The sequence below is a fragment of the Hippichthys cyanospilos genome, chromosome 16 (genome assembly GCF_059441005.1).
Source record: "Hippichthys cyanospilos isolate Australia breed blue-spotted pipefish chromosome 16, RoL_Hcya_1.0, whole genome shotgun sequence".
In the NCBI taxonomy this organism is placed as follows: Eukaryota; Metazoa; Chordata; class Actinopteri; order Syngnathiformes; family Syngnathidae; genus Hippichthys; species Hippichthys cyanospilos.
Genome location: NC_142384.1, coordinates 11,708,729 through 11,946,035, shown reverse-complemented (window position 1 = coordinate 11,946,035; position 237,307 = coordinate 11,708,729). Strand labels below are relative to the sequence as shown.

Here is a 237,307-nt window from a genome sequence, read left to right as displayed (position 1 = left end):
GTTAAATCACTGAAAATTCCCCCTTACAAAAGATTCCGAAGGGCGAAAAATCAGACCAACAATAATTGACCTACTTAATACTCAGGACATGAAACCTTTTCTCTGCTCACTGCGTAAAAAACAGACAGGCAACACATAGTTGGTAGAAAATAACAGACGAAATCAAATTGAATTTGGTGGTACAGCCCATCTGTGTTGAAATATCTTCTGCCAGAAAACAGTTAGTGTTTGAGACATTAACCCAATCAATGCCAGCCCGGTAAAAACTGATCTTTAAAATCTGCAGCCAACATTGGTTGCGAATGAGTCAAATATTTTTCCACAAAATGGAAGATTATGTAATTTATTTACTGGAAGTAGTGTAGTTTTAAACTTCAATATAAGCCAGTGACGTGTAGTGACAAGCAAAATAACTCATTCAATTGCCAGGCCAGCAAAATGTTTGACATCTATAGCTGCATAGCTGTCAATGGCAGTGAATGAGTAGATACAGAGATAGTTTTTTTTTTTAAATATTTTATTTATGCCAAAATGTATATATTTGAAATGTTCTGCAGTAATAGAGAATATTCAGAGAGATGGGCTTGCTCAACTGTTCCTTGGTGGTCCTCACAAACTCATCCAACCTCCACATTTCACAATAGGTAAGATATCCATCCATCCATTTTCTATAGCAGCTTATCCTCACAAGGGTCACTGGCTTGCTGGTGCCTATCCCAGCTGGCACACAGGGCCCCACCCAATCACACCTCAGGACAATTTAGTGTGTCCGATACACATGCCATGCATGTTTTTTTTTTTGTGTGTGTGTGTTTTGAGGAAGGTGTACTGGTGCAGACAGAACTTATGTGGGCTTGGGGAGAACATGCAAACTCCACACTGGAATTCCAGAACCAGCTGGAATTGAGCTCGGGTCCCTTAACTGTGAGGCGGACGTGCTAACCATTCATCCATCGAGTGGAGTGGAGTCGGGAAGAGTTGTTTTGTTTTGTCGCATCCATGGTGAGTCTATTCATTTGATCCAGATCAGGTCTTAAATCTGAGGCGCTTATCCTTATGGATGAACCACTACTACAGCTTTATTCATTCTAGATGTTAAAACATACATTATACTTAAACACGGAACAAGCATGTTCAAACAACATTACTTATACAAGCATGATTAGTGTTCTCTCTGTGGGCCTGCTGGTGGTCTCGGTCAGTGAGCATCTGTAATAAATCTTATACCCCCACTCCGACATTAACACACACACACACACACACATGACGCATGCGATTGATGTGGTACCCACTTCATTGGTGAATGCCACGCCGCTGCCCCCAGCCTTTGTCATCATCAATGTATTTCAACCGTTTTTTTAATGCATTTAAAATGGATTCAGCATACTAACAGTGGGCAGCAGAAGGCAATTATTTGGAGGCCCGACAACACAGTTGCAGACATGTATTCTGGATTCGTGCAAAATATTTGGCATGATCAATAGTTGGTTTTCTACCGTTAAATGTTGTTGGCTGATATCTGTGTCAATCTTTTTTTTTTTTTTTTTTTGCGATGACGGAGATTCATCCTGCAGAGGTTTACATATCTAAAGTCTACTTCGGATGAAGTGGGTTCAGCAGGGGCGGAGTGCACTACAAGCATCCAGCCATTGAATTATTCAGTCTTATGAATCATTGAGTCACGACACTCCTTTTTCGGCCCTCTCCTCACATCTCAAGACACAGCCAGCCGCCTTTTTTATTTTACATCGGCCGAGAAATACATACACATCTACCACTAAATGGTGCTAGATGTTTGCTGACGCCCATTTAACATGATTTCTAATGTGACTGGTTAATTTGTAGGTTTGCACACTTGTGTAATCATATAATTTCAGTGTTTTACTTCCTCTTGAAATGATCTCATTTAAAAAATTAATTATTTGTACAGGTTAGTGGCCGAATTAACTAATTTGTTGCTTGATTATTTCAGACACTTGTTTACCCTAATATCTGATTTGAAAAATACAAAATACTGTAAGTGCATCGGATTGCATATATGGACCGTAAAGAGATAAAACTGCATCTTCAGAAGACTATTTAAGAGTAGAACAAAGAGACATGCGGCGCACGCGCAATTTTTCTCATGAAAGAGTCTGCAAGGACATCAGCAGTATACTAGAATAAGATCTTTTTTCCAACCAAGAGGCCTGCGTCGGCGAAGTCTTCATTTCAATCACAATCTGCATTGCTGTCTGCAGATTTGGTAACGCAGCTGGGCCAGAACCACTGCAAGCGTATTAAAGGAATTCACCACAGATGTGTCCATCATTTTCAGAAGCTCCTTTACCCTGTTATTTGAAAGAAAGAAAGAAAGAAATACTGTGAATTTGTGCAACGTACTGAAGGTCTGAATTGTCTTTGGTATCGAATGTGCCATCTTTTTTGACACACGCCTTTATCCGAATATTTGAAAAAGAAAAATGCTATAAATAAATTGGGATTAAACAAAAAAGAAAGTAAACTGTCTTTATTTGCTGTCAATGTTAAGATTTTAGAATCTTATGATATTACCCTCCTACAATGGCTTGTGATCAAATAAAGGCTAGCTCCCCTGGGCCTCTCGACCACGTTCATGATCCTGATGACAGAAATCATGGCATCATACCATTTTCTTAGGCATTATACAAATTGTATGCAACCCCATTTGTGTATTTACTAATATCTCTAAATTATGTCAGATGTGTTGTTACAGATCTATCTATCTATCTATCTATCTATCTATCTATCTATCTATCTATCTATCTATCTATCTATCTATCTATCTATCTATCTATCTATCTATCTATCTATCTATCTATCTATCTATCTATCTATCTATCTATCTATCTATCTATCTATCTATCTATCTACCCTCACATTCATCCACAGCGAGCTAGCTAGCTAGGTATCCATCCATCTTACACTGTCCGCATGCCCTTGTGGTGGGGTCATGTAGCCTCTCACAGTCGGAAGCATTGCTTAAATGGACACAAAGCGAAACGATCGCTTTGCTTTCTAGCATATCAGATAGACGTTTAAGGTCGTGCTGTTATTGATTGGAGTCTGCACAAGGAAGGTTTCTCTCTCCCTTCCATCTCCAGCGCGGCGTCAATTCATTCTCCTGGTCACCCTTAAATATGTATCGTCATTTCCCATTCACAGAGGCAGCTATTTCTGGAGTCAATTAATTAGGAAACAAAGAAAAGCTGTCATGTGATGTTGTGGGCTACAGTCGCTTCTGAAAGGGACTCACTACCTGCACCTGTCAAACAAGAAATCCATACAGTCAACAGCATTTCTTTTAAATGGTTCAATAATCATGCGGTAGCATTGCCTTGCTCTACCAATCCATTCAAGTATTTTTTTTTCTATGTATTCTTCCAATCCATTGAGACCTTTTGTTATGCTGTTGCTCATGTTTAACAATGAGACTGACTATAAGAGCACTACTACTGCACTACCACTATGTTTTTGTAATCGCCACTATTTTGCACCTGGAGTGATTGCCTCCAGTGCTACCCGCAAGCAATGTCACGGCAGTTACTGTATATTTGTAAAATAGCAGAATTGCTATTACAGCCGGTATTAGATTGTGAAAGGGTGCCTAAAATTGTGGAACGTGAGTGTGAATTGTTGTCTGTTTGTCTGGCAAGCAGTCCAAGGTGTACAACATCTCTCCACCAAAGTCATCTGGGACTGGCTCCAACTCATTCCAAATCTCAATGAGGATTAATGGAAAAGAAAATGGATGGATGGATATACTCTGCAGCTTGTGCTGTAAGTTACTTTTTAGATTTTTTGTCATTTCTCTCTTATTTTTTGCCAAAAATCTGCTTGCCAAATTCATCTGCTTCTACATAAGTCATTTGGTGCATCGCGGTCTATTTTCAACATATTCCCAAAATTCATGCCTTGGGGGCTAGTCATTTTTCAAATAATCAGTTTTCTGAAACATTATCTTTTTTCATCTGGGAACTCCCCATGAGACCAGGTTTTGTAGTTGTAGATTCATTCTGATTGTCTATTACAATGTTACACATGTACATTGCTTTGAAATGTAAATTTCATTCTTACCGGGAACAATTTTTAACTTGCCAAATGTTCTAACCAACAATCAAGTCAATATGTTTACTAAACTAAACCCAATACCCACAAAAAATCTGAAGTTAATCACAATATCGCTTTCAACAAAACGGATTTACAGCATCGCCATTTGAAATTCAAATCGTGGAGCTCATAAATCACATTTTCACAAATAATATACCGACACATTCAACAAAACAGATTCACGTTGTTACATTACAATATTTAAATGTTCAGCCCACAAAGATTTCTCAATCATTCCCAATGACACGTTTGAGGGCATTCATTATATTCAATATTATTTCACGTCATGAAGTGTCTTTCAGTATCAAACCATATTGTTCAACATCAGCCCACATCATTCAAAATCAATTTGAGCATTTCCTCATCCAGCATTTCAGCCTTCACACGCAACTTCTCCAAAAATATCAAGTTACCAAAATAAAACACACGCACTTAAGGTTTTGACTATACATAGGCCTGAATTTTTCGATAATTCTTGGACGTCCAACTGGTTTATGTTGTGCATGAGCTGTGCATGGAATGGCAAATGGTCGCACCTTGCAGACGCCACCGTTTATGAGCGGTTGGGGCGGGAGGGGGGATTTGGGGGGGCAACTTGGGGAGGGTGAGGGATAGAGTCGAGCGCTCTCTTCCTCCATTAATTTCCAAATGTCTGTTACTAAGAATAGCCTCCCTCCTTCTCCTCCTTCCATCTCGAACAAACACACGACTCGCTCGCGCTCACTCTCGCGCATGCACGTCATTCTGGTGCCGTTGCAGGTGCGCACGTGTACGCGCCGCATAACCAACACCCCTTTCCTCTGCGCACGCATTGAGCAATTTATGCGCATTCGCGTGATTTTGGGGGGGAAAAAAACTAAAAAAAAAAATAGAGGGATGAGCACTGGTGGCATTTTCGAACCTATATGAATCAGGGCTTGTTTTTGAACGCGAAGCAAATCAGACTGCGAAATGTGCCAGTGGGCGCTTGCGTCATAATGTACGTGCGGCTCCAGCGGGGACAATATAGCGAACGCTGTGTAGTTTAGACACAGTCCGCTTCTATCATTTCTTTGGTTATTTTCTCTCTATCCATCCGTTCCTGCGTTCCTCTCCTTCTTCTCCCCTTGGGGCTGCTTGCTGGTGGAGGAACCCCCCACCCCCCAGCCCCTACACACCACCTCCACCATACACTCGGATGAGAGCGAGAGGACGCTCGAGCAGGACACCCGAGCCGTCCGACAGGACGCAGGTTTGACTTCATCGGGACACGGCGAGAGACTCTGTCCATGGGAGGGTGTAAGACGGCGTCCCACGCGTGTCTTTGACGCCGCGTCCTCTTTTTCCGTCCGCGGATGGCTAGGCAGGTGTTGCAAGCAGGGAGGAGGATGCTGCTCACGGCTCTCATCTCCACTACGGCGGCATGGACATTTGAAAGCAACATGGAATTCTCCGCCTTTCCCCTTCAGGACGGTGTTTTGTATTTTTAAAACCAATGCCATTTTTTTTTTCCTGCTCGTCGCGTTCGAGGCTTGTCAGAGCCTCTCCTTGAAGGTAAAATTAGCAGTGCCACGTTCTCGCAACACTACCAAATATTGCGGATGCTTGAGAAATAATTAAATAATGGTGGCATTTTATTTTCAATGTGTTTTAAGTGAACGCGGGGGATTCGGGGATGAAGACATGCACCGTCTGAACACTAAAGGTGTGAGCTGCTTTGTAAGATCAGATGCCGTGAATGTGATTTATTAGGCCCGTGTGGTTTTCGTGGCGTCTGTGCTGTCATGACATGTTGTCATGACAGTGAAGAACTAAATCGTGTGGAGCCCGTGGAGCGTTCTGATGCAGAAGGCATGACAAGCTATGGTGTATATTGAATAAGCCCCCATGATCTGGTGGTGGGGGTTCGTCCTCAGGGTTCGGACGGATCCAAGACGGCTGTAGGACTTGAGACGCCCTTCAGTGTGAGCCAAAAGAGCAAACGTTTGATTCCCTCTGGTCTACGTGGCCCCCGCAGGCTGATCAGACCAGAAGCTGCAGAACCACAACCCATTTGAGCATATGAGATGTTCTGATCCGGATGGGATGTAATGTGTGGCTGTGCAGCTGAGCACCGGTCTCCTTCTCCGTTGCTTCATCAAGATTGGCTTCTGGTTTCCAAAGAATGGCGCGGTTTGGAGACGAGGTACCAGCCAGGTACGGCGGAGGGCCCGCCGGAGGGGGCCCGGGTGGCCGTGGTGGAGGCAGACAAGGAGGACCACACGGACACGGACACGGGCACGGACACGGCCACGGACACGGACATGGCCACGGCCACGGGCTGGGCCACGGTCCACCTCCGGGGCCGGGAGCCCAGAGAATGTACAAGCAATCCATGGCGCAGAGGGCCCGGACTATGGCCTTGTACAACCCGATCCCAGTACGCCAGAACTGTTTCACAGTCAACCGCTCCTTGTTTATTTTCAGCGAAGATAACTTTGTGAGAAAATACGCCAAAAAGATCACCGAATGGCCATATCCTTTACCTGCACAGTTGTAAGTACATTCCCACGGGAGACCAGGTAGGCTCGTCATGATGACCGATTTCTAACAAGCATGCGTGTCCACGTGACTCAGACTGGACTTGTAATTTACGCCTAATGAAAAGGTGGCGGCAGAAACTGCAGCCCCCTTTTTATGAGCTGTTGATCAGCATCAATCACTTGTGTTAGTAATCCCATGTCACATGATGCAGGAGATTGATATATGATCTCTGAGTGCCTTGTGCGTGTGTAATTGTGTTTTGATGCAGATAGGAGGGGTGTGGGTGGTATCTAGGGGGCGCTGCTGGTTGCTGATGTCAGCAAGTACAGATGAGGAGAAAGAAATGGGAGAGGAGGGGAATGGAGGCTTGAGTGGTACCGAAAGGGAGGAAAACCGGCATATGTGTACGTGGCATACTCGCCTTTAGTCCTTTGTCCGTTTGGAGACCAATATAAGGTTTCCATATGAGAATTGACTCGTTTTGTATTATGTGTTTTTATGTGGGTGTGCATGTGTGTATCACAATACTATCAGGATTTTGCAGGTGTCTTTCTAGTTATGGTGTGTGAGCATAAATGCATGGCCATCTTTTGAAATGTTCAGACGGTCTGGGGTTTTTTTCGTATTTAAAAACGGATCAAATGCCTCCACGTAAACGTGCCTTCATTTCCTTCTCAGTGTGTGCCTATGTCTATGCAATTTCATCTTCCAGCAATCTGCACATTGCACCATTCTGTAGAAATGAATAGCGTGTGATTTCTCCATTTTCAAAACGCGTGTGATGTTTGTCTCAAGCGGCATAAATTAAAGTTTGCGCTCGTGAGCGTTAAAGACATGAGTGGAAATTGGAGTAATGATTGTATTGATCGCTGCCGATGCTTGAGCTGTGACATAACTACACACACTAATTGGGCTGCTCTAGTGAAATGCGGGAGCTACTTATGCTTATGACTCACAGTCTATTTACTAAACGACAGCGCCTTTCACAAGGTGTCCGAGGTCGTTTAACTCAGATTTAGATGACATAACTTGCTGCTATTCATTTGAACTTTGACCTTTACAACAATGTTGGAGTGAAAGCTTTTGTTAAGTTAAAGCTTGTCTTCATTGCGGTGTTCTTTTAATTCATATTAATTGAACGAAAACGTCCAGAAGAATTGCTGTACTATGAATGTTGGTCAAAGATGAAAGAATCCAATCCTATTTTTTTCTAAATCAGCTTTCATGTACAATGATTCAAATTCAACAATAACGTGAAATAATATATTGAGGCAGGACATGTTGAGCAAATTTGGAATCGTTGAGACGCTATTTGTTTTGAAATGGTTTATAAAGATGTTCTATTCTTCTGGGAAATTGTTGATACCCTCTGTAAGTACACTTGTTTTCAGCTTTGGTTATTTGTCATGTTATAGATGTCTTTGAGCCATATCATTTATGCGTTAAGATTGAAAACTAATCTTGATGGTGATAGAAAGAGGAAATTGTTGATGATTCTTTATCAATTATGAGGTCAACTCAGGTAACTGTGGACTATGTCCTCTTTTTAAAACAGTGTTTTCAGGAACATTTTTGCCAACTTGGCTCTGCAAAAAAGTGTTGCTATATAATGAACTTTACTGGCAAGCTGAATATTTAAACTGACTTCAATACCCCAGTAATTTGAAATGGTGTCCTCTACCTCAAATTTACCATAATTAACACAATTAACATAATATTTGATGGCTTCCATGCCCTATAGTATCACACTTTGAAACAATGTGGTATTTTAATGTCAAAACAAAAAGACTGGCCTCATATTATTTGCGATAATTCGGGAGTGATCAGTGTGAATGAATGTTCATTCATTCTTCAGTCCACTTAGCTTTACTCGGGTGGTGCCCAAGCCTATCCAAGTTACAGGTACACCCGGAATCGGTCAGCAGCCAGATGCATGAAAGGAAAATATGTCTTCATGTACTGAGGATGTATGTGCCTCAGTGGACTCATTGAGAGCCTTTATTTATTTGTTAACTGAATTTGGACACCAGGGAGTGACACATAAATAACCATGTGCTCACATCCCCATTTAGACTGACATTTTTATGGTTGTTTAATTAGAATTGGCATACTTTTGGGATGTAAATTAATGTCATTTTAGAGGGAAAAAAAATCTCTACCACCACTGAATTAAAAAAACAAAACAAAAAAAACGCAGATAATATACAGCTGTGCTCATAAGTTTACATACAGTATTCTAGAGTAGTGGTTCTCAGATTTGGGAAAATATGATTTTAGAGGGTTTCTGCAAGTATCAGCAACCGAATCTAATGCTTTGTAATACACTGATAAGAACAGTGAATTTGTCTTTTCAAATTAAAAGTAGATTGATTGAAACATGAGGAAACCTACTGCTAAATTGTGTTCAGTGATGAGGGTCTTTCTTCTAGGTTTGTTGAATAACATAAGCGGAGGAATGCCACTAGAAATATCATTCCAAAGATGAATAAATCAAACACAGATTGAGGATTAGTGTGAGGATTTTTGCCACAAAATCTGCATTTGAGCACAAGTGTGTACATATGATTCATAAACAGTATTATGTCACTAGCATGATTGTACCAAAAATGAAATCCTGCCCCATCTATTGTCCTTTTGACATTTGACCTGAAATGACCTTTTAACCTTGTAAAAAACATAAGTGGTGTCATATTGTGGCATTACTATGTGATGATACATTTGTGCTATTGTCTGTATCTTATTCACATATTTATGTCCAATAATATTTGTGCGTAGAATGAATGCGGAACCATAGACACACACTCATGTGCATGAGCACAATATGGTGCAGAGTGTGCCATCCATTTACATTGAAGTGATTTTTTCCCCCCCTTGCTGTTGTAAATGGAGAGGAAGTCAATACGCTCAAGTCCTCCGAAGCAACTATGAGCCCCATACAAATGTTCAAGTGTAAAATGTGATCTCATCATTTGATAATTTTACAAATATCACCGGCTTTCTATTGTTTTGCACCACAGCTCTTTAGCTTTATGGCTGCATTGTCCAAAAGAAAGATGGGATGATAACTAAATTGATCAGAAGGGTTGGACAGTGAAAACAAGTCGCACCCTAAATAGAGAGAGAGGGAGAGAAAGCAGGAGGGGGGGGGGTGGGGGGGTGCTTGTTTTAGAGCGAGCCTTGCTTGTTTTTGGGTGGACATTGACTCTGTGATCTGTTTACTGCAGAATCTAAATTATTTATTGTTTTTTTTTTTTTTCTGCAGCATGCAAGTGTTAGTAGGTAACAGAATGAACATCCGTCGAATTTATGTGTGTGGTTATATGCGGTCCGCTATGGATGCTTTCTTTTTTGTTTACAAGTTGGTTATATCTTGCAGTGGCTGTTCTCAAACTTCTCAATCTGAAGTCATTATTTTTTATACTGTAGTATCTTAAAGATAACAGGACTTGTTGTCACCCAATTTTTGATTTGTGATCTATTGCATGAATGTCTAAGTCCAGTCCTCGAGGGCCGGTATCCTGCATGTTTTTAATGCTTCCTTCCCAAAAGGAGCTGGTTCGAATGATTAGGAGAATTTTTAATCTTCTGCAAAGCTTGCTGATGAGATAATTATTTGAATCAGGTGTTCTGGTCAGAGGAACCTGGAAAACATGAAGGACTCCTGCCCTCGAGAACCAGAGCTTGAAACTTTTTGATATATAACATTGGTTCTCAACCTTTTTTTAGAGCTGTGAAATAGTGTTTGTTTAGCTAAGAACAACTTAAACAACACAAAGCATATGGCGATAAAAAAGAAAACACTTTTAAATTGCATATTTTATTCAGAAACGCCAAACGATAGCTCGTGCAACATCATCTGTTTTATTTCTGGCTCGTCTGCTGTAAAATTGCGCCGCTAATGACAATATGCATCTGTACAAAACTTAACATAAAATGATTCAGCATTTGCCAATATATTTTAGTCACTATACCACAATTTAGCAAAAGTTGTGCTGTGTTCTAATTGCTTTGTTTTTAATTAGAAAAGCATAATGTTTTCTTGAGATCAGTGCATTGAAAATGATTAAATTAGATTAACTGATTCCAGCCGAAACTCTGGTAGGATCTCCTCAAAAGTGCCTTCGTGTACCCCCGTCTGAAAACCGCTACTCTACGTAATGTAAATTTGTGAGCACAATTGCATAAGGATGTGTTTAAATCCAGAGTCGGTGGACAAACGTTAGCAAACATTTGCTATACAATGTAACTGTGTGGGAGCATAGTTTGCTGCAATTAAACTCCGTTTCGTATTTGCGATGAGCACGCAAACCCACGTTTTAAACCCGCTGCTCCTTTTGCCCATTCTTTACTTCCATTTTTGACTGATAGGACCTGAGGTTTTGTCCTCACCTCTCACCACTATCTACTTTCTCTGACTTCAACCTGATCAGTCATCCCACCCCTCACACGCTTCTCCCCCTCGCCGCTGTCCCGTTCACTCTCCTCGCTACTACATCTTGTCCTTCCTCCAAAGGGCGGCTTTTTATGATGCTAATTTAAGCATTGTGGAGGTGTTTTGATCCTGTTACCTGTGAGTCGTGTTTGCTTTGGTGTATGCGTTACCGCGTGAATGCATTTGTGTTTGAGGTTCAATATGCCTAACCCATTGCTTTGGACTGTCTGTTAATAAATGTGTGAATTGATTCATAACTTTAAGTTCCTTCAGGCACGGGAGGCTCACACACAGTAGCTCATTGAATCAGAAATATCATAAAGTGAAGGAGAGTATTGGATTTTTTTTCAACGTTAACATTACAGATTTTAGGAGGGAAAATGTTGTGCTATATGTGTGTATGTGATTTTTTTTGGAAACTGGCTTGGGCACCTAGTTTAATGGTGGAGAACACTGAGGGCATTCAAGGTAGACAGCAATAGTAAATCTCACTCTCTTTTTTTTCTGTCTTTGTCGCTCACGCTCTCCATCTGCAGATAATTGAAAGTATATGTATAAATATATTTGTGTCAAAACACCTTTGTTCAAATGTGAGGATTTGTGATAAGGAATTGGTCTACCATCACCTATGTACTCTAACGCAATTAAATATGTAATTACTCTGTAATAATTACTCGTCACATGCAAACTTCGGTTTTAGGGGAAGTCCCCCCCCCCCCTTCAAAAATACAATTAGATGTTCTTTGCAACCCCGTTAGTACGATCATGGTTAATATTGCATTCATAGAATACGAATTAGGCCGCCATCTCAGGGGGGCGGCAATTTTGCCATCCGACAGTTGAAAATGACTTGCGAATGTCATGTGGCCAAACGCAGAAAAAAAGTGAGCCGTGATTGGTCCCCAGAGCAACTCTGATGTCAAGCTGTCATCAACAAGGGACAAAATGGCCGCCTCCTGAGAACCTGGTGGCTTTTTACTGCTCAATTCATATTCTGAAAATGCTATTTTAACCAGAATTTTAAGAGTAATGGTCGAGAATGTTATATACATCATAATAAAAAAAACATTTTTGTTGACCCTCTTTAAATATGAGTCAGCAAAAAACATTTTAAATTACACTGACTTACCTCAATATTGAGCTTTTCTAGGGGGCTTTTCTTGTCACTTTTGTCACATCGTATAGCACAATCCATTGTTTGGCAATAAATTCCACAGCTTCGGAGGACTCTTGTTGTTCCAAGATATCAGTCGTGAGAAAGTTGTCAAAGAATCTAAAAATGCATTACTATGTCATGGAATACAGTGTTACACTGCAGTGGCATTACCAAGAACTGGAAGTCACTCCACAACTGATGAAAAAACAAAAATAAGCCTAATGAGGGACAAGAAATGCTAAGAGGCCGACACACTGACAAAGCTGCAAGAAATTTCCTGTTTTGTTTTGTTTTTTTTCCCTCCGTCCCAATTGACTTATACTGGTCACAGTGGTCTTGAGAAACCCTATCAAGTTATTCATCTGGCCTAGAACTTTTGCTTCCCAAAAACCGACATTTGAATAGGGGTGTGTAGACTGTAGTTGGTACTTTTGCGGATGGAGATTGATGTGGGGACCGAGCTATTTTGGGGGGTCTGGATACGTGACAAGAGAAGAAATCGAGGCAGATATTGTGCGACGGATTGATTTTCTCATGCCCGTGCACTTTGGTCACGTGCTATGACTTGCTACCATACAAAAATTTGCCTTCTCCCTACCTGGACACACGGCCTACTGCGGCGTCTCACATAGCCGGGCACACGTTCATAAAGTCAAGAGAAAAGCATGTAAATACTTCCGGTTGGATCAGCACGCACTGTCAGTTACCATTACCACAAAAAGATTGTGCAAAGAAACATGCCAGACCGAGAGTCACGGCTCACACGCATTCCAGCATCAGCATCTTGTGAAAGTGGCAATTCAGCTGTATTTGGGTGATGAGAGGCGGTGGCAGTGGCAGTGGCAGGGCTGAGGCAGGCACAACATATGCAGTATAGAATATATAGGAGAAATCCACCTGCAAGGACTAAAACACTGACGGATGCTAAATTCTTCTGAGAGAGGCCAAGCAGGGCTAAACTGGCCTTCGGGCTCATCAATTTGCAGTCAAACATGGTGCCGGCCTGCTGGAAAGGTAAACTGATTACGTATTAAAATATTTGTTTGCATAAAAATATTTGTTTGCTCTGTTTGACTACATCATAGTGTCAATGATGTGTCATCCCTTGTGAAATATTTTTTCATCTAAGTAGCCCTAACCAGCACTAACAACTCAATAACACAATTTAGCCATGAGATAGTTTGTGTTCCAATTCATTTGCTCTTGATTCGAAAAGAAAACTGTACTGTTTGGCCCAACCAATGTGGATTTTTCTTTTTTGAATCAATGCTGAATTTTGATTATTTGGCCGGTTAAGTTAAAGATTTAGAATGACTAAAAAAAAAAAAATTCTTCTCGATACCTTTAAACAGTTATTATATGTGCGGATGTTTACCGTTCACGGGCCAACCTATTCCCTATGTATAACGGCGTTGTGTTGAATAACAGGATCGCAGGACACCCTTACCAACAAATTTCATGATATACATTTATTTATTTAAGTTTATGATATGGGATTGTGTGTGGAAAATAATGACAACACTGTTACTTTTCTACAACTGCTGTAAACGGTTAGAGTACAGGACTATATCGCTATTTGGTCGATTTTGGGGGGGTTATTTTTGAAGAGCCAATTTAATCGCCGATTAATGAGTCAGGGCCTATTAAAAACATTAGATAGAAGAGATAGATTAGATTGTCTTGAAAGCCACTGTTATAGACCAAGAATACACAGTAGTTTTCAGAGTGCGATAACAGCAGTAAAACATGTTTTAAACTAATATTAATGGATACCTCTTCTTACAAAAAGCCATTTTCATGCCAGCGTCCAGGGTCAGCATTTATTGTATATATATAAATCTAATTTTGAAATCAGGAGTTTGATGCAAAAACAACAAAAACAACGCATGGGCAGAGCAAAATACAGCAAAGCAATTCATCAATATAATTTTGAATGATTTCATGAGTTTGCAATTCCTGCAATCAATTGAGTCCTTCTACGAGAGTCGCGACAGGCAAATGAAACGATTTGCGTGTCGTCTTGCCAAAATAATAAACTTGTAAAATGTTACAAGAAGAAATTGACACGGTAGTTTGTGTAAGTGCGCAAAAAGGCCACTCGCTTGTTTAGTTTAATATGAAGGCTGGCACCTTCCCAAATGGTGGCAGCTGGTCCGCCCTTCATTGGCAGAGTATGGGGTTGTGTGGTGAAGTGGAATCTGGGCATGGCCGTGTGTGTCATGTGTGTGTATGTGCGCAAATGTGTGTGCTTGGATGGGCCGAATGATGCTTAAAGGAGGGGTGTTATAGTGGAGCAGGACTGTCAAGGTTATGGAAGGGCAGGCCCTTTGAGAAACACAGCACATGTTATATAATAGCTTTTTGTATATGCTCCTCAGTACTCAATTACTTACGCACTAAAAAAATACAGTACATTACATTATGTTCTTTTGGTACTAAGGTAATCTATTAATTTACTTACCGAAGTACTAAAATAATTGATTACTTTAGGTTAACTTGATTGATTACTTTAGGTAACTAAGTCAATTTAGGTTATTAGAGCAATCAATTACTTTAGGTTACTAAAGTACTCAAGTAATTGATTACCTTACCGAAGTAATCAATGAACTAAAGTAAATTACTACCTTATCTTACTAAAGTAAATAGTTACTTTTGGTTACTAAGGTCATTTGGGTTACTAAAGTAGTCAATTTCTTTAGGTTGCTAAAGTACTGCAGTAATTGATTGCTTTAGGTCACCAAAGTAATTGATTTACTCAAGTAAATGATTATTTTAGGTTACTAAAGTACGTGATTACTTTTGGTACTATATTACTGAAATTATTACGTTAGGGTACTAAAGTTACTTTAGTACTGTTATTGATACATTTAGTGCCAAACATTTGAGTACCTGGGATTTAAAAAATGTAAAATTACCTCTTTGGGATTGAATGGGTGCAAGTTATTATTTCAAATGTTTTCTACATTAATGATGACAGTCCAGCAATGTTCCTCGACTGAAAAAAAAAACCCTAAAACACATACTACAGTACACAGATGCATAATTGATGTTTTTCAACCACATCTACAGTAAATGTTCACACGGGGCAAAGGCACTCAATTACTGCTATCTGCTAATGAGATAGCATAAATCAGTCAAGCTATAATATTGGATTATACCGAGCATGTTAAACTCAAACAGCCTACCTTTTATAGAACTATATGAAGTTCCATGATGGGTGTGTATTTCTCCTGTCGAGCTTTTTCTATTGATTATTTTGGTTTTGAAATAAATGTACAAAAATACGTTTGCCTTTGCTACATGAAAAACAAAAATAAACACACATAAACATGACCTTGATATACAACATAAAAATGGCTTCTGTCTTTTACTTAATTATTGTTTCGTCTACAACAGATGTAATTGTAACCATTTACCTTCTTGCTGTGGCTCGCTACATTAGTTTCTTTGTTGCTATCGTTAGCTGTGGCTGCAGTTGCAGTTAGGTGCTTTGCATTGATGCGGTAGACTAAATTTGAGCTCAAACTTGCTGCTGAGGTGTTTTTTTAACGTGAAATTAACCACGACAACCATGCTCTTCCATGTTTTCGTCTTCCTTCCGCCCCTGAACTTACCCTCCCACCCACAACAGAAGCCTATCAAGTTATGTCAAACAAAATGACAGCCAATCAGTGTCCAGAGTGATTGACCTTTGTTTTCCAATCCCCAACAAGTGGCCCCATGCATAAAAACGCATCTAATTACCCTCCAGAGAGCATAAATTTAGATATTAAAAATGACATCAGTTTAGCAACAACAAAAAATAGCACGTTAACTTGGACTGTAATTAATTACTCACAATTAATCTGTTAATCTGACATTCCTAGTACAATTGTGTTGCTCCTTTTAATGACGCAATGCTAATGGTCGAACAAGTTTGTTATTTTTGGGGTCTCCTGAAAAGTCAGTATTATAGAGATATGGGGATCCCGCCTAAAACACTATATTCTGTAAAGGTAAAAGTATTTGAATCATTTTGATCACTAGATTAGGATATATATTTTCAAATACGCTGCGCTGGTGGGCATCATGATCAACTATTTCCATTCGTGCCGTGTGTGCGCTGTTTGCGACATATGCTCTTGTGGCGTTGCGGAAATGTGTGAAGTGTGTCTAAAGATGGAGTCGTGCAGTGATTACACACAGTGTCATATGCAGCATAATGTATCCTTTTCCTCCCACTCTCCTGCATGTAAACCCCCCACCCACCCACCCACCCACCTTTTCACAGTCCTTGTGTGTGTTCTGCCACTAACCTACTTTCCACACTGCTCAGGAGAAAAAATACCGCAATACTCTCACACCCCTCTCTGTCTTGCGTTATCTCACATCTGAGCGCTCTTTTTGCTCTTCTTTCTGATTCGCCCTCTCTACCTCTTTTTCTCCTCTTTTATTCCCCCTTCACTCTTTTCAATCACGTCTGTGCCCACAGGTCATTTTCTTTCTCTCTCTCTTCCATTTTGCTCTCTATGTACGTTTTCCTCCCTTAATACCCGCTCCCCTGCTCTCATTTTGGCTGTCTCTGCATTTGCTGACACTGCATCTCTTCCAACCCTCTCTCTTTCTTTTTAGATATTGGACAGGGGAAGGCATGATAGAGATAGAGATGATTGATGGGCTCAGCGAGCCCCGCCAGAGGAAGGTGGAGTGACGGGCAGGAAAAAGACGAGGAAAATCAGGAGCGGGGTAGTTTGAGGATTTTTGAGGCAGAGGATGACAAGGGGAAATATTTTCCAGCAAAAAACGTCTGCTTGTTTGCGTCATCGTGAGCATTTAGGGGGCTTGCGCGTCACTCCTTGGCGTGACCTATCAACGTCCCCGTTATACCGACACGCAAAAAATAAAACGCTGTGGGGACGTAAAACATAAAGACAAAGAAGCTTAAAGAGTGAGCATCTCTCTTCCTCTTGATTCTTTTCTTGCTTTTGAGTCATTGCTATATATAGCCTTGAGGAAGGCGCAGGAAGCAATTCATTATTGAAGGTTTATGGCAAAGTGAATGTCATTTATTCATGTGCAGGATTTTGTGCGCGTGTGTGTGTGCGTGTGTGTGCACTTAGCAGGATAAAGATGGAGATCATCATGCTAAAGTGTTTTAAGTACACCATATCTTACCTTTTTATCTTGAGTCAGCTACAAATTACACACGCACACACGTGCGACACGCTTAGCGTTTGCAGTCCGGCTAATTGGGTGGAGTTCTGAGCGCCCCTGTGATGTGTGCCTGTTAAAGGCCGTCAAACACATTAAAGGCTCGGACAAGACTATTAACACCTGGAGCGGCTTCTCCGTTTCCCCATGAGTCGGACCCGGACGGATAACACATACATGTCCATTATGTGCGTATACACATAAATGCAAACACATGCAGGTACAGACATGTGTCACGTATGCACATACGCACATGCGGTGTGATTTATGCGACCATAAATAGCTTCCTCTTACCCCCCCTACCATGGGAATAGCTGCTCCCAATAGAATTCAGCACATAGGAAAGTGGTGATGAAAATAAGGGATGAACAATATACACATTGGCCCCAGCATTAGGTACACTTCTGCATATGTAACACAAGAGAGATTAGAAAGATGTTTCAGTAAGATGTAGTGCTGTTCTACACGACCACTCTTTATCTTGATCTCATAAGATCATCCCTTCTTTACGACACAGTCGGTTTTGGGAAGGCAAAGCATTCTTCTCAACCCACAGATAAAGCGGCCGTGTCAACACTGAGGGAGTAAGCGCTCCAAAGCGATCATGACAAACACAATTAGATGTCTTTCTTCTTATTTCACCATCTCTCGCCATCTATCCGGCTCCCTGACTCGCCTTAAGACGTTATGTACACAGAGCCAAATGGTGATGTCACAAGAAATCTCACTCAGTGCGTGGGCATGCTGGTGCCCCAGTGTGCATTTGTTGTGCATGCATGCGTGTGTCTGAAATATCAGTCAATAAAATTCATGTAAATCGAGAGTATACTGTTTAAATTTAATTACATATCAATGATGGCAAATTTGGGCGCAGTGGTGCCCAAAGTCAGCTGGGATAGGCACCAACAGGCCTATGACCCTTGTGAGGATAAGCGGCTATAGAAAATGGATGGATGGATTGATGGATTATAGTTAATATCTTCAAATTTCATGAGGATCCAAAATGAATTATATATTCACTGTCAGTTCTACTTTGGGAGATACAGATGCATACAAAAGTAGCACAGGTATTTTCATGTTTCAATTAATCATGAATACGGCCCTTCAAATATCCACCAATCAGATGTTTTTATAAGATTTTCCACTTATTTCAACCTTTTACATTTACAGTATGTATTTTAACCATTTGCAGCATTGTATACAAGTCACACCGATGTCATCTTTTATTATGTCTGCAATCAAATATCCTACTGAAAATTTTGTCAAATAATCAGCTATTTGGATGATACTGTATCCAAGTTTGTGTTCATTTAAAAAAAAAAAAATTACAAAATACAGAAGCACCCCCCTTTGTATCCTTACATATATATATATATATATATATAGTAAAATTTGTTAAGATCATTTTGTAGACCTGGCATTTGAAACAAAAAAACTTAATTTACATTGATTTATAAGTCACTTGTTTAAAAAATAATAGCATAATGTAGCCTAAATCCAGTATAAATGTGTTACATGACTCACATTCTACTTAACACAAATGCACAACAAATAATCATTTCCTTATAACTTTGTTACATTAACATTGTACTACACAATGTATTTTGGGGAACATTTTTAATAATTTTACCACTGATCCCTGCTGTTGGGAATACGTATCAGGCACGCCCGCAGATAGGGAAGATGTGCATATAATTGATACCCATTGAAATTCAACATTCAGATTAATGTTATATATTTTTTTAATTGGTTGGCCAATCATTTCTGACAAAAATCGGCATTGGGCTCAAAACGTTCATATCAGCCGTGCCCTGCTTTCAATTTGTATGTTCGGCATTCTTGTTTTTCCTTAACCCGTTTCCCTCACTCCATTTGAGTGGATGATCCTCGCCACCATCATTGCCAACTGCATCGTCCTGGCCCTGGAACAACATTTACCCGAGGGTGACAAGACGCCACTATCTGAACGTCTGGTAATGCAGACGCGCGATGCATTCTTCAATTTAACAGTCCTGTCTTCTTTTCTTAACTTGGCTGCCATCATCTTTCTGTCCTCAGGATGCTACAGAGCTGTATTTCATCGGGATCTTCTGTTTCGAATCTGGTATCAAGATCTTGGCTCTGGGGTTTGCCTTTCATAAAAACTCCTACCTGAGGAACGGCTGGAACGTCATGGACTTTGTGGTGGTGCTCACAGGGTAAGTGACAAGCGAATTCATATTGCGGAGGACCTAAATATATCAAAGGCACGTTATGCGCATGACGTTACAAAAGCATGAGGTCAGGATGGGCCACCAAGTCTTTGCAGTGTGTTGTGTGTGTGTGTGTGTGTGTGTGTGTGTGTGTGTGCCCTTTCCTCTAATGAATGGCCCCATCCCGAGGAAGGCAGCAGTCAGATCACAGAGCAGATCCGCAGGCAGCCAGCAGCCTGGGTAGTGAACAAATGCCACAACAATATAGTGCACGCAGAGCGGGGGAGGGGGCTACGAGGGAACAGACATCCGAGAAGGGAGAAGCAGGTGAAGCAAAACAAGCGGGGCTCAAAATGCACACAAGCCTGCAAAAGATGCTCGACGATTCCGAGGTTTTCATATATTCATAAAAATCTCAAAAGATAGAACTCTCATCAGATACAAATGTTTGGTTCGAAAGGACAAAAGGCTGATTTGTTTTCTAATCTAATCTTTATAAAATAGCAAATAAATGCAAAGTCTTCCACAAGAAATGGTATTGAATCCAATTTTTTATGTTTATGCTGCAAAACGACACCAAGGGCCCACTAGGCAGAAAATAACAAAGAAAATTGTTACATGATTACATGATTTCTTCATTTTAAACTTGTGGTCTTTGCACATACACACAGGTATATATACAGTATACATGTATACATATATTGTGTGTACATATAAATTTTAAACTAGTTGTTAGCAACATTTTCCTTAATCAAAGCTTGTAGCAGAAATACGATATGAATGTAATAAACGATAAAATAACATTAAAAGAATAATGTAAACATATATATATATATATATATATATATATATATATATATATATATATATATATATATATATGTAGAGAGAGAGAGAGAGAAGGAGAGAGAGAGAGAGAGAGAGAGAGAGAGATAGACATTGATTAACAAATAGGTTAACTGTAACCGCACATGCCAAGGGCACTCTTGCAAGATGTTTATTGGCTGCCAGCGTGCCAGGGCAGGGGGTTCACTTCTCTGGAGTTTTTTAGTAATCAGTAATCTTGAAAAAGGAGAAAACTCTGTCTTGCTCTCTCACTCTCTCTCTCTATCTCTTTCTCTCTCTCTCTCTCTCTCTCCCTCTCTCTCTCTGTTGCTCTCTCTCATTTGAATACTCACTGAACTATGTCCCCATAAGTTCCGCAGATACACGCTTTTATGACGCTCTCATTCAGAAGTGCATTTTTAGCAGCACAGTCCCTTTGAACATGAAAGGTGCTAGGCCTTTCCGCCCATCTCGGGCCCATACCTTTGATAGAACACTGATCAGTGTGCGCAGACAAATGCGCGCATTTCCACTTCAAAAATTCCTTTCCGTTTTCTACTCACCTCTTGTGGACGGCGGCCGCTCTCAGACATTCAAATACAACTACGCTTAACATGACTGTGAATAGATTGGTTGTCTTTTGTATTACCTTGTCGGATGGTTTTGATATGTTTGCTCAAGTGTGTGTGAGTGTGCGTGTGTGTGATTTCCTGGATTTTGTACTAAACTGCATGAGTCATTTGGCCCAGGGAATAAGATGTTGTAAATTGTTATTTACACCCACTATTGATTATTAGTCCAATTACGCTTAGTTTACAGCCATTTTTACAGTGCATTTCTGCAACCTTCAGCTCACTTTCTATAATGCACGACTGATGAATGAAGGAAGTGGGATAAAACAAACGTCACTCCGATTACTTTGCAATCAAATGAAAATTAACGCAATCCCTTTCCCTTTAGAGACTGCGAGAAAAAGAATGAGTGAGCTGCGGTACCTGTCGCCCATTCTCATTATTTTGGGATGTTGTGAATATAATGAGAGAGCGTTTGGATAATGGGCTTCATAACAACAGCAAAAAAGATAAGTGGCGAGCATATTTGGTCAGCCTTGTAGACGCAACTAATTAGCCACATTTAGCCGAAGTCAGCAGGAACACAGATGGCAAGTGGGCACATAAGATTATGTTTTTATAATGTGATACACTCCCGTGAGAAGGGGTAGCAGAAAGCACGATAATGCTTAATGTTACTAAAATAATGAGAAGGCCTCTTAAAAATGGTTGGCTTGCATGTACGCGTTTGTGTGATCAGACCAGCAATTTTTAATGACCTACTTTCCAGAGAACATTTGGGAAAATTATTCACATTCAGTATGTTTGATCTAGCGGCGTCTGTTTGTTCTGCAGGTGTGCAGCTGCGTGTGTGTGAGTGTGTGTGTGTGTGTGTGTGTGTGTCTCATATATTGTAGCTCTATGCTAAGTATACGTAAGTTGTCGATGCGCAGAAAAGATAGATGGGGAAAACACCCCGACTCCTCCTTTGGCTCTGTTACCAAGGTGATCCAGAGATTCTATCAATGAGCCAAGGTTGCTGTTGCCATGGAAACACTTATGAATGAGAAAGGGCAGAGTAACCGTGGAGACAGCGTGAATGAGGAAGTGCCTTATCGATCTGACGGTGTTTGTCCCAGCAGACGGTGTATTACTCTTCATCATTTTTTTCCATAAATAGTCAAAATTCAAGAAATATGAACATCTTTTTGGTGACGCTTATAAATTGTTAGCAGCATTTACAACAGGAGCAAATGCTAACTACTGATGCTAGCTACTGCTAGGCTACGACTTTAGATTCTACCAGTAATCTAATTTAGATTTACTTATGATCCGAGTGGCAAATTCTCACTATGTGAATTTATAGTCCAACATTCTTAGGTATGACAAGCTCTGAAATTATGGGATGTCAACGCCTGCAAGGCAGCTGTTCCCTTGTACTGCCACAATTTCAAACCCACCGTGGCTCATGTTTCGTTACATTTCCTCTACCAGCCCGCAATGAATCAGGAGGAGAGATACTTCACTCCTGTGAGTCTATTTTGGTGTACACAAAAGTATGATTAATACTGACTGTTCAACTGCAATTCCAAGATTACATTTTAAAAATAAATCCACCAGCCTCTTTACTGTATACAGTATATTTTCTCATACGCGCAACCCCTACAGTAGAGTGACGTAACAACCGGGATTGTCATTGAGATTTTTTTAGCCTAATTTTTGCTGATGTATGACATTCTAGATCATCTTTGTAGCTACTACAAACGTTTACTGTACATCTATATTTCATCTTTAAGGATTACTTTCCTTGACCATTTAAGGTACAGGATACTGTATGTCTTTGCAGTAACACAATGGCCACTCATTGAAGAACCTATCACTAATTTAGGGTCCAAACAAAATGAAGAAAAGAAGTAAGAATATTTGTAGATCTGCAAATAATGAATATTGTAATCATTGAATGATTTGTTGATTATTTATTTTATTTGTTTATTTTGCCAGTTTGATCCATAATGTGAGAAAATCTACAAAAAAAATTGTAGATATAGATTAATTCATTCAAATCTAAAATCAAATGATGTCATGAATCTCTTGTTAATCTCACCTAAAAATTTATGAGAAAATACCTCAACTATAGATTGTTTTACCGTGGGCGATCAAAAGATTGTTATTCACAAAAATAAACAGAAAGATGGCCTCAATCATTTATTTACTTGAACGGAGGCAGTTGTTTACCTTCTGTTATATTTGAGACACGTCCCAAGTGCAGGTTTCAACCTTTAATTTTGACCATCAGGAGAAATGGCGCTGTTGACCAATGATCAAATAATTACAAAAAATATTGTCAACAAAAAAAAAATCATTGCTTTCCAGTTAGGTTTGGTAAAAGCTTTGTTATGGCTCGTTGCTTTAGCATTTTTGTTGCTATCCTTAGCTGTGGCTGCAGACACAGCTGGATGCTTTGTACTTATGTGGTAGGCTAAAAATGAGCTGCCTCGGCGGTAAGCAAACTACACCTTACAAAAGATGCACATCACAGTACCTTTATCAATGCAATTGCAACGTTTTTTCTTTAAAAGGTAAATGTACTCGCAATGTTTATAACTGGATTTGTGAATAACTCCAATGTACAATGGCAGCTCTTAAAATGATTACCACTTGTGGTTTGTAGTTTTCAGCTATTGTGTTGATAAAAGCTACTAAAGTTAAATGTCATACTCTAATACAGTTTGCCCTAGCTTTAGAGTTAGTTTTCTACCTACCTTTGGGAAGATTGTTATAGATTTTTTAAGAGCACCTGCCTCAACATTTTAGTTAGACTGTCAGAAAAACAAGTACAATACAAGGACAATTCAAGAAGGCTCCAAAATGAGTTCATTGGAGGACATTTGAAGGTATAAAAATGCCTTAAGGTACAATGATGCAAATTGAAATCAGTCTGTGTACACAGCGGAGAGAATATTTGCCCCTTGACGATACCAGGACCCTCTCAGTTTCACGACAGCCTCCTATGATGAGTTTAACACACAATGTCATTCCAAGGGCCCTATGGCTAGCACTTGTGATGAAGTGTCTACCATAGATACCACTGGAGAAGGCCTTCCAGTCACCTTAATGCAGTGTTTAGAGCTGGGTGTACGCTACTTGCTATTTGAGTGTTTTTCCAAGCAGCGCGGTCTGATTTGAAGCCTGCAGTGATTAAGGCTCTGCTGTGTCACTGAAACAGAGGAAAGTGGCAATGTGTCAAAGTGACAGAATGAAAAAAGAAAGAGCAGGAGGGAGAAGTGAGAAGGAGGGATGATTCACTCTGTGCGTCAGACGAGGGACTGACTGGAAGTCTGGCGGCACAGGGGAACGTCTTTAGACTCTCCACACGCACATCCACGCACACCGTCTTGTTTACCGTTCCTGATTCGCCTGCCTTCCGTTCTCCAGCAGCAGCAGTTCCTCCCCAGTCTGGAAACACTTTGAATGCATAATGAAATGGCTGAAAATTACATGTCAGCATCTAATTTTCATCGTGTGACATTTCCTATCTCTCTTCTTTGGCGACCCTTTCACCATGTCCTCCTCGTAACTCCAATGTCCTCCTTTTTTGAATTTATCGTCCTTCCGTCGCGCCTATACAGATCACCTGGCCCTCAACCCGCCCCTCCCCCACCCTCATACGCTTCACCGTACGGCATCACTTGTCACCCCATTGATTGACTCAGCTCCAGAAGGATTTACATACAACATACCAGTAGTTGCTTATAATGACCCCTAAAGACGGGTTTGTGTATTTTTGCATACAGTGAGTGTGAATGTGTGGAATGTGTTTGGGAGCTGGACTAACAGCAAGCTCACAAGCTGGAATATTGATTGCCCCTTTGTATTTGTCCCGTTAGGATCCTGTCCACTGTGGGCTCAGATTTTGACCTGCGGACTCTCAGAGCTGTTCGAGTCTTGAGACCCCTCAAATTGGTCTCTGGTATTCCAAGTAAGTGTGGCATTTGAATGACGAGTGTATATATAATTCCCAAATTTCAGGGTCAATTTCTGCAAAACACAATAGATCTAATTTTATGTAATTACTTCTGATTTCCTTGTGTCCATAACTCAATTTTCATCTGTGAAGCCCTTTGAGACTTCGGTGATTCAGGGCCATACAAATAAAATTTGATTGATTGATTAAGTGTTTTTCAGATTTCCCACTTTAAGAGTGCTCTGTGAATGCAGCGCCAGTGTAACATTGAATGCATGCAAAGCGGTTGATTTTCCTTGTTCTTAAACCTAAACTGACAGTATGAAAATAAATATTTGGTGTATATGCCTTCAGATTAAACATATTTCATACCACAGCAGTACGTTCTAGTAAAATCTCAAAACTGATCATCAATATGCAAGATAAGTGCTTAAATGTTGTGTGAAAAATATGTAACCATGTCAGCTGTCTTCAAATGTTCCAAAATGTCGACAGTCTCAGCTGAATCCTGCCAAGCTGCAAATGGGAATTAAATCCAAGATGAAATTGGCAAATCTTAATATCAAAGGAGAACATTTTCAGAAACAATTCATGAGCAGATGAGAGTCATTTTAATTAATCCACTTATGTACAGTATGTTTCAACATTGGAAAATCCAATTATTGAATTTGGTTCTTTTTTTTTTCAGTTTTCGGTAGTAAGTAGAAGAATAATGCACTTGTGGTGTGTAAACGTGCCTTTCAGGCTTACAGGTGGTGCTCAAATCCATCATGAAGGCCATGATTCCTCTGCTACAAATTGGCCTCCTGCTTTTCTTCGCCATCCTCATGTTCGCCATCATTGGCTTGGAGTTTTACATGGGAAAATTTCACAAAACATGCTTTGACAATCACACAGGTACAGTAAATGCTTATTGCGCGTGTAGAATTTTGACTAACTTTTTATCTTTTTTGACATCCATCTGCCTCTCATCTACTTCCCAAATCCAGGGGAGATCCGAGAAGAGTTCCCATGTGGGACGGAACCTCCGTCACGATTGTGTCCAGAGGGTACCCATTGTCGAAAGTACTGGCTAGGTCCAAACTATGGCATCACCCAGTTTGACAACATCCTTTTTGCCATCCTCACCGTCTTCCAGTGTATCACCATGGAGGGTTGGACTGAACTGCTATACCATGTAAATGCTGGTACTCATTCTTCCACCAGAGTTTGATTGCAAGCTTGTCATCTAGTCATATCCTCACCATGCAATCACTTCCCAGATTCATGGTTTGAGTGTTATAATTCTAATATCAATGCTGTTTTCCGTTTTACACTCTACCAATTTTCATTTTTGTCATCATACGTCCGCTATATTGTCCCTTTCGTTTGTCGTCTCTTCCTGTGTCCCTCCTTCCCGGTGCTGCTCTATATTTAAAAGGTCCTGTTCAGCCGGAGTTATTCGTGCAGCTGCGGGAGAGAGGAGTGATAAAAGTTTAATGGTAGAAAAAAAAAAGGTTATGCGGTACGTTGGGTACACAGAAGCCATGCCAGCTTCCGAGTAGACGGAGAGAGAGGATCAGAGGAGGTAAGGCAGGCGGCTATTAGGGCAATAAGACATAGTGGGAAACAAGGGAGCAGGACTTGAGGTAAGCTCTAGGGAGGGGATGTTGATCAGTGAGAGTGACAAGAGCTACAAAAGAATGCGAGAGAGTAAGGACGAAAATAAGGAATTCAAGTAGAAAAGATTGATGGAAATAATGGATGACTAAACAGGACACAGGAGGACAGCAGGAGAAACAAAACAAAAAAATGAAAAGGATGTAATCATCTCTCTAGCGGTGATGAAACATGAATGATAGGGATGTATTTTGGTTTGTTTTTCCCAGTAATCCTGCAGACAAACAGAAAAAAAAGAAACTGAGGCTCTTTGATGAAGTTACCAGTCAGTTATTAACACATTCACTCCAAAAGACACACTTTTATGTCCAGTTAATCAATCCCATGCACTATATACATATATATATTAACTGTATGGCTAAAGGAGGCTTACTTTATGCATTGAAGTAATCAATTCCATCAGATTCAATTGACAAAGAATCTGAATCTGAATTACCTTAGGTACTTAGGTACCTAATTGATTACTTTTGTTCTTTATTATTAGGGTGATTGTAAGTAGTTTATTCTTAAAGTACAAAAGGAATTCATTTTTTTAGTAGCAATTAACTTAACAATTAACAGAATTATTCCTAATTCACCAGGCAATTTTAGACCCTTTGGCCAAACCCTAGAGGAAAATAACTGCATTTTAAAGGGAAATAAGTGTAGAATGAGAATGTATCAACATTAGTTTTCATCAGCCTTCTTTCATGAAAATGCATCACATTGTTTATATTAAATCATCTGGGATTGAATGTCTGAACTTTTAAAAATAAAAAAAAAATATGTCTGGAATTGAATGAGTTAAAGTTGCATTGTCTCAGTGTGAATAGTGTAAGGTCAAAAATCTCTGATGACTGTTTGCATATGTGTGTGGAAGGTCAAAAATCTCTGATGACTGTTTATATATGTGTGTGGAAGGTCAAAAATCTCTAATGACTATTTGTGTATGTGTGTGTGTGCGCGTGTGTGTTTCCAGAGCAACGATGCCTCAGGGAGCGCGTGGAACTGGATGTATTTCATCCCACTTATTATCATCGGCTCCTTCTTCATGCTCAACCTGGTGCTGGGCGTTTTGTCAGGGTAAGGGTCTGCTGAGCGAAGCACTTTTCGAAAACAAAAATGCACCCAAATATCAATATATCATTTGCGTGTATGTCCTCACAGGGAGTTTGCCAAAGAGAGGGAACGAGTGGAAAACAGAAGTGAGTTCCTGAAGCTGAGAAGGCAGCAACAAATTGAAAGGGAACTCAATGGTTACTTGGAGTGGATCTGCAAAGCTGGTAAATGGATCGTGTCACCTCATATACAAACTCAACAGTCTTAAAATCCAACAAAATCTTTTCATAACTTTCACCCGTCGCCTTGTGAGTGTAAAGGGGCCTGTCGGACAGATGCAGAGAAAAGATGATGGAGGATTGTGCAAATTGAAGACAGTGCTTACGAGAGCTTACAGAGCTACTCCTAAATAGGTTGATTATAAAAAAAATTTTAAAAATTGTTGAATACAAAGGTGCGGGCCCAAAATGTATGTTCATTTACTTTATGCAAAAGACAGATTAAAACCCTGTGAACTGTGAAAAAAAAAAATAGTACATTAGATTTTTCCGCGCCATATTCCATAAACACAATATACAGAATATAAACATATTTTTGTATAGAAAAACAGGGTTGACCTCACCTTTAATTTATACATGTGTTTTGTGTAAAATGTATGATCAATGTTTCCTGTGTTGTTTCCTGCAGAAGAGGTCCTCTTGGCAGATGATGAGAATGAAAATGATTATGATGGTAGGACATATTTTTACTGTTCTTTCCTTTCATTGGATGTGATGGTCTGTATGGTTTATATGCATATGTGAATGGAGTCAGGTGATTTTCACCATTCAGGAAATTGAGCTGAATGGAGGGCAAAAATTAAATACTGGCTGCCGCTTTCTGTTCCAGGCTCCCGCAGGAGAGCCACCAAGAACCACAAGAGCAAGGCTGAGCTTCTAAACCCAGAGGAGGGAGAAGGAGATCTGGCAGTTGGTGAGACAACACACACACACACACACTCACAAAGGCAAACCACAGGTACAGAAAATATACTGTAGATGCTATCTTGCATATCAGCATTATCTGACCCTCCTTTTCTTGTCTCTCCTTCATTCTCCTCTTAGCTGATATGAATTCCTCCTCTCGTGTTACCCTTTCACACACATGTACACACGCGCTCCTTCCCCACCTCAAAGCCCAGAAGCTTGAAGCCATTTTTCTCATGGAATATTTTTTTTCAAGGAGAAGTCCACCCTAGCATTTTCTTTACAATGATATCTTCTCAATAGCCTCAGTAATCAAAACATGGAATTATGACTCATTTGGATTTTGTGGAATATAATATTAAGAAGCAAAATCCATCCATTTTTTTTTAATCCATCTCAGGGGTCGGCCATTTTGTTACTGACTCTTGCCTGAGAATGACATCACATTTGCCCAGGGCTCAGGTAATGACCAATCACGGCTTACCTGCTTTCTGATTTTGGTCAATTGACGTTAGCAAACTGAGCCGTGATTGGTTGTTACCTGAGCAAGTGTGAGGTCATTTTCAGTTGACAGCAAGTGGCAAAACCTGTGCAGCAGGTGCATTTTGCAGCTTCATTCATATTCCAGACACACAATACTAATTAGGATGTCATGTTTAGACTAGTGGGATGCATCGAACATATAATTGTAAAAACATGTTCAGTGGGTTGACTTTGCCTTTTAAATTGTGGGGTGCTGTTTTAAACAAAACAATAAAAAGCTGTTTTACCTTTTCTCCTTTACTCCCTTCCATGTACATAAATTTATGAGCATAACTGTACCATCTTTGACTTCATATTCCTCATCCTGTGAATGCATGTTCACGCCTTGTCAACAGTGTACTGTGACATTTAGCCAGGGCTAACACTGGTATGTTTCTTCCCCTCTCAGGTTCACCATTTGCCCGCGCTAGCTTAAAAAGCTCCAAGCTTGAAGTATCATCTTTCAAGAGGCGAGAAAGGCGCTTGCGCTTCTTCATCCGACACATAGTGAAGTCCCAGGCCTTTTACTGGACTGTGCTGTGTTTGGTGGGCCTCAACACGCTGTGTGTGGCTGTAGTTCACTACGACCAGCCAGAACCACTCTCAGATTTTTTAAGTGAGTAGAGCACATATATGCTTGTATAGGTGTTTGCGTGTGTTGTGTATGTGTGTAATTTTATAAACTACAACCAAAGCACTAAATATATTGTTAGTAATACACACTATGATTCAGAATCAATATAAATGTCCCAAAATTGATTTTATTCAGTGCTTTTTATCCAACTATAAAAGCTGATATATATTAGGAGGAATGATGGGGGTGAAATTACTTTGATAGTTTACTTAATTACAAAAGTGGTCCTTCAAGTCACTTATGTTTACAAAACTTCAAAGCCATTCTTATGGTATATCAATGAATCAAAAACAAAGAAAAGTGTATTGATTTTAGTTCATGAGCTGTTTTGGTGGGAGGAAAAACACTTTCCTCACTATTCAAAACTTAAAAAATGAAAAAAAATGCCATTTTAATGTCTCCATTTGTCATTCTGTCTTTCAAAGCGGGCTAGAGTAGATCATGGCAGTTCTTTGTGCATCTATAGATTGAAGCAGAAATCATTGTCAATCAAACAAGATTGAATCAGAGATAGATTCTGAATCGAATCATAGAGCCAATAATCAAAACTAAAATCTAATTGAATCGCGAGACAGTCAAAGATTGCTACCCCTTATACATACAGTACCTATATGATCGAACAAAACGTGCTGTCTTGTGTCTTGTGTTTTCTCTCAGTGATGGTGTGCATACTGTGCACTGCACACTAAATTAGCTTTATTGTGAATCTGGTTCTTTGCTCTCTCTCAATTCAAAGACAACAACGCTCATAACAGATTTTTGTCTGCTGATAGATTATGCTGAATTTATCTTCCTGGGAATATTTTTGACTGAGATGTTTGTCAAGATGTATGGCCTGGGAAGACAGGCATACCTCAACTCCTCTTTCAACTGCTTCGACTGCATCGTGAGTGTCACTGCGGCTACTGACTAACCCCCTCACTGATGACGACCACATATTAGTATATATAATGAAGCTGCAAGTACCATAAAGTGATTGATGATGAGTTGCATATGCCTGTGTTCTAAAAGGTGATCTGCGGCAGCATATTCGAAGTGCTATGGTCTTTTATTCAGCCGGGCACGTCATTTGGCATCAGTGTTTTACGAGCTCTCAGGTTATTGAGGATCTTCAAGGTCACCAAGTGAGTGTCTTGTTTTCAACAGATCTACTGGTATTATTATTTACTGTATGCAGAAGGCATCTTTTTTTTTAATTTAACACTGTCTCTTTTTTTTTCCAGGTATTGGGCGTCTTTACGGAACCTTGTTGTGTCTTTGCTCAACTCTATGAAGTCCATCATCAGCTTGCTCTTCCTCCTCTTCCTCTTCATAGTAGTCTTCGCCCTGCTGGGAATGCAGCTCTTCGGAGGACAGTCAGTGCCTTTTAATTTCTTTAGTTTACACGTTTAAATGTACTTGTAAGATCCACTTTTTCTCAAAAGTACCATGTGCCTTTTTCCCTGTCAGGTTTAATTTTGAAAATGGAACTCCTTCAACAAATTTTGATACCTTCCCGGCAGCAATAATGACAGTGTTTCAGGTAAGCAGAGGAGTTTGTGATGGGCAGGAGTGGAATTCTAGAATAGGTCTAAACTGATTAAAATCCATTTTCGAGCTGTCAAAGGTAGTTTATATTCGTTTCTTTCAATATCATTGTGAAGAGTATGTCAGTAGTTACAAAAAATGTGCCAAGATCTCAAATGACGAGCTCTCGTGAAATTAGAACCACGAGATTTATCGTCGTTGCGTAAAATAAACATAATGTATGGACATGAATTTGTGCTTTAACACAAAACTTTTATTTTGAAGTCATTCCCGGAAGCATGCTTGCGACATTACTAACTTTATACCAAATTTGATTCAACTGAACATGATTCAAACGATTAGGATTTGAATCAGGTGTGTTGGAGAGCGAGGACTGGAGTTTGACACCTTCGTTTAGAGTCAATCACGTGAGACATTCCATTTCATGGGATTGGTGTTTCGTCCCATCCCTAGCAGACACTCAACATATTGATACTGTGACGTTTAAAAAAATAATAATGGATTTAAATGAAACTAATGTCCATGCGTGTTTATGTTCAGATCCTGACAGGTGAAGATTGGAACATGGTGATGTACGCCGGCATCAAGTCTCAGGGCGGAGTCAACAAAGGCATGGCCTTCTCCGTCTTCTTCATCGTGCTCACACTTTTTGGCAACTGTATCCTTTGCTTGCCCAAATCAAAAGATACATGTCCACAAATCATCCATTTTGAACTGTGTTCAAAATGTGGTAAATACTGCAAACTCGCATTGAAATTGTCCACGGTTAAACACATGCAAATAAGAGATGAAATCTTACCTTTGGGGAGACATGGTGGTCGAGTGGTACGCACGTCTGCCTCACGGTTCTGAGGTCCCCAGTTCACCTCTGACTCCGGCCTTCCTGTGTGGAGTTTGCATGTTCTACCCATGCCCTCGTGGGTTTCCTATAGGCACTCTGATTTCCTCCCGTAATTCAAAAAACATGGTAGGTAGGTATGTTGAACACCCCAAATTGTTTGTGAGTGTGAATGATCCTTTGTCTCTGTGTGATCTGGCGGTATAGCCCAAAAAAAGCTGGGATAGGCACCAGAAGATGGACGGATGAATCTTACTTCTCGCAAGTGAATTCCTATCAAAATTGATTTTTTGGTAGCAACATTTCTGACCAGAGAACTGTCTCGTTGACTAAAATCGTGCTTGTCCAGTCCAAATACATATTATTGCCACCTCAAGATTTTCCACGTTAAAACTTTGTAACTAATAGATGAAACATTTTTGACCTGCCGATGTCAATATGCCTCTTGTGAGCCCTTTTTATCTGGGTCAGTGCTGAGAACGTAGGAAAAAGCAGGAATCCAAACCAATGGATTAAGGAACTAGATAATACCAAGGTATTGGTTAGGGTGGGAAATCAATATTGTTAAACATTGTTTAAATCTCCAAAAAGGTGAATTTCCATCATAGGAACTCTTTAAACTACTACTGTTGGTTTATTGTTCTATTGAGTCTGTGACTTGTGTAAAAATGAATACAAATAAACCCAACGCCCACACAGTGGCTTTCCTATAACTCTGTGCACAGATACTCTTCTGAATGTCTTCTTGGCTATCGCTGTGGACAATTTGGCCAATGCACAAGAGCTTACCAAGGTGCAACCCAGCTCGACGTTACCTCATCATGACTAAGACTTTTTTTTTCTCTCCACTCTACTTCCTCCATTGACGTCTTTTTCCCCTCCTTCCTGGCAGGATGAGCAAGAGGAGGAGGAGGCTGCCAGTCAGAAGATCGCCTTGCAGAAAGCCAAGGAGGTGGCGGAAGTCAGCCCCCTGTCAGCTGCCAACCTCTCCATTGCAGCGTGAGTATCAGTCACTATATACAGTAAATGTATATATATATATATATATATATATATATATATATATATATATATATATATATATATATATATATATATATATATATATATATATATATATAGATATAGTAGTAAACACACGCACACACACGCACACACACACACACACACACATGGCAATGGAATAGACTTCTGCTTTTTACTACGCTGTGTACGATCCAAATGGTTTTAAAGTTTCCATGTTATAGAGCAGTATTCACATTTTATATGCAATGACACTCACTGATACAAACTTGCACTCATAAAGGTTTAACAACAGCGGGCGAACACAGCATGAACACACGCAACTCATGGTGACCTTTACTGCTTTAAACAACAGCCTGTTTTTTCGATTATACATGCTCGAATTGGGATTATGAATACACATATTTATGGGTTGGATCATGTCATATCACAATGTATGTTGTGTTCTTTGTTGTGCGTGTGTCAGTTTGCCATGAACAATTACGCACTTTTATTTTGCATAGAACTAATATTTAGGGTTACTGTTTATTTTTCTGATATTCTTCTGTTCTGTGTGAACATGAGTGAATGAAAACTAAACTAAAATGAATGAATGAAAAGTAAACTAAAAAAAACACAAAGGGGTAAAGTTTTATATGACTTGTAACTTCTAACCCAGGGACATTAATAGAGTATGAATAATGTCTCAAAATGTTGGTCAAGTCTCCTGAGGTCTTCAACTCTGATTATTTTGCCCATTTTTGTATAGGCATTAGTTTTGATGAGACAACATGAGAAATGAGGAATAAACATTCAATATTGATGTAACTCAGACTTTCAGCTATGAACAATTGTGTTTGGGTGTGCATGTCTCCATGGACATATACGATTTAATTCCCAAATGCGATCTATTAAAAACAAGATGGTTAAGGTTCGCTGGATCCATTTTGGAATGAAATCCTCACTTTTTGTGCCATCTCACTCATCAACTGTTTCCCTCCTCAGCAACAAAGTACACAGTGATTGTCACAACGCTACTGACCCCTTTCTGGACTGGTATTTATTTATTTATTTGTTTATTTCTTTCTAGTTCTCTTTTGTTAAGTGACCTTACAACCATTCCACATCTTCTCCCCGTGTCTCCGACCTTTTGTCCACCTAAAAACAATAAACCATTGCCAAGAGTTCACACTTTGTTGCTGCACCACATCCTAAATTGGAAAGTATTTAAAATGAAAATGATGTTACCTAGTAACTTCTATGACGCGGTAACAAATTTGCTAGTAGTTAATCATGGGTAATGATAGCAAATTCGCACCTTACCTGCAAGTTGCCCCCATTTTGTTTTCCCAACATGGCTTCCAAAACCCCCTTCCTCTTGCTTTGTGTGGACACTCACTCCAGTGTCCCTTCATAAGCTATTTCTAATTTTGCTGTATGTTTCCACATCATCCCTACAGTGTGTGTTTGCTCAGCAAGCCCTCACGTTTGCCTGCACTAATTCTCTCCACTCTTTCTGGTTTCAGTAAGGAGCAGCAGAAGAACCACAATAAGGGGCTCAATAAGTCAGTGTGGGAGCAGCGCACCAAGGAGCTAAGAAAGCAAACGTTGGCATCCAGCCGTGAAGCCCTCTACAATGAGCTCGATCCTGAAGATCGCTGGAAGGCAAGGACAGGGAGGGAGGAACACAACAATGTAAAGGACAAAGCAAAAAAATGCCTTAGACTTGTGTTATCAGTGTACACAAGTGCTGGCTATGTAAATGTTGTGTTTATTCTAAAAACTGCTGGGTCAAGAAATAAGCCATTTATGCGTCGAAATGGGACAGGCCCCGCTTGGGTGAACTAGAGCCAACATTTTGGGGTATTCATTTCAAGTAGTCAGGAAAAAATAATAACCCACAAAAAACCCAAATTTGGGAGTTATTTTGTACTAAACAATTCCACTATTTCGGTTGTTTTATAGGTTAGTCATTGAACCCAACTTTTCAGGTTAAATGAATCCAAAAGGTCGGGTTCAATAGGTAAAAAAAAAGAAATGGGGTCAAGGGATTAACCCACGAAGCAACCAAACATTTTAGGTTATTATCAGGATTATTTGTTTCACACAATTTGGGGGAAATATGTATACAATAAGAAATGTAGGTCAAATAAGTTTTTCTGCGATAAATAACCTAAAGTGTACATTACTTAGTAAAATTTGATCCAATGGTAATAACCAAAATTTTGAGTTTTTTTGTTTTTTTTTTTTAGTTAAATTTGGGCGATTTTGATTTGCAAAACAAAACATGCATTTTCTTTGTTTTTCACGACCCAACTGTTTTTAGAATGCTCGTTATCCTGACACGGTGGAAGCTCTCAAGCCAAACATGGGCATTGATTGGCAATTCACAGTCACCATAAGAAATCATCTAAATAACTGAAATCTATTCCGGGTCAATTCATCATGAAAAACTTAACAGCGCAGCTTTCAACTAACAAACTGTTCAATTGAATTCCAATTTTTACAACATCTTGACATATTCCGACTTTAGAGTTTCCACTGTATGTTGGCCAGAAATGTTCACTTTTACAGTTTTTAGGCAATACAACAGTGTCTAAACATAGCGACCCTTCCTGGTCAGGTCAACTACTCACGCCATGTCCGACCTGATATGAAAACTCACCTGGATCGGCCTTTGGTGGTTGACCCCCTCGAGAACCGCAATAACAACACCAACAAGAACACTGACAACAATCCAGACCTCTGCTTCAGCCAGCAGCATCCTGCCGATGACCCCCACAGACAAACCCACCACCCCGAACACGGAGGTCAAGGAGCCCCCGTCAAAGCTCCTCTAGAGCGAGGCGAGTCCACTGAAAGTAGGCGGAGCCGAAAAGGTACCCACCACCATCGCGGCTCTCACGTACGATTGGATACAACTGTGATTCCCGGGCCGGGCTCGGAGGAGAGGCCGACTCGGCGCCATCATCATAATCGCAGCGGAAGTCGAGGGGCGGGACAGTCCGAGCACAGGAAACCGAAATTGCATCGCAGGAATGACGAAGATGAGGACGGTCGAGAAGGAAAAGTAGGAAGACGCAAGAGCAAAGGGGTCGATGAAGGAGAGGAGGGAGGAGAGAAGGAGGCAGCTGGGGATGGAAGCGAGAGGAGGCCCAGAAGGAATCGCCATAGCAACCAGACGGAAGGAGAGGGGAAGAAGATGTGCCAGCATCGAAGGAAGTAAGTTGAATACACACGGTTTTACAATAACAGTCAACACTATTAAAATCATCTTCTGATTGTGTTTCTAAATGGAGATTAACATGTGAAAATAGGCACCCTTTTCCCAGATAACAATATGACTCATCTTGGAATGACTTTCAGCTCACAGCTGTGCATTATCAAGAAAAAAAAAAACAATTTATCGTATATTTTTGCCTTTAAATTGTGTCTGGGACCATTTGAATTGGAACGCATTTCCAAACTTTTCTGAGCGCCGATTGGCTGGGTCTTAAAGGGATACTTTGCTTATCTAACCATTTTCAGCAGTGAAAAGTTCATTGGAGCTGGGCAATAAATAGAATTTATTTGTTTTTTTTGCCATTTTAAAATGAACCAAATCATGAAACTGACTTTGCACAAGTGGCAGAATGTTGGATCGGTAGTTTACAATATGTGTTTACGAGAGCTGCCGAAAAGTTAATAGTGGTATTTAAGCTAACGTTTATTTGCACAAGGTATTAATGATTGGATTTGTTTTAAAGCTGGTTTAATGTCGGACACAATCTCGGCAGAGGACTGATTTTTAATACGTTTCAACTTTAAATGAATGTTTGATGGATTTATTACTTCAATTAAAATCATCATTTTCCAGAATGACTAAAAGTAAACATGAATTTATTTTCGACCGTATTTATAATTAACTCATTCATTGCCAGCCCGGTAAAATTGCATCTGACGTTTATAGCTGTCATTGGAGGCCAGTAAAGATTGATCTTTGACGTCTACAGCCGTCAATTGTCATAAATCAGTTCATTTGAAACTTCCCCATTTTTTCAGCTACAATTCATAGTTTTATCAACATTTTTCCACTCTTTGTCATTTGAAAATGACATCAGATGTGCTCTGGGGTCAGGTAAGGACAAATCATGGCTCATCTGATTTCTGGGTTTTGGTCATGTGACATTCACAAGCTGAGTTATGACTGGTCTTGAGCCTAAAGCACATGTGATGTATTTTCCATAATAAGCGTGTGGCAAAAGTTTTTAAAGGTAATAATTTCACTGTAAAAAGAGTACAATTGTCATCAAAGAAAAAGAATTTACTGTTTTATGCTGAAAATTATCTCTATCATTAAGCTGTTGTCTTTTTATGAGAATGAATGTATTTCTTTTTTTTTTAATTTTTTTTTAGTGTTCACAACCCAAGCTTTGCAGGGGGATCATACCGATCGCTATATAGTGAGGGTCATCTTTTTTACACCCCTTTGGACAATAAAGGTCCAAAAAATGTACCACCAATGGGTTGTTTAGTCTATATTGTTCAAAATGATATTTGATTTTGCAACGCTGAAAATATATTCATTATATTCTCTTCCAATCTCAATATTTGTCCACTTGAATCTCCCCAGGGATGGTAGTGTTCTGAACCTCTCCACCACAAGACCCATCCAAAAGAGGCTGTCCAGGCAGGACAGGCAGGACAGTGAAGATATGGACAACCTGATGAATACCAAGCTGGTTTCTGAATCCACCCCTTGCAAAGAACAGCACCCAAATCCACACGCCAATCACACTGCGGCCCCCGGCTTCGGATCTGCCCTGCAACTGGCTAACAGCGCCACTCAAGGGAGTTTAGTCAGATTGGACGGTTACGGAAATGTTGGACATCGCCGAGCCAACAGCATCATCAGACAGCCCCACCTCGATCACACCGTCGTGGACATGCCAATATTTCCATCAACTAATGCCATCCTGCAGGGTAAAAACAGCGCCATGTACAGTATAATTACTTCTTCATCCTTTTGTCTTGACTAATCTTCCACTAATGTATTTTTTTTTAATCCAGTCAATAAAAATGCAAACACAGAGCCTTTACCAGCAAAAGAGGACAAGGACGACGATGACGATGCAAAGGGAGGTGAAGGGGGACCCAGGCCCATGCCTCCATTCACCTCCATGTTCATACTAACCACCACTAACCCGTGAGTACACCATTGAGTGGAAAGATGAAGGTTTGCAGTCTGTACTACAGGAGTGTATTGTACAACTTGGTGGAAAAATGGCTTTGGATGAACAAGCCGACTTGGCCATGTTTGATCATCGGATTTAGATTGGAATCTCGGAAGGAAAGCGGATCTACTCTAATACCAGCAGCCTAAGCTATTATATATTCTTACAACGCAGATTGGGGTGATATGCAATACAATGAAAAGATCAACTTTGTCTGCTCGAAGGTTTCGCCGAGCCTGTCACTACATCTGCACCCTGCGCTACTTTGAGATGTGCATTCTGCTGGTCATTGCAATGAGTAGTATCGCCCTCGCTGCCGAAGACCCCGTCTGGCCTGATTCTACTCGCAACAACGTAAGAATGGTGTTTTATGCTGTCGGAAAAAACGTCATGATTTTTAATTATCTTTTTTTTTTATTGGAATTAATTGGAATTGTAGTGCCTAATGCTTTCGAGTATGGACCAATTGTCAACAGTCATTTTATTCTAAATTATTATTCCAAAATGTGGCTATAGAGTGTTTTTGATATACAAATATCCTAAATGTGCTTTTTTTTTTTTTTGCTTGGTGAAATATAATTATAAACATAGAAGAACATATTTCCACTTAATTATGACCAACTTATTTATAGATAGATAAATAGATAGATAGATTGGCTCATTGCATTGTGAATATTCATGAGGAAAATTTATAAAGCTTATTCTTTTCCTTCCCCAATGCATATTATTGGGTATCAATGATATACAAATGTTGGCCAGTCCCAATCCCCTGCAAATGGCGGTGTTTTACCGTGCAGTTTTTAAGTTGCTGATCAGTCATCGACTCCATAATAACCCCATGGTTAACCCTCAGTAAAATGTGGAAAAAAATAGAACATCATCTTTTAAAGAAAAGTATAAGTCTATACACGCAGCAGTCACTTAATTAGGTACAGTATAGTTATTCAGACAGCCAGCAAGAGATTGATGTTAATTACTTTTCTTCCTCCATTCATGACCCTGTGTGCAGTTTCCTCTCCATAAAAACAAATGCAGTTTGCCGGCCAAGAGAAAGTTAAGCAATCTGTGAGTGTCATCTATCTAATTCCCCTGTTTATATATAGGTCCTGCGCTATTTTGACTATGTCTTCACTGGAGTGTTCACATTTGAGATGCTAATTAAGGTGAGGCCACTGTTTTTTGGACTTTTTTCTACAGCAGACCCAGATGATTAGTGTTTCTCATCATGTTCTCTCGGTTTGTTCAAGATGGTGGACCTGGGCTTGGTTTTGCACCAAGGCTCTTACTTCCGAGACTTGTGGAACATCCTTGACTTTATTGTGGTTAGTGGTGCGCTGGTGGCCTTCGCCTTCACGTAAGTAGCTCCTTGCTTCCTCTTGATTCCTCTATCCGCAGTCCCGACTCCAAAAGTCTGTCTTTTTCTCTTTGTGGATTTCCTTCTCACACACTCTGGTTTCTGTCCTTCTCCATTAACTTAATATCCTCTCCTGTTGACCTTTTTTCTCTCCTCCTGTCATTTGCAAATACATTTAGACAATTTTGCCTTCTCGTCTATTCTGCAAGTGGCAATGAGCACGCCACCTACCAGTAATCCTTTAGTGCCAGCACGTTCTGGAGTTCATAAGTCCACATCTGAAATAGTGAGGGTTATACTAAATTTATTGTTGATGGCTTTGGAATATGTAGAGTAAATTATTTAGCTGACCCATCCAGCCAGCTGTTATGGTTCAAAATAGCTACTAATTAATGATATCTTAATCTGTATCTACTCACATGAAAAGAGGATATATCCTGCTGAGACCCAACCTATTAATTAGTGTCCACTGTAGTGGGCATTTGTTTTTGGTGTATATATTTTGATCCTGTCGTCAGCCTTTCCAAAGATTTATTGATGAACTACGAATGAACTGGGGAGCCGACGTGACCGAGCTAACGGCCACGGTTGCATGAGGTTAAATAACCTGAGGAGGTTGGTCCATATGTGGTCAGGTCTGCTGTTCGGCAAAACAAACAAAAAAATCAGTTTTTCTATTTAAAATAAATAAAAGCTTGACTATAATGTTCCCTGAGATGAGGGGACGATACATTTATTTCAGCAGACCAGCAAAAGACCCGCTCCTTATTTTGTTGTTCAACGTACTCATAGATTCTAGGACACCATGAAGATGAAAAATTGCTTGTCCCATTAAAAAAAACATAAATGTAGCATGAAGCTCCCTTGGGTGCTTGTTGTGCTGTCTCAGTTTGGAAGTTTTCTGCAGGTTCCACTTGTTTTGTTTCTAATCTCACGACCACTTGCCATACTCGATTTTTGAAATACAGTACATGTAATGAGGACATGGCCGTTTCCCACTGGGTCTGAATCCGCATTGGAATTAATGTTAGTCTGAAAATTTGCTAAAAGATTATTCCCCGAATAATCATAATAGACTGGTCTATGAATAATCTCTGTATGAGGGAAAACAAGCCTGCATAGGCAAATTCGGCCTATGAGAAGACTAAAAGTCGGTTTCATCATGACAGGCATTGCAATCTCATACACATCCTGATAGTGTCGTAACTCAATTGACTGAAATCAAACAGCACTCCAGAAAGGCTCAGCAATCTCATTGGAGATGTTTATCACTCCTTCAAATCCAATTAGTCTGTCTGAGGATCCCGAGTGTGTTGGACTTGGTTTTGAACTGTTCAGGGTCCGGCTAGACCAAAAACAAAATATCCCACAGCAGATTTAGTGTACGACTGCGATTTGTTTGGTAGAACTGCAAACGACTGTAGAATGGTAGTACCACATTATGTTAATATGGATCCCAAATAATAAGATTATTGATCCCAAATAATAAGATTATTGTGTGACGGCCTATTCTTTAATGTTATTCTTCTGTTTATTTTAACCACTTTTTCTTTAGAAATGACATCCTCTAGTTATAAATATTGTAATAATGGCAATAAGCAGTGTTGTTTGTGACTCCAATTGAAAAAATTGTCAGATGGGTTCCCCAGTTGTATTCTGGCGCTAAATGTTCATCGTCATTTGCAAATAAGTATATGGAATATCCGTATAGTTTTTCTTAACTCCAAGATATTGCCCCTGACCAGTTGAGTCATCACTAACGATGAAGCGATGAAGATATTTGCTGCCGTTTGATATCACGGGCCTCACTTCTTCTTTGCTCTCTCTCTTCCACATCTGGCCCCTCATTTTGAATCCCATTCCGGTTCTTCCTCCCACCCTTGTCTTTCTGTCTCGCTCCTTTCCGTGTTTTCAATATCTCACTCCTCTCCCATCTCTTCGTTTGGATCACCATCAACAGCGGCGGAGGGTAAAGTTGTCTTTTTTTCTCTCTCTCTCCTCTCTCGATGCCCTCGCTCTACTTTCTCGTTGTTTGTCCAATGGACACACATGACACTCGTCACCTCTCCATCCATCCTTCATAGCAGATTGTCTGTCGTTCTGTTTCATTGTTCACCATGGAAGAACTCCGACTCAGACATGACAAAACGAGCAGTTAACCTTCTCAACTGAAAACCTGTCAAACGAATGGAAGATTGCAGATAAATGGCAGAGGTTTACAAAGAACTGCTGGAATGGAAATGTAACAAAAACAATAAACGATGCTGTGAGAGATGTATTTTTAGTTTGATACAGACAAAGGTCAGAGTGCACAACATGATATTTTCACACACTATATATTCAGTACAATGGACCCCGGTTATTCATGGAGTTTTGGGCAGGCCTGTGAAAATTGAAATTACCATTATAACCTATTGATTCATTGACTACCATTATAAACGCATATGTACATATATGGAAAAAAAAAATATATGTGTGACATGTTTTTGACAACACCAGCCATTGACAAAAACATGAATTTTCCTCAGAAATGTCCATTTTTTAATGTATACAAAAACAACCTCATTTATAATGTTTTTATTAATATAACGGGGAAAAATATCTGCAAATAGGTGAATCCACAGGTGCCAAACCGCGATTATGCAGGAGTCCACTGTACAGCATGTGCACCATCTGGCCTCACATCTGTAAGATGCACAGCTGCTAACACGTGCTTCCGCCCCTCTGGCCAGCCTCAAAGACCTTTCAGCCATTTTGAGCTTGAAACAGGAAGTCATGTACAGTAGGTTCATCTTTCACACCAGTTCAGTGCTCTTTCGTTAGTGAGCAAAGGAAGTAGCTGTGGGCTCAGGAAGAATTCGTTGGAATTTTTGTTTAAGAATTTTGGACGAGTATTTCATGCAGAGATGCTTGCTTAAAAAAAAAAATGCGCTCAGAAGACAAGAAGATTCCATGCTTACTGAACAATGCAGTGAAAACAACCATCCTAGCGGTTGTTTGGCATTTGTAGACAATGTAGATCTCATACTGACAGGAGAGAGTTTGTCTTTTTTTTTTTCTTCTTGCCGCTTAACAGACTTGACCTGATTTGGACTTGTTTGTATTTCAATTTTAATTTTTAATGTGTTTCAATTTTTAATGACGATGGCTAAACTCTCTCCGCAAGCTTCTTTGTGTAGAATAGAGTTGGACATCACTTTTAATGTGACTTAATCTAAGTATTGCATCATGAAGCGCAAGGTTTCAATGCAGCATGAGTATACTGTTTTCACGTTTACTGTGTCGAAATGACTTCTTCCGAGTCATCTTTATACAGCATTGAAATACATTGCCGACTTTTTAAGATGTTTAATTGTAGCATGTACCGTAGTTGTACAACAGCTATTTTAGTAGAGCATGTAGATAATCCAGCACTTAAGAAATAAAGCTTCACACTTCAAAATAGGCTTAAGTGTAAACGAATAGCAACGCTGCATGTGTTGCTATGTATTTAACATGACACAGTTACTCATTCTGAGTTAACTAGGACACAAATGACATCAAATTGTGTCTGCCTGCTGCTATTTTGGGCTTTGAGTGGACTAAGCGGAATGCACCTGCTGACTCTGAATGCTTTGCCTGTATGATTCTGTTTGCACATTTAGGGGGAGCAGCAAAGGAAAAGATATCAGCACCATCAAGTCTCTCAGGGTGCTCAGAGTGCTGCGGCCACTTAAGACTATAAAGCGTCTTCCTAAACTCAAGGTGTGGTTTTACTTTCAAAAACATTCCATTAGACTTTCCAGTTAGTCTTCCTTCATATCGTAGTCAGATCAAACCCTTTCGTTCAATGTTCTCTTTTCAAACGCCACCTTTTCAGGCTGTTTTTGACTGCGTGGTGAATTCTCTGAAGAACGTCCTCAATATTCTCATCGTCTACCTGCTCTTCATGTTCATCTTCGCTGTGGTGGCCGTGCAGCTCTTCAAGGGGCGTTTCTTTCACTGTAGTGACGAATCCAAAGAGTTCGAACGGGACTGCAGGTCAGAAATTTGCTGATTTACATAGAACACATAAGAAAATGTTTTATGTGACACAACATGCGAAATGGCCACAACATGCCAATGTGGTCCTTTGTACATTTAGAGGCGAGTTTTTGGTGTATGGACGCGACAACGAAGTGAAAGCACAGAAGCGGGAGTGGAAGAAGTACGATTTCCACTACGACAACGTGGCGTGGGCCCTGCTCACGCTCTTCACCGTATCAACTGGAGAGGGGTGGCCAGAGTGAGTACCCATCTAGGGTCACATGATCACTCAGCCCCAAACCGTGACATCTAATCTCCGCCGCTCGTATTTTCTTTCTAAGCGTGCTGAAACATTCCGTGGATGCCACCTACGAGAATCAGGGCCCCAGCCCGGGATATCGGATGGAGATGTCCATCTTTTATGTGGTGTATTTTGTTGTCTTCCCCTTTTTCTTTGTCAACATATTTGTGGCTCTCATCATCATCACCTTCCAGGAGCAAGGAGACAAAATGATGGAGGATTATAGTTTGGAAAAAAATGAGGTGAGGACTGACGGAGGCTTAAGAAAAAGTCGTGATGCTCGTAAGCGTGAAACTTCATCTTTTGTGTTTGGTGTATGCAGAGAGCTTGTATAGATTTTGCCATCAACGCCAAGCCTTTGACCCGCCACATGCCCAAAAACAAGCTCAGTTTTCAGTACCGCATGTGGGAGTTTGTGGTGTCGCCGCCATTTGAGTACACGATCATGGCAATGATCGCGCTCAACACAATCGTCCTCATGATGAAGGTAATACAGTTATCGAGCACCTGGATTTGTATTTCTATGTCTGTGACACTGAATGTGACTGTTTGTGTTTGTTTATTTTTAGTACGACGGAGCGTCTGATACCTACGAAGCCGTGTTGGCCAACCTCAACATTGTGTTTACCTCACTGTTTTCCATGGAGTGTGTACTCAAGATTATTGCCTTTGGAGCACTGGTGAGCGAGTGTGTGTGTTTTTGTCTGTGTCCTGTGTATGTGGGACAGTGATGTTTTCAGCAGCTTTACACATGAGGGTGGTTTGGAGCCTATTATTATTATTATTATTATTATTATTATTATTATTATTATTATTATTATTATTATTATTATTATTATTATTATTATTATTATTATTATTGTTGTTGTTGTTGTTGTTTTTATGATTGTTGTTGTTGTTGTGTTTAGTTTGTTTTCTAAAATATATGTCACGTTTGTAAATTCATGTTTTTTCTTCTGTTTATTGTTGCACTGTTTTATATTACACATTACATGGAATTTAGATTTTGGAATATTTCCGGTTTACAGGTTTTATTTTATGCGAGCCAACAAAAAAGTCAACTGTTTCTAAAATAGAGGGGAATATGAATAAGCACACAGCCTACTGTATTCTAAAATAGTTGGGATTACAAATGACAAAATTATTATAATTATTATTATTATTATTACTATTATTATAATTATTATTATTAAAATTATTAATTATCATTTAAACAGTTAATATGTCCAACTTGATATGTAAAAAAGGCCCTTTTAAAATGTGAGACTGACCCACATTTATGATATTGAATCCTTCTTAGATACAAAAAGTTTCATATTCCTTAGGTGAGTTGGATAAGTAATTCACATCTTTTGCAAGGCTCCTCTTGAAATTTTAATACGTATTTTTTTTTATATTCTTACAGTATATATGGGGCTTTGAAACAGGGCTCTGGTTAAAATATAAATTGCTAAAGTCTGAAAGTAATTTATTTTATGGAGTAGGTAAGAAGTTACTTTAGGTATTAGCTACTCAAGTTTTTTATTACTAGTATTTACGTACATTTTTGAAACTCCTAAATATATATCGATGTTTATAAAAAAGAAATAATGCCCTTCTAAAAATGGGTCTATTTTTTTTACCACCTTACTATACACGGTTGTCTTTGGAAAAAAAAAAAACCTCACAACATGTGGTACACGTGGTCCTTTTAAAAAAAGAAAACAATACTAATAGTTGAAGGTATAAGTATTAAGCAGACATAGTGGCGATAATTAGAGGAATTAGGGTGCATGACAGATATGCGGTATAAAGAGGAGCATGGATTACGAAAACGGGAGGAGATTAAGTGAGAGAGGATTTAAATCTGGGAGTCCAAAACACACAGACGCATTACGCAGACAAACCATATCGAGGGTGAGTGTGTCTCAAGGTGGTTTATTTTGATAGCCTCCTCCCTGCTTATGCAGCCCTCCGCTGGTCTAATGCACACTTTGGCTGCAGGCAGCATAGCATGTAGGAGTGCGAGGGAAGCGAGACGCCACTCTGCTCAGTCGCTTTCCCATAAGAAATCCGTAACTGTGCGCACGTGTGGGAATTCAGCATTTAAGAAGGATTAATGTCGGAAATTATGTGTGGATGGGGTTCATTAATTAGAAGCTGCTAAGCAAGAAACTTTCTCCAAAGTTGAAGAAGTCTAATTCTTCTTCTTAATTTTTGTGTGTCCTGTATGTGTGTAATGATTAGAGTGTGTGGTAATTTGATGAAGAACAATTTCCTGCAGTTTGTCTGCTGGAATAGATCCAATGTGTCCTTACTGATGGCCCATTTGTCTCATCACTTTTCTCTCTCTCTTTCTCATTCTTATTGGATTATTTTGAATTATATTTTCTTCCTCTCCCTTCATGACACATTTTCATTACTTCAACCCGGTAATTTCATTATATTAAACCGTTACTCTCCTACTCTTTTTTTTTTCCCTTTATCTCTCCTGTTGGCAGAATTATTTTAAAGACGCCTGGAACATTTTTGACTGCGTGACTGTTCTAGGCAGCATCACTGACATTCTGGTCACTGAACTTGGGGTAAGTTATCAATTCTGATGCATGAAGTCAACTATTATTAATATTCTCTTCAAGAATTGCACATCTGTCATACAGACTGAAAACATATAGCGGAAGAGACAGTCTATGCCCGTATTGTTCAGCCATGCACGAATCTGTCTTGAAAGTCTTATATAATTGCCCCACTTGGTGGGACCCGGAGAGACCACGCTCCTGGAATTGTGCCACTGACTCACTGGCAGCCGGGCCTGAAGAATGCTGATTCTGTGCAGCGCTACCAACTTCTTCATGCAACCTAATAGCCAATCAAACAATAAAGTGAAGGCCCAAGGGCGGAGCAGCATTTGCATCTGTCAGTGACTACATTTAAAATTTTGGGGGTGGTCCAAAATGGCACTATCGGTTCTCAATGTCACCTGAGTCAACGAGTGTCAGGCAAATTATCCCTTTCATATTTTTGGTTGTTCGACCTTGCCGGAGTGAAGTTTACACTTATCTGACTTTCTTTGCACAATGAAAATGCATGTAGCATATTCAACATTTTGCTTTAGTGTGTTAGGGCTGGGAAAAATGTCAACCAAGTCGGGTAAGTCGACTTCGAAAATAGGTCGACTAATAATGTCGGTTTTGAAGCTATGTCTGACTCACGTTTGGGCCATCATTTTCCATACGGACCTTTCATGCAGACATAGGCACTTTTGCGAAAGTGGCAAGATGCATAGATGCCCTGCAAAACAGCAGTTTGGGAGTATTTCTAATTTTAATGAAAATATTTGCAAAAATAATATTCAGTGGCTCGGTGAAGCAGTAGTTAACCCGTCTGCCTCACAGTTGGTGGACTCAAGTTCAAATCCACCTTACTCTGGCCTACCTGTGTGGAGTTTGCATGTTCTCCCTGAGCCTGTGGTTTTTATTTGGGCACTCTGGCTTCATCCCACATTCCAAAAAACATGCATGACAGGTCTATTGGAAATACTAAATTGTCCTTAGGTATGATTGGATGTGTGAATGTTTTTTTTTTGTCTCTGTGAGCCCTGCAAATGGCTGGCAAACAGTTCAGTGTCCCCCGCCTACTGCCTGAAGTCAGCTGGGATAGGCTCCAGCAAGCCTGCGACCCTTGTGAGGATGAGTGGCTCTAGAAAATGGATGGATGGATGGATGCATGGATGGAAGTAATGTTTTAATTTTCGCAAAGTAAAAAAGGCATATCATATAAAAAAATAGGCAAAGACCATCTTGACAGAGCTCCATTGCTTGTATTGGTGCAAGAATCAGAAGAAGCTAAAGAACAAGAACGGGAAATTATTGACCTCGTAGTAGCTAGCGAATTGAATAATCAATAGGACAATCGGTTTTTAACAGATTTGATGAGAGCCAACTTTAGGGGTCAGAAAAACGATGTCCAAAGTTGTCAAATCAAAAGCATATTTGGTTTGAATACCATTTTTAACTTCAGTAAATGATTCCTTACCTGCTGCTGCAAATCTTCTCACATAAATGTACCTTACATAATATATCACTACCTTACTCTCTTTTGTTGTTGGTGTACTGACTATTGATTCATTTCTTGTTTTTATCTTTTTTTACATGCTTTCATTAAATCTTCCACAAACTTAATGGCGATCTGCTGTAATCTACTTGGCCCCGCCCCCTTGTGCTCCTCACCCCCACCCCACCTTCCGACAATCTCCTTCCTGCGCTACCATCCAATCAAAATGCACTATGAATCCTCTGTGTCCACCCATGATAACTGGCTCTGGTTGTGTCTTCGAAACAACCAAAACTCCCCAAATGTGCTGCTATAAACCATGTGTCTGCAACATCTACATGTAGATGGTTTGTAATTTATTTTGTTGACCTTTTTTTTCTGCATCGGCTTCAATCGCATGTTTGGCATGTCAAACGTGCATGTTTTTTTTTTTCTAGTCTTCATATCAAACCTTAAATTGAATTATACTAATCCCTCTGCCACTCACTGTCTTACTTTAATTTCTTTACTATCCCATCCATACTATATATCCTTTACTAAGAACTGGTGTTGTAAACTTGTAAAGGATTGAATTGTATCAAGCTGAATAGATTGTCATATCTATCACATATGGGATTGATTGCTGGATGTATATAATGGCCATATACATAGACAGTGACTGGGAGGACTTTTTTTTGGAACGAGTCCAAAATATAGACCGTGGCAAAGAGAGGCAATTGTGCATGCAGCCCTTTGCATGTCAGAACACGCCTTCTTTTCTATTCACATATGTGGATAAAATCTGCATGTCCATTTGAAGACTTGAGATGCCAATTGTTCTTCTATTCTTTACCGTTTGCAACGGTGGAAGAATAGCAGTCTGTTTTTATTTCATGTTGAAACGAACATCAAATTGTTCTTACTCGCGCTTCGAGCACCCTCTTTGTGACGCGGGAGTCAATCCCGACGATGCTTTTGAGCTTCGATGTCTCGTTTCAGTCCCATCCGCATGCTCCCGACTTGCTTCGCCGAATGAAAAGGCTGTCGCGCCTTGAGAGAATTAGTGCATTTGGTTGTCTTTCCGAGCAAACGTCCCTGCACTTTGAACGACCTGTGCTCACCAGTCGGTTCGACCACATTGACTCTTGAAACCCGATTTGGATGGAACGATGTAAATTTGCCTCCCCCTTTTTTTTTTTCCTTCTGTTTCATTTTTTTGGTTTTGGTCTTGTACTGTTTGGTTTATGAAACGCTTGTTGGAGCCTTGCTGCGTTTGGTTTGCTTTTGACTTGAGTTGGAATCCTCCTTTGACTTTTTGTTTACTTCTTTTACTTTCTTCGATGCCTCCCCAACTTTTCACCTGTCACCTCCTCTTTTCTGTACGTATGGACCGATCCTAATTGAATTTATACCCTCTCTCCCTGATTGTGGCGCGGCTCCGCTGTAGAATAACTTCATCAACCTGAGTTTCCTGAGGCTGTTCAGGGCAGCTCGTCTCATCAAGCTGCTGAGGCAAGGAGAAACCATTCGCATCTTGCTCTGGACCTTCGTTCAGTCCTTCAAGGTCTGTCCTCAATCATACAGCGTATCCTACAAGCCGTGAGAAAGATTTGCATTTACCTGAGCGGAATTGGAAAACAATGCTAATGTTCCATACGTAATATCCATTTTTTTCTCTGTCTTCAGGCTCTGCCTTATGTTTGCCTCCTCATTGCCATGCTCTTCTTCATCTACGCCATCATTGGGATGCAGGTGTGTGGAAACCTACGCTGGATGCATGGGAAAGGAGTTATTATTAACTCATTCGCCGCTGGAGAAATTAAATGAGTTTTTGACTTAACGTAGCTGTCAATGACATTGAAGGAAAATCCAGTAACAATTAATATTTGAATTCTGTGAAGGCCAATAGCAGCGAACGAGTTCATCAAAACGCCGGCTCTCGTTCTTGGCGAAAGGAGAAATTGAAGGAAAAAATGTGTTCTTCATGAATAAATTGTTTAGCATCTGTTATCTCAGGCTTGTGTCACTAATGACAATGTCACTTTGTGTAAAACAAAAACAAAGGCATTTATCGATTTAAACGGTTTAAGAATGAGTTGCTTCATGTTTCAGTTAATTTGCTTTCAATTTGGAAAGAAACATGTACTGCTTCTCTCAGAAAAAAAAAAAAATCCCCAAAGAAAAAGCATCCCAATGACTTATAATATTATAGGTTGCGTATACAGCACCTGCAATGTTTTCAGTATGATTGTGTTTGCAGCTTTTCGGGAATATTGCTATTGAAGAAGATGGAGAAGGTGCCATCGACCAACACAACAACTTCAGGACCTTTGTTCAGGCTCTCATGCTACTCTTCAGGTGCGATTCCTGAGATAAACCTAATGGAGATTTCTTTTGAATATGTTTGATAATCGTACCGTGGCTGTTTCAGGAGCGCCACCGGGGAGGCGTGGCATGAGATCATGCTGGCGTGTCTGGGCGGTAAAGAATGCGACGAGCTGTCGGGGAATCCGGAGCCAGAGTGCGGCAGCCAAGTGGCTTACCTTTACTTTGTCTCCTTCATCTTCTTCTGTTCATTCTTGGTGAGTTGACCGAAAAAAAAACCCTCAAAATCTCACCCTTTCCATTGAACATCCCTTTGCTAACGTGCGGGTGCGTTCACGTGCAGATGCTGAATCTGTTTGTGGCCGTCATCATGGACAACTTTGAGTACTTGACCAGAGATTCTTCCATACTTGGACCTCATCACTTGGATGAGTATGTCAGGATATGGGCCGAGTATGATCCTGCTGCCTGGTAAGTGGGAGACCCCACAAGACTGCACAATTACAAAAATGTAGCTGTACCCATGACCATGAGCATATCTCACAGATATTTTGCTTCCATAGAATTGTTTAGCACGCGTGAAGTACTATGAAACCATGAATCATCTCAAGAACCCAGCATGTTTTGTTTTTTTTTTGGGTGTAAAATGCTAGAAACTGAAAGTGTGGTCTCCCAAACTCACTGGGATTATTTTATTTCATAGTGATTCTATTTATTTATTAATTGTATCCAAACCAGCTGATTTGGAATCTGGTGTCAATAATCATTTTTTCTGCTCTGTGCCGGGGCTGGGTAATACGTCCAAAAAAATAAAATGTTTGTTGTCTTTCATTTTAATCAATTTGAATCGGTTTTAATTGAAGAAATAAATCCCACGAACAATATTGAATGTTTTAAGGTATTAAATAAAAATCCCGTTTAAAATATTCAAACGAAACAAACATTGATTAAAAATTTGTTTTAATATAAAATGAACATTTGTAGCTTCTGCAATACTCCAATAGGATATTTTGCCATTTCTAGCTGTAAAAAGTAATTAGTTTGTCCAAACTTAGTTTGATAGCTATTTTTCATGTACAATTAATATATTCAAAAACAAATCTTTCTATCAACTGAAAATGACACCTGGTGGTCATGTGATATTCATTGGTTGAAATACGATCGGCCATTTCCTGAGCCTTCTGCATTTGAGATGTCGAGAATAAGTGAAAAAAATGGGTTTTAAACATCTTATTGTACCTGAAAAGGCCATTTATTGATTGTTCATTTATTTATGAACATAACTTTTTACTGAAGTAAAATTTACTAAAAAAATAAGTGGGCTATCACTCTAAAAACCACAATTTAGTCAATAGCACCTATTGCAAATATGTCCTGTAAACCACAGCATTCTGCCACTTTTGTTAAATCTCAATTTCACCATTTAGCTCATTTTTCAAATCAAATTGAAAAATGTTTGCCCAGCCCTACTGCACAGTTGTTGACCATAACATTAATGTTGATTTTGAATTACAGAGTCAGTATGAAATACCTGAGGTAGTTTCACTTCAAAGATCATCAGCCAAATGATTGTGTTTAACCAACAATTGCAGACCTGCTTTTCTATTTTTCTGCCAAATGAGTTGTGACGGATGTGAGAATAACTACAATGGACATCTGGTTATCTCACTCCAGCAACCACTCCTTCCTACTCGTGCCCCTCCTCTCCTCATCTGCAAGTTGTCCTTAAAAAGCCCTCAAATCCAATCCCAAATCTTCTCCTCTGGTATCCGAATACAGCCAAAAACTTACTGTGGCAAAGTCCACATTTTTTACAAGGACTTTTTCCATCCTAGTCTACAGTGTGAGCATCTACTGTAGACACGCAAAGTTTCATGGCTTCTGTATTCCAATATTTGTGTGCTTGTTACTCATGTTGTCCTGTAGACTGCACATACTAGCACAGCAAGTCACGGTCATTAAATACAGCTGGGTGCCGACCGCTTAAAGAACCTGTAAAGTGAATTTAGAGATTTGTTTCTTCTTATGTTACATATATTTGAAGATAATTAAATAAATATTGATGATAATAGTACTCGATTGAGAATCTCGGATTAGTGTTTTTAACCGTTTCATTTCAGATTTCAGAATTTTTTGGGGGGGGCTGGAGCAATGCAAAAAATGGTGCTGCTTAAAATACTTTGGATTTCAGCAAGTCGGCTTTTACACACTTATAAGAAGTTATCAGCATCATCAGAGGTTATCTGGATAGTTGATCGATTAGTTTACTTGCATTGCCTACGACAATTTGAATGCTAATTACTGTGACAGGAACAGTGCGCTTTTCTTTTCAAATTAAGAGCAGATGGATTACAACATCAAGCGATTTATTGCTGAATTGTGTTGTAGTGACTACTTACAAATTGTTTGTCTTTATATTAGACAAATATTAGATCAATAAGCCGAGGGAGTCTACCTTAAATGTAATGTGTGCTCAGAGGAGGATTTTTTTTTTTTTTGGTGCACACTTGTAGCCTTTGAGAGTGGATACAATAGCTTGAATTTTGATTAGTTTGAAGTGGCATGTTGTGTACGTAGCCTTTTGTGTCCTCAAAATGTTTTAGGGTTGTTAACAACAAGCTTCTCTGCGGCGTGTCAAAATTTGAAGACATTTTTTTCACTTTACGGGGGCTTTAAGGATATTTTACCTTCAATAACACTTCAATGACCTATCTTAAATCCCGTATGGGATTGCGACAAACAGACAGAAGAGCTATAAAACAAGATCTGGATTAAATACAAAATTGATAGTGTGGAGAGGGGAAAAAAAAAACGACTTATTCAGTCATTGCACATCCCAGCCTGCCCTAATGCCTGCACTGGATCAAGCAGCAGATTTCATCAAATTTAGATGAATCTACATTCATATTAGGGCATCTAAATGAATTACTGCATTGATAGCATTGCGCAACGCCTAACAGGCTCACCACCAGATGGACACAGAAAGCGGAGGCAACACACTAACATGGTTAAAGGTTGAACCCATATTTAAAAGGCGTCAGGCACACCGCAGGCAGCTATTAAGCGATTTGCCACGTGTGCTATCGTAGTCGCTTAGCGATAGCTTAATTAAAGCGCCTGTGGATTCAATTTGTAATAACAGTATTTTTAAACAAATGTAGTATTTTGGCAGTGCTAAGGACCACATTTACCGACGTGAAGCATGCAGTACTGTGTGGCGTTTTTATCTGTTTGGTGTCAAAGTATTACCAAGTGCATTCTTGCGCAGTTGATACAATTTAACACAGTATTTTTCTTACAGTCAACATATTACAAAGTATGTTTCAAATACTGTGAATCTTGTGCTCTTCCTCCCAATGTTTTCTCTTCTTATAAGTGTTTGTGTGTTTTCCTGTGTGTGAGCGTCTCCTAACTCCCCTGTATTCTTTTTGCAGCGGGCGCATTCATTATAAGGACATGTACAGTTTATTGCGAGTTATCGACCCGCCTCTGGGCTTAGGCAAGAAATGCCCCCATAGGGTGGCCTGCAAGGTTTGACTCCCATTCAAACAAAACTTCTCAAGCACACTTGCTAGACACAGCATCCAGGAATGGAGTGAATGCCGCTTTATTGTTTTGATTTTGGGAGGGTCCTTCCTTTTCATTTCAGTTTTGATATATCGACTTCTCTACCATTATCAACTTGCATTCTGAAATGCCCAGAGAATGTGCGGGACAATGCAGACACCTAGAGATGCATGTGAAATTCTCAAAGTCTAATCTTTTTTTTAAAAAAATGGAGGTTGCTTTGTCATTTGAAGTATAAAATTAATAATTTTTTTATTCCTAAGGTTTTATTTTTGTTTGTTTTGTTTTTTTTTGGTTGTGGCTGTAATGTCGCAAACTACGGTGGTCTACTGTAGTGTTGCATTGTTCTTGGTTTTGGGGGGGTTTGGGGAAAGACAGAAACTGCATTGACACCCCTCCCTCCTCCTCCCCTCCCTTCCCGTGTGAGCAGGAGTGGCTTAGTGCCTGCTGTCCAGCTCTTGCCCTGCACACACGCGCGCACACACATGCTCAGCAAAGTGCTCTCACAAGAATTACAAAGTTACATCTAGTAGCTCTGTAACAATGCCATTAGCAGAGATTGGCCACGCCTGAGTAAATGATGAGTGTCAGAACAAATTGGACAAGGTTGTGACACTCGACTTCCACTCTGGAAACAGTTGGGTCAAAAAGAGACATTTAATCCCCAAAAATATCTTCAAGTGAATATTAATGAGCATATTGTTTTACGTGTCGAACCATTTTTGAGTTGTTATTTGGACTACTCATTGAAGTAACCCTCAAATCAACCCGATTTTGTTTGTTAGTTTGTGGAAGGGTAAAAAAAATTAAATAAATTCAGGCGAGAAGAAAGTGACTCAACTTATTGGGTTATTTATTTAGCCCAGTATATTGGGTTAAAATGAATAACACAGTTGGTTACGGGTTATTCACATTGACTCGACCTTTGGGGATAAATAAGGAATTGGGATGAACACAAAATTGGGTTGTTTTGACAAAATTGCTTTTTGGGTTATATATTTAACACCCAAATTTGGGTTATATGAATAATACAAATATCACTGCAATTTTGGGGTTGGTTTGTGGATTAATCCTTTTGACACAATAGAAATGAGTAATGCACAAAACAGATCATTTTTTTCAGTTGTTTATAGAGTTGGACAATTTTTTTTGTATACCTGTGCATAATAAACATATTTGGGGTTATTTTATGGGTTCCCCACTTTGTCCCAACTTTTTGGGCTGAATGAGAGATTGAGCTAAAGTAAAAATGTGGGTTGTTTTTAACAAAACAATCCCCCCCAAATATATATTTTTTGTTTGTTTTGCTCAGATGACCTTACATTTGGGATTAAATATATAACCCAAAATGTTTGAGTGGGTTCCTTTTGGACCCAATTTTGATTATTTTCGACCCAATTGTTAAGGAGTTGTTGTCCAATATAAGGCACGCCATTTTCTATGACTCTACCACATTCTCTTACACTGTGAAAACCATTCAAATAAATACAAACAAATATCCCAATTATGGGACAATAAAGTACGACTCATTATTTCTGGGTTGTCTCTGACAAAACCCCAATTTTTGAGTTTTGTTTTTTTAACAAATCATTTTGGGGATTATTTTGTACCAAACAATCCAGAAAGTTGGGTCACATTGAACCAAACTATGGGTCGTTTTTTTTTTTTTTTAACCCATAATTGGGGTATTTTTAACCCAACCGTTCTTAAAGTGCACAACGCATATCGATTTTTTTTAAAGTCACTTACATTGTCATTGCATAGCTGGTATACGACGAAATTGGAAGAAAAATCTGTTTCCAATTGGAAAATGTCCTCACATCTCCGTAGCCTTCAGATACAAATCGCTCAGGCGTTAGAGAAAGCTCATGGAAGTGAAACAACGTGTTTTTTAGCGACAGCTGGAAGGACCAAATCCTGCTAACCGCTCACGAGAATCCACACATGTCTTTTAATCCAACATGAGATGATCTTTTATTGGCATTCTCACTAACCTGTCAGTGACTTGTATAGCTGAAAGAGAAGCCTCATAAAGGCCAAAATGTCTTCAAATCAGCCCAATAACCTTGTCTTTCTTTTGTTTTCTTTTGGTATTTGTCTCACGCTCTCTCTCTTCCACACCATGGCTAACTTTACCCACATTTCTTAACGCCCACCCCTCTTCCTCTTTGCTTTCCTCCATCTCTTCTCTCTGTCGGTTAACGGGTTGGTGGCACTGGCTGATGGTGCAGTGGCAGGATCAGTTGCAGGCAAATGTATGACATGCTGAGGCACATGTGTCCTCCACTAGGCCTCGGGAAGAGGTGTCCTGCACGGGTGGCCTACAAGGTTAGAGAGGACCCCGCCCTCAGTCTCTATTGGGGGATGAAAGGGCGTGGGGCAAGGGCGGGGTTTTTCTTTTTAGAAGGTCTTAGTAAGATGTCAACATGGTGTAATAATTACTGGTGTTGTTTGTTTGGTTATATTTTTTTCTGTTTTGTGGAAAGTGGGGGCGGGCTGGTCATTGTTGTGGTGGTTTGTGTGGCAGTGTGGGAATTTGGAGCGGAGGTAGGAAGACAAACAGGGTGAGGCAAGGGATGCTTATCCACAAGAAGGAACAAAAGGAGGGACCTTCTCAGCTCGTTTGCACCATGCACCTTAGCCGGCGCGCCCTACACAATTTGCAGTTATCACACACGTCCCACATACATTACATCAGAAAAAAATATGCATGTGCAGCAGTGCTTGGAAAGTCCGCCAGACTTCCGTCCTCTGATTCGCTCCTTCTTGTGGATGGGGTAAAAGCATTCTTCCATACACGCAAATGCAAAAAAAAGGTCACACGCACCCGCACTGAGACAGTATGTGTTCTTTGCTATGGTAGAGAGAGCAGAAGGGCTTGTGTCAGTGATGTGTTTTCCTCCGAGAGCCTTTGGTTGCCATACAGAAGCAGTTCTTTTTTCTGTCACCCTTCATGTAGCAGCGCCGAGCCCCCAAGCTGCCTCTTTTTTTTTTTTTTCTATCTGCAATCCAATCTTCTCTTTGTCCTTTGGTTCTGTCGTCAATGCAGTTCTATTCTGTTTCCAGCCCCCCTCCCCTCCTCCTCCTTGCTCCTCCACATCTCTGCATAACCCCTCCCAGCTCTCCAACCTCACCTGCCTGCTGCATGGCCCATCGGCACGACTGCCATTTCCATCAACGCGCCACTCCGATCGATACGCGCGGACACATTTGATGTCAGGCTAGAAATATACAAGACCCCAAAGGTGACCTGGTCGTTAACACATTCTAATGATCGCTGATCAACTCCAACGTTGTCCGATAGAAAAAGGGGATGACTTCATTACCAGCATACACTGCCCTACCAAACGCTATCATCCAACGCACCTGGGCTGAAAAGCATCATTTGAATTAATTTTGCATTGGTGACTTAGATATTTAAATTGCAAATCTAAATCACTGTCGTTGGCATTCAAATCAATAATGAAATAATCACACTCTAAAAATAGTTAAGTCAATTGGGGGTTTAATGAATCGTACAGTGCAACCCAATTCATGTTTTTATTTTGACCCAACATATTGTATATGTATATGTATAATTATGTCTTTGGAAGTGAATATCCATGACACTTTTACCCAAACATTTCAAGTTAATAATATTGAAGTGAAAATAGGTAAATGGGCTTGGTGGCTGAACTCTGTAAAGATGCATAAGTACGTCTTTGGGATTCAATATGTCTGCTATTTTCAGACTCTACCTTAATATTAAAAAAAAAAAAAAAAAAAAAAACTCAAAATAAGTATATGGGAATGGATGTCTGGACTCTTAAGCTGTATAATTACATCTTTGGGATGGAATGAGTTATAAGTTATGACTGCTGTCTTGCTGAGACGAAATGTACACAACAGTGTGCACACATAAATCGACTGGGCCTAAGGAGAATATAGAAAAAGTATGCAAAAAAAAAGACATTAACCATGCAACGTTTCCTTTAGTACAAAAAATTCAGGTCAAATTGACCCAAATGGAAATCAGTCCGCTATGGGTTGCTTTTTGACCCGTAATTGGGTTATTATCGACCCACCTGTTTTTAGAGTGTGGTCAAAATGTTCTTAAAACTCTCCTCCAATGTTGTCAAAAAGTCATTCAAATATGACAATTATAAAGCACATAAACTCTAAACAATGGAGATCTTGGAATTTTGGATTTGATCCGATTCGTTAAAAGTGATCAATCCGCGGCGCTATTTGTACCAGGTTCATGCAATCACTTTTCTTGTTAGTCCCCTTTTGTTTCGATTCCGCCTGGCAGATTATCCAATGAAAGCCTCCTCCCTGAATTACACCTTAGACCCAAAACTTTCCCTGCTCGATAATGTTCCTAAGTCTTGCATGCACAGCAAGTGATTTTTATTCTCATTTTATAACCAAAGCTTGAGCCAAATGGAAACCCTCGTAACCTTTCACCTAGTCCGCTTCTTCCCGGAACAATGACCTATACAGTATAGCGCAGTTGAATTTATTAGTCTTGGCAGGAGACAGCAGGGTCTTCAGGCAGGACCGCTTTTGGACAGTGGTGTTTCTTCTGCTTTTGCTGATCATTTCGACTCACTTTATCTACTAACGTGACTTCAAATTCCTTTATCTGTCTTTTTTTTTCATTCAGTCTAGCCCCCTTTTGACATATGATTTTTCCCGTATGACATTTAAGACACATGAAACATTTTTGCTTTTCGACAGTATTCTTGTTCACCCCCCCCTCCCCCCTCATCATTTCCGCAGAATGCTGCTCTCTCTCACCTATTAACCCTCAAAGTCTGTCTTCATTTATCCACACATAGGACGCCAAAGTTTGACCAAAAGAGCTCTATCATCCCAACATAGCGACAGGCTTGACACATCTTCCAATTCTCTTCGATATGAAAACAATGCACAGTCATTTTAATGCTAGCCCACATGGGATGCTTTTTTTGTGTACGGCTGCGCAGCTGCTTGTCCCGTGAGGCATATTGTGTGTGCATTGCATGCTTGCATGGGGGTGGGTGACTTGTCTTAGTGGGAGGGTTGACATTTGAAAAAAAAAAAAGTGCTAGACCAAGGAGAGGGTTGGTGCATGGATTGCTGCATGCCAGGGCGCTCGCCGTTTTTCTGTTCCCGAGCACACGTGATTGTCGTGCGAGTTGGTGTGTGTCTTTCCGTCTGATATGCTTTCAAGCCAACAAGGCCTGTAAAGGAAAGAACCAATAAGCAAAAACCAAAAGTGTTTTCCCCTTCCCTCAAGATGTCTCACACTTGGTTTTGGTTTATTGGTTCAGAATAGGTCTCTTGTTGTGAACCTCCAATCCCCACATGAGGAGCTGTTGGTAGCGGAAATGTACTCTTCTTCAATTTTTGCCTCCAAGATCTAACGCAGCCTTCACATTGAATCAATTTCATTTGCACTTTCCCATATTTGGGTCATACTCACTACAAATGCTATGCACAGCTCCTTTACACTACCTTTTACCCCCCCCCCCCCCCCCTCCCTCCCCCAGTCACTTGGAGGTTCCACACAAATTTCCACCATCTTTGTTCCTCAACCTGATTGACCCTCCCCAACAGAGACTGCTCCGCATGGATCTGCCCGTGGCTGACGACAATACGGTCCATTTTAACTCCACCCTCATGGCTTTGATTCGCACGGCGCTGGATATCAAGATAGCCAAGATTTCTGAAGGTGCGCGCACACACTGCATGCACACTTTCTTGCGATGATGTACACCATGTGAAAGATTTTTTGTTTTGCCAAGTAGTCCTTAACTAGCGCAAAACATTTTTAGTTGCCTGAAAATAAAATGACTTAAAACTGATTCAAAATACTTTTCTTATTGATTTTTTTTTCTTATTGATTTTTTTTCATTTAGCCACCCCAAAAGATACATCGTGTAACATTGCTAGTTTTTTTCTGCCTCGTCTGCCCCAAATTCTGCCACAAATGAAAATACCCAACTGAATAAATCTTACCAAAATAAAGGCATGTAACATTTCTAAAGAAGTCACTATTACACAGTTTAGCAATAGTTTGCTTCATTTTCCAATTAATTTTCTCTCTTTTTACAAATTTATCCTTGACAGTGCCTAAGCCACTGGTAAACCCTGGCAATTTTTTGTTGCTTCTGCTTCGTATTGTTGGAAGTGAATCCTTTAAGTGGCAAATTAGCACAATTGCACCAAGCAACTTTTACTGTAGCCCTTTATTGCTAACCAAGGTACAAGCGGTTGAAATAGTGACATAAAAATTAAATTTTTTGTTGAACAAACTCTCTCACCTGAAATAGTAGAATTAAACTGGTAGTTACTATTTAGGGGTAATATGGAAGAGTCTATTATGAACCTAATTCTTCGGTTAAACAACTTTCATGGTGCATAGCCTGCAGCTATCCATCAAAAGTGTCGAAACTCAAATTCAAACGGACTTAAACGTTAAGCGTTCATGATCTTCAAACTTTTGAAAATATTCAGCTGCATGATGAATGTCATAAAAGATTATACACATTGTAAAGAAATATCAAAATAATGCAATGTTTACTGTGAAGAAACTCAAATCTCAAACATAATTTTGTCCAAGTGCGATTATTGATATATAATGATATTTATATAATTATATATAATATCTTCTATAAATATATACAGTCATTACAAAGACCTTCACTAGATTTCTGTTTGTGTGTTTTCTCATTTGTACACAAATGCATAATAATGCGCACACGTGTTCAAACATGACTGCATTTCTGTATTTGCTGTGCGTGCATGTTTGTGCCAGGTGGTATTGACAAGCACCAGATGGACGCAGAGCTGAGGAAAGAGATGATGGCAATCTGGCCCAATCTCTCCCAGAAGCATCTGGACTTGCTGGTTACTCCGCACAAGTGTAAGTTACAGTGTAGAAGGGCGTGCCACGTGGCCCGGCTGCAGCCGCCGCGCGTCTCCTACCACTTCAACGGTGTTTCTCTTCCACGCCACCTGAGGATCGCTTCTCTCTGCCAGTCTCTCTTCACTGCCGCACCCTCTGATACAGCTGGCACGGAACAGTGTCACAAAGTGCGCACACCAAGCAGGCTCCCAACAGCAGAGCCTAAAATCAGAGGGTGCCTTTCTATAGAGCAAATCTCTATAGATGTCTTTTCACTACAGGGGCCAGTCTGAGTTGTGCATACTGTACATTCAATACTGAACAATACGGTTTTCATTTTGAAACGATAATAGCGTGACGCTAAAGTCGTAAAATCCTCTGGTTTGTTTAATGCATGCCTGTTTATGGATGTACAGCGATGCCTTGAGATACAAGCATGTAACTTCACTTGAGTGTCTATCTTAATGCTAATGCATAATGAAAAACATCAATTGCAGGTTAACTCATACGCTCATAAAAAAATACATTGAAACACTAACGGTGGAGCAACTGTTGTAGACAGACAATGTAACAATACGCCTTGCCACAAGCATATATTTTTTATGCTCTGCAAAAAATGATTTGTGTTGATTGTATTAGACTACCCTCAGTTGTACAACAGAGGAAGCACCAATCAATTTTCGGTGGTGCGTGATTCCAATTTAAATGTGTGAATGCTGATGCTACTCCACCTTCATTTCTACTATTATTATTATTATAGCTTCAACATGTTCTGTAAAATTTACCTTTCCTGGACTTTTTTTTATTCCTAACTTTTTCAGTTTTCCCACTTTATAGCATTTTTTTTGTCTCAAAAATCCCCATTATTCCCAATGGAACTTGTTAAATTTGTACCAATTCGTGACTCTTGTGATCAAATTTTTCATCAATGATTTGCACATTTTCCACCAATATCCTTTTTCTTATTTCACAGTTTTTTTTTGTCCTTCAACTACTTAATTTCTTCCGCATGCTTCCATCATTTTTCATTCATCTTTCAGCATTCACATGCAATTTGTCCATAAATTGTTTCATCTTGTTCATTTAGTATATTATTACAATGATGACTTTGTTTTTATAAAGTGCAATAATATAGAGTGCTATTCTTCTTTACACATTACAAAAATTGTTATTATGTTGTTTTGGTTTTTTTTTTTTTTGGTTTTTTTTGGGGGGGGCCAGATGGGATTCATGGCATTTCCATTCATTTTAACGGGGAAATTTGAAAGTGTGGTATCGATGAATGAATCACTTATCTCAAGGCACCACTGTAGTTCAAAAACCATGAAAAAAAAAAACCACATGTAGCCAAGTCACAATTTTCTGAAGTGCTTCTTTTTCCTACTTTCTATAGCGCATCACTAAGCTGTGATGCTGCTACTGCTGTTAAAAAAAAAAAAAAAAAAACTAAAAAAGATCTGCCTGTGAAAAGACATTTTGCTCAATGTCCGTGTTGGTGTTAATGTGACGTTGGTGTGCATGCCTCACTCTTCTCTACCATTTCTGGCGCTCAGGGTCCATACCAAAGGGTCTAATCTTGCAGGGTAACTTGTCATTCTCTCAGCAGCGACAGACCTGACAGTTGGCAAAATCTATGCTGCCATGATGATCATGGAGTACTACCGGCAGAGCAAGACCAAGCGCTCGCAGGCGCTCCGGGACGAGCAGGTAACGCATGCCCGTGCGAGGGCCCGACTTGGCCGGCATCGCCTTCATGTTCACACACACCCAGGCTGGGTCTACAGTATGTTCTGACGTGGAATTGAAATCATACATGAAATGATAAGGTCTTCTTGTGACATCATTTACAGTATATACAAACTGTTGAAGTAATTTGGATGGAAATCACCTCAATTTAATGCCAGAAGCACGCTATGTTTTATTTTAAATTCAATGTGGTCGTTTTTGAGCCAAAGAGATGAGAAGAGAGTCAATGTTTCAATGTCTGGACTTAATTTTAGTCAACTTTTCAAAGCATCCCCCTGTTGTAGAAGTAACAGTGCTGCCATCTGCTGCTTAAAAGATGTTCCTCCCTCAAGAGACTGTCCCACGTTCTTATAGTATACAGTGTTTTTCTTGATACTTTTCGCTTCAGGTTTCATTTCGGTTTTTGTCATTTAAAAAAAAACAAATCTAAACTGCGAAAAAACACGCTGCAAAGGTTTCCTGCATGCTAAACAGATGAGTTGACTGTAACTGCACATGCCACGGGCACTCTTCTGACGTCGACTCGGAGTGGAGCCAGTAGCTGACCAAATATGAAGCAGGGAAGTTTACACTAGAAATTCAAATTTATCACAGCAGTATTTGGAACGTCCTCTCTATTTTCAAATATTGGGCTGGTTGTTTTTTGACCCAAAATTGGGTTATTTTTCACCTTAATGTCTTTGGAGCGTAAGGTTCTCTGTGTCTCTATGGTTTCCAACTTCCCTGGAACCCAAGAGACAATGTTTTGGGTTTTTTTTTTTTTAACTTCGGCCTAAGGCAGTGGTTCTTAAATAGGAGTGCGAGGACCCCTGGAAGTACATGAGATCTTTTTTTTGCAGGTATTCGAAAAACAAATGTTTTTTTTTTTTTTTAATGCCCTGATAGGAACACTACATTTTTATCACACCAAGACAATATTAATCAAAACATGCAGCAACTTTTTTTGCAAAATTGTGTCTCCTTTGCTAAAGGTTGTATGCTTTATTTTGAAGTTTTATACGGATACACATTGCTTTAGCAATTTTTCAGCAGACAAGCCAGAAATCAAAGTTATGATGTTATAAGAGCTGTCTTCTTGATTTGCTGAATAAAAAAAGATGCTACTACAAATGCAGATGAAAAGTTAAAAAAAGAAAATCATTGACTTCACGAATACTGTTACAACGTCGTTTTTTTCCACCCTAAAATGCATGCACGCTGACTTAAAAAGTATTGCGCAGGGGGGACATCGTTGTAAAGGGGATGAGAACCACTGGTCAAAGGCGTAAAATAACATCTTCAAAACAAGCACTTTTAATCAATTTATTTCTTAATCGTTCTTCCTACACTACTATGCATACCATAAATACTCAGCATACTGTACCTCCACCCTCCCTATGAAATATTCTAGCTCTCACATTTATGATTTTTATATTAAAGGCCTGCCTTACATGGTGAATGCTTTTAATGTCCCTTTTCATGTCACGTATTTCCATCCTTAAAATGCTTGAAACAAAGAGAAATCCCTTCAGCCTTGCATTTTTTCTAGCTCCATGGCCACCATCAATTCCTCCTATTCCGCCTTCCCTTATTGTTCTGATTTGTTCCCACAGCTCTGCCTTGGCGTGTAATGCATCACCTGAACACGAGCAGATGTAGACTGCCCGCTGTTCGTGCTACTGCGCTATAACGACTGTCAAGTTACCTTGTGTTATGAACCCAGTAAAGGCTGGAGACATTTTGTCCACATAGGCATGGTCGGTTGCCAGCGTCCCCCGTCCCCTCCGGTTCCTGCTTTGCTCCTCTCCATGCCCCATTTCCCTGTCGGTCTGCCTGATAGCCGGCGATGGCCATGTCGTATATCTTACACAGAATCGAACGCCATTACTGTTTCAGCGCGTGGAACCGCCTTCCCCCACCCAGGACGGGGGTCCGGGCCTCAACAATGCTCTCCCCCCACCTGAGACGGCAGAGACGATGAGCACCCTGTGAGTTCGCGTTCTGATATCGTGCGAATGATCGTGGGTGTGTTTGCGTTGAAATAACGGTGTGTATTTTGTGTGACAGCCCGGTGGAAGGGGGGGTCCCGGAGAGCCACTCGTGGGTCACGGCGCGTGCTCAGGAGATGTCCCAAAAGGTCGGAAACTGGAGCCCGGAAGATGGCCTGGGAAGCATGACCACCTCCCAGGTACAAAGCTCGCACACGCCCGCCAATGCAGGCAGGATTACACGCACGTACGATTTGCACGTACATAAAATGTCAGTTCATGTGATGACGCTCTTGTGTCCAGTCAGTCACCATTGTTTTGCCACCACTATCAAAAAATCCAAAGAACTGTTCCATCATTTTCACCATCAATCATGAGAACCTGAGAAATCATTGTTCCACTTTGGAACACCTTACGTACAAAACCCAGATCAGTCCGCATTATATCTGTGAACCCAAATAAATGTATTGATCGGCTCATGCGATGGTACTTAAATGCAGCAAATTGATCAGACTGTTCAAGTATTTTTATATTTCTTTTAAAAGTGTAGAAAGTGGTTCTGTGTGAAACAGGAAGTCAATGCACATGCATTTCATTTTGCAGGCTGCATAAAATGATGTGGCGGGCTAGATTTAGCCCGCGGGCCTTGAGTTTGACACTTGTGATGTTGGCTTTTCCGTTTATTTGTTTCAGTGCAACTTCCTTCTTACAAGGCTTTTCGAATTCATTTTGGGATAGAATACACACATCAGTGAGGTCATTAAAATATATTTAACAAAATAAAATATATTTTTTACAATGAACAAACGTTAGGAATGCCTTGCATTTCACTTGGCCATCATTCAATGTAAGCTTGTCATAGCTGCCTTAATTTAATACATTTAATTTAATGATGGTGAATGCAAACATATTTAGCATAAAATAGGTCAAAAAGGGACTGACCCAACTTTTTGGGTTATTTATCTAACCCAAAAAGTTAGACTAACTGAGTAATCAATAAAATAAACCAAAAACATAGTTGTTGTTATGCACAAAAACTAACGAAATTGAAGTAATGTATTTGGGTCAAAAGTAAATAGTAAAAAGGATATAACATTTTTGGGCTCTTTAACGCCAAATATTTGGCTCAAACGAATGAACCACAAATTTTGTGGTTGTCAAAACTTATTTACTAACTTATTTCGTCAAAATAACCCAAAATGTTGTTTGCGCACACAAAAAAAATTAAATATATGTTGTGTAAAACAATCCCTTTTTTGAGACGTATAGAAGTTTTTTTACCCACTTTATTGGGTCATTACCCCCCAAAATGTTGGGTTGAATGAATAACCCATCAGAAAAAAAATAACTAGGTTGTTTTGTGCATACCATGCTCGTTTATTTATTCAACATAACTTTTTCGGCTCAATTAAATAAGCTTTTGGGTTAGTTATTTTTTATTGGACCAAAATTTGGGGTTAAATGGAGAACCTAAAAAATTGGGTTGCATAAATAATCCACAAAAAAACCTAAAAATTGCCTAAATCATGAAAAATAAAATTAAGTTGTGTGATTTATTCTTATGACCCATAACCAAATAAATTACAGTATTTATGCTGAAAATGTTGGGTTAAAAAAAATAGACCAAACATCTTTTGTACGAAACAACCTTTATTTTTTGGCGAGGATTATTCATTTGACCCATTTTATTGGGATTAAATGAATAACCCAAAAAGTTGGGTCAGTCCCTTTTGACCCAATTCGGGTCATTTTGGAGCCAAATGCTTTAATGGAGACTCCATTAGATATGCTCCAAAACTAGAATTACAAAAAAACAAAGTGGAAATGGAAGCGTTCATCATTGTACTCATCTGATCCGCTCATCGACAACATTCCTGTGTAAGACCCTTGGTTCTCTGCCTCTCCGGATGACGACCCCCCCCCAACGCCACCCGTGCCTCCCCCGATGTCTCAGCAGCCAATCACAACATCTCCTGCTCTCCTGCTCTGTTTGCAGACGGTAGAGATGAGAGAGATGGGGCAGGATGGTTACTCGGATACTGAGCACTTTCCACCAATGGAAGGCCACGGCAGGGCCGCTTCCATGCCCCGCCTACCAGGCGACAACCAAGTGAGCAGCATTCTCACCTCTCCGCCCCTTCTCACTGTCTTTCCCTCCTCATTTTGTCTCCTCATCATTTGTCTGATCAAACGGGCCTTTCCGAGGCGATTCATTGATGTGGTTCAAGGCAGATACCGGGCCTTTGAAAACATTTTAAGTAAGACCCAACGCCATCTGCAAACGCCAAAACACCAAAACATTTTGGTCAAAAATAAGCTAATTGAGTCAAAAATAAAAGCTAATGGGTCATAAAAGGACAGAAGAACAAAAACAAAATAAAGAAAAAAAACAAATTTCGAGTTGAGTCCAATTTCTCATTTAGTCCAAAATGCGGGGTCAAAATGAATTATCCATAACATATTTTTGAGGCCAAAAGAAGAACAACTTGGTGCTAGTCTCTTTTTGACTCATTTTGACTCAACAGAAACAATTACAATGTTTATTTGTTTTGTTGCTTATTCATTTTGGGTTAAAAGGATAACCCCAAAAGTTAGGCCAAATTTTAAATAAATACCCCAAAAAGACAAAATTGCCAATTTTTTTTTTTTTTTTTTTTTTTTTTTTAGAAGGTTATTCATTCAAGCCAACTGTTTTGGATTAAGTAAATAAGACAAAAAGTTGGGTTAAATAAGTAACAGGAAAGGTTGAGTCAAATGAATCAACAAACATACCTAAAAGGATTTTTTTTAAGAAAACAACCCAAAGACGGTCCCCTTTTGACCCAAAAGGTTTTAGAGTGTGTATATATATAAATAAATTTAACAACCCCCACCCAAGCCCCTCTAAAGACTAAAAAAGTAGCTAAAAACAAAAAAAAAGTAGTAAAAAACTAAACCCAAAATGGGTTTGGTTTGTGGATTATTCCTTTTCACTCAACAAAAATTTGCAATCTACAAAACAAACCTTGTTTTTGTTGTTGTTGCTGTCATTCATTTGACCCAATGTCTGGGATTGAATGAATAACCCAGTAAGATTTGCCCATACATATATAAATTAAATAACCCCCCCAAAATACAACCAAATTTGTTTTGAATTGTGGCTTACTCCTTTTCTCTCAAGAGAAGTGAGTCATGGATTATTTATTCGCCTCAATTTTCGGGGTTAAATGAATAATCCCTGTCTTGAACATAAAACTTTTTCACTGCCTCCATAGAACCAGAGAAAGGCAAAGTCTGACCTTTGATTCTTTTCTTTTCCCGTTGATGTTCCTCCCATATGTTCTCTTGCACGTTATTGTCCTTCTTTTCTTCAAAATCATCATCCATTTTGTGCTGTTTCACACTGGTGAGTGCTCTGGTTGTCAATGCACAAAACATCTGAGAGAGACACAATGTGCACATCTGCGTAGTGGGACCTTGATTTCGTTTGACTTTTTTCTTATTTTTAAAACGGCGCTACTAAACTTCGCTGTATTTTTCGCCCTTCCTGATGAAGGTTAATTTTACCGTTGATGAATTCTGACGAGTTTCTCTCGGCTCCAAGTAGCATGCGCTGCGTGTGTGTATGATGGAGTTCACCCCGCTTCTATCAAACAGTTGTGCAAGTGTGTGCGTGTGTGTGTGTATAGTACTTATTTTGTTATCATTGCTTTTGTGACCATGGCGACAATTTGGCTTTTTTTCCTCTGTGACTGTCTATAAATGAGTGTTTTGATGTCTTTCACCTGCTGTGTGTGGTAAGTGTTTCTCCTCCCTCCTTCACTGCTGCTTTAGAGTATAATTTGACTTTCTTTCTGCGTCTTTTTGAGCTGCACCTCCAACTACTCTATCGTCCTTTCTACTGTATGTTTTTTCAACTCCATTGTGAAATTATTCATCTTTATTATTGGTCCCCATGCTCCTCTGTTGTCCTGGTTCTGCTTCATTTGTGGCTCTGTGTGTGTGTGTTTTGTGTGTTTTCTCTGTACTCACACAGAAGCGGAGGAAGGGGAAGCACCGTGGCAGTCACCTCAGTGTATGTACCCTGTCTTCCCTGTCTTGTTCCCCCCCCCCCCCTCCCAGCTCTTGTCATCTCCTTTTTGTCACTCTGACTCGTTCCCAGCAAGAATTGCAATTTCGGTTCCGTTTGGAACCATTGTGAGCGAACTGAGGTGGCCCCCTCCTCAGATGCTACGGTTGTTCATCTACATTCAAATGAATTGAATCTTCATCGTGAGCTCACCTAGTGAGACTTTCTCATGTGATCCGAAGCTCTTGAGCAACTTGGCTGGGTGTTGATTTGTAGCACGTTGCCTCTCATTACCAACAGCGCCACTTACTAACTGATTCGGTGTATCCGTCTCGACCTCCCGCTGTTTGTCTTCTCTTGTCGATGCTTCCATGCCAATGTGCTTGTCATGAATGTTTTATGTGTCCATTCATACCTGCCTACCCGCATGCAAAATTTGGATTGATTGTAAGCGGGCGTGTGTTGATGGAAGCATGTTGTGTGTGAGATGAGGAGAGACGTAAGAGGAATGACATGAGGGGAAATGTTGGGAGTGTTAGTGCTGCTACTCCTCGAATTTTAAATATGGTGCTTAACATGCAGTATTTACTGTACACTATATGGACAACGTTTCATCAATGGAGTCATCGATTTAGACAATTTTTCCCTTCCAATTTTGTGACAAGTTTGAGAAAGCCCCCCTCTGTTACGCTATGACCCCCAGTAAGGTCCATTGTATGGTAATTTTTACCAAGTCACAGTTCCCCTGTCTCTGGTAAGATATTTTTAAGACAATCACCTCCTCCCTGACCTCCATGCATGCCAAGAAGGTAAAAAAAAAAAAATACACAGCGATTGTCCTCGAATTATTTTCAGTCAACTCTGCAAGCACTAGTGATACCATGTTATTTGTCCTGTTATTGTCAAACTGCACTGCATTTCCACAAATGTCCACTGTGAGGCACACTAAGCTTTGAAAAAAATCCTCTAAAATAATGATATTTTAGAGGAGCTTGTTGAGTCAACTCTGCAAGCAGCCAATCATACTCTGTTCAAACATCATCAGATTAAGCAAAAAAGAAAAGCACTCATTACTGGCGATCCACTATTAGCGGTTATTGAAACCCTGAATCTTTAATATCACAGTAAACCATCAAACCAGTTATTGTCCCATGCCTAGTTGAGTACAATAGTCTTCACCAGATCTTCCATTACTTTTGTCCACATAGTGTACTTTATATAACAACTTAGACAACTTGGGCACAGTCAAGTCTCTTCGCGCCTGCATGGCCAGAACAAAGCTTGGTGCACAGACCAGGAATACTGAAATTTCCTACAGTCGGGAATGTGTTATGGGAAACCAGGATGGAGTAATGATTTTTTTTCCCAACTTGCAGAAGCATGACGGCATGGCTGTTAACCACCATTTCTGATTTTCTTTGTATTTTTTTTTTGTTTATATTTGCCCCCTTCTTTCCCTTTAAGCTTTTTATAATGTTGTGGAGATCACTTTACTGGAATATTGATACTAATTCAAGTGGAAAGATGCAGTTGTGATGCGGTTGTGTATTACATTTAAAAAAAGATCAAATTAAACACATGCAAACATACTCGAAAACACCACAAGATTCAAAACGAATCTCCCAGCACGCATCTCTTCTTGTTTCTCCTATAGACCATCAGTGACAACAGCCCCATGAAGCGCTCGGCCTCATCGTTAGGTCACAGCAGGTCAGGGCGTGGCAGCAGAGACAAAGGAGGCCCAGATGTCTACAACATGGAGCGCGTCATACCCGAGGAAGGTCGGGCTTCAAGGCACGGGCACCGGAGGAAAGAGCGCGGTCACCGTGCCTCAGAGAGGTCACTGAGTCGCTACGCGGAGGTGGACACAGGTTGGATATGTTATTCCACACCCTCAACTTTTACACATCCCGCAGTTAAATACATGCATATAAGTTGCATTTGCAGTCACTGACACATGTTTCTCCTACCAAATCACTCCCTGTGGGAACCCAATATCCATAAACAGTTTCGCTCGTGGCTAACTGACACTGAAAGTCTGTCTGCGTGCTCCCAAACACACATTTTTGCCACTTCCGTATTTTCCACTGTAAAACATTGCAACTAATACATGAAAGGTTGCTGTTTAATTGGCCGACGCGGGATAAAATTTCTCCTCCTCAGCCCTGGAACCAAATCGAAACTAAAAGACGTGGATAAAGTTGGGGTGTATTTACTGTTGCACAGGCAGCACGGGGGGGCTGTGTAGGGAGGTATGAATGTCATTGCTTTTTGTCTAGTCGTGTTTATCAAGTCGGGTCACCTAATTTTCTACTGTCGGGTTTTGGCACAGACACCCAGTCAGGTGACCTGATGTCCAGGGACAGGGATCGGGACAGAGATCGCGGGCGGTCCAAAGACCGCAAGCACCATCACCATCATCGCCACCATCACGGTTCCATGGACAAAGAACGTTACACCGCCGAGCGAGGTGGCGACTACGGCCGCAAGCATTCTCGTGACAGAGAGCCCGACAGGGAGAGGGAGCGAGAACGGGACCCGCGGTGGTCCCGATCTCCCAGCGAGGGTCGCGACTGCATCACGCACAGACAGGTGGGCTTCTGGGTAATTTCATAATCACATTTTGGACTTGGATTTGCTCATATTAAGCACAGTGTGATGTCAGTCAGTAAACAAAAATATGCAAATCCAAGTAAAATAAATGTCATTTACTTGTATTGGCATGTCACTGGCTAATAGGATCCAATACAAGAGCTGCATCAAGAATTTTTCCATTTAAAGATAATATTCCATTTTGATCTGATGAGGGACTTAACAACACGCTTATAAATGTGTACCATATTTTCCGCACTATGAGGTGCACATAAAAGATGTTAATTTTCTCAAAAGGTGACAAAGGTGACAAAAGGTGCGCGAGTTTTCATTTTTGGAGGACAAAACAAAAATATAACTTTGTCGCCATGTAAATTCTTTAAATTTTGATTGTTTTACAATTCCAAATTTTTAATACCCTCTCTGAAATTTTTAGATGCAATATATGCTCCAATTTTTAAGCAATTTATATGGGGAGAAGGTGCCAAAACAGCGAGTTCTTGAAAAAAAAAACGCACAACTTAATAGAATAAATCCTGAAACATTTTTTAGATTTAAAAAAAAATGTTTTTTTTATTAAAATCATTAAGGTTACTATTTCATTGAATCATAATTACATTATTTTAAACTCTTGATTGGTCTTGGCATATAAACAATATTTTAATGTAATCAAGAGGTCAAATAATACATATATATATATATAATACTGCAAATAATACTGTAAATTTTAACTGAAACCCCCCAATAATTGAAAATATTTTTGAATGAGTTCTCCTCTTATCGTTGATCAAAAAATTTTTGACAGACGTTTGCTATAGTCTTTGTATTGGATCATGACATTGTTCAGGTTCACGGATGTTATGGTTAGTGTAATAGATAGCTGAGTCTAATTTGAGAATAATTTGTCAATAACTCAACAAATATGCATACATCTGGTACTGTATACTGTATTTGTTCACTGGAATGCTAAATCTAAATTCCTTTCCCTCACTCCCTTTTCTACCTTTGCAACATTTTTTACATTTGGTTTGAAAAAAAAAAAAACGTAATGATTTATACGCTACAACCTGACGCATCAAATTATATATATATAGCGCACAGTTGGTAATCCACAGAGCGACCTCCCGTTATGCAAGTCGGACAGTATAGCGTTATATTACATATGGTACTTGCATGAATAGACATTTACATATTGTGTACCACAATGGATGCCTTAGAAATGAACCCTTTTCCCTCCTCTTCTTTTCTCTCCTTTGCATGGCATGTCTTCTTCATCCACATCCCTTCGCACCGCTATTTTCCCTCATCCCTCCACTCGCATCACTTGTGCTTTTATTGTGCGTGTCTTCTCGTGCTTTTATCCTGGCTCTTCGTCACCCATCCTTGACTCTATGTTCCGTCGTTGAATTTGTGGTTCGTACTTTTTATTTGCTGTATTTCACTTTTCGTGTAGGGCAGTAGTTCGGTCAGTGGAAGTCCTGTTCCATCAACCTCCGGGACTAGCACGCCGCGCCGAGGCCGCCGTCAGTTGCCTCAGACGCCGGCCACGCCCCGCCCCCACATTACGTACTCCCCGGTAGTCCGTAAGGCCATGCCCTCCCAACCTGCGGGACCTCAGGGGCGGGCGCCGGCCCCGGCGCCCCGCCGGTTATCTCCTGATGTCCCCCAAGGTCAGTTCCCTCTTGCCGGCATCCCGCCGGCCCACCACGGCGTGCCCAGGCAGGGTCACCACCCCCCGCTTCGCTGGGCGGACACAGACGGGGGCTCCTTAGAAGGGGACGGCTGCTTTTACAACCAAAACTACGTGCCCCACCACGAGGCGCCCGCCCACGAGCCGGGCGGCAACCCCCACCCGCACCCCTTGGCCAGCCACCCACTGCCACCTCCTCCTCAACCGCAGCCGCGCAACCTGCACCCCATCCCCCCACCCCAGCCGCACCCCGTCAACAACCCCCACCCTCACCCTCACCCCTTGCCGCCGCACCCGCAGCCAAACCGTACCTCACCTCGGACCGTCCACCACGTGCCCCCGACCACCGGGCCCCTCCAGGGCCAAGCGCAGCCCCCCGTCCAGCGTCGCCTGCCCAACGGTTACCGCTCTTCGTCACCTTCCACGCATCTCCACGGACCCCAGCACAGTGGGCCTCACAAGGTCCCGCCCCCGGGGGGGCATCCTAGAGGACCCCGCAAGGGTCTGCATGAACCCTATTGCGAGAAGGAGCAGGACGACTGGTGCTAGCCCCCGGGGACTGCGGTCCGATGTGGACTGACGCGACATCAGCCGGTCCTTAAAACGTCCCAGCGACGCCATCCTTGACCAGGCGTCGGGAAGAATAAAAGCGGAACGCTCAAACACAATCCTGAGATGGAAAACAAATGAAAAAAACAGAGGTACAAAACGTGTCAACCTCCGGCTTCGAAGGACGCGAGTTGAAATTCTGCCTCTAGTGGCCTGGTCAAGCGTTACAGCCACTTACAAGATGTCAAGAGTTGCGACTCAAAAAAAAAAGTTTTTGTTTCGCTTCCTCAAGCTAACTTGTTAGCTTGCGTTAGCTTGAAAGGAAGTCAATCCCAAACCCGCCCAGCCACCTGTTGAATATCGATGAGTTTTATCATCTGTTTTTAAATATGAACAAACCTGACCACGAGCTCTCCGCCTTGTATGAGGCGAGGGGCTCACCATAAATAGGTGCAAGAGTTTTGGGGCTGGCTGGAACCCGAGGATGTTGACTATTCACGCCATCCTCCGCCGCGATGAAGAAAAACAAAACGATGACGGGTTTCGCCACCAAAGCAGTTTTCTGCAGCATTTCTTCTTCTCCTACTGCTGCGGCTGCTTCTTCTTCTTCGAAACACGCGAGCTTGAATCTTCTGTTGCAACCCCACACGGCTTTTGTAAGACTTGTAAAACCCTGTGTGATCCTGCATGAATGATCAAAAAAGAAAAAAAAAGATAACACTAGCAACAATCTACTGTATGTAAGGGGGGAGGGGCATTTTTCTTCCTGTAGCTTGTAGGTTTCTGCCCTTTGGGGTAGAAATGACCTTTTTGTTTCTCTCTCTTTCTCCCCCTTTTTGACATTCCTCTCTTTATAACCTCATATTCACTCGGAAAGGTCATAAAGAGAAGTCACGTGTCATGAGAAAAAAAAAAAACAATTTTGCTTGCGTGTCTCTATGTTGTGTGCCAAATGCCTGCCACTCATACGGATGGAAATGCACTTTTTTTCTTCTGAACTTTTCTAACAACGCTGATAATCTTACAACGATCAACTGGCAAGCAGGGTAAAGTGGGCGTGGCCACGTTCGTCTTCATCGGAAATATTTCCCAGCTCTTCCAGATACTCCGGAGAGAAATTGACGGACGGAAAGGAGGAGAATGGAGAGAAACTTGTTTTCTTTGACCATAATAAGGAAGCACAATACAGAACGTGTAAATTATCAGGAAATTATCAAGCTGCTATGCCACAATGCATTATGGGAAATTGGCTGTACAAGGTCCCCAAAAGTTATTTTTCGACTTATTTTCAGTTTATCCTCCTGTGACCCAGCCTATTTGCTTGTGTCCACCGTAGTGGACATGTGTTTTTAATCTATGTCTTTTTAACATTAGGGCAACCTTACTAAGTAAGTCCTAATATGCTCAGTCGAGAAAAACCTGACCTTTACAATGATGTCTCATGTGGGTGGACGCAATTTACTTTCGTGTCTTGCTGAGACAAAATAGACATAACAGTGGACACAAATGAATAGACCACCTCTCAGGAGGTTAACGCTACACTGGAACCTTCAAACTGACGATCTATTCGGGTTTTTTTAATGAGAAAAAAAGTGTGAAAACTCTAGTAATTGTATAATCAAAGAGACATTAAATTTCACTCTTAAATAACTATAATATATAACTATAACCAGCAGTGCTCTCATTTCCCTGCGTCCCTGCGTCCCCGACGCATGATTTATGCCGTGGGACGCATAATTTCAAATCAACGTGAGTTCCCCGGAAAATTGTTTCACATGAAGCAAATGCAGCCTGCAGGGGGGGTATCCTCTCAATGTGACTCTTACCCTTTGGCTGCCTTAAATAATCACATTTTCACGTTCACTTCCTGGTTTATCCTCTTGTTGTAACTCACTCTCTTTGGCTGCTTTAGCCAATTGCTACTACTCCAGAAAGTGCTATCTTTAGGCCCGAAACAACAACAACAACACAATTTTATCAGTATCAATGACAAGTCAAGTAATACGCAATCAGGTAACAATGAACCAGAAAGTATAAAGCGAAAATGAAACGCTTTGGAAGATCGACAAGAGGAACAAATGTTGCATCTAAGCGGACTTTTCGACTAAAATGGACCATTGTATCAAATCTATGAAGAAGATGATGACAGAGGCCATATGTAGGTTCATTCTATTATTTTAATACATTTTACTGTGACATTTGTTAATATCTGTTGTTGGTTTTTGCTCACATTTTGTAAATACAGTTTGAACCTTACATTTTATCCTTTTTACTGCGCGATTTTTGGGACTCCAAACATTTCTGTTTGGGACCCATAGTTTTTTTAGTATTGCGATCAGACACTTCTCAGAGATAAAATGAGCACTGGCCTGTAGTCCACAAGAAACCACAATTTGAGAAAAAAAATAAGAAAGAAAGAAAACTCAAACATATATTGTAGCCAGATAATAGATTTTATGTTTATTAGTAAACTTCAACTGGAAGGGACAGTTTATTCTTTACTTTTGATTGTGGTCATTGAAGCTTCCGCTGTATTTTTGAATTTTGAGTTTAGAGGAGAGAATCATGAGCCTTTATGCAACATTTGAGCTATTAAAAAAGGACGTGTAGGATACTCACGCAGTCACTTACCGAAAAGACGTCCGGGGCTTTATTATGGTCCAAGAAAACACTTTGTATCACTCACGTGTATATATCTTGAATTTCTTTCTGTGTGTTTCTACTGTACGCGTGCCTCCAACTAACACATTTTACAACACCGCCGTCAGCATTCTTAGCGTTACGTGTCATTTTCTGTTTTTACCCGGAGGCCGATCACATATTGACCACAGAATGCACCCCAGAAAAAAAAAAAAAAAACGAAAGAAAAACCTATCAGTGTCTTTCCAACCTCAGCGGAATGTCACAGACAAGTATTTTTTAAACAACACTTTGGAATGATAGCACACAAGGTATGTAGCGAATACTTGTGGTGTGTGTATATACGTGTGCGTAGTTGTGGTTTTTTTTTTTTTTTGTCATTTCTTATCGGTTGCCTACATTTCTTTTTGCGTCCGCCAAAAAATACGATGAGACAGGGGCGGATGTTTGTGCTGCACAACCACTGACATTTCACCTCAATTTGCATTTTGAGTCGATTTTTTTGGGCGTGATCCACACCTTTAAAGAAGATGGTGTGTGTGTGTGATTTTGTGTGTGTGTGTGCGTGCGTGTGAGACGTCTATGAAGCGCAAAGCTCAGCTCTCTCCCCATCCTTTTTTGTGTATGCTGCAATGAAAGCCACACTAATTAACCACACTAAGTCTTCAAAAAGCAATGTAAAGCCGCAAACGAGAAGAGAAAAAAAAAGAACACTTTTATAATAGAAATGTTTAAAAAAAAAAAACGTTTTAAAATATCTAGTTCAAGAACTGCATGTGCTATGTGCATGCCACACTGTGGGTTAACAGTCATCTTCAGGACATAAAAGAATAACAGACTAATGAATTCATAGATGTTGAGAAAAGATATATAAATAGATGTTTTTAAAAAGCGACCTTTTTTTTCCTTCTATTTTTGAAAACAAAAAATATTACAAAAAAGGACCAAAAAAAAATAAAAAATAGGGGATCAAAATACAAAAGAGACTTTGGTGAGAGTCTTTTTTTTTTTTTTTTCCTGTTATGGGCTCGAGGCACAACGCAATGCTGAATGTTGAAGACACCACTGAATATGGAAAAAAAAAATGCAAACAAAAGAAGTGCAGATCCAATGATGATGATGTGTTTTGTTGATATTTCTCGTATGGGCAGCGGGGTACCAAATTGGATCATACCTCTGCTCTCTCGTTCTGTCCTTTTCTCTCTTTCCAACGCTGTCTCTTTCACTGTCTCTAATCTCTCGTCTCACTCTCAACCTGTCTCACCACAATTTCTACCAGTGCATTTTGTAATTCCAAACTGAACTCTTCCTAAAGAATAAAAAATGAAAAAAAAAAAAAAAACAGAGAATGCACACTGGGTTGTCTTGAGAGTTTTTTTCTGGGTCACGTTTTTTTTTTTGTTGTGGGGGCATTTTTACAACACCTACAAATGCATGAAGGAGAATGGTGGTTAGCATAACCCAAATACCGTCCACAAGATGGCGATACACACCCAGAAAATAGTCCATCCAGCCATCACTCCATTTTCTATAGCCGCATATCCTCACAAAGGTCGTAGGCTTGCTGGTGCCTATCCCAGCTGACTTTCAGCAGAAGGCGGGGCACACCCTGAACTCCCAGCCAATTGCAGAGCACACAGAGACAAAAAAAACATTCATGCATCCAATCACACCTAAGGACAATTTAGATTGTCCAATACACTTGCCATGCATGTTTTTGGAGTGTGGGAGGAAGCACCAAGAGAGAGTCCACGCGGGCTCGGGGAGAACATGCAAACTCCACACAGGAAGGCCGAAGCCAGCTAGTATCAGTTGTGCAACATTTTCGGCCATTTGAAAAATGATGCTAATTTTACGTGTCAATGGCTTGCTTGCACTTTCTCTGACGACCACTAGAGGGCTTCTACTTCCACTGGAGGACTTTTACTTCTGCATACCTGATCACACACCTCAAGTTCAACCTTTTTACTGTACAAATCAGCATATGACTTGTCTATTACATCCTACTTAAAAAAATAAAACCTCTAACAGGCAAAGACAAATGCAGCACTTGTTTTTACTTGCAGTGAGGAAACATCAAGAAATTGAGCCGTTTGTCATTTGGCGAGTGGAATCGCTCCTTTTCCTATCAATCTCATCCCCCGCTTCACTTCCATGTGTTTTGTTACCTTTATTTAGTCTTTACTTTCACCCGGCTCTTCAACTCTGCTACATTCAGTAGGCAGGACCTCTCCAGATACTAACCTCACCCATCCAGGAAGTGCGTCCTCTGCTGGACATATCTTGTACTGCATCCATTCCAGTCGTTCTTTTGGCCACAACTTTTGAACCCGTTGGCCTACGCATTCAGAAGCAAAATGGACTCCTCCTTTCAGGGTCATTTAAAACGCCAAACGTGCTTTCGTAGCTCTGTAACACTCTGTTCACCGAGACCGAACGATATATGGCCATTTTGACCTCTTTCTGTGGGCAGTCAGCCAAGACTGCTCTGCCTGGGGTTAGAAGGCTGGCTTAATGTGTGGGTGGAGCCTGATATTTGCCACGCCCAGTAAACCTTTGACTCCGCCCACCAAACGTGTGAGCGTGTGTTTTTCTTCAAAATAAACATAATCGCAAACAAAATCTACTGTTTACAAATGACAAGTCGCGTAAGATTAAAATAGACATAAAAATCACAACTACATCCGAAAAGCATGAAAATCGCAGCTATGGTTGCAGATCCGAAAAACACGTGAAAAATAGTGGCTCTGAAAAGCAAGTAAAAATTGTAAATATATTTGTGGATCTGAAAAACGTGAAATTTGCAAAAATACTTGCAGATCTTCAAAAAGTAAAACATATATTTGTGTATCTGAAAAATACTTGAAAATTGAAAATGTATTTGCACATCTAAAAAACATCAAAATCGCAAATGCATTTGTGAATAATTTTGAGACGAAACCCACAGCTGTGACACGCACTCATCTCAAATCGTTGCCCGTATCTCAAGTCAACCCGCCAAGCTGATAAAGTCTTATGTCAAGGATCTAAGCGCCACTGTGCCATCTTAACAAAGGCGCAGCAGATAATAAAACGTTTTGTGCAAGGACAGATAAAAGCGTGTTGACATAAGAACGAGGCCGACTGGAATGTGATTCACCCTGCGGAGTTGGGAGTCGCGACACACCTCGCTTGCAGTTCCTTCGACCTCCGGGGCCCAAGAGGAAGCCCGTGCGCAACTTCTACATACACACTACGTAAGTGTGTGTGTGTGTGTATCTGGGAGGGCAAGAACAGTAAATGGGCGTGGCACTTTCAAGCAGTTTTTGAGTCCACTTGCGTGATAGTTTCAGCTTTTCTTCTCAACATGACTCACAGCAGAGACCTTAAAGCCAAAGTGCAATGACGCCGACTGAAAAAGACAAGACGAAGGAAGACACGCGACCACGACATCTTTTGAGTAAGGGAGCATTTTTTTCCTAACTTGTTGGCTATTTGAGCGCCAACGAGAATGTGAAGCGCAAATGATTAACAGGCCTGTGTGCTATTACATGTTACTGCCGATAGACATTCATAGACACATAGAGCTACAATTTCTCAATGTCCTTAAAGGCATCACCTGACATGAAATAGGAGGCAGGTAAACATACAAATCAACACAGATTTGGACGTTGTTGTGTGATGAAAGCTACGATTTGAGATTTGTCCGTGAAGGCAACGTAAGTCTAAGAGAATCAAACTGGTTTGTCAGCTTTTTGCTTTGATTTTTTTTTTTTTTTAACTCCAATCATGTACGTCTAATTGCGCAACTCTGCTTTTGGATTTGGCATTGAAAACAAACAGAAGTCACCGTGGGCTTCTGCGAGCGTGCTCGGGCTTGTCGGTGGCATTCACACGGCAGGCCAGAGTGCGGCAGGAGGCGTGATACTATTTTTTGAGGTGACGGGCGACTGGAGTTGTCACAGGTGTGGAACGGCGGTGGTAAACAAGTCATAGGTTAAAATGTCATGTGTCTGTCAGCACATCATCACAAAGACTGAGGGACACCACAAGGACCACAACACAAGCACAGGATCGAGGTTAATCGGGAGGAGATGGTGCACTTGTGGGAGGAAAGCAGTGATTTCACACTTCCCCTGAAGGCAACGTCTTACCTCGAAGCACCACGGAAGATCAGGCTTTTTCGCATTGGGGCTTTCACATTTGGATGAATTAAAATGCAAATTGTTTCATAATTCTAGTTTCATAAAGGTGGCCTGCTTGCTGTGATTTATGAAGCTGTGATTTCAGACTGTCCTGAAGGCAACAAGCTTACTACCTCAGTGTCAATTTTGACCCCATTTGAGCCATTAAACTTGACATATTCAACAAAAGGCATTAAAAAAAAACTCTAGGAGGCTAAAATTTTGTTATAGATTGTCAAAAAAAACATGTTTGTTCCTTTATGCTTGCAGATGGGATATGTTTTATCTTAAAGTTTATACAAGGACACAGAGGGGTTACTTTGGAAGCACCACAGATGATCAGGCCCTTTTGCAAATTTAATCCAGCAAAAACTGTGATTGTTTCACAACTCCTGTGTGAGAAAAGCTGTGATTTCAAACTTCCCCTGAATGCAACAACATTGGTGCTTTTCACACAGAATCCTGCAAAATGCAGGTTGTTTCACAGCACTAGGTGCATGTTCCATTCTTTCATGGACACACAAAGCTTTTCAGTTGGGATCAAAGGTCAAAGCTATAAAAGTAGTGTTTGTTATTCGCCTTGTTTTGGCAGACATGGATAAGCCATCTGACACTTGCATCAAAATGGATGAGGAGATGCCGCTCAGCACGGTGCCGGGCTCAGTGGACCCGCAGAGAGGCCTCATAATGAAGAAGAACGGATTCGGAGCGGCGGCGTGGTGCGACGACAAGTATCACCGGCGGCTGGCCATCTGCAGCATCATCTGCGGCATCTCCTGCATTGGAATCAAAGCGCTTATCAACTCCGTCAAGGTACATGTACGCACATGTGCGTGTGCGCTTAAGAGTTGGTGTTAATCTACCACGTTTTTTGTTTTTTGTAAGTGCGCTTAAGAGTTGGTGTTAATCTACCACGTTTTTTGTTTTTCGTAAGTAGGGTTAGTTGTAAAGAAAAAATGTGCAATGAAAAAAAAATCTTTGAAAAGTTGACTATTGTGTCAAATGTGTGTATTAGGGTTCACATATCAAAATGCTTAGATGCTAGTAGCAATATTTTGATAACCATAGAAATTTTACCATTTAATTTTTGCAGTGTAATTCCCAAAAAATACATGGACTAAAATGCAAGTAGGATTTTTCATGGCAAAAATTGTTCTTTTTTAAATGCCACATTTTGTGTGAAAAATCTGAAAATGAACTTGATCGTACAGTCCTTATTGTTCTGCAGCTAGTCATACACAAAAATGATTATAATTATTAATTAGCACTGGCCAATAATCCCTTAAATTGTATTAATTATTCATAAAAATGCTTCTGAAATCAGCTTGTGAAATTTTGCATAAATAGCAAAATGCTAGAAGGCTGTTGAAAATACTATAATTGTAGCAGGTACATTATTGTCTCAACATTTTGCACAGAATTTATCTTTTCATAAAGCTGACTTTCCCTAAATGTTTATTCAATTTAGTCCATGAAATCAATTGAACTCATAATAGTCCAGAATGAAACGAAAACGAGTTACGTCACATCGTACAGCTTCTACATCTAATTACTGCTATGACTACTACAACACTAACAAAAAAATTCAGATACATTTGGAATATATGTATACAACCGAAAATTAGTATGCTCCATTTATTTAGTATCACAATTCATGTTTTAAAGAATTGTTTTAAATATTTTACAATGCACTTATGTTAATGCCCTCACCTGTAGTGTAACAAGTGAACAGTTTGTTGTTGCAATTTAAACAGACAATATGGAGACATGCAACTAAACAAACGGGGTGTCTTTTTTCCCCTCCCGACAGGCCGAGACGGAGCCGAACCAAAAGGAGTCAGCCAGGTTTTCACGCACTGCCAGAAAACTGGGCATTTTCTCGATCGTGACATGGCTCATCATCCTGATCCTGACGCCATCACTCATGGCGCTTTTCTCCTATTTGGTCACGCTGAAAGATTGAGGCGAAGGACTCCTATAGGACACGTTTATAAGTTGATATTTATTTCCCCATTGCAAAGATACTTGTAATTCGACAAGTATAAAACCAAGTAGACAACATTCATACAAGACAAATTTTCAGCACGATAATCAATACCAAAGCTTGTAGAAAAGGTAATAAATTAGCCACCATGGTAACAAAAAAAGCGGCGTTATTGCATTCTTGCTTGGACACTTGTGCTTTTTATACAGACATTGTGGTAATAAATGCTCGGAAAGAAAAAAAAAATGGACCCTTTGATACAAAAGGAACAAGAAGTATGTGCTTAAGGCCGCCTCGTTCAACCGGGCAACAAAAACAACACACAAAATACCAAGAGTGACACGTGACTGAGTTGCACTCGAATAAATAAGCTGCCGTTTTACCGAGTAACACGAGGCCATTTGGAGACGCGGACGGAAAAGTCAACAGGCGGCATCCTCCCGGTCGCCCAGGAGCCACAAGTCGAGCTGCTTGAGTTTGGCACGGAGGAGCGCGTCGGCGTCGGGCGGCGGCAGGAGAGCGGCGTCGTCCCGGGCGAAGCCCCCACGTCTGGTGCGGGACGCCGCCGCCCACGCCTTGCCGCCGCCGCCCACCGGTACTTTCTTGGGCTTCCGGGCTTGGCCCGCCTCCGGGAACTGCAGGAAGCGCTTGAGGCGGCGTTGGCCGAATCGAGACTCGGAGCCGTCGCGGCGGCTGAGCGGCACCTCGAAGACGGTCTCCAACCGGCTGAAGCGCAGAAGAGAAAAGCCGCCATGAATCCCTTCTTAACATTATCCAATATTAAATACAGGAGCTCACCTTTCGGGCGGTTTGCTAAAGTTCTTGTTGGTGTAAATTTCCTCCAGACTGAACTGCTTCTTCTTCAGCCTACCCAAAACAGAAAAATGGCATCATACTCCCCGTGCCGTCACGCCCACAAGATGGCCGCTTGTCAGCGTACCCACCTGACGGCTTTGGGGAGTCCCATGGGCGTCAGGTTGTTCTGAGGTTTTGGCAGCGACCTCCGGATGCGAATGGACGACACCTTGCCGTGATGTTCGTGTTTCTGCGCCACCTGCGAGGGCGACGCCGCATGCGTCTATTAGCCGGGCCGGGACGCCGCGATGCAAAATGGCGGCAACCGCTACCTTGAGCTCGGAGTCGGACAGAGACTTTTCTTCTCTCAGTGCCGCGGCGGCTTCGTCAAACTCGTGACCGGAGGAGCCGGTGTCTTCGTCCTCCTCCGGCAGTCTGTCGTCAATCCCGCACGCCAGCAGGTTTGCGCTGTCAAGAACGCCGCAGTTTTAAACGTGGTAGTGAAAGGGTTAAATAAGACACAAATATACATTTGACTATTTTTTTTCAATTTCAACCAGCTTAACTTTAATCCAACTTAAGTGAAAACAATCTTTTGTGTTTTACCCCGCAAAAAAAACAACATTTAATGAAAATGCACTGCATTCATCAAGTTTTATTCATTAAAATAATTTAGACCATCTATTAATTTTTTTTTTTAATTAATGAATAAACAAGTGCTCTACAAAAACAAAGCGTCAAAAAAATGCACAATAATTATAGCACTCAAACCCTGTTGGTAAAACAACATGACATTGATAACAGCTAATTTAATTCTATTTAAATTAAAAATAATTATTTAAATTTATAAAATGTATGTTTAAAAATGATACTTTAAAATGATATTGCACATCAAAATTTCAGTCTTTTTACAAATTAGGTATTTTAAATTTGAATTTAAAATTTTGAATAAAAATAAGTACTTAACGTGATGTTAGAACCAAAGTTGGGTTTAACGCAACAGCAAAAATAGACGCGTCAACCTATAAATTCAAATAATTATTTACATTTTCTTTTAATCGTTTCGATTGATAGTATTCTGTAAAAGAAAGAAGCGGGGGAATTTTGTTTTTGTTTTTTTACCTCGAGCAGGCGCCGGGGGCATCAAATGAGGAATCGGCTTTCACGACAGACAGCGAAGATGAAGCCGGAGAGACCGAGTGGCTGGAGGCGGTGCCGCCGGCGGTTGGCGCTCTGCTCTCACCCCTCCCTGACAGGAAAGCCAGCGGGCTCGACAGGAAACAGGACGCCAGCGTGGACAGCGAGGAGCCGGGCGAGAGCGCGGGCGGCAGATTGTGCCCGTCGCACGGGAAGGAGCGCCTGGACGGGTACACCTCCTTGCGCAGGCACAGCGGCGCAATCTCTCGCTCCACCTCCACGCTGCTCACCGTGTGGCGGCGGGCGCGCCGCGGGCTCGCCGGGACGTGCGGAGGGACGGAGGCGAGGGGCGGCCGATGAGGTAGAGGTGCAAAAAGCGAGGGGATCTCCGGGCAAGAATAGCTGCGCAGCAAGCCGCCCGCCTTCTCGCTTGGGCCGGCGGATGTCAAGATGTCCTCGGCGGTGGCGGAGGTGGACTCGTTGCGGGCCTGGCCGCGAATCGACCGGGACCTCCGGGAACGGGGATCCCCTCTGGGCGGCTTCTTATCAAGCGTTCCGTTGCGTAACCTGGAGGTACCGGCATCCTGATCGCCGTTCGGCTCGCTACATTCTGACTGGTTCTCTTCCAAAGGTGTCATTTCAAAGTAAAGCGGTTCTGTGGACGTCGGGGCTTGTCCGAGTTCGACTTTTTGTGTCTGAAGCTCACCTCGGGGAGCTTTTTTGGGTCTGCTGCGTCTTGCGCTGGAGGCGCCCTCGTTTTGAGCCGCCGGCGCCGGCGTCGGGACCTGCACCTTGCGTTTGCGCAGTGTGACGTTGCTGTTCAGGCGCTCGCTCTTCTCGCTGCAGTCATCCCGCTCGCCCTCGTCCGCTTTTCGCTTAGCGTTGCGGCATTTGGCGGCAGGGGCGAGAGCTTGTTCATCCAAAGCGGCCAACGGCACTTTCTGCTTGAGCGGCGGGGGTCCGGCTGTATCGTTTTTAGTTTCTGACTTCAGTTTTTTCCTCTCCACTCGGACTTGGGTGCTCAGCGTCCTTTTGGATCGCGCCGCACCCGAGTTGGTTTCATGACGTGCGCCGTCCACGTGGTTCGTTTTAGGAGGGCTAACGTTGAGAAAAGCGTGGTGAAGACATTCCAGCTGGACGCTACATGCATACAAGGCTAGACTCTTTTCCATGTTGGGCTTTTCCTGGTGCGATTTTAGCTCCGTTAACAGGTTTGGTTCCTCAATAACGTCAGCGGTGTTTTCTGCGGGCCCCTGGCTTGACGGCAAAGGCACTTGTAAGTCATCGGGCGAATTGCCGAGTAATGTCTGAGAATGGCGAAAGTCACTTTCGTTCGGTAGCTCCCAAGTAAACAAGCTCTCCTTTTCTTCATGTAAACCATTTTCCCGTGGATCCCGGTTAGCTTCCGAAGACCCGTCCGTCTCGTCCGCTTCCATCTCAGGAGTCAATATGTTTTTATCCTTAAACAGCTTGGTGGGACTCATGACTATTTCTGTGAAACTGGCCATCTTGGACTTGAAGGACTGGAAGAGGGGGCCCATCAGCCACCCGGAAGGGGGCAAAGCGCTCACGTCTGCGCACGCCGACCCCAGAGCCAAACTCTCCGGCCGACGCTCGTCTGGCTCCTCTGCAAAGTCCTTTTCGCTGAAATAAAAGACAAAAAAACGCAAGGCATGAGAATCAGGAGGAGGGCGAGTGGAAAAGATGGCCGTCCACGAAAATGCACTTACGTATGTTGGAACTCGACCGCAGTGTTAATATCACAGCCATCCTACAAAATGAATACGTCGTTAATCGGAGAAGCAGCAATGATAGACTACTTAATGATATCCATTCATATAAAGCATGATTCAATGACCCTCAATAACTTTTGAAAATTCAGCATTTTACTGTACATTGTTTCAACAGCTTCAAAACATAGCATACAATATTATATTATATATATATTGTATGATTTTTCCCCCCAACCGGCGCAAAACACAAAAGCAAATACATTTTGCGTACATCAAAAAGCATCAGTTTTTATGCTCATCAAAAACTTCAAGAAAAAAAAAAATGCTCCTCCCCCACAATCTTGAATCGTCTTGTATATTCTGCTGAAGATAAAAATGAAGGTGATTTCAACTGAAAAGTGTTTGGGGATTTTTATTTTTGATTATTGTAAATTTTAAGCAAACCATATATGAAGATAACTGCTCAAATTAGACATTTACAAATATGTCTGGATTACACCATGTAATCTAGAAAAAACTCATCCTGTCATCATTTTGGGGGTGAATAAAATTTAAATAACATTTATAAGGAAATATAAAAGTTTAAATTATTTTTAAGTAACGATTTTTTGATATTTTGTCTTGATTACCCGTTTAATCTGGTAAAAATATATTCAAATTATATAATATTTTTGGCATTTCCTCCTGTTTTTTCTCCAAATTCAAAGACATATATCATTCCCAAATGAATATCATTTCAGGGTTCAAAATGAGTTACATAAGCAAAACTATACAAAAACTTTCAATCCTGGCATATTTTGTTGAATGTTGCATGTTTTGTAGGACTTTATGAAAAACTGAGATGGACCCTGTTGTTGTCATATTAGTGGGTCAAGCAGAAAAGCACCAAATGGTGCGGATGCAGCAGACTGTAAAGGAGGATTACGCGGCATCCTATTAACCCCCGCGTCCCCCTTTGACTGCGTGGGTCAGCTATGTTGATAAACACAAGGATGAAAAGTTTAAAGAACAAAAAAAAAAAAAATAATAACCAGATGACAGCAGCTCGGACTGACCTGCTTGTGGTTGTCATCTTCAAATGTAATTTCAACTCTCGGCTGCTTGGACTTGGACGCTCGCACCTATTGGGGGGGGACGACCTCGCGTGATTAAATGATATCAGCCCAGAAGACAAAGACGTGGCGTTTAAGGTGGCACCGTATTGTTGCTGAGTCTCTTGAAGGAGGACGGATTGTATGTGGACGGCATCTCCTCCACCCGAGCGTCCTGAGGTTCGTCTTCTTGTGTGCGCACGCTCCCACTGCGGCCCGACGTGCCATCGCTCGCTCTGCCCACAAGGATTGCGTTAAAGAATGGACATGCAACACCTTGAAACCGTGTCGTGTTGTCATTTAGTCCATCAAAAGTGACATCAGTGAAAGTGGTAACATAAAAAAGTGCAAGGTCAAAACACACACAAAAATGTTTAAATTCAAGCATGTGATCAAGGGGAGGATGAAAGTTCCAATTTAAACTGTAATTATAGGTGCCAAATTTCCATTTATTGCCTTTGTTTAAATGTTCAAAGTACCCATTAATGAGAGCAAATCAGTTTTGGATGAAGAAAAAAAAAAAAAAAAAGAGAGACTTAAAACTGAGTGCTGTGCAATCTGTGTCTGGTTTCTTTATTTGTGATATCTCTTTTCTAGGCATACTTCATTCAGCAACTAGAAAAAAAAAATTCTGTAACATCATCATTCTCATTCTAATTCTGGACCATCTACTGGAAATTGCATCATTTAGGGCGTATATAAAATACAGTCACTATACAACTATTTATTTGGTTTGTGTTCCAATTAATTTGCTGTTCATTTGAAAGTAAGAACCTACTGTTCCTGTCACATCAATAAAAAGTGTTAAATTAGATTTACTAATTCCTGCAGAAACTGTTAAAATCTCACATACCCCCAGAAGTGTCTCCATGTACCCCCATTTGAGAGTTGCTAATTTATATTAATGTATTCCAAGAACTGCCAGCCAAAACTGATTGATTCTGGAGAAACGCATAAATTTGGGAACTTGCGTATGAAGAAAAAAAAAAGGAGGGCGAGCCATGAGGGGTGACTATACCTGGGAGTGATGGAGGGAAGGGGGAGGAGAGAAGGAGGTGGTGGTGGAGGCTCACTGTGAGGGGGTGCGCTACAGAAAGGGTGGGGGGGCAATGCATCACCATCCATCGGGAAAACGAGGTGGGGGAGCGAATCAGAGGGAAAAGTCAACATGGCCTGGCTCTCTCTCGCTCGCTCCTCTGCAAACAACGATAACACAACATGTCACCATACCGTTAAAACAAGGACATCTGAATATTTGATAATGAATAAATTGGTATAGTGAAAAAGACATTACTTTTATGTGTTCGTTTCTGTGATGGCTTTGATGGAGATTGACCAGTTGTGTTGTGAATTTCCTGTCATGTTGCTCAGTTCATTATTGAGTGTAAATAAATTACAGAGAGGCTACCTGTTAAAATAATATCGAAATGAGTATGACTGTGGCAAAATGTAGCCTTGTGGTTAAAGCGGGCTATCCATAGGTGTAGATTTCCGTTTCAGCTTTCCACTGTTCCTTGCTATTTCTGACTTCTTATGTTTAACAATATGTGGCATTGTTTTTCAAGTCTTGATTGAAAAATGGGGCGTTTACACTAGTTATTATGAAGTATTGAATCTGCAGATATAAAGAAGTATTTTAGTGGAACATATCGGCCATATCAATTCATAAAATTGTCTAATTTACCTTATGACACAAGGGTGAGGTACGGTCAAGTACTGTTAGAATATGTTTAGATTACGAAGGTTGTATGACGAAAGTCTGTCGGTACATACAGTAGCAGTAAAAAAAATGGGAAACACTTTCAATTTCAAATGGTTCCAAATACATTAAGAAGTCAACAAATTCGAGCGATTGAATCTTGAAAATGCACAGTGTGAATTTAGTTAGTCCAGGATATAACGTGTCATCCACATAAAAAAAGCCAAGATGTTCAAAGCTGCTATTGGGGAAAAGGTGCCTACTTCAATAAATATGAATTATCTTTTTTTTTTTTTCATTTTGTGTCCACCAAAAAATTCTGTTCGTATTTCTTCGTAATGCAGATGACTGAAGTATTCATCTACAATCCAGGAAATTTGTAAATAAAGGAAAGTAAAAAAAAAAAAAAAGAATTACAGGGTGTTTCCAAACTAATGACTGCGACTGTATGTGAATAAGCTGCCCAAAAAGTAGCACTTAATTTAAATGAAGCGATAAGTTTGTGATATTGGACCGTGACTGTAATAATATTAATATTTTGGGGAGTTGTTTCAGCGTGACGTCAAGATACTTGCGAGTGACTCACAAAACCACGCAAACAAGATGTGGAAAAAAAAAACATGAAGGGCGAAGTCAATCTTCAAACATTATTGACATTTTTAAATCGTGAGAGATATTCGGATAATTTAGTGCTTAGAAAAAAAAAAAAAAGGAAAATATGGCGTGCTGCGACGAGGACTGCAGTCTACTTCCTGGACGCCGTGTCAAATTATAACTTTGGCGTGAGCGATCTTGGCATACTCGTGTTCTCTTCATCCCGCATCAGATGCGATCACATGGGTTCGAAAATGCGTCCTCTCGACATTTCAACCCGAATCGACTGTTGGATTTTCAATAAATCTTTTTAGTGGGATGCATTGCTAGTCCATGCGGCAGGGTATAGCCGGATCCCGGGTCGGTCGGTGTGAATTTACGTCTACAGGGAAGCGTTGCCTATTCTTTTGTTTATACAAGACTAGAAGGTGACGTATATTAAAAAAGAAACAAAACCTTACCAGGAATGTCGAGCTGGACCGCGGCAGACAAACGCTTACGTCCTCATCGTAAACAAGACACGCCGGACAGACAGCGGGTAAAAGCTACAGAAGATGGGTGTTTTTTATTATAAATCCAAACTGACACCGAGGTTGGCCAATCACATTCAGGCTTTGAAGGTATGGCGGAAAATGACACTACATCTGGCCAATGGGAGAAGACATTGAAAACATCACGGAAGGAGGGGTGGCCAATCAAGAAATTACATGAATATTGAAAATAATCATTCAAACGACGACAGATTATAAAATAAAGGTAAATTGTGACGCACGAATGTTTTAATTTAATCTTCCTGGAAAGACATTTGTGTTCACTGCCCAAAATAAAGTCGTATACTTGCTATACAATGACAATAAAAGGCATTTTATTCTATTCTGATGAAAATTCCAAGTGTGTACAAGAGCATGGATGTGTGATCAAATGTAATATCCTATTATATGAAATAAGACCACAGAGAATCATTGCGTGCTCATCCTATCGACGAGCTAGCTCTCATTTATTATGTCCAAGTAACAAATGACAAACTGGGCGATTTATTTAAAAACAACGTGGACACGAGAAATAATGACAGCATGCTGCACGGGATGAGGTTGATCACGTGTAGAGCTCGAAGTCCAGTCTTTTGGAGTTGTAGAATTGCGAGCCTTCCTGGTCTAGGCGCCTGCAGTACACGCCGCTGCTGAAGTAGCCTTCGTCCACCCAGTCCTGAACACACAACCAAAGGATTAGTCGAGTATATATATAAATATATAAGTGTGTATGTATATCTCCTTTTCTACTAAAATTTGGAAAAAGTGTCACTTTTCAATTCACACATTATGACTACGAGGGTCCGTCAAAGTGGTCTACCTGCATCTGCTGACTGGTGAAGGGTCCGTAAACCTCCGACTTGTCCTCATTCTCCCATTTGTATTCCCACATGACCTCCTCACTCACTGCCAAGAAATAACGCGACATGAAGCGAAAGCCGTACAACCATGCGAGAGGGCGGATCCAGCGTCAAACCTCTTTTGTCCTCCTCCTTTTCGTCCCCTGCGCCGTGTTTTTCATCAAACTCCTCTCCAAACATATCCAGCTCATCTTCGTCCTCCTCCTTGCCCTTCAAGGCGGGTTTCTTACTGCTCATATTCTTGAGGGTGTAAGCTAGCTTCTCCTGGGTTTGCTGGTAGATGCCATACATGCCCGATGCGACCAGCCTATCGGCGAGTGACGTGAGGCGGTCCAGCTTCTCTGTGTCCCGTTTGTTCTCTGTCACATTGTCGCCGGAGTCCCACATTTTGCCCCTCTTACGGCCGCCGAGACCCCCGAGTCGCCGCAGCGCCGTCGTGACCGTCTCCCCCGGCAGCAAGAGTTCCACCAGGGCTTCTGTGAGCTGCTGCTGCGTGAGGGAGGCCAGAGGGTCCTCGGCGGGCTCCGCCTCCTCCTCGTCATTGTCCTCATCCTCATCTCCGCCGCCTTCCTTTTTTTCCAACTGCTCCTCGCGCTTTTTCTCCTCTTCTGCTTCATCTTCATCACCTGCTCTGCGCTTGCGTTTGGCGCCGAGTCCTTTCTTTTTTTGTTTGAATGGCTGCTCTTTGATCCTCACCTTGAAAAAAAAGCACAATTTTTGGACACTTAAATTGTTGAATTGTTGAAATTGAATTGTTGAAATTGAATGTTATTGTGAAACATCTCCGGTGTTTTTGTGCCCATTCTGTAAATAGTTATAAGCCCTTCTTATTACTCTGTACCAAATAAGTAGCTCACAGTTTGAAAATGGCTGTTAATCCCAGTTCAAGGTACATAACATTGGTGCTTCTGGATAATTTTGGTGAAAATGTGTTTTGTTGCTATTTTGTGCTAACGGATCCAGTTACCCAGTCGATGTTGTCAAGCCAATTGTCTCGGATCAGCTCCTCTTTTTTGACAAAGTAGTTCCCCTCCGAGTCAAAGTGTCCCTCCTGCATCTCCTCCTCCAGGTTAAAGGGTGTGATGGAAACACCCTCATCGTAATCAATTGTGGCATTCTCTTGGCCTGAAAACCACAAAAGACATTATGTACGCAACTGATGAAACGGCAGAATAATGGACTCACCATCCACATCGTCGCTGGCTAAAATGTCATATTTGTTACTCTGGGTGTCCTCTCCTTCATCCTCCTCATCACTGTCCAGGGAATGCTTGCCCTTGAACCTGGAACCAGGGCCGCTCGAAACTTCAAGCGTTGACTTCAGGACACAAAAAAAGTAACATTCAAAATGCTTATTTTGTGTTCAATAACATCTCAATGCAATCAATGAAATTAAACCGTTTCCTTGCGTGTTAACCCTAACCCTAACAATTTAAAAGTTAAGGCTTCTTCATCAACAAGCCAGAATTCCACATACAAGTTAATTTTGAATTATTGCACAAACATCATCGAGCACAAAAAAAAAAATTGGCGAACGCACCTTTTTGTTTGGGACTTCATCGTCCAATTCCAGCTCCCCACCGTCACCATCCGCAAACGTGACTTTTCTTTTGGACATGGTGCTTTAAAAAATCCACGCCACTAATTATTTCCAAAAACACACAAGTAGAAGGTGTAAGGGGTGAAGATGCGTGAATATTGACACAGCAATCACGTCAGCGCTGTTGCTAACATATTAGCTTGCAGCAGTAAGCGACACACGCGCGAATGAAAAGCATTGGCAGCCAATTTGAGATCGAACGAAGTGCTGTTTGATTAGGAAGGCGAAGGCAATGGTCGCGTGATGAAAATGTCAGTTTATATATTTAACATGTAGCATAAACTAAGAATAGCACGGAAATGTAACCTGATAACAATTTAAACGACGTTTGCGCTGCTCTGTTCTTCGCTGGTTTAATTTTCTTCTTCTACTACGCATAACTTGGCAATCACTAGCTCAACAGCGCTACCACGTGTACGGAGGGTGAACTGCTGTTCACCACTTTCTAAAAATTAAACGTTTTTTCCAAATACTGTATGTTTTGTTTGTCTGTCATTATAAACAAACACGACTGACTGAATAAGAATGTTTTTTTTCCGTTTAATGACAAAAATGATGCAATGGGAGATGCAATGAGTGGTATCGCTTTTTACAGCAGTCTTCCTCCCACTCTCTTAGATGTGAAATTCCCAGAGGTCCAGCAGGATAAAGGGATCAGTGCTTGTCAAAAATAGACGCAAAAAGGCCAAGAAACATGGAGGGTAGGGGGAGCAAAATAAATTCCACCGGATCCTCATATGAGAGAGGACAAAGCTTTCAGCACTGATAAAAATAAGTCACTCAAATTATCAGAGGCTTTAAGATAATTAAAAATGTCACAAATGAGAATTTGACAGTCAGTGAGGCAGCACATGACGTATTGGACTAAGCCTTGTGTGACACAGAATGCAGAAGTGGTCGAGCATCACATTCAGGTGACGCTTTTTTTTTTTTTTTTTTTGCTCAGCAACAACTCCATTGAGCACCATGATGCTATTACTGAGAACACAACGATCTGGGTTCTGTTACCAGGAAGTGGGTCGAGTTATTTATATTTCAGCACCGGCTCTGACAGGAAGTAACCTGAAACTTTGAAATTCAAACATTTTTAGAGCGCCTGTGAGTTAAACTGAGGAAAGAGGAAGACAACGCTATGAGAAAGGGCACTTACATGTAAAAAAAAAAAAAAAAAAGAAGAGCAAATTTGAGTGAGTGTGTGCAAGTGACCTGGCAGGAGACTCAGCATTGGCAGAGGTGAGTGATTAATGTTGCGATTGTTTTCTCTGCATAACACACAAATATGTGTGTTAGATTTACGTTACAAGAGTGTAGCGTCAGCATTCGGAGTAGTGTTGGCGTTAGGACAGGAAAGAGATAAGATTCACGATTTAGGGTTAGAGGTTAATGTTAAATTGGGATTAGGGTAGCATTCTGGTGGAGCAGGGTCAGGAATAAGGGTTACAGTTCGGGGTAAGGAGTAAAGGATAACATTGAGGGTCAAGATTAAGGTTAGGGTCAGGCAACGGTTCTCAAAAGAGGGCAGGAGTAAGTGAAAGCACTTTAGCTTGATAGAACAGTTAGATTTTCTTTTCATATGAAGAGCAAATCAATTGGAACTTGAAGCAATTCATCATTAAATTGGATTACAATGGCTCTTGCAAAACATTGTTTTTTTTTTTACGTTGTTTACATATGCACATTGTGCTAAAAGTGACAATTTTCTGTCAGGTAAGTGAGAAATACACCATCTCGCCAGGAATTGCTTCATAAAATATGTCTAAAGATACCACGACAAGTGTATTTTCAAAAGTTCATGTCTTTTTGTCTCTTTGTTTATTTTTTAATGCAAAAATGCCTTGCTGGTTGGGAGATATTTGGCTAAAAAAATATATCACTGTATATCACAGAGGGTACATCATTAAAAAAGTGTTTGTAAACCACCGGGGTAAAGAAAGGATTACAGTAAGGTTGTGTTTGCGGTTGAAGATTTGAGGTTTGGAATTTAGGTTATGTCAGGAAAAGGACATAGAGGATTTCTGGTTCGGGTATTAGGGTCCTAACCCGAAATCTAACATGTTCTCCTCCGTTCAGTGATGTTATGAAGCTCCACAAGAAGATTTTGGCTCATTACCAATCCTGCACATCACCGGTCGACAAAGAAGGATATCTACTCAAAAAGGTTCCAAACTTTGCAAAAGTCATCTAAATTCTACGAAATACATCAAATAATTCCAATGATCCTCCCAGAAACAGCGAAACGGCTCGTACCATCGGCGCTGGTTGGTCCTGAAAGCCAACTTGCTCTTCTACCAGGAACGGCCCGCAGACCGCCACCTGCTGGGCGTCATCGTGCTGGAGGGATGCGCGGTGCGGCGAGCGGATGCGGACGGACGCTTCGGCTTCTCTTTACTCTTTCAGGGGCCCGAACCAAAGAGCTACCGGTTTGCTGCAGAGGATGAGGACACGTTGGAGAAATGGGTGCGGACTTTGCTGTCTGCAACTCATCGCTACCTGTCGTTGTTGCTACGAGACCTGCACATGCAGTATCAAGGTGATGCAAGATGCCACGTGACAGTTTGGATGCAATTATTCTGTTGTGGGGGAGACTGGGTTTTTGGAATAGAAAATTAAATATACTACTTAATATAATGATCTTGAAAATTAGGGATGGACTCTAAAAACAGTTGGATTAAAAATAACCTAGTAATGGGTCAACAATATTTAGGTAAAATTGAGCCAGCATTCTGGGTTGCTTTGCTCAAACTAAAAACAAAAATGGGTTGTTTTCCACAATACAACCTCAATTTTTATTTGTTTTGTATAAAATCATGCAGAAAGTTGGGTCTTTATTTTTACCCATAATTGTGTTATTTTTCACTCGACTGGTTTTAGAGCGTGGCCTTACAATATTTTAAAGCATTGGCATTTGCGATGGCAACTGATTTTTGTATCAGCTGTTCGCTTGCCAGCAGGTTTATGACCACAAAATAGAAATGACAAATTAGAAGGATAGAGAATTGTTATTAATTTTGATGAAATTTTAAGGAAAAATGTTATATAGTGGAGTACAAAGGTCTTTTTCTAAAATGTGATTTTGAGCGGAGTAATTTTGAGTATCCAAAGTATTAGTAGTAGCAATACTTGATATTGGTATAAGGGACTACTAAAGAGCACTTAAACTTGTATTCACATGAAAGAAAAGTTGTATTGAACATCTCCCATAATAAATGTGCCTAAACTTAGTATTCTAATAAATAGTGCATTTGTGAAATATGACTGAAGCAACAAAATTCACTTTTCTGTAATTCCTCAGGGTGCAACCATTTTGTAATTTGCTGTTGACGGAAACTTTATTTTAGTAACTTCATCTTTTTTGCAGAAGTGAAGCAACACCACGGATCCAGTGAAACTACCACCAGCACCCTGAACCTTGGACCACCAAAACCACCACCACCATCATCATCATCATCATCAGCAGCAGCAGTCGTTAAAAAGTCACCAAAGCCGTGGCACAGATGGCACGCTCACGTCACTCCCTTGAACATGCCAACAACGTGTTCGTATGCCGAGTGGCCCCTGGTGGGCTCCAATCCGTGGGACGAGTTCCACGAGTTGCATGAACTTTACGGACGAGAGGTGAAGAAGATCCGTGAAGTGTGGCTGACCAGTCAGCAGACCCCATTGGAGAACGTTCAAGAAGATCTTATCGACCTAACATGAAAAGAGAAAGATTCTTTTGGAGAATGTGAGATGAAAAAAAATTGAACTTGACATGTTATTTACCAAACAACACGAGTTTAGATTAGGGGAAGGTAAACTTAAAAAGTCCAAAGAGTTCAATTTTTAAAACAGACCACAAACCACCATCAAACCACTTAAATTCACAGTCATGTTGGTCATCTGTCAATGGAGGTTTTTAATCAAAAGGGGGCGCTACAGTCCAGATAAACAGTTTGTCACCTTGAAAAGTTAATGGAGCAAATCTACAGGACTATGGCAATGTTTTGAAATAAAATCGGATTTTTTACATTTATGCAATCACATTGCAACATTGACTAGAAAAAAATTAAAACGAATGGGCATTACTATTACTATATTAATTCAGATTATATGCTTTGGTCATCAGTACACAAACACAGAGGCACACACTCATGTATAACATTTCAAACGAGGCCCCACAGGTCAAGCTAGGAGCATCTTGACATTCCAGCTCTGACCTTCAGACAGATAGACAGTCAGACAGACATATATACCAAGCAAGTCAAAATTGATTAACGGTGAGTGTCAGCACATTTGTGATGGAAGGTCATCAGTAAATAACAAAGAGTACAAAAATAAGTAGCTGGACTTTTCAAAATTGCAAACATTATCCTAAAATGGCTGCATCAAAACAAAATTGAAGACTTTTTGTGTTTTTTTTAGACATGACTCCTTCGATTTTTTTTAATTCATTTAATCGTTTATATTCATTCATTAGTGCTTGGTGAAACTGGTTTTAGCTTCTACAGTATACAGCAGGCATTAAAAAAATACCTGAGGGTCAAATTCCGCATTTTGGATATCTTGCGTTGAATCACCATAAAGAAGAAAAACGTTAACTCAAAGGCCACAATGACAATATGACATCATACGTCATTCGCCCAACAAGGTGGTGACGGCTACGTGAGGCCGAGTTCAAAGGTCAGCGGGCACACAAGCGACAGGGGGTCAGGTGTGGGCTAGGATAAACAAACGAGCCCAGATTGTGAGCGGTAAAGAGGTGAACCGGCGGCGCAGGAGGTGGAAAAGAATCCGTGGAAATATAAACAGCCAATAATAGCCTCCGCCCACGAGTGATTGCTTAATGAAAAGAGTGCGGATTACCGTCGGGTAAATCTGGATGCAAAAAGACAAACACGGGAAAGCCTTTCGCTACAGACGTTTGAGGCCCTCCATCAGCCGTCCGCCACCCGTCTCCGCGACTTGGCAGAGACTCAAGTTTATTTTGCTATTTCGGTCACCCTCAGCTGTCCCCGTTCTCTAGTAAACGTCTGATGGGGGGGAGCGGGGGGTGGGGTTACACGAGCGGTGGTAGTCCCAACTGACAAACAGGTGCAAAAATGCCGAGCAACAGAGTCACACCTTCGCACAAAAAGAGACGCCTGGAGGCGATCACTGGGTAACGCTGTGTTTATGTATCACACATTGTTGCACATTTTGACACGTCGATTGAGTCTCATAAATTTCGATAGATAGATAGATAGATAGATAGATAGATAGATAGATAGATAGATAGATAGATAGATAGATAGATAGATAGATAGATAGATAGATAGATAGATAGATAGATAGATAGATAGATAGATAGATAGATAGATAGAGTGTGAACAAAAATGGTGGAGCAAAACATTTAGATGGACAGTTTCCCAATAATCAAACCTATACATTCTTTATCCTCTGTGAAGACCAACGAATTCTATTAAGGCCTCTGGACAATTTTATTGCCCCTCTGAGAGTAATGGTGACTGTTCTGATTTGCTGTCCGTATGACTGTAATATACTGCCCCCCAGTGGTTGTGTTAGGTACAACAGAAGGAGTAGCTAATTTTCTCATTTAAAATACATTACAATTTCTTTAGGGGGCATCAATGGCCCTCCACTAGGAAAGATAATTTGAGATTCAGTCTGATCCCAATGAATTCTACTTGTATCTCAAGGAACCACAGGGTGCGCTTGTAAAAGTTAACTTATTTCAAGAATGTCTGTCAATCCGATCAGGTTCATTACAAGGTGTTACTGAATGTGACGCGATTCCATCAAGTGACACGGAAGCCGTGCACATACACGGTCAAGGCGACTTGGGTCGCATGCTCCCGTCCCACTGCTTGATATCCCACCGAGGACCCAAAAATAAAGGCGGCGGGTGTCGGCGTGGAACACAAGGAGGGAGCAGGGCGGAGGGGGCGCTCTGTCCTCCGGTTCTCCCAGCATCCGTGTCCTCAATGTCCTTATTAGTCCACGTGGGACGGAGGACCTGCCGCAAGCTCCCTCGGCTATCAGGTTGACTTAATTCCAAGACTCCCCACGTCTATTTCGGCTCTCCTGTAAGCGGATACGCCGCCGCCGCCATTCTTTCTCCTTGAGTTTTGCCATTCGCTCGTCCCCAAGCATCCTCCCCTCTCGCTCTCTTTTTTATCCCCCATCCAAACTTGAGGCTGTGGCTAAAGTTAGACGAGGAGGCCCGCGGCTATATAAGCCCCCCGGAGGCGGAGGACCAACGCGGTTTCACCCTCTCCTCTCTTTCTTTGTCGTTCCAAAGCTCCGCTCTCAACGTCTCGAAATGGTGAGTAGATGCCCGTCACCATCGACTCACTCCATATTTGTTTTCAGCCTGCGTTAAGGGATTTTTTTCTTTTTTTTCCTGTTGCTGATGTATACTTTGGAACAAGTGCAAAGCTTTGAAGATGCAAAATGTAATATTTATAAGAGAGATGCATGCTGGACCACAGGAACTAGGACCGCACCTCTAATTCATACAAGGCAGCCTAATTAAATCCAAGTGAGGTTAGGATTGGGCGAGTGAGAATAAAAAATAAAGTAAATCATATAATGAAGGAAGTGAAACTGAAGCAAACAAAAGCTAGTAAGTACGCAAGTAAGCAAAAGAAGTCAAGCAGGTTATGATGTGTTAGCAAGTCAAAGTAAGAAAACAACTAGGTAAAAGGAAGTAACATAGCAACTAAGAGGCTGTACTTTAAGAGAGACAAAGATAAGTGAAATTAAGTCTGAAAGCAAGTAAATCAATGTAAGTAAAAGGAAGTCAGCAAGAAAGTACATACATAAGCAAATTTCAAGAAATGGGTTAGTTTTACTTAGTAAGCAAAATAGCTTAAGAAAAACTGTAGGGAAGTAGCAAATACTATACATGTAAAAGTAAGGAATTAAAGGGTCAAGAATGATAAAAGTAAGAAAACTAATAAAGGTTAGTATGAAAGCGCACAAATTAGAACGTCTATAAGAAGGCGTGAATATAAAAAATATATTAAAAAAATAAGTATAAAAAATAATGTCAGTAAGCAAAATAAAAAAAATAAATAGTCATGACCATTGTAAAAAAAAGTAAGCAAGCTGTAACAAGTAAGTGCACAGGCAAGGAACTAAATACATGAGAGAAAATAAGCAATAAAGAACATAAATGTGTTAGAGTGTCACTAAGTAAAGTAAGCATGTAAATGTGCGTAAACTAAAGCAAATAAATACACATAAAGTTAAAGTAGGTTAGTAAGCAAAAGTAATAAACAACAGATGTAAAAAAGCAAGTGTACGGAAAAGGAAAACAAATAAGTAAAAATAAAATAAAAACAATAAATTGGTAACCAAGTAAGTTCAAAAAGTCAGAAGAGAAGTATGTTAATACTAAAGTTCCAAGGCGAAACAAAAGATACTTAATTGCAAGCAAGAAAGTTAATATGAAAGTGATAAATGAACAAGTACGAAAAAACATGTGAGGAATTCAAGTAAGCAAATATGTAAGTAAAATTAAGCAAATATATAAGTGAGAGTGTATAGTAAATCAGCAAAAACACAAATGTGAATTTAAGTATAACCTTTCAAGGTGTAAAACAATTTCCGCGAAGAAGATTCCCAACCTTAACTAAGTTCCTTTCCTGTCTACCCCAAATTTGCCCTGCAGGCACCCAAGAAGACCAAGAGGAGGCAGGCAGCCGGAGACAGCGGCTCGTCCAACGTCTTCTCCATGTTTGAGCAGAGTCAGATTCAGGAGTACAAGGAGGTGAGAGCCCCCGCAAACTTCATTTCATCCCCAAAGCTGAAATGGCGTTTACTTTAGCCACTTTTACCGCAGCTGCCGTTTGTCCCGACACTTCAACAAGCATGTCGTTTGCACTGCGATAAAATATCCCGCACCTCCTTCCTGTTGTGGTTACCTTTGACCTCCAGCGTCTGTCACTCACCTCCCCCGAGGTCAAAATCGTAACCTCTAGACCAGCGCCGTTCATAAATCCTCCTCAGATAAGGGCAATGACGATCAAATTTATGACTATCTTCGATCCTGACGCCATCTTCCGGGAATGATTAGCTAGGCCAAGATCCGAATCAAAGCTCTTGAGTTTCAGCCGAGAAGATGGATCCCGCAGCTGCTCCGCGTCCATCCTAAATTAACCCGTAAGGAAAGCCGGCTCAGGCGCTTTTAGGAATGTGACTACTGTACCGTAAGGACCTAGCTCTAGTAAGGGGAGACTCTTATTGACAAGCATCCAGAGGGTTTTGGCTTTCTACATGAAGGCAAAATAGCACCAAATATATCTTCAGTGTCCTTCATATTTCCATCAATTTGTCTCATGGCAGGCTTTCACAATCATCGACCAGAACAGAGACGGCATCATCAGCAAAGATGATTTGAGGGACGTTCTGGCTTCTCTGGGTAAGTTTCTTGGCTTTTGTTTTGATGCGAAATCCTCACTGAAAAGTTGTGGGGGGGAGGCGGTGAAGCGACAGTAAAACAGGCCAAAAAAACTAATGTTAGTCGAGCACTGAAAGAATGTAGAAAGAGGTAGTCACGCTAATTTCCTTAGGTAAGGCCTACCAGAATACTGGAGCCCAAAAAGAGAATGCCCGAGAAGCTGATGACATAGTTTGAACTTCTCGCTGAGGTATATGTGGCACCCAGTCTCAAGTATTGGATCTTGATCTCGTTCTATCCTGGCTACAGGCCAGCTGAACGTGAAGAATGAGGAGCTGGAGGCCATGATCAAGGAGGCCAGCGGCCCCATCAACTTCACTGTCTTCCTCACCATGTTCGGCGAGAAGCTGAAGGGTAGGTTTTTGGATCTTTTACACCAAATATGAGATCCTTTTTTTTTTTTTTAATGACATTGTTTCTTTTACAGGTGCTGACCCAGAAGACGTCATTCTCAGCGCCTTCAAGGTCCTGGACCCCCAGGGTACCGGAACCATTAAGAAGGAGTTGTAAGTTCAAACTTTGAGCATATATGCTTATCATATCAAAAACAACTAAACGACAATTGTAATATCATTCGGTTGTGATTATTTTGTCCGTTTTCTGTCCTCAGCCTTGAGGAGCTCCTGACCACTCAGTGCGACAGGTTCTCCAAGGAAGAGGTAAAACTGACTCCTGATATTTATTTGTAGTGCTAAGTGAAGTTTTAGTCGTTTTTTAATGTTCAAAACTTGCATTTCACAACTTGACAAAAAGTGTGGAAATAGTCCAGTCCACATCAAACACTTTTGAAAAGACAATGCAGTACCTAAACCTGCCTGTGGATGCGTGGCGCTGTAATGCTACAAAAGACTCTCAACTCAAGAAAAACGATAAATAACTTTGTCGGCTTATTTTTTTTCTTTTTAGTGATTTGTACATTTTACCAATTGATGATAGTGGCCTGTAAAGACCCAACCGTGTGAAGAATAGTCCAGTCCAAATAAAACATTTTTAACAAAGCATTGCAGTACCTAAATCTGCCTGTCGGTGGGTAGCGCTGTAACCCAACAAGATGATTTAAACTCTGGGAAAAAAAGACTACAAAAGTGGCTTCTAAACAAGAATCAGGGAATGGAGCAAAATATTTTGGTCAGTTTTTTTTTCTCTTTAACTGGAACCCTCAAGTATAGCAGTCATAAGTAATTTTAAAAAAATGGCATGGCATAATGTTAAGATACAGCTGCTCAAAGAACGTGTGTAGTTACGTAATTTAGCTGGCTGATATGCTATAACCAAAAGCATCCTCTGACCAATTTCTTGTTGCACTCAGATCAAGAACATGTGGGCCGCCTTCCCCCCTGACGTCGCGGGCAACGTGGACTACAAGAACATCTGCTACGTCATCACACACGGAGAGGAGAAGGAGGAGTAAGAGGACAGGAAGAAAGACGACAAATCCCTCCGCTTTTTCCTGCCCTGCCCCTCCATCCTTCTTCCCTGCCTGCCTCCCTCCAACCCAACCTCCGTGTGTACCCGTGGGGTCACCCCCCCACCCTATCCCCCCTTCTCTCATCCAAAGCAGAGACTTGTGGGGACTCACGGGATGTCTTTGTCGGCTTATGGGGGAATAGAGGATGCTTTTCAATAAAAACATGACATCACCTTTCACATACGCCAGCCATCTTCTTTCTGCGCGCCCTCTTGAGACCACCCGAGGGAGGGGGGGGTCCTCATTCCCATTCAGAAGAGGTCCTCCGAGGCTGAAAGGGATGACACAAAGAAGGGGGAGGAGGGATGTCCCCGAAAGAAAACATTTATGTCTTCGGCGATGTTGTCTCCTCTGCCCTTCCCGGCGTGGTCATCCGCCTCCTCTTCCTCCGTAAACTGGTCCATGACGTCCCAACTCATCTTTGCCTTTCCTCTGTACTGAATAAAAAAGGGACAAACTGTGAATAAAACCTCTTTCCTTTTGTACAAGAGTGTCTGAGCTCAGTGGCTGTCTGTGAGGGGATATGGGGTAGGACATGATTAATTAGAGGACATTTATAGTTTTTTATATTTTGTGATTAGTATTTGCTCCTACGCTATTTTTGAGATATAATAAAATATAATTTACACCATAAGAACATCAAATGCCATCTTGACCGACTACTTTCACACAAATACAGGTCAGAACCTGTGCTGTGAGGCGTAAAAAAAAAAACTAAAGGATATGGCACTTGGGTTCAGGTAGTAAAAATTTCTCAGACGTTAAATTAACACCTAAAAAACAACTACTGGATCAGTTGGTTATTCTGACGAAACAAATACCTATTTAGAAACAAGATGTGACAGCTACATGCGAGCATAACTGTGAGCCCCAAAAACGTTTGAGGCTGACGCTTCCTGATGTAATGCAAATTTGGCGACACCAAGTGGAGCTGCATGAAGCTGCATGCCATCAAAAGACGAAATAATACATTCAGCTTGTTACTATTTTGGATGCACTATTAGAAAAATGAGCTGTCGTGAAAAGGTACACAAATAATGAATTAGAAACCGTAAATAAATAACCGCAGACACATGCCTCATTTAATATATTATTACGGTTTATTACTCATCACAAATGTCATCATCAGTATCAATTAAATACATCACGTCGATGTGAGGGAATGAATTTACGTAACTAGAACATCATCAATTATTTCACTTTCACCAGAGTGAGAGTGACTTGTAAACTCAAAAACACACACATAAAAAAAAAGACAAACAACATCCTTGAAAATCTTTGCATCTGTTCTCCAGATAAGAAATGCACAAAGGACCCGACAGAAATGCACTTTTTCTTTTAAGTCCACACCTGGTAACCATGGTGACATATTGCGACTGTCCAGTTAAAGTTTGCATAGAAGCGTTCATGTCAACGCTACGTGTGTGATTGGGAGTGTGTTGGTATCGGAGGACACGGGTACACAAAGATCCTTCACAACAACAACAACAACAAGAGGAGGAGGATGACCTAGAGGGAGTCAGTGTTGCATGTCCTGATGGGCCGTTGTCATGACAACAAGTTAACGATCCGTAGGTACGTCACAGGAAGCAGGAATTTAAGAGCTTCCACTCCCAAAGGTTCCAGAACACGATGCGGGTAAATGACAACAACGTGCAACAACCTTCCAGTCAACCAGGCGTCCGATAACTCTCATAGAAAAATAATAACAATAATATTAATAATCATTATATACTATATTTGATTAAATTAAGCACTATGTACATAAATACATCAAAAGGTGAGAGGTTAATGCTACATGGGGCATCTCACGCTCAAGTAGCTTCCTAACAAAAAGGAAGAAAAAGAAAGTGGGGAAACCTGCCTGACAGGACCTTTTTTGTAACTACGAGGAGTGCAGATAATCCTTCATCGTCTTTCGATCACATTCCAACATTTCGATAAATATCGTGTTTCTTAATTTTAATACTCATTGGTCTAATTTCTAAGAACGAGGACCAGGGACACATTGACGAAAAAAATAGTACCACCCCCCCAAATAAATTATAGTATTGTAAACATAAATTAAGTCATTTTCCAAGGCTAATGTCAGATGTTTGCTATCATTTTTTTCATACCAAAAAAAAACGATTTTTTTTTTCCAAAAAGTTGTTATTTTAGGAGAATATCATTGCATTTTCTCAAGGGTGAAATGTTTTCATAAAAATACTGAATAAAACCATCAAGGGTTGTTAGATGAGTAATTATCACCAAAAAAAAATTTTTTTAATCACAAAGTTATTGTTAAAAACTTGTAATTTCTTAAAGGAAAGACGTATTAGAAAAAGTAAAACAAAAAATTCTTGGAATAAAAAATACAGCAGAAAAAAGTTATAACTCTAAGCCTGCATTTGCAGGAGGAAAATTAGAAATCTTACATGACTAAACCCATACATTCTTTAAAAATGATAATCGTATTACTCACTAGACACTGGGACAGTTGTGGTACATCCTGCTTCCTTTCATAAAGACTGCATGGCTTCTATTTGCAAACAAGGATAGAACACTTTGAAAATCACAAAAAGACGTGTTCAATTATTATCAAGGCTAGTCTCGAAAAAAGACATTTGTAGTATTCTGACTCTTCTTCTAAAAAAAAAATACATTATACTCAAAGTACTTTATTTTTCTACGTCGCGTGTCCCTACTCGTTCGAAATGAAAGTTCAACACTTCTGTTTAATTATGTTACTAATTACATACCTTCAGGTGTAAGCACTGAGTTCATAACTACAAACTATTAGATTGTATTTTTAAAAAGTCCCACACGTTTCTTTTAGTTAAAAACGCACTAAAAGCACCACCACGTTTTGGAATACAGTACTCTCCATCGCCAGCAGGGGGAGGCGCGCACATTGCGGTTACGCTATGCTACTAAGGCACGCGTCACAACAACCAATAAATAACTCGGGCACAACCCGGAAGTTTACTACAGGCGACAAATGCGATTATCACCAATTTCAATCAAAGTCTTTGGAGGCGGGGCTTCAATTCTTATTATTACTATTTACATCTTCTGTGGTTTGTCATGGTTAAAATAGTAATTTAAAAAAAAGTGGAGTCATGTTGTAATTTTGAGATCATGTCCAGACTTGTTTAAAAAATGGATGCGATCACAAACTAAAGTCCCATTTCATTAGCTTAATTGCATAATGAGCTAAATCATAAGTTATTTTAACAACAGCAATTTAAAAAAAAAAAAGTAAAAATTACCGGTATGTGCTTCATAAAAATAGTCTATATTTATAGTCTTTAGTTGTGGAGATTCTCTGTTAACCAGGTTAAAGGTGAAGATAACAGAATTTTTAATTGGTTGAGGGCTTTTTTTTTTTTAAATGTTCATGTTTGACCTAGGCAATTGTGCTACTAGGCTAATTTTTCTTGAGCGTCTCTCATTTTGTGAAGGAAACCTAAATGCTTGTTTAGTTTTGTTTTTCTTACTCAGCCTCCTTTTTCTTTTCATGCTCCAATGAGGTGGAATCTTTGGCCGCCGCGGCCGCCCCGTTTTTGTCCTGGTCTGGACCCGGTCCTGTCACCCCTTTGTCCTTCTTCTTTCCCGCTTTTTTCTTCTCCTTTTCCAAGCGCTCTTTTTCCTTCTTGAGTCGCTCCTTTTCTGCCTTGTCCTTCTCCTTCTTTTCCTTCAGCCTCTTCTTCTCATCCTCACGCTCCTTTTTCTTATCCTCTTTGCTCTTCTTTTTCTTACGGCTGTCTTCCTCCATGTGGGGCGGGGGCGTGGCCGGCGGGGACTCTGCCACTGGGCCCGGCATCAGCAGGGCATTGTTGGCAGTGGGCGAAGGGATGGCGGGCGTGATCTGCTCAGAGACAATCCTCGGGGTGGGGGATAAAGCATTGGGCGCCGGTGAGCTTTGACCGCTTCGTGGACCGGTCCCCACAAGGGGGCTCTGGACTTGGGGCGCCCTATGCGTCGCCCCAGGAGGAATGGGTGGCTTCTGGCTGACGGCGGCCGGGGGCGACTGTGACCGTGCGCCGTCAGAAAACGAGGGCCCCGAGAAGGAGCTCTTACTGTGGAACGGCGTCCTGGACTTACGGAAGCCCGGAAGCGAGAGCAGGGAGGAGGAGGCCCGCAAGGGTCCCGGTGGCGGGACAGAACTGGCCAGGAAGGAGAAGCTGCCCCCCGAACTGATGGCAGAAGCACGACGCTTTTGCTCAAAGATGGCTCGAGTGCCGTGCAGGCGGCGGCCAGGCTGGTGAGTCAGCTCCCCTCTGGATTCCCGCCATTTCCTCACCTGGATTGTGCATTCACGTTCGATCAGCGCCTCCGTCACTTGGAGAAGGATCACCTGGATAACCCAGAGAAGAATTTGAGTGGAAGACTACTTGTAAGTCAACAAAAAGAAGTGGGTGTCTTGTGTGCGTGACTTTAACACCAGGGCGCAACACATAAAAAACACAGACTACAAAAAACAGAAGACCAACACAAGCGACAGAAATATTAATTGGTTTAGCAGTGGATAAAGAATATATACCTAAGTAGTAATATATTTTCAGTCTGCATGTATTGCTATCTTCTGTGCTCAAATAAAGTTGTGTAACTATCAGTGCCAAGCGTTATCGGAAAAACCTCTAGAGGGCCAGTATATTTAGCGTTTTCACGCATCTTTCAAGGCCGACAGAATATCGTACCTCCTGGACCAGGCTGTCCTCCCTGATGGTTTCTGGGGAGATGCCCCTAAGGCGCTCCATGGTCTCGTACATTCCCTGCACCTCCCGGAGTTTGTCAACCGAGCCCAGCATCTGCTTGAGCAGCACCAGCCCCACGCGGAACACGATTTTCACTCCTAGACAAGACCATGAAAATCAACAGTTAGAAAAAAATGCAATGTGTAAAACTGACTGCAATTTGGTACCTTCGCAGAAGAACATGTCCCATACGCGCAGCACGCACGCCCAAGGCAACGTGCGCGAAAAGATACACATAAACCACTCGGTCATATAGAGGATGGGGTCGATCTTGAACTTCTTCAGGTGTCTGTAGGCCATGGGACACGTGCGGCGCAGCAGCGAGAAAAAGATCTCGCCATCCAGCTGGATGGCTTCCTGCGGGCGGGAAAACAACACACGAGTCAGCAAAAGAAGACAGAAGGTGACACTGAAGTTTTCAGCCTACTCACCAGCCCGGCGCTGTAGTAGCCCGGGAGATACTTTTCACATATCTGCACAAGGCACCAGAAGGCTTGCTGGGAATCACAAGTGCACACATACATTACTGTCCACAGCCATCTTGTGACTAAGCACATGACATGGTGAACTAACAGTGATGTAAGAAAATGAATCATATTCACATAATGCATATAAATAATTTACAATACGCACAAAAAAGGCCCAAATCCTCCAGAACGCTCACTCACCTCTGCGGGCATGTGCATAAGGAGCACGGCAGCCACGGGAGCCTGTGCCTGACAGTAGCCCTCGTCAGGCCGATAGATAGTGTAGGCCTTCAAGATGCGGTAGAGATCTTGTTGCCTGCGGACCCGAGACACCATTACCAGACTAAACCACATTCATTCTATTTTGAGTGATTAAAATGTTGTTGCCCGGACAATTATGGGAAAAGAATTATAATTTGGAGGTGCTAAAATGAATCAGTCCAAGAACCTTTAGTCTGTCATAAAGCAAAGTGATTTGAGTCCAAATTTGCTTTTATTTTGGAAAACAATGATTTTTGCCTGCTTTCTGACGTTTGACAGACAAAGTCGAATCTCAAATGGTTTTTTTTTTTAAATCTAATTCATCAATTAATCAACAAAATAATCCCCATCATTGAAATAATTTAGTTGCAGGCCTAATTTTGATTAATCTTAAAATCACGATTAATAAACACATTGATTTCAAAATCAAATATCAGTCTTAATGCTATAAATCATAAAGTATGCAGAGACAACAATAATTTTTCTTAGATTATAACATCGTTACGATAACGAGAAGTCAACATTGAAATCACTTTTTAAATGCCCAGACCTAATTGACACGTGTACAGTATAAATAAAGTTGATCCTGACCCGTGGCCTCCACGTGCAGCAAACATTTCATGGAAGGGAAACTGCCTGTGAAGATCTTTCTCGATGATGTCCAACCACTTGGCCTCTCCCGGCTCTCTCTCCAACTCCTGTGGACAGGGAAAAGCCCATCTTATAGTTACTGAGCGTTTATAAGTGCTTACGATGCTGCAAACATGAGACCACAGGAAGTCGATAGAGAACACGAATGAAGGCCTCCGAGGTCTGATAGGCGGGATTAGGTGGCGCGATAAGAGGCTTAGAGCTTCCTGCGCCCCACAGATGCCGAGGCCACAACTTCCCTTTGCCAGGCTGTTACTTTGACACCACTTGAGCATGGAGGTCCAACATGATTGCACTGTTGTTCTCTTCTAATACAGATTCTATAGTTAACACAGCGATTCGGCTGAAAATGCCATTACAAAATGCTGACACTGCAGGTAGCCATTTAGAAGATGTACAATAACACATATTGTGCTTTTGTGCTTGAAAATATTTGAAAAAATATGTATAGGTACTTGGGAATGAATGGCTGGACTCTTGCAACATAGAATGTGAAGCATTTTCAAGAATTTCAATTATGTTTGGGAACATTTTTCCAAATAAGCTAAATATTAGCATAGCTCCTTTTATGTCTTCTTCATACAGTACTTTCCAGCAATCGGGATGCAATGTGGCAAAGTACTGCCCCTTACAGGTCTAACATAGTACTTTTTGTCTGGCGGTTAGTGTAGCTTGTACCTCAAATTTGCCAGGGTTGGCATCCAGAAGATCCTGGCTATTGGAGAGCAGCTGCCAGGCTTTGGAACGAAGTGATGATGGAATCCCTTTACGACAGCGCATCTTCACCTGTTACACGACATGCACACATCATTAGGGGTAAGAATCTTTGACTGTCTCACAATTCGATTCAATTCCAATTTTGGGGTCTATGATTAGATTTCGAATCGATCTTCAATCCAAAACAATTTTTGATTCAAATTATTCAATTAAAAATGATTTCTACTTCAATCTGCTTTTTTACAACTGCTGAAAGAGTTGTGTTTGCCTAAACCTATTAGTGTCCATGCTACGGGCTTTTACATGTGTCAAAGTCCAGGCATTTTTTTTTTATAAGCTAGAGCGAGTGGGACTGGTGCACGTTTTAAATCACCACTTCTCTTAATGTTGCGGTATCGATGGCAAGCTCTGTTTTTCTGCTTTAAGAATCCGTTACGCAAACTGCGCAAAAGTTATGGTCATTTGAAAAACATGTGTTATTTCCTGGCTGCTGCCTCCTACGTCGCATGAAAACCTGCCAGCTAACGCAAATGGTTCAGGAGTTAAAGGAATTTGAAAAACATACAATTTACTGACTGCGAAGAAACACAAGGAGCTGAAGTTTTCGTGTCTTTTTTTTTTAAAATTCATCACATTGACTTTGGGATATTCTAAACTGATTCTGAATTGTAATAAATGAGAATCCCGATTACTAATTGAATTGTTTTCTTTGGGCAAACTCCTTTACTTTATTAAAAAATATATATATATATAATCACTTTAAATTACTTAACATCACTATCACACTGTTCCTATCTATAAGTGCTTCAAATTCTTCCGGTGACAAGCAGAAGTTCTAAGTACGCATACTAGTACCTTCTGGAAGCGATGTTTGATCCATTTGTCCCAGTTGTTGAACATGTCCAGCCATTTCATCTCCCTTTGTCGGGACACTTCCACTCGCACTTCCTTATCACTGCCACAATGGACAATACCACAATGTCACATTAGCAGATAAAAGTGTATTCGTGAAAGGCAGTAGAGTGGAGGGGCAATTATGAGTCGCTAATCAAACCGTTGCAGGATGGTATCTGAGCGGTTCAGTATTCTCTATTTTTCAGTATAAAATACAGTAGAAGGTCAGTGCATGTTGATGATTCATAAATGCTCAGCAGCATGTGATTCACTGCAATGGCAAATTATTAAGGAAGTTAAGAGCAGCAGGAGCAAGACTGCGAGGCAAAGTGATGACCGGAACAAGCGCACCATTTGCATGAAGCTGCTTTATGGGTATTAGTCATTACTGATAAGACAAAAGTGGAACCCCAAAAACAACAGTGGAGATCACAGATCGCTTCGAGTGTTGAACTGTCGCTATCTTATTAACTGCACAAGCGATGCATGACGATGAAGGTAGCGGTACCTCACCATGGACCAGCATTTTGAGTAATATAGTCATTAATGATTATGGACTAGTTACAATCCAATGGCCTACTGCCGTTTGCTTTTGTTACCATTTTTATTCACTACAATATTTACAATTGGAGGATATTCATCTGGAGCTATTTTTTAAATAGCGACAAAAAAATTAAAAAGAACAAAGGCTATGATTCAAGTTTTGAGTCACACTTTGCTATTTGCATTTGTCATAAAGCTAACAGTTACTTGAAAAAAAAATCAATAAAAACAATATTGCCAATGCTTCCGCTATGTTGTGATGGGCAATAAAAATTTCACAATTTCGCTACAACATTAACTTTTTTTTGTTGTTGTTTCGCTTTGGCAGTCGGCTTTAGAATGCCTCACGTTGAAAGGTGCAGCTTCAGCCAACAACACGTTTCACTTCCTGGTTAGAAATCTCAGTACCAAAAAACCGCCAACGTATCTATCAAAGGTGAGGTTTCATTATTTTACAGGATATGCACATATACTGTACGTAACTGTGAAAAGTTGCTCATGATATGACCCCTTTAAAATGCAACAGAAAAAAAAGACAATAACTACCACAAACAGCAAATAAAACTGAGAAAAGAACAGAAAATGTTTAGTTTGACTTAACAAATGTAATCCTTTTATATTATCATCTTTCATGCAAGAGTAAAAGAGGTTGACCTTCATCAATAGGAATAAATAGAACAAAACTCGAGCTCAAAGATGACACATGCAAAACTTTGATGCCAACTGAACTGACCTCCCCTCGCTGAACTGATTGCCACCCAAGAAGCCGTACTTGTCGGTGCGCCTCACCGACAGGCCGTTGATCTCCGAATCAGAGCCCAGTGAACTGCCGTCATCGCCGAGGCCTGACAGCGACTCCAGCGTCCCCGACATCAGGCTGGCTGACTCCAGGTAGCTGAGTGTGTCGGGGGCCGGCCGCTGGGCACCCGGCGGGGGGAGGCTGGGCTCTTGGATAACTGGCACCGTGGGGCTGGAGTGCCCTGCCCTAAGTGGCGGGGTGCAGGGCGGGGGTAGGCTGGGGGCAGGTTCTTGGATGAGTGGGACAGTGGGGCTGGGGTGCCCTGCCCGAGGAGGTGGAGTGCAGGGCGGCTGTGCTTTGATAGGACTTTGAGGCTTGGGAGACACCGGTGGGGGAGGACTCTTGGGAACTGGCTGTGGTTTCTCTGCCACTACTGGGGGTGCCACTGCAGGTGGTGCCATTACAGGGCATGCCGCTGCAGGAGGTGCCACTACAGGGGGAGTCATTATAGGGAGCGCCACAGGGATGTCACCCGCAGCGGGAGGAGGGTTGTGGGTGACATGCACACTGGGGTACAGATTAGGACCAGGGGTGAGTTCGGGGGAGGGCGACGCCTGTTGCGGTATATCTGTTTCAACGGGAGCACCAGGCTTCGTCACTTCCTCTTTCTGGGGCGCCGTCGTCCAATCATCACCCACAGGTGTGTCTGCAGTTTCAAGATTTGGCGGCGGCGTCAGTGGCACAGGGGGAGTGTTTCCAATTAAATTCACATCATTACAGAGGGAAGAATTTGGCGCCACCGATGAGGCGGAGGAGGCCGCGTGGGCGTCGACCAAAGAAGGCGGCGGTGATGAGGACAAGGCGGAAAGTTCGGCCATGGTGTGACGAGAGCTCGCCTGTAACAAAGACAGACATTTTGCAACAATGAATCGCCGCATTATCAACCACAGCTAATAACAAAGGTCTTTACTCATGACCACAAAAACAGTTCACTGTATGATAACATTGTGACAACATCTTTGTGTTGCATTTTTAACAAGCAAATTAGCAAGGGAGTCCTCTTTTTTTTTAATGAGAAAGATGGATACCAAAGGATCTAATATATCAAATTAAATATTCAGGTGTGACCAAGTGTTTTTGTTACTACTCAGGAGATTATTTCTAGAGGATTTGTTTATTTCCAGTGCTCAAGGTAAGGATCATCACTCATTACTAATGAGAGCAGCTATCATATTTAAGACACATACATTACATACACACGTGTATGTGCAAGTGCCATACACTTTTTCTGACTATGAAATGTGAAATACATCTAAAGACCCAATATAAATGACATATCAGTGGTTGTCTACCTTTTTTCAATGATGCAACCCTATGATTTTTTTTTCAGACAAGAACTTCCTAAGGAGTGCAAAACCCAAAAATAATATGTGAAAAAAAAATACTCAAAACAGAGTGCTGTGCCATCCGTGTCTGATTTATTAAACTTTAAAACTGCCGTTGTAAGTGTATTTTTTTTTCTACGGCTCCAGACAATAGTTCGTGTAAGTCATTAGGTTTATCACTGGCTTGTCTGCCGGAAAATTGTGTCTCTAATGACATGTACTAGTCGTATAAATCCAATCAAAATAAAGGCATACATGTTGTAAGGAAGTCAATGTAACACAACCAAGCAATAAGTTGTGTTATATTTGAATTACTTTGCTCTTAAGTTGAAAAGAAAATATATTGTTTCTGTAAGGGCATAAAAGGATTTCCCCATACATGCACAAACTGTGGTAAAATCTCACATACCCCTGAAGTGCATTGACCTACCCCCATTTGAGAACCACTGGCATAAATCACTGCATTATTCATAACTGCCAGGAGGAGCGATTGCATTAATCATTTGACACGCAAATTATGCAAGTCCAAGTACTTTTTTTTTCTGGATTACTTGTGATTTCATCTAGTCACGCTGCTCTTTTTTCTCTATTGTGGAAGGAGGCTGTATTCATGAATAACTAGCATCAGGAGTAAGAGCATTAATAATGACACATACATGTGACCAAGTGTGCCATTTTTTTTAAATATCCAGAATGATTTCCAGTACTTGTTTCATTTTAATTAAGCAATTTGTAGCATTCGTTAATATTGCACATGCAGTGTTTTTCCCCACAGTGGACTACTTCTAGTTCCTTTGATTTCAATCGTGTCGTGTTATCATTGTAAAGTATTTGAGTCTTCAGCTTGAATTTTTTTTTACATATGGTCACACAAGACGAACCGTACAGTACGTTATTTTTCTGAGGCGTATCTATTCATTTCAATCAGATATCAAGTTAGACTCTTTCAAACATAACAATACAACAATACATGCCGGGCTGCATTTCCTCTTATGCAAGGCAGGACCTTATAAATAGAAAGGAAGTGATGAGTAATTCCACTTTGTAGCAGACTGCCAGTGCACTGCGCAGGTCGCATGACCAGAGTAACATCTTTCGCACGAGTGACTCTTTTATCAATCATGCGTGCCAAGCGTTTCAAAATAACACACTTTATCAACACAGCGCTGATCCGCTATTCTGCTGATCGAGCAGTGTGGTGGCTACATGCTAAGCTAACAACACCTTGCAAAGGGCCCCCACTTAGTAGGAGGTCTGGCCACCCAGCAAATACGATTTACGCGTGGCTAATTAGCCGACAAGCACCCAACGCGCCAGGAGGCCCGGGCTCGGCGGGGTCCGTGGCCTCGGCCACTCGCCCGGTCAGTCGCCGCCGGACTGCCCCTGTCAACAGCTCGACTCACCCACGCCCGGCGTTGTCACTGCGACGCGTCCACCCGGGTGTCCAGGGGGTTCCTGGGCGCGCGTTGGCCCGCCACAGCGACGTCTCCACCAAACTCCTCGGTGGAGAAGAAGAGAAACAGCGCGGGGGGCGACGCACTGGAGCCGGGGCGAGGATAAGGACGCTCGGTAGCTGCGGGTGGCGTTTTAGGTAGTAGTGGGTGGTATTAGCCAGCTGGCTAGCTTAGCAGCTAGTTTATTAGCTTCTACTAGCAGCAGCCACCCGTCTCTGTTAGCATTGCTTGCTAGCCCGCGTTACCTCTTCGACCGTTTCGGCGGAGCAATCTCCTCACTGGTCGATATTATTTCCGCATCCCTAAAAAGCGAAATAAACGATATCTTTTGTTTAATTCATCCGAGTTGTGCGGCGCGGGTACATCCTCAACCAGCCGCTTGCATTTCCGACTGACAGCTCCGTACGTGCGCGGAGGCGGGGACGCGCACACAACCTTGCAGGATTGTCCGTATTCAGTATTTTACATACTATTTTTTGCCACCACGACAAACCACAGAAAACCATCACGAATATTTGTCTAGTCAATATTTTTAAATCGCAGACAAACTCCACAAAAGCCAGCGGAATGGTGACGTCATTACGTCACGTTCATGCACTTAATAGGTCTGATCGACAGATGGCGCCAGAACCTACATATTTCAACCATCCATCCATTTTCTAGAGCCGCTTATCCTCACAAGGGTCGCAGGCTTGCTGGTGCCTATCCCAGCTGACTTCGGGCAGTAGGCGTGGGACACCTCGAACTGGCTGCCAGCCAATTGCAGGGCACACAGAGACGAGCAACCATTCACGCACCCAATCACACCTAAGGACAATTTAGTATGTCAATACACCTGGCTTGCATCTTCTTGGAGTGCAGGAGGAAGCCAGAGAGAACCCACACAGGCTCGGGGAGAACATGCAAACTCCACACAGGAAGGCCGTAGCGAGGTGGATTTGAACTCAAGTTCCTGAACAGTGAAGTGGACGTGCACTGCTCCACCGAGCTGCCGCCTACTTTATTACGGCACTAAAATAATAATCAAGCTTTAATTTCATTTGCCATTTTATTTTAAATAATCGATTAGAATGAGTCAAACTACTTGGAACAACATGTCTGCCTTTCCTTTGTGGAGTTTGGGGTTCAAATCTGTGCCGTGCCACACCCGTGTGGAGTTTTTTGTTACCTGCCACATAAAAAAGAAAGGAAAATCCGTAATGGTTAGTTTGTAAATGTCAATTGGACCCTCATAATGAACCATAAAAAGTGTTAAAAGTTCATGTAGCCCAATGAATAAAATTGTGGCTGTTGTAAGAAACTATATTTAAATTGAGGCAGTAAGATTCTAGCCTACTCTTAAATGAAATAAAAACTAGTACATGAACATGTCAAAAATATTGGTTCATTTGTGATTCTGTATAAATCGGATCCTAATAATGGACTATAGAAGGTTCACATAGCCTTATGAATTGTGGCACTTGTTAGAAACTAAGATTCTAGCCAACCCTCAAATAAAATAAAAACTAGGACATGAACATGACTAAAGCATTGGTTCAAATGTTATTGCTGAACAAATGTAGTAACATTGGGCCTCGTTTCTAATTTGCATATGATGTAGCTGTTTTTTCCACACATCTTTGAGAAACATGTAAATGTTTTGACCGTCTCCATGGAAAAACCACAGAAGGAAACCAAAGTAAAGGCTTGCCCGGTGACTGAGACCAAAAGGAAACTCCCGCAGACAAATATCCAAGATCATGGAATCCCAAAAGAAACAGACACATAAAACGCAATTAGTTAAAATATATTAAATCATCTTTAATTGAGGCATTTAAAAATACATAACTTCATACTGTTATGAGAGAAAAATAGAATGCTTAAATTACAGTGCAAAATATAATCACACATGAAAAGACATGTGGCCGTTGCTTGTAAATAATGTTTATATTTGTCATACATGATTCTCACTATAATTCGTTATTTATCTACAAATTACATGATTGTCAGATCATTGAACAACGTTGAAAACTCGCTGACTCCTTTCAATGCAGTTTGCTATTTTTGGCTCAACATTTTGCCATCCACTTTAATTTAAAAACTGTTGATCCTTCAGGTTAAAGTGATGTTGGCCTAGTACCATCTTTGCCACTTTGTGGAACCAAAAATGCTAAATTGGAAACATTTGTGTCAACAATTTAATCTGCTTTCCCTGAGGCCTGTGACTCAGACTCTTCCTGCTTACTAATTTGGTGTTTTTACAACTCCCTGATTGACTGGAATACAAAATACTTGCGTAAAGTTCTTGTGAAAAGTTCCTTTGGTCAAAATTGTACCTATAATTACGCAGTGATGTGCTCCTAAAGTTTCCAGGGTTTTTTTTATATTCATGTACATCTGCGTTCAAGACTACACATATTCTTGGACCGCTTCTTTTTAAATGATCCCTGAACAAAATTTCGTCTGCAGGAACATAACTGCTGGTAATTATAGCTGCTGGAATAAAACAGTCCTGGTTACATATGTTCAGCACTGCAAAGCCCACACAGAAAAAAAGGTCTTCATCTGTTCAAAAGTAGCAGGCCCTTTTGGCCCTTTTGCGATACTAAAGACAAAAACTCCCATGGTCCAACCATGCAAAATGTTTCTACTCCTGGTGTGCAGTTCAGCACTGGAACTACGCTATAAATCAACAGACGCACCACTGATTTGAATAGCTGCTCCGAGGTTTTATTTGTTTTCCATATACCTTTGGCGGGCAATACCACAGGGCCCCCACCCTGGTTTTAAATATTAACGGAACTAAAGCTTCGCATTCTTTCAAAATATCCTATTTTGTGGCATGATGTGGGCAGTAAAAAAAAAAAAAAAAAAATCAGATACATGTTTCTCAGGGGGTTGATGCACTAGCCGCATTAGCTGTTTTTTGGCTTCTCCAGGGGGAAGGTGTCCACCCATCTCTGGGTCCGCTCCCGACACTGTTCCCAGTCGTACAAGGGGCGGTACTGAAAGTGGCGCAGCGCTTTGTCCGAGCTCACTGTGAAGGACGTGATGGCCACGGCCAGGGTGTAGCTGTTCAGGAGGGGGGTAAAGTTACAGAATGGGGTCAGGATCCAGCGAAGGACGTCGTTGAGCATCGCCAGGAACCACAGCAGGAGCAGAGGCATGCGCACACGCCGGAACTTGAAGGTGGACAGGAAGAGCATGTTGAAGTCCTCGTAGCTCTTGTAAGGCGAGTCGTCGTAGCAGAAGAAAGCCTCGCCGCCGACAGTTTCTGGGCGCTCGCGCAGGGCTCGGGCGGCTAGCACGTGCATCCACGCCACATTGCCTGTGCAGACGGGGTGACGTCATTAGTTCACAATGTTGCTTTCGCATTTTTTTTGCTCCGTTATGTTGGTACCAAACATAGTGGGCACAGTAGCTCAAGGCGCAGTTGTCAAAACAACTTTTTAGCACCAAGATTGGAATGCATCTGTTGCAAAAACCTGTCATAAAAACACAGGGTCCCAAATAGGTTCCACGAAACTTCTGGAACTCTTCTGTCAAAGTACCAACCACATTAGCACAGTACGTAAAGTGTGGTTCTCTCTTGGTATGCCCCACTTGCCGAAATATGTGAACAAACACTCTTCAAAAACAGCTCTGTTCAATTTTGGCAATGTTTTATAGGGCACCAAGAACTTATTTGGAACACTTATGTTGTGAAAGATGTAAAAAGGACCTAAAAAAAAGAACATCTAAAAAATGATCTACACCCTTGTCTGACATTGAGTACCTACCCCCTTCCAACCATTAATTTTGCATGCTTCGTTTGCTAGAAGTTGTAAAGGGATCTGCGCCAGTTTTTGGCACATTTATTGGGCACCAACAACTTATCTATCTTTATGCTACTTTTTGGTTCTCTTCATTGAGGACACAGTGGCAAAGTACCTGAATGACTGAGCTAGTTTGGGGTACTTAAGGGTGACCAACCACCTCAGTGCTTTCAGATCAAATGTACTCCTATTCTTCAAAGATGTTGTTCTTTTTATTTTCTAAATAGTGGCAGAGTATCAAGGCGAATACGCAAATTTTCCCCTTAGTTTGAGGGTGGCCAGAGAGCTCTGGCCCGGGGACTTATTGAGTCACCAAAAGGGTCACAAAAAAATCTAATTTGGAAAAAAACACTAGTTTTGGTACACATCTGCCAACAAAATCGGTCACTTTTGGTTCTTTCGTTTGTATTCTCCACGCAACTCCTTTTTTGATTTGAACTAATTTGAACCACCTCACAGACAATGCGGCTTACGTTTCATGATGTTTCACATTGCGAGGAAACAAAGAGGAAGGGAAATTGCATGACTTCTGCTTTGCGGTCACCACACTGATATTCTTCACGACCTATTCTGGGACTCACCGACATAGACTCGCCCATGTTCGGTGCTGTCGGGTACGCCGCCGACGATCAGACCTCCCCTTTTGGCGGCCAGTTTGTAGAAGTCTTTGATGAGTTCGTGACCCTCGCCGTAGATGCCCGTCGGCCTCAGAGAGCATGTGTGTAAACGCTCACCATTCCGCAACTATGCAGGAGGATGAGAAGGAAGTCATCAGCCTACAAAGCCAGCTTGAAAAAAATCAAAATCACGAGAATACTGAAACGACAAAGAAAAATCTGCCTTTTTGTTTGAGGTAACCATTTTAGGGACTGGCTTATCTTGGCACTTTTATCTAAATGCTTCCAAATTGGAACCAGGTATTCCAGACAAATGAGAAAACTAAATGATTGTAAGGCGCTACCTTTGTTCCATTTGCTTCCAGGACAATCTTCTCTGCTTTGGCCTTGCTCTTGGGGTATGCCATAGTATGCTTCACCTGATAGGGTGTGTCTTCGTTCCCCCTGCATAGACACAGTAACAGGATCCAGTCATGCTTGTATGAGTGCATTAATCAACATGTCTGGACTTTCTGGCTGCTTTTGTTGCTTAGCACAGCCAAACATTCTTGGAAGTGCAGGGATGTCATCCCGCCCATTATAAATCATGTTCTTGACATATTTGTTAGTTTCAAATGAAATAAGTGATGATAGCGAAGAAAAAAATCTGTCAGTTTTTCCAAAGAAAGCATTCATTTTTTTGGATGATGTCCTTGTGTTTGGGCGGAGCATACCGCCATATTTTGATGATTGATGATGCGACTCCACAAGACCACAAACATCTAACCTGATCACGCAAGGATACTTAATGTTATAACCGGTGTCAATGAGTCACCACATGTCACGGGATGAGATTAGGGAATGGCACAGACGTCTGCTCGGGTAGAAAAGGATACAACAATGATTCACTGAGCAGTCTTGTTTTTATTTTTGTTGTCTTAGTAAGTAAACCCAGGATAACCCTTTAAGTGTATAAAGTGTACTCCCTGTAGCATTGCATAACCCAGATGACCTGCCAGATACACTCGAAGGAAATATGACTGTGGAAAAGAGCAGTGAGTCAAATAGCTGAATTCTGGAATAATCAACAGGGTTTAAAAAAAAATATCTTGAACACTTTTTGGCACTACTCTGTCAAGTGGTGACTAAAGGTCTGAATTTGCCTTACAAGAGTTGTAAAAAGTTCCACAAAATAGTGGGATAGTGGTACTGAGTACCAATCACTTGTTTGAGATAGCTTTAGTTTCAAATGATCAGGATCGTTTTGATGAGTTGATCATTTGAATCAGGTGTGTTGGGAAGCCTCAAATACATGCAGGATAGCAGCCCTCAACGATCGGCTTTGGAAATGCCTGTTGTAACGCATGGTTTGTCAAATATACGGCCTGCGGGCTGGATCCGTTCCGCAAGAAGGTTTAATCTGGCCGGCAAGAGGATTTTGTGAAGCATTAAATAAACGAATAGGACAGAATCCATTAGTCCACTGTAGGCATGGAATGAAAAACGAATTGACAATATACTGTCACAGTTATTTAAAACCGGCCATGTCTGTCAAAATCAGTGTCCTCCCCGCGCTTGTCTGCCTTAAAGGGATAGTGTGTAAGATTTAAATTATTTTTCATTACGAACAGCAGGGGGTGCTGCAGGTGCTGCATTTACCATCGTCTGTAGCTGTAACAAACATGGCCGTCACCGGTGAAGAGCCACCGCTCATGTAATATAATTCAATGATAACTAGCCTATGATTATATGACTGATGGTCATTAAGGACACATTCATTTGCAAGTTTTTGAAATTTACAGTTATTTAATTTCTTCCTTTTTAATGAAAAACGGTCTAAATCTTACACGCTGTCCATTTAACGAGAAGCTGCAGAGTGTGACACAAACGTGAGTCCTCCTCTGCTGCAGAGCCAATCACGTTGTCCTTTATTTTTTTGTCGGCTTAAATAACACTGTAACTACAGCTAACTACCGCAGGTAAAATAGCTAACATGTTATCAAATGCATATATTTATGTGATATCGCACAAAGTAGAACTTGAGCAATCTATCTAAAGTGTGGGTCAAGAAGGCGAATCAAACTTTTCCCTCCTTCCAAACAAACCAAGTCGGCTGTCTGATACGTTTTTGGCCTTAGAAAAACGAGCAAGCGACATAGCAAGTGAGCTAAGAGCTACTACTAAACTAGTGAGCAATATGGCAAAGCGGATGAGATCATAAAACGCTACATTGCTTTTGTTTTGCGTTACGCCGTCCACATTTAGAAGGCCATTTTTTTAGGTTTTGACAGACTTGGACAGCTCCAGATGCCTAGCAGCGTCCAATGTGTATTTTGAAAAACGCCAGACGGACCATTAACATTCATTTTGCAGCATTTGGCCCCTGACCTTGACACTTGTTGTAAATAGTCTGAAAAGAGACAGTAAATCCCACCTTTTGGCACACCTTTGTAGTGGTTTTAATCATAGTTTGAAAAAGTACCTAGATGGATTCAGCCATGTTTTTGCCCGAGTACCCATCACTCGTTTGAATAGACTTCTGTTGTCAAAAATTGTAAGGACCCAAAAAATCTGCTCTGGAACAATACAGTATACCCAATGTATTAGGCTGAAAGGTTCTACCTGACAAAGGGCTCTCTATCCATGTTGGGCCCGATCACTTCCATGCTGCTTGTGTACAGCAGACTGCAGATGTTATTCTCCACGCATGCCTTAATCACATTCTCTGTTCCTGACAGAAGAAAAAAAAAAAAAACAATCCAGAAATTATTATTATCAGTGCATAGTGCATTCCAATTGTTTGAAAGAAGGCAGCGGTAGATGAGATCCACATGTGAGATTCTTTGGACAGAAATATAAAACATTAAATGTACTGTATATTATCGCAACTCAACCTTTCTCAAAGACCTGTGCAAAGGCCTAAATGAAAATCTAACTTACAACATACAAAACGTGAACAATTAATGTATAACACATAAAAAAATTGTATAATGAAATAAAAAAATAAGAATAATAATTGCATCATTGTCACATATTAATTTAGCAACAAATTATTTATTGTACTTATGTAAATAATGTATCAATGGTATAGTAATTACTGTCATGGAAAGAAATTCTCAAAAATAATAACTGCAATAAATATATAGTAAAAAAAATATCACAACACAAATAAGCCGGAACGTGCATTAACATTGATAATGAAGGGTTAGCATTCTTACATGAGAGCTAAACTATTCCAAACATGCAACGAAAACCCCACAAACAGTCACCCCCACCCAAATGTTACTCATTTAGTCCGACGTGATCATTTCTTCCAACTCGTCGGGCAAACACATGGTGTGCCAAATGTGTTTTATGCTGTTATAAAAGTTCCTAAACTGAGATTTTTAAAGAACGCCAGTTGTCTAGTGCTAAACCCTGGTTTGCAACATTTCAACATCCCCGGTATGTGCTTGAACGTCAGGCCAGAAAACGCAATAAGCAAAGAAAATTCAAAGCAAGTCAAGAGGGCAAAAATACGTCTGGTTGCATTCAGTTGCGTTCATGAACTCTTGGTAGGCTCATAATTTGTGTTCTTTTTCAAATTATTATTTGCCGTAAGATAACATTTTAACTTTTGTGCAAAGCTCGTGGTATTTCTTTTTTTTAAAGACATGCATGATGGTTATTTTTACCCGCTACATGTTTTAACCCCCCCCCCCCCCCCCCCCCCCAAAAAAAAAAAAAAATGTTACGCTTTCTAGATGGTGGATACAATTGAATTTGAGCTTGTGTAAACCTCCCTGCTGTAGGGAACAATGACCTCATTGCTCTGCCTGCCAGAAATTGACAGCATTGTGTGAAAGCTGTCATGAGGCTGTCAGCATGGAACGTTCGAGGGCCGCTGGAAAAAGGGCCCCCCAAGCTGAAACCATGCTGAAAAGCAGTACCGACAGCTGTAGCTGTCTCACTGTGGAAATATTCTGAGTGTGAAATCACAGGATAGAAAAATGCCATTTTAGTGTTTACTTTTGTGGTCCGATGTGAACGAAAACATAGTTGACAACCTTGTGTGACGGAATCGAGGTTGGACGCTCACCTGTCACATTGACGGCGTAGATGAGTCCTTCCGGGACCTTGTGCCAGACGTCCACGAGGCTGGCGGTGTGGATGATGACGTGGGCGCCGCGGGTTGCCTCAAGCACGCTTTCGTAGTCCGTGATGTCGCCCTGGATGACCGTCACCTTGGTCCTCCCTGAGGGGGCCCAAATAGAAAGAAAGTTCAGCTCAGAAAAATTAGAGCAGTTACTTTAATTCAGTGGTTGCTTGAGTATGTAAGTTGAATTCATTGACATGACCAAATTTGTAATTACTTTCTCGTATGTCGTATAATTTTGTGATAGTCGAAATGATTTGCCTGTACGGTATGTGGTATTGCCAAAATAAGCGCTCCATTATATACTTCCTTGTCAAAGTTTGGATTTTTCTGAGTTTAAACAAATGCAGCATTTGTGTCTTGGCGATGATTAATAGTTATACTGCAGACTTTTTATCTTAACCTCGTCCTTGAACCGTCACATTAGATAACAATGGCGGTCTTGGCGTCAGCGTGAAAGCAGGCTCCGTCAAATCCTATTTCGGGAGTTTGGGACCAAGATTCGAGTTTGCAACGATGTCATGGCATTGCCAGAAGATTACAGCATTTAGTACGTGTCCAATTAAATTTGACCTACAGGAGGGTCTTAAGTAACTCTTTGAATAACAACATCCTTTTAACTACCTACAAATTGACCATATTGAAATTTGACTGATTTTAAAGCAAATATTACATGTATTTTAGCACAACGGCATTTCGATTTTTTGTTGTTTTTTTTTTATATATATATAAGTTTTATAAGTCCATTTTTCAAACTTTTTAAATGAGTAAACAAAAACCCAGGTCAAATTGACCCAAGACTATTATTATTGTTACTACTTATTATTACTACTCCATAGAAACAAACGTAATACACAAGTATAGACTAACCATCGCTTTTGTTACTTTGTGAATGGGTTTAAAAAAAAAAACGGAGTCTTTGACAATTGTGGATAAAGGCACACACCTCCGGGTCATAGTGAGCCGGAGACATGATAGCTCTTCATGAGAAAATAGGGTTAGAGGCCATATTTTTTGTCCAAAGTGAATGGTTGTAACTTTTTTCCAACAGCAAAAAAAAAAAAAAAACCTGAAACAAAATGTACATGTTAATAATAACGTGTTACATTTTTGTCTAAATATATTGTATTGTTATTAGGTAACACATAAACTTTGTTTTGTGTTACAATCGAGAGTCGGTGAGATCCAGGATGGGCGCGGTGGGTGTGGGATAAGCTTTCTGGTTGCAGGGGGGCCTCAAGGCCTCGGGTACTCCCATGTGTTTGGCGACACATAATGAAAGCCTGAACAAAGCTTTTTTTTTTTTTTTTCCATGAAGGCATCACATCTTTCAGTCAATTACCGACATTGTTCACGCCGCCCTGACAGGGGAAAGCTGCTTTTGATGGATTCATTCTCTCTGTGCGGGGAAGCGAAGGTTAAATAACAGGACAAAACACACATACGGAATCCCGTTGACGCAGGTGGCAGGTGATGACAGGTCGACAGGAAAGGAAAGGGAGTGGGATATCCTGGGGAGGATCTCTGTGCAGTGACTGCACAACGCAAGCAAAATATGCTTGCATTAAAAACAAACACCAAATGCTCTATATATTTACAACTGGTTTGCATGAAAATAAAAAATAGGAATATTATGGCTCCGGCTTCTGTTCGGAATTCGCACTTGTGTGTGTGTAACCAGTTCAGGTTGTCTCCCACCAAAGGCCCAAAATCAGCTGGGATAGGCAACAGCAAGCCTGTGAGGCTCATGAAGATAAGCAGCTCTTGAAAATGGATGGATGAATGGAAGTTTGATATGGCGGGTTGTCAAGGGTTTAAAGGTGAACGAGAACAGCACGCTTGGAGTGTGTGCAAAGTGCAACACTAAATTCAACAGTGCTTTTTTTCTTTAATGGTCACTCAGAGAAAGTGATTTCATGTACCCTTAAAGTCCATGTATCACTTAAAAAGAACAGAATATGGAAAAAATGATCATGTTAAGTTCTCATCAAATTCAATTCATTTTAGATTTTAACAATACCTTTAAAAGTATTTTAGTTGAATGTTGACATAAAATTAACATATAGTTTCCAAATCTAAATAATTTTGGTTTTTGAATTCTTTTTTTTTCACTTTTTTTCAAATTTTACATTTAAGTTTTTTGATATCTTAACTATTTAATCAGCACTTTAATGGAGTTCATAAAATGACATGGTAAGGACACAAAGTGTAAAGAAATGAACAGTTTTTCCCACTCTTTTTTGCATCATTTCAATTACGATTTACAAAGAGAAATTTGCATTTTCAGGTGCATTTATCAGTTTTCAAAGAGGATAAAGAATTTAAGCTTTTAACTGTTGTTCTGAAGAGAACCTTCACTATTTATGGGGAGTCTAAACCAGGCTGGATCTTTTTACTAAACTCAAGCTTCATGTTTGTTTTAAATAAATGATGTATAATTCTCTTAGTGGTTAGATTAAGTTATTTTACATTGAGTGCCACAATGTGATGTGAAAGAGTTAAACACTAATATGATTAAAAAAAAAAAAAAAACTACAACTGTAATCACTAATGTTTTTGTTTTTTTGTTGTCCTGAAAATGTTAATTTGCATTTCCGAACTGAATGACTATTTTTAAGTGAAGTAAAATAGTCGTTAAAAAGGTTTTAACTGAGAAAAAAAAAAAACATTTTAACAAGAAAACTCCTTCAAGCGTGACGAAAAAGCCGCTTACACTCCACGAGATTGTTAATTCAAGCGTGCGACAAGGGACACGTGCACTCTGATCGGTCCAGTTTTCTGTCACTTACCAGTTCCGAGCTCAGAGAGTCTGGGATCCGTGTGCTTGTCGAATACTCGAACCTCCGCCAATGTGTCACCCTCGTGGTCCAGCAGATGTTGGAGCAAGTGCCGACCCAGGAAGCCGCAGCCCCCCGTGATCAGGTACACGAGCCCAGAGCGGCTGTCCGACATGGTGATGTGTAGTCCGGTTCTCGGGTCGGTTGGTAAATGAGAAGAAGGAGTAGCAGGAGGAGGAGATCATCATAGCAGGAGCCTATCTGTACTACTCTATCGTGCTGCGTTTACGGACCTCAGGACCGCCCGGAGTTTCTTTTTTTTTTCGAACCGCGAAGAACTTTATTGAAATGGACCGCAAGCGATCATAAGGTGTTTGCACGACATGGTAAAAACACATCCGATGCATATTTTGGCGAATGGGATGTTGTATTTATGGTTCTTGGTACTTAAATTTGAGGTGCAGATGACGTCACTTAAGAAATACAGTATATCTTGAAAATAGGTACATTCGGATCAATTATGCGGGAATATAAAGAAAAAAAACAACTGGGTAAAAAATACTTTACATTTTTCTTCTCAAGACGAGAAAGGATCGTATTTCGATAACTGTTTTTGAACGTGTATTTATGGTATGTGATAACTGATGTAGTAAAGAGTTGCCTCGGTGTTGGAATTGCAAAATGAAAGCGTATTATTTTTCTCAGCTCGTTTATACACTACTGTGAGGTATGCGTGTGATTTATTTTTACACTGGCCTCCGAGGACACCAGTAACTAAAAATACTGCCGTGTCAAAGGTCAAATGTTTGTTGCCCACCTATAATGTTCATTTGTGAGTTTGTATGTTTAAAATGTTTTTGAGCAAAGCTTTCCTTTGGACCCTGATTCAAGTTTGTACCTACTGTGAACGGAACAAGTGATCAGGTTAAAGTTCACTGGTGTCGCAACAATTGCAGGTCAACAAAAAATTTAGAACTTGGTTTTGTTCTGCAAAGAAGTTACATGAATGAATTAACAAAAGAGCGTGCATACAAAATTGTGAAATGAAGGAATCATGTCTCCTTTCAGACCACATTTTCCAGCAACACAACCACCATGTCGTTACGTATCACCTGTTTCATCCAATATTGCTCACATTCCATCACTTCCTGTTGACAGACGCAGCGCAGGTGCGTCACATCAAGCTCAGGAAGCGGTCACGTCAAACTACTTCCCGTTAGCAGTTTTCTTCCCACACAAACACAAGCATTAATTTCTTTAAAAAATATTTTAATGCACCAATAATAAAGGTTTCGACGTATTAATACAAGATTGCAAATAATATTAAAACAAGGAAGAACCATACAAAATAAACGAGTTGAAGGTATGTACATATGTCCTGGCGTGGAGGGAGAAAATAAGGGAGAAGGAGTGAAAGAGAGGGAAGGGGGGTCTATTTACAGCTCAGTGTGTTTCTACGAGAAACAAACACTTTTATTTACATCCATTTTCTTTTTTTCCATCACTTCATTCTGTAAAGCAGAAAAAGACTTTTTGCTTTTGTCCTACTTGACAGATAAACTTTGGACAAGTCGCCTTTTTTTTTGTTGAAATATCCTGTCAGTAAAAAATATCCTCTATTTTTTTAAACAATGTAAAGCAAAAAAAAAAAAAAAAAAGTGCCTTTCAAAAACACTTGTGCAAATACGTAGCAACAACAAAACCTGCAGGAATTTGGTGGAAAAAAATTCAAAAAAAAAAAAAAAACTGACATGGAAACAGCAACTTCCCAAAAAAGGCGAAAAAAAGACAAGCACTAACTCAGGGAGAACATTCTGTTTTTGTTTTCAAATGGCAGATGTCTTAGGATCCGGATAACAGGGACGCTTGAAACACAATTCAAGAACAGTAATATTATATAACACGAACAAAACCAATCCCAAAACAAGGAACGTTTTTATAAACAGAAGCGGAACATGTCGGATTAAAAGTTTTAAAACCCTGAATTTGTGTCGATTTCGTTGTGCGTGGATCTGAGTGGACTTTCCAAGCCGAGGTTCCGCCTACCCTCGCCATTCACGTATGAGTGACAGGTGGAGAGGTATCAGGGTGGGCGAGAAGGACAAAATGGCCACCAAAAATGTTTTTTCGGGTGGTGGGATGGCGATGGGAGCGTTAGTTAAGCGTGCCGCGACAATTTTCGGTGCCGCACAAGCACGGGATCTTGTTTTCCTCGAGTGGGAACTTGTAGTCGTATGTGATCTCCTCGTTGATGGCAATGGCCTGCTTGGAGTAGATGACGATCTTTTTCTGGGATTCGATGGTGATCACCTTGGCGTAGCAGTTGGGCTGAAAAAGAGAGGCGAGGTCAGGCCATCTATTTGAAATGAGGAATCCACCAAAGACAAAACTGAAGCAACTGTTACGTGTCCTGTCTCTGATTGGTTGTTTTTTCCTCAGGCACGGTGGTTTCTTGCACATATCTTCATTGGGCTGCTCAATTGAAAAAGTTTATTTTCTTATCTTGTTTGCCAACATCTTTTCGACATATTTTGGTCCTACAATTTCCTGCGAAATTATATGCACAGTATCTACCTTTTTATTATACAGATGCACTTTATTTTTGTTTTTAAATCTTATTTTATACTATATGTAGCAAGCTTCAAAGGGTAGCAGTTGTCCACATGCTGTTGAGTGGAAGACAGCAAGTTTCTTAAAAATCAAAACTAATTGAATGTTTAAAAAAAATACACTTCATCTCTTTTTGTTATTCTGTCTTGCAAACAGATTGTAGTATGACGATTTCAAGTAGAAGATCCAAAAATAGAAATCGAATCAAATCCTGAGACAGATTCCCAAAGGTTCCCGCCCCTAATGCACAATTATAAGCTCCTTTCTAAAATGTTTTTCTGGATTGCAAGTATAAAAATTGTACTTTTTTGTGCTTGATTCAGTCAACACCAGAGAGAGCCGACATACTAAACTTTGAGTCACTAGTAATAACCACTATGAGAAATTGTAACGACTATAAGGAGTGTGTCAATTCCTTGCAGAAATTTGCTATTTGTGGTCGACCACCCTATGATTAGCAGAGGTTGTAAGCTGTAATCAGCCATAATAATAATTTCATAAAAAAGAATAAAATAGATCAAATGATACAGTGGTTGAATACTGCGGAAAATGTTTTCATAACCACATAAAAATGAGCGCGAGCGAATCCACTCACAGTGCAGCAGTGGTTGATAAAGCGAGCCAGGTTTCCACACTTGGTGGCATCGATGATGGTGTCGTGGTCCACGCGGAACAAGTAGCTGCTGCCGATGCCCTGCTGGGCGTAGCGCTTCTCGCGATTATCCGCTACCATCTGGTCACAAACATGATATTACATTCATGCTGACGTTTGGTAACGCTGCGACTTTCAAGCGTTTCACTGAGGCTCACCTGCCGGATGTTCTGACCCACGTACTCGATGACCATCTCGTCGGCAGCGATGGCCTCCATGGCAAACAGACCCCACTCGTGGATCCTACTGCGCCCGAAGCGAAGCTTCTTCTTGCGGTACTGCAGCACCGCCCCAAGAAGTAAATTAATTAACATACTGTATATAACTTGTAAGGCATAGCATAATAATATAAAATAATCCAACAATTGGAAATTGTAGTATAATACGAATAATCCAAGGTAGATTAAATGAGATTATATGTAATATATGTAATAGCTAATAAAAGATACGATATATAAAACAAAATAAATGAAAACTAAAAATCTGAAATTAAAAAAAAAAAAAAATAATGAGGGGGCCATTAATCCAAGTTGCGTTAACATTTCCTGTGTGTGCTCACTGACTGGGTTGTGTAACATGAGGTTACTGAAGTGACATTTTGACGACGTCATGTGCTTTGAGGGTGTCCAGAAACGAGGCCAAGTTGCATAGTGTGTGGTTTTTGGCACGCATGTCCCTCAGCGTTACCTTGAGCTGGTTGAGCTTGAGCAGGTCAGAGTCCATGATGGCCGGCGTACCGATGACGGTGAGGAGGCGCCGCTGCTCCGAGCGTCGCTCTGACAGCAAGCGGTTGGTGCCCTGAAGATGAAAAAAAAAAAAAAAAAAAAAATTATATATGAGGACTTGTGACTTTATCTGATGGCCTTGAGGCAGAGGAAAGCCAAAGAACCTTAACCTCAATTCAACGGTGAACTTGATTTGGAGCAACTGAGAAAGCGAGATAAGAGTGCTGAGAAATCTGATATTGAAGTCATTTGTATGCCACACATTCATGTCTTTCCTTCCCTGACAGCTAATTTCATCAAGCTGTTTAAGCTAAATACCACAGCAAGCAACCAACTTTGGGAGTCCCTGGCTAACAGCAACTGTGTACATGGAACTATTCAAAGCAAACAGTGGAAGTGGACCTTGGTTCCATGCAAGTAGAGGGGAAGTACGCCATTAGTGAGCACGAATGAGCCTCCTTCTTTAATTATTTAGGCAATAGGGAGAGAGTCAATTACAATTTCCACCCAACAAGGAAATATAAAATTAACTAATTCAGCAGCAGTAGTTGTCTGACTTGAGCAATTTGGGGGCGAGGGGTTGAATGACTGGACTACAAACAAGTACATAAACATGTCATGGATCTTTTAGTAATTTTTTACATTCCAAAAATGTCCACTTTTTACATAAAAGAAATCCAATTGAAATGAGAAGACATTTTCCTCATGTACTTCATTCTTCCACTAATTTAGTTTACATTTACATTTTCAACTTCAAAATGTCATTCTTGTCAATAGAAATAATTGCTTTGCTGCTATCTTGTGGCCTATATAGAGAACTACAAATATTTTGGGACGCCCTCGGCCCCTCAAAAAGCTGTGGTGAGGCAGTAAAATTTCACAAGGTAAAATGTGCCCTGGCTAAACAAAGGTTGAGAAACACAACTTATTTTATATTGAGTCATGCACAGTATAAGAGGCCCAAACTTACTGAACTGTCGACGTTCTCTACCTCCCGGATGACCTGCTCGGGCAGGTCCAAGTCCAGGTACACGTCCTTCTCCTTGCGACTGATGGCGTAGTAGCCTTCGCTCCTGGCGCAGCCAGTCAAGTGCTCACGCAACTGCCCGCCCGCGTTTCTCTTTTTCCGTCGAGGGTTTGGCAAGTTGGTCAGTGGATCTCAGCGTTAAGGTCACAACATGAATGTCATAAAGGCAATGTCTACGTACACCTCGTGTTAAAATAGTACGCTACACGGAAAGGATATCGGTGTGCTGCACCCAGTGGGTGTCGTTGAGCCAGTCCGAGTTGTGGTCATCCTGCAGCAGCTTCTCGTACGTGGACTTCAGCAGCATCAGGTCCTCGCCATCCAACCCCGAGTTCCAGATGTCGTACAGGATGGTCATCTGCTCGAATTTGTTGCGGTTCTCGTACTTGACCGGCAGAGGCTCGGGGGAAGGCGCGGGTTTGGCACAAGACATGCCAGCCTCTTGCAGGAAGAGCCGTTCGCTCTTCCTCAACTCCTCCAATGCTGCCGGAGAATCAGCCTCAGAGTCGGTGCTGGTAAGTTCGCCGGACTCCAGCTCTTCGACGTCCACATCCTCATCGGCGTCTGAGTCCTGCATACAGCGAGGCAAAGTCACCGCAGGGCTGGTTCCAGTACGTTTTAGACATGATAAAAATCTGATAACCTGTATTCAGACTTAAGTGCCAAAAAAAAAAAATCTGGTAATTCCTAGTTCTGTAAGAGTAAAAGCACATACCTCTGGTTTACGTTTCTTTTGTTTTGTGGCTAGTGTCTCCTTTGGTTGTTTTGCAGGAATAATCTCCATGTTCTCCTTGTCTTTACTTCTCCTCTTTTTGCTCTTTTCAAGCTCCAGCGCTTTGCTTGCCTGCAACTTCTTGGTCGGAGGAAGTGCCGTGGTACCGTGGCTCGAGTCCTCCGAAAGCAATCCCAAGTACTCTCCCGCGTTGGCTCTCGAGGGAAGCGCCTCGCCAATGACCTCCTCGGGCGCCTCCAGCACTCCAGAAATGGCATTGAGGTCAGCCGGCAGCAGGACAGAGGATTCCTGCTTGGAAGTCTTCTTAGAGGCAGGTGTTGAGGCCAGGATGGGCGGTCTGCAATAGTTGTGCTCCAAAAACACCACCATGCTCTCTGAACTCATGACGCGCAAGAGCGCCTCCTCAGAAAAGAGGCCTTCCTCCATCTTCTGCTCCTCCGCCTCGTCTGACGTCTCAGTCTCCTCTGAGTCTCCAGCATCGGGATCCATTTTGAGAGCCACGTCGGCCAGTACTGACAAGTCTGTGGCGGAGGCCAACTGCAGCAGGCTCGATGCTCCCAACTGCTCTCGGAGCCTCAGCCTCTGCTCCTTGTCTTCGTCCCCGTCTTCTTCTCGAAGGGAAGTAGGAATGATGGCGGTGCGAGATTTTCCACGGGGTCGCTTGCTGAGCGGAGATGCAGGGGGTGCTTCCTCAAAGGCCATCCTGCACATGGAGGCGTGGTCCAGTGGGAGGTTCTGCACAGTACGGCACACCATGACAGGAGGTGCAGAAGATTTGGGGGAGTCTTTGCCTGAGCCCCGTTTCCCGGGAGCCTTGGTCGGGGTGATCTGAGGGGAGACCCTTTTGGACTCCTCCGAATCCGGAGATCGGCCGCATGGCGGCACAATGAGAGCGTTCGCCTCACCCGGCTTGGAAGCAAAAGGAAGAAGCTGGATGCCATGAGCTGGACGCAGGCCAGCACCAATACGAGTGTCCAAAGGTTTGGTGGGTGAGAGGGGCGGAGCCTCGATTGGAATTTGCAAGGGCGGCGAAGACACCAACGGCGGCAAAGATGAGGAAACATCTTTGCTGTCGTTCTCCTCGGTGGAAAAAGAGACGGTCTTTCGGCGCTTCTTGAGAGGGGGAACAAGGACCACGGGGGAAGGTGGACGAGGGTACGTCGGAGACGGAGGCCGCTTAGAGGGGGGTACTGGTTTGCTGTCTTTGGCTTCACCTGGAAGATATATATATATATATATATATATTTTTTTTTTTTTTCTAACTGCTCTACAATGGAAAATGTGTCAGTTGGTTTTGCTCATCTGTTCATATTTTGACTTATATCACGATGGGACTGAAATAAGCCTGTGCCCACTTGAGTTTCCCCATTAATAATCTTATAATTTAGAGAAACACCTGCGCAATCGTTTGAAATTGACAAAAAAGCCAAGCAGAATTATATGGTCAAACTCAGATTGCTTTTTTAAGTGGATGGCAAGGCACATGAAAAGTGTTTAATATATGGGAAATTGGAGCTTTAAAAACGCCAACGTGTTAAAAATGTCATCTTGATGATGAAAAATCAAGTGGCAACTAATGGGACAAAGAAGTATTGCCACAATGACCAGCATCTCCAGTTTCTGTGGTTATCAACCATAACGGTGCCTGCATTAATGTGTAGCGTAAAATCGTACTTGATGGGCAAACTGCATATTTATCAAGAGATGCTTGGCATACAACTTAAAAACATTAAAAAAAAAAAAAAAGTGATCCCTAATTCCTAAATTGACATTGATTTCTTTTTTCGTTTTATACAAAATTTAAAACACTGAGATTTTAACGTAAAATGACTTACCAAATTTGAGCTCTGCCTTTGTAAATACCTTCTCCCTGTAACAAAAAAAAAAAACAAAAAAAAATCAATAGTGGTTTCGGGGGACACAAACACACACACAAACAGACAAAATTGCATTAAAAAAATTAAAACACACCTGTCGTGTTTTCCCACTGTGCTGTCCATGGTGGACTCATCCATGGTGTCCAGCCCGTCACTATCGGGCATTTCCCCTTCCTCCTCTTCGTCCTCGGAAGAGGACGAGGACGAGGATGCATCGGAAGAAGAGCCTTCGGATGATGAGGAGAGGCTCTCGTCATCACTGTCTGCGCTAAGGGCATCATCTAAAACAAACAAAAAACATTTTTTGAATCTGTTGAGGATTTCAACTTATTCTGTTCACTTTTATTGTTCAAGGTGACATTTGTCACTGATAACTGGTGAGAGGAACCATAAATGAAAAATATGCAAATGTGACCAAAAGGACTTAATCGTAACATTGCATGATTTTTTAGAAAAATTTTATTTACCATCGGACTTGTCACTGGCATCCACTTCCTCATCATCCTAGAAAATATTTTTTAGTCACTTTCCGGAAAACGAGTTGAAATGCTGTCCTCTCACTAATAACAAGGGCAACCAAACACCAAACCTTTTCAGAAGAGGAGCCGTCAGATGTTTCCTCTCCCTCGCTGTCCAGCTCCCAAGGTTTCCGACTCCTGGGCTTCTTTTTCCTCCTCTTGTTGTCTCGTCCCACTCTGCCAGCATCCGGCATTCTCCCGTCAGCACCTGAGAAGCAGAAAGAGTCAGATGGTCGACTTCTGACATGACCTGACGTGAGCAAGGCAAACCTTCATCATCCTCGTCAGGCGGTGTTGATGGACGCGGCCTTTTCATGTCTCCTTCTGTGAGGTCCTGAGGCTCTTTCCTCTTCACCTACACAATTTTATTTTAAATTAAATGTTAGTTGTAATGGTTTCTGTCTTTTCTTGCATTCTGACAGTTCTACATTACTTACCTTAAATGAAGGCAACCTGAGTGCTCCCCGCAGCGAGAAGCCCTCCACGCCTCCACTTTTGGCCCAGTCAACCAGAGACATGAGGGGCTCACGAGGACGGTTCACCTTCTCCTCTTTTTTCTCCTCGTCACGCATGGCAGACATTGTTTGGAACGGCTGGGGAGATAAAAGATGATCAACTTTTGAGGCTCCACATATATGATTGTACAATACAGTACTATTTTTTCATTCAACCATTGAAAACAGTGTGATTAAAGAGACATAAGCCCCAGAAGAGGGGAATTTTGACTGGAATATTTCTTGTAATTTGGTATGTAGCTGTCGTTATGACTATTTGGTGTGTGTAAAGTCTAAATTATTTTAACGAGTAAAACCATAAAAATTTAACAACAAAAAAAAACTCTATACCTTAGCCTTGGTCTCCTTCCTGTCCCACCACTCATCAAACGTAGCAAAGGCGATGTTCTCCACCATCTTGCGGTTCAGGTCTCTCTGCATGATGCTCTTCATCTCCTGGATGAGCGTGGCCAGGGCCATCTGCACGGTGGCTTCGTGAGGATTCTCAGTGAGCAGGGGTACCTCCTCAGCAGGGGTCTGGTACTCGCCACCCTCGGCGGGTGGCATGGTGCCATAGGTGGGCGGCGGCATGTAGGAGGGGTAATGTGCAGCTAAGACGTGCGGGGGCCACGCTGGGTGCGGAGGGGGGAGGTGCGAAGGAGGCGGTATCTGTGTGTTGTGTGGGTCAGTGTAAGGGTAAGGAAGCATGTGGGGCGGCATATAGCGGTGATCCTGCTCATAGTGTGTGGTTGCCCCGCTCCCTTCTTGTTCCATGAAGGGATGGTGCGGCGGAGGCAGTGAGTGCAGATGATAGGAAGTGTAATCCCCTGTGGCAGCCTCACTCGATGTGCCATTAGAAGACGACACGCGCAGCTGGTGCAGGCGGCTAAGCATTTGCGTCTGCATCTGGAAGGACATGGGCGCTCCACCAGTGTATTGGTTCATCAGTTCCATTGAGCTGGCATAGTCATACATGTGGGGGGGCATGGGCGGAGGGTACTCTGGGTGTAGCTCCATGTGAGGCGGCGGAGGTATCCCGGGAGGTGGGGGAGGCTGCAGGGAGTGAGGTATCCCGGGAGGTGGGGGAGGCTGCAGGGAGTAGCCTGGCGGCGGTGGAGGAGGCAAGTGGGGCGGGTAGGAAGGGATGGGCGGGTGCATGGAGGTGCCAAAGTGCTGTGTTGACTCTGAGATGGGCGTGGGTGATGCTGACGGGTCTTTCGCAGTCTGTGATGGCATAGCTGCCTGGGAGGACGACGGCGATGAGCTGGAGGTGATGGACGGCTGATGGGTGGTCACCGTTGTGATGGACACCTCGCCGTCCTCCTCCTCGTCTGAGATTTCCATGTCTTCCCCCGAGGAATGAGGAGAAGACTGAAAGCAAAGACAGATGTTCAATACTTGAATGGTTTTAACTGGTTGAGAATTTTTCCAAGAAATGGTAAAATTATCTCTATTATTTCAGAATGGAAAAATTAGTAATTAGGCAAAAAGTGAAAATTCCCAAATGTGAAAACGATTTGGAATGAAAAGGAAACGTGGAAGAACTAGGTGAATTAGTTGTAAATACTAAAACATGCCTAGAGTCTCTAAAAAGGGCCATTTCTACATCAATGTCTAAGTTTATGATAATTGTGGAATAGTCTGGGATGTAAACTCCACATAGGAAGAGGGGTTTACAGTAGTAAAAGAAAAACAAAAAAGAGAGGATTTGGTGAATGTAAAAAATAATTTCCAGTATGTCCAGAGTGAGATGAATATAGTTTCTTCTAAGGTGATTTTTTTTTAAAATAATTATTGAATGAGCAGAAAAGTAAGAAGATTAGTTAAATTTGGTAACTGTCTCAATTCATACAAATCAAAAAACCAAAGGTTTGCAATTTGGAGTTGTTTAAAATAGCTTAGCTAATAGCTAAAATAGCTTCCAGAGAGAAGTAAGATGGCTAAATGACAAGTGGTTACCTGACTCTGGCCATTGTAAGGTGGGGTGTGCGCTCCAGTCTTTTTTTGTATTTCAGTGCTCACGTCCTGCGTCGATTCCTCTGGAGCGCCATCCATCTCCGCTGGGGCAGCCGGCGGCAAGGTCTCATCTGGGGGCGGCGGCATGTGTGGCGAGTATGTGGAAGAAGATGGTGTTGAAGCGGGCGGCTCGGCGGGACTTTTTTGACCGTCTGCCTCTTTTCCTCGTTTCCTGAGGATGTTTCGATCACGCTCCCCTTTGTCTCTTCTCCTGTCCTCGCCGTTGCCTGCCTCGTTGGCGCCTGTGTGCTCGCTGACATTTCCCGCTCGCCCTTTTTTTGTCCCGCCTTCCGAGCGCAAGCCCTTCTGTTTCTCCTCCTCATCTTCCTCATCAGAAGCAAGGAAGGAAAACTTGGTCTTCTGTTCCTTAAGGAGCATCTCAATGCGGGAGTCTAGGCTGCTACTGTGGTAGGCGAATGGTAAGCTTTCATTGGTAGAGTCCGGCTCTGGGGATGCAGAACCGCGTCGACGACCTGGTGGTGAGCTACCGGAGGCGGTAGGGTGCTGAGGGAGGGAAGTGGAGGAAGGGGAATTTGATAAGGAAGCATTGGAGGAATGGGAAGGGGACAATGGTGGTGGCGGTGGTGTCTTCGGTGGGACCGGTGGCGTGCTGGGGCGGCGTTTGGGCTTGGTCCATTGTTCCTCTCGAGTGGGGCTATCCTGGTTAAAATCTAGCGCACCCAGTGTTTCAGCCACAGCAGCGGCAATGACAGATGCGGGTGGCAGCGGTGGTGGCGGCGGAGGTGGGGGTGGCGGAAGAGCACCCGCTGAGGGTGTAGAGCCCCTCTCTGGGAGGCTGGTGCTCCCCAGACGAGCGGATGCATCCAATCCATGAGAAGGGACAGGAGCGGGGTCTTTGGAAGCAGAATACGCTGAGTAGGATGAAGGGGGCGGGGACATGCTGTTAGAAGAGGAGCGGTACGAGTTGGAATTGTATCTGGGGTCTGAGTTGCCGGCATGGTCACCGTCCCGCTCTCGGTCTCGGTCCCGGTCACGATCCCTGTCGCGATCGTGGCTGCTCTTTCTGCGGCTGCTGTGGTGGTTGTGCGAATGGTGGTGGTTGCGGTGCCGCTGATGCCCGTGTTCGCCGGAGCGTGAGCCCACGCTGTCCCGCCGGTAGCCCCGCTCGTCTCGACGGTCTGAATGGTGGTGTGAGTGATGCGAATGGTACTTGGAGGAGGAGTTGGCATCCTGCTGTTTATGGTAGGATGCTCGTCTGGAGATGCCACCCATTCCATAGCGCCCTCCTGAGTCTCTGTCCCGCTCCCGGTCCCGCTCTGTCATGAGAGGCTGTTCATATTGGGACCCTAGAAGAGGCGGGGGCATGTTGGAGTGGTGCGCCATATGGGGCCCAGGTCCTCCCGCGTTGGAATACGGTGGGTAGCAGGGTGGCTCGTTGGAACGGTATGAGGCAGAGGGGAGGTACCCAGGACGACCTCTGTTGTACAAGGAAGGTTCGTGAACATCCTCGGAGTAGCGGGACACTTTGAATGAGGAGGAAGGAAGCATGTCCTGAGGGGGGTAACCGCTTCCCAAAGTGCCCGTATTGTAGCCGCTGTGCCTGTCAATAAAAAATGTAACTTAAAATTTTTCCTAGCACACTCCTTGATGCCTCTCACTAAAAAACAAAACAAAACAAAGGGGCAAAAGAAACTTGTCATGTGACCAATCTCAGAAAACAGGTGAGCTTAGTGAGTACATATCATGTATTGACAGTTTGAGTCAACAGCAAGAAGTAAAAAAAAAAAAAAAAGAATAAAAAGACTTCATTATGAGGTAAAATATTATTGTTTGAATTTTGAAAATGGCTAATAAATATCCCGTTAAAATCTATGGGGTGCACCCACACATAGTGCACCACAATCTCTGTACTACGCTGTTAAAAATCTTTTTACTTTCGTTTTAATCAAGAAAACATAATATGTGATGCTGACAAGCTAACTGCTAGTCAAGCAGACAACCCACCTGCTTCCAGAATAGCCAGACTCCTGAGAGAACGGCGTCCCAGATCTGGAGCTGTATGGAGTCCCACTCTGAGAGGATGCTGAGGACCCCGACGTGTAACCACCAGTGGCGGACGAGGAGAGGGGTGTGTCCAGGCGCTGCTCACCAAAACCAGTATCCGCCGAGCCGGGTGTGATGTTTCCAGACTTGAGGGCTTGCTGGACGCCAGCCGCCAACACTGCCAACTCACTGGAAAGCCGCCGCCGGATATCAGCAGACTGTTTGGACAGGAATGTCTTGTTACAGTTTGCAAAGAATGTAAATATATATTATGTTTTATGACAGATACCATATCAGGTTGTTGCTGTGTGGGGGTCTGAGGCGTAAGGCAGTCAACTAAAGCCTTGCCCCCCAAGGGGACAGTCTGAGGCGTGTAGGAGCCATTCACAATCAGATCGTAATATTTCTGCCTCTGCTGGCCTACAAGAAAAAAAAAATCTTGTTACACCCTCCCTCCGAAAAATCTAAGTTGGTATTGGTAATTGCAATTTCAAGATTACTGTGTTGTCTAGATGTATCACCTTTGATGTCCAGCTGTGCATGGATAATGTTGCCCATGACTGAGGTGTTGTGCAGCTGCTTGACAGTATCTTTGGCCCCACGTGTGCTCGTGAACAACACCCGAGCCAAGCCAAGATGTTTCCTGGTCTTAGGGTGGAACAGGATCTCCATCTCTTCCACTTCGCCGAATTTGGCACACATCTCAGCCAAGAAGGGCTCCTTAATGTTGTCGTTGAGCCGGGCGAAAGTTACCTCCTTGAGGGGAATGGGACCCACGTAAAAGTCGTCCAGCTAGAGGGACAAAATGGGGGGGAAGATGCATCAGAATAAGCAATGCTTTTGAGACAAGTGGAGGTCCGCTTACCTTAAATTTTGGCACTGGAAAGACCATCTCAGCATACCTGGACCATAGTCTTCGGGGTCTTGGATCCCGGAGTTCACCCACAGGGGGGAATCCAGAGTCCTGGTGACATTTTGTACACATGTAGAATTGGAGTGCCACATATTTCTAATGTGCGGCATAATGAATGGCATGGCTAAATTAAACAGACTGGACAATCACTGCTTGCACTGAATGCCCCCTGTAACTCAATTGTGTACAGTCACATCACATTTGAAATTTAAAGAATGCAGTACTCACGGGTACACTAAAATGCACTCCATCGTATCTGTAGATCTTTTGTGGCACACGTCTTATGGCCGGGTCCTGAACCAGTTTGAAGCTCTTCCACTGCAAACTCACAGCTTTTTGAGAGTCTGCACCGCTGTCTGGATCCATTCTACAGCTGTCGAAACACGTTTGTTTACATGTTGTGCAGAGCTCGAAAACACCACGAGCAAGTATCCACACAAGTCTGGACAAGCAAACAACAAACAAGCCAAGGAACGACACGCTTGCAGCGTGAATACTAACTACTTGTGCATCGTAAATAAATACGGCGAAAAGCATAAAAGAAGTTATTTGGCTGACGTTCACCGCTCCAGGTAAGACGCTGTCAAAACAATGGACGAGTTACGTCACAGAGCACTAGTTTAGTTCAGCTAGCTATGCTAGCGTGCTAACACGCAGCCACAAAACGCAACCAAGCTGACCCATTCCCACAAAAAAAAGTTCGTAATGTACAAAACCTGAATCGGGTTCTCAATCGGGTCATAAAGGTGACATTGTAAAATATTCAAGTGCTACCCAACGGCGGAAAATTGTATAGCTTTTCCCCTTCATGCTAATGCAAGTTATCGCGAACGTCGGCTATCGCTAACATAGCATAAGCGTCAACTTGGAAACTGCTCATAGTAGTCGCACTCTGATGTCGATACATAATATAAACGTCGGTCTCGTTAACGGAAACTTTCCGCGATTTAACGGTTTGATTTCTGCCCGAAAATGCAAAACTCCCATCTCCAAGATTCCTAGGGCGCGCTCAGCAGACTGTAGCAGCCCGCCCGCCGCCAGGCCCGCCCGGGCAAAAAGAAAAACACAGTCCACCCACCAAAACACAAACGGGACGGCTCCAAGCCCCGCGCTCAAACAAAAGTAGCGTGCGAAAACGATGCCGGTAACATTCCGGTTGATAGTCGATGCAAACGCGCGCCCTCAGGAAGAAGCAGGGAGTTGTTTTTGGCCTCTAAAAGCCCAATATTGTGGACAGAGCGGCCATCGCGCAACGAACCTGAAAGCCTCGCCTGTTCTCCATCAGGCTAAGCGAGCGCAGCAGAAAGCTCCTCACACGCACTTTCTACTCAGAATAAAAACGAATTTAAAATACCAGTTTTTAATGGTGTGAATTAACAACCAAACTGCTGTAATCGACAATTTGTTTTCATATGAGTAACAGAATATAATTTTGACGCATTTTCTTTACGTGAATTCAAACGTTTATATATGTTCGAATCTGCGTTTTCAAATCGAACAAGAGGCTGACTGAACGCAACAAAAATACAATTTAAGACAATTGTATTATTCGCCTCTTTCCACTAGCCTTATCGATCGCGCTACGTTTATGAGTGAACGCATTCAATATTAATTTGTTTTTCCCTCCATATCATGTATACAATTTAAACTTGTCTGCGTTTTTGAGTCTATCATAAAGTGGAGCGCCCTCTAGTGGCTATCCACAAGAATTAAACGCTGACTTAAAAACCAATTTCAAACCACCAATTGTGATCGACGTGTTTCCAAACGATCAACTTTTTTTTTGCTTACATTTTCGCAAACTGTTACAGTAAAAAATGCAACTCCCAGCATTTGGAATAAGCGTCTTTTCTTTGCAATGTGCAAAGAACATTCTGCACACACGAATTACTCGTAGTCGTATTTAAATAAACGTAGGCCTACTTGTATTTTTCCAAATGAATTAAGTATCATTTGTCCTACTTGTTGGAGGAACAAATTTGACACTGAACATACTGTATGATCGAATCCTTCATTTTTCAATCCAACAAGCGGGTTCACCAAAAACAGACAAAAAGAACGTCAGCATATAAAAACCTGGCTAATTAGCCAGAATTGAACTTAATAGCCTCAATAAATTTCAGACGTAATATGCGCTTGGAACAACGTAGGCGTTGTTAAATATTTTTATTAAAAATGACAGGGGAAACTGTATATTAGTCCTGTTTTTTTTTAATACTATAAAATTGCCAATCGCCTTCAAGGGTTTTATAAATGATACTTCAATGCGCCATGTTCTGTGATTTATTTTCTAAAATATTGTAATGTGATCGCGTTGTTCATGAGGCTGTGTGGTGCTGTGATGGTACCAAATTTAGTCCAGCCTGTTGACACAAAAGTTAAATTTAGAACACAGCCACACCCTTTCCAGTCCTTAAAGTGCAGATGTCATCCTGTCAGTGAAACAAGACAGCAGACGCCAGTGCACTTTATTATTGACTTTTACTCAGATATACATTAGCAACAGTCTGCAGGACAGCAACCTCACAGTGGACATAAGTTAAAATTTTATTATTGATTATATTAGTGCAATGATTACAAATCAATGGAGCCCCGTGGTGATGCTTTAGATTTAAAACGAAGTGCAGTTTTAAAAGTCCAGCAAAGTCCACAAAATGATGGTGCTGATTGTTGGGAAAAAAAAAAAAAAGTCCATTATGACATATAGTCATTGACAGGGATGGGCGAACTTCACATGGCTTTCACTTTGATCTGCTTCATCTTCATCTGCTTTTTCTCAATCTTCTTCTGCTCTCTTCTTTGAGCCGCTTCCTAAACACACAAGAACAATGGAATATTAATTCACTTTGTGATCATTTGGGGGTTGCAGAATATTAAAAAAAAAAAAAAAAACAGATCTGGGTGTGGTTGTTTTGGGACCTCGAGGCGTCGCTGTCTCTCAGGGTCCTCCTCATTCATGATCCTCTCCTTCTCAGCCCGCTTCTTCTCCTCACGTCGGGTCTGTGCGGCCTCCTGGCGCTGAGCGTGTGTCTGCTTCAGGAAGTTCTCCTCTACGCGAGCGCGGTTGCGGTCTGCCTTCATTTTCCCCTGTAGGGTGAAGGAGCGGAGCAGGGAGACTCTTAAATGCTTTGCACCCTTCACGTTTGCTTGCTTGGTCTGAATTTGTTGGTTTCAAGTGTGTTTCTTATTCATGTGTGTTTCTTTGCATGTGTATGTATTTTGCGATCAGTAAATATGTGTGCATGTTTGATGGCATGGGAGTTTGCATGTTCAATTTGTTTGTGTAATGTGGTTTAAGTTTATTATGTGTTTAGTTACTGCAGTGTGATGTGTATGTGTGTGTTCAGTGTTAGTCTGTTTTTGGTGTGGGTTGTGATGTTTGAATGTGTTGGTTTTGAAGTGGTTTGTTTTTGTATATTACATCTTGTTGTGTGCGTGTCTGTGCTTTTCCTGGCATGTTTGTGTGTATGCATCTGACGTGTGTTGGGCACAACTAACGATTATTTTATCAATCAATTCATCAGCCAATTATTCTGTCAGTTAATCATGTTATCAAAATAATGTTTCAAATTCAAAAATGTTAGTTAAAAAATATTTAATTATGTCAAATTGGCATGAACTAATTATGATTCAGTCACTGGTTTGGCTTATAACATCAGAAAATGTGAATGTTATTCATTGCTTTCCAAACAGCATTTTTTTTTTTTTTTTAAAGATAACCAGTTTTCTTTCATGGAGAACTAGAAAAACCATATATCAATTTACTGTTGAGAAGAGACGATTCTGAGCATTTGGAAAAAAATTAACTAATTAATCAATCAATCACTGTAGTTGTTGATTAATCATTGCAGCTCCGGTGGTGTGTGCCGTTGACGTATGTTGTTTTGGTTTGTGTATGCAATTAGTGTTGTTACACATGTCTGGTGTTGCTGTGTGAATGTGCTGTTGGTTTAGTGTGTGAATGTGTTCATGGCATGTGTGTCATCTATAGTTGTCATTTAGTGTGTGTTTTAGTGTTATTTCATGGTTAAAGCTTTATCGTGTTTGGTTGTGCTGTTCGTATGTATGGATTTAATCTGTGTGGTTTGTGTTTAGTGTTTGTGTGTATTTGATTCGTGTTGCTTGATTTGCAAGTGTTCATGTGCGTGTGCATCTTTGTGTTTTGGTGCTGTTGCATAATTGTGCATTTGGTCTTGGATGTGTTTTGTGTGTGTGTTTACCTCTCTGTTGAGACGTAGCTTCTTGACTTTATCGATGCTGTAGATAACCATGTTCATGAGGGGCAGCAGAGCGTCCATGTCTTTGGGAGAAGTGTTACCCATTCCAGGCACTATACAAAACACACACGGCAACATTAGGGACAATGTCGGCCATTGACATCAAGAAATGTGTATGGTAACAATGATGACCATTAAATGTAAACAGCAATGTCTTCTTTGTTTCAGGTAGCTTTAAAGGCTGACCCTCCCTGAAAAACAACACAGGATCAATCAAAACAGCTATAAATTATGTGTGTGTGTGTATATAAGGAAATGTTTTACTCACTCTTGCATAACTTTTGGACCAGAAAATTGGTCCGAAAAATGGATGGATTCGATCTTGTCGGCGTGGTTGGTGATATAATGGACCATCTGTGAAACAACAACCACATAGAATGACATATACAGAAGTGAAGATCACATTTCACATTTTTTAAAGAAAGTATTTCAAAGGTCACCTTGCTGTCCATCACACCGTCCGTGACCTCACCCATCTCTGTAAGAATAGCCAAAGAGTCTGGAAGGCCGAACTTGGCTCCGGACTTTGGCTTGTCGCCGCAGAACTCACTCTACACAAAATCAATCACAAGCCCATTTTTCACTGATAGTTTATGTACTGTTTAAGTCTTTATTGGATGATCAACAAGCCATCTAGTTAAGAGTACAGCATCCCAATGGAGAAAATGGTTATTTACCAAGTCCTGCATCTCCTTCTGAAGGCGCCCCATCGCCTTCTTCGTGCCCACAGCAAACACAAATGTGTCCATGTCCTCATCATTCAGAGTCACTTTGATTTGCTATGGAAAAAAACAAAACAAAACAGACACATAATTTATTTGAAAAGAACACTACCGTTAGCACAAGTGTTAACACTGTTGTTGAGTTGAAACCAACCACTTGATCACAGGTGGGCCTCATCATCCTGGCAAGAACATTAAGCAGGTCCTGTCTCTTCAGGAACTGCAAGCACAAAAGTACGCACAGATCTCATTAACTCATTGAACTGCCATTGACAGCTAAAGATGTAAAAAAATTTATTTATACTGAGTTGGCAATGAATAAGTTAACCCATTCACTGCGATTGACAGCTATAAACATGAAAAAAAAGTCTATTTTTATTGTGCTGGCAGCTGACTGAGTTAAATAAGTTAAACATACCGCAAACAAACCAATACACCCTTTACCTTGAGTTGTATGAGCATGCCCTCACAGCAGATGCGCCCGGAGCACCAAAGGTTGTAGATGTGTTCATTTTCCTGATTGAGCTTCCCTGTGCTCACTGCTTCTTTGCTGGTGCCGTCATCACCTGCGAGCAGACAGCTTTTACCTGTTCTGTTGTTGCATCACAAAATGTTCTCCCTTCTCAATAATGTCCACACTATGTTGGTAAAAAACTCAAAATGCTGTAGAGGAACACGCACATACACACGCGAAACTCACCCACAAGAGCAAAGTTGCTCTCCAGCAGCTCCCTGTGAGAGTTGAACCAGGACTGAGCCAAGCGGCTGTTCTTGTTCTTGCCAATCATGTAGTTCATGATGTATGCCAGCAGGCCAGTCACCATTAAGATCTCCATGTAGTAGCTCTCCCAGCTGTTCTGAAGATGGGGTGGAACCTGAACACAAGCAAATGACAGAAAGTCTGTGTTAGGCAGTGTCGCTACAAATGAAAAAATCATTTAAATTATGCAATACGTTGAACAGCTTTCAATAGTCTTTGTGTAGGCAGCATTCAATTATATTGATATTTAGGGTTCACTTTTGATGCTTGAAAATGTTTCAAAAAGTACTACTTGAAACTAAATTGGAAAAGGAAGTGAAAAATTGTCTTTACAATATGCTCCAAACACACCCACTACCAAACACAGTATTATAAGGCCAAGAATAATGAATGTCAATAATATATACAGTATTTTTTTTTTTTGATTAATCAATATTTTAAAAACATATTCCCAGCATCACTCAAGCGGATTAAGTGGTTACAATCCTGGAAGGATAAATGAATGCTTTAATTCCACTTCGCATTTTTCCAAAAACAGTTATTTTTAAAAAAGATATACAGTGCAAAAATATTGGGGGTTTTTTTCCCCGTTAACTAGTTTGGGTCATAATGTCAGAAAATAGGGAAAAATATTTACCTTTGTTTTTCAAATAAAAGAAAAGAATAAATGTTTTATTTTCATTTGACAAAATGATGATCAGTCCTGTTTCATTAAGAACTAAAGAAATCTGGTATCAACTATTGAATTGTAAAATATTTACATAGTAAATCTTGGAATTAATGTATCATCATCAAATAAAAAGTGGTATTTTATTTAAAAAACTTTAAGATTCACCCATCCACCAAGCCTCATGAAGGTTGCGAACGTTGAATATTCAGAGAACATTTGATAATTAGACCCAGCAGGCAAAAGAAAGACATGATGGCAATAATCTGAGTGGAGGCTTTGTGAGTTAAATGAGATTTACCGTGTGGATTATGAGGGGGTCTTTCATGGGGTGGCCAGTTTTTTCCATGTCCCCAATCCCCTCAAACTCCTCCTGGTCATATTTACTGTAAATATCTTGATCCTGAAAAGCACATCAGAGAAAACTCTATTTATATGATCAACAAACACCACTATTTTCTTCTTGACATTAGCCGAAACCCACCCCGCATTACTCTCTTACAAATCAATCCCACCTGTCCATCAGCGTCATCAAAACCATCTTGGTCATCCTCCAGTTCCACCGTGACCTCGTCTTCATCCTCATCTTCATCAGGCTGCGATGAAGGGCCGCCTCGAAGGGGCGAAGGTGGGGCGGTGCCCGTCTCGGGCACGTCGTCGTCACTTGTATCCTCAAACTCGGCAAAGTCGTTGTCATCAAAGTCGCCCAGGTCCTCGCCATCGTCAAAGTCGTCATTGTAGCGCCCCATGGAAACGGGCAAAGTCAGGAACAAGAGAAGCAGGGGAGGTAGCAGCAGGAAGGGCAAACGTCGCATGGTGATGCCTGAGCAGGATTTCGCCCAAAACAAACATTAAGAATGTCATAATAATCAAATACTGGTATTTAGCAAACTTCTTTCATAGTTCTTTAGGTCGATATGCACGAGACACATTGCACTCCACCAAAATTTCGACTTGTATTTTTGGGGGATGAAAAACTGTTAGCATTCTGCCAACCTGCACAAAGCAAGAGTCCACTTTATCTTGGTTTGCTGCCACTAGGCGTATTTTTTTTTTTTTTTTGCAAAACAAGGCAAATAAGCAAAGAATGACCAAGCGATGACTCCTAATTCGAAAAAATAGTTGAAGGTCGGGTCGTGGTAATGTTAAAAACATTAGTTCTCTTTAGGTCACTCAAAATTATTACGTTAAACCGTTGCCTTAAATGTAGCGAGATACTTCATTTTAACAAGCTGATTAATGGTCTCAACTCAAGTATACAACACGAGGAGCCTGCCAACTGACAGCTTACTGACCCAATATAAGAAAGCACAACTGCTAAAAAATAACAAAAAAATATTATTATTATAGATTGGTATATTCAAAAAGGATAAATTAAAGGAGGATATTACTTTACTTGACTTTACTTGACTCAACATTAGAAACCATACGGATTGATTCAGGATTTGTCGCAAGAGCTATCTAAAGCAACACATTCGACGAAAACACGTTGACATATTAATAAAGATAAATGATTAGTGATTTTACGATGTGCATTTCCAGTTTTGACGAACGCAATTTTCGAAGAATTAGCACCGTAGTTTCTAGGTAATCCCACCCATGCCACACCACCCCCCCGATCACTTTACTACAAACCAGCTTTGCTGCTAGCATGCTAACTAGCTAGCACGAGCCCCAGATCACGAAAGGAAGATTGTAGGACTTAGTAAACAGATTCAACACAGAGAGACAAGAACCGGAACACTATCGGAACCTTACCGCCGATTTAGCGTTGCGTTTTTTAAATAAAAATAAAACAGCCCCAAAATATTTGTTTACTTCAACGGGTGGCTGGTGGAACCTTGACACAGATTTAACCTCTCTGAAGTAAAACTAAGGTAGCGAGACTTCGTTTGTCAACGCGAGACTTGGGTTAAGTCACAGCGCAATCGAATACAAGTAAACTTTAACTTCACACGAACACACTTCTTTAATCTGACAAAACGTTGGTATCAAACAAAATTCTAAATATGGTTTGAAGAAGCCTTTTGAAACTTTTGAGTTATTAACCTTATTGATTTAGAAAAGGGATCCATGCCTTGAAGCCTTATAAAATAGCCACACTGGCGACACCTAGTGGTTTTATAGTCGCAGCAGCGACAATCCTCAAAATGATTCGTATTTTGGGTCTATATTCAATAACATCAATACATTCGTCTTACATTTACATTTCTTACATTACGGCCTTACATTTATATTTTCTAACTTGTCTGGCCAAGGTTCTTGACAAGTAAACGCATTGTCAGTGGTTCTTCACCTTTTTTCTGTGATATTAAAAATTTAGGGTGGTTTGGTGACGCAGCGGGTCCGCTTTACAGACAAGGGACCTGAGTTCAAATCCAGTTAGCTCCTTTTGATTAAAATTGTGGATACCCTATTTACTTGTCTAAGTTCCTAGGTTGAATACTAATTGGTGATTCAATTTAAAACAATGTATTGACTTAATACTTGTGAAATCCCCCAGGACCCATTGTGAACAAAGTATCCACTTTAACACATTCTCAACAGTACAAAACATAAAAAGAAAATACTAAGAAAAAATGATGTTTACAAAACACACCATCAACAGTATTTATACTTAAAGCTTTTAAATACGATTTAAAATATAAAAATGTATAATACTCAAAACATTTGCATGACTTTTGACACCATGATTATTAAAAGAAAGTGCAACACACTTGAGAGTGAGATATCTAACATGTTACAAAGTGTGTCAATCATAATTGCATTGTTAGTGTGACACAAATACTGGATTTATATTTAAAAAAAAAAAATCTACGTTGAAAGACATAACCGGAAGACGTCTAGTGGTACTCCCCTAACTTGATAGCGCTTGGTGGTTCGAGCTATGGCTGACACTCTTTGTTGATTAGTGGCCATTGTATTACGTTATTTTAGCGTTATCGCGACGCGGCGGCGACTACTACCGTTATTTGTACTATTCATTCTCACAGATTGAACAATCGTGGTCCCGTTCGCTTCCTTGGTTGAGACATAATTCGCGGTTAGCTAACGCAAACGTGTTAGCTCCGCTCTGCTAGGATGTCGCTGCACGGCAAGAGAAAAGAAATCTACAAATACGAGGCGCCATGGACAGTCTACGCTATGAATTGGAGCGTCCGGCCGGACAAACGCTTTCGCTTGGCCCTGGGAAGTTTTGTGGAAGAATACAACAACAAGGTGCCTGCAAGATTTTTTTTATTTTTTATTATTTGCATTTGGCGTATTAGATCAAAACCCGAGCTAAAAATAGTAACGCGATGGATGCTAATGCTAGTTATTTTGTGCAGCGGAGCAATGCTTGATTGAATTTAGTATTTTCACTGCAAGTACAGTTATGTCAAATAAGGATTCTTAATACCCTAAAGTCAGTAAGTGGCAGTTAAAAAAAATACATATTATGATGATTAAATGATGCGTTGTATTAATTAGTTGGGATTGTTAGGGACGTTATTTATGACTTTTGGAATGTCATGGGGTTTATTAAAAAACAAAAAGCTTTTTTACTTGAGAGAAGTCCAAAATGAAGGTTGTTTTATATATATATATATATATATATATATATATATATATATATATATATATATATATATATATATATATATATATATATGATTTTTCACAATCAGTGATTGTAATTGTGATGATGATGTGTGTGTGTGTATGTTCAGGTCCAGCTAGTGGGTCTAGAAGAGGAGAGCTCAGAGTTTGTTTGCCGTAACACCTTTGACCATCCGTACCCCACCACCAAGATTATGTGGATACCAGATACTAAGGGTGTCTACCCGGATCTGCTGGCCACCAGCGGGGACTATCTACGCATCTGGAGGGTATGTTGAGCAAACCTCCCATGCTTTTTGTTGTGTTTGTTTAATGTAACACTCACATTAAAGAACAAGAGTGATGATAACCATAACCATAGAACAGCAAATGGTGCTTTTTGTAGCATGATCAATTAATTTTATATTTGTCTGATATATGTAATAGTAAATGTTGATGTAGGTCATTAATTTGTCGTTTGATACTCTAAACAAATTATTTAATAATCTGTATGATTACCCGTTAACTAGCAATTATAAAGAAAAGAACTGGGAAAAAAATCCTTTAATGAGCTCAGGTATTATAGCCACGCAATAGAAACAAGGTTTCATTCATTTAGTCTTGTTTTTTGTGCCGTGTTATTATTCAACATTAAGGCTCTTGACATTAGTGATTCGTGGACCAGATTAAAGAACCGTAAGGGTCATACTTTGACCACCTTTGTTCTAGGGTATTTTCTGATGGAGAAGAATAGCTACTGAAAATGTCCTCTTACATTGCAGGTTAGCGACACAGAAACACGTCTTGAATGTTTGCTGAACAATAATAAGAACTCAGACTTCTGCGCGCCGCTCACATCCTTTGACTGGAATGAGGTGGACCCTAACCTGCTGGGTAAGAAGATAGAAGAAGAATCTGAGGGGCCATCTTGCAGAAATCAGATGTATCCTAACAATAGTCCACCTTTGCAGGCACATCCAGCATTGATACCACCTGCACCATTTGGGGTCTGGAGACAGGTCAGGTCCTAGGTCGCGTCAATCTGGTGTCAGGACACGTCAAGACGCAGCTCATCGCTCATGACAAAGAGGTTGGTGTGATCCAGGCCCGAAGAAGCCTTTTTGTTAAAGCATTATCTATCATAGAAGTAGAGTCCAGTTGGATGATTATTGTAATTTGTGTAAATTAATATAAGCAAAGTAGGGAAAAATAATTGTTTTGTTTGTTTGTTTGTTTGTTTTTTACGATTTATTTTCAGGGCATATTGCCTATCACCAGTGTGATCATATGATTCTCATCCCCTCAGGTGTATGATATCGCCTTCAGCCGGGCGGGTGGCGGCCGCGACATGTTCGCCTCGGTGGGCGCCGATGGCTCAGTGCGAATGTTCGATCTGCGGCACCTGGAGCACAGCACCATTATCTATGAGGACCCCCAGCATCATCCGCTGCTACGCCTCTGCTGGAACAAGCAGGACCCCAACTATTTGGCCACCATGGCCATGGACGGCATGGAGGTCTGGTTTACACAATACGAAAAGGGAAAGTCACATTAAAAAAAAATGGTGCTTCCACTAGTCTCAACAAGGCATTATGATTAACATTGGCTTGTTGAATTTGAATGTTTTTATTCATTTCAGAGGGCGGCCATTTTGCCACTCGCCGTGGAAGGAAAATGACATCACAGTGGCTTAGAGCTCAGGTAGCAACCAACCACAGCTCACCTGTTCTCTGTGTTTGGTCATGTGCCATTTGCAAGGTGAACTGTGATTTGTTGTTACCTGAGCCCTGAGCAACTGTATTAATCAGCAAGTGACAAAATGGCTGCCCTCTGAGATTAATAAATCTAGGTGGATTTTGCTGCTTAATTCATATTACATGAAATTTAGTAATAATCATAATGTGTCTGATTTAGTGGGGAAATATATTACATGTTGAAAGAATATGTTGATTTTTTTTTATATACCTGATTTCACTTTGAAATAACACACATTAATCAAGATTTGTTTGTGTGTAAAAAGGTTGTGATCCTGGATGTGCGTGTGCCATGCACGCCAGTAGCTCGCCTCAACAACCACCGCGCCTGCGTCAATGGCATTGCCTGGGCGCCGCACTCCTCGTGTCATATCTGCACCGCAGGTAAATCACACACCAACAAACTTTTTTTTTTCTTTCTATTTTAGTCTAATCGAACTATTTCACCAGGTCAAAGGATTAGCATGTACATTTGTTTGCAAAAAAACATGTCTTCTACCTCTCTGTTTATTTTTCTTTCTCCCGCGGTAGCCGACGACCACCAGGCTCTGATCTGGGACATCCAGCAGATGCCGCGCGCCATCGAGGACCCCATCTTGGCATACACGGCCGAGGGCGAGATCAACAATGTGCAGTGGGCGTCCACGCAGCCCGACTGGATTGCTATCTGCTACAACAACTGTCTGGAGATCCTGCGTGTCTAAAAGGGGAAAGAGGGATTTTTACCCCACTTCTTCCAAAGGACTCTGAACTGTTTCATACTCCGCAATAAGCCTGGCTCTTTTTTTTTTGTTTTTGTCTGTGATGCCATTCACTTTCTTCTTTGTCTTCTACGTCTACTCTTTGTGTTCCAGCTTTTTATTTATTCTGCGGTCCAGGTAGATATTTTATAGTCTTGAGGAGCTTCAATTCCACACTGACAAGAAAAGGAATGATTGATACACAAAATCTAGCCCTTATATTTTTTCTGAGGGGAAAAACACCTTAAAAGACATCTTTTATTTCCTCAACATATCTGTAAAAAAAAAAAAAAAAAAAAAAAAAAAACTTCAGTAACTTTTTTTTTTTTCAAAAACATTATTTCTCTTTAAAGATCTCTTCTTACTTTGTTGCTGTAATTTCACCCGCAAATATTTGTTTTTTTATTGGAAATACATCAGTTGTCTTCAAATTATTTTTCTCCTGAGAAAATATATGACTTAAAATCTGCTAGTATTAATATTCCTTTTCTGGGTGGCCCTGATATTCCTCTGTAATGTAGTGCTTGGAAGTCTGAAGAAGGTTTTGACAATGTTTGTGAGATGATCTTTATAATCACGGTTGTTTGTGTTGTGAAGACTGAATACAGATTCCACTGGGTTCTTCAATCCAGTCGCAACTTTCACTTTTCCTATGGACAACAACTCCAGACTGTTCATTTCTTTATAAATAAGTCTCCCCTGTGCTAGAAAAATGGACTTTTATCCTTTCATCTTGTTACACGTCGAGGCCGTGTCCTTGTAGCATGCCAATGCAAGGCAAGGGGAAAAAAAAAAAAGTGTACATACATAAATACAGTATCTGCATTTAAAAATGTCGGATAGCAAAGTGAAGTTGTAGGCTTTGTTTTTGCATTAGGTCTCATGGAATTTGCTCTCTAATAAATTGTATTCCTCCATGTAGCAACTCAATTTGTGTTAGTTATACATTTATTAGACTGAATGTGTACTGAATGTTCATTTATTCATTGACGGCTGATAGCAACTTTCTTAAGACGTCTGCAAAGCCTCACCTCGGTATTACACACCAATCCGGATGCTTTGGTTGGGGAAAAAGGCTATGTAAACAAAGTGAGGTGGAAAAAAATTATCTTGTGCTGTAGGACACTGTAATTACGTTTGAATGTTTATTCAAGTAATACGCATATATGTCATTGTGCCTTGTTAATATTGTACAGTTGAATTAAAGGGGAAGTCAAGCCAAAAACTGTTTTAACAATGTTCTCTGCACCCCCACTAATGTAAACATAGTATTTTGATTGATATAGAAATTTTGCACATCTCTGGGGGTGACCATTTTGCCGCTTGCGGTGCCCTGAAAATGACATTGCAGTTAGGGCCCTGGTAACAACCAATCCCACCTCACTTGTTTAATATGTTTTTCATGTAAAATTTGCAGTTTTTTTGGTCATTCAATATCGTCCCCTACAAAACTACCGTTTACGTTTATCGTTGGTTAGTTGTCAGTGGGGCATAAACTCTGAAATAGAGCGGAATCTGCCCGGATTGGCAGGCATTATGTATACGTCATAAACCTCCCTACCAATCAAAACACTGCATGTAAGAAAAAGCGGAAGAAAACACGGTGGTAAACCTGAAGGGTGCTTCGATATCTGACGTGTCGATTTTGCCTTGCAAAAACTTTAAATAGATTAAAATGTTTATAAATTAGTTTCAGGGCGTCTTGCACAAAAGCAAAATGGAGGACTGCAGTGCTGTTTTAGCCACCGAGAGTTACGGTAGTGATGAGACGTGGCAGTATGTTGCAAAAGACGGAGCAATAGAGAGGAGAAGGCTCAGCAGAGATACCGTTTCGAAAGGAAACTCATTTGTCGGGGTTTTTAAGGTAAGGAAGCCTTACACGAACGCTGCAGTTTAATTCTGTTTTATCTAAATTTTTTAATGGTTATTTATTCCAGAGTGTGTTTTTGCCTCAAGGATATCCGGAGAGTGTGAGTGCAGACTATTTGCAGTACCAATTTTGGGATACTTTGCAGGTACTGTATTGTAAAGTAGTGCCTCGACTTACGAGATTTGATTGTTCCATGACCAAGCTATAAACATAAATTATTCTTCAAATCAATTTAGGCATTGAAATGGATGGCATTGCCATTAATCTGTTCCACCGCCTCAAAAAAAACACACCGATTTTCCCCACTACTATTATTCCATTTCTTCACCAAGTTGTAATAGATTAGCGACATTCAATGTCAATTAATAGTCAGAATGGCACATTCATATAAATGACCATCACTAATGATTTACTTCATTCTTCTCAGGCTTTCTCCAGCTCTCTGTCAGGAACGCTGGCCACTCAGGCATCACTCAAAGGTGTCGGAGTGGGAAATCAGGAAGCCACAGTGGCTGCAGCTACAGTCACTTGGCTGCTAAGAGGTAAATATAATGTATATTGTTATGCTGCTCATTGTATATTGATATGCTTCAATCGTTTTTTTGTAGATGGAACCAGCATGTTGGGAAGGATTGTCTTTGCCTGGCTAAAAGGGTAAATCTCAGCACTGTGCTTTTCAGATAGAGACACAAGTAATGGATCACCTTCGGTGAGAGGCACAAAAGTATTTGTATGCTTTTTACTGGAATTGAAGTACCGATGCTCCTTTTACTTCTGAAACTGTTGGGTCCCCAGGACTCGCAATACTAAAAAGCTATGGGCCCCAACAGGAGTATTTGGTGTACCAAAAATTTTGCAGTAAAAAGAACAAAGTAAGTCTAAGGTTAAAAAAAAACATCCCAGAATCTTTGTAAGGAGCTGTTGTTGATATCCCGAGAACAGTGATACAAATACACCAAAATATCTTAAATTAATATCTTCTTTTTTGCAGTGATATCACTTAACAATGTTTAGTGATGTAACAGTTTAGTAAACACCATACGAATGAAAATACACATGCCAAAAAAACGATGCGTCTGATTGATGCGTATTAATTTGAAAGTATGCATCCCTGTCAAAATGACAGATGTGTGTAAAAAAGACCAAGTAGTACTGATCAAAGACTGTACTTCAATAAATGTAAAACAACACAGATTTTTAAATAAATTTAAGGATTAAAGGAAAAAAAAGTGATTTTTTTTTTTAACTGTCAATTCTGGTCAAATAGTGTAAACCTTAACTGTTTTTTTATTGTTGGTTTTAATCCTCCGACTTTCTGTGTCTCAGAAACAAGTTGGATTCTGAGGCAAAAAAATGGAGGTATGCTCAGCAAAAAAAAAAAAAAATCTTATTATTTCTCTGACTAATTCGGTGCCAATGTTTGTCAAGGCTTTTTGCAGACATACTCAATGACATCGCCATGTTTATGGAAATACTGGCCCCGTTTTTTCCCGCTTGGTTCACTTTGATTGTGTGCACATCGGGCATATTCAAGGTAATTCAAATATAAATAGAGACATAATAGCCAGGGCCACCACTTCTATGGCATTTTTTAAGTATGTTTTTTTATTTTTCCTGGCTCCCATCGCTCTACTGAAGGAAACTGCTGTACGATAAATAATAATACACAGCTCGTGCTGTTTTCTTGCTAATGTTCTTCAGTCTGTAGTTGGCGTGGCAGGTGGAGCCACCAGAGCCGCTCTGACCGTCCACCAAGCTCGCAGAGGCAACATGGCCGACATCTCTGCCAAAGATGGCAGTCAGGTGCGTTGACTATTCTTAAATATTTTGGTAGCGACAAATGTGTCTTTCATAAAAAGAGCATCTAATAATGTACTGTTTTAACAATTGAGCAAATAATGTTGAGCCAGAAAAAAACAAAACGTAGATGTTTCACAATGTCACACGTTACCAAATGTAATGCCAGGAGACTTTGGTGAATCTAGCCGGACTCCTGGTCAGTTTGGTTCTCATCCCGCTCGTCACAGACAATCCAGCGTAAGTTGAAAACGATAGTTGTAATGCTAGTCCAGATATTTATTGGTTGATGTTTTTTTTTCATCCAACTGCCAGATTGACCATCATCTTGTTCTTCCTCTTCACTGCCCTCCACCTCTTCGCCAACTACAAAGCGGTACGTTCGGTGGTCATGGAAACGCTGAACGAGGCACGGCTCGCCATTGTGCTCCGATGCTTTTTGCGAGACGGACGTGTCCCGACGCCACTGGAAGCCAATCGGGAGGAACCTGTCTTTATGGGTATAGGATGCGCGATTGGTTGCACTACATTTTTGGGTGATTGTTTAAGTGATATTGTTATCATTTTTTCCTTAGAGTTCCGGAAAACGTTACCCATCAAGCTTGGCGTGAGGTTTCAGGAAGTTATCCAAAAGTAATTCTTTGTTCATTTTTGCATCACTTTTGGACTTAAAAGTATCCCTTTAAATGTTTGTATAATACAATTTGGCATAATATTTTCCATAGTCAGGAGGAGTTACGTTTGGCTTTGATGAAAAAGAATGCACCCTTCCTTCTGGGCGTCACAAAGGGTACAAAATAATTGTTATAAAAAATTGCTTCCCCCACTGCATATTTAAGCTGTATTTTTCTGTACTCTTTAGGCTGCATATGTGTGTGTTTGGCAAAGCACGCACACACGCGAGATGAAATCAGAGCGATGTGTCAAGCCATTTGGCTCAGCGATACGTTGAGTCCATCAAGACAAAATCACAATTTCTGGGAAATGGTACACAAGAGTTACAAGTTGATGGATACAGAGTTTGATCGTTTTCACAAAGGTGAGCTGACGTGATAGTCCGCAAGCAGCCGCTTTAAAAGATGTTTGATAAGATGATTGGTATGATTGACAGGTGTGGAAGCCGCGGGGTGGGACATAACGAGAACGTTGCTGAACTGGGATGAGTGGAGGCTCGAGTGGAAGCCAAAAATCAGTTAACCGCACCTATAAATGTCTCAGTGAAGTAAATCCTACATGATTCACTGTGACATCAGTCTGTATTATTTTATATGTGTAATAAAACGTTTTTTTTTTTTTTCAAATATCGGTGTGAAATTCTGTGTATGATTCTGTTATGAAAGACTGCCTTGTTATTGTTCCATGAAGATAATTTAGAATTAAACCACATGATAAACCATCTGCTAGCAAATGCAGAAATAGTCAATTATAAAAGTATACTTGAAAACGTGTATATCTGAGTGACAATAATGGTGCAACTGGAGCTCCAAACCTTTTAGACACTACTTAAATGTTTATTGCTAACAAAACCAAGGCAAGATAAGAATTTTTAAATCAACGCCTTTCTTTCGTAGGGATAGAAAAGTGAATGTTAGTTTATTTTTACGTGCAAATATATACAGCACTGTAGTTGTAAATAATCCGTTAGGGGGCACTTTTAATCTGAAACACTTTAATAAAGCACCGAAGAAGAAAACAATGACAACATCCGCCAAGGAGCGGTGTCAGAAAAAGGTAAATAATAAAAAAAAATATATATATACAGTGCATATTTTAGATGCTATGACCGATGTTAACGCGCGTCAATTTTCAACACTATACATATGACGTGATGCTCATGATTTCAAATACAGTATAATCCGCGTTTGGCCATAACCTCTAAAAGTTTTATTTTGAAAATTAGATATAGTCGACAATACTTACGATAGCTTGATGTATTCTGAATGATGAACGAAACAAATGTGCCGTAAAGTTTTGTTCTAAATGGGCCGTTATAAGTGCGCGTACGAGTGCGAAACCCCCGACGATGTCGACGAGAAATATTTCAAGTGAGTTAGACATACGACGTTTGCCGGTTTCACCTCAAGCACAGTTTTAGTTCGGTAGCAAAGACAAATTGTGTTTGGCAGGTTCCCGCTGTGCAATGAACGACGCCTGAAGAAATGGCTGGCCAATATGAAGTTGAAGGACTGGTCGCCTTCACGCTTTTCTGTGCTGTGTAGCAAACACTTTGAGGAGCAACAGCTAGACCGAAGTGGAAAGTGTGTCCAGCTTCGAGAAGATGCCGTGCCCACCATATTCCTACCTAAAGACCAAGTTAGCAAACAAAAGGTTTGTCGATAATGCCAATGGACTCAAGCCATGGACGATGCACCTTTTTCACTTATTTTTTAAAATATTTTCTAGTCTTTATTTTTTGTTGTTTTCTAGGGAAGCAGAAACGGGACAGGAGCTACCACAAAATGTGGCTTTCTGTATATAGCATGGTTTACTGTAAATGGAAAAGATGTAATTTTAGGTCATAAATAGAGAACAAAAATCGCCAAATCGGATTAGTTAGCGAATATGTCAGATCAAATTACCTAATGTGGCCTAAAAGTAAAGTCATGTTTTGAAAATGATAAATACTGTGACTCATCTCGTTTTAGACAGCCAGTTCAAGAGGAAGAAGAAAAAAGGTGAGCTTGACTATTACCTTATCAAATGCGGCGTTAGTCATAGTGACTTGATTGAACATTTTTCCCCAGCAAGTGAGCATCGAAGCCAGTCCATCGAGTTCGGTCGTGCCCTCAACGAACACGAGTCACAACGTGCCCGTTGAAAAAGAGTTGGCGGATGCTGATGTGGACGTGGACATGCAGGAGAAAGCTGTCAGATGGAGGATCATCATGGACCCAAGTTTTATCAAGATCACATCCTTCCCACATTTCTTCCACGGAGATTACTGCGCCAAGCAGGTCAGCCACCCATGACGATGAAGATGTTGAAAGGGATGATGTCAACACTTTCTCTCAAATACTTGTCATTTCCTCTTTTATTTTGATAAAAATAATCTTCGTGAAGAGAAGTACTGCTTGGAGATACCATAGTAAAGACCATTTATCTGCTACTATTTTTCTTCTTCGACTTCACCTTACTGCCACCTATAATCCATGAACATTGCTCCTCCTCTTCCTCCATTGCTACTTCTACTACACCAACTCCTGCTACTTGTATTTCTACTCTACTAGCTTCATGCACGAGTGCATATTTATTTCTCAACAGGATGTCCAGTGGGCACCTGACACAGATGAGATGACGTCCTCCAAGGAGGTTTGTGTACAACTTTTCTTCAATTAACAGTGTACATCGCTTGGCATTTAATTCGATTAATAATCAAGCCATTATTATCAGTGGATAAGGCGTTTCATTACCTGGTAGTAGAACAAATGAATGAAAACAGGCCATTTGACTCAATTAAATCAAACGATTATGACTGGTCAAACATTACTCAAAAATAATCGGCCACATGACTTGATATTTGTCAATTATTTTAACTTTTTACTTTTATGCATTCTAACTATTCACAGCAGTTGTATACGATTGATACCAGTGTCATTATTTATTACACAGAAATCAATGGCAAAACCCAGTGCGTCTCAGTTATATTTTGCGAAGCCCTTCTATAAATAAAATTATCTATAAATACGATATAAGTATACCTAAATCTATCATTTTTATAATTAACAAAAGAAAAAAAAAAGCATTATAAATCAACTTTGAACAACTATGAACTACTTTTTACAACATTTATACAGGTTACAGGTTAGTTTAAAACTGAAAAAATAACCGTGCATCAAAATGCATGGAAAAAATGATGCCAATTCTTTTTTTATTGCAATTGCACTTCTCATGGGAAAAAAAAAAACGAGGAAAGCAGCGACAAATAGCAATTGAAGGAAATTATGAAAAAATTTGACCTGGATGTCACTACTTTATACACAATCTAGTATGTCTTTAAAATAATTAAATATTCATAAAATACATTGTGCCATATAAATTAAGCAAAAATGCGTGACAAGAATTAATGTTCTTATATTTTTATTTAATTGCAGCTCTTGATGCATTCTGTGAACTGTAAAGCGAATGTAAAGAGATTTTTATAGTACACTTATAAATGTAATCTGTAAAAAAATATATCGGTCGTGCCCGAATTCAAACTAATGTTTTGATTTTTCTTCTGCAGACGGATGGCCACAAATCTAAAAAAGTGATTAAGGTGAGTCTTTCTGTACTGGTTTTATAAAACTACCGAAATGTTCTTAAATTGTGATTGTGGGGCATCAGGTGACGGCAGCATGGCAGTGGCTGGGCTTGGACGTGCGGGGTCCTCTACCCCAAACGCACAACGGGCACAATTACATGGTGACGCTGACTGACTACTACTCCAAGTGGGTGGAGGCGGCGGCCGTGCCGTCTCACCTGGCCGCAAACGTCGCCAAGCCCGTCGCCGACTCCCTCGTCCATTTCGGCTCACCGCTGCGGATCCTCTCCAGGCTGCCCCGCGAAGTCATCGACCAAGTGAGTGTTATAAATATGGGACATTTTGAACGTGAAGAGGTGTGACGGGATCCTCTGTGACATCAGATCAATCAAGAACTGGCCAGATCTTTGACAACCGATGTGGCGCTGGTGCTACAGCATCCGCACACCGGCGCCGTTGATTTGAACATGCAGCGAATCATTGACAGGTCTGTATCAATAAACTGATTGAATGCACGTGCCACAACAGTAAGTATACAAACCAATTGGAAACTGTGATACCTTACTGGTTGCAATGGCACATTATTATTATTAAAATAATGTGAACAGGGCTTGTCTTTTTCAAAGTGAATGTTTAGAAAGTTAATTTTTGCAGAGGGTGAAAGGGGGCGTTGAGGGAGGAAATTGAGTTTTTTGCGGTGGAGGATTTTTTTTTTTTTTGGAAGGAAAATTCGACTCTTTTATTTTGGAAAACGAAAAAAATATTTATTAGGGCTGAGGCAAAAGAAGATGTCCATGAGGTAAGATATTTTTCTTGCTGAGTAGAAATGGGAAGTGAGGCATTTGTTCTGGGAGGAAAAAGACGACATTTTATGTGAGGCATTTTTTCTTGGCAAAAATGTTATGATTATTTGCTGAGGCATTTATTACAGAATATTCAATTCAAATAATATTCAGTGTTTATTCTCACGTGCATAGTGAAGAAACAAGTTTCTCTGTACAATCATATTTTTAGTTTGCTGTCGACACGAATATCGTTTAAAAAAAGAATAAGCACCAAGTAGAGTAAACAACAAGGTATAATTGTATTTTTATGCTTAGGACAAAAAGAGGCATTTTATTTTACAGATTGAGCAAAAAGAGACATGTTTATCTGTATTTTGTTGGCTACCAGCATGGTGAGTGACCTGGTGGATGAGCATGCGGCTGACTGGGACGTCTTCCTTCCTGCTAAGGTGTTCACCTTATGTCTCCAAGAACATCCTCACACCAAAGAGAGGCCCTTCAAGCTGCTATGCTGTAGCGATTCTAAAATCGTCCACTCTCCACGAGAACTGCCCGTAAGTTTTAATATGTAAGCTTTGTTATGAACTCATCTTAAAATGTCCTCTCTTGTTTTTCAGTACACAGATGCTCAGATTCAAGAAAGCGCTTTCGTGGTGCAATATGGAACATCAGCACACATTTGAGTTATTTTTATTCATCCATAAAATTAATGGTGTACGACATTGCTCATTTTTAAAAAAATAAAAACTTGAATGTTGTTGAAACAAGTGTAGTTATTCATTATTCGAGTTTGCGAACAGTGAACTGGCATTTGCTGTCGCTTGCTGGCCGCAGTCAAAACTGCATGTTGGCCAGATACTTTTTGAAACAGTCGCTGTGAACATAAGACCATTTTCAAAATTATGTTTGGGGGGAAAATATGGATGAGGTATAGAGCTTTACCTTTAAACACGTGACATACCTTTACATTTCTAAAGAAAACGCGGATGTGTGACGTCACAGAAATGAAGCCTCATAGTTTGGCCATGAATGCGTGGGTTGCGTTCATGGCGATAAGGAACTTGTACGAAGTCACTTTTCTACATGTAAAATTAACTTAATACGGGCGCATTACCATTAGCGCGTAGAAGTTGGAGTACCGATCGACACCATTAAAGGTCGCCGGGATCCCTATGCGAAGCGTTTACGAAGAGACCACGCCGCCTGGAGTGAATTTAGAAATTCTGACAGGCGAGTTAAGTATTTGAACGCCGCATCAGCTGTCGCTGTGCAGTTGAGGCGTTTTTCCCCCCCTTCTTTTTTACCCCCCACCCCTCACTGTGCAATCGACCGCTAGACATGGTGAGTGCATAAAACACGCCGATCACGTTATATGACTTCGACGGCAAAGCACAACACTTTTGGTCAGGCAGCGAATGTTTTTGATGTGTCTTAAAATCACGTCAAAGAGGAAGCGAGTGTGTCAGCAACAAGCCGACGTCCACAAGAAGCCTGGCTTTGTTTAGCTAACGGACTGATGACTTCTTAACGTTAGACAGTTAATATTCGACATAGTTTTATAAATAAGTCACTCGTCGATTATGTTACATCATTTCTTTGGCATCTGAAGCAGTTTTTAGACCAGTGCCCAAATGTAATTATTGCCCATAGCTGTAGATAAATACGACGAGCTCAAGTTGGCAGTTTGGTAACCCTTTTCTTTTAAATAAACATTGTTTTATTCATAATATTATCGACCAGTTAGTCATCAAACGCCACACAAGGCAAAGTCGAGAGGTTTAAAAAAAGGATCTTGAGATTAACAGCCGCTGTAAACTTCGCTTTTTTTATGTGTGTTCACGTAAGGTTTAGCAACTTAGCTCGTCACGATTTCCCTTCTAACGCTTTCGGCCCACCAAAGATCTCCGAACGACGTGTAATTTTTTTTCCTGATCGAACCGCTTTTTAGTTATTTTTGTCAAAGTCGCATTCCGTCCGTCGCGTTGTACAAAAAAAAAAACAACTGTCTTGGTCACTGAGTTTTGCGTGCAAGACGTTAGCTTATGCTAAGCTAATTAGCGTTAACTTTTATCACTTTAAACGCTTAGTATCACCATTTAAGTCAATTATCACCTTAATATTTTCCTTTAAAAAAGATGTTACAGGATCTGCTTGTGTGTATCTTGTGCGTCACTATGATTACAAAATACTGTAATACATAATATTACAGGATAGTATATGAAATAATTTCATTTAGCGATTTTCTTTTTCAAACCATCAATCTCGTGAATGAGTGACACGAGTGCAGTACTTACTGTAGTCCACATATTTACATGTTATTGTTTAATAAAACATGAGGAATTTGGGGGATCATTTTGTGTACACACTAGTTGACTCACTGACTCATGGTTATGCCACTGTTTGATTATTTTTTTTAATTGTTGTAAATAACTGTTTAAATAACTGCAACTCAATTGAAGTTGATAAATCTGTCTTTAATATACATGTATTGCTCGTTTGCGTTTATTTTAGTGTAAGCCATATCTTTAAGAGCATGTTTTAAAGCGATGTAATCAGAGCTTTATTATTTTTTGGCATTTCATTTTTAAGTGGACGTAAAATGCATTTCCCCATTAGGATCGGTAAAGGATAGTCATCTTCAAACTCGAATAAAGTAAAATCATTACTCTCCTGGCATTAAAGCAAATTGCATTTCTTGTTTTTCTGGAGTATGCTCCACTTCCTGTCATTACTGTGGTGGCATCGTAAAATAGGTTGAAAAAAAAGCAACATGCATGAAAATGAGCATTGATCTTTTTGTCTTTTCCACCAGGATGTGTTCCTAATGATTCGGCGTCACAAGACGACCATCTTCACCGATGCCAAAGAGTCCACATCTGTGTATGAGTTGAAGCGCATTGTAGAGGGAATCCTCAAAAGGCCCCCCGAGGACCAGAGGCTCTACAAGGTAATCTGACCAAGATAAAAATGGGATTTTCATTTCTTTAAACATGAAGCAAAAAACTCAATACCGATAATTGGTACGCTCCCATTCCTAATTACTATATATTTTGGTATAAAGTACAATACTATTATACTAATTTTCTATTCAAACACAATACAGCAATGTTTGATTTGTATTTGTGTTAATAAACATACATGCGAAGTAGACAATGAAAAAAAATCTCATTACAACACAAACATAATATTTAACTCCTTCAAGTGCCAATCGTTATTGGAAAAGAAAACCTCCAGTGCCAGTATTTTCACTCAGCTTTCAAGGCTGACAGATTATTGTGTGCTATGCCTATGTAAATATGCTGATTGCCCCAAATATGAGACTTCCATTCCTTACTTTAAATTGTATGTAGATAATAGCTGTGTTATAAGTGTGGAAACACTGCCATATAATGATCACAGCTATCACTGCAGTGCTCACTTGGCTTATATTAGGTAAGCATTAGTCAAGGGTGACAGCCCCTCACCATAAAAAAATTTATTTCACCAGAATGTTATAATTATTACTATTTTAAAAATGAGAATTCTCTTCCATGCCACTGAATGAGTTAAGAAAAACAATTCAATCAGATTATTTATCAAAATCTTTCAGTCCTATAAGATGACTCCTTGTGTTTTTTCGTTGTTCAGGATGACATGGAGCTGGAGGACACTCAGACGCTCGGGAATTGCGGCTTCACCAATCAGACGGCGCGGCCTCAGTCCCCCGGCACCGTGGGCCTAGCTTTCCGGCTCAGCGGTAAAACAACATTTTTTGCTGTTCCATCAGATAAGGTTTTGTTCGCGTGCGTTGGTCTTACATTCTCGACTTGTCTTTCCCGCAGATGATTCATTTGAGCAACTGAGGATGGAGCCGTTCTCCACTCCCCCGGAGCTCCCGGACGTGATGAAGCCCCAGGACTCGGGGAGCACAGGCAACGAGCAAGTCGTTCAGTGAGGGAGGGGGCACGCAGGAAATCCACGGGGGAAATTGGGGAAGCGGACGACAAGATCTCCAGCTGGACAGAAGCAAAAGACGGGTTGTTGTTGTTGTGTGAGCGAACGGTGCGTGTGTGTGCATGCTAGAAAAATGTTGTCACAGCCCAGACTGGTCGCAACACTGTCACCTGCGCAACACCAAGCATTGTACCTACTATTTAAATCTTTTTTTAAGCTGTTGTTAAGCTGCCTTACTTCACTGTGAGTGAGTGGTTGTTTTTTTCGTTGTTGTTATAACTTCACTGGCTTCAATGACGGCGTCGAGCAGGAGAGACCTTTTTACGCTTTTATGTTTGTACTGATTAAACCATTAGGATTTCACTCCTTTGACCCAAATAAGTTGATTTTAGCTCTTCCGAGAACTAATTTTCCACAAGTATTGATCATTTTTATCTCAAGTATCAAATCAGCAGGCCGAAACATTTAGACTTGAGAATACAGTATTTTATGTTTCCCTCGCTTTTAGCCCAACTAAACATCTTTTTTGTTGTATCTATACGTTAATGGTGTGTTTCCCTCTCAAAACACAAAAACACTTGAAAATTAAAAATGTAAAGTATAATTTATGGTGAAAACATCTGCAAAAAACAAGGTTAAATAATGGAGTCTTGTTAACTTTTGGTTACCTTCAAAAGTTGGAATTAATTCAACATTAAAATGAGTGTTTCTCCCCTCTTGAGTCAAGTGTTTCTGCAAAGTACCTGAACACACCACAGTCCTCGGTTTCATAATAAACAAATTGCATTTTATGTTCCCAGCGTGTCTGCCCACTTTCAACACATTCACAACTATTACTCATTATTCCCTATAAGTCTTTGAACGCACCACGGCTTATTGATATGAACCGGGTATACGAACATACCACTTTTGCTCGTTTACTGCGATCGTCATGTTCCACTGTGTAGACATCCCAGTTTATTTTATGCAAATTGAAGTCCTGCAAATTGATTCAAATTGAAAGTTAATGAACACGCCACAGTTTATAACAATTTCACAAGTTTCGTCAATCCAATAAGATGCCTTAGATATGGATTTGGCTTTTTCATTTAGCCAAAAATGACACAATAAGCGTTATATTTAAATGAACTTGACTTGTTTTCCAAAGTGTACTGTTGCAATTCAGCTCATTCTATAGTTTGCTAAATGTTCATATACACTAAACACACCATAAGCCACTTTTTTTACAAGGATAGCTTAAATTTCCTCCACTTTCCGCTATCCCCAAATGCCACATCCGTTGGCATTTAGCTGCTTGGCTAACGGTACGGACGCAAAGATTTTTCGGCTGCTCGTTCCAACTTTATGCAACCAAATGGACGTAAACGGCTGTGTTCTAGCGGCAGGGCGGGTCGTCCTGGATCTGATGGAACGGGAATGGCAGCCTTCGTCCGCCGCCGAGCTGGACCGTAGACTGGATCATGCCATGGAAGACGTGCTCGAAGCTGACTTGATACACAAAGTCAAACAAATAAGCGAACTTCCGCCCAGGAATAACACTGCAACTGCACTTTCCAGTCCCAGGGAAGAAGTGGCGGAAAAGAGACGGGAGAACGAGGATGAAGTCAAGGTGAAAGCAATATAACTGCATATTATCGCAACGGTTTCTGCCGTAAACCGTTGACGCCACAGTACCACGTGATCTGTCTTTACATGAACGCTCTTTATTCAGCACGTGACCGCCCTCCTGCGGGACTTCCAATCTCGAACCCGCTTGTCGGGCCGTGCCCGCCTATCGCTGTCCCAGACGGTCCCGATATGCCTCAACCTGCTGTCCAGCCGGGTCAGCTATCGCACTTTGTCCAACCGCTATCATTTAGAGAAGGGCAACATTCACCGCATCTTCTTTTTCTTCTGCAAGTGTGTCAACACGCTGCAGGATGAGCACATTCGCTGGCCTCGAGGTAAGGTTTTTAGTTGACGTGATGTAAACCAGGGGTCCTCAAACCTTTTGGTGTCAGGGACCCCTTTTAGAAAGCAAATGTTCCAATGACCCCCATTGCAAAAGTTTGAAACAAACAAACAGCAAACATATGTAATTTGACAAGTATATTTGTTTCTTTTCAGATATACTGAAGTTTAGAAAATTGCAAATTGCACACCTCCTTAAAACAAACTGGGTTAATTTCCCCCCAAAAGGTTGCTGCCAATTATTTAGTTAAAAACAGTTTTAGCTTTCCTGGCTTCGTCGCCTCGTTAGCAAGCAATTATAGACACAAAACGCACTTTGACAAATTTAAAATTTCTTACTTTTGTAAAAATATATTGAACTGGGTGAATTGTTTGCTTTATTGAAGGGTCATGAATACTTTCACAATTTAATAAAAAATGAAATGAAAAAAATTTTTTTTTTTTAAATTAATAACCCAATGTTCTGTCCTTCCAAATTTGCAATCTACATAGACAGCGCACTATCAATGCGCTATCAACAGCGGCCAGAGGCGGCGCCAAAAACAAAGACTAAGCCAAACAAGGCACAAATATTAAGATAACTTGAAAATTACACTGACTGACCCTTTTCACATCCATTATGAAAATTTGAACAAAATTTTCATTGCATTCTAATTTAGAACACAGTGTATAATATCCATTTTTGGAATGTTTTAAACCGATTCTGAATCTTAGTAAATGAGAATCCCAATTCTTCTGTGAATCTTATTTTTTCTTTCTGCACAAACCTACAAGTAATGGAGCAGCAACATGCCATCTTGGTAAATATGATGTTGCTTCCGCCTCAGGTGACGAGGCAGAGGCCATCCTTTTCCCTCTCTCCGGAGTGCCGGAACAGGACAACGAGCAGGCGGGAGACGTCCGACGCATCCCACGGGTGTTGGGAGTATTGGGGCACACCCGCATTCCCATCCGGATGCCGGCAAGTAAACACAGCGCCGAGCCGGAAATGAAAAGGGCAAAGAAAATGGAAGAGCATCCCTCCTCTTGGCTCCATCTTGAATTAGCGTGCGACCGCAGGGGGCGCTTCTTCCACTGCCACATCAGGAACAGCCGGGAAGCCGGCCGAGGCGGCGCTCTGGGCTCTCAACTCAAGCGGGAATCTCACCCGATGCCTCCCGACTCCGTGCTGGTGGCCCGCGCCGGATACCCGCTTACCGCTCGCATTTTGACGCCATATTCAGGACGGGGCGGGGCGAGAGAGCAGTGTTTCAACACAGCACTGGAGCCACATTTTCGCATCCTGGAACATGCCGTCGCAGGCCTGACTGGGCGATTCCAGAGACTCCGGCGACTGGATGTTGGGAATTACAATCGAGCGAAAGCTGTGGTGTTGAGCGCCTGCATCCTCCACAACGTGCTGTTGGACATCGGACACGTGCCTCATGGAGAAGTCAAAGAGGCGGGAGATTTTAGTCATGAGGGAAACAACGAGGAGGAGGAGGAGGTGGGTGTTCGCTTGCGGAACTCTGTCGCAGAAATTTTACATTCTGGAACTTTGTAAGAGGACATTTTTCAGTCTTTGTGACAGTACACATTTTAAGCGCCTGCTCCTTTTTTCTAACAGAATAAGGCGCTAACAATAATATTAATAATTTCATTGATAATTTGTTGATATATTCTACATTTATTTGATAAATTGGAGAAATACATTCATACCTATATTCAGAACAGTCCATCAAATTGAAAGTTAAAAACATGTGGAGACAATATAAGAAATATCACTTTAACTCCTTCACAATTGACTTATTGCCATTGACCGCCATGTAAGTAAAAAATCTGCTCAACGATTGTAAAAGTAATTGACAGATTTTCGATTACTTGTCGATTAATTGATTAATTTTAACACCTCTAAAATACATGTTTTATTTTTCCTGTGTTGTACTGTTTTTTTTCCCTATTGTGGCTAGATTTAGGTATGTTTGCTTTGCTTTATTTTCACTAGAGGGCAGTGTTGCTCCAAATGGTGAAATTCAACAAGTCAAATTAAGATTAAAAGCACATATTTCAACTTAACTACACAATATGAGAAACAGATTTTCATTTTTTTGCATTTATATTGTAAAGTATGAAAGGTTTTACATAAAAAAAACATATTGCTATCATAGGTTGTTGGCTATTCATTTTTTGGTGCGATTTTGTTGTCTTTCAACCACAGCAGCAAGATGGTTTAAAAATTTTTCTAGCCTGAATAGAAAACGTCCCATTTTTAGATGAACTTGTACGTGTGCGTTTGAGTTCACACCAGCTACCAAAGGGTGACAGGATGCAGTTGGTATTCAAATGTGTGTGATGTGGGAAGACAAATACAGATGCATTTCCTAGTACGACTTTAGAGCTGAGCTGAACATGTCTGCAGTGTGCTTAGGTCGCATCACTGTCCTATGTTTGTTCTGCACAAGTCTGGCTCAATCAGGTAAGACTAATACAGAAGCTCATGCGAATGGATTCAAAATAATCATAAGTATTACACACAAATATGAAATATCTTATTTTGTGTTCATCTCAGTGGAAAACAACGGAGTGATATGGAGACACGTTGATGAATCCGTGTCCATCAAGTGCAGATATTCTCAACCAGGCTCTGTAGGCATGACTTTGTCCAAAGGCCTCAGGAAGGATCTTAAAATTCTCTACTTGAAGTCCCAAAAAGAAACCATCCATCCGCTGTTCACTGGCAGGCTCCAGGTGAAGGGAGACGCGTCGAACGTTGACGTGGTCATCTCCAACTTAACTTCGGAAGACACCGGGCTGTACTGGTGTAGCTATGAGTGGTTTGATGTCAAAAGCCTGGAAGCTAAGACAGAAGACGGCAAAGGCTCGGTGCTGCTGGTGGTTACGGCAGGTGAGCGTACATCACCTCATGACACCATGCCGGGGAGTTAAAAAAAAGCACAGAGCAATGCTGATTCTGTTTTAAACTATTTTGTGGAGAAGCTTTATACCAGGAATGAAATGTTTTAAAATGTAAATAAATAATGCCATCAATAAATAATACTGTATTAGAAATATCATTATCTAGCTCTGGGAAAAAAAAAGTTCTAAAAATCACTGACATCATAACTACAATTTCCAAGACAAATATTTTCACTAAGATTTCCTTTTAACACAGGAAATGTACATTTTTCTTTTCAAATTGAGAGCAAATTAATTGGAGCATGAATCAACTTTTTGCTGAATTGGATTATAGTGACATCTTTGCGAAACATTGTATGCCCTTTATCATAAGTGATGGAACAAGCCAGATATAAAACAAAGGATGTTACATTACTTAGCTTCTCAAGTTGTTGAATAAAATATTCCTAGAGATAATCACAACAATGCAGTTCCAAACTTTAATAAACCATACACGAATACTACTATGGCTACTTGTTGCCTGCTGCTCAGTGTGTGGTGGTCAGCCATAATTGCCCTATAGAACAATGAAGATTTTAGTCACCTGTTGCTAGGCAGAGTTCATTGCTTTTAATCAACAGTTAATCGAAGGGCAATGGAAAACATTGGTCTCTTGTTTCGAGGCAGGAATCATTTTTAAACATCTTTCTTAATCTTAGATGAACAAGAGTGCGGCAACCCACACCAAAATCTTCTCCTGGTGACTGTTGTGATTTCGGCGGCTGTGCTGTTTGGAGTCTTCATCGCCCTCGTCCTATGGGTCATTCCCAAAGTGCGTGTTTGTGTTTAAAAAAAAAAAAAAAATCATCAAAGTTGCTGAGAGGCATGTTTATTTATTCTGGTGCAACTGTTCCAATCCTGAATTGCAGGTTCAGAGAATACCAGGCGGTTTTTTTTATTTGTATTTTTTTAATGCTATATGTATTTGCTCTGAGGATGTTTTGTCTTGTCGTAATCAGTTGAATCTGAGGCTACAAATTACCTATGCCAGTAAATGATTAGTCTACTGTCGTGGACATTTGTTAGACAGAGGACACAAATGATTAGTCCACTGTAGTGGATATTTGGTGGACAGTGGACACAAATGAATAGACTGGGTCTCAGCAAGATTTAATTTCATATTTTGGGGGGAGAAGTCTTTTTCAGATGAGGTGTTAGTGTATTAAACCACATCCAGAAATCGATTTGGGTTTCATCCCTTCATATATTAATCATATTTCATGTCCTCAGCAGATCAAAAAGTGGCACCTCAAATATAGGCCACGACACAGCGTCCCCAATGATGTTTACGAGGATATGCGTGGAACCCTGCGACGTTAAAAACATCCTGTAAGGCCGACAAACAAGCGATGCAGCAACATTGCATGCGTGCCGCCACATGCATGAAAAATACATTGTATAATTTGCATTGTGTTGTTTTTGTAGTCAATTAGAAAGTACTTGATGTGTTTCAGGATTAAATCACATTTCTCATTTTGTCTTCATATGATGTGTCAATTATTGTGTGCTTTTTGATCAGGATTGTGAAACTGTTTTACATTTCTGCCATGCGATCCTTAAAAAAAACAAACAAAAAAAACAAGAATGCTTGTGGGGAAAAAACAAGAAAAAGCATTAGTTACACCAAATTTGATTCTGACTGAAATTTGGTCTGAAAATGCTCATATAATCCTCTTTTTTCTTTATTCAATTGGGGTGTGTACACTTTTGATATCCACTGTAGATAGACTTTCTTATTATGTGTAAATATGAGAGTCAACAAGTAAAAGCTAAGAATTACCTAACTCATTCACTGCCAGCCTAGTAAAATGGATATTTGACGTCTGTAGCTAACATTGGCAGTGAATGAGTTAATGTAAAATGTTTTAAAAACAGTTTTGGCAGCAAAACATTTTTTTTAACTCACCACATCTTTTATTGTTCATCGTTATGAGGGTTAGCAACTAAAGGGTAACCATTATCGAACTCATGCTCTGCCTTTATAGTGAAAATAGATATTTGACGTCTATTGCCGTCATTGGCAGTGAACGAGTAAATGTAACATGATTTAAAAAACATTTTGCAGTTTGGCTATTAAACTTTTCAAATCATTTATCGTTAATCATAGTTATGTTACGTTAACAAGTCAAAATTCAGCATTACCTAAGTCATTCACTGCCAGCCCAGTAAAATTTGACGTCTATTGCCGTCTTTGGCAGTGAATGATTTGATATAACATGATTTTAAACCGATTTTGGCAGCAAAATCGTGTGGTTATTAAACCCTCCAATTCTTTTGTTGTTTATAAAAAAATAGCTATATTATCACTTGTTAAGTGAGTGTATGATGACATTTGAGCTGAAAGCATAGGCTTGTGTCGGTAGACACATAAGATGAACACCTTATCTGCTATTAGTTGCAAAATGCTCCTTCACAAGCATGAAATGAGCCCTTTTTTCTCAGCTGAATGTTGAGTGATGGCTAAAAAGGAGCACAAACAGTCATCTAGGTGCTTTTTGTGGGTCAACATAAAAAACGCCACAAAAAAAAAAAAACACGTTTGCAGCATTTGCAGAGCAGCTGGCTGTTTTCGCTTGCACGATGTTGTTGTGGCTTCAAGCTGTGAATTTCCTGACCAGGTCGGAGATGTAAGTGTTGCAGCGCGTGGGTGAAGTGTTAACAATAACAAGTGAAGGAACGTCTTCTATGTGAGCAAGCGGAATCCAAGACCCTCTTCTTGAAAACGCAACCGAGGGGCTAGAAGCATCATTACCGCAATGTGCGTGTGTTTTTTTTTAAACGCGTACGTTGAGGGGATGCTGCATTTTCTATGCCTGCCATAACTTGTAACAGGAAATAGCAAATGATAATGTTGGTCACAATTTGAGGGCAAGACAATTTATGTAAGAGATAATCATCACGCACCTGTGTGCACCACCACCAGGCGAGATGCTGACAATCAAATGAAGAAATGTCTTCAATCTGATTGGTGATTGAGCTTTTCCCGCCGTTATTGTGATCGGTAACATGTACAACACAATCGGATTTTATATATTGATATGTGAGGTTTTTAATATATAATTAAAGGGAAAATCAATGAACTTAATTTTCCTGAAACAGTCAATTAATTCAGGAATTCATTTGAAAGGATTTTTGTTTGTTTTATTTAAAATCTCAAGTACCCCCTCAACTTCTTTAAACTACCCCAAGGGGTACATATAGTCCAATTCGAGAACCGCTGGTCTATGCACCCCCACTAGTCGAAATTATGATGAATTTTACATGTACAAACTACAGCTGTACATCACTGTTGTAGAAAACGTTTAAAATTTGTTTATCTTGGTCTCATTTTAATTTGACCAAATTTGGGTTTGAAAAAAGTGTGCGTAGATTTTCTATACCCACTGGATAATACTGTGCAAATCACTCGTTACTACATTTGCCAACAACTGGAAAGTATAGTAAATACATCCACTTACACATTGGGTTGCAAAGTTCCATGATTCTTTAAAATTGGAAACGTTCCAATGATTGCAACAATAATCTTCTTGGAATCGTGACTACAATATTTAGGAATTTGCAGGACTGAACATGAAATGTGTAAAAGTGCCCTAAACGGGAAACCTCGCTGTAGTTCCAATATAGTCTTTTTATTGTTGTTAAATATGCCTAAAACTGCATTAATTCCAAAACAGTTTAATGGCCACCAGCCCTCCATACCAACAAAGGACAGAAAGTGTATGAGAGCAGGCGGCGGCCACAAGATGCCAGTGCAGCACCAACATAAAGCTGCCGCATGAAGGCAGTCTCATTTATGTCAAAACCCCAAACCCCGCATCCATTTTATCGCTCCTCTATTAGCAAATAAAATCCCTTCACTTTTAGAGCTGTTTCCGTCAGTTTGTATTTCTGACAAAATTGATATGTTTTGCTCTTTTTTTGTCCTTGAAATGGAGAAGCCACAAGAGTGTGACTGTAAACAGGTGAATGTTGCCACAACACGCACACCTTGACATACATGACACATGCTTTTGAATGGGTCACATGGTTCGTTTTTTGTGGAGCGACAGAAACTTTTGTGTTTGCAATTTTTTTAAGCTTCTACCCATCTTAGTCTTAAAAAGTTTTAGTCAACATGTCTCTCTATTTTTTTAACCCTTGTAGCATGACGTTACAAATTATGGAAATTAATTTGATTTTTTTTAAATGATATTATAAAAGAATCAATGTGGAAAAAAAAACACCGGGGAGCCGAAATTTCCAGCAAACGATTAAAACATGTATCATTTCAAAATGCAATGATTCTGACATTTCGATGTGATTGCAGCTGGACGGGCGAGATTTTGTGTAGGAGAATAATCATTGTCCAAATTTTGGACCAAATAAAACCATTATAATTACAACTTTTGAGACTATTGTACTGTACTTGCCAGCCATTAACGTTGTAATACCTATCTTCACCACAGGGTGAAAGAAAATGCTCACCAGCCCCTCTACCCCAAGAGAAGAAGACTGTCATAGTCGCAAAAGTACACAAACATTTCGCACAGTATTGACTTTTTTTTTTCGTGAATGAGGACTTAGAAAAAAAAAAAGATGGATAAAAAGGGGAACACACATCCAACTTTCCTGGAATGTTTTGTTCACAACGGTGAGAAAGCCAGCCAACCAATTTGAATGACATACAGGTCAAAAATAATACAGTATTCAGCATACGTTGCTTTTTTTTCCCCTCTTTTTTGAAAACATGCCGTAAAATAACTTCTTGCACTTAATGCTGTTCAACATTTTTTAATTGAAATTTGTATTGCAATAGAGCACTTTGCTCTGGTAGTGGAGGAGATCACAATTAATTTGTAGTTGAGCATTGCATGTTTTCTGCTTACATTTTTAGTAGGAATATGTTTTAAGATACGCTGTATGTTTCTATAATTAAAGAAAAACATACACACGTTTTTCTACTCTGTAATCTGTACAATTCAACTTTATTTAAAATTATATTTTTAGAGGAAAAGAGTGGAAAATGTTTGCATAAGTCTGCACACCCTTTTGAACAGGGTATGTCTGTGGTCATAATTAACCAATCACATTCAACTTCATGTTAGCATTCCCCTGCCACCATTTCAAATGACTCAACTCATTTTCAGATATTCTAGGAGGCTTTTCTTGGCTATTTTTTTGGCTTTTAATCAGAAGCTTGGAGTTTTTATGCTAACACCGACTGCTCTTTGAAATTATTTAGTATTCTTTCCACTCTGCCTAAAGACTCTGTTCCAACTGAAGAAAATTAGCCCCAAACTATGCTTTGTTTGGCAATGATCATATATGTTTTTGCAACCTTTTGAAATGACTGCCTACCTGTCTCTAACCTTTGTTCCATCCGATAAATAGTAAGAAATACAGATTCAGTCAGATTAACGGCGTACACATAGACAGTCTCCTTGTTTTGCATCTTATCTGTCTCAAGTAAGGCTCCTAAACATGTAACAGTGCACAGTTTAGGAGCCAAACCACTCCCGCACATGCCGCATGGGCGTGCGTGATGACGCAGGAGCGCAGGTGTGATTGTGTCCATTACCGTCTGTCATGTTTTTCTTTCTCTCTCTCCAAAGAGGTGTGCATTGCACTGGAATACGCCGTCAAACTTAACACTCTCATTGAAGTAAGAAGACCACGGAGAGAAAAAAAAATAAGACCCATTACACGTTTTAGTCTCACAGACCTCAGGAGGAAAAGTTTGCCAGCATGAAGAAAAATTCGTACGCAGGTAAGTGTGTTACTGATATCCGTGCTATCAAAAGGTGTATTTTTGGAGCCAGTGGATGATGACACTTTTGTCGACATACTGGAAAGAATACTGTTCTGTTCTGAATACTCATAATTCATATTTTGGGAGAAAGACCCATGTGTGACCTGATAGGCGTGGTCACGGCACTTCAATTGCAAATTAGGGCTCCAAATGAGTGACATCATTATATTATAGTCTGCTCTGCCTACGGTATGTGTGGTTAATGTAAAAGGTATTTATCAATTCAAACTGCAGAAAATATATATTTTATTTCTTTATTTTATTTTTTGAGGCGGTGTTTTTTTTTTTTTTCTTTTTACTCCCTGATTGATTCCAGGTTGATTTTGAAATGTTGACTCTAAACTTCAGCTTTACCGATGCCATGTCTGTGGCATCTGTGGAAGGTGTTTTTTTGTTTTTTTTTGCTCATCTGCAGAATGTATGAGGCAGATATTTGTTGGCAAGATCTATCTATCTATCTATCTATCTATCTATCTATCTATCTATCTATCTATCTATCTATCTATCTATCTATCTATCTATCTATCTATCTATCTATCTATCTATCTATCTATCTATCTATCTATCATATACTGTGTATACATATATATATATATATATATATATATATATATATATATATATATATATATATATATATATATATATATATATATATATATATATATATATATATATATATATATATATATATATATATATATGTATTGGCTCATTGCTGACACTAGCTTGAGGGTGTGTATATATTGACAAGATCCATGGAACATTTGTGGAAGGTGATGAATGCTATCACGTCATTCCCTTTGAAACAAAGAGTGAAAAGTTTACGGCCTTCAGGATCAAAGCTACCAGCAACTAAGCCCGTCTTGTCACTCACGAGCCCGCCGCTAATTGCGCACATCCTGATTGAACACATCCATCTTCCTCCCTTTCCTCTCAGCCCTCTACCTCCGCCTCTTTTTCCACTCCTGCCTAATCTCACTCCCATCCGCTGAGCCTCATTGACCTTCTCCTTCTCCAGCTAAGCTCCGGCTCAGTCCAATGTACACAAGGCCTATGCTGCGGAATGCCGCTCTTCCCGGGTCCTCTTTCCAAAGTCTTTGTGCGATCGAGCGTCTGACACTTTTCCATTGGAGCCAAGTGCAAGTTGGGTCATGCCACATCTCCTTTTTCCTCCTGTGTCTATGTGTGTGTGTGTGTGTGTGCAAGTGTATGTTGTGCGATGTGTGTGCAGGTGTCACATTCCTTTTTGTGGAATCGTATAATAACAAAGTATGAGCGCATGTATTACTTCTCACTGATGAGTGGGGATATGTCTTTGTAAAGGAGCACCACATGCACAAATGTACACAGTATAATTGCACATTTGAATATATGCAGTTAGAGCGGGGCCATAAAATAATCTTGATTTTTTTTTTCTTGCTTTTCAGTTATAAACAAAGTAATTCTGGACAATTACAATTTTAAACAACGTAATAAATCCTTTAAACATTTATTCAAAGTTTTAGAAAGGAATCCTGTGCAAAAGATTCATACAACTCATTTTATCCTCCTGAGACCCACCCTATTTATTTGTCCACTGTAGTAGACATTTGGTTTTGGCTTATTCCAGCTATCCTTCTGAGTCTTGGTGCGCTCAGTAGAGGACATTTTGATCGTTCCAATGATGTCTCCCATGTTTGGAAGGATACTGTCTTGCAGAGACAACATGGACCAACAGTGGACACAAATGAATAAACTGGGCCTCCTGAGGTTTAAATCGGTTTTAATGTAAACTTAACATTCATAGCTTGTGCAGAACTCGCCTATAGGCCATCAGAGGGGTTCACTTCCTGGTTAGAAATCCAACCATCAAAAAAACTAATATTTCATAAGAAATTTAATTTTCAATGAGCCATAAGTCAAATTCCACCATTTAAGTGCATACATTTAACCGTGGAAAGCATGAAATTGCCATGATATAGGCGCTTTATAAACATGCGTCCAAAAATTTTAACAACACATATCGAAATACTTGTCGATTAATTTGGTAATTGATTATTTTTTGATCAATCAGTTTATCAATATAACTCTAGACTTAATTATACTGCCTACAGGTGGCCACAGGCAGAAGTAGCATTTTTTTTCATAGTCTAGCACAGGCATGGGGAAACTACAGCCCAGGACCATATACGTTAAACCTTTTAATCCAACCCGCTAAATTTGAAGAAATTATCAATCCGGAGGAGACTGATAATGTTAAATTCTTTAAAGATAACGGAACTATGAGTGCCTTAAAAGAGTAACTGTTAGCAATTAATAAACTGTATTTTGTTAATTTAATGACGAGTTATTGAAAGGGTCATTTCAATAAATAGGTACTTAAAATATTTTTTTCTCTTATGAGGTGGATTACCAAAACACTCGATTCCTCTGCTCCTGGACTGGCCCTTTTGTCAAATTTTAGAACTCTTTGCGCCCCTTGTGCCTAAAAGTTCGCCCGCCCCGGTCTAGCAGTTGCATCGATAAAATGCAAGTGGGATTCCTTTGCTTCACTCAGCATGTATTCTATTGTATTCCACAGCTCTGTGACACCACTCCCTCCAATGCTCCAGATGAATGAGTAACCTGTATGAATAACACACACGCACACACCTTGCGTCCCTATTTTCCCAAAGTACTCCTGATATGTGCTTTTACGTTCCACTCCCCGCAAACATACACTCCCTGGTCCACGAGCAGTGTGACAAAAGCCTCCTAGCCTGTTGATACAATGCCGTAAGTGGGAGCCCAAAGTTATTGTTATATGGTTACATGAAAGCGAAGCTATAAAAGTATGTTGAGATATATTTGCTCTGTCATCTGGCTGGAAATGCCGATGGATGGCCTAACCTTCAATTTTACTTGCAAGAAGCCTGTGGATAAATGGAATAATAAGGTACTGGAGCACATGGACATGCACATGCTGTTTTGTGGTTGTCCGGATCTCAAATGATGGTGCAAAACATTCAGTAGAGCAGCTGGTGGAGCTTAGTCATGATTGTTCCCCTATCAATTACGTATGATTGTTGAAATGTTTAAACTTGTTAGGGTTGCTGTTCTATTAAAAGAAAATTAAAGAAATAACTGTGAATAATGATTTCAATTCATGTAAAATACCTGATTGGAAGCCACACTGATAAAAACGTCTGTGTGCAGTCTAAAAGTCTACAAAATCAGATTCCTTATCTTACATTTCTGTATGTTTTTGCATATCATGTCAATCAGCATATATTCTGCAATTGATTTATGTCTAAAGTGTAACTAAATTCACCCGTTTTCATCCATCTCACTAGGCTGCCATTTTGGTCATTTGGGTTTCTTCGGGCTTGCGCTGCGAATGTCACATGGCCAAACACAAGAAACTGAAAGAAATACATTGACATTCGAATATGTTTATACCATCAACCCTTTGTCCCCCTCCGTCAGCTTTACATCAAGTTTTCTGCAGCGCCCACCTCCGGTGTTTATTATTAGCAGCAAAGAATGCAGCTGTGCCATACAGTCACAACTCCACACTGATAGCAGATTTCCAAGGTAAGCTCCAGGCCTAGAGGAAGCCTGTAAAAAGATAATGGGGGGTTTCTGATGTACAGCAGGACACGTGCATTGACATCTACATGTGGGTGTTATTACAAGATGGGTGCACCCACAGGCGTTTCGTTTACTTTCGAGTATGATTATGAGAGTAAGTGTATGAATGGGATTGTTTACTTTAAACCAGGCACACACTTAACTGTGTTTGATTATTGTTTTGATAGTTAGCAGGCTTCTTCCTGGTTCAAAGAAAACCATGACAAGATTTTTATTTTGGAACTGGGGCCGTGATTTAATTGGTCCAAATGAATACAGATAATCTAATACAAAACTACGACAAATACTTTATATACATTATTACATAATGCAATACATTTACTGTACTATAATACAGTCTATTATACTATACTACTACTATTATATATACCCCTAGAACCTTTGACATTCAGTTGCCTTTATCCATGTCCTGGCTACAAAAAACAAAACACGCCTTGAACCTTTAAAAGCATGTTGACCTGACATGTCTTTGTGAGCAGTCACATAAAAGAATCCCTGTGTGTATGACATACACTAAGTATATGCTCCCCGAGGGAGGTTCCTAGTCATAAAGATCTTGCGGATGTCTTAAGTGGCTTGAAAAGGAACTCCGATTCTTATCTGTCTTGTCAATGTTGTTTTATTGGCTTCTTTATTAGTATTCTGGATTCACATGGTTTTATACTCATTGTGTTTGTACTGTGTAGCAATGTCAACGCTTAATGTCTTCCTCTTAAGTGTGTGAGTGGTCACTGAACGTACATTGGGAACATACGACCAGAAAGCTTACCTCGCTACAGTCTGACTTCATTTCCCATGATTCTTCAACATAAAAGCAGGAAGTAGTAATAGTTCCGGTATGATGTGAACGTGACGATAAACAGTTTAAATACCTTTTTGATTGGTTCATGTATAAACCACTCTGACAAATGTGTGTTTGACATACATATGGCTCAAACAATTGTTTTGCTTGATTAAAAAAAAAAAAAATGATGTCATGACATGACTTCTGTAAAATTGGGACAAAACATTGAGGCTAGTGAAAATTTGTCGGGACTGGTGATTGTCTGATCACCCTGTGCTACCTCGCTAGCTAGTTAGCTAGTTAGTTACCGAGAGCTGTAAGCTCCAACTAGATAGTTACTAATCTACTAACATGATAGTTACAACTCATCTAGTGACCTAGAGTACCCAATGAACAAGTCAAGGTCTAAAAAACTTTGTTAGCCAATCTGTGGCTAGTTAACTGTGTGTTTTTGAGTGGTTGGGTTTGTTTTGGTGTGGTCCTCACTCATTACGAATTTAGCTAGAGCACTTACGGGCCCTTTAAAATCAACATGAAGAAATGGCTATGCGTCGAACCTTTCAACCCGTCTCGCTCTGTTTCACACATGCTCGTCGTATGCACTCGCCCATCCGTTCCTCTCCCTTGCTCTCTGACTCTATGTCTGTCTCTTGCCTCATTTGCAAGCACTGTTGTGAAATGTTTGCGGCATACTCTCAACACATGTAATAGGGGCCATAAAAACACACTGGAAGCAGTGTGTGCGTGTGTGTGCAGTCAAATGAGAAATATGTTCCAAACCCACCTGCAGTAGGTGAACATCCATGAAATATAGACATATAAAAAGTTTACAACATTGAAAACATCACTGTCTATACACAGTTTAAAATAAACATAAAAATAAACCCAAAACAATATCAACAAGATCTGCTGTCCAATAGTTTGACCATACTGTACAAAAACATAAATTGTTTCTCACTTCTTTCAATTAAAATACTCTATTACAAAAATGCTGGAAATGAACTCAGCGTGTGTTGTTTGTTCTGTAAATCAGCCCTCCTTTCTTTGTAAGACTTCATTCACAAAGTGTGTATGTGTGTGTATATGTGAGTGCTTTTGTATTTCAAGTGCGACTAAGTGCTGCAGCCCGGCCCCTCTGTTTACCTTCACTAGTCATCTAAGGCCAATCACTTAGTAGTTGACATGTTTGTCCAGGCCATGCACTTGACCGGTCACGTTCCTCTACATATATACACATGCGCATATACGCACGCGCATTTTTTTTTTTAAACAAGGTTACTTGGTCTGACTAAATGAAGCTACTTCATCTCATTTTAACATTAGAAGATGGCACCAAATATTGAACGGTAAATATTTTTTTGAGTATAAAATGAGAATTATCGTTCTGACAGCCATATTTGGAGATCAACTTCAAAGGTTTTCTATGCACACACTGCCTTTCATTTTTTTATGGGCTTGCCCTACCAAACATTTAAAAAGGTTTCTACACATGCAATGGTTTTCATGTTTCATGGGGGTTTGTGGGCAACTTTATAAACATCACTTGTGGGGCCACCTTTTTTAAATGGTTGTAAAAACACACACAGGTTTTCATATTTTATGGTACCAGCCCTCTGGACGTCATTTAGGGGGGCCCACCTTTTACATCTCTCACAAACAAGTTTCAATGTAAGGGGACCAACTTTTCTAGATGTAACTTGTGTATACAAACACACACCCACACTGCACAGGTTTAGCTAAGTTAGACATAGCTAACTGACCAGCAACATTTTTTAGATCTTTAATGTAGCAATTGAATTATCTCCTGTCATTTGTACAGTGGTTAGCTTGCGTTAAATTTGACTTAAATGTTGAATAGCTGGCTAGCAACAAACTATTCATTTTACTACATTATAATAACCCTAGGTTAGTAGCTAGCTAGTTATAGCATACAATCTATCTATCTATCTATCTATCTATCTATCTATCTATCTATCTATCTATCTATCTATCTATCTATCTATCTATCTATCTATCTATCTATCTATCTATCTATCTATCTATCTATCTATCTATCTATCTATCTATCTATCTATCTATCTATCTATCTATCTATCTATCTATCTATCTATCTTGATAGCTAGCAAATACTTAGCTTAACGGTAATTATTTTGCGACGTAGGAATGTTAGCAGCTAGGTAATTATTTGCCGCGATCATTGTTGCTATTGTGAGTTTTTGCCTCATCCATATAAGTTGAAAGCTAGTTAGCGATAACTAGATGACACGTTGACACATTTAGTCATAGTGTTGCAAGGCATGCACGCACATCACTATTAGGAAAGGACATCAATCAGGCGAGCCCTGTCGCTACCAGACAGGCGTCCATTCATGTCGTTGAAAATTGGTGTTTTTTTTCAACAGGCATGAACACTGCCTCAATTCTTCTCATGCATCCTGTGTTTACAGTGATTTCAGTTGTACATCACATTGTCATTAGTCAAATATAACTAAGAGGTTTGCAAATACCTTTCAAGGGAAGAGAGTCATAGATCTATGTGTCTACAGGTTACTTTATAACCCTTGAAGTTGTGTGCTTGTGTGAAGTTGTGTGTTTTTGTGGTTTCAGACAAGACTGAGCAAGAGAGCATAGTTTTTGCGTGCATACACACAAGCATACAAATAGAAATACATACCAGGGCATCTCTACAGGTGTCACTCTTTTTCCTAATTTCCATGCGGTTTTGACTGACAGAAACCTATTAGCACTTGTCGGTACTTTGCCCCCAGTTTAAACCACAGGCAGTGATGTATTACATCACATTTGTGCCAAACAACAACTTTATCAACACAATGTTTGAATTACAGACGCCGTCTACATGGGCAGCGGTTGACTTTGATGCGCGAATAAGCATAGCCAGAAGCAGAAAGAGTAGTAAAGTATTGGCATGTTGTTTGTGGCTACACCTGCATTTGTGAAGTGAAAAACTACACTATATTTATCTATGACAGATCCACTCTTCCGGGAATGCTTTCAATAAGTTTTTGGATTGTGGGAATTTTGTGGTCCTTTCTTCAGATGTAGGCCTTTCGAGAGGGCCAAAAGTATTTGATGGGGTGAGGTCATCAGAAACGACAGTTTCAATGAAATAGGAAGGATACAGTCAATTATCTTGAAATATGATTAATTAAAATTCAAATTGAACTCAGGTCCTATTGATTCATTAGGAGGTCAACCGATGAAGATAAGCGCTGTAGAAAATGGATGGATGGAAATGATTTTACTTCTGTGTCTATTTACAGCAAGGTCGGCCAGCGCGCGATCAAGGAGGACGGACAAAGATGCCTCCAGCATACTCAGCCCTAGTAAGTACAGACATTGTTGTGGCATTTCCTGTTTTGTTTGTTTTTAAATTGTTATAGTGTCTTATGTCCCTTGCTATTTTTATCAGTGTAATCTGTAAAGATCCCATATTACCACATATTGCCATATATATATATATATACACACACTTCGCGCTTGCCCTCCTGTGTGGAGTTTGCATGTTCTCCCCGAGCCTGCGTGGATTCTCTCTGCACTCCGCCTTCCTCCCACACTCCAATGCATACTCCCCGAGCCTGTGTGGATTTTCTCCGCACTCCGCCTTCCTCCCACACTCCAATGCAGGTGTATTGCACATACTAAATTGTTCTTTGGTGTGATTGGATGCGTGAATGGTTGTTCGTTTCAGTGTGCCCTGCAATTGGCTGGCAACCAGTTCAGGGAGCCCCCCCCCCTCCCTCTTATTGCCCAAAGTTAGCTGTTTTCTGTTTTCCTACAAAAGCAACTTTTGGCAGAGTGAAACATTTTGCTGAAAAGAGGCTTCAAGCTGTTTGGCTCAACACTAAAAAAACAAAACAATGCAAAACGCTTTTACCTGTTGATATATTTGACCACATATGGTGGAGCAGCACATGTAGACACACATTATAGCAACACACACAGCCATATATTCTTAACCTGTTGTGAAAAATAACTACTACTTCTGCAGCTTTTTTTTCACGTGTTTCTATTTCAGTATGATACTGCCCCTAAATTAAGCAAATGTGCAATTTTCTTTTAGGTCCTCAAATTAGTTAGCTTTTGCCACATGCCACATACGCATGGTTTAGTATATGAAGTGCTGCCTTCTGCAATTGGAAATGATTCATTGTTGCAATGGGCACTCGCTCCCCCACTCAGTTGTTCTTTTTGTGTGTGTTGGTATTGGCACATATGCTGAAGATGTGGCTAACGCTCACCGCTAAGACATGTGGAGTCAGCACAAAAAGGGAGAGAGAGAACAGGAAGGAAGTACACACGCACACACACATTCTCACACACTTTTGCATGTGCAAAGTAATACAGCTGTGTCTAGTGCAGGATGTGAACTCATCCCATAAACACTTGATGTCTAATGAGACAACAAGCATATAAGTTTATTGTGGTAAAGTGTGTGTCACCATTGATGGTTAGATGTGTGTTTGTGTGCATGTTTGAAAATGACATCACTATGATTAGGATGTATCATGTTGTGTTTAATGGCCTCAGACCTTAGATCGCTCTCACAATGAATTGCTCCTATTAGTCTTATTAACTTTGGTGCAGTTGTTTTAGAGTGCAGTTTGCCAGTAAATGCTTAACAGTGTCTGCCAAGTGAGCCTATTATGGGATGCTAAGCAGGCAGGCACACGAACTCAAATTAACGAGCATTTTCCTTCCACAGACCAGCTAAAATGTCGACACAAAAATTGTGTCAAGCCAGAAATTGTGTCAGTCGATTTGCAGGAGCTTCTTGTTTTGACCACAAGAGGTCGCTACAATGCAGAAAAATGGAATGTCCCGGAGTCGAGACAAAATGAGGGCTACTCGTTGCCAACTTTGTGACTTTTGTGTCCCATCCAAAAAAGCTTTTTAGTAACATTTTCTCCCCAAATGAGCATTTGGCATTTTGTAAGAATCTTTTTTTTTCTTGTTTACAAACAATTATTTACTTAGATAATGGAACAAGAAAATGAGAAGTATATTTCAATCTACTTCTATTGTCTGTTTGACAATGCTGTGGCTTGTGTAGATGACACTCCCTCAATTCAAGACAGTTCTGTGGTACTAAGATACCACAAAATGGTGTCCAAGCATGACTTTTTTTTTCCTCACTTCTGTAGCCTGTAGTCATTTCAGCGGTGTTCATTGGCACCAAGATGACACAAAATGACACTTTCCAATCAAACAGGGTGTCACCTGAGAGCTGGTTTTGTACTGAGAAGTAGACAGGACATCCAAATTGAACAGTAGTGTCATGAATTACCGCAGGACACGAGCGGAAAGGCAAAGCAGAGTGAACGGGGAATGTGACAAGTAGAAAGTCTTTAGACACCGAAATTCAATGTAACCACAGAAAGCATCATAAACTAGCCATGGAAAAACTAGACTCGGAAACTAGACTTGAAAAATAGACTCAGAAATTCGAATCAGAAAAAAATAGGAAGGCTGCTTGAGAGGGTTTTTTCTGACAGACATCAATCCATATAACATGAGAAAATGATTTACAGGACCATAGAAATGGCATTAAAGGGAAAAAAAAACAGACACAACAGTAAATGCAATACCATGACATCAAAATAACTAGATAAAATGGTGACACATACGTACCCATAGCAACTGCATAGCAAGCGTGTGTAAATGAAGATCCTCCCCTGACGGCAACATACTGACAGAAAGATGCCATGAAGATGGCGCCAAAGCACTATTTTTATGCCAAACAGGGTTTTGGCCTAAGCACATCAAATCCCAGCAAATATTGAACAGCTTAAAAAAAATCGAAATTGTTGGTATTTGCGAGTAGTTGGGGGACACTAAATAGGCGTCCATTATTTTTGCTATTTGCGACCGACCCCTTTGATGTCTTAATTTGGCGCTCGGCAAATGACCTCTGCCCTCCAACAGTGTGAGGGATGTGCGGAGGGATCAAGTGTCATGTGGAGTTTCCTGATCCGGAGATTTCGTTTCGTAGCAATCACTTTCACATTGTTTGACACTCAGGCGACGCCGCACGCGATTCATGGCGAGGAAGTGTCATTAAGGGAAGGGCCCGGCAAAAATAACCCGTCACATGCTTACAGTGGACACAATGCCGCTTCAGTCTTTCCACGGCAGCATCTGAAGGGAGCAACATATGACCTGCACATGGGCCATGTCGTCACAGTGAAGGAATCAAAGCGGGGAGAGGAGGACGAAAGCGAGGGAGGGAGGGAGGGAGGGAGGAAGGGAAGTCCAAAAAAAGACAGGGAGGGAGCGAGAGAGTGGAAGTCAAAGTGCAGACGCTACATGTGGCTCTGGAGGGAGTGATCTGGTTATGGAGGGGGACAAATTCTCAGGTAGGACACATGTTTCTTCGCTCAGTGGACTCAAACGGACTCTTCAATGAGCGTCTCCTTGCGCCACTCTCTCCTCTCGATTTTCCATTCTCTCAATCTGTCCTCTCTGCTGACTGCATGCTTTCTTTTGGGGGCTGTGCATGATTAGCTGACAGATGTATTATCTCCACAAACCGATTCCTTCTCAAATATGCCCCCCCACCCCCCCTTGCGCCTTTTCTGTCGTTTTGTCGTTGTTTGGACTGTGAACAGGAAGGAGCCATGTTTAAACAGTACTACTCTTGTCCCTCGTGGCTCTGTGGGTCACTCGCTTCTCTCTGGCCAACAGGATGTCCAAAGCCTGAGTCAGCCCGCCTTGCAAATAAGACACTTCAATAAGACGCGCACTCACACAAACTCCTGTGAAATAGAGTTTGTCATCCGTGTTATTTAGTGGTCACGGAAGCTGTAAAGTCATCGGGAGGGAAGAATGAGTTGGAGAGGAAATGGTCCAAAAGTGTCTGCAGCAGCATGTGTGTGTGTGTGTGTGTGTGTGTGTGTCGTTACACACTTGGAGCCACATTATTAAGTACACCCATACACGTTCATATTCTTTCATCTTTGCTACTACTAATACTACTATTAATACGTACTTCCATCAAAACCACCACCTTTACTACTAATAATACTGCTACCACCACCACTACTATTACTACTACTACTACTACTACTACTACTAATACTACTACTATTACTACTACTATTACTTCGGTTACTTCTAATACTTCTATTACTTCTGTTACTTTTACTGTTCTTCTATTACTACTAATATCCCTGTTAATACTGCTGCTACTACTACTACTACGACTAATTTTCTTCCCATTTCTACTCATGCTACTTCCACTTGTATTACTACCATTACTACTTCTGTTACTTCTATTACTTCTGTTACTGTAATTACAATTACTTCTTAACTTCTTCCTATTACTACTATTACTCCTACAGTACTTCTATTACTACTTATATTTCTACTACTATGACTAATCTTATTCCTATGCCGTTTGGCCTCTGTAATACTGTTAGGAGATCACTGGGCATTGGAAAGAAAAGTAGAACACACCTCATAGACTTTATTGGTATTTTTACTTCACAAAATTCTCTTATAATGGGGGTGGTCCGATCCCCATTAATCAAGTGAGGGAAAAAGTGAGGAAAGAAAAAAAAAACGTAAATATATATATATATATATATATATATATATATATATATATATATATATATATATATATATATATATATATATATATATATATATATATATATATATATATATATATATATATATGTATATATATATATATATATATATATATATATATATATATATGTATGTATGTATTTGCGCATAGATACAGTATGGCGCCTCCCTCTACTGTGTGCATGTGAATATAAATGCCTCCGCATCTTAAGCTATTTTTCATCAACGTCTTGGTGTCTGGCGTGTGTATTTTATTTAAAGCAGCTATAATTTACAATCTCACTTATAATGGGGGAAAAAAAACCTTGAGAGCAACTCCATTCAATCGCAAGTAGCTTAGGAGCCAGACACTTTCCCCAGGAGTTGACAGAGATTAAAAAAGCAGGAGGAAAGAAGATTTATTTCACCACACGGACAGAAATGCGACCCCAAGTTGGACTTGCAACTTGATAATATGTCAGCCTTGGGCCCACATCTTTCCATTCCATCAAGTTTGGCAAATCATCATAACATACACGAATATTATTTCTGCATATCCTCAAATGCATATGTAGTGGCGGGTAATTAGTTGCTGTGTCTTCTGGCTAATCTGCAGCCGTCATGAAGTGGCGTTGATGCGCAAAGCCCGCTTTGTTTGCGAATGAGTCAACGATCCCTGAGAGTGACTGAGCTGAATGGAGGCGAAAAGGCCATCAGCGTTTGGCCCATTCATCGCAGTCTCTGTGTGGTCAGCTGATGATCGCCACCGATACAGTCACACACATTCACTCGCAGTCAATGCAGGGTGAAATGTCACTCCTCTGACGAGGATTGCAACCTTTTGAAAAGTGCCCTAGTGTCCCTAGATGGTAAGAAATGGGAGTAAACTACATACACTCAACAACTGTAAATATAGTCAGAAAACAGCTCGCGGAAGAATTTTGGTAAACTAGGGTTTTCCATATTGCCTAGTTAATGATGTCTGTTTTTGTTGTTTTCAAAATTTGTCATCCAAATTTTATTTTATCCATCATTTTTAGTCAGTTTTTGTATTCATCTATTTTAGTTTACATTTTAAATTTGAACTTATTCTATATTTTTCTTTTTATTGCGTTCAAAATTTTAACAAATATTTTTATTCAATACTCTTTTTATTCATTTTTGATGTATTTAATTTAATTTATTTAATTGTTTTTTTAAATGGTATTTAATATTAACATTTGTCATTTTAATTTAACATTTGTCATTTTAATTTATTTCAGTCATCATTTTCAGCTAGTTTTTGTTTTATTATATTTCAGTATATTTTTATTATTGCCTACCATTTTACTTTTTAAAATATTTTTAATTACTTTATTCAATATTTTGAATTTTCCTTTTCTTTTTTTAATTTTAGTCAATGGTTTAAATTTTTGTGATTTTTATTCATTAAAAAGTCATCCTTTATTGATTGAATTGAATTTCACTGTCAGTTCTTGTTTTGCATGCCTTCGTGCTTTTTGGTTTTGTTTACATTTTTTAAACAGATTTTATTCAATATTTTTCAGTTGTACTTTTAGTCAACATTTTATTTTTCCATTTTTATTCAACAACTTTTGCCATGTTTTAGCAATTTAACTGTTTTTTTAATTCATTTTTTGTTTTGGTAAACGTTTGTACTTTTTTTTTTTCATCTGCATTTTAAATTAAAATGTAATATTTGAATAAAATATTCAAATAAGTCACAATTACTAAATTAATTTTTTGCATTTCTATTAGTAGTAGTATTAGACATACAGTGCTTCCCTTGCAACTTTGTTAAATTACATAAAATAAACAACTATGACTTTATTCCCTTAATAGTTTGACTCAACCTGTATTTTTTTTTCAGTGTGCTTGATGCAATTTCTCTGAATTCATCAAAATTTCCAGGGAATTCTTACTCATTCTCACTCTTGCTATGAAATGTTCAAAATTGTCTACATATGTGAGAAAGGCTGACATTGAATCAAAGTCTCACAATTTTTTCCGAGTGGAGCTAAACGCAACAGACAACATCATCACTAAGTTGAATGATGACATTTATAAAAAGAAATTCTGATGCAATCCATGTTTAAAATAATCTATTATGATCATTTGTATGTTGTTTTGTGGCTTTTTATGAAGGTTGTGCGGTGTGCCGAATGGAATACTGTCTCATAAGCTTGTGTTTTATTTTATTTTTTATTTAAATCTCAGTCTTAATGTTCCCTCATAAATTAGTTTTGGCCAGGAGTCTGAACTCTGTGGCCGCTTTGCTTCCAGAAGCCCGTGGACTTGTGTTTTGGTCATCGTCATGGTAACGCATTGAGTAGAACAATATGTGAGCGCAGCGAGGCTAACAAAGAACTGTAATGCTGTCTTGTTGACGCCATCCATTAAGTTATTACCCAGTGGAGAGGCGAAGGTGGGAAAAAAAAAAAACAGACGAAAGTAATATCGGTAATCATCTCCATGAAGGGTGGCTTCCTATGCGTGCGCCAGCACACACACGTTTGAGTCATGTTGCCAACAGGTGCTGCATTTGATCAATACGCACAAAGCGAGCGTGTGTGCTGCTCTTCCACATTTTGTATAAAAAACAGCTGCTGTCGGTACAGCTGTGCATGCACTCATGTGGTTGGTTTTTGGAGGGGGGTGGGAGGGGGCACAATGTGGGACAGTTTGTCATCCGAATACTTTCCATTGACATTCATCACCATAGGTGGCAAAAGTGCTCACAATATGTACTTAAAAGGACAAGTAGATATTAAAGGGGAGTAAAGATTTTTGCACGTTAAACTGTTTTTCTTTTTGTAATTTTTTGCTTTCATTCAATGGACGTTGTTCTGCTCCTTCATGTGTATGCACCTTGGCCACCAGGGGTCATCATAGCACGGATATGTGCTACAAGAATCCTATTCATTAGCTTATGTCTTATTAGGCTAGTAATGCTATGTGGTTGTTTAAAATACATATTTCTCTCATTTGCGTTTTCCTGTTTGAAATACACAATGTTTCTTTCTTTCTTAGTATTGCTCATTTTGTCCTTTTTCCATCCATCCATCCATTAGGAGCAATAGTTGTTATTGTGTAGTATTATTGATTGTTGTAATTCAAATTCTTCTCGAGGTTGTCAAAGTTGTGGTAGTGGTAATTGTGCTAATCGCAGTTTTACTGGGAGTAGTGGTGTTATTCATTATACTGTAGTGGTGTCAGCAGCACTTCTAGAAGTGGTAGGAATCATGGCTCTAGTTTATAGTTTTATAGTTGCAATATAGTTTTATAGTCGCCCGATTACTAGATGTAGTCACCTACAAATGTATAGTGGCTGGAGTTGTCGTTTTAATAGTCATTCATATTGTTTCAGTGGTGGTGGTATTAGCCAATAGTAGTGGTAGAAGTATGTAATGGTGTGTTAATGTAATGTTTTCCTTTACGTGTCCCTTCCCACCGGGGCTATCTATCTTTTCAACTTCCTGTCTTCCCCCTCTTCATTCATGCTGTCTCTTCAGTGAAGACGAGCCAGGTCCCGCTTTTTATTATGAGTGTTGCCATGAAAACAAAGACAACCAGACAGTTCCATCCAAAGCACCTGGACACCTCTTGCACATACGCTATCATACGGCCAGTGCACATTGCCGTTTGACCGATAGGTAACAGCATTCATGAAAAACTCGTTTATTTGTATGGGTGTGCCCATTCTGCATTTACAATCCCTGTCGCCCTGGCATGACTACTGCAACAGCCGTCCTCAGCCTGGCATTAATTTCTATATATTTATCCTCTTCTCTTTCTTGGAGTGCCGCTGGTGGTCTGTCCTACATTTGAGTACAGTCGGGCGTCTGTCTCCCGTCATCTGGAGTGCTGCAGTGCAACATAATACCAACAGCTGTACATTCAAACATACTGCAGCACAGCACAGTACAGTACATTTTATCTTTCTTCAAAGACAGTTGAAGCAGTGGCTTACTGAAGACTAAAAATGTACATTTAGTTGAGTAAAAATAATAATAATAATAATAATTCAAATTATGTGTGTTGTTGGATATTGTCAAGCTCAACTCTTCCATTCCGTTGTCGTGAACAGTTGAAAGAAAAACCTGTCATGAATACCTATTACAGTATATCACTGTTTTGCCAGCCTATCACAGAGCACACAGAGACAAACAACCATTCACACTACCGATTACACTTAAAGACAATTTAGAGTGTCCAATACACCTGCCATGCATGTTTTAGGAGTGTGGGAGGAAGCCGGAGAGAACCCATACGGGCTCGGGGAGAATGTGCAAATTCCACACAGGAAGGCCAAAGCAAGCTGGGTTTGAGCTCGAGACTCTGAACTGTGAGGCGGATGTGTTAACCACCCTTCCACCGAGCCTCCTTCTTTCTAATTTGGGCCAGAAAATGCATTCTAGAGTTCCAGTATGACAGTTGTTACAGAAGATTGGATTAGCACCGTCTGGGCTTGCAAGGACACGCAGTGGAAGGAAGTGGGCTTGTCATCGACTTGCGTCTGTGTGTGGTTGAAAAAAGGGTCGGTTGCTGGGCTGAGTTCGTGCATGTGTTTCTTCCCTAATGCGTTTTCATACTTGTGCGTGCATCTGCCGGGGCCATATGCGATGTCGCTGAGATGCGGGGTGGGTATGCAAAGGTTAGCTTGTGTCTGTATGTGAGGAATTGCAGTAGTGGGATGAGGGTGTGTCCCAGATTGGGATTCTCCACATATTGCCATTTTAATATCGCTGGAGATTGTTTTACAGTATAACACAGTTGCCCGTGGCAACAAAGTTTATTTGTAGGCACGGTGGTGGCCCCTGCTGGAGAAATATAGCGTGTTGTGGAGTTTATGTTGCAAAGTATGCTTTGATAAATGTTTTATGTCAAAAACAAGTGCTAGAGGATTGCGTCTAGTAGTTCAACAGAAGCTCATTTAGTTTTGGCCACTCCCAGCCGCTCAGTGAATTGTGGCGCTTTACCTGCGCCAAAGAATTTACATCTGGCTCACTTCAAGTGTTGATAGTCCAGCCATATGTGCAGCTTTCTTTGTAGCCAGGAATATCAGCGTCTATTAGCTTTTTCATATTTTGCATGGTCCAGTGGCAGACAAATGGGATGCAAGTTTGCACCATGATTACAGGTTTTGCTACAGTCAAGACATTTTTGTCGTAAATCCGTGTGCCGGTATGTGTGCTTTGAGCCGTTCTGTGTTTGATTAGTAAATATGGTTAAATCAACCCAGACTGCACACCATGATTCCAATGTAAGCAGAATATTGGCAGCGAGGTTGACGATCATGCAAAATGGTAATTCTAAACATGAGATAAAGCATTCAAAATGGAATTAGTTTTAGAGAATAAAACATTGGAGGGATTTTTTTAGCTTGCAAAACAAGCCAGAGTTGTAATTGTGGTGGTGGTAGTAGTATTACTGTAATATATTCATAGTGGAAGTACCCTTGTAGTTGTTGCTAAAGTTTGTGTTGCGGGTGGATTTACCATTAGGAAAACACAGAAAATGGCTAGGGAAAAGGACAAGCTCCCAAGGAGCTTGCTTAGTTCCTGATTGAGTAAAAGCCCCGTAGCTGAAGCCAAACCGTAGCAGCCTTTTTACTTCCTGGATCAGATTTTTCCTTTGTAGACCTAGATTTGACACCTTTACAAACTAACCAACCAAAAACCAAACCAAATTCTAAGCCGATTCAACCCAACCACCCTACCAAACCATCCAACACCAAAAACCAAAACAAAAATAACCCAATCAACCCAAAGCCTAAACATATCTTAATCCAAGCAAGCAAACAACCAACAATTAAAACCCAAAACAAGTCCAGAACAAAACAAAACAACCAAACCCAAGCAACCAAACAACCAAAATGAAACCCAACCCAATCCAATCAAACCAACAGTCCAACCGTCCATTTGCTGCCTCTTGTTCAGGGTCACAGCAAAAGACATGTAACGCCTTAACATCCACACAAAAAGGCCATAGCCTGAATTCAGACCTTAGAACTGTGAAGCATATGTACAAAACACGAATCTACCAGCTATGTCACAAAAGATAGACTAGTGTAATAAAAACTAGATTTGAAAGCCTAACAGATTTTCCCTTTGATCCATCTATCCATCCATCTTCTACTGCTTATCCGGAGTCGTTTTTCGAGGGCAGCAGATTTAGCAGGGAACCCTGGACTTCCTTCTCCCACGCCAGCTTCGTCCAGGCCAGCCGATTTGATATGGGCCAGAAAATCCACCATCACGTCTACAAAAAGATCCTATAGCTTTTGCTTTCATTCAATGTGCAAGAAGAGGCTAGTGGTGTGAGCATCTGACAGTTCCTGAAAAGAAAAATTTCCCTACATACCTTACTTGACTCTGTTTTATTGTTTCCTCTTGCCTAAGCTCAAGAGGGTCATCAAGAGGTTCCTGATTTGTTGCTTTAACTGGACACCGATGCCATTGATAAAAACCTCCGTATCAACATCTGCATCCATCAGCTGACAAGGGCAGCTTTCAGTCATGTGACTGTGTACACAGGAAGTGAGCCTGTGAATAAACGGTGGAAGTGGGAGGGAAGCGTGGATGAACGTGAGGAGGGGGAGGGAAGCCAGGAGGGAGAGAGAGGGGAAGCAGAAGGGAGGAAAAGAGGAGGCTGAAGAAGTTGTGAAAAAAGTGGGCAGAGTGAGAGGAGAGAGACTTGAGCTTGGATTTTCTGTTTTCTTTTCCTCCCCTCCCTCCTCCACCTCTCCCTTGTGTCGGATTCCAAATTTGGGATTTGTTTAAAATCGGGACCGCTTCTCTGGACGACGTTTCCTTGCTGGGTGAAAGGGAACCCTCGCATGATAAACACACTCGTCCCCCCTCAAAAAAAATGTCTGATTCTACGGTCAACGCTCACTTGGAGGGGATCATATCAGACTTTGAAGGTTAGTTGCGTTCTTTTCTCTCAACTTGCTCTTGTCAGTGACTACGTAACCCCTGCCATGAGGACAGCGGCCTTAGATGTTTTCCACATGTTTGATTGGGACTGGACGGCATCTGGAAAAACTGAGAGGGCTTTCTTGACATCTGTGGTTGTGGTTGAAGGGAAAATGCGTGCTAAAAGTGTTCTAAACTGTGTTTGTTAATGCTGTTGTGAACTTGTAGCTGCAGAGCCCCAAAAAAGGGTGCAATCAGCCTTTCTCCTCAGGAACCTGACTCACAATATGGGTGTGCTGCTTCACCAGAAACAGGCTGGAACTGTCTTTTAAAAGTATATTATTATACTTCGAATGACTGATCATGGGGGTGGTACCCCCTAAAATACTGCTTTTGTACCATCTATACGTGATTACCAATACACATGAATGTCTTGTTGACCTCTGCAAATGAGAGTTCTACTTGAAGAATTCTTTAATTGAGTTGTAGTGGAGCCACCAGTGATTGGGGACCAGTCCAGGGCTCTGAAAATGAACGGATGGATGCACAGAGGTAATATGAAGTCCAGAAATTCCCCCTATGGGTAATGGCAACAAAGTGTAAATCAACGGTTCTCAAGACAGAGTCAGTAGACCCCCAAAGGCTCATAACTTGGGGATCAACGAAATAATTTCCGATAAATTATTATGTAGCTTTTTTATGGAGACCGGCACACCAATAAATCAAACAGTAAACCAAGTAGTTCTCCCGACCTTAAGTTTAGGCCACTGCCAGCTGTTTTCCAAACAGAGTTCCCCATATTGCTCGCAGTTTTTTAGCATTGGTTCTTTTGGTCATGGTCACTTCCATTATTGGCACAGAAGGGGTGTGGTTTGCACTGATTGATCATTCACTGGCGGCTTGGTACTTCTTGGGAGAAAGAGGGTTTGTGAAGCTGCTCTCTAAAAACAGTTGGGTCAAAAATAACCAAATTGTGGCTCGGAAAAGGACTGGATGAACTTTAGAGTGTGTAGTATTTTCTGTTGACTCATTTGTCACAACTTCAGCAGCATTTATTTTCCAATAATTTTAGAAGTACAACAAAACAACGTATTGTGAGATGCTAACTCACTGCATAACTTGTGTCGATCATTCATTTGAATGTGTCCGATTTCCATTTCTGTGAACCCCAGTCGTAATCTTCTACACAAAAGCTGTGCTGATGCCAAATCCAAAGTGATGCAACGTCGCCATCGTCACATATCTGTTAGCCATTACAACGTTTTACAAACCTGAGTTCCGCAGACAAGCTAGGTGAGAACTTTTTTGATACACCATTAGATCAGAATCAGAATCATCTTTGCTGGTCAAGTATATTAAAACTTATTAAAAACATTTCTGGTCGTTGGATGCACTCTTGCAAAAAAAGACAAGTGATACCAACTACCCACACTTGTAGCTACAATGCAGGTGGCCTCCATGGTTGTTTTTTTTTTCATGTTTGTACCTTTATTTGCATGACATTGTCAATATTCTGTGGGCGTCATGGCATTTGGCACTTATGCTACCAGGCTCAGAATCGTAATTTGCTCGGAGTCTTAATGTTCCTCTTCCCACATGTTCTAATTAGGGTGAGCTGGAGCCTAGTCCGGGGATGTTCAAACTCATTCCTCGAGGGCCAGCATCCCGCATGTTTTCCAGGTTTCTTTCCCTGAACAGTATTGTTATCAGGCTTCTTCTGACCATCATTTGAATCAGGTGTGTCGGGGAAAGAAATCTGGAAAACATGCAGGATACTGGCCCTTGAGGAGCAAGTTTGAACACCCTTGGCCTAGTCCATGTAACTGTGAGAGGAGGAATACGCACCCGAGACTGGTCACCAGCCAGTAAAAGATTATTTCAACTAGTTATCTTAGATATCTGCATCAGCAGTGCACTTTTTGCAGTCATGTTTTTTGTTTACATTCGTCTCTGAGGTCAGATCTCTTGAAAGTTTGAAAGTTGTCTCAGCTGTTTGGAAAGCTCCATTTGTGCAGATGGTGTCCATGGCTGCACTTTTTTTTTTTTTTTTTTTACTTAATTTGCTGTCATGACTCATGACAGAGCACACTGGGAGTTGAAAACTCACACCCCTGAAGGTTGCACAATTTGAAATGTTTAAAAAAAGAAAAAATAACATTGTGCAACACTTTCTTTAATATTCCATATCAGTGGTTCTCAACCTTGTTTTCATTATGTACACTTGTCAAATATTTTTAGTGAAGTACAGAATGTTGTGTCATACAGTACGTATCTGATTTATGAAAGTTTGGAACTATATTTGTAGTGGTATCTCTAAGCATAGCAACTCCTGATAGATTGTGTAACATCAACATAATCAGTTTTATTTTTGGCTTGCATGCTGTAAATTTGTGTCACTAATGACAGAACATTCATACAAAACAAAATGAAGGTATACAACATTTTGCAAACAAGTCACTGTATGAAATTTAGCAATACAGTGTGTTGCTTCATGTTACAATTAATTTGCTCTTAATTTGAAGAGAAAAAAATCCTGCCACGCCATGACAAAGAATTAAATTAGATTTGCTGATACCATCTTAAACGTTGATCAAACCTTACGTACATCCCAAAGTGTCTTTACCTACCCCCAGGGCTACTCATACCTCCATTTGAGATCTGTTGTTGGATATAACAAGAAGTAAATGAAGAGTGATGCAATATTAAGAAAAGATAACGTTCAGCTACATTTTTGTTTACATTTTTCTTTTCAAAATTCTGTTCTATCGTTCAACTATGTCACTTTTTGAGATGAGTTTAATTGTATTATTAGAATGTACACAGTGGGCCAATAAAAGTAAAAAGTGCCAAAAATGGTCCTCGGCCCGATTTTGGACATCCGCATAGTATGGGGAACACCTGGCCTGCAGCCACTCCCTTGTCAGGGCTCCTCTTCCTTTTCATCACTCTGCCCCTTGCCCACACATTCACACTCCCGCTCATCTTCATCCTCTGACTGTTCATCCGCTCTTCTTCTCTCAGCAACTTGTCCATCCTCAGGCCCTTTCCTCTTTCTCTAGCTCTGAATGTTGGGGGATGCAACAAATTGACTTGTACTCTACCACCACTGACGCATCCACACTTGTCCGGTGCGGCTTCTCTGTCAACGCCAGTTTGCTCACGGAATGCAAGCTGAATCTCCCGTCGGCTCGTTAGGCCAAATAAATCGCATTCTGGAGAGAAAACAACCGTGGGGAATGGGGGAAAGACGTGTCCACCATGTGGTTTAAAATCATGCTTTTAGTCTCGTGTGTGACACATAATGGGCCACTGTTCTTGAGGAGTGTGTACTTCCCCTGGATGGGCTTTTACGTGCTGATGCATTAATTTTACCACAGTGAGAACACTGCAGCACATATTTACCAATTCTTTGCTAGTGGAAGCTATCATAGATTTCATTTGAGGTATTTCTGTTGAAATGGGGTCGAGTTGCTGCAGCATTCCGATCCGATGCATTTAATATCATTTTTGTTCCATGGCGCGCTCGACGGGATGCGTTCTTTTGAAAAACAGGATCTTTGCGTGCAGCGCAAACATATCTCTGATAACCCAGCAAGCTGACATCTGGCTTGTATTGATTTCGTTTGTCGCTGCAGCTGCCACTTATCTCTTTTCTCTCAGTTGACCTCTTTTTTTCTTGCTTTTGGGAGACTCGCTGGCTCAGAGAGAGGAAATTCCACTGGAGCTGGATTTCTGTTATGAGTGACGAGGCTATACCACAAGTGTTCTGTGTCAGATGAGATACAATACAAGAGACGGATTATAAACAATACTGTTTTGAGTGATACAGTGACGGAAGTATGGGCACCTGAGGGTACTCTTGTAACAAAGATTCGCTGTACATTTGGCAACTTGGCATTCAGTCGGGGACGTGCTCGACTAAAATCCACCTCTTAATACCACCACTATCACGTTGCAGTTATTCAAACCATAATTTCTGTACAGAAATCCAAAATAAGTGCATCGAAATGTGCCGTGTTTTTCATCTGGAGCAGTTCAGCGTCAACATCTTTATAACAACAATTTAAAATATTGAAATAAAATACATCATACAGACCAGGGATATTTGGTGTTAAACATCAGAGGTGTGCATTTATCCATCTATCCATCCATCCATCCATCCATCCATCTTCTACCGATGTCTTCCGGGGTCGGGTCGCGGGGGCAGCAGCTTGAGGAAGGAAGCCCAGACTTCCCTCTCCCTGGCCACTTCATCCAACTCTTCCAGAAGGATCCGAGAGACATAGTCCCTCCAGCATGTCCTGGGTCGTCCCCGGGGCCTCCTTCCAGTGGGACATGCCCGAAACACTTCACCGAGGAGGTGTCTGGGGGGCATCCTAACCAAATGCCCGAACCACATATATATGCAAATGTGAGATTTTAACAGGGCTTCATTTTCAATGCCACGGCAGGAATAGTACAGCTTCTTTTCAAATTAAAAGCAAATTAAATGGAACATGAAGCAACTTATTGCTTTATTATATTACAGTGACTCCTGTATTGTGAAGTGTTGTATGCCTTTATTTAGTCAAGTTTTAGACCATAGGTGTCGAACTCCAGTCCTCGAGGGCCGACATCCAGCATGTTTTCCGGTTTTCTTTCCCAAACACACCTGATTCAAATGATTAGTTCATTAGCAAGCTCTGCAGGAGCTCCAAAATGATCCCAAACATTTGAATCAGGTGTTTTTGATGGAAAACGTTTGAAAACATGTAGGATACCGGCCCTCAAGGACTGGAATTCGACACCTGTGTTTTAGACAGATGTGCATTGTCATTAGTAACACAATTTGACAGCAAATGATCCATACATAAAACATATTATCTTACCTGATCTATCTATCTGGAGTTGTTGAAAAAAAATGCCTAGAGAACTACAAATATAGCTTCAAAGTTTGAAACTTCAGACACAGATGGTGTACTTGACTGAAAAAAATAATATTTCACTAGGGGCACATCAGTGAAAAACGGTTGCAAACCACTGTATTAGAATACAAAGAGCACAATAAAATCCCATTCTCTGTTGTTCGTCTGTTTTAGCCGACTGATCACAAGGACTCTTTACATCTCTTCAGCAGCATCATGTGATCTGTTTTCTCTGAAGTCACTCCGTCTAATGTGTTAGTTGAAAAACATCACGCTTGGCTGCGAGGACCTCCCTATTTGGTGCAGTCTTCGAGTGCGTTTTTAGTGTGTGTCTCACGAGCAACAGAGCATGCACATACGGTTGACAAGTTAAACAGGCATGAGCGCAGGGGAAGTAGTACGTACGTTTGTTCCCTCGCCCTTGCACACGCACGATGCAAAGCGGTGTTTAACCTTGCTCTCCAGCTGTGTTTAAACACACTCGCGCACACATACAGCTGACAACTGTCTCCACTGCGTCTACAAGGCATTCCGCGTCTTAGGTTTCAGTCATCACACAGAAAACACACCACAGTTAGCACAGAAGCAGGCAAACATGTTATTATTTCACAGCCATGGTCAAACACGGCCTGTGGAATAGGCGAAGCTTTTTGTTGTTGTTGTTTACAGAGGACAATACAAACAGTATACTCCAAGTCAATTTCATTTAGAAATTGGTATATAATAGAAAACATTCAGCAAAACCAATCATAATCAAACACATGTTAAATGGGTACTACATCTTGACCTTATTTTGGAGTAAGTATTTCCATAAAACTTGACAAAAGGCAAAACAAACAAGTTTTGAGTTCGTTTTGATGCTTTGACTCTCGGCCGTCTTTTAGAATTAATTTTAGAATTACTCTTTTTATATTGCAGACCATGTGTCCAATAGAAGCAGAACGGACTTGGAATGAGCTAAGGAAGAACATAGCGAAGCCAGTTTGAGCCATTACAATGGCTTGATGTGACGAACAAAGAACTTTTTGTGAGGAATGGATTAAATAATATGAGACGCAGCTCTCGCAGGAACTTGTTTTTTTCTGGTATTCTATCTATAAAAGCCACTTGAGGACTGTTAGTTACCATATTACCTCAGGCTCTGACATGCGTGTCGTCTGATCCGGTGTGGGAATAAAGTAAGATTTGGCTCACGAAGAAAATGCAGAGCATTAACAAAAATGTCGTCTTATACAATAGAATCTCCATAGTGGGACAAATTACCGGTGATACAAATTGGAATTCAACCAACAATTTTTGGAAAAATATGCCTCGGTTTCGAAATATGTCAGGGTTCGTCCCAATAAACACTGAAAGCAAAAACTACTCCTATGTTTTGATTCTTTTCCATTGCCTTTCTTTCTATGATACTGCCCCCCTCCCCCTAATATTTGGTTACTGATTTACTTCATCACGTAGGAAATTCTGATTCAAGTGAAACTCTGTACTGATGCAGTATAATGAGCATTTTAGTAAGGTTTGGGGGGCAAAGATAATGCTGCTGATTCACACAGCATTAGCTCGCATTGCACCAAGTGAATGTTGTGAGCCAACTACTTCTCTGCTGACTCACTAGCAATCTTACTCCATAACTCACTCGCTTACTACCGTCAGCCACAGAAGCAGTCGTATTCCAGGAAGATCATCTCCCATGCTGGTGCCTATCCATAAGAGGGCCAGATGCCTGCACAGCCTGGGTATTTATTTAGGACAGAGACATATTGCTGCGGGGCCTGTAGCGGCTGCGGCCTGGGCCAAAGCAGAAGCGAGCCAGGTGTCACCTTCACATCTGTCGTGAAGCAAATGGCTACAGAGAGCATTCTTTAAAAAAACTGGGTTTGTTATTATGCTTGGCAGAAAATAATGAAGCTCTCAGAGAATTCGTCATTTTGTCGATTTTTCAGGATTATCTATGCACTTGTATAATGCTTCGGACAAACTAATAGCACATTAATGCAAAAAACAAACAAACAAAAAATTGTGCGTTCTACTAGTGTAACTAATTTTAAACAGTATTAGGCCAACGTACAAATTAACCATCAAACATTTATTATTTTTTTATTTGAATATTTGATTATTAACTTTAGTTTTATGACCCCATATCAGTGCGTGTACTAAAAAGAAATAACAAACATTATACAAGCTTGAAAAGATGACACTAGTTGAGTTTCTACGATAGCGTTTGAAAAGCATAACTTTATTCAAAGGAACAATCGCAATCGCGGACGATACATTTTGAAAGTTATCACTTTATTCGGATGAACAACTTTAATCGCGATAAAGTATGCGCATGCGTCAACCGTATAACAGGTGCCCTTGATTTCGGTCAACCAAGATTGAAGATATCCACGTAATTTCGCCTGGGAAAAAATGCGTCTTTAATTTATTTCGGAGCAAGTTCGAACCAGCATATTGACGCCTGTATTCGTTTGTTAGTTAGTTAGTTTGTTTGTTTGTTTGTTTTTCCAGCGAGTGCTTTTTCTTGGATTTTACCGGCGCAATGCTTTCGAGCTATATGAAGCGTGTCAAAACAGGTGAGATTAACATACATGAATGTAAACCCAAGCAAAATATACGTTGATTGAAAAGCACGATGGCCACTGTCCTCAAATCAACAAAAACGCGTTCCTATGTGTGGGTGTTTGTTTATTTCTGCGTTTTTCCAAACACACTTATATTTACAGTATGTCTTATTCCAAGTCTGCAGTGACGTTTATTGTCATATAAGAAGCGTCTGTTCTGCACTGAATGAAAACAATGGTGTTGAGAAAAACAAATGACAGCACAAACTGAAGGATTATTCCCTCTCTGTTGAAGGACCTAAGCGTTTCCGGCCCTCCCTAACTTGTCATTTTTAGATCATGTTTGGTTTGCTTAGTTTAGCTTTTTTGCATACTTCTGGTAGGATGGGTTCAGGCTGAATAAAGCCAATGTTAGTCTTTTGTTTCTTGCCTAACCAGAAATATTTTGTTTTCCAGCTCTGAAACGGTCATTTGAAGTGGAGGATACTGATTCATCCACACACCCCTCGCCTCTGTCCCGTCGGACCACCAACCCCATCCGCTCGTCGCTCTCCTCAACGTCCAGCCAGAGGAGTTATGATCTGAGCTCCCGCAACTCTGACTACTATTCCGCTAAATCTTCCGTCTCTGACTCCTCCAACCCTCGATCCCCCAAAACAGGCATGAGGCGCATTGAGTTATCAGGGGGTCGCAATCCCGATGCAGCTTCTCGCCGCACAGAAATCTCTATTGAGGTCTCCTCCAAGCAGATTGATAACTCACCCAGTGCCGGCATCACTCGTTTTGGCCTTAAAAGGCCTGAGGTGAGCCTTGGCAGTCGGAGCACCCCGCCTGACGGCTCTCCCAATCCCATCTCCAGCTCCACGAGCAGACGGGCAGAACTTGGCATGGCACGGCCGAACGAGCCGCCCGCACCTCCCAAGAGAATGGACGCCCAGCTCTCATCCGCACCCGTCTCTCGGATCCCTGAGCCACCTCACAGAAGAACAGAGCTCCCGTCTTCCACCATCACCTCAGTCGAGGTGGCCCGAAGGCCTGAGATTCCGAGCTTCAGACAACCAGATGGTTTGGTGCCGAGCGGAGTAGTGGAAAACAACAATCACCTACCACCACCTGCGCCCATTGCACCTTTGTCCTGTCTGGCTGACAGCAGGGTGGATTGGGTGCCGCCGACTGTCACAGAGACCCCCACGGCACGACAAACAGACCGTAAGTAATTGAAAAGCTCTTTTGTATTCCCTGATACACGAAAACATCCAATATCACACGCCCACTTGTTTAACTTTTCTTAAACTGTATATAAAATACTGTAGTCCCCAAACCATCCTTTTTTAGGACGTCAAAAAATGGCATGTTGGTGATCCATAACATCCAAATCAAAGTCCTTGGTTCACACAAAGTTGGTCGGTACTGACTTGTGTAAAGTCCTATCGAGCCAAGGGGATGGGGAGGGGAATTCCATTTCGTTTAATAGGAAAAGTTTAAGCTTAGGAAGTGCTCCATATTGGAGATTCCACTAATTAATTTAACTAAGTAATGTAGTGTCACATGTACATTAAACCACCTTTATTTTGTTTTCGTGGAATGTTTTTGCCATTTGCTGCGCAGGGTATGAAAGAAGGGAGGCGAGCTGAAATGTAGGTCACGGGTGATGATGACAAATGCAGGTCTTGCAAGGAATTAAGAAAGTAAATATTCAAGTCAACGGCCACAGCAGTTTCAGAATTTGTTTAAAAAAAACAGTGGGGATTGAAATGATGTAAACTAGGCTTTGTGTTCATTTACATGACTCTAAATCATTGCAGTTTTGAGTCTTCCTTTATCCTGTTTTTCTTTTTTAACGTCAACTTTGACCTCTGTACCTAGATTGGTGATTGAAACTAGTTGATAGCAGACTATTAAAGATTCTCAATGTACTAACGCCATTAGTGGTGCGTGGGCTCCTTCTCGTGGTAGGTGGCAGAATCTCGCAATCAAATGTTCAAACTGCATGTGATAGGTTTGTTTTAATCCATTACAACAGTGCATTAGTTAAAAGTTTAGTTGAATTTAATTTATATGCATGATTATAACGTATACATTTTTTAAAAATCTTTCCTAACTGTTTATTAAAAACGAGTTCATTTTGAATACAGTACATCATATGCACTTTTTTTTTTTTTTTAACTGGGCTACTGTAGTTTAAGAATAGCAATTGTGGTGACCATTTCACCTGTCTTCTAGCACCACCATATGGGCAAAATGTGCTTGGTTTTGCTTGTATCTTGGGTTGCCAGCAGGTATTCCCCCTCACACCTAATTCCTGCTCATTTATTGGCTGCGGTGTCTTGATTTGCATTCAATGAGCAAAGCAAAATCAAGCATGCCCCCCTAATTTTTTGGTGCATGTTTGATATGTTACTCATATTTGGTTCGTTTCAATTCAGTTTATTTGAAAGACTCCTATTTGTGCAGCCATCTGAAGACAGCTGTAGCTCACTTGTTGTGTTGCAACTAGCTGCCAGGAGGTGATACATTCCAAATCTGGAAGCCATAAAACATTCCTAACGCCTCCAGTTTACACTCTTAGGCAGCGTTTCTGACCGTCTGTGAAGCAACTAAACCAAGAGAAGGCTTGGCTAGTAAAAAAAACCTCCTAAATATGTGGAACATGTCCGTGCGGTTGAAATCAGAAGGAAAATAAAAAGATCCTGTCAACTAAAGCTCACATGGCTTCCGACTCGGTTGTGGATGTGCAGGGAAAGAAAGGAGTTAGTCATAGAAGGGAGTAGGAAAATTAACTGGGAAAGCAAGGGAGAAAGTATGCATGTGTGCAAGTTGAAAACCAAGTAAGGGCCGAGTCAAACCTCCTGATTGTCATTTTTTAGCAAATAACCACACGGCACAGTGTTGACTGCATTTTCTCCATCAAGTAATAGTACTCGTGTTATTCTTATGCATCTAAAACCATCTATCGAACTTTGTATGGCCACTCCTTAGGTACTGCAAAACAATGTAATTAAATTGACTCCTTCTATCACAAAAACTTTATCTTTTTATATACACTGGGCGTTAGCTGTATGACCTCACTGTAGCATAGACACAGGGACAATTAGGTTGTATTTATACCAGAGATGGACTTTGTCTTGAGTAGTTGTCAATTGCAGTGAATAAGCCATCTCACTAAAAATGGAACTTTGCTGTATATAATCATCAATCGCAGTGAATGAGTGAGGTACCCAAATATTTCATTCTAAGATGGTCATGCGACAGTGGTGCCTGTTTAAAAAAAAAAAAAAAGCCTGTTCTATCACTTGATCATCAAATAAAGTTGAATGTACAGTAGTGCAATCCAAACATGTTTAAACAATCCTTATATTAAAACATAGGTGTTCAGTTTTTTTTCTATCTAAACTGATGCAGCATCTGGGTCTTCAAACTGTACTTTCCCTTGGATTAATGATGACTCATTGTCTCATGACTTGTTGGGTCTTGTGCTGGCTACACTATTTTTTTCTTTTTGTTTTATATAAAGGCTGCATCTGTTTTGAAGAAACATGGAAGCCTGTCACAAGGGAAGGGAATGGTCACACTAACATACAAAATATTAGATTTGCTGCTAGAGCAAGTTTTAAAAAATATATATTGTTTGGGTTCAAATTCAGTAGTGCGTACCCTTAAAATAAATTCAAACTCACAATTTGGGTCGTTTTAAAAAGTTGTATTTTAAACATATACAATAACATTGATTTATACAATAGTACAAATGCATACATGGAATTACATGCCAGAAAAGAGGGAATGAGGGAGGAAGCTGCCTAATGGTGTTCTACACCGGCGCAGTTTGTGGGATTTGGTGCCTTGCTCAAGAGTGTCTTGATGGCTCTGTAAGACTAGATTGTCTCCAGCAAGCCCCCCCAAAGTTAAAGAATCCAACACTGATGGCCACTTTTTTCTTACAGCATTTGTCTCAGTTACTGATACAGATAAAAAACATGATTGTGATGAATGCAGTTTCTATGACTTTATTACAAAAAAAACAACAAAAACAAAGGAAATTTGTGATCACGTCCAGTATGATCGAACCATCTCTGTGTAATCTCTGAGAACGAATCGTGCTTGGACACTTGAGGTAATTACCATACTTGAGTGGTACTCATAAACATCTTCAAAGAGACCATTATGGGAGGATGCCAATTTAAATTTTGTGGCCCACTGCCACTGCCACCATTCATATTCTCGAGTGGGTTTATTTGAATTTTCATAGAACCCCACCCAGGACTTTTCAAACTCTGACATCCAATTTGTGAATGACTTGTTCACATATAAGCGAGCACAAGCCTTACCATCATTTACAAAAAGTTGTAAGCTTGCATTAAAGCCACGTATCCTAACTTTTTCTGGATTTTTAAACTCCCCTCCTCTGCATATCTCCTCAGCCGCTACCGTCCAGAAACAGAACTTTGTCTTCGTCTTATGGAGTCGGGCCTGGAGGCCGGCGTTCAAGAGGACGGAGGTGTTGACATGGCCGGAAGTGCTATTAATCACTTTTGAATACAATGCCTCTTGTGCGTTATTGTCCTTATATAGTACCACCATCACACGTTCCTGTAGGCGTTGTTGGGAAACATCCCGCCAAAGAATCCTAGCTTTACCATTTGATCCAATCGTCACTTGAAGATGAATCCTTTCTTGATCAAAGAGTTGTTGCAATCTTGGCAGAGTAAAGCGGTTGTTGTCTGTGTTGTCTGGAAAGTTAACGATGCAATGCTCAGTGTTCCTTTTTTCTACGCGCCGGTTGTTGCGGTGGTATTTTTCCTCCAAAATCATGTACAATAGCAGCCCAAGGCAAGCAAGTTCCCGCCATGTGATTTTGATGAAACGTAACCCTGAATCGTCAATGTTGCTACCAAAGTCATCTCTGAGCTCCCTTAATGAGTTATGTTGGTTTTCATGCACTGAAAACTCCCGGATTTGCCTGAGGAGGTTGGTTGTGATCTGGTATGTGTGGGCGGGATCATACTTAGTCCCTTCGTTTGAGTTTTCATAGTGCTGAGTAATATAGACTTCATCGATTGTCTCGCCGTTTTGCCAACCGCCGTCGTGCTCCCTCACGCGGAATATGATCCGATCTCGGTTGCTTCCTTTAAACTCCGGAACTGGCGGGTGGAGGACGTAGTCGGGAAGATCGTCTTGGCCTTGGTTGAGATTACCAACGGTGTAGTAGCGGTATCGGATATTACCCTGAGGCAGTGTGTTCAATATCCTTTCGTAGTTTCCGTAGTGATGCGAGCCGTATTCTCCACGGTTCGGTTCGAAAGTCAGCCGTATGACGTCGTTGTTGTCAATGTCAACTGCGTTGGCAAACCAGTGCAGCAACAGGAGGCTGTGTTTGGGCACTACTTGGCCAAAGTCGACTTTTTTCAAATCGTTGATTGAGTTTAGCTTCTTAATGGCGCAGACAGAAGAAGTGATGGAAAGAAGCAGAGCAGTGCAGCAAAGCACAAGTCCTCCCGACATCTCCATCCTGTACAAATAGAAGTTTTAAATGGAACAGTTTAAATCGCGTTATCAACTCATTCAAGTTTTACTTTTGAGTTGCTTAAAGTTCAAAGCTGAAATTGTTATAATAAGCATTAAAGAGCATGTAAGTACTTTGCACAGTGTATTATGTTCATATAAATGACGTTTGGCACATTGGCGATTTAATTTCGTATTAAATATGAGTTTTATGCCTCTGATCTTTCTAACCAGGAATTAAAACGGCTCGTTTGCTCTTATCCCGCGTACCTACCGCGCCATTTTGCAGCTCAAGCGGCGGACCACTCAACATGCAACCATTCATCATCCTGATCGCTTGTCCTCACGAGGCTTGCGGCTGATTAAGACTACTCCAACAGCATGAAAAACGGAGCCAAAAACAGGCGTTTTACTGACATTAAAATGCAAAGCGGTGTCGATCTACCGCTCTCACTAACACAAATTCCTTTTATCAAATCAGTCCCCGTGGGAACCCAGTATTCATAACAATAGTTCTAAAACTGTCATTCCAAAAAAATAGAGCTCGAGGTTCTGAAGAAGAGCAGTAGTTAGTAATGTTCCTTTAAAAAAAGAATGCAAACAAAAACCAGTGGCTCTTACCTTCAGTAGTCTGCTGCCCTCGTATCTGAGCTGTGTTTCCCTTTGAGCTGCTTTTAATGCTTCCAGAGTTACTATTGCCTGTGAAATGAAACTGGGCACTGTGCCACATAAGCTGTTTACTTTCACTTTCCTTCCACACGAATTCAATGAAGATGACATTGCATGTTTGTTTCCATAGTTGCGACTATGATTTCAGGGTCGTGCACCTTGTACTTTGCACTGTGGAATGAGAAAACAACAGTCAGGAATATGAGCCATTATTCTTTTGACGTCTTGTTCATGTATGTGTGCGCTACTGTAGTCTGTGTTCATGCTTGCAACATAGTAGTAGTATACAGTACTGATCTCGACATCTAAGATCCCGGTTCTCTCATAGTTCCCAAAGGTTCCAATCCAAAATACTGACACAGAAACTATTGTTAAACTTTCACTCATATTTTTCATTCAAATATTTGTTAGAAGTGATAGGAAACAAAAGTTAATTCATTCAATATATATTTTTAGAAACAATCGGCTGATTATTCTGTAATAAGTTTTCCTCTGCAAAATATAGGTATCCGCACCTCCCTAAAAATGTGTTATCAGAGAGGCTCTACTCTTTACTATGAGTTAAGTAACTGGGGTTATGATGATTACAATTTTTAGAGTTGGGTTTTTTTGAGGGAAAAAAAAAATCTCAATAAATCCTTGCACTTAATTTTATCTGGCTATTCGTCAGTTTTGTACCATCCAGCACTGCAAAATAATTGCGGTCTCCTGCACTATTGTATTCCGTTCAGCAGCCAGCAGGAGATGCTGTTGCACAGGTACTCAACTTCATGACACCTGGGACGTATTAAAGCATTGATGCTAGCTAGTACTGTACTGTCTATTGCCAGTGCTGCATTTGGAACCATTCATTTATTCTCATGTCATTGTGCTTTTCCACTGTGTTTTTACACTAACATGATACTCATAACATGGTTCAGTTTGGGAATCTCCTTCGAAGAGATTGTAATCATCTAATAATGACACATCTAGAGCCACCTTTGACTATTTCCTATGAACCGTCTAAATCTAGGAAGTATATCCGCTTTTCCCAGAGAACTGGACTTATCATCCATACACCCCCCTCCCCTTCCCCTTCCCCAACACGTACACACAAACTCTATTAAATGTCTCCTATTCTACACATTGGCTGGATCCCTTGGATCCTTTTTGGGCACAGCGCACGTCATTTAGTGTTGAATACTGCACCTTGTTTTTTTTTTTTTTTTTTGATGCCTTTGTTTGCTTTTACCTTCATACGCTATGCATATTTTGTGAACCCTAGATGTTGGCTAAATGGCAAGCCAAAACCTTACCCCCAACTTGGCCCCAACTCTCTTGTGTGCACTCACAGAAACCAATGTGCCCTCTTTTGATATGATCCATTTCCATCAGTCTTTCCTAAGAGGAGACAGACCAGTTACATGTGCACTCTTATACAAAGACAGCATGCACCGCGTCTCATTCAATCATCATGTTTCATCATGTGTCGTAAAAAGTGTACGGGGCCTCAAACTCTTTGGATCTCCAGCAATGCATATCTTGGATTGGATGCTTCCTTGGAACTGTTGAATTTTGGTGCATTGTTTTACAATGCTTTTCCTCATTGTAAAACAGGTATATACATTTTTTTTTTCTTTGTTGTAGTGAATAATCCTACAACCAGCAATTAACTCAATCAATCCCAAAACATGTGTTTTTACAGTTTAACAGAGTCCAGGCATTGATTTACAGTTTTGAGTTAAATATCAAATCCATCAATTAATTTATTAATGGATTTGAGATCTTGTTCAATAAAATCCACAGAGTTTCAGCGTCTCAACAATAAATGCCAGCTTTCTGTTGACCTTCATGAAAGCAAAGATTTTTGGAATCAAAATAACACATTGACCAAGGAAGCTGAAAGAGCTGGAAACCAAAAGCAAAGACGAGTTTTAAAAGCGGAGAGGCCCCAACTTCAGGGGGCATTGTTAAGTTTCCGAAAGTTTATCTAAGACTATAAAGGCCATCTGTGATTTGTGCGTTGCTTTAGTGAAATTTTGTAGGCCTGTCAGGACGCTTTAGTTTTGAAGAGTATTGTTTAAATGGTAGTCAGCGGTGACATGCTTACTATGCGCAGGTGCTTGTCTTGGCTACAAAGTGTGTGTGATGAAAGAAAACAAATCTATGCTTGCAGCACGCTGTTTGTTTAGTCAGGAATTGGATTCTTGGTTTAAAAGAATGCAGGGCCAAATTATGCATAGGGCCGTATGTGTGCTCGTGTGGCAGTACGGTTGTGCTCCAGCCCTTGCCCTGGTGTGTAATTACACTTCCTGTCAGAATGCAGACAGCTGTTTCCTCTCCTCTCTAATCACACATACATACAGACTCCATAAGAACAGTCATCAGTCAAAGTAATTGTCTCGCTCCTCTGTTTTTAAACAAGTGAAAGATGCACTGCATCACTCATTGAGTGAAATTGGTGTTGTTGTTTTTTTTATTTTATTGTTTTTAGACTTACTTTTGCCAGAGGTTTAGGACTTGTTCATCAACATGAGTTTCTATCAACACTCTTCCAATTCTTTATCAATTCTTTGATGTGTCTTTTAATCTGGGTGGACTTTTTTTTTTTTTTTTTTTGTGATCAAAGGATGTTTGGTCCAGTAAAGATGAGTGAACGTATACAATTTGGGATGTTGGCTCTTTAAATTAGCCGGGCCATTAGCTAGCCATTGCAGCCATGAGCTTCTTACTTGGATGCAGAGGTTAAACTACGCTGTTTATTTTGAAGGCCAAAATGGCTGTCTGATTTGCTTTTATAGTACAAGACAATTTTTTTTTGAGGTAGATTTGTACAAAATCACTTATTTTAAGGCTGTTTTGTGCAAAACAATCAAAGTGGGATCAAATTGGCGTAAATATTGGGTCGTCTTTCTAAGAAGAAAAAAAACTAAACTCCTAATTGGATCATTATTAAGCGGACTGTTTTTTTAGAGTACAAATAATTAAATAATAACTACGTATGTTTAAAAAAAAACTGAACGTAAATGGAGGTAATTGCATCAGTGCCACAGATCAAAGATATGATAAACAAGATGACTATTTAGTAAAATGGGAGCTTCTTGTTTATTAGAGATGAGACCATGTGGCATTACTGTGATTTTTATTTATTTATTACCTTTGATGAGTGGGTAAAATGTGTTTCAAGTGCATGTGAAAGATGAATATACACCATTGTGCTCCTAGGTTTCAATACTGTACCCATGAGTTTTTTTGTAGTCTGGTGGAACTATTACTGAAGGACTTTCTTTTTTTTTTTTTTATTGATCAGGGTTTGATATGTAATTGAACAAGGATTCTAAAATTGCACAAGCAAGGACGTTCCAAAGGTGTCTGCGCTAGTGTAGTAGTAATTTGCTGTTTGTTATTGTTGTCATGGCTACGGTGCACCAAGGTGTGCACCTGAAAGTCTGAGTGGTTTAATGTGAGAAGACCGAAGGGGGTCTGTTGAGCCTGGAGACCAGACAACAGGGTCAAGACTATTAATTAGGTCATAAATTCTCACTGTTGCTTGGGGGTGAGTCCAAAGACTGCATACTGATGTATTAACTAAATCTACTTAAACTGCCCATCAGGAAATCCAACCTGCTTATTTAAAAGGCAGTTGATCCGACATGGTTCAAATTTGCCCTTTGAGGTTTGGGGGCAAGATAAAGGAAGTGGGTGTCTCCTGTTGCTTTTGCCTCCTGGTTCACATGACAAGCAACTGTAGGAGGGGCCAGCGGGGAGCTTTCACAGCCACTGAACAGTTCGGCCTCTTTCTAGCACACTGCACGACAGCACAGGGACAACTAGTTCACACACACTGCACACACGGTAAGTGATCTACATGTCTTAAGTGTTGCTTTTTATGCAGGCTACGCAGGAGGATGATTGTATTTTTGAAAGCTGATGTAAGGCTGAATATACAGTGAGTCATTGAGATGTCTGGAAGGAAAAGATATGTAAGAAGCTTATCAGTTCATGCAAGTTTGGTGTCCTTTAGTGTGCCTGTGATTATTGATGGTGAAGTTTTTGCATACTCCCATCATTCAAAAGTGGCGTGTTTCGTCTGTAGCAGCGTCTGCATAAAAGCAGAGGCATTCCATTGTGCTTTAGCCATCCTTGTCATTTTTGTTCTCATGGTGATCCATTACCAGATCACTTAACAAGGACTCATAGTTGCACAGGGGGTGTCGGGTGTGTGTATGTGTCAGTCAGACCTTTGAATATTTTTTTTTCTGAGTTATTTGACATGAGCTGTCGCTCTCAATGTAATTGATTTTATTTTATCAAGATTTTACAATTGTATAGGAGGATTCAGTTGCTTTTTGCATCATCTTCATAGTTGTCCTTTATTAAACATTAAGTGATGAGTTGTCATCTACATGAAACACATTTAGCATTAGTACAACAAAAGAGTGGTCAGTAGGCACTGAAGGCATTAAAGGGAATAGGTGGGATTTAACAGAGTTGTTTGCAGGCATTAGCAAATAAATTTTATAGAGATATAATAGCTTTTCAGCACTGACATCAATAGTACAGTTTTTTTTTCAAATTAAGAGCAAATTAATGGGAACATAAAGACACTTGTTAAGTAGTGTTTTAGTGACTCTTGCAAAACATTGTCTAATTGAAGTGTTATACTTTGTCTTTAATTGAAATTTTAGTGATGCAGTTTTCTTGCAGATAAGCCATAAACAAAAATGATGTTACATGATCTAACTTCTAGAGTTCCTAAATAAAATACTCCTAAAGATACCAATATGAATGCAGTTCCAGCGTTTTAATAAATCAGACATGGAAGATATCGCACTATTCAAGTCTTTGTTTTTCTCATCCAAAAATGTTTTGCGCTGGTTAGGAGGTGCTTCACTGAAAAAGTATTTCACAGGCATGTGCATAATTGGAACTTTTTTTTTTAAGAGCCTCTAATTTAAATGAATAAATACTGCTGGTGATTAAAATGACTAGCTTTAACATTTCAACACAGAAATTGCCAAAATTAGTTCCTTAATTATTTTTAGAACAGTTTTTAAAAATGTTTTGATGTCAGTTGCCTGTGAGACTAAATAATTGTAATCAGAGGAGTTGCCATAGCAACATGTTGGTCTTTTAAGATCACAATTTGTTGAGGTTAAATAAACAGCACCTCTGCTGGTTGCAGCCAAATCGTGGAACCCATTACTTCAAGACTTGTTTAATCAACATGGATTCCACGGAACTCACCAAAACCCATCGCTGCTGTCAACTTAGACCAACTTTACCTCAGCTGATCCATCACTGCAGCTCCTCTTGGAGATAAGCGTAGCTGTTGAACAATTTTTTTCAAGACCTGGAAACATAAGATTAATTTCCAAGACTCATTTTTGTGCCCTGCCATACATTGTCGCATCTTGACCCGGACAGCACTTTCCAGGTTTGTTTGACAATGAACTGATGCAAAGCAGCAACCATCCTTCATTGTTTTGGAAATTCACTCGCCTCTGGTTTGCCTCACCAGCATATATGCCGCACACATTCTTGTGGGCACGCAGAGCCGGTGAAAGGCACCCTGGTGCACTGGCAGGCGAGAACAGACACTGGCCTTTCACCAGCGTTTGATAGAACTCTGAAAAGGTCAATGTTAAACTTGTGTATCTTGTGTGCTTTCTTTATATGTCTGCGATGTTAGGCAGCCGAATTTAACATAGGGGCCTGTGCTGAAGCGGATCATAACTCGTCACCAAAATACGCTGTCTGACTCAAAACAACCTTTGACCCTTGGATTCTGGGTCTCTTTATTTTAATGCTGTCACCTGTTAATATAGACACAGATTGTTATATACAGTACATAGTTCAATTCAGCTGAAGTGAGCACCATTTATGTAGTTGACATCAGTAAGGTATGTATGTGGAGAGAGGTTAGCTTCCATGTGTCTCAATGCTTAATGTCAACCAACCATGAGGCTGATACACTTTGACCATTGCACTCTGGCTCACTAAAAGTTAGTCTAATCCTATTTAACAGTCCCTGACAGTGAGTAACTTGCATAAGTAATATCTTTGCCTGTTCATTCAATGACTTTTCCTCGAGACTTTAGAAAACAACTTCCTCTGTGATTTTAGCCATTGGATTATCCTACTTCAAGGTTAATGGTGAGTATTTTGACCCTGATCTTGTTTTGAAAGATACAGTATAATCAACATGCAATTGTGGTAACACGTACATATGTGAGGAATTTTGCAGTACATGTTGCTTCTGAGTCAAATTTAAATTATTGAAATATTCCGAGGTGGTGTTGCTTTTCAAAAAATACTAATATGTACATTATTTGTGTTGAGTGGCCTTATTCATCTGAGCATCACGCCGTCAAGAGGCCAAGTCAGGAAGGCCCCGCTAATTTAAAACCATTTATTTTAGTTGTTTTATTATGGTAGGGCAGACTATGTTGTTGTTTATTTGTGGTGCTTTATTTGCTTATCACTTGACATTCCACTAAGCAAACTTTCCTGTTTACATTCTTATGGCCAATAAGGGAAGACAACCTCGTCACTTTATTTGTGCTCATGTATGCTGGTACACTTTTATATAACTAGGGCTGGGTCGGGTCGTAGTAACAATCTTAAACAAATAGTAACACTTAACAGTTAGCAATAGCACTATATACAAGGTAAAAATGATCAACGACTGCTGGAGTTGGTAGCTTGACTCCAGCACAGAATCCTATAAAGGAAAAACAAACAAAAAATGTTCAGTTGCACTATAGTAGAAGATATGTCATCATCTGACATAGACAGCCAGATGAAACAATGAGCAAGTCAGCCCATACAGAGAGGCCAAAGGGCACATCTCCAGAGGACCATATGAATATGACTCTGGGAACTGTTTCTTTCTGCACAAACACTTTGACTTACATAAGAAAGTGGACCAATTTTGCTTATTTGGATATTTGCCGTGAAATGGGGAGTGTGTTTACGTGCTGCCAACTTAAATCCATACAGTTTACAAGTGTCACCGTATGTTGTTTTCTCAGTTGCATTTGGTGCTTGTCGTAAACAAGCAGCTTCCAGATTCACTGAAGCAACCGCCAACATACAGTATTTGCTCCGAAACATCTGGGCCTCAATCACAACATGTTAAGATGTGACGAGCCCCCCTTTGTCCTGCCTGGGAATATAAATAAAGGACAAAAGGAGGTGATGTTTAGAAAGAGAACCCATAAAAAACGTTTTAGAGCAGAGCAAAGATCCAAATGACCCATTTAGTGGGTTTGTCCACTAATGTGTGTTTGACATGGCTCTGCTTTGCAGAAAACAATTCCCCTTGCCTGCTTGAAAGAGTTGTACAAAGTAGCCATCTTGTGTGTGATCACCTTCTAAGATATCTTATCTTGGGATTTGCAGATGTCATGCTAGATTTAAATCCCCGGGTGTTGACGCAAGTGTAGCATGTTTTCTTTTATCTCGAGTCCTCCCTTCAGATGTAGTTTGTGGAAAAGATCAAGCCAACAGTTTGTCATAAGGGGGCATAACTCATCATGACTCATCTTATTCCAAAAGTGAGAAGGTGACCTTTGACCAGCTCACTAAGGCTAGCGCATGGCTGGAAAAGCCTCAATTTCAGCAGGGTTTCTTCCATTTGCATTTGATGAAATGAGTCACCAATCACCATTCCACTCTCATCTTTAACCTTTTTCACAAACTCTCCACTGTTGAATAATCATCTTCCTTTTTGCTTCCTTTATCTTTGCTTATCCTCTGAGCATCACTTTACCCCCACACTCTTTCCTACTCTGCACTATTTCCTCCTCCGAAATGCTTTTTCTGAGCACCAGAAGACTGACCCTATTTGCAAGGCAATGCAACCCAATACTGCTGGAAGCAAGAGCAAAATTCTTTGGCGCCCATAATTGAAAACAGTATCACCGATGAGTCATCCTGTTTTTTGGCTATTATTATTCGGTCGCTTTTCTTACGGAAACAAAGGGAACATGCGATCTTATAACTGACTCTTGGGGAAATCCCTTCAGAAACGTAAGATGAGTGACAATGAAGCTGCGCATCAATGAAAGCAATAGAAGGCATCATGCAGAGCTGCCATTCCCTGGGGTGTGGAGGGGAATAGGGGGTGAACTTGAGGTAATGTTATGTCTCCTTACTTGCTTTTGTTCATGCTGTGATCAGTTCTTCAATCATCTGGAGTGACGTCGCTACGAAAACACTTGCAATTTGTATTACAGTCATCCAAAAAGTAGGAGGATGTGGCGCCACATTTTGGACAGTCCGATTGGTTTTCTGCATGTTCGCAATTTAAATCAAAATCGTTCAATGATATTTTTGGCAACAAAGTTTTGCAAGGTTCTCTATGGGTAAAATGTACATGCTGTGTTTAATGCACACAGGCAGTTGTAATGTATGCATCATTTCATCAACATTGTCTCTACATCAATTCACGAGGATGTTCCTGTAGTGTGTGTGGTCTTCTATCAACCCTGTTTGACCTAACCTCAACAAGTAGTCGAGATAACGTCCACCAGATGGTACACCACCAGGATGAGGTTGTTCTCATGTGTTGCTCAAATGCCTTTTAACATTTATGGGGTCCTGCTCCAACCGGCTGTCTCCAGACTGTCTAAGGACCATTCAGTGTATCCAACACCTTGGTCAAGAGAATGGAATGCCATGCCAAATGCTCTGTCATGACTAGTGTTGCTAAAATTTGCTAAAAAAAAAAAACAAAAAAAAAAAAACATTAAAAAAACTTGATCACTTAATATCTATAATTAATTTTTAATCTCAACTCAAAATTCTGGAAAAAAAAACTTGACGCATAAATCTAGATCCAGGCAAGGTGCCAAAAGCATGAAGTTAAAAATTTGATTAACATGATTGAAATACGTAAAGCGCTATCTATGAAAGTAATTAACTGATCGCAGTTAATCTGTTATTTTGACACAGGTAGTCATGACAAGTGCTGCATGTAGAAAAAAATAGGATATAAATTAAGGTTCATTTGTACAAAATACTAGTGTGACATGTTTGTCAGAATGTTCGAGAACTTGACAATCTACTACATTATTAACCAAAGAAAAGAAACCGTAATTTCGCCTTTTATTTTGTATTTTTTTTATGCGTGTGCTTTGCCATCACCTCTTTGTGGCGTCACAAAGCCATCAAAGATCTGAATTACGGCAGCGGTTTAAAGTAGAGCTCTACATTCTCTGCAAGCTGATCGTAAATGCATGTGCAGTCAAAATATATGACTGCAAAGAGGAATGCCCTAATGTTACAGAATCTTTCCGTTCGCAAGGAGGAAAAAAAGTGTGCTGCCTGAAAGACAGGAGCAGAGGGAGAGGAATGCAGGAGGTGTGGCACTGAGGTGGAGGGCAATAAGTCACATGAAATTGCTGACTGACTACTGGAACAGGATGGGGAATTGGTGTTGGAGTTCAAGAAAAGCTGCTTCCATAGGTGGGATTGACACAAAGAAGTGCAATATAAAAGTAGGACTTGTTGATCTTAAATTAGCCTTCACTTTCCACAGCAGTACTCAATCCCCCTCCAGGTTTTAAACCGTGCACTGACCCTCGTAGTGCACTTCTGTTGATAGACTGATGCAGCATTGAGCTGATTAAGACAGTTTGGCTCACTGCACTGTCAGGAGGAAGGCAGTCCGGAGACGGTCTGGGAGTAGCCTTTGTGCTTCACTGGAATCCAATAGCTGATAAATCCTTCACTATGTCGTCATGAGCTCAGACGTGTGCATGCCTACAGGCAAACTCTGTGTGATAAGGAGGAAAGGCTGATAGTATGCAAGAGTGTCTGTAGCTCAGATTTCCGACTAGGCAGTTTCCATTTTCACATCAAAGTGACAGTAACCAGGAGTTATGAGGCCTTGTTGGCTATATCAAGCACTCTATGGACTATAAAATCGATGAGACTACTCTGTGAGGACACTGGTCATTGGAAAGGGGGGGTGGATCTTGGTCAATGCCTGCTAAAATTAGGTGCCTACTTTGTTGTATGATGTACTGCTTTTTTTCCCTCCTTACAATTTTGGTCCAAATATTTTATTCAGCCCTTGTGGTAAATAATTAATATGAGAGCCTTCATGCTATTAAATATAAAACCAAACCAGAAGTACAGGAGTGTTTTCTAATTCCTAGTGAGTTGTCAACTCTTTGCTGGCCTTATAACGTCTATTTAGACCAGTGGTTCTCAGCCATTTTTTTCTGTGATGAATTGCCAACATTGTCCAATTTTTATGTATGAATGGTTGGTTGTCTCAGTGTGCCTTGAAATTGGTTGGCAACCAGGATAATATATAATATATTTTTTGAACATTTACTTAATTTAATTATGATTTTTAAATGATTTCGCTTGGATGCTGCTTTTTAAGTTTTTTTTTTTTCCAAATCTCACCTATCCCCTGGACTGCTTTCACAATTTGAGAATCACTGTTTTCATCGACTGCTATGGTAACAGTCTCTCAAAAGGTAAACTGATGATTATGCAGTTTTGATCTTTTCGTCTAAGTCTACATAGCTGATGATTATATTTAAATGTTTTTTTTACAGCTTGAAAGTTTACTAGGTTGTTCCTTTCATCGTTTTCGTTATCAAGTATAGACCTGCATGTGGGATGGAACTTGAACATCTTCCAAGTGGTCTCCCTAAAACTTGTATGATAGCCTGTTCCTGTTTCCGTTTTATCAATTCTTGCATATTTTAATTCATAAATGTGAAAGGCATGCTTGTCTCTTTTTATTATAAATTGTGAAAAATATTGCCATAATCTGCTGTACACATTTGATTTCTTAGCGCCTCTCTCTTGTGTCTCATTAGGGTCGGAAGTGATTTCCAGCTACAGCAGCAGTGCCATGACCGACACGGTGGTTCTTGATGTGATGGCATCGCACAGCGACAGACCTGCTGCCCCAGTGGTGGACTTCAGTTATGTGGGCATTGATGCCATCCTGGAACAGATGAGAAGGAAGGCCATGAAGCAAGGTTTTGAGCTCAACATCATGGTTGTGGGTAAGAGAGAAAGTAATTACTGTATGGAACCCTCAGCAATGCCAATGCATGAAAAATATGTATTAAACTTAGAGGGATAAAAAGGTTAATTGTATTTACTTAATTGTTTTTCTCTTTCTGCGTTTCATATCCCACAGGACAAAGTGGCCTGGGTAAATCTACTCTGATGAACACGCTGTTCAAGTCAAAAGTCAGTCGGAAGTCTGTGATGGCCACTGGCCAGGAGAAGATCCCCAAGACAATCGAAATCAAATCCATCAGTCACGGTATAGTCTACTACTATTTCTGCCTGTCACTAAACAAACTTGTCCAAGTGTATTTTTAGCCACAATAAAGCCTTAAAGAATGTAGGCATGGCATCATCTGACAGGGTGTGCACCTGTGTGTCCTTTTTTTTTTTTTTTTTTTTACCCCATGCAGACATTGAGGAGAAAGGAGTACGAATGAAGCTGACTGTTATTGACACACCTGGCTTTGGCGATCAGATAAACAATGAGAACTGGTACGTTGAATTTTTTTCTTATCTTAACTAGAGACAGCGAATCCTTTTCTGACGCTGGTCACAGTCAAATATATTCACGAGTTAACTGTTGAAATGGAAAACTACTAAATAATTATTATTGATGGTAACCTATTTTTACCTTGCTGTACGGAGCAGCCAGCATAAACCAGATCTGTAGTTATTGACATACTTTTCGTCTTTGCCATCAGTGGTGACATCACACTGAAATAATAATAATGCCAAACACACTAATGGAGTTAATCTTAGATTGATTTAAAGTCTTTCAAGACTTGCAATGATGATATTATCACAGTAGGTGTCCATATTTTTGTATTTGAAGAACAACATGTGGAGTTTCCACTGTAAATATTGAATTAAACTGTAAATATTGAATTAATTGCAATATTCAACCAGATGTCTGATATATGTTCCTTACCTGTGACTACATGCTTTTCCCCCTTCCTTCTATTGACCAGCTGGCAGCCCATCATGAAATTTATTAACGACCAATATGAGGCATATCTACAGGAGGAGATAAACATTAACAGGAAGAAGAGGATCCCGGACTCCAGAGTCCACTGCTGCATATACTTCATCCCGCCTACTGGACACTGGTGAGGACACGTCCAAATCATCAACATGCTAATAGTGACTCTGCCACAGGTGCTCTGACTTTGGGCTCTTGACTTTTAAAAAACAACACAGCTAATGCGCCTGGGGGGTTGCCTCACTTGTCAGCATTTCCTATGTAAATGAGTGTGGAACATCCGTAGGCTTTCCGAGCACTCACACATTTCCTCTCAGCACTTCGCAACATATCCCAGCACACAAACATGCAGAGGGAAGATAGGCTTGCCAGGCCCTAAAGCAGCAGAAGCTCAAAATCCCAACGCTTTTCTTTGCTGGATCCCTTGTAGGAAGACACATCTGGTTCTGATCCAGAGGCGCGCACACACACGCACACACACACATTTTGTTAAGCCCCTCACGATGTGGGGCTCTGTGGCTAGGTTTGCATAAATTAGTTGATGGTGCACAGTCTCATGTTTTCATCAAGTGACTGGTCAAGTGAATGGTGCTGTTGAATGATGTGTGTGAATTGCACCCTCTGCATGTAAGTATATGCGCAGCATCCAGTAATGTATCATAGTTGTCACATGGGCAGACCAGCAGCTGCTCAGTGTTGGCCTAATAGAAAAAGACAGGACGGACAAGGGAGACTAAATATCTTATGTCCCTGGGATGTGCACAGTCAATTTGGCACTCGATTCTTTGTGATTGTGTGTTGACACATGAGTGCGCCAGGCTTTTTGTGTTTAAGCGTGCAGTCTGTTTAAGAGTTATTAGCTAGACTGCTGCCATTTACTGAAGGAGCTCCTTTAAACGGGGTCACTATTCCTTCAAACGTGCACACATCATCACAAGAGAAAAGTAGGTCATGAACGTGTCTGACCTCTGGTGGCGCTTCTTTGTACTGCATATGAATTTAATTCCTTTCCCATTTTTCTACCCAGTCTGCGGCCTCTTGATGTGGAGTTCATGAGGCGTCTCAGTAAGGTTGTCAACATTGTTCCAGTTATTGCCAAAGCAGATACACTCACCTTAGAGGAGAGGGATTTCTTTAAAAAGAAGGTAATATTTACACACTCTGAACACGCAACTCGAGATAATATCTTTAATTCCTCCTTAATCTAGGAATTGGCCATATTAAAGCTCACATAACTCCTTGCCGTGAAAGCTTTCAAAACTAACGCGTTGTTCATCTCTGGTAGATCAGGGAAGAGCTGCGAGCCAATGGGATAGACATCTACCCTCAGAAAGAGTTTGACGAGGACGCGGAAGACCGAATGATCAACGAGAAGATAAGGGTGAGAAACTCAAGGTTTTCAAACGGCTCCTCAGACTTGTGTGTGGCGGGCCAGTTGTGATTTTGTGGCTCTGCATGTGTGTAGGAGATGATTCCATTTGCTGTTGTGGGCAGCGATCAGGAGTACCAGGTCAATGGCAGGAGGTTGCTGGGTAGGAAGACAAAGTGGGGAATCATTGAAGGTACGATCATCATCTGCAGTCGTTGGAACGAATACTATGTAAATGGATATTTGAGGAAAGTCATAGAGACTTGTGATGAGGCAATAATTTAGACATTTCCTATAATATCCTATATGATAAGATGCTCAATGTAGGTGTGAATTTTATGCTGAAGAGTGCAGGCGTTTTAATTTTATGACAAAAAGGTCAGTTACAAATACACACATGGACTGACCAAAATATATGAAATTGACCAAAATGTGACTCATGAAATGTCAGCCTGACACCAGCGATATGATTCTTAAAGAAAATGTGTCACATTCCTGCAGTGGGGTGGGGGGTGGGGTTTCAATGTTCCATGTAAGAACACAGAGAATGAAAGTCATATGGTCCAAGACATGTTCATTGAGTAAAACAATGCACTTTTGAGACTAGTGTCATGCGCTGCGCAGCTGACGCTGGCCTCACGCACACGCAAGGAGTGGTGCTATCATTCATAATAATAGAATAATAGCTGCGCTAGTTAACAGTCATTTTCACTTGTATACCTAATTATATTATTGCTCCAGACTGGAGGTAGTGTCTCGCTAGCAAATGTCTCGTAAAGGAAGTTTCATTTCCTGTTGAGTGTTCTGTGCTCACACATGCGGCATGAGCAATTAGCCCCTATCGCTATATGGAGATGCCACATGAAGGAATGAGTACTACTATTGCTATTTTCATTATAAATGGTATGGACTATTTCTCAAGTTGTCAAAAATTACTATTTTTGTTTTGACTGGTCTGACTTAAAGGGAAAAAATATGCAAGAAAATCCCCGATGTAAACCTGCAATAGAAAAAGTTTTGGCCATAAATAAAAATCCGCGATATTGAAGCCGCAATAACCGAACTGCGATGTAGTGAAGGAACACTATTTGTTTTGTAGCTCACCTGTACTTCCTCCTTCTGCAGATCCCATTTAACACATTTGAACAATTTGTCTTTTTCCACCAGTTGAAAACATAGCCCACTGCGAGTTTGCCTATCTACGGGATCTCCTCATCAGGTGAGCAAATGTTCTGTAGGTCCTTGTTTCCACACATCACAGGGTGATGTCACATCTACGTGTACCTTTCCAGAACCCATATGCAGAACATTAAGGACATCACCAGCAGCATCCACTACGAAATGTACCGCGTGAGGCGCCTCAATGAGAACAACACGGCGGTAACCCACACCAACGGCGTGCCGGAAAATCACCTTACCGCCCACGAGATCTAGAAACCACCCGATCCTCGAATCCCTTATTCTGACAAAAACTTTGACCCTCTCCAGCCAGGTGGGTTTGAAATAAAACAAGCCTGACGAGAGCGGCTGGCGTTTCCTTTCAGTGACTTTTTCTCACTACGTTGGACGAGTGAAAATTTTCTTGACCCCCCCGCCGTCACTGCAGCTTTTATTTTGACCAACCATCCTTCTTATGAATTCACTCCAAGTGCCAAAAAGAAACTGACACTCAATACTAATGCTCCAACTTTTTATCTTGCCCATTTTTTTTTTTTTTTTTTTTTTTTTTACCCTTTCTCCATCGCCGCCTGCTTATCTTTGTGTGAGGACTACACAGTGTGTGTGTTTGTGTGTGTTTGTTGCAGGATCATCTTTCAATGCACAAAAATGGTTGAAAATGGCACATATGTCTGGATTAGGCTCACTTACAGCCACAAGGTTTGTTTTCGCTTTGCTTACACGTCGTCATGGACATCGGGACCTTGGTGTATTTTTAGTACTCAGTAATAAATTTCACAGCTTTTATTCAAAGAAGTATCTAAAAAGAGTGATTTAATACGTGTACGTATTTATGCACCATGTCAAATGTGAATATTGTTGGTCCTTTTCTTCACATAATTAATTACCAAGACAGTTCTGTTAGGTTCACTCAGCCGTGCCTTATTTATTGGAGAATGTTAGCAATGCCGCGTTGCCTGAATTTAAACATGTTTGCATTATCTCCCATTTCTTTTAAAATGATATAAAACCCATTTTATTCAATTTACAGAGCATCTATGCCAGTTTAATTCTTGCTTACTTCCACCCGGCTGCCATTTTCACATGTATTCTTTCCGTTATTTTTTTTTTTTTTTTGTACCTGTATTATTGATTACAAAATGTCCTTTATCTTATTTTAAGAAATAAAGATTGTTGTTGTAATTTTGTGTTTGGGTTTTTGCCAACAATGTGTATCCTAATTCCTTTCAAAACAGCTTTACTTCATCTTATGCATCACACTGCGTTGCTAGCCTGGAGCTTTTGTAGACCAGGTGAGTTCATTTGTTTGCCGGCGTAATTGTTGTAGTGGAGAGTTTTAATTACCATGTCATTAAACCCTTGACTAGATTAGCCTTCCAAACCGATATGGCTGCCTACTAGGTCAGTGCTGCCCTGATTAACACTTATTGCATGTTTGGTCTTTTATTCTTTAGTGGGAGCTGACAGAAAATCATCGCAGAGGCTGTGCACACTTCCAACAGGTAATTAAACTCTGCGGGATATGTGGTTGAGTTTCAATGAGTTTCACATTTTGATTACATTTACAAAAGCGGAGTGGAAAATAAAATTTCTTTCAGAACTTGCGTACTACATTTGACCTATTCAAGTGCTTATATTTGTTTGCTCAACATGGTTTCAATCACAGCTAATTGTGTCATATGTTTGATGTTGAATTAAAAAAAAAAAAAAAAGAAGAAACCTGGGTTGGGTCATGTGACGTTCTCAAGCTGTGCTAGAGCTGGGCGACATGGCCAAAAAAAAAACTTGGGTTTTCTTTAATCATACTGGACAGTTACAATTTTAATGGAAGAAATAAACCCAACAAACTTTCATTTAAATGTTTGATTACTTAGAAAATAAAAATCTAATGGAAAATATTGAGACAAAAGCCGATTTAAAATCAGTTTTGACAAATTTAACATAGCTGGTGCATAATTAAACGGAACATTTTTTTTTATTATTATTTTTGGACTAAAAGTAAATATTTTGTAATTTATTTGATGATTAAAAGATTTTTTTGTACATTTATGCTGTTAAAAAAATACTAGTCTACTTGCTGTTGACCGAAAAATTACATCTATGTTCAAGGCTCAAGTAACAACCGGTCATGGCTCACTTGATGGTCATGTGACATTCAGAAGCTGAGCTGTGCTCGATTGTTCATTACCTGAAATCCTTTTGAGCATGTGAAAAAGTTTTTAAAATTACCTTCAATCCCAAAGACGTAATTTCAAGTTTTTAAGAATCTAGATATTTAATCGTAGGTGCTTCACCCCCACCCTAAATATTTTTAAGTGTTAGGATAAAGGAGTGTCTAAATATTGCTGGCACACAAAATATATGAATGAAATATAAACGTCTTAGTCTAGATTATTTTATTAAAAGCTACAATTAAGTAGTTAGTACTTATTGTAAATATGCCTTCCACTTCAAAAAAATCCTGAATTCATTGGTCTACTTTTCAAATCTTGCATTTTTAAAATGATGAATTTGATTAATTGCCTTGACAATGCGTATTTTCATTTGACATCAAGGTGCAAAAATATTGCCCCGAGATGGCTTAAAATTGGCAGAATTTTGCTGCTAAATTCATATTCTAAAAATGCAAGAATGGGTGCAGTCTATTTCATGACACTTCATTTTGTTAGCTCTTCCACCAACGTGCTCATATTGAACATGCCATCAATTAGCCGGCGTTTGTATGATCAGTAGAGGTATAAACATGCATGACTGAGAAGATGAATGTGGTAAGCACACTTGCGTGTGATCGATCATGTTGCGCACCGAGTCCTCATCGTTTGGCGAAAAGAATCCGGCCCTCATTTGTCTTCTCCTTGTACCATCTGCTCTTCTCAATCCCTCTCCGCTTCGTATGCAAAGAATCCCAACTTCTCTTTGTGCCTCGATTCCTGCCCCTGATGTCATTTTCCATCCTCGCTCTCGGCACCGTGCCAGTTCGCTCCGACTAGAGAGGGGGGAAGAGGCGGAGTGCCGTATGCAATTTGTTCAACTTTATGCAAATCAGCTTTGCTATTAATTAAAAGTCGGCTGCAAATTCAATTAGCCAGCTAAACAAGAAAAGAGAGAGCGAGGAATCTGGACCATGTGAATAAATGTGGAACGCTTACAAGGGTTATTATATGACTTTTTATGTCCTTTTTTCGATGTTGTAGTCTTAACCTGGTGTCGCAAAATTTGGGTGCACAAACAACTGCAAGATGGAAGTGGCGCTAGTCTAGACAATGGGCAATCCATGACACTTGATGATGTGAGTATTCAAACGTCTTGTTTGTGCCCGATGTTGTAAACTGCACATTTGATGTTATTTTATCCGATTTCAGTGTTTGTTTGCTTTTTAATTATTTCTCTGCACACTACAGTGGTCCCTCAAGGTTTTTGGCATGAGGGCCCAGTTTTATGTTGAAACAAAATCCATAGACACATTTCATGGCTGTAACCCACTAGAATTTGACCTCAATGCCTTCTGTAGGTGTTCTACAAATAAAAGCAAGCCCTTAAAGAAAAAATATGAAGCTACGCCGATTGTTGTAACCGATGGGAACCTTGACTTGTATTCTGTTCCATTAAATAGTATCCTGTAAGGCAGGATATTGCAGCCAGGCTTCAAAGGGAAAAAAAAATCAATCCCTTAACTATTCGTGTCTTTATATTGCTGTCAAATTATGTCTTTACTCGCAACTGGTCTACGGTGCAACAAAATGATTGTGCACCACCCTACTGTGCAGAGAAAATGTGATTTCATCGATCAGCTTGACTTTATTATGTTATTTACTCTTGAGATAGCCCAACAAGAAATAATAAACGGACAAATCAGGCTATCTACAGGGCCAGCGAATGTTACAGAATCTTAAAGATGGAATATTCTTATGGCTAATGGTGGAGCGTTGTTGAACTTGTTCCATTTGCTGATGTCTGCCAATACACAAATGTTTTTGGGGGCCCTGCTCAGGGCCTTTTGAATTTTTAGGCGTTCCAGCGATAAACTTTCTTTTAAAACCTTAATACTAAAACTAACACTTTCATGCACAAATATGCTAAATTCACTTTGGCATCTCAAATGGGTCAAAGTGACAGAAAGTGAGCTAAGACACAATTATCCATATGTTTTTTTTAATGGTACAAGGGCCAAATGACAATGATCAATGGCTTCAACTCAACATTTAAAAAAAGAGAGCCGTTTTCAACTCAAGAAATTCTCTTAGTGAAAAAAAAATCCCATCATTGGAATTTTGCCTGTTTAAATAGCCCTGGAAAAAGCTCAATTCTCGTGTGTGTGTTTGTACGTGATTTGCCGGCAATATTGAGCGCACAATGAAAAATCCAATCTGCACGAAGGATACGTGCCTGCGGGAAAATCCTGCATACTACAGAGGACATAGTTTCCTATTTGACTTTCTTTTGTTACTCTGCTGACATGCCATCCTCTACTGTAACAATATGAGAAGAGAACATGTACAAGCGAACACCTTGTGAAGCAGAAGGTAATGGACATGATATACTGTAAGTAAAAAAAAAAAATATAAGGAGAAATGAAAGAAAAGAGGAGATTGTCTGGAGGGGCTGCGATGCGGATGGAGAAGCAGGTTCGGGAGGAGGGTCACATAATAAGAACTTAATTTTCCCCATGGCTGCACAATTGGATCCAGTGGTCACTCGCGGTCGTATATTGTACATGGCTGTGCGTGCTAATTCTATAGGGAGACAGCCCGCCTCCCCTCCGGTGCTCGATAATGGGAAAAGTACTGTAAATCAGCGTCATTCTCATATAACACACCACTTGGGAGTATCCACTTCATTAGGGACACCTGCACACTCTAATGAGATCCAATACGGATGAGAAAATTCACTCAGGCCTGCAACCAGCCATACAAGTTCAGTGAGTGTGGGGAAAGTCCTCAAAATAGTGATTCAGGAAAAATAATTGCCAAGCCATTTGTTTATGACTTTGTCAGTAGTAGGTTCCACATTGTAAAGATTGAATGTAGTTTGAATGCCACACTTGATTTATACACCAACAGTCCCCTATGGCTGCATTCAGTATGAAGCAATGAAGCCTGCAGTTAAGTGTTACTTTTAAAGGACGGATAGTCTTTCAATCCACTCTCCTACTTGGTTATTGCTACATTTCACATTACAAATGTGACCGACTCTCAGTATGGTCCTCGTGTCAAAAAATGAAAGTTGAGTTCCTCATATGTTCTAATTTTACTCATAATTCCCTTTAACTTATAATAGAAAGAGTGACTTGAAAAATTGAGGAAGTTACAGCAGTTTGAATGTTGCTAGGTTGAAATTCCTCTTGTTGGCACATAAATCCTAAGTTCCATAGCAACTAGTAACTTTGGAAAAAGACATTGACCTCAAACTTTCAGGAAGTGTCGATAGGAAACCGGTAAGTGCATTCAAATAGAAGAACTTCTTTGAGATTTTAAACCTTTAAGCTGGGGATTTTTGTGAGGATTTTTTGTTTGTTTGTATGTATACACAACAGAGGAGATTCAGCCTCGTGTATGTGACATAACATGCTTTAAATATATTGACTGGAGAAGAAATAAACCTGGTCCTGGTCTAGTCCTGGTCTAGTACAATGAATTATACTTCATGAGGATAAGTGGTTTGGATTATGGTTTTAAAGCAAAACCATCTCCCCCACCGTTTATAATTTTGTCAGACACGCATGAACATTTTCCCAGGTTATACTCTCAAAATTCAAACCTAGCGATGGCGAGGGAACGTGTACTTGGGCGCGCCAGCTAGTTGGTCAGTTAAAAACACATTAGCAACAATGCGTATCGACTACATCCTGAAATTTGTAAATACTTCGATCACAGTCTTATCATTTTGGCCGCTGAGAATGAAAACCGAGACAAGGGTATTTTTGGGCGAAATTTCAAAATCGATATCGTCTTCAACTTTATCTTTTTGTCAGAGCTGCTCACAAATATTTTAACCTAGTTCTTCATTTGATCATCAGATCATGCTGTGTTTAGAATGTTCTCTTTTAATCATCAAATGTGTTGAAATGTCAGTGCCCGAAGGTCAGATTTAACCTTTTAACTTTGCATATAAATTCATTTTGATAATTACACGACTTGGATGCTCTGCATTGTGGAATAACCCACACCTCCCACCACCATCTAGACGGAGATCGTAGTTTTGGAAAATGCCATGGCACTTGACAACATGAAGAGTACTGTATGCACACCATCTAGTCAAGGTGTAAGTCAAAGCTCTCCGACTTAATTAAGAGCAGCCCACTTTGGAGCTGCCATCTCGTTTACCTAATTAGTCATGAATACGAAATGGCGGCGTTTTAATTATCTGGCTATTGTCAGCCAGGGCGAGCCGATGGGAGAGAAATCATCCACCAATTTTCCTCCCTCCGCTCGGCCGCGTTCCCACACGAGGAAGGCCTGCCTGCAAGGGGCGTGATTGGATTTCTTTGTTTGCAACAAATCGTGTGCTGGCGCTCATTTAATGAATGAACAAGTGACCAGTGTTAAAATGTAATTAGCACTTTTGTTTTTCTTAACCCATATTTTAGATTAAAAAAGCAATGCAAACTGCATGAAAGTGTCTATTAAATGTAATAATGCAAATCCTGAAAATTACATTTGAGAAATACGATAAAATATTACTTGTTGAGCATCATGATTACAATTTTGTTGTTGTTTAAAGTTACACATTTGGAGTCATTTATAAAAACTACAAAATTAAAAAGTATAAATCCTATTTCATTTTGAATGTTCATCCCAGTTAATAATTCATCGCGTGTTCATTTTTGCCCAAATCCATTATCTTTCCTAACTTATCAGTTGAGTAGTACATGAATATTTCATTACATAATTCAAAACTATGCAGAATCTTGTTAGCACCGAAGGTGTCGCTGATGAAAATTACGCTTGTTCAGCCTTGGCAAAGAATCAGCATTCTAATTCTGTGTTTTCATTTTCAGCACTCCCCTTTGTTTGAAAATAAATAAATAATGTCTTTTTAGTCAGGTATAGCAGGATGGAGGTGTTTGGAGCAGGTGCTGGTGGTCATTCTGTCTGTCTTGCAGGCGTATCAGACAAGTAGATGATTGTGCTCTTTGTAATTACCTTGATGAAGGCTGAGCTGATGCTGTGGACGTGACGACAGGAAGAGGGAAATGGAGATGGATGATCCCACTGGGCTGGAAGCTACGAGACTAGAATGTTGAACAGGTCGGATGGGGGCTTGTTGGCAGCGGGTGAGTGCGAGAGACTGTGTGTGTGAGAAAATCTTTAGAGAGCGCGCTCGCCCAGATTGATGTTTACAGAGTTGGTCACTTTATACCATGAAAACATGTATGCGTGTGTGCTTGTAAATCACTTGGTTATGTGTTCAGGGGAGCATGACAAACACCACATACACACACACGCACACACACGCCACCAATGGACTGATACCATTTTATTTTATTTTTTGTAAATTTAGTATCAGGGCAAGATTAACCAATAAGGTGAGAGCTCGTATTAGAGGATAAACTACCCCAGCAACTACACACACACTTTCCTGTTTTATATCAACTACTAAAATTTGCAAAAGCCTCTTTTTGGAAAGGTTATAACTTACCAGCTTTTCTAAATGTGATAGACACAACCACCCTATGTCAAGGTTCTAAATGCGCACATGTTTATCTGGTTTGGCTAACTAGCAGAAGCTAACGTGACAGCAGGGTTCTCAATCAAGTGTTTCCTGTTGGTCCAAAATGCTGCTGCTCATCTCAATTTATCAGCGACTATTATTCCACATTGCAATCTCCCTTGCATGCAATGTTGGTAAATTAGTAGCAAGGTAGTCACTTGCTAGCTAGCTAGCTTGCTTTGTGCTACAACAGTTAGCTAGCTACTAACCAGCCTACATGGCAAGTAAGAAAGACTGTAACATAAAAAGAGTGGTTGTTCATAAGTTGCAATTGTCATTAGGTTAATAGCTAGGTAGTCGGTTGCTAGCGAGCTAGCTTGAAACTAGAAATAGCTAGCTAGCTACTAACCAACTTAATTATGATATCCACTTTTCACAATTAGCAACTAGTTTGTTGTTTGCCACAGTTGTTGACCTTCAGCTTTTTCCTGAAAGATGAAAACCAGCTAGCTACATAGAATAACAAGATAAAACCATTACTAGTTAGCCAAAGGAAGTGTCTAAAAGTTTTACGTGCACACACCACAAGGTTTTCATGCAGTATACAGAGCAACTTTGGTACTCACGGGTTCCCCCTTTATAAAAGTGTACACGCACGCACGCGCTCACACACATGCACGCACTTAAGTTTGGTATTCGTGTGTTCTCTAGTGTCTAAGATATCAAGAACCATGAGTCACCGAGATTACATTTTGGAACTTCCTCATTCGTGATCATCTTCCGTGACACGGACTGTTCGGTGCTTTCCAAAGTCACGACGCTAGGTACACCCATGCCATTTCCTGAGATTTGTATCAACTACTCGAATGATTTATACTGTAGATGTATATTTTGATGGTATGTTTCCCATTCATGTTCCTCCATAAGGTTAAGTAGTTTTTGCCCAATTCTTAAATTATAGGCGCTAGTTAATCTGTTAAATCGCGACGCTGATATTAGTTTTAAATGTACTTATTTGCTGTGGAGTAACTCTGAATACTTTTGTGCATTATGTTGAATTAAACTCTCCTAACAAAAGCTGTGCAATCAATCTAAATCACCTGAGGGAACTGACAAAATAGACCCCTGGCTTCTTTTTTTCTACGTGTGCGTGCTTCTGTTGTTAAATTACCCTAAGGAATAATAGCTTCTATATTTGCTCTCTTTCCCCTCTGTCTCAATTTGCAACATGCGCGCCAAGCCTTATTGCAAACCAAATAAAAAATAGTAATGGCTATTGATCTGGGCTTTATAAATAACCTCCTTGTTTATCATCCTCCCGCTATTTTCCCTTCCCCTTCCAATCTATTCGCTGTACATTAGCCCTGAAATAATTGCAGTTAAATATACTCTTGTGGAGTCATAGAATTGACCAATGAATTAGTTTTCCTTGTTACCAAGTTTGAGCATTTATATTCTTTTTGGTTTGTAATTTATATTCTTTTTGCTTGAAAATAGCAAAAATACACACACACATTGCATTGAGAAGACATATTGATTGTAAAGGTCATGTCTGGGTTGGTCTGTCTAGGTTTTGACCTTTTGCCCTTTCATGCATTCGCAAATGCCTCACTGTTTAAAAAATACATCCTTTTCATCTACATTTATGTACAGCACAGCGCAAAAAATTTGGGCTAGCCCTAGACTTGTTATTAGGAGTGCCGTAATGACCATATTTAACATGTCACTCACAGACCTCCCCCAAGGACTAATAATAAACAACAAAACAAATCATGATGTGCTATATTTGCTGGTTAGCAGGCTATTCTCTGGTTCGTGTGATAATTAAGATGGTGTTTTTTTTTTTAATGAGAAAACATCTAGATACTCAAAACAAATGGTGACTAGAATTAAGTGGGGAAATAATACTTCTTTGCCGAGGATAAAGAATACATGCCAGTGCATGTGTGTTGCTTAAAAGTTAAACTTTAGCGCATGTGCCTATTTGATTCTCAATGTTTGCATTAAGCTAGCTGTTTTAAGCACAGTCTTGTTCTCTTTTTATTTTGCTTTCACCTTGAAAGCCCAATATCCCAAACTTTTTGAGAGTTGTGCTGCTCAGGTTCTCTTCTATAATCAGTATAACAAGAGCAATGAAGCTTTGAGCGAGTATAGCCACTTTCTGATGTTAACAGAGAGCCTTCGCCGTCTCACGAGAGTATCACAATGGGGGGAAATTGTTGCCGTTTGAAACGCTGGCTCACTTTCAGTTGATGGCCCAGCAACTTAAAGGTCACGTCATGAGGAGACGCTTCCCCCCTCCTCCTCTTTTTCTCTTTATCGTTTAATGAAGCGCAATCCTCTCATGAGCGTCAGTGCGCCGCATTTGTCACGTTAACTCGAGCTTTTGCTCCATCATTCTGCTGCGCTTTAAGGTGACGGCTTCTCATGTCTTGCCAGTCCAAACGCCCAGATGAGGGAATCGCTTTTTCATGCTCGTTTGCAACTCTCATTTTGTTTCCACTGCAACATTCTGCCGAAAAAAAAAAAGACCAACATTATTTCGTGTTGGATTTACTGTTGGATATGTGCATTATGGCTGTTCGAAACGAAAGCATAATTCCCAAAAACAAAAGACAAAACTGACAAAACAAATACATAAGTGTCCAAATTAATGCAAAATATTACTGGACAATCAGTGGGCCCCATTAAAGAATGGATTGAGTCATATGTGGCCCGCAGGCTACACTTTGCAACGCCCTGCACGAACTATTAGCAAACTTTAGTAATGACCTGCAGGAGGCGCTGTTCTTCACAAAGCTTTTTATTCTGTAGCTATATTTTTACATGTAATAATTTAAGCATTGATTATGAGGGTGACACACACACACACGAGCTGTCCACTTGACTGATGTGCGCGATGTAAACACACGCAAACGCTCGCGCGCATCTTCGCCTCAGGTTCTGCGGGCCGCCTCCCTAGAGAGTCTGCCGGCTTTACTTTTATTGCTCGCATTGATCTCTCTTCTGGCCCGGCGCGTTGATCGATACGTTGGATTATGGGGGAAAGTTAACCAGGACCACCCCCATCCCTCGCCCCGTATGCCTTTTCCAATCGCCGACATGTAAGTCATGTCAGAGGAACGCTGGAAAAACCCACGCAATCTAATCTGATTCCTTGCAAGGGATCTACAGAGGTGTGCCCGAGGGCAATAATTCTCAGTAGTACTCCTCCAAACAATGACTGAATTAAATGTTCAAACTGTGTATAATGATACAGTGGTTTTAAAAATGTTGCTTTTATCCAATACGGTTATTTTTTTAAGTGAAAAACAAAATTGTTAACACTATTTACTTTGCAACTAAATTTAAAGGAGTCACTGGCACAGACAAAAATGGACATTTCTGTAGTTTTAATCTAAAAGGTGGCTCATTGGAAAAATAAAAGATGTACATCGCAAAGCCAAGTTCAAATCATGTGTTAGCATTGTTTTATCGATATGTTGATTATAAATAATATAAATATATAATATTATATATAATTATAATAAGATTATGAATAGAAATAATGAACAGTTGTGGAAAGTTTATATTGCTTTGTTCTTTTGGTAAGGGTTAAAAAGGCAAAATATAATTGAGAAGCACTGGTTTAGAGTGACAGTGAAAAAAGTAGTCGTACAAAAATAAAATCGCAATACGACAAAGATCAATATTTCTGGCCCTACTAATTTGAGAAATACATAAGTCTAAATGTTCTTTACAACCTTACAACTATCACTTGATTGAACTGCAAAACTGGCTTTTTTTACTTTAGTTCCTGCTTAGATGGCTCGTCTGATTTGATACGTAGATTTAAAAAAAAAAAAAAAGTCAACGCATCCATCTGAGGAGCAGTTAAATCATATTAACTTCAGTGGCTTGGCCGCACAGCACAGCGTTCAGACACAATCTCTGAATATGCACTTAAAGTAGGGAAAAAAAAAGTCATATCAAAAGTTTAATTCCTGGACGTGGAGATTTTTCATCAGCTAATATGATGTCAGCCCCGTATTAAATTGTAAAAACGTCTCCTAACTGTAATCTATCCACTTGCTGGATGGCTTAAATTTATTATCTTAACACGTCGAGCAGTCTCGTCCTACCCGCTTGTGTCTGCGCTTGGCTCTCGGTGGAGATGGCTGTGGGCATCACGTGCCGCCATGAATCATTTATCTCCTCTTCTGTGCTGCATGTGCGCCGAAGAGAACGTGGCGGGAGGAAGCGAAAAGGGGGGTGAGCGCCTGAGGTGAAGCAGGAATTTAAAGAAGTCAGCTGAAGCCAGACAGGTTCATCATGTAGCCCATTGTTGCGCGTTCCTGCTGCACAAATTCACCTAGTTGAATTATTGGCCTAAAATAAAAATGCCATAGAAATTGGTGTCAATGAAGTATGCTGAAGTGGGAGGAGCTATGTTTAGCCTAGGTTGTCAGTGAAATTTAGCGCGGTTATTCTTAGTCCTAAGGTAAATCATCTTTTTTTTTTTTTGAGGCACCTTAACACCCTTAAGTAATATTATATAGTCTATATATTAGCGTATAATGTAATATCTTTTGTTTTGTATTCATGCAGTGTTTGTGAAAAATCAGCTTTTTTCAAGCCATAAATGCATGTTTTATCCCCCCACCCCAAATCCAAGTGGAATAATTAACATGAATATAATAGAGCCTTTGGTATGTCACTGATTAATATCCTCACTGAATTTTATGCATGTTCACTTTTGGAGCAAAAATCTCATATTATTGTATAACGCTTTTGACCCATAATGGTCCCCATTATATAAGTTTTAAAATAATTTATTGAATATTTTTGTGTTTTTGTGTATTTTTTTCAATAACATCAGATCTAAAGATAAATATAAAGTTTTAAACTTTTTTTATCCTCATATTTTATGCTGTTTTTCTCAAACATTGCTTTTTTTCAAGGAACAAACGCAACATATGACCGCCCTTCCCCCCAAAAATTAAACAGTTTCAAAATGCAATACCAAATTGACAATTGTATCACAATTGTAACATCACTCATTTTGATGCATTTTTTGGGGTGGGTTGGGGAGGCAATCACATTGTTTAAAAAAACAAAACAAAAAAAACCCGACACTTTATTATAATAATCTTTCATAAACATTTTTAGAGGTAAGCTGTTGCCTTCCCATACAGAAGCCTGCGATTATTAATGTTATCACTGCTACTTAGGCATGCACGGTCCTCGTGGGTGCTTGTTGTTATTCATCACGCTCACCTCGTGTTGTGCCATTAATCTAAATAGATCCGCAGTTATCTTCTCTTTGCGCCTTCTTCACATTCAATTCTTCAACAAGCCCGCCTCCACTCCTCCCAGACACACGCGAGAACCTTGAAACAACATCATTGTCGTACCTCGTCTCATTTCCCACGACCCTGGGATAGCTTATCTGCGGGGATAATTAGGACCTGCTGAATAATTAAGTGGCTAAAAATGGTAATTTATGAATAATAAATGTGTTTATGATGGACCGGGCGAAGAATAGCGGTTATGTCGGCACTGACAGGAAATTGATGAAGCGGCCTAGATACATACCCGGCTCTCGATATTTCTCCTTTGAGTTCTTGCTGCTGATTGCAGAGACGCTCAGGGTCATCAGCGCTCTCGTTGCCATTTGTGGGCACAATAGGACATTTATGTATAATTCACATGCGTGTCCCAAGGAATACAAAGTCTGTAAAATTTAGGTTCTTCACGGCTATGTGCTGTAACTGTTTCTAGTCCACACATTGGTTTCTCAAACTTAGTATTATTATGTACTGCTTTAAATACTTAACCACCTAAGTGTGAAGTGTATTAAAATATATATATACGTATATATACATATGTATATGTATGTATATGTATATGTGTGTATTGCAATTTGTGGGGGGTAAACATATTTAATTCTCTTTTGAAATGTGACCAAATGGACTTGCACCCAATGGCAGACTACACAGTAGAATTCATACGTGTTCTTCCCAACAAAATCACCTCCAGCTTCCAGCCAGTGTGATTACATTTGTGATTATCGCCACGCAGGCCAGTTCTGCCTGAGCACTTTTCTCGCCGTAGCGTAGCCGGCGGGCAAATGAGGCATCGAGGCGACGTTTTCCACCGATGCCACTTTGGAGGTCACTAACATGAAGGAGGCATTCATCACTCTGACACATTGACGCCACACAGAGGGGGTGCTAGAATAACAACGTTATTACGGTGTTAATCCGCCAAAAATGTTTGTGTATTGTCTAGGATAAGTGTACTCGTTTTAACGCTGTAACTTATGGACGTGTACACAGTTTTTTTTTTTTTTTTTTTTTCCATAATATATGTTATATCGCTACTGCTCACCTGTTTCTCGTGCATGTAATCAAGACCGGCGGGCAAATATTGAGCGGGATCATTGTTGGGCTGAGTGTCTATTTGCTCAATAGAAAAGACTCATTATGTCCTGGATGGATATCTCTGCCCCCTGAGGACATTTAACTAGAAATAGAAATAGAAACAATCAGGAAGGTTGGCGAGATGTATTTATTTATTTATCTAGCTGCATCTGTCAATCAGGTGATCAGAAAGATGAATTACAGAGAAAAAAAACTGCTTATTATACAATTACTAAAATGGTTAGAAAACCAGACAATCACAATCACTAAGTACATGCTGTATACAGAACCAGTCAAAAGTTTGCAATCATGCTGTACTGTCATCACGAACTGTAGATTAATTCATAAGACGTCAATATTATGTTGAATTATTTATGGAATATTTGATAAACACAAAAATAATAAAAACATGTTTACTTTTTACCCAGGTGTACTCATCTTTGCATTTCCTCAAACAACATTATAATGTGGATGATGGTTTTTGACTCGGAATCGACCAAAAAAAAAAAAACCTTCCTATTATTACCATATCTGTTAAAAATGTATATTTAATATTAATTTACGACATTGTAATCTTATGCACAGAGTGGGAAAGACGTTACCTAAGTAACGAATCAATTGAAATGTACGATGGCGTTAATTCTTTGTGCCATGGACGAGAATTCTCGTCTTTTATAAAAGCAGTAACAATAAAAAATAAAACAATTTTCGTCAAATACATTTTATATGGAGGGTAGCTGACCCCCTTGACTAATGCTTACCTAATATAAGCTTATTGAGCGCTGTAGTGATAACTGTGACCACTGGATGGCAGTGTTTCCACAGATACAACACAGACATTACCTACATGTAATTCGTGTAGTAAGGAATGGAAGTCAATTTTCATATGCTCATATACCATCTATATTTACATAGACACAACACCTTGAAAGATGAGTGCAAATAAAACGCTAAAATGAAATATGAGAAATTGAATTCTGTGTCACGGGGAGACACCCGATTTCTAATTTAGGTCTATTTTTGCGGAAGCTGCAATAAATTATAAGGGATGCATTTATGCTTGTCTAAATAAATACTTTCAAGAAAACCTTTTAAACCCAGCTTAATAGTTTCATTTGCCTCATTTGAATCGATAGTCGAAACAATTATGTTTATGCGTGCTATAAATCAAATTAGTGCGGAGTGAGTGGCGCTCAGGCAATCATCAAGCGAGGGCTTCTCACGTCTGATTAGCCGCAAAGCACCATCACTCTTTCGATTGGCCTGCAATCATCAAGTGGTGCATACTTGTGGCACTAATTGGGCCATCACCTTTTTTTGTTGTTGTTGTTGTTAACGTTGAAAGACAAAGAATTGTTACGTGTAGCCTAGCATTTCACTTTAAGAAAAAACAAATCTCTACCTTGCCACTTGGTAGAGGCAATGACATTTTATTGACCGCCTCCCCCCGACACACACCCACGCAGATAGGACGATAGAGCGGCACGTCGACCTTTGAACTTCACCCTCAAGCAGAGAGGGTCAGCTCGGCGGGCTCTTAATTGAATGTCTCG

At 40.6% G+C, this 237,307-nt stretch overlaps 18 protein-coding genes across 38 annotated transcripts; 11 read left to right on the top strand and 7 right to left on the bottom strand.

The window, feature by feature from the left end:
- The first annotated feature begins 5,037 nt into the window (after nt 1-5,037).
- On the top strand, nt 5,038-77,357 carry cacna1aa (calcium voltage-gated channel subunit alpha1 Aa). Of its 5 annotated transcripts, XM_088436951.1 has the most exons (48): nt 5,038-6,621; nt 19,276-19,381; nt 19,467-19,606; nt 24,864-24,955; nt 25,685-25,837; nt 25,930-26,117; nt 27,558-27,661; nt 27,746-27,861; nt 28,325-28,369; nt 28,526-28,609; nt 29,534-29,740; nt 30,532-30,644; nt 30,770-30,882; nt 30,982-31,113; nt 31,208-31,280; nt 31,826-31,943; nt 32,849-32,916; nt 33,016-33,122; nt 34,131-34,181; nt 34,652-34,820; nt 35,749-36,347; nt 37,738-38,087; nt 38,175-38,310; nt 38,563-38,692; nt 39,442-39,501; nt 39,586-39,692; nt 43,337-43,436; nt 43,552-43,712; nt 43,816-43,956; nt 44,039-44,240; nt 44,321-44,485; nt 44,568-44,678; nt 46,479-46,562; nt 49,457-49,573; nt 49,696-49,761; nt 50,270-50,367; nt 50,441-50,591; nt 50,678-50,805; nt 53,769-53,865; nt 59,482-59,596; nt 60,683-60,790; nt 62,379-62,479; nt 64,394-64,485; nt 64,565-64,685; nt 66,482-66,595; nt 70,188-70,404; nt 70,866-71,125; nt 72,579-77,357. In XM_088436951.1, the coding sequence occupies exons 1-48, from the start codon at nt 6,272-6,274 to the stop codon at nt 73,362-73,364; spliced, it is 7,446 nt and encodes a 2,481-aa protein (XP_088293077.1). In that variant the 5' UTR covers nt 5,038-6,271; the 3' UTR covers nt 73,365-77,357. The 5 variants fall into 5 exon arrangements, with proteins under 5 accessions (XP_088293077.1, XP_088293081.1, XP_088293080.1 ...); XM_088436955.1 differs by lacking the exons at nt 34,131-34,181; nt 53,769-53,865 and adding an exon at nt 56,133-56,229 and having other exon boundaries at nt 64,370-64,485; XM_088436954.1 differs by lacking the exon at nt 34,131-34,181 and having other exon boundaries at nt 64,370-64,485.
- A 1,697-nt stretch (nt 77,358-79,054) lies between these two features.
- Nucleotides 79,055-82,397, top strand: LOC148410611 (transmembrane protein 265-like). 5 transcript variants are annotated; one of them, XM_088437655.1, is made up of 4 exons: nt 79,057-79,240; nt 79,365-79,443; nt 80,760-80,980; nt 81,978-82,397. In XM_088437655.1, exons 2-4 carry the CDS (start codon nt 79,386-79,388, stop codon nt 82,128-82,130), a joined length of 432 nt encoding a protein of 143 aa, XP_088293781.1. In that variant the 5' UTR covers nt 79,057-79,240; nt 79,365-79,385; the 3' UTR covers nt 82,131-82,397. The 5 variants fall into 5 exon arrangements, with proteins under 5 accessions (XP_088293782.1, XP_088293781.1, XP_088293780.1 ...); XM_088437654.1 differs by having other exon boundaries at nt 79,362-79,443; XM_088437656.1 differs by lacking the exon at nt 79,365-79,443 and having other exon boundaries at nt 79,055-79,240.
- Nucleotides 82,151-89,750, bottom strand: prr14 (proline rich 14). Of its 2 annotated transcripts, XM_088437651.1 has the most exons (10): nt 89,662-89,750; nt 87,926-88,103; nt 87,014-87,143; nt 86,872-86,937; nt 85,814-85,854; nt 84,069-85,727; nt 83,279-83,414; nt 83,096-83,205; nt 82,950-83,018; nt 82,151-82,877 (listed from the first exon to the last, which is right to left on the bottom strand). In XM_088437651.1, the coding sequence occupies exons 2-10, from the start codon at nt 88,075-88,077 to the stop codon at nt 82,574-82,576; spliced, it is 2,667 nt and encodes an 888-aa protein (XP_088293777.1). In that variant the 5' UTR covers nt 88,078-88,103; nt 89,662-89,750; the 3' UTR covers nt 82,151-82,573. The 2 variants fall into 2 exon arrangements, with proteins under 2 accessions (XP_088293777.1, XP_088293778.1); XM_088437652.1 differs by lacking the exon at nt 87,926-88,103 and having other exon boundaries at nt 89,662-89,736.
- A 409-nt stretch (nt 89,751-90,159) lies between these two features.
- cd2bp2 (CD2 (cytoplasmic tail) binding protein 2) lies at nt 90,160-92,553 on the bottom strand. Of its 2 annotated transcripts, XM_088436498.1 has the most exons (7): nt 92,497-92,553; nt 92,131-92,231; nt 91,776-91,908; nt 91,558-91,715; nt 90,707-91,286; nt 90,551-90,636; nt 90,160-90,406 (listed from the first exon to the last, which is right to left on the bottom strand). In XM_088436498.1, the coding sequence occupies exons 2-7, from the start codon at nt 92,206-92,208 to the stop codon at nt 90,296-90,298; spliced, it is 1,146 nt and encodes a 381-aa protein (XP_088292624.1). In that variant the 5' UTR covers nt 92,209-92,231; nt 92,497-92,553; the 3' UTR covers nt 90,160-90,295. The 2 variants fall into 2 exon arrangements, with proteins under 2 accessions (XP_088292624.1, XP_088292623.1); XM_088436497.1 differs by having other exon boundaries at nt 92,131-92,547.
- Nucleotides 92,554-93,183: 630 nt separating this feature from the next.
- pheta2 (PH domain containing endocytic trafficking adaptor 2) lies at nt 93,184-96,560 on the top strand. Its single transcript, XM_088436499.1, has 4 exons — nt 93,184-93,423; nt 94,261-94,348; nt 94,417-94,720; nt 95,549-96,560. The coding sequence occupies exons 2-4, from the start codon at nt 94,268-94,270 to the stop codon at nt 95,887-95,889; spliced, it is 726 nt and encodes a 241-aa protein (XP_088292625.1). The 5' UTR covers nt 93,184-93,423; nt 94,261-94,267; the 3' UTR covers nt 95,890-96,560.
- A 1,778-nt stretch (nt 96,561-98,338) lies between these two features.
- Nucleotides 98,339-102,281, top strand: mylpfa (myosin light chain, phosphorylatable, fast skeletal muscle a). The gene is made up of 7 exons (XM_088436500.1): nt 98,339-98,491; nt 99,842-99,940; nt 100,516-100,591; nt 100,880-100,984; nt 101,058-101,136; nt 101,241-101,289; nt 101,940-102,281. The coding sequence occupies exons 1-7, from the start codon at nt 98,489-98,491 to the stop codon at nt 102,039-102,041; spliced, it is 513 nt and encodes a 170-aa protein (XP_088292626.1). The 5' UTR covers nt 98,339-98,488; the 3' UTR covers nt 102,042-102,281.
- An 898-nt stretch (nt 102,282-103,179) lies between these two features.
- Nucleotides 103,180-114,347, bottom strand: tbc1d10b (TBC1 domain family, member 10b). The gene is made up of 10 exons (XM_088437740.1): nt 113,898-114,347; nt 111,104-112,005; nt 109,789-109,888; nt 108,895-109,002; nt 108,157-108,263; nt 107,506-107,620; nt 107,269-107,334; nt 107,005-107,194; nt 106,781-106,935; nt 103,180-106,437 (listed from the first exon to the last, which is right to left on the bottom strand). The coding sequence occupies exons 2-10, from the start codon at nt 111,985-111,987 to the stop codon at nt 105,574-105,576; spliced, it is 2,589 nt and encodes an 862-aa protein (XP_088293866.1). The 5' UTR covers nt 111,988-112,005; nt 113,898-114,347; the 3' UTR covers nt 103,180-105,573.
- A 1,376-nt stretch (nt 114,348-115,723) lies between these two features.
- On the bottom strand, nt 115,724-125,490 carry hsd3b7 (hydroxy-delta-5-steroid dehydrogenase, 3 beta- and steroid delta-isomerase). Its single transcript, XM_088437938.1, has 6 exons — nt 125,263-125,490; nt 122,417-122,572; nt 120,961-121,069; nt 118,704-118,803; nt 118,324-118,486; nt 115,724-117,255 (listed from the first exon to the last, which is right to left on the bottom strand). Exons 1-6 carry the CDS (start codon nt 125,423-125,425, stop codon nt 116,843-116,845), a joined length of 1,104 nt encoding a protein of 367 aa, XP_088294064.1. The 5' UTR covers nt 125,426-125,490; the 3' UTR covers nt 115,724-116,842.
- Nucleotides 125,491-126,508: 1,018 nt separating this feature from the next.
- Nucleotides 126,509-140,090, bottom strand: setd1a (SET domain containing 1A, histone lysine methyltransferase). Of its 3 annotated transcripts, none has more exons than XM_088437515.1 (21): nt 140,078-140,090; nt 139,048-139,192; nt 138,772-138,870; nt 138,428-138,698; nt 138,196-138,326; nt 137,868-138,124; nt 135,846-137,463; nt 134,238-135,257; nt 133,830-133,985; nt 133,663-133,747; nt 133,464-133,600; nt 133,342-133,378; nt 132,969-133,155; nt 132,833-132,867; nt 130,980-132,211; nt 130,484-130,835; nt 130,208-130,389; nt 129,200-129,310; nt 128,671-128,790; nt 128,456-128,593; nt 126,509-127,578 (listed from the first exon to the last, which is right to left on the bottom strand). In XM_088437515.1, the coding sequence occupies exons 2-21, from the start codon at nt 139,183-139,185 to the stop codon at nt 127,405-127,407; spliced, it is 6,480 nt and encodes a 2,159-aa protein (XP_088293641.1). In that variant the 5' UTR covers nt 139,186-139,192; nt 140,078-140,090; the 3' UTR covers nt 126,509-127,404. The 3 variants fall into 3 exon arrangements, with proteins under 3 accessions (XP_088293641.1, XP_088293640.1, XP_088293639.1); XM_088437514.1 differs by having other exon boundaries at nt 139,898-140,078; XM_088437513.1 differs by having other exon boundaries at nt 139,048-140,079.
- Nucleotides 140,091-141,273: 1,183 nt separating this feature from the next.
- ccdc47 (coiled-coil domain containing 47) lies at nt 141,274-147,136 on the bottom strand. The gene is made up of 13 exons (XM_088435987.1): nt 147,004-147,136; nt 145,761-146,068; nt 145,547-145,648; nt 144,519-144,693; nt 144,263-144,384; nt 143,973-144,038; nt 143,774-143,875; nt 143,537-143,647; nt 143,365-143,450; nt 143,229-143,287; nt 143,040-143,149; nt 141,739-141,906; nt 141,274-141,630 (listed from the first exon to the last, which is right to left on the bottom strand). Exons 2-13 carry the CDS (start codon nt 146,058-146,060, stop codon nt 141,550-141,552), a joined length of 1,482 nt encoding a protein of 493 aa, XP_088292113.1. The 5' UTR covers nt 146,061-146,068; nt 147,004-147,136; the 3' UTR covers nt 141,274-141,549.
- A 959-nt stretch (nt 147,137-148,095) lies between these two features.
- Nucleotides 148,096-152,248, top strand: dcaf7 (ddb1 and cul4 associated factor 7). Of its 2 annotated transcripts, none has more exons than XM_088438022.1 (7): nt 148,096-148,464; nt 148,956-149,114; nt 149,607-149,718; nt 149,796-149,914; nt 150,131-150,340; nt 150,845-150,962; nt 151,110-152,248. In XM_088438022.1, the coding sequence occupies exons 1-7, from the start codon at nt 148,327-148,329 to the stop codon at nt 151,280-151,282; spliced, it is 1,029 nt and encodes a 342-aa protein (XP_088294148.1). In that variant the 5' UTR covers nt 148,096-148,326; the 3' UTR covers nt 151,283-152,248. The 2 variants fall into 2 exon arrangements, with proteins under 2 accessions (XP_088294148.1, XP_088294147.1); XM_088438021.1 differs by having other exon boundaries at nt 151,107-152,248.
- Nucleotides 152,249-152,912: 664 nt separating this feature from the next.
- rusf1 (RUS family member 1) lies at nt 152,913-156,282 on the top strand. Its single transcript, XM_088438061.1, has 13 exons — nt 152,913-153,182; nt 153,256-153,333; nt 153,616-153,730; nt 153,797-153,842; nt 154,515-154,547; nt 154,617-154,722; nt 154,890-154,991; nt 155,155-155,225; nt 155,301-155,485; nt 155,561-155,618; nt 155,711-155,775; nt 155,848-156,024; nt 156,097-156,282. Exons 1-13 carry the CDS (start codon nt 153,036-153,038, stop codon nt 156,180-156,182), a joined length of 1,269 nt encoding a protein of 422 aa, XP_088294187.1. The 5' UTR covers nt 152,913-153,035; the 3' UTR covers nt 156,183-156,282.
- A 591-nt stretch (nt 156,283-156,873) lies between these two features.
- LOC148410600 (uncharacterized) lies at nt 156,874-160,777 on the top strand. The gene is made up of 10 exons (XM_088438062.1): nt 156,874-157,030; nt 157,112-157,313; nt 157,631-157,660; nt 157,730-157,939; nt 158,247-158,294; nt 159,208-159,240; nt 159,309-159,542; nt 159,609-159,712; nt 160,399-160,564; nt 160,628-160,777. The coding sequence occupies exons 1-10, from the start codon at nt 156,966-156,968 to the stop codon at nt 160,691-160,693; spliced, it is 1,158 nt and encodes a 385-aa protein (XP_088294188.1). The 5' UTR covers nt 156,874-156,965; the 3' UTR covers nt 160,694-160,777.
- Nucleotides 160,778-161,139: 362 nt separating this feature from the next.
- LOC148410599 (elongin-B-like) lies at nt 161,140-164,664 on the top strand. 2 transcript variants are annotated; one of them, XM_088437480.1, is made up of 4 exons: nt 161,140-161,351; nt 162,823-162,957; nt 163,638-163,746; nt 163,832-164,664. In XM_088437480.1, exons 1-4 carry the CDS (start codon nt 161,349-161,351, stop codon nt 163,942-163,944), a joined length of 360 nt encoding a protein of 119 aa, XP_088293606.1. In that variant the 5' UTR covers nt 161,140-161,348; the 3' UTR covers nt 163,945-164,664. The 2 variants fall into 2 exon arrangements, with proteins under 2 accessions (XP_088293606.1, XP_088293607.1); XM_088437481.1 differs by lacking the exon at nt 161,140-161,351 and adding an exon at nt 161,479-161,697.
- A 539-nt stretch (nt 164,665-165,203) lies between these two features.
- LOC148410598 (uncharacterized) lies at nt 165,204-168,039 on the top strand. 2 transcript variants are annotated; one of them, XM_088437478.1, is made up of 4 exons: nt 165,204-165,552; nt 165,655-165,765; nt 165,844-165,886; nt 166,721-168,039. In XM_088437478.1, exons 1-4 carry the CDS (start codon nt 165,211-165,213, stop codon nt 167,434-167,436), a joined length of 1,212 nt encoding a protein of 403 aa, XP_088293604.1. In that variant the 5' UTR covers nt 165,204-165,210; the 3' UTR covers nt 167,437-168,039. The 2 variants fall into 2 exon arrangements, with proteins under 2 accessions (XP_088293604.1, XP_088293603.1); XM_088437477.1 differs by having other exon boundaries at nt 165,205-165,552; nt 165,655-165,886.
- Nucleotides 168,040-168,130: 91 nt separating this feature from the next.
- Nucleotides 168,131-170,311, top strand: LOC148410597 (uncharacterized). Its single transcript, XM_088437479.1, has 4 exons — nt 168,131-168,348; nt 168,442-168,777; nt 169,487-169,599; nt 170,061-170,311. Exons 1-4 carry the CDS (start codon nt 168,282-168,284, stop codon nt 170,145-170,147), a joined length of 603 nt encoding a protein of 200 aa, XP_088293605.1. The 5' UTR covers nt 168,131-168,281; the 3' UTR covers nt 170,148-170,311.
- Nucleotides 170,312-174,536: 4,225 nt separating this feature from the next.
- septin9a (septin 9a) lies at nt 174,537-222,885 on the top strand. 4 transcript variants are annotated; one of them, XM_088436914.1, is made up of 12 exons: nt 174,537-174,573; nt 182,293-182,355; nt 201,440-202,192; nt 217,975-218,166; nt 218,304-218,432; nt 218,587-218,668; nt 219,145-219,282; nt 220,183-220,300; nt 220,441-220,536; nt 220,621-220,717; nt 221,692-221,743; nt 221,817-222,885. In XM_088436914.1, the coding sequence occupies exons 1-12, from the start codon at nt 174,552-174,554 to the stop codon at nt 221,956-221,958; spliced, it is 1,884 nt and encodes a 627-aa protein (XP_088293040.1). In that variant the 5' UTR covers nt 174,537-174,551; the 3' UTR covers nt 221,959-222,885. The 4 variants fall into 4 exon arrangements, with proteins under 4 accessions (XP_088293040.1, XP_088293044.1, XP_088293042.1 ...); XM_088436918.1 differs by lacking the exons at nt 174,537-174,573; nt 182,293-182,355 and adding an exon at nt 185,319-185,385; XM_088436916.1 differs by lacking the exons at nt 174,537-174,573; nt 182,293-182,355 and adding an exon at nt 193,250-193,526.
- Nucleotides 204,669-207,207, bottom strand: LOC148410596 (uncharacterized). 3 transcript variants are annotated; one of them, XM_088436920.1, is made up of 3 exons: nt 207,104-207,154; nt 206,757-206,850; nt 204,669-206,489 (listed from the first exon to the last, which is right to left on the bottom strand). In XM_088436920.1, exons 2-3 carry the CDS (start codon nt 206,762-206,764, stop codon nt 205,028-205,030), a joined length of 1,470 nt encoding a protein of 489 aa, XP_088293046.1. In that variant the 5' UTR covers nt 206,765-206,850; nt 207,104-207,154; the 3' UTR covers nt 204,669-205,027. The 3 variants fall into 3 exon arrangements, with proteins under 3 accessions (XP_088293046.1, XP_088293047.1, XP_088293045.1); XM_088436921.1 differs by lacking the exon at nt 206,757-206,850 and having other exon boundaries at nt 207,104-207,207; XM_088436919.1 differs by lacking the exon at nt 207,104-207,154 and having other exon boundaries at nt 206,757-207,061.
- Nucleotides 222,886-237,307: the final 14,422 nt, after the last annotated feature.

What these genes read in the sequence shown, in the direction of transcription:
- cacna1aa (XM_088436951.1), top strand. Translation starts at nt 6,272, where the DNA reads ATGGCGCGGTTTGGAGACGAGGTACCAGCCAGGTACGGCGGAGGGCCC. An exon ending in GATAGCCAAGATTTCTGAAG is followed by an intron (nt 59,597 to 60,682) that starts GTGCGCGCACAC and finishes TGTTTGTGCCAG; the next exon opens with GTGGTATTGACAAGCACCAG. An exon ending in GAAGCATGACCACCTCCCAG is followed by an intron (nt 64,686 to 66,481) that starts GTACAAAGCTCG and finishes CTCTGTTTGCAG; the next exon opens with ACGGTAGAGATGAGAGAGAT.
- LOC148410611 (XM_088437655.1), top strand. Translation starts at nt 79,386, where the DNA reads ATGACGCCGACTGAAAAAGACAAGACGAAGGAAGACACGCGACCACGA. An exon ending in GCGACCACGACATCTTTTGA is followed by an intron (nt 79,444 to 80,759) that starts GTAAGGGAGCAT and finishes TTGTTTTGGCAG; the next exon opens with ACATGGATAAGCCATCTGAC. An exon ending in CGCTTATCAACTCCGTCAAG is followed by an intron (nt 80,981 to 81,977) that starts GTACATGTACGC and finishes CCCTCCCGACAG; the next exon opens with GCCGAGACGGAGCCGAACCA.
- prr14 (XM_088437651.1), bottom strand. Translation starts at nt 88,077, where the DNA reads ATGTTGACTTTTCCCTCTGATTCGCTCCCCCACCTCGTTTTCCCGATG. An exon ending in AGAGACTCAGCAACAATACG is followed by an intron (nt 86,938 to 87,013) that starts GTGCCACCTTAA and finishes CCCCCCCAATAG; the next exon opens with GTGCGAGCGTCCAAGTCCAA. An exon ending in AAGATGACAACCACAAGCAG is followed by an intron (nt 85,855 to 86,871) that starts GTCAGTCCGAGC and finishes TTCATTTTGTAG; the next exon opens with GATGGCTGTGATATTAACAC.
- cd2bp2 (XM_088436498.1), bottom strand. Translation starts at nt 92,208, where the DNA reads ATGTCCAAAAGAAAAGTCACGTTTGCGGATGGTGACGGTGGGGAGCTG. An exon ending in AGCCAGCGACGATGTGGATG is followed by an intron (nt 91,716 to 91,775) that starts GTGAGTCCATTA and finishes TGTGGTTTTCAG; the next exon opens with GCCAAGAGAATGCCACAATT. An exon ending in AAAGGAGGAGGACAAAAGAG is followed by an intron (nt 90,637 to 90,706) that starts GTTTGACGCTGG and finishes ATTTCTTGGCAG; the next exon opens with TGAGTGAGGAGGTCATGTGG.
- pheta2 (XM_088436499.1), top strand. Translation starts at nt 94,268, where the DNA reads ATGAAGCTCCACAAGAAGATTTTGGCTCATTACCAATCCTGCACATCA. An exon ending in AAGGATATCTACTCAAAAAG is followed by an intron (nt 94,349 to 94,416) that starts GTTCCAAACTTT and finishes TGATCCTCCCAG; the next exon opens with AAACAGCGAAACGGCTCGTA. An exon ending in CCTGCACATGCAGTATCAAG is followed by an intron (nt 94,721 to 95,548) that starts GTGATGCAAGAT and finishes TCTTTTTTGCAG; the next exon opens with AAGTGAAGCAACACCACGGA.
- mylpfa (XM_088436500.1), top strand. An exon ending in GTTCGGCGAGAAGCTGAAGG is followed by an intron (nt 100,985 to 101,057) that starts GTAGGTTTTTGG and finishes TTTCTTTTACAG; the next exon opens with GTGCTGACCCAGAAGACGTC. An exon ending in GGAACCATTAAGAAGGAGTT is followed by an intron (nt 101,137 to 101,240) that starts GTAAGTTCAAAC and finishes TTCTGTCCTCAG; the next exon opens with CCTTGAGGAGCTCCTGACCA.
- tbc1d10b (XM_088437740.1), bottom strand. Translation starts at nt 111,987, where the DNA reads ATGGCCGAACTTTCCGCCTTGTCCTCATCACCGCCGCCTTCTTTGGTC. An exon ending in CCAACCCTGGCAAATTTGAG is followed by an intron (nt 108,264 to 108,894) that starts GTACAAGCTACA and finishes CCCTGTCCACAG; the next exon opens with GAGTTGGAGAGAGAGCCGGG. An exon ending in TTATGCACATGCCCGCAGAG is followed by an intron (nt 107,335 to 107,505) that starts GTGAGTGAGCGT and finishes TGTGATTCCCAG; the next exon opens with CAAGCCTTCTGGTGCCTTGT.
- hsd3b7 (XM_088437938.1), bottom strand. Translation starts at nt 125,425, where the DNA reads ATGTCGGACAGCCGCTCTGGGCTCGTGTACCTGATCACGGGGGGCTGC. An exon ending in ACTCTCTGAGCTCGGAACTG is followed by an intron (nt 122,573 to 125,262) that starts GTAAGTGACAGA and finishes GGGCCCCCTCAG; the next exon opens with GGAGGACCAAGGTGACGGTC. An exon ending in CTACGCCGTCAATGTGACAG is followed by an intron (nt 121,070 to 122,416) that starts GTGAGCGTCCAA and finishes TTCTTCTGTCAG; the next exon opens with GAACAGAGAATGTGATTAAG.
- setd1a (XM_088437513.1), bottom strand. Translation starts at nt 139,356, where the DNA reads ATGCTTTTCGCCGTATTTATTTACGATGCACAAGTAGTTAGTATTCAC. An exon ending in TCAAGCTCAACCAGCTCAAG is followed by an intron (nt 128,791 to 129,199) that starts GTAACGCTGAGG and finishes GCGGTGCTGCAG; the next exon opens with TACCGCAAGAAGAAGCTTCG. An exon ending in TTATCAACCACTGCTGCACT is followed by an intron (nt 127,579 to 128,455) that starts GTGAGTGGATTC and finishes TCTCTTTTTCAG; the next exon opens with CCCAACTGCTACGCCAAGGT.
- ccdc47 (XM_088435987.1), bottom strand. Translation starts at nt 146,060, where the DNA reads ATGCGACGTTTGCCCTTCCTGCTGCTACCTCCCCTGCTTCTCTTGTTC. An exon ending in GAGCAACTTTGCTCTTGTGG is followed by an intron (nt 144,385 to 144,518) that starts GTGAGTTTCGCG and finishes GTCTGCTCGCAG; the next exon opens with GTGATGACGGCACCAGCAAA. An exon ending in GGCCCACCTGTGATCAAGTG is followed by an intron (nt 143,876 to 143,972) that starts GTTGGTTTCAAC and finishes TTTTTTCCATAG; the next exon opens with CAAATCAAAGTGACTCTGAA.
- dcaf7 (XM_088438021.1), top strand. Translation starts at nt 148,327, where the DNA reads ATGTCGCTGCACGGCAAGAGAAAAGAAATCTACAAATACGAGGCGCCA. An exon ending in ACTATCTACGCATCTGGAGG is followed by an intron (nt 149,115 to 149,606) that starts GTATGTTGAGCA and finishes CTTACATTGCAG; the next exon opens with GTTAGCGACACAGAAACACG. An exon ending in GTGTCATATCTGCACCGCAG is followed by an intron (nt 150,963 to 151,106) that starts GTAAATCACACA and finishes TTTCTCCCGCGG; the next exon opens with TAGCCGACGACCACCAGGCT.
- rusf1 (XM_088438061.1), top strand. Translation starts at nt 153,036, where the DNA reads ATGGAGGACTGCAGTGCTGTTTTAGCCACCGAGAGTTACGGTAGTGAT. An exon ending in GCACATCGGGCATATTCAAG is followed by an intron (nt 154,723 to 154,889) that starts GTAATTCAAATA and finishes AATGTTCTTCAG; the next exon opens with TCTGTAGTTGGCGTGGCAGG. An exon ending in GGAGGAACCTGTCTTTATGG is followed by an intron (nt 155,486 to 155,560) that starts GTATAGGATGCG and finishes TTTTTTCCTTAG; the next exon opens with AGTTCCGGAAAACGTTACCC.
- LOC148410600 (XM_088438062.1), top strand. Translation starts at nt 156,966, where the DNA reads ATGGGCCGTTATAAGTGCGCGTACGAGTGCGAAACCCCCGACGATGTC. An exon ending in CAAGAGGAAGAAGAAAAAAG is followed by an intron (nt 157,661 to 157,729) that starts GTGAGCTTGACT and finishes ATTTTTCCCCAG; the next exon opens with CAAGTGAGCATCGAAGCCAG. An exon ending in GAGATTACTGCGCCAAGCAG is followed by an intron (nt 157,940 to 158,246) that starts GTCAGCCACCCA and finishes ATTTCTCAACAG; the next exon opens with GATGTCCAGTGGGCACCTGA.
- LOC148410599 (XM_088437480.1), top strand. An exon ending in AGGACCAGAGGCTCTACAAG is followed by an intron (nt 162,958 to 163,637) that starts GTAATCTGACCA and finishes TTCGTTGTTCAG; the next exon opens with GATGACATGGAGCTGGAGGA. An exon ending in CCTAGCTTTCCGGCTCAGCG is followed by an intron (nt 163,747 to 163,831) that starts GTAAAACAACAT and finishes TCTTTCCCGCAG; the next exon opens with ATGATTCATTTGAGCAACTG.
- LOC148410598 (XM_088437477.1), top strand. Translation starts at nt 165,211, where the DNA reads ATGCCACATCCGTTGGCATTTAGCTGCTTGGCTAACGGTACGGACGCA. An exon ending in AGAACGAGGATGAAGTCAAG is followed by an intron (nt 165,553 to 165,654) that starts GTGAAAGCAATA and finishes CTCTTTATTCAG; the next exon opens with CACGTGACCGCCCTCCTGCG. An exon ending in GCACATTCGCTGGCCTCGAG is followed by an intron (nt 165,887 to 166,720) that starts GTAAGGTTTTTA and finishes CTTCCGCCTCAG; the next exon opens with GTGACGAGGCAGAGGCCATC.
- LOC148410597 (XM_088437479.1), top strand. Translation starts at nt 168,282, where the DNA reads ATGTCTGCAGTGTGCTTAGGTCGCATCACTGTCCTATGTTTGTTCTGC. An exon ending in CACAAGTCTGGCTCAATCAG is followed by an intron (nt 168,349 to 168,441) that starts GTAAGACTAATA and finishes TGTTCATCTCAG; the next exon opens with TGGAAAACAACGGAGTGATA. An exon ending in GCTGCTGGTGGTTACGGCAG is followed by an intron (nt 168,778 to 169,486) that starts GTGAGCGTACAT and finishes TCTTAATCTTAG; the next exon opens with ATGAACAAGAGTGCGGCAAC.
- septin9a (XM_088436914.1), top strand. Translation starts at nt 174,552, where the DNA reads ATGAAGAAAAATTCGTACGCAG. An exon ending in TGATCAACGAGAAGATAAGG is followed by an intron (nt 220,537 to 220,620) that starts GTGAGAAACTCA and finishes GCATGTGTGTAG; the next exon opens with GAGATGATTCCATTTGCTGT. An exon ending in AAAGTGGGGAATCATTGAAG is followed by an intron (nt 220,718 to 221,691) that starts GTACGATCATCA and finishes TTTTTCCACCAG; the next exon opens with TTGAAAACATAGCCCACTGC.